Source organism: Typopeltis vanoorti, chromosome 13 (assembly GCF_054136105.1).
Source record: "Typopeltis vanoorti isolate ZY-2024b chromosome 13, IOZ_Tvanoo_1.0, whole genome shotgun sequence".
NCBI classification, from domain to species: Eukaryota; Metazoa; Arthropoda; class Arachnida; order Uropygi; family Thelyphonidae; genus Typopeltis; species Typopeltis vanoorti.
Window position 1 is genome coordinate 34278836 of NC_143561.1, and position 288358 is coordinate 34567193.

At 37.7% G+C, this 288358-nt stretch overlaps 1 protein-coding gene across 1 annotated transcript; it reads right to left on the reverse strand.

Moving 5' to 3' along the window:
- Positions 1-4338: 4338 nt before the first annotated feature.
- Positions 4339-203516, reverse strand: LOC150100044 (multidrug resistance protein homolog 49-like). Its single transcript, XM_090403203.1, has 13 exons — positions 203433-203516; positions 194164-194277; positions 183553-183663; positions 157228-157353; positions 126306-126509; positions 117519-117689; positions 117153-117314; positions 106988-107143; positions 91838-91990; positions 72700-72804; positions 33236-33313; positions 27242-27325; positions 4339-4569 (listed from the first exon to the last, which is right to left on the reverse strand). The coding sequence occupies exons 1-13, from the start codon at positions 203514-203516 to the stop codon at positions 4339-4341; spliced, it is 1779 nt and encodes a 592-aa protein (XP_090259329.1).
- Positions 203517-288358: the final 84842 nt, after the last annotated feature.

The following is a 288358-nucleotide window of genomic DNA, read 5'->3' on the forward strand; positions in this document are numbered from 1 at the left end:
GTATATAAAAAAAAATGAATAAACAAAACCGAAAAATAAAAATAATTTTGAAATTATAAATTTGTCTTTTCATTGTTAGGCCGAGAACTTCTCAGACCACCCTTGTATAAAGAAAGTTGTGACGTCCACATTCGCAGACCAAACCTCAATAATAGAGATGATTTTAAACTTTCAAAATTTTGGGAGGTAATAGCACATATTACTGTCATTGGTGCTTACATTTTTGGAGGGGGTGGTGAAGTGTTGTTATAATTTTGTTTATCTCTTTTCATCTGTATATACTGACAAATTCTGCAAGTAATAAATATTTTTTCTTTACATAAGTGTCATTCCATTATTATTTTTATCATTATGTCATCCACTTACATCTCTATATTTAGTTCTATTACTAATAACCTTCAAAGCTTTGCATCATCTGCAAATGAGTGAATATTTTCTTGCAATCCAGTGATGACATAATCAGCATAAACATAGATCAGTGCTTAAGCACTGTGGAAACCCATTTGTGATTTTCCTTCTCTTTTCGATACTGCTCCTCCATACATAACTCTAATATCTATCAAACAGCCAATTTCTGATCCAATTCACCAACTTGATATCTAAGTCAATATATTTCAACTAAAATATCAACTTGCCATTTAGCAATCTTCAAATACCTTTGAAAAATAAATAAAAAATGTGGTATATGCCTTTCCTAATTACCACTTTTTGTTACCTTATTATAAAAAGAAATTAGATTTCCAAAACAACAGTATTCCATAACAAATCCATGCTAACTTTATAGACAATATTACCCTCATCTGCTCAATTTTGTATATGGTCTTCCAATAATTTTTCCAATATCTTAACAACTATAGAAGAAACACTGATCTCCATGCTATCACCACCCTTTATGCAATGCCATTATCTTATCCTTCTTCCACTCCAAGGACATTTTCAATAGATGGTCTTTCAATGAACAGTCAGTTTAATAGTCAGTCCTCAGTGCATTCTCCACTGTGGCTTTTGATTTAATTTTTACCTCTATTTGGGTTTATTAAAAAAATTACAACTAAAATACCTCAAAACAAAACTGAAATATTATGCTACAAAGTGAAAAAATTTCACTTTGTGAAATAATATATTCATTACAACAAAGTTTTGGCCTTAAAGTAAATTTCAAAGTTTCAAAGGAGTTCCAAGCTTTTCTAAAGGAGTGGAAATTGTTCCATTTCATAAGGGGAAGTGATAAGACTAAGACTTCAAATTATAGGCCAATCATCTGTGTGTCTGGAGTGGTAGTTAAAGTGTGTATTAGAGAGGTTGGTGATGGTCAAGATTCAGAATTGGGTTGACAATAGCAGTAGCATTAATGGACAGCATGAGTATGCTAAGGTTTTCATGTTTCAGTAACCTCCTTAATTATTGCAAGGTGAAATGCATTGGACAAAGGAGATGCATACACGATGGTATGGGTATATCCAGACTTTGTGAAGGCCTTTAACTGGTTGCAATATGATCGGATAGTAATTAAATTTGAACAGGTGGGATTTATTAATACATTCAGTGTATTGGATTGGAGATTGCTTATCTCAGTGATTCTTAACTGGGGGAACAATGGAAAATTTTTAGAACATTTCTAGTGTTTAAAATTTTGAAACCTCTTAAAATAATAATTTTTGCTCTTTATTTTACTTTGTTTCAAACTTGTATTGTTTTATATTAGTAATCTGAATTATGCATTTTAATTTAGTAGTTTCTTCTGTGGAGGTGCCACAATTCTTTCACTGCTGGCAACACTGACAAGTCGATCCATATAATAACTGTGAAATACAAATTTAGCAACAACGGACGATGACACACTACTGGAATTGATAAAGGATTTAAGTCTGATCCCTGTTTTCAAGAAGAAAGTTGTCCAATTTTGGATACACATCTAGAGGGAATATCTGCACCTGTTTACAATTGCCATTCAAAATTTGTTGCCTTTTGTTTTTACATATTTGTGTGAAAAGGGATTTTCCCCAATGGTAAATATTAAAACGAAGAATGAAATTAACTCCAAATAGACTCCTGAATGCGAATAGCATTGAATAACAAACTGAAGCAAGAACAGACAAATTAGTAGAGAGTGATCAACAACAGAGATTTCATTTAAATACATTTAAGTAAAGTTGATTTCTGTTTTCTGATTTTTTTTTTATTATATTCAGTAAGTAAAACCATTTAAAAACAGTTTAATTATTATTAAGTTACTACAAACTAGGGGGCTGCAAAAATATTTTTGGATACTTAGGGGGTTGAGACTACTAAAAGGTTAAGAACCACTGGCTTATCTGATAGTATCAGCAAGTTGTGTATGATGCGAAGCTTGGAAGGATTATTAGTAATAGTGCAGATGTGGTAGCCCTGCAAGAGGATTTAAATAAGCTAGATAGATGGGCAAATGAATGGGGGTGTCAGTTTAATGCAGCAAAATGTAAGGTCTTGAGGTTTGGGAAACATCGATGGGATGCTGTATACTCTATGGGAGGAGTTATACTGGAGGAAGTAGGGGAGACAAGAGATCTGGGGTTGATGATTGATAGAAACCTGAAGTTTAGGGGACATATTGGAAAAGGTGGTGAAGGTAACACAGAGGATTGCTGCTATTATGAGAAGGACACTGACCTGCAGAGATAAGAGGGTTATCATTCCGTTGTATAAGTCTCTGATCAGAACACACTTGGACTATTGTTCTCAGATTTGGTCCCCAGAATTTGAAGGGGATAAATTAACTGTGGAAAGGATACAAAGATGGATGACAAAGATGGTTTCAGGACTGTACAAGGATAGTTATGAGGATCGGCTGAGAGAATGTGGACTGCAGAGTTTGGTGGATAGAAGAAGGAGAGGTGATATGATTGAGACTTTTAAACTGTTGAGAGGTGGTTACAGGGTTGACACTGGGGAGTTCTTTCGCTTGGTTGATCAGCGGGAAGGAGTGATGACAAGAGGCCATCCCTGGAAGTTACGAAAGGAAACTGTGAGCAAGAGGGTAAGGAGTGGTTTCTTTGTGTGGAGGGTGGTTGAGCCGTGGAATGCATTGCCTGATGGAGTGGTGGGAGCGAGAACGGTCAGTGGGTTTAAGGAGTGGTATGATAAACTTTGTGTTTCTCAGGGGGGGGGGACCTCCCCTCGATGAGTCTTGACAGACTTTATGTCTTAGAAAGGACCTCCCTCGATGAGTCTTTTGACTCCTTGGAGGCCTGAATAATAATAATAAAATAATAATAATAATAATAATTGTGGAGTAATATCTCAGAAGAGGAAAGTCGACAGCAGTGTGTCTCAAGGATCTGTTTTGGGCCACTGCTGTTTAACTTAAATATTAACGATATTAGGAAAGGTTTGAATGATTATGTACAGTTGTTTTCAGATGATGCAAAATTGGGAAAAACTATGAGGAGTAGAGCAGATGTTATGGCTTTACAAGAAGACTTGAATATACTTTGGAAATGGGGATATATTCAGGTTATCAGTTCAATCTTAGAAAAATGTGAGGTTTTAATTCAGAAAGTGAAGATAGGACACAGAGTATACATGGGATCTTGGAATATTGTGCTATACAATTGGCCATAATATCTTACAGAAGGTGGAGGGAATGAGTTATTTGGGGATGATGGTTGATAAGGGCCTAAAATTTCAGGAACATGTTGTTAAAATGATGAGGACAGTACAACAGATTATGGCACTGATGTGGAGGATAGTCACTAGTCAAAGTAAGGAGGTTATGGTTTCATTGTATAAGACCTTGATCAGGCTGCATATAATTACTGAGTACAGATTTGGTAATTTTCAACAGAATGAAGAGGTAATGGAAAGGGCCCAGAGATTACTGCCTAAGGTGGTTTCTCTCTAGAATGTTGAGTATGAACACCCCCCTTCACACAAGATTAGATTGAAGAAAACCAATGTGGTGTACAAGTTGTTACAGGTCAGACCGACTATTTTTAGAGTCAATATTCTCCTAACCTTAACAAGTATGGCTGCATTAATCTGCAAAAAGTTTGGGAAACAACATTCTTAAGATCAACTGCTGTACAACTATAATAACTTCTTTTATCTGTTATTATTTGTTTACTTGTTTTTGCTTGTAAACTGTAACATGTTGTTTTGCTGTGAGGATGCTGGTTTGAAATCCAGTGAAATATAAGCCAGTTAATGAATATCCTTTTTATAATTTAATTTTTTGTTTGGTGTTGCAATACCATTAAAATAAGAATAACATCCAAGACCTACACCTGCTAACAAAAGAGATTTGATGAAATTAAATGTTCATTGAATAATATGATCATTAAAAATTTATTTTGAGTTCAGTTAAATATGTAACCAACATTTGATTACCTTGTTGGCATTATCCCTGCCAGCCTTTTTATTTTTTCGTTGCCTATCAGTCAGTATACTTTCTAAGTAAACTGTAACAAACACCATAGGAATAAATGTTATTATTACTAGTCCTAACCTCCAGTTGTACCACAAAGCAATGGCAATCATGGTTATTACAGTTATAAGTGCTTGCCATAATACATAAAGATTTGAACCAACTACCTAAAAGAAAAAAAAACAAAACAAAAAAGTTAATTTTTCATATCTTGTAGATATACTGTTTATTAAGTTATGTAATAATAAGTTTATTATCATTATAGAGTTTTCAGAATAAGTTCAGTTCAACTAGCAAAGAACTGTTCTGGCTACCTTGCTCAAATCCTAATTATACAAGTTTGAGAGAAACACGTTTTACATTAATATAGTAAAATACTATCACCTACTTAGACATTTCTATTATAGTCCTTCTCTTCCTCCTCTCTGTCAGATTGTGCAAATGGCATTCCCTTTATTTCCTCATAATGCTTATGGAGAGAGAAAGGTTGAATGAATGTGGATTGCAAAGTTTGGTGGATAGGAGAAAAAAAGAGGTGATATAATAGACACGTTTAAGTTCATGAGGGGATTTTATTGTATTAATCCGTGGGGGGGGATAAAAAGAGTAGAAGGCAACAGGGGAAGAACTTGTGACTATCCCTGGAAGTTATGTAAGAGTGTAGCAAAAAAAAAAGAATGTGAGGAGTCAATTTTTTACATGGAGAATTGTGAGCGAATGGAATGCATTGCCAGAATAGGTTGTTAATGCAGGGAGTGCTAAGGATTTTAAGATTCAGTATGATAAACATATTGTCAGTTAAATGAATCCCCAATGATGAGTGTGCAGACTCTATGAAAGGTGTGATAATAATAATTTTCTTTTCTGAACTCTTTCCACATTCCAGATGTATGATTAAGGTCTTATACAGTAGAACTTTTAAAATCCACTTGTCAACTTCCTCATCACTGATATAATCTGTTGTGTGACGACCTTATAATTCTAGTGAAATGCCTTTAAATTTCATTTCCTTGTGTACCATTATCCCCAAGTTCCATGTCTTCATATTTTTCAACATTTCCTTTCAGTACACGAGATTCAACTACTGTTAGTTCCACTTATCTACCCAACATCAACAATTTAATCAAAATACACTACTTGGAAAGAAGTCAATGGACAACCTACTAGAGATGGTGCATCATGCCACGTAACAAGTAAAGTGTTTGTAGCTGGTATAAATTGGAGGAATATGATGCTCTCAAGTCAATGCAACTGTGTCCAGGTGAAATGGCTGTGAGAAAGGAACTGATGATATCAAAAATAAGATGGAAGAATACTGTGAGGAACTGTACAACAGAGAGGATAAAGAAAATTTGGAAGAGCCCTCTTACCAAGAAAATTTTAATTTGGAACCTCCTCCCACTTAGGCATGAGGTGGAGAGAACACTTAAACAGCCTTAATAGCAATAAGGCCCTCGGTGCACATGGAATTCCAGCAGAGTTAATTAAGGCTACAGGGGATGGAGGGATAAGAGTATTTCATAAATTGATTACAAAGATATGGGAGACATGATCATGGTCTAGGAGGGCTCTTCCAAATTTTCTTTATCCTCTCTGTGTACATACAGAGAGGATAAAGAAAATTTGGAAGTTTTCAAATGGTTTTCATACTTCTATATAAGAAGGGAAATACAAACACTGCAAAATTATAGAACTATTAGTTTAATCTCTGATGAAAGCAAGATTTTATTAACCTTCGTACCGGGCTGAGGTGGATGAAATATCCAGCCCACCATGGCATTCTGCATGGATCAAAACTTCATCAGCTTTGTACCTTTTATCATGCCATTACCTCCCTCTGCCGTTAATCCCTTTACGGCTATTTTAGAGCCATTCGTGGATTAACTGTTAGTGCCTGACTAACAGTTTGTGTCACCTGTCTTTACACACATTGTTTTACTTGGAATTTTCTTTACTGTCCTAAAATATTTGACTTTTTTGCCTCTGAAATTATTTATTGTGTTGTTTCTTTCCCAAAAATTGAAACGAATTTTACATGTGTGAAAATAATCAATCCTGAAATGACCATCTATCAGCCTTTGCAATGAATCTATTTAGTAGTAGCAAAGTTGCTGTATTATTCTGCTGTATTATAAATTTATTCTTCAAATCACTGCAATGGAACAGTTGCACTGGTTATTCCAATATAGAAACAACTTTTTTCGCGAATTTTCGATGTTTGCATTGACCATATTATGTCACATATTTATATTTTTAAATAATATTTATTGAAATAAATATGACCTTTTGCTTTCTTTCTTAGCAAAATACCGTTATATGGATCATGATATTTCAATTTTAGAAACGAATTTTTTTTTGTTTCGTTTTATGAACAACAAACGATGTTATATTGCATAACTCGGTTTCCGATTGTGAATCTTTTTAGTATCAGAAATTTATATCCAATGATGTTTTAGCAGGGATTCTTCGCCTTTTTTTTTTTTTTTTTTTGTACGATGCACATTACTATAATATCCAGTGCGTAACCACCGTAGATATGTTGAAAATATAATATGAAGGATATCATATACATCATATACAGAATGATTCAAAATTTATGCTCATTTTTTAGATTTTCTAATGATTACCCCCCCCCCCCACCTCATCCTTATCCTCTCCTGGAATTCAATTACATAACCACTCTGAATTTCTACAGGTTCGTAAACGTTTCCAGACAGTATTCAAAATCTATTACTTCATTTTGCCGTTTCGACAAAGGAAATAAGACGATAATATTGTTGTAGCCTGAAGCTTCTAATTCTGTACTATTTCTTTGCAATCTAAAACCAGCTGTTCTACTGTCTGCTGAAATGATTTGAAATTTTAGAAATACTATGCTATATTTTCACCACATAAAATTGTTTATATGCATACCACACAAAAGAAAGTTCAGTAGTATTATTTTAGTTTCTTTTTCTTAAAATAATCTAAATAATTTTACATCTACTTATGCTTCTCGTTGCTATTTCTGAAGTAATCTAAGTCTTAGAAATACTTATAGTAATCCTCTTAGCTGGAGGAAATGGTTAAGGCTTAGATTACTCTCAGTGCTACCGAGGAAGAAAATTGAGAACACTTAGCTAGAAGTCGTGTTTCGTTTTCGATTGTTGATTAGTAGGCATCCTAACATAGAAAAAAAAAAAAAAATTTCTTTTACAGGCTGATACAGTATTTATTCTGAAATAAGTTATTAATTTATAATTATTATTATTATTATTATTCAGGCCTCCAAGGAGTCAAAAGACTCATCGAGGGAGGTCCTTCCTAAGACATAAAGTCTCTCAAGACTCATCGAGGGGAGGTCCCCCCCCCCTGAGAAACACAAAGTCTATCATACCACTCTTTAAACTCACTGACCGTTCTCGCTCCCACCACTCCATCAGGCAATGCATTCCACGGCTCAACCACCCTCCACACAAAGAAACCACTCCTTACCCTCTTGCTCACAGTTTCCTTTCGTAACTTCCAGGGATGGCCTCTTGTCATCACTCCTTCCCTCTGTTCAACCAAGAAAAGAACTCCTCAGAGTCAACCCTGTAACCACCTCTCAATAGTTTAAAAGTCTCAATCATATCACCTCTCCTTCTTCTATCCCCCAAACTCTGCAGTCCACATTCTCTCAGCCGATCCTCATAACTATCCTTGTACAGTCCTAAAACCATCTTTGTCATCCATCTTTGTATCCTTTCCACAGTTAATTTAACCCCTTCAAATCCTGGGGACCAAATCTCAGAACAATAGTCCAAGTGTGGTCTGATCAGAGACTTATACAACGGAATGATAACCCTTTTATCTCTGCAGGTTAGTGTCCTTCTAATAATAGCAGCAATCCTCTGTGTTACCTTCACCACCTTTGCAATATCTCCCCTAAACTTCAGGTTTCTATCAATCATCAACCCCAGATCTCTTGTCTCCCCTACTTCCTCCAGTATAACTCCTCCCATAGAGTATGCAGCATCCCATCGATGTTTCACAAACCTCAAGACCTTACATTTTGCTACATTAAACTGATACCTCCATTCATTTGCCCATCTATCTAGCTTATTTAAATCCTCTTGCAGGGCTACCACATCTGCACTATAACTAATAATCCTTCCCAGCTTCGCATCATCTGCAAACAACTAAATATCCCCCTGCAATCCACTGGCTATGTCATTGATATAAAGGTTAAACAATATAGGTCCTAGTACTGAGCCCTGTGGGACCCCACTTGTAACCCTCTGCCTCCTGGAAACTGCTCCGCCATACACAACTCTCTGATACCTATCAGACAGCCAATCCTGAATCCAGTTGACAAATCTGACATCCGGACCCATGTGCTGCAACTTAAATATCAGCTTATCATGTGGCACCCTGTCAAATGCATTCACCAAGTCTAAGAAAATTGCAGTAAATGCCTTTCCCTCATCTAATGTTCTTGAAACTTTATTATAAAAGGCTAGCATATTGCTAAAACAAGAGCTTCCTTTCACAAATCCATGTTGATTCTCACAGATAACATTACCCTCATCTGCCCAATGCTGTATACGGTCCCTCACTACTTTCTCCAAGATCTTAACAACTACTGATGACACACAGACTGGCCTATAATTAGACACATCCAGTCTGTTACCACCCTTATGCAATGGCACTATCTTACCTTCCTTCCATTCCCTGGGCACCTTTGCCGAAGCCAGACTTTCGTTCAAAAGCCAGGGTAAAGGCACTGTCAGTTCCCCAGCACATTCTCTCAAAACATGTGGTGAAATACCATCCAGTCCCAAAGCTTTATTGACATCCAGAGTTCTCAGTATCTGAAACACACTCTCCTCCTGTACCTCTAATACTTAAGCCTCTCCTGTCATTCTTGCATTAAAACTGACTCGTCTAGGATGAAATACTCCAATTAAGTGTTCATTGAACAATTCCACTATGTCCTCTGCATCGGTCACTCTAATCCGATCTTAATCCCACAATATAATTCTTCCACAGTCATTTCTCCTCCTACTGGCCACATAGCTAAAAAATTCCCTAGGATTTTCTTTGGATCTTAAGGCCAATCTCCTCTCATATTCCAGTTTCGCTTTCCTTACCACACTAGTCACTCTTCTGGCCTGTGTCTTATATTCCTCATGCATCTCTTCACCTGTCTCCTTATATCTCTTCCATAGCCTCTTTTTCGCATGCAATTCCTGTTTAATATTGTTTGTCATCCACTTTACTCCAAATTGCGTCCTCTTCTTCACTCGTAGTATACAACTTACCATTGCTGATAACAAATATTCTTTCACAATTTCCCATGCACTAGTGATATCCCGGCCTTCCAATTCCTCCCTCCATGAAACTTCCCGAAGTTGACGTCTAAGACAATTATAATCACCTGCCTTATAATTCCACATAAGTTCCCGTCTCTTTGATACTCCTGCATATCTATTCATTTTCCAAGTCAACACCATATTGTCACTCTCTCCAACTGGTGGGAGAGACGTCAACTCAGTTATTATCAACTCTTCTGATGCTATAACCAAATCCAAAACTTTTGAACCTCTTGTTCCCTCTGCTACTTGTTGCCTAAGACATTTGTCCCTCAAGAATTCTAATAATTCCATTCCCCTATTGCTGCATGCATCTTCCTTTCTCCAATTTATACTACTGAAGTTAAAATCTTCCATAACAATCATTCTTCTTGCACTTGCCAAACTTAGCTGTCTAAACATCTCCTGGTCCCCATCCTCTGTGCTCCTATGTCTGTAGCAACACCCCACTAAATATCCTGTCTTGCCTACCTCTACCTCACACCATATGCTCTCAAAATCATTTGACTCACTTCCTTCCAAATTCTCCACTCTTAGAGGACATAGGTCATCACTTATCATAAGCAGTACCCCACCACCACGCTTTCCCCTCCTATCCTGACGAAAAATGCTATACCCAGCAACTTCTATTCCTGTTGTTATATCCTCTTCTGTCAACCACGTCTCAGTGATCGCAATAATGTTTGGCCAGGCTGATGCTATCTGCGCCACCAATTTCTCTCACTTATTCTGGATACTCCTGACATTAGTATAAAGCATATAAATGCCATTGTTTCTATACCCAGCATTATCCCTTCTAGACTCCACTGGGCTCAGTGTTCCATTCTCCCAAGTATCCATTCCCACAAGAGGCCACCCCTGCTATCATCCTCCCTGGGACACACTGACTCGTTCAGAACAGCAATCTCTCCAGATGCCTACGTCCTTCCTTATTCAAATGTAAACGGTCTCTCACATACAATTCCTCTCTTTCCTCAAACGCACTCCTAGCATCCACATATACCAGTCCTCTCTTGTCACACATTCTCGCTATTATGCCATTCAATATCACCGCTCTTCTGCTCAGCTCATCATTATCATACCTAGGAAACACGCACACTATTTTTCCTCTCTCTGTCTTCTTCCGTACAGTCTCAAGCAAAAATCTCATATCTCTCGCTGCCCGACTTACATTACCACTCAAGTCATTCGTTCCTACCATCACAATCATCGCCATCCGCCCTTTCACCTCTCTTAATTGCCATAGCCACCCTTTGTATTGTTCCTCCTGGCAATCACTCATCACGCATCCTATCTTGAACACCACGGATCATTGAGTCGCCATACATTATACCTCTTACCATTCCCTCGCTCCTATTGTTTCCATTCTCTCCTCTTCTTTCATTCCCATACCTCTCTCTTCTACTGTTTCCATTCTCTCCTCTTCTAGCACTCCTATACATCTCTCTCATTCCCTCTCTCCTACTGTTTCCATTTTCTCTACTACTAGCACTTCCATATCCCTCTCTCATTCTGTCTCTCCTACTACTGTTTCCATCCTCTCCTCTTCTAGCACTTCCATATCTCTCTCTCATTCTGTCTCTCCTACTGTTTCCATTCTCTCATCTGCTAGCATTCCCATACCTCTCTCTCATTCCCTCTCTTCTACTGTTTCCATTCTCTCCTCTTCTGGCACCCCCACACCTCTCACTCATACTCCCTAAATTCTCTCTCTCTCCTACTCTGATTCACCTTGCATTTATCTCTTCCATTCTCCTAATCTTATCTTTCATACTTCTGCTCTCATTCACAAGACATTCCACCTCCTCTTTCAACTCATCTATCTCCCTCTGGAGGTCAGTCACTCTTAATCTAAATTCACTCTCCCAAACAAAACCATCTCCTAAACTTTCACAGTCACTCACACCTTCCACACTATCAATTATTATCTTCTCATTCTCTCCTATCACACTACTTGTCTTCCTACATTCATTCCCCGTTCCTGGAGCAACAAAGTCGGATATCGATATATCTAATGTACTTATTTCCTCCACCTGCCTGCATTTTGCGCACACACGCTCTCCACTCTCTTTAACAAGCCACATATGTAATTCCCGAGACGCATACATGCCGCAAGTACTGCATGCCACAAAGTCCTTATGATATTGCTAATAATTGCTAATTGCTAAATATTGCTAATAACAATGATCAGTTTCATTTTTATTATCGAAAAAGTATAAATTATTTCATATAATTATCTTGAAAAAGAGGACTTGAATTATTCGAAAAGAAAAGGAGCATATGCTTCACATAATCTTATTTTTTGGGAAGGGCAGGAAGGTTATATTGAAGACTTATTTAATTTGCAGATATTTCAGAAAATTTATTTTATAAATCGTTCGCAAGACAACTGTTACGAATGTAAATCGCTTGGGGAATATGCATATTCATTTTAGTGTAAATAGTAGTAAAGGTTTAGCTACTTCAACAATGCCATGTATCTAAACTAGAAGAAAACGTCGTTATATCTGCTGCTGTTAGAACTCTTACATAAATAATTTTTCTGGCATGAATTCCCTATCAGCTATAGTGTAATCAATCTACAGATTTTTGCCCTCTTGTATTCTACCATCTTATGTGCAGTGATTTCTTCTTTGTACTACAAGAAAAAAAAAATCTGATAACACAAGAAAAATATGGAGTATTTTCTTTTTCATTGGGTGAATTTACAATGTTCTCTCTTTGTGTTTTGAAAAGAAAGTACAAATGATTTTTTTTTCTTACTATATTTGCCATTATAACATCTGATACAATTATAAGAGTGACATTTTACCATTTTCTCCCACACGAGATAATGAAATATCTTTCCAAACGGCCATGACGTCTATAGACGTCCAACTAAATCTGGATATGATTCAGCCCACCTGTTTAAAGAACCAGGATAAGAAGTGAAATTTGACCATCCTGTCCATTAGAAGGCGTGATAAACCCTCACACTGAAGAGAACGGTTAATCGGATTATCTCACGTTCGTAGCTACCACTCAGTTGCCTATAAAAAGAAACGCACATCCTTGTTCTATGCTGGTCAACTGGATTTTAGTTATATAGGATAGACTAAAAATTGAGAAATTATTTATATTTTTGTTTTCTCTTTTCATTGTACAATACAATTTTAATTTCTGGACAAAATGAAGGTCTTGCATATTTTCTTCACTTAAATATTGCCTTACCTTGGAGAGCCAATTTCATTTTTAATTTTTTTGAGCTAATTTTTTTCTAATCACTTTCTAGACAAAACATTATTCTTTGTTCTTGAAGAAATTAATTCACGATAATTATTTGAAATATTCTTTTAAAAAAAGAAAAGAAAACCGGCTGCCGACATTCCAGATTATATTATTTTTATTTTTGTACAAAACCATCGAAATCGAATAATACTTCACAGATTTCCTTTAGGACACGCTGGAGCAACTTTGCTTTATAGAGAATAACATGAGATTCTTTAATCATATCACTAAATTTTTTCTTTATATTATATAGTAATCTACTGTTCTTTGTACTTTCACATTCTTGGTTTCCCTGTATAATTGGTCATTACAAAATGAAATTAACAGTTATAGATATTTACTGCATAATTCAGATATTTTATTCTCCAATTTTTAAAGTAAGCGATACATTTGCTTATTTTTATCATTCAAAATATGTATATCAAATGCATCAAATGTGAAATTTCATTTCCTTTCACAATACAAATGAACTTTATTTCGACTTTGCTAGCATCACCCCCCCCACTCCCATTGCAACATTACCAGACACCTGAAAGCTGTTATGAAACATAGGTACAGTTTTTATTTCATTTGTGATTTTTCCATAATAATTGTTCCACATAACGTTTAATTTTTTCGACAAAGAAACTAAGTTTTGATTATTATAAATTTGCAAATTATAAATAAGAAAATATACATATTATTTCCCTATTATTATAAATCAGGAAGTTATGTGACGTTGGCTAATAGGGAAATTAATATTTAAAAACACTGTCATCCTATAAATGCAATATCAGAATATGCTTCGAATGTCTGCTAATCAATCAGAAAGATGGAAAAACAGAACAAGGAATTTCTGCCTGTAAAATATTCAGTTATTGCACGAGGTACTTTAGCGTGCTGCCTTCTGGGCATGTTCTTTTGATCTGGTTCCCAGTGGTGGTGGTGGTGGGGGGGTTGGTAATCTCTGTTAACTTGTTACTGGGCAGAAAGGAATATTAGAAAGTATACCCAATATGCAATTCACTTGTGAGATGGCAAGCAAGAGCAGCAACAGCAATAGCAGTAATCTTTTTCAAGATAATTATCAAATAATTTAGAATTTTTCGATAATAAAAGTGAAACTGATCACAATAAATAAAGAAATCATTTTTGGCATAAATACTTCATCAGCCTGTAAAAGAAATGCCAGTTTTACTGTGTTAGGATATCTGAACAACAGAAAACAAAACAAGACATTCTTGCTTGAGGCAATTTAGTGCGACTTCTAGGAAACTTTCTGTCTTGTGTTTCTCAAAAGAGTAATCTAAGACTTTTAGCTTTTCCTCTAGGTAAGAGGATTATTGTCCAGCATTTCTAAGACGTATTTCAGAAATAGCAATCAGCAGAAATAGAAGTAGTAATATTTAGATTTTTTTTTTAAAAAAAAAGAAACAGAAATAACACAATTGAAATTTCTTTGTGTGGGTTTTACATGTTGAAAATACAGCATAGTATTTCTAAATCTTAGAATAATTTCAGCAGACCGCTGATTTCAGATTCAAAGAAAGAGTACAGAATTAGAAGCTTTGATATACAACAATATTATTGCTTTATTTCTTTTGTCAAAACGGTAAACTGAAATAAGAGATTTTAAATACCGTATGAAAGCTTTCAAAGCTGTAGAAATTTAAAGTAGTTATGCAACTCAGTTCCAGGACAGGAGAGAGAGAGGTGGGGTTGCAGTAAAAAATCCTAAAAATGAGCATAAATTTTTAATCATTCCATACAGCATATCCTTTCTATTACATCTAGAGAGATTGCTGTTCTGAAAGAGTCAGTGTGTCCCAGGGAGGATGATAGCAGGGGTGGCCTCTTGTGGGAATGGATACTTGGAAGAAGGGAGACGATGTCAGGTAACACTGAGCCCAGTGTTACCTGACATTGAGAATAATTGGTGGCGCAGATAACATCAGCCTGGCCAAAAATTATTGGGATCACTGAGAAGTGGTTGACAGAAGGGGATATAATAACAGGAATAGAAGTCGCTGGGTATAGTATTTTTCGTCAGGATCGTCAGGGGATACCCCCCCCCCCCCCCACCCCCCCCCCCCCCCACCCCCCCCCCCCCCCACCCCCCCCCCCCCCCACCCCCCCCCCCCCCCACCCCCCCCCCCCCCCACCCCCCCCCCCCCCCACCCCCCCCCCCCCCCACCCCCCCCCCCCCCCACCCCCCCCCCCCCCCACCCCCCCCCCCCCCCACCCCCCCCCCCCCCCACCCCCCCCCCCCCCCACCCCCCCCCCCCCCCACCCCCCCCCCCCCCCACCCCCCCCCCCCCCCACCCCCCCCCCCCCCCACCCCCCCCCCCCCCCACCCCCCCCCCCCCCCACCCCCCCCCCCCCCCACCCCCCCCCCCCCCCACCCCCCCCCCCCCCCACCCCCCCCCCCCCCCACCCCCCCCCCCCCCCACCCCCCCCCCCCCCCACCCCCCCCCCCCCCCACCCCCCCCCCCCCCCACCCCCCCCCCCCCCCACCCCCCCCCCCCCCCACCCCCCCCCCCCCCCACCCCCCCCCCCCCCCACCATATCTTCCCCCGCACTCCCTGGCCTATAGCAGCATCCAACTGTATATTTGGTTGCGTTGGTCACTATTTCGCACCAGACTGCCTCAAATGAACTCTCATTCACATGTCTATCATCATGATATACTACTTTCTTTGGCTGCAACACATCAGCTATCATTTCAGCTATCATCAGCTATCAGATTAGGAATGGCTAAAACAATAGTCAGAGACTTGTCTAAAATCTGGAAGGACGGATCTATATCCAAGAGAACAAAGTTGATTATATTGGATGCAGGTGTTTTTCCAACAGCAATTTATGAATGTGAGACTTGGAACTAAAGAAGTCTCATAGGAAAAGGATGGTTTGTTTTTGAGTTGTGGTGTTACAGAAGGTTGTTGAGGATATCATATACTGAAAGGCATACAAATGAATGGGTTAGAAAAGATCAGTAGAACTTTAAGGCTCCTCAAGGATATTGACAGAAGAAAGTTAAAATATTTTGGACACACTGAAAGAATGGAGGAAAACTGCTCAGAACAGTAATAGAATATTATTAGATAGCATCCTTTTCCTATGAGACTTCTTTAGTTCCAAGTCTCACATTCATAAGTTGCTGTTGGAAAAACAGCTGCATCCAAAATAATCAACTTTGTTCCCTTGGAGATAGATCCATCCTTCCAGATTTTAGACAAGTCTCTGACTGTTGTTTTAGCCATTCCTAATCTTCTTCTGAAGTCTTCTGAAAAAGAGGAAGGGGTAGACCATCAATAAGATGGATGGATAGCATGTCTAGAGTGACTGATCTTCAGAGAGTTGAAGCATTCAGAAAAGCATACAACAGGATCACATGGCGAAGACTGGTGTGACACAGCACCGAGCATCTGAGTGACCATACAGCATCTGTTGATGTCCAATGAACAGATGGATGGTGAAGTGCTTCAGCAATCTCTTTAGATAATCACTAAAACCTAAACCTGCACTGATGTAAAAAGCGAGTATTGGACCATAAGATATAGGATAGGAATACTCCATGTTGAGCACGGCCAGATTTTTGAGGTTTATTGTTATTAATATAAGACTGGTGTTATGGTAGTCATTTTTCAACAGAATGTCTTTTTGTTGTCCAAAGTATGAGCAGAAGCACTCACATTAAACTTGGTAAACACTGGTGGAGAGAGGGGAGGCTTTTTATCTTTTGTGAATGGTAACTAAGAGGAGATTTTGTTGATAGGGTAAAAAGTAGTAACTAAATTATATCTTTTCAGGATCTTAACAATCATCTCAGAGATGCCTGCAATATATGGGATAGGGACTCGCCATACAGATCACAGTTTCTGGTGATGGGATTGTAAGAGTCTAAGATGCATTTAAACTTCCTTGAGGTGAAACCATTCTATAGTAAGATGCACTGGATAGTGTTCAGTTTTTGTTGGAAAACTTGAGAATTAGAACAGATAACATGTGCTCCGTTGAGCAAAGATTTGAAGATGCCTATTTTTTGAGATGGATGATGTGCTGAATTGTGCTGTATGTAGGGGCCTGTGAAGGTAGGTTTAAATTGAATAGAAGTAGAAAGTATTTCAGAAGAGGTACTGGAAAGAAGGATGTCCAGGAAAGCTAACTGTTCATCCTTTTCTTTTTCCATAGTAAAGTTGATGCATGGGTGTAGGCTATTGATTTTGGTTAAAAAGCTAAGTAGAGATTCTTCTGAGTCCAGCCAGATGGCAAATACCTCATCTACATGAAATAGGGATTCTTCAAGATGCTCTAAATAGAAATTAGCAAGTGCGGGTGTTCAAGGGGGGGCTTTCCATGACAGTTCCTCCTGCAGATGAAATAGCCTGAGTACATGACAAAGTCAAATAGTTCAACTATGTCTGGAGGAAACTCATCTCATACGCAGTTGGAGAGTGTCTGCCAGAGGTATACTAGTAAATAAGGATTGAATATCAAGGCTAATCATGAGGTCAGTAGGTTGACAGATGTAAGTTTTTTAATTTTGTTAAAAAATCTGATGAATTCTTCACAGAGGTTTGTGTGTGCAGGGCAGGAGCTTAAAATACGAGCTAGGAATTTGGCTAAGTGATTGTTGGGGGGAGTTTATGCAGTCCACTGTGGGTCTGAGTGGAACTCCTTCCTTATGTATTTTTTGAAGGGCCATAAAACGGTTCTTTTATCATCATCATCTCATCATCTTCCTTATACCCTCTTTTACCTTGCGGTGTCGAGGGTCCATTGATCATCAGACCTCACTCCGTTTACAGGATAAGGTGGTCAGCCTTATGCCCCGGTGTATCCTATGGCCTGTAGCGTTAAGTTCTCAAGACCAGTTTGCCTGCTTTGCGGGATGAAAAATCCCAGAATAAACTGGGGAAAAAACCCTGCTGTCCACGCCCAAGACTGGCTAACTTGGCTATGGCTGAGGAATATCCTTCAGCTCCCCACGTCACCGACGGGAATCGAACCTAGGACACTCATTCCTAGTTTCCTATTGTATCCTTTCCACATTCCACATTCCTTTGTATCCTTTCCACAGTTAATTTATCCCCTTCAAATCCTGGGGTCCAAATCTGAGAACAATAGTCCAAGTGTGGTCTGATCAGAGACTTATTCAATGGAATGATAACCCTCTTATCTCTGCAGGTCAGTGTCCTTCTCATAATAGCAGCAATCCTCTGTGTTACCTTCACCACCTTTGCAATATGTCCCCTAAACTTCAGGTTTCTATCAATCATCAACCCCAGATCTCTTGTCTCCCGTACTTCCTCCAGTATAATTCCTCCCATAGAGTATGCAGCATCCCATCGATGTTTCCCAAACCTCAAGACCTTACATTTTGCTGCATTAAACTGACACCCCCATTCATTTGCCCATCTATCTAGCTTATTCAAATCCTCTTGCAGGGCTACCACATCTGCACTATTACTAATAATCCTTCCAAGCTTCGCATCATCCACAAACAACTGAATATCCCCCTGCAATCCACTGGCTATGTCATTGATATAAAGGTTAAACAATATAGGTCCTAGTACTGAGCCCTGTGGGACCCCACTTGTAACCCTCTGCCTCCTGGAAACTGCTCCACCATACACAACTCTCTGATACCTATCAGACAGCCAATCCTGAATCCAGTTGACCAATCTGACATCCAGACCCATGTGCTGCAACTTAAATATCAGCTTATCATGTGGCACCCTGTCAAATGCCTTCGCCAAGTCTAAGAAAATTGCAGTATATGCCTTTCCCTCATCTAATGCTCTTGTAACTTTATTATAAAAGGCTAGCATATTGCTAAAACAAGAGCGTCCTTTCACAAATCCATGTTGATTCTCACAGATAACATTACCCTCATCTGCCCAATGCTGTACACGGTCCCTCACTACTTTCTCCAAGATCTTAACAACTACTGATGACACACAGACTGAAATATAATTAGACACTTCCAGTCTGTTACCACCCTTATGCAATGGCACTATCTTACCTTCCTTCCATTCCCTGGGCACCTTTGCCAAAGCCAGACTTTCATTGAAAAGCCACGTTAAAGGTATTGTCAATTCCCTAGCAAATTCTCTCAAAACTCGTGGCGAAATACCATTCACTCTCCCAAACAAAACCATCTCCTAAACTTCCACAGTCACTCACACCTTCCACACTATCAACCATTATTTTCTCATTCTCTCCTATCATACTACTTGTCTTCCTACATTTATTCCCTGTTCGTGGAGCAACAAAGTCGGATATCGATATATCTAATGTACTTATTTCCTCCAACTGCCTGCATTTTGCGCACATACGCTCTCCACTCTCTTTAACAAGCCACATATGTAATTCCCTAGAAGCATACATGCCGCAAGTACTGCATGCCACAAAGTCCCTTATGATATTGCTAATAATTGAGTTCTTAAATGGCGGAGGACTTGGCGTTACGCCACTTGCGACTGCTGCTGAATCCACCATCATTCCTTACTGCTGAGTAGCGTAATCCTTAATAATTATTCAATTAATAAATAAGAGGGGAAAAAAGTACAAACATCAGAACATTTAAGTACTAATATAATTAAATAAAATGAAATATAACTAAATACAGTAACTTAGCTTCGTTTTGTCTTCCACCATTACGCGTTCGATTCTGACGGTACCAACATATATTATATCGCGACAGCAACTAACTTCCGAAAAACAACCACTGAAGTACACTCATATTCAGAGAAACAATTCAGCACTCAAAAACGTAGAAAAACAGGGAAAAAAACGGACTATTCACCGATTAAAAATCACTTTCTTCTGCACAGCTCAAATTCACCGCCATGTTAATGGATGAAAATGGTAGAATGGTAATTGCTGCAGAAGATACTGTTCAGGTATTCAGTGATCAGTTTATAAGGGTGTTTTATCCTTATCTGGGTGGAATGATAAGGAACTTTGCAGGGGGGGAGAGGACATAGGAGAGGATGGGTGAATTGTGAATGAACAGTAGGTATTTGAGGAAATAAATAACTTTGATGTGAATAAGAATTTGATTACATAAAATTTGAAACAGGATTTGATATCACAGCATCACGTGTCTTAAGAGAATGTTCCAGAGAACTGGAAGCAGCATTGGAATGCCTATTTAATAAGAATCATACAACATCAGAGATTCCGAGGGAGTAGAAAGAAGATAAAATTGTTTCACTACATAAAGCTGGTGGCTACAAATTATAGGCTAATCTGTATACATAAACCCTACCATTAACTCCCCAACAAGAGAAGAAATACTCAATAACTCACTAACACAATCATGCATTGATCATATCAACATATGGGCTCCCATCCATACATATACATCATCAGTAATTAACGTCAAAATTGCCGATCACTACTTTGTCTCAACTTCGTTTTATTATGTTTCCTACCCCCCCTCCCACCACCACAAAAGTCTACAAAACTTGATCATACTAAAGAGCATTGTCGATAACCAAGTAAAAAATACAGACTGGAATTCCCTACTTAAAATAAATGATCCTGTAACATTATACAAGAATTTTCAACTAAGGTTCACAGAAATATACAACAAAGCAACAAAACCTACACAAACGAGGCGACAAACAGATAACAATCCATGGATAAATGACGACATACTAAATACTATTACTGAAAAAGAAAATCTATGGAAAAAACTTAAAAAGTCACCCAGTAACACACATTTACAAACCTTATACAAAAACACAAGAAATAAACTAACTAAAATTCATAGGGCAAAAAGACGCTACTTCCAAAAATTCATGGAATATAATGACATGAAAAAAAAAAACTTCAGCACAAGATTTTAATGCAAAAAAGCTTCAGTCAGGACACCAAGAGGAACTAGCAGACCAAGAGGAACTAGCAGACTCATTCAACCATGCTTTCACAAACAACATCACACAACTCAAAAACGACAAATTACCAGCCATCAACAAAAAACTACTGACACAAAGTCAACAACAAACAATGTATTTTCCACCCATAACAAAACAGGAACTGAAAGAAGCACTCCTAAAACTAAAACCAAAGACCACTCCAGGAATAGACAAAATAAGACTCACAGACCTTATAACACACTATGAACAAATAAATCCAATAATTTTGAAACTTGTGAACATAACATTCGACACAGTCATTATTCTACAACAACTAAAAACTGCAGTAATTACGCCAATATACAAACACGGCAAAAGAAATGATACTCAGAACTACAGACCAATAGCTACACTATCAGTCATCTCAAAAATTCTAGAAAAAAATAACACACACACCAGACTACAGAACTATTTACAGAAGTACAACATCATCTCATAAAACCAATACGGCTTTCAGAAAACAAAAAGCACCATTACTTTATTAGAAGACATCGCTGACACAATAAACAAAGCTCTCGACAAAAACAAGTATGCCGTCCTTACACTGCTTGACTTAACCAAAGCATTTGACACACTTGAACATGACATACTACTCACCAAACTATACTCAATAGGTATAAGAGGAACACTGCATACATGGTTCAAGAACTACCTCTCAAACAGAACACAAGTAACAAAAATAGGTACATGTCAGAGTCGGAGTATACAAGTAAAACACGGTGTACCTCAAGGTGCCATATTATCACCCATTCTATTCAACATATACATTAACGATGTTCATAACATATCCATAAGAAGTCAAATAATTCAATATGCAGCTGACACTGCACTACTAGCAATCCACACAGACATTAACACAGCTCTCTGCAAAGCACAACAAGACCTAAACGAAATCACAACATACTTCCACCAAAACGCAATTCTAATCAATGGCACCAAAACACAGATATTGATAATACACAACCCAAGAATTACACTCCCTGCATCACTATCGATACATTGTCACACATACCGCTGCATTAACAACAAAAATACCTGCCAATGTTCCGAAATCAAACTTGTAACACACACAAAATACCTCGGTCTCTATATAGATTCCCACCTTAAATGGACAAAACATATAGAATATCTACACACCAAACTCTGGATCATCGCAGCAAAACTCTTCCAAGTTAAAGACATTATTCCACCCAACATAAAAAAATTCCTGTATCACGGTATCTGCAAATCCCTACTCAGATACAGAATAACAGTCTATGCAAATACATCAAACAGCCACCTAACAAAATTAGAAACACTACACAGGAAAATCGTGTCAACAGTGATGTGGACACCTTACACGCAACAACCAATATCCGACAAGCACATGGCGATACACAGAATTCTGAGCTTTAAAAACCTGAAACACTACATGACATTAACAAGGAATTACTTCAACATCACCTATCGAAACAACAGAGACACATATCGTATAACACGACTTACAATAACTCTGTACATCCCCACACCCTTCAACAACTCATACGGTTCTTTTGTGAGATCACATCAGATACCCACGCAACTCAACAACCTACCAAGAAAGTTAAAACATGTAGATAACTACAGAACATTAATAAACGAACTCTGGAAAATATACCAACAAAGTTAAGAAACCATTAACACTAATATACACATCACAAATCACTAGCATCCAATACCTAGATCCCATACATAAACAGTAGCAACAACACAAATAGTGAAGGCTAAATCCCACTCTCTTCATAAAAGCTAACCCAATCTTCGAAGTAGGTGGGATTAATTTGCCTCATTCATCTACAAGTAATCCTTATAGGCAAATATAGAAATTTGTATGTATAATCACTCTTTCTCAAACTTAAAAAAAAATAAATAAAAATAAAATAAAAATTATACAAAAAATTCTGTATAATCTTCATTGTTAATATTAGAACATGTGTATTAAATACATAATATAAAGGCAAAAAAGTATTATTAAAAATTTTAATTGAAATCGAATGTAGGAATTGCAGCACTTAGTGCTGAACTCTGTAAAATTATAAGGTGCAATGTCACACAAGATGTTTATTGTATGTATAAATATTTTAGCAATTTTTAGCAATTACATAACACCTCCAGGGAGTTCAAAAACTCAACAAGAGAAGGCACCTACTATACAACTCTCCATCTCCACTACTCCACCAACCTCAACCTAAAAAAGAAATCTTAAAGATTTCTTTTTTATCAATTTATGATGCATTTAATATACATCATCATCATTAGCAGGGATAGAACAAAGGGACTAGATTTTTTGCCTGTAGCCCCACACTAACACAATATCTATCATACCTCTCCTTGCAACCATTTTAACAGACTCTCAAGCAAACCCATTCTATATATTCATCACTTGCCAAGCAACGAATGTAGTCCTCACGCCCTTGCTGACCAATCTCTAAACCAACTTCCAGGGATGACTTCTTGTTCTATCCCTGTAGCTAAATGCTGAAACATTTCACCTACATATGTCTTTAAGTAACTTAAATGTTTCATCATATCTCCTCTTTTTTGAACATCAACTAATTTTTGTGCAATTCACAAACCCTCAAAATCTATCCTCATAGTGAACATTCCAGACACCACTCACCATCTTGGTCACTCACTTCTGGATCTTTCCACCACTATCTTATCCCTAAGAAATCCAGGTGACCAGACCTGAAGACAGTAATTCAGATGTGGTCATATCAAGGCTTTATAAAAAGGAATGATAACTCCCTTATCTCTGTGTGCCAGTGTGTTCTTCAATAACCAAGTAATCCTGTGAGCCATCCTGGCTACTTTAGCAATATGCCCTCTAAACTTCAGATCTCTATCTACTACTAACTATTTGAAATCTTTGTGTCCCAGAATGCATAACTTTACACTTTTCCACAATAAATTGACATCCATTATGTTTTGTCCATACTATCAGGCTATTTAAATTATCCTGCAAGCTCTCTACATCACCCTGATTAACTATTACCTTACCCAACTTTGAATCATCAGTTAACAACTGAAGATCTCCCTTCAAATTTTTTTCCTACATCATTTATGTACAAACTAGACAGCAGTGGTCCAAGCACAGAGTCGTGCATCAAACTAGTCACCTGCTTTCTGCTCCTCAATATACTACTTTTTTGTATCTGTCCATCAGCCACATTTTTTTAATATCACCAGTTTCTATTCATGTGGTATAATGTCAAAACATTTTTGCAAAATCTAGCAGTATCATTATCATCATGTAGCCATTTCTTTTATCCAGCTCAGTTGACATGACCAACCCTTCATGAGGAGCAGCATGGCTTCACAAAGCCATGCTGCTCCTCATAGATTCCATCCATTCCTGAATTCTCTTTTTTGAGTAACTTTTCTATACTTTTACCATCACTCATGTAGATACTAATTGATCTATAATTTGCTACTACAGACTTAGATCCTCCTTTATGCAAAGGAATTATTTTGCCCTCCTTTCACTCTCTTGAGACTTTGCCAGAGCTGAGACTTAAATTAAACAGCCTGATCGAGGGCATCATCAGTTCTGCTACATATTCTCATAAAACACGATCGAATATCCCATCCAATCCCACAGCTATATTTGCATTCAGATTCTACAATATATTAATACTTCCAATTCTTCAACCTCTGTTCTTATATCAGTCCTTATCCTCTGTCATAACAATATCTTCACTTGGATGATACAGCCTTGCAAAATGATCACTCAATATATCAACAGTGTCATATGTCTCTGTTACCCAGTCATTCTTTCTCCTACTTGCCACATAATGCAAAAATTCTTTGGGATTTTCTTTCACCTGTACAGCTAATTTTTTCTCATAATATGATTTTGCCTTCTATACCATGCTGTTACCTTTCTCCGTATATACCTTCCACAAATTTTCTTTGTTTACATCTCATTCTTAATGACACTACACATCCAACTCCTAATTGATTTATCCCCATGCACTGAGAACATCCTCCCCCCCCCCCATGTAGATCTTCATGCAATGGTACTGCTTTAAGCTGCCTCCTAAGTGTATCCATAATCATCTGTTTCATAGTTTCACCTATACTCCTCCTTAACTGGGATTTCCACAGTTTGCTCCCTCCCAAGTCAAGACCACATGATCACTCCTCAATCAGAGGCAATGTAGCCACCTTAGTTATGGACAGGTCTTCTGGTCCTATAACAAGCTCCAACACTTTCATACCTTGAGTTCCCCTCTGTCACATTCTGCTTCTAGTACAGGTATCCCTTGCTTAATGTGGGATTTGATTAATGTGGCAAAATTAATTACGGCAATCCCTTGATATATGCAGCAAGAGTTTTGATTAATGTGCCTTTAACCCTGCAGAGCTGTCACTTGATCTGATAGACACATGCAAAATGTTTAATATAAATATTCTTACACAATTTCAGTGTATAGCTTGGAGGTCATGAGTAGCTGTGCATTCATATGTTATGAGTGATATTCCACACTGTTTTTTTGCTGCCAGTTTGGTTTAACACATGTTATGTAAAGGTTTGTGATATTTGGTTTATTTTATTATTTTTTTTTTATTCTTTGTTTAATAATTTCTAGATTGTAACTGAAAATAAATAAACCATCATGTATTACTGAAATAGAGAGGACATGTATGACTTATTTATCATACATGTCCTCTAGGAGATGTGCTTTACATATGGAAAATACTAAGGAAAGTGATCTGGAGCTTACTCCACCTTTACTACGAGTTGCCTATAAGGATGCTCTTATGATTGCATCTGCAGAAACTTTTAGTTTCTATATATTCGGCACGAAATTCTTGTAGTTTCTATATATTCGGCACGAAATTCTTGTAGTTTCTATATTCGGCTATGAAATAAAGTTGGATTCAATATCCACTTAATTTGTACCATCATATATTATATTTAAAGTGTTTTTCTTTATGTTTTATTGCTTGTTTGCCAAGATCTGGAGAGTCATTTTATGCCAATAAGAAAAAAACTAAAACTGTTCAAACAACTCTTGGTAACTTCTTTTGATAAAAAAAATTGCGGTAAATAATGTAGTACAAGTATTTATTAAACATTTACTTTGCATTCATTTCTTATCTTTCCTAAAATAGTACCATATAAAACGAATTATTAATACAGTAATCGATCATGGACGAATTGTAATTTTTACCATTGATTATTATATTTGATTAACGCGATTTTGATATACGCGGTAACATCGAGAGATTAATTAACCGTGTTAATCAAGGGATAGCTGTAATTATCTCTTAGTAAGTATATAAATTCTGCCTCTGAAGTTGAAGTGCCCCATAATAATTACTTTACTTGCACTCATTGTACTATTCTGTTGATGCATGTCTTCCACATTACCCCTGGCAATCCTTGGCCTATAGCAGCAACCAATTTTATAATTTGTCCTATTGGTCTCAATTTCACACCAGATTGGCTCAAAAGAACTGCAATCTGACTCATGCTCATTTGCTGAAATTCATCTGCTATCATCAACAGTACCCCACCCTGGTCCTGTCTATTCTATCCTCCCTAAAGTGAAATTAAAAAAAAAAAAAAAATACAGAATGACTGTACTCTATAAACTAAACATGACAGTAACCACATTAAGCCTCCAATAACCAGAGCAGCTGTGTTTAACTAGTCAATGAAAGTCTGCTGCATGGTGATGATGTGTATGTGGGGGGAAGGTGGAGGGTTATGACACTTCCTCTAACTAGGAATTCAATCCTACCTTTTCGTTACACAGTTTTTTCACTATTCACTGTCATATGGGGATAGCAATCTAATGTTTTTTTTCTGTTATACTACTTTTCTTCCCTTTCCTTATAACCTTCAGATACCCACCCTCACATTCTCCTTTTCAGTGAAATAATTTATCCCTTTAACTAACTTTACCTTCCCTGATTATTCAAAGACTCAAATACTCTATTCATCTTTCCTCCAGAAAACAAACCTTGGGCAATTGCTCATTCATACCACTTATAATAACAGAATCTCCATACAGTGCTACTTGAATCACTCCTTTCCTCTTTCTTCTCATTTGCTTTCATAAGATTCATTTTAACCCTTCATTTCCATTGTCATTTAATTTCATAGATGAAGTAGTAAGTAACTGGAAAAGGTCTGTCAACCTCTGGCTGATGTAGCAATTCCATCGCTTTATCAACCTCTAATTTTCCACCCTTGCATTCATGCCTGTTAATTGTATCGCCTTGCTTACTTACTTGCACTGTCTTACTTAATGAAATTGTAATTTTTTTTTTTTTTTAACTTTACTTGTATGAAACCAAATACTTACATTTTGAACATCAGCAACATCAGATGACAGCATGGTGCACAATACACCAACTCGATTTTTTGGATCATCAAACCAGGCCATTTCCTAAAATAAATAAAAATAATTCATTTATAATATTTTTTATGTATAAATTTTACTTCATTCTAACCTTACTTTACATATTAGACATAAAAGTCTATTATGGCCAAGTAAATTCGATTCTTGATTTTTTGAGATCTTAATTTTGATAATGATAGGTTGATTAATCTTCTTTTCCTAATTTTGAATATCTGTCAATGCATATCTTCTCAAAATAGTTTGCCTGCATTGAAAGAAGAAACTCTGCAAACTCATTTTCAGCTGAAAAATCCATATAAATGATCTTCATATTCCTGGATGGGATTTAAATATAGGTCTTTCCAACCAAAGGTCATTGTTGCTACTGAACACTATAAAAGTCATGTTTTATTAATTTTATTCATTTTTTCAGCATTTTTTTTTCATTAGCTTGTTAAGCATTCAAGAAGTGAGCCCAATTAGTTTTGTTCATGACAGTAGTTCCTTCTGGTGAGTCATGTGACTCCATGGAGTTCTGAATAATAATAATAATAATAATTAAACAAAGTTATATCATACATCAAAAATTTGTACTGGAAATATTTCTTCTGAATGTGGGATATATAGAATGGAAAGAGGAGATACTGTAATGGAACAAGGAGAATGAGTATGTGAAATTTCTGAGAGATAAATATCTTAAGCATGTGACTGAAGCAACAAGAGGCTTTATTGTTTTGGATTTGGTGATAACTTCACAAGATGTAGTTGTTATAAAGAGGTGTTGACACTGCCACTGGTTGTGAGAGTAATCATGAGGTAGTTATTTGGGAGGTGATGAAACAAGAAAAGGTTACTACCAAAAATGGATATACGTAGGCTGTTCAATAAGTTACAAGACTATATTTATACAGAAAACAGATTACCTTTAATCGTCATCATTTACATGGTATTTTTCAAAGTAACTACCGTGAGACGCGATGCATTTGTCCCAACATTGCGTCCACTTCTTAAGCACATGTGAAAGTCTATTTTTTGAGAGTTCTTTCAAAACCGCCTCCGCAGCTTTTACACATGCTTCATTGCTTTCAAAATGGCAGCCTCTTAGTGGTTTCTTGAGCTGAGGAAACAGCCAGAAATCGCATGGTGCGAGATCAGGACTATAGAGAGGGGGGGTAGAATATCTATTTTGTTCTTCTGCAAAACGTCCACTACACAACCAGCAATATGTAGCCTTGCATTATCGTGGTGCAATAAGAAGCCATTCTTCAGTAATGGACGCTTCCTTTTGACATGCTGTACCACTGTCCGTGAAACATCCGCATAGTATGAGCTGTTTACACTATTCCTGGGTTCTACAGCATGTTGGTAAACAATGCCTTCGTAGTCAAAAAACATTATGGTCATAACTTTACCAGCCGATTTTACAGTTTTTGCTTTCTTGGGGGTAGGCGAAGATAGATGCTTCCATTCACTGCTTTGTTTCATTGTAGGGTCATAGTGATACAACCAAGCTTCATTTACTGTAATGATGCGTTTTAAGAAGTTGTTGCCTTCTTGTTCCAGTCTTTCTTTCCATTCTGTGCACACATCCACTCGATTCTGCATTTGCTCCGGTGTCAAGAGTTTGGGAATCCATCGGGCGCAAACACGTTTCAGTCCCAAATGTTCAGCCATGATTGAGTAAACACTTCCCATAGAAATATTCAGGACAACATGCAGCTGGCGTACTGTAATTCTGCAATCCTCCTTGATGATAATCGCTGCTGTGTTGATCATTGTCTCTGTGATGGACATTGAAGGTCTTCCCTCACGTTCAAGATCTTCCACATTTTGCCTTCCTTCCTTAAAAGTTTTATGCAAGCAAAATACACTTGCCCTCGACATTACTTCATCGTGGAAAGCTTCGCGTATCATGTTAATAGTGTCCGATGCCGATTTTTGCAAATGCACACAAAATTGAATCGAATAACTCTGTTCCAAGGACGCTTCCATTTCGACGACTGGTCGCGGCTCGTAGGTGCGCCGAAACAAGCTTGCGTTTAGTCACGTGACACTCTGGCATATCAGCACATATATGCCATCTATCGATTTCTTTTGTTAATACAGACAGTAACATTTCTTTATTCCACAGAAATTAATATTGTAATGAGTGGTTTCGGGACAGCAAAATTAGTCTTATTACTTATTGAACAGCCCTCGTATATATGGAAGTATAAAGCTCTTATAGGAAGCGCTGTAGTCAGCAGCTAACTTCAGCAAATTGGGTAGATGAACTGAGGAGAAAAGATGTTGAAAGTGCATGGAAATTCCCAAGGTAGTATCTACACAAGCAATGTATAACTACATACCAAGGATTAAGCAAGTAAATAGAGTAGTAGTGAAATGGATGAACAGTGAAATCAAGAAAGTTTTGTTGGAAAAGAAAATGCTATGGAAGAGGTACAAGACACTTCAAGGTGATTGGATCCATGAAGGGTATAAATTGCAGGCAAGGAAACTCATAAGCATGTTAAAGAAAGAAAAGGTGAAGTATGAGAGGAGATTGGCTGGTCAGGCCAAGGTTAACGTAAGGGAATTTTGCCCCTGTATGGCAAACAAGAGAAAGAATATTTATAGCAGGTTGACACTGGTGAATCGTTTTGGCAGCAGAATAACAGTTGCAAAAAATATAGTGGAATTACTGAATGAAATGACCATATTTGAGTAGATATCATACCGGGGTAAATGATCATCATCATCATCAAATTCCTGCCGTGTACCTTCAAAGGGTGTACAGGATATGATAGTACTACATGAAAAATTTACATCCTTACTAAATTCCTATCTACAATTTTCCTCCAAATAAGTCTGTTACTTGTCAAGACTCCAACATTAACAGATCTTATATTTTGAAAGTTTATTTTTCACTAAGTTAGACTATGATAAATTTAGTTTAATCCTTTATCCCAGTGAGAGCAAACAAAGTTTGCGCCTGAAAATATCTTCAAGACTGAATATAGTGTTGTACTATCTTACCTGGGTAAGTAGTACAACACCAGGCAACTCGAAGCAAAGGTGGAGCAAGCTACCAACTCTCCTATCCCAGTATCTCCCATAATGCAAAACACATCTCCTTGTGGATATGTATACTGTTATGCATTAAGGGATTGGCCACTACCCAGACTAGCTTCGACCTTTATTGAGGTCTCTTCAGTGGGAGCGAGGCCCAGAGTTGGAGATACCAGGCAGAAGCGGTAGCAAGGTCATCTCCTCCTATAGAAGCTGCCAAATGGTGTGCCACCTTTTTATTAAATTACTCTGGATTTAGAGAAAGATGTTGAAAGTTTATTTTTCACTTGGTCAGACTATAATAAATTTAGTTTAATCCTTTATCCAAGTGTGTGTAAACAAAGTTTGCACCTGAAAGTATCTTCAGGAGTGGGGTAAAGTGGTACAAACTTTGTTTGCACACACTTGAATAAAGGATTAAACTAAATTTATTAATTTCAACTATCTAAAATGTTATTTTTCTTGCTTTTCTGTTAGCTAAATCGTCGATGACATTTTTGAAGTCTATTTCATAGTAATGTAGGTAATTCATAATCAATTTTAATTTAGAAAAACTCCTCTCACAACTAGCAAAACTTGCAGCAATTGTGAGGAAAATTCGCAGTAGTATTACAATACTTGGAAATGAGTTCTCGAGACTGTATATTAGAATTAACTGCAAAAGTTCAAAAAAAAGTTCAAAGTGCTGCCTGGGGTGAACCCCACCCCACCGCTCCCTAGCTATGCCTCTGGGTATAGTGTCAGTCGGTCATTCAGTGTAGGTCTCTTGCAATTAACTTTTTTTTTGACTCCATAGAGATGCCAATATGATAATGTTTTCATCATTTCCCATCAAATAAAAAAAAGGTGGAGGTCACATACTGTGCAAAGACATTCATACCACATAAAATCATCACAAACACACGCATCCATTATTACAGTGCGACTCAAATTTGTGACGTACTGGTTGATGAACAGAAATGTAATCCAATCAGCCAACCAGAAAGGCTAAGATTTTTTACAATGCTGATTTTTATTATATAAAGCAACTTTTAATAAAATTCTTCAAAATGGAGGGCACATGATAATGCTATTTGTTCTCTTTAATAGGTACTGTCAAAGCCTAACTATTTCTTGAAGAGTGATTACTGGTAGATGATTACTTCATTAGATATGGTAAGGAAGAAGAAACTGGAATATGAGAAGAGATTGGCCTTAAGATCCAAAGAAAATCCTAGGGAATTTTTTAGGTATGTGGCCAGTAGGAGGAGAAATGATTGTGGAAGAAAGATTATAGGCTATCTGTGTGTCTTCAGTAGTTGTTAAGATCTTGGTGAAATTAGGGAGGGACCGTATACAGCATTGGGCAGATGAGGGGTAATGTTATCTCTCTTGTTTTAGTAATATGCTAGCCTTTTATAATAAAGTTAAAAGAATAGTAGACGAGGGAAAGGCATATATTGCCATTTTCTTCGATTAATCGAAGGCATCTGACAGGGTGCCACATGATTAGCTGATGTTTAAGTTGCAACACATGAGTTTGGATGTCAGTTTGGTCAACTGGATTCAGGATTGGCTGTCCAATAGTTATCAGAGAGTTCTGTATGGTGGGGCAGTTTCAAGGTGGCAGAGGGTTACAAGTGGGATCCCACAGGGCTCAGTACTGGGACCTATATTGTTATCCCTTATATCAATGACATTGTCAATGGATTGCAGGAGGATATTCGGTTGTTTGCAGATGATCTGAAGCTGGGAAGGGTTATTAGTAATATTGGGGGATGTCGGTTTAATGGTGCAAAATGCAAGGTTTGAGGTTTGGGACAGATCGATTGGACACTGCATACTCTATAGGAGCAGCTATACTGGAGGAAGGAGGGGAGACAAGAGATCTGGGGTTGATGATTGATAGAAACCTGAAATCCAGGGCACACATTGCAAAGGTGGTGAAGGTAACACAGAGCATTGCTGCAATGGTGAGAAGGATGGTGACCTCCAGAGATAAAAGTGTTATCATTCCGTTGTATAAGACCGTGATAAGGCCCATTTAGACTATTGTTCTCAGATTTGGTCCGCAGGATTTGAAGGGGATAAATTAACTGTTGAAAGGGTACAAAGGCGGATAAAAAGGATGGTTTCAGGACTGTACAATGTTAGTTATGAGGATCGGCTGAGGGAATGTAGACTGCAGAGGTTGGTAAATAGAAGAAGGAGAGGTGATGTGATTGGGATTTTTAAACTATTGAGAGGTGGTTACAGGGTTGACACTGTTGAACAGCGGGAAGGAGTTGATAAGGGGCCATCCGTGAAAGTTACGAAAGGAAACTGTGAGAAAGAGGCTAAGGAGTGGTTTCTTTGCATGGAAGGTGGTTGAACCATTGAATGCATTGCTGATAGAGTGGTGAGAGCGAGAACGGTCAATGAGTTTAAGGAGTGGTATAATAGACTTTGTGTTTCCTAGGAATGACCTCCCACGACGAGTCTTGATAGACTTTATGTTTCCTAGGAAGGTCCTCCCACGATGAGTGTTTTGATTCCATGGAGGCCTGAATAATAATAATGACGGATCAGATAATGTAGAAGAATGATAGTTTGACAAAACTAAATGTATAAAATTCCTTTGTTGCTTTTATTTTTTTATCTTATGTTTAACAAGACTATAAAACCTGAAATAAAATAATCATTAAAATAACAAACTAAACAAAATATTTTTAAATAATTGGCTGGATCCTCACATTTTCTTAATTTCTTATGGGAAGTAAACTGTCATTTTATGGTTTTTTTAATTTTTGCAATGTTTTTCAGGCATACATCTGCCACATAAATCATAAACCAAGAAATTACTATATTATCATGATTTGATACATCATGTATATTAGATATTTCTGTTATATTATTAAGTATGCAAAACAGATACTTTCTTTTTGTCTTTACCTGTCTAACTATAGCAGCAAAAGCCAATTTTCTTAATCTCATAGAAAGTCTTTCACCAGCAACTGCAAACATATAATTCTGAAATAATAATTTAATATAAATATTAAAAATTTAAGTAGTAATTAGTGAATCAATTAAAATATTAAAAATATTTTAATTGATTCACTGCAGATGAATTAAATGTAAATAAAAGATTCCCCTGTGTGCTTTATAACTTCTGTACTAGCAAGCGAATTACAAGTATAGGAGCTGTAAGTAGCTGCCAGGATGTCATGCTGTTTATTTTGTAGAATTTGACAGACCATGTATTACAATGCAACAGCACCCATTGATTTCATACTTGAATCATATTGAAGTTAAATTAAGCTAAACCAATTAATGCTATGATATATGATATTGTGCATACATTTCATGTGGTCTGCTGTTGGAACATTATATTGGATGAAAAATCCCAAAATTTTGAGTTTTAAGCATGTATTTAACGATATCAAAAAGCGTGCATGGAAAATATAAACACAGATTGAAAGTAAATCATAAACACTATACATATTTTCTCACAGCATGTTTTCTCACAGTAAATGCATGGAAATAATATAAGCAGATGATATATGCACATCAACAGCTAATTCTGAAATAATTAAAAACAAACATTATTATTATTATTATTATTATGTGATACATCAAAAATACTAAAGACTCACTGTGAGAGTACTCAACACCACACAACCCACCATCTACACTACTTAATAATCTATCTACCTACTAAGCCCAGGTATAATAATGACGAGCTGAGCAGAAGAGCAATAATAATGAATAGCATAATAGCTAGAAAGTGTCAGAAGAGATGATCGGAATATGTGGATGCTTGGAGGGCATTTGAGGATAGGAAGGAACTGTATGCGAGAGACTGCTTGCATTTGAATGCAAGAGACCATGAGAGATTGCTGTTTTCTGAGCGAGTTGGTGTGTCAATGCAGAGAAACCGGAATTCCCAGGACGGATGGTAGCAGGTATGGCCTCTTGTGGGAATGAGCACATGGAGGGAAGGGGGGGAAACTTCAGGTAATGCAGTATAGTAGAGTCTGGAGAGGATAACGATAGGTATAGAAACAGTGATATATTTATGCTTTATACTAATGCCAGGACTATCTGAAATAAAGGAGAAGAATTTGTGGTGCAGATAGCATCAGCCTGGCCAAAGATTATTAGGATCCCTCAGGTGTGGTTGATGGATAAGATGATTAACAGGAATAGAAGTAACAGAGTACAGCATTTTTTGGCAGGACAGAAAAGGAAAATGCAGTGGTAAAGTACTGCTTATGATATATGATGCTCTCTAAGAGTGAAGCCTTTGGAAGGCAGTAACACTAATGGTTTCGAAAGCATATGGTGTGAGGTAGAGGTGGGCAAGATAGGATATTTAGTGGAGTGTTGCTACAAGCCAAGGAGTACAGAGAGTGGGGAGCAGGAGAGGTTTAGGTAGTTGAACTTGGGAAGTGCAAGAAGAATGATTGTTATGGGATATTTTAACCACAGCAGTATAAATTGGGAAGAGGAAAATGCATTTAGTAATAAGGAATGGAATTTCTGGAATACTTGAGAGACAAATGTCTTAGGCAACATGTACTAGAGGGAACAAGAGGTTCAAGAGTTTTGGATTTGGTCATAGCATCAGAAGAGCTGATAATAACTGAGATGATATCTCAGTTATAATCAGCTCCAACTGGGGAGTGAGATGATATCTCACTCCCCCAGTTGGAGAGAGAGAGAGAGACCATGTGGTTTTGACTTGGAAGATGAATAGGCATGCAGGAGTATCAAAGAGAAGGGAATGTATGTGGAATTATAAGGAGGGTCATTATAACAGTCTTAGATATCAACATCAGGAAGTTCCATGGAGGGCAGAATTGGAAAGCTGGGATAACATTAATGCATGAGAAATTGTGAAGGAATATTTGTTAGCTGCAACAGTAAGCTGTATTCCATGAATAAGGAAGAGGACATAATTTTGTCTAAAGTGAATGACAAATAATATCAAACAGAACTGCAGGTGAAAAAGAGGTTATGGAAGAGATTACAAGGAGAGGGGTGGAGTGCTATGCATGAAGAATATAAGACCCAGGACAGAAGATTGACTAGTATGGTAAGGAAGGCAAAACTGGAATATGAGAAGAGATTGGCCCTAAGACCCAAAGAAATTCTAATGAAGCTTTGAGCTATGTGGCCAGTAGGAGGAGAAATAATCATGGAAGAATGACATTGTGGGATAAAAATGGGAATAGAGTGACCGATGCAGAGGACATAGTGGAGTTATTATTATTCGTGACACCTCAAAGGAGTCCGAAGACTCATCATGGGAGGACACCTATTGTACAACTCTCCATCTCCACCACTACACCAATCTGCTACTACCAATCATCTGCATCAGCGGCATCTACTGCCCACTACCACCACAGCTAGTATTTTTTGTCTGTAAATTGCGTGTGATCTGAAGGGCCGATTTGTCTGTATGCAGGATGAAAAACCTGAGTTTCCAGGAGAAAAAACCCTGCTACTTCTTTATGAGATCAGCTAACTCACCTTCGATTGAACAAAGTCCATAAAAAAGTTTCCTCCCATTGAGTCATGACGAGAATTTAACTCAGGCCTTTTCGAATTGAATGGCGTAACGTACCGTCGTTCTTCCAATATTTTGGGATACGTCACTAAGGAGATGCTGTTCAATGAATACTTCATGGGAGTATTTCATCCTGGAGAAGTAAGTTTTAATACTAGAGAGATAGGACAGGTTCGAGGTTTAGAGGCCAGTAGAGTCTAAATACTTGGAACACACAAGAGGCGAGTGTGTTCCAAATACTTCTTTCCCAAGGAATGGAAGGAAGGTAAAATAGTGCCATTGCATAAGGTTGGTAGCAGAGGGAAGTGTCTAATTATAGGCTGTTTGTGTTTCATCAGTAGTTGTTAAGATCTTAGAGAAATTAGTAAGGGAACATATACAGCGTTGGGCAGATGAGGATAATGTTATCTGTGAGAATCAACATGGATTAGTTAAGGGGCGCTCTTGCTTTAGTAATATGATTGCCTTTTATAATAAAGTGACAAGAGCAGTTGCTGAGGGAAAGGCATATGCTGCCATTTTTTTTTTGGATTTTGCAGAGGCATTTCACTGGGTGCCACATGATAAGCTGATATTTAAGTTGCAGTACATGGGTTTGGATGTCAGTTTAGTCAACTGGATTCAGGATTGGATGAATGATAGGTATCAGAGAGTTGTGTATGGTGGGACAATATCAAGGAGGGAGATAGTTCCAAGTGAGGTCCCACAGGGCTCAGTACTGGGACCTGTATTGTTTAACCTTTATATGAATGATATTCTCAGTAAATTGCAGGGTGATATTCTGTTGTTTGCAGATGATGCGAAGGAATGGTTATTAGTAACAGAGCAAATGCGGCAGCCCTTTAAAAGATTTGAATAAACTAGACACATAGGCAAATGAATGGGGGTATTGGTTTAATGTAGCAAAATGTAAAGTCTTGAAGTTTGGGATACATCAATGGGAGGCTGCATACTCAATTGGAGGGGCTGTACCAAGGAAGAAGTAGGGGAGACAAGGGATCTGGGGGGTGATGTTTGATAGAAACCTGAAATTCAGGGAACATATTACAAAGGTGATGAAGGTAACTCAGAGAATGCTGCAATGCCGAGAAGGACACTGAGCTGCAGAGATAAAAGAGTTATTTTAGTATAAGATCCTGATCAGACTACACTTCGACTATTGTTCTCAAATTTCGTCCCCAGAATTTGAAAGGAATAAATTAACTGTGGAAAGGGTACAGAGGCAAATAACAAAGATGGTTTCAGGAGACTGTACAATGCTAGTTATGAAGATCAGCTGAGGGAATGTGGACTGCAGAGTTTGGTAGATAGAAGGAGAGGTGATATGACTGAAACTTTTAAACTGTTGAGAGGCATTTACAGGGTTGACACTGGGGAGTACCTTCGGTTGATGGAACAGCAGGATCTTGCATTGACAAGGGGAGACCACCCTTGGAGGTTACGAAAAGAAGCTGTGAGCAAGAAGGTGAGGCGTGGTTAGAACAACAACGGTGAATGAGTTCAAGGAGTGGTATGATAGACTTTGTATTTCCTAGCAAGGACCTTCCATGATGAGTCTTTTGACTCCATGGAGGTCTGCCCTCTGCTTGCTGAGAGTATTTTTGTCTTTTAAATGTGTGAATTTTCTGGTCACTTTACCACTATGCAGGAAAATACTGTGCTACCTTGTGTGAGACTAGGTAACTCACTTTCATTGAGCAAGCCCATATAAAGATTCATCTTAACATGGTGAGAAATGAGCCTGGGTCTTACCAAACTGAAGGAAGCAGTGTCCATAGCCTTCCACCCGTGCTACCAATAATAATAAATTCAGTTTAATTCTTTATCCAAGTGTGAGCAAATAAAGTTTGCACCTGAAAATATCTTCAGGACTCGGGTAAGGCAATACAACACCGGGCAACTCGTAGCAAAGGTGGACCAAGCTAACATCACTCCTATCTCAGTATCTCCCATAATGCAAAACACATCTCCATGCGGTTATGTATAACGTTATGCATTAAGGGAAGGGCCACTACCAGACTAGTTCCGACCTTTATTGAGGTCTCTTCAGTGGGAACCAGGCCCAGGCCCAAAATTTCTAGAAATGGCATAGTTCCCTCGTCATTATTCTCACACATTGTTCTGTCATCAGAAAGACCCCAGAAATATCATCTGGTAAGATACTCTTTCATTCACATTTGTTCTAATCCTCTACTCAACAAGATGTGCTGATTATGTTATCTCAGAGCTATTTTCATAGTTTTTATATTATTATTTTACCTGCATATGAACCTTCTTGGTTTCTGAACTTTTGAAATGTAGGTGTGTACAGTCTAAGGCCTTATAATAATTGAATTACAGCTTTCCCATCTGTTTACATATCCTTTTTACTGTTGAGATGATTCTCTGTGTCTAACTAAATATTACTCCAGAATCCCTTGTGTATATATTTTCTTTCTGCTATATATTTTCTGCAATACTTTCTGCAATATATTTACAGGAATATATTATTATTAAGTGACACCTCCAGGGAGTCTAAAGACTCATCGAGGGAGGACATCTACTCTACAATTCTCTATCCTTACTCCTCACAATCTACCAATGCCATCTACCGCCCCTCACAACCACTAGTATTTTTACAGACAATCACAAACGTCCATGCCCACAGTGGGATTCGAATCTGCAGCTTTTTGGTTTTAGAGCAGATATGCTAACCATTCGGTCAAACCAGGCCATGCAAGTGGATTCGTCAAATAACAGAAGTCATTGCTACGTATTCTAAATATTATTATTATTATTACATAACACCTCCAGGAAGTCCAAAGACTCATTGAGGGAGGGCACCTACTCTACAACTGTCCGTCTCCACCAATCCATCAACTGCAACTACCTTCATCTACACCAACGCCATCTACCACTGACCACCACCACCACTAGTATTTTCACAGACAATCACAAACATCCATGCCCACGGTGGGATTTGAACCAGCAGCCTTTTACCTGGAGAGCAGATACGCTAACCACTTGGCCAACCAAATATGCTAAAAAAACTTCCTATGAGACTGGCTAACTCACCTTTAGTCGAAGGAGACAAGATAAAGGTTCCACATGCCACTGACGGGAATCGAACCCAGGTCTTTCCGACCAAAGGACTTCGTCTATACTGACTGAGCTAGGAATGCGCTCATAATACTAAGTCACTTCTCTGAATTCAGGATTTTCAGATTAATTTAGACATTAAACTGTCATACCTATTCTTTTCTCAGCCTTCTCAAATCTTGAATGGTGTCTACATCAGATCACTGCCAATAGACATCCCAAACTAAAGAGTAATGTGTCTGGGCAATGAGACCAAATGGAGATGATGGAGGTTTTAATGATACCATATTGTTGAGAAAGGGGAGGAGGAATTGGTGGGAAGGTTTGTGAATGTATCTGCCTATGTAAGCAGGCTTCTTGTATAGTGAAAAGGACAGGTTGCCATTGGGTAGGAATGTTACCAAGGTGTCTAGAAAGGCTAAACAATTATTAGCTTCCTTTCTAAAGTAAACTGGATTCTATGATGCAGACTATTGAGGTGAGAGGTGAAAGAGTAATGTGTCTAGGCCAGGGGCGGGTAACCCTTGGCACACGTGCCAAATGTGGCACACCAATGACTTTTTTATGGCATGCAACCCAGGCAAGGTGATGCAACTACTCCATCACCTTACCTTAAAATATAATTAAATATATAAATACATGTGCAACATCTTCACTGAGTTGTATATTTTAACTTAACAGAATACAATTTTATGAAGTAGAGTGATACCAAATAAAAATGCAATAAAGAAACAAACATTATCAACTGTTTTAGTAATAATAAGTAATAAGAAAATGAAACAAACATTCTATTTCCAAGCCCTCTATCTCCGTGATATACTGACGTACAAGTTTTTTTCCCGTTCAGTTGTTGCATCATTCGACAGGCAGCCAGACGTGGCTTGGAAAATATTGAAAAGGAGCGATTAGAGAAGGGAGTAACAGATACAAATGCAGAAACAGGTACTAAGGGCTTGGAATACTATTTCAGAAACTTTTCTATGTTTAAAAACCTTGCAACTGCATCACTATCCATTTTTTGTCTACATATTCTTCTGGATCATTGTTCTCAGTGAATAGGAATAGCCTTACAGGTGAAACTAGTAGTGCATGCATATCTCTAAAGGTTACAAAATATAAAAGTGATATAAATTATCTGTCATCAGTGATGCAGAAGCAGAAGTCTCATTAATGCTAAATAAATGAAACATCCACTATTTTTTTTCCTTTCTTTTAAGCTTACACGGTGATCCAAATGCATTTTTGAAATTTATGGAAACAACTACTGTGTTTGAATAAAAACTTTAGTTTAATATAACTAAAATCTACGTTCGACGTTTCGACCTTTATGTCAAGGTCATCTTCTGGAGCATACAATTATACACAGAAAACAAGCTACACTACATTCAAACTGGTTTGTTAAAGATACTGACCAACCGCTACAACAATTGTTAGCCTGACCTCTGGTGAGAAAAAAAAAAAATATATACATCAACACTAGAGTCCTATTATTAGTATTATCTGTTAGTTGTAGAAATACATTGGGCACAACAACAAGTATCTATCTATATACATATATTAACATCATGATTATATTTGTACATTCCAGCCAGTTGGTATGGAATGGTTTTTAATACTAGCTGAAGTTTGGTTAGAATCCTGACTTATGCTTGATCTTATATATTAGGTAGACTGAATATGTGCCATCCAGATCCTTGGAATTTTCATGCCATCTTTGTTGTTGATATTTGGGTGGTTTATCAGAATTTTGCAGGCTTCCTTAAATTTCCTTTCATACCTGGTTTTTGTGTGGTGTAAAGAACGGGTGCTTTTCCAGTTGATTTGGTGTAACGTGTTGAGCGCATTGTCTGAGAAGCCTGCTTCACCATAATGATTATATTTAATGTGGCTGTATACCACTGTCGTCCTTGACAGGTGAATATATGTACTTCAAATGAATCGACTAGTAGCCGATAATAACACATATAAGCTGGTAAATTATAACCCAACAAAAAGGATAAAGGATAAAACAGAGAAACTACTCAAGTCCGTCACTTCTTGGCCACCAGACATGGTTAAAAAACTCAACCCCCCCCCCCCCCAGAATATATGGGGCCCTGAAAATACACAAACAAAATGTTCTCCTTCGACCAATCGTGAAAGGAATAGACAGTCCCAATTACCACTTAGCTAAGAAATTAGCGGCAACACTCAAGGAGTTGGTAGGTCATTCCCCCTCCTACATAAAAAACACAGAACACTTTATAAACAAAATTAAAAACATAACACTCGACAAAGATGACCTATTAGTCAGTTTCGACGTTTCTGCCCTTTTCACTAATGTCCCCATCAATGACACAATTCTCCTACTACAGAACAAATTTAATTTCCGCACGACATTACAGCCCTTTTTGCCCACGTACTACAGTCCGGTTACTTCGTGTGGCAAAACAAATTTTACCTACAGAAAGAAGGTACAGCCATGGGCTCACCACTATCCCCCCCCAATCGCTAACTTCTACATGGAAACCTTTGAGCAAAGGGCTCTTGATTCCGCCACGCTTAGACCAACAGTCTGGCTTAGATACGTTGATGACGTGTTCGCGATCTGGCCGCACGGGCCACAAACACTAAACACATTCCTTAGCCACCTGAACAAACAACACGAACACATACAATTTACCATCGAAATCGAAAATCAAAATTTGCTCATGTTCCTAGACACACTAGTCACACGTCTTCCTTCAGGCAGTCTATCCTTCACGGTCTACTGAAAACTGACACACACTGGCCAATACATACATGCTAATTCATACCACCACTCATCACAAAAATATGGAGTCATTAACACCCTTAAAAACAGAGCTACAACAATTTGCTCTAACCAGCAAGCCCTGGAACAAGAACTAAAAATAATCAGCGACACATTCATAAATAATGACTATAACAAAAATACTATTAATAAAATACTCCATAAAACAACAACAAAAAAGAATCTAGATTACAGCAGCCATCCCATACATTAAAGGGTTATCAGAAAATATCAACAGAATCCTACAACATTATAACCTCAATGCCACCTTTAAACCACCCACTAAACTTAAAACCATATTCAACTCCTCTAAGGATCCTCTCCTCCCATTAGCACATCCTGGAGTCTATTGCATCCACTGCACCTGTAACTTAACGAACATTGGTGAAACAGGACGGACAATACCTATATGCAAGAAAGAACACATTAGACACATTAAATATAACCATTATGGTGAAGCAGGCCTCTCAGACCACGTGCTCAACACCTTACACCAAATCAACTGGAAAAGCACCCGCTCTTTACACCACACAAAAACCTGGTATGAAAGGAAATTTAAGGAAGCCTGCAAAATCCTAATAAACCACCTCAATATCAACAATAAAGATGGCATGAAAATTCCAAGGATCTGGATGGCACACATTCAGCCTGCCTAATATATAAGATCAAGCATAAGTCAGGATTCTAGCCAATCTTCAGCTAGTATTAGAAACCATTCCATACCAACTGGCTGGAATGTACAAGTATAATCATGATGTTAATATATGTATAGATAGATACTTGTTGTTGCGCCCAATGTATTTCTACAACCAACAGATAACACTAATAATAGGACTCTAGTGTTGATGTATAATTTTTTTTTTCTCACCAGAGGTCAGGCCAACAATTGTTGTAGCGGTTGGTCAGTATCTTTAACAAACCAGTTTGAATGCAATGTAGCTTGTTTTCTGTGTATAGTTGTATGCTCCAGAAGATGACCTTGACATAAAGGTCAAAACGTCGAATGTAGATTTTAGTTATATTAAACTAAAGTTTTTATTCAAACACGGTAGTTGTCTCCATAATTTTCAAAAATGCACCCACTATTTTTCTTTCTCTAGTTTTCATTTGATGTTTGCTGCTAAAAAAATGGTAATGATTAACCTCTATTTAATATATTATGTAGGTAGAATAACATTTTATTTTATCTGTAATTTTATGTATTACTTGTAAGGGATTAAGAATTAATAAAAGAATATCTTTAATTTTATTTTCTTTTATCATACTTTAGTCAAGTAAAATGATTATGACATTGTGCACTGTAATAAATTGGGAAAACATGGAAAAATTTATGTCTAATCGATCTTTATAAAAAAAACAAATTCAGAATTATTCTTAAATGACGTTAAAAATTGCATCTTTAAATTGTGTGGCTGTATATGGCAGCTAGAATTACACTTAAAGGCAAATAAAATATATCCATGCCATCAACAGGGTAGAAGGAATTTTAAGTAAAAATTCCATCACTAATTTTTACATTAATTCAATCTTACATGACTTACAATAATCATGCTTACAACATTCTTTGATTTTACTGTTCTAGTGTGATTTTTGATTATTTGAAAAAGTTTTCCCAATACTTAAAAGACACCAAATAATAATATGTTCCCAAAAATTTCGGTTGGCATATGAGAAACTTTTGCATCAAAGATTTGGCAATTTTGGCACGCACACTTAAAAAGGTTGTCCCCACCTGGTCTAGGTCAAATTTATGCGCCGGCAAAGGTTGGTCGATGTTAGAGCCTCTTCTACTAATGGCTCAGTTAAGTAAGTTTGAGCGCGGTTAGTAGTTGGAAGGGGACCAATCGTTCGATGCTGTTGGCACACTCTCCCTCGATGAGTCTTTGGACTCCCTGGAGGTGTCAAATAATAATAATAATAATAATAATAATAATAATAATAATAATAATAATAATAATAATATATCTTAACCAAATAGTAGGTTTCAGATGGACTGAGTCAAGAACCTGTTTTTCAAAATATTCCATAAAAAAATTGGCAAATGGACAACTTGATAACATCACACTTCACACATTTTTTGAAATTCCCATATATGGACATGTGTTAACATCACTGAATGATGATATCACACTTCATGCATCACATATTAATTTAACAAAGTTTTGTAATTAAATTATTACATACAAAAGGATTTATAGTAATAATACAAACAACGACAATTCTTTTATGTGTAATTTCCTTAGAAAAAAACTTGTAAAAATGAACATGATAAATTATTTATCATGTGAGATTTTACAGAGAATCATATTACTATTCACCCACTCCTGAATTATATCTTTAATCATCATCATCGATATGAATTGATTCAACAGAAACTCTCCAGCAGATCAAAGCTCTCCATTTCTTTCTATCTTCCCATATTCTTTCTTCATGAACACTATTTTAACACTATTGTCAGCACAAGTTTCTATCTTTCTTTCTATTTTTTTTTTGTTTTGTTTTTCTATAATCCATTCCCTTCATCTTTTCTATGATCCTCCTCTTGGCCTTTCTCACTCAATTATCATTTCACATATTCTCTTGGTATTATTTTTATGACTAAAAACACACGTAATAACCACAGTAATGACTATTTAATTCATAAATATTTCATCCAAAGTATCTTGGGACATCATCAGTACAGTAGTTCAAACAATAGGAATAACATACAGTTAGGGCGCATGATTACAATGGAATCTCAATATGCATGCAGTAATGTGTTATAGAAGTAACACGTTACTTCTTTTGTTTCTTTTCTTTTCTTCTGTTTTTTTAAACGTGTAACACGTTACACGTTACTGCATGCATATTGAGATCCATTGTAATCATGCGTCCTAACTGTATGTTATTCCTAGTATTGTTTGAACTACTGTACTGATGATGTCCCAAGATACTTGGGATGAAATATTTATGAATTAAATAGTCATTACTGTGGTTATTACGTGTGTTTTTAGTGATGAATTCACCACAGGTTTTGTTACATATATTAAAAAAAAAATAAAATAAAATAAAAAAAAATTATGGCTATTTAGCCTATTTTTGTTTAGGAGTTAGTAATGATGTAATTTTTTCATGTAGTACTGTCATATCCTGTACACCCCTTGAGGGTACATGGCAGGAATTTGATGATGATGATGATGATTGTTTAGGAGTATCCCTTTTTATAATATCATTGGCTTTTTAGTCAAATTTTAGGGCATTACTGATGTTTTATATGGACAGATATATGAAGAATGTGTAGGAGGAAAAAACCAGGCATACCTTTGTGGGTTGTTGCTGGCTGTCTTCTTTTTCAGTGGCATCCCAGCATATGACATTATATTTGAGAGATAGAAGAGATACCTCTTGCCTCACCAATAATTCTCTCACACAAAGGTATGTCTGATTTTTCTTCCTATATATATTTTTTTCTTCCTATACATTCTTCATATATCATATATCCATATAAAATATCAGTAATGCCCTAAAATCTGAGTAAAAAAGCCAATGACATTATAAAAAGGGGAACTCCTAAACAAAAATAGGCTAAATAGCCATAAAAATAATATTTACTTAGAGGAGTAACATGGAAATTTTCCCAGAAATAATACCTATTCTTCTTCTTGGTATTCTTACTGAATTATCACTATATGTCTACACCATTTCAAGCAAAAGTTTATAAGTATTTATTATTATTATTGTACAGGTGCCTCCATGGAGTCCAAAGATTCATTGCAGGAGATCTGAACTATCCTCATGATCTATCATACCTCTCCTTGAACCCATTAACAGACAAAGCACTTACAACTGATTCTGGCAACCCATTCCACTCATTCACAACTCTCCAAGCAAAAAATATAAAAATTTAATCCTCATACCCCTTACTAACCACACTTTTATTCAACTTCCAGGGATGACTCCTTGTTCTGGCCCCTTCAGCCAAGTGCTGAAACATTTCCCTTGCATCAATCCTATAAAAACACTTTAAGCAACTTAAATGTTTCTATCATATCCCCTCTTTATCTCCTGTCAACCAACTTCTGCAATCCATACATCCTCAACCTATCTTCACAGGGAACATTCCACAGACCACTCACCATTTTGGTCACGTGCCTCTGCATCTTCTCCACTGCTTCCACATCCCCAAGAAACCTAGGAGACCAAACTCTTATAAAGAGGAATAACAACTTCCTTATCTCTACTCATTACTGTGTTCTTCAATAGCCAAGTAATCTTATGGGATACCTTAGCAATATGTCCTCTAAATTTTAACTCTCTGTCTACCCCCCCCTTCCACCACCACCACCAAATCTCTAGCTTCCACTATTTCATGGAGTACAGTACCATCAATATGATACACAGCTCTTTATCCCAAAATGTATAACTTTACATTTCTCCACATTGAACTGAAACCCATTATCTTTTGCCCACACTGACAGTCTATTTAAATCATCATTATTATTATTTGAGACCTCCAGGGAGTCAAGGACTCATCGAGGGAGACTGTAAATTACCCAACCCAGCTATCATACCTTCCCTTAAATTCATTTAAACTAGATGCACTCACTACCCCTAAGGGCAAATTATTCCACTCACTCACTGCTCTCTGGGAGAACAACCTAGCTCTTACCGCTTTCTTGACTGAGAACAACCTTAATTTCCATGGATGCCCTCGTGTTCTCTCCACGCCTTTCATATAACAAAAAATTTCATCATCTGAAATGTTATAACACCCATTCAAAAGTTTACAGACATCTATCATATCACACTTCTTTTTCCCGTTAACCAAAGTTTGCAATCCACATACTCGCAATCTGTCATCATAATCTAAATCCCATAATCCGGATATAATCTTTGTAACTCTTCTTTACGCCCTTTCCACAGCTTCTTTATCCCCTTGGAAATGTTATCTCCCGGGAGACAAAATCTGTGCACAGTAATCCAGGTGTGGTCTTATCAAAGCCTTATAAAGTGGCAAAATTACTTCCTTACCCTTACATGTCAAGGCTCTCTTCAACATACCAATTATCCTCTGAGTTGTATTTGCAACTTTTGATATATGACCTTTGAATTCTTATCCACCAATACACCAAGATCCCTTGCCTCTTCAGTTTCTTGTAGCATAACTCTGCTAATATAATATGCCGTTGGAACACTAATCACACCAAAGTGCATAATTTTACACTTACTAACATTAAACTGACAGCCATTTTCGTTTGCTCAGATTTCCAGTCTATTCAAATCATTTTGTAAATTTTGTAATTGCTGAATATCAGTAGCATCCCTGATTTCCCTGCCTATCTTTGCATCATCAGCAAACAATTGCAAATCTGACGACAGACCCTGCTTGATGTCATTAATGTATAGATGGAATGATAATGGCCCAAAGACTGAACTCTGAGGTACAGCACTGGTTACCTTAAATCTGGCAGATTCACACCCACTGTATACCACTTTTTTGATATCTGTCTATCAACCATCTCCTGATCCAAATCATCCTGCAAGATCTCCATTTTCTAGTCCCAAAACATTCCTAATGTCCATATTTCATATTATATCATTTCTTGTTGTTGTTTTTTTGTCATCATTGCCCTCAAAATTTCCACTTCCACTGCTTGTATTTGACTTATGGTCTCTTTTTGTTGGTCTTCATGTCTCTGACACATAAAATAAAATGGGGGCAAAAAGTAACTTCTGTTAATCAAAGCTTACACCTCATCATCATTTATTTCATTTATTCCAACAATTTTTGGATGAATAAACACAGTCAGTGAAACAATTTCATCTTTCTTATTTCTGATGCTCCTGGCTCTTCATTCTAATTTATACTGCCATTATTAAAATAACCCATAACGATCATCCTACCCTTGTTCACTAACCAAAATTGTTTTTTATTTCATCACCATCCTCCATATTTCTTGGCCTATAGTGGCATCTAACTAAATATCTCTTCCTGTTAACCTCCACATCACACCATACTTCCTCAAAATCCCTGTCACTATTTCTCTCTTGCATATCTTATGTGGACATAATTTCTCCTGCTATCATCAGCAGCATTTCCCTACATTGCTTCTTGTGTTTTCTATCCTTATAAAAAATACTGTACCCTTCCAATTCAATTCCTGACAGGATATCATCCTCATTCAACCATGTTTCACTTATTCCGACAATTTTTGGATGAATAAACACAGTCAGTGAAACAATTTCGGCTTTCTTATTTCTGATGCTCCTGGCATTTGTAAATAAACAGTAGTTCACTTTTAGATCTATAACCATTCCTACAGAAGCCACCTGTTGGTTAATGTTTCCAAACCACACCTGTCCTTGTCCCAATCACCTTTCCCACCACTTACCTACCCCTTCACTTCCCTATCCATTCCATTCCTATGCTAATCATCCCCATGCACACATTTTTTACTACTTCCAACCTCCCTATGCTGTGTCTCCCTCCCCCCCATTTCCCCATTCCTCTTGCATTCCTGTTCACTCCCTCCCCTCCCCCATTTCCCTGTTCCTCTTGCATTCCTGTTCTTTCTTCATCTCTCATGCTACTACACCAGCCTGGTTGGCTGAGTGGTCAGAGTATTCACTCTCCAGCATGGGCATGGATTTTGTGATTGTCTGTGAAAATACTAGTGTGGGTGGTAGACAGCATTGGTGTAGATGATGATGGTAGGTGTAGATGATGATGGTAGTTGTGGTTAATTGTAGTTGGTGGATTGAGTGGTGGAGACAGAGAGTTGTAGAGTAGGTGCCCTCCCTTGATTAGTCTTTGGACTCCCTGGAGGTGTTATGTAGTAATAATAATAATAATAATAATAATAATCCATTTCACTTTTCCAACCTTTCACTTCACCTCTTACTTTCTCTTCTCACTCACTGCACTTCTTTCTAACAACAGTTCCTGCAGTTACCTCACACTAAAACCATTCAAATGTGTGTGTATGAGGATGATCAGCACAGGAATGGTTATAGGAACAAGTTATTTGTTCTTACAACCAGCTCTAACTCTCTTGCTCTTTTCCTTCACATATCCAAAGCATGAATTATCTTGTTCATTCTCTTTCCTGGGAAGCAGACCTTATGGGCACTCTCATTAATAACACCTCTAATAATGGAATCTCAATACATTGCTATTCTCAAGTCATTTGTCACTTCTTTTTCTCTATTTCTTTCGTTATATCCTTTTTGAATTCTTTCATTTCTTTTCACCAAATATCTAATATCACTTCGCACATTCTTTATTTTATTCCTCATTTTGAACAACTTGTTCTTCAAATCTTGTATTCTAGCAATTTCACTCTCTGTCACTCCCACTTGTTCTGCTGATCCTTTCTTCTGTTTCCACATTCCTAGTTTCTTTCACTTCTTTATCACTTACTTTCATTTCTTCATTCATCCATTCTTTTATATGCTCAGTCTCACTCACTTTCCATTATTCACACTTTTTTTGCATTCATATTTATGATAACTTCCATTCAGTCTGTTTTACTCATAGTGATAACTAAGAGTTATCAGCAAATGTGAAACAGACTGAATGAAAGTTTAAATATGAGTGCAAAAGTGTGAATAATGGAATGATAGTGAGTGAGACTGAGGGTATAAAAGAATGGATGAATGAAGAAATAATGTTTATTTACCTGTGAAAGGTTGTAAAATTTTCATATAACACTGCTGGTAAGTGTGGAACTATTTTAAGCCTCCATTAAGCAGAGATTTGGTCTGAAACTGAACAAAAAAAAGTATTAATTAATGCTAAAAGTTAATTAATTAAGGCTAATGCCTGAAGAACCATCCCACACTTATATTGTATAATCCATCCATGAAGTAGCAACAAAAACTTTGGTCCAAGACTAATTCTTCTCAAAGAAGAATTAGTCCTGGTGACACAAACCATTGAAGAACAAATAAAGAAATGTGATGACGTTAAACAGCAATTCAGGAATCAGATGTATCATATTCTACATATTCACTTAAAAAGAACTAAACGATATAAGTTTAGTTCTTTTTAGATAAATGATAAAAGATAAAAAAAAAAAGATAAAAGAACAAAATGATATATAAATAATATATGATAAAGTACATAATGCCATTTGAAATGACAGGAAAACCATATCTAGGCTATCAGTCAGAAATTAGAATATTAAATACCCATAAAACCAGAGAACTCTACCAGATAGTTAATTCATAATGCACCAAGAAAGGAAGGTCAAAAGAATAAAAGGTAAAAATAGAGATACCCACAGACAAAAATGAAGAACTCTTAGTGTAGAAGAACTATTTTGAAAATTTGTTAATAATTCATTAGTAAATTCACTTACAGCTGCTTTGCCAGAAATAATAGTCCAAAAAAGAAATTCCTATTATGTATAATAACAATTTTACAATGCAAGAATTTGAAATTGCATTAAAATTTCAAAAGAATGAGAAAGCACCTGGATTGTAATTCAGCTCTAGCTACATTCAACATTCCACAACAATGGAGAAAAGGCTTTATAATACCAATACTTGAAAAAAGGCAATTTAAACACCTCAGAAAATAACAGAGGAATCACACTACTTCCTTCTGTGATGAAAATTTGCAACAGAATGGCTTTAAAACCAAATTCAACCAAATGCAATATCTCTTCGGCTCAAAAATCAAGCAGGTTTCTTAAAAACGGAAACACTGTTGAAGCACTGCCTTAGAAGATTGCTAGAAGGAGTAAGAATTAAAAACCTACCTTTATCTTAAATTTTATATAAAGTTAATCTTAAACTTTATATAAAGTTAATCTTTAATATTTATATCTATAAATATTAAATATTTAATCTATAAACTTTATATAAAGTTTAAGACCAAAGACTTCTCAAAGCCTTCGATTTAATCAATAAATGAAGGAGGTTCAAAATTGTCTTTTATTATAGCATACCCTGGAAAATAATCAAAGCAATAACAGCAGAACTGTACCAGAATTACCATGGAAGAGTAATGATTAATGGAAAAATAACTGAGAGCTTTCCTATTTCCATTGAAGTTCATCAGAAAGACTCCTTAGTGCCATATCATTTTATAATACTCTTGACTATGTATTCAGACTTGCAGCATAAGCAAACAGGCAAAGGAGTGATTCTTGAAGATTTGGCAGGGCAAACCCCATAAGTATATGTCTTAAGGAAACGCTAAGGAACTGGTAATAGCATTGGCACATCTGTTTAATAAGTCTGACAACAGCGCAGGTTCCAAGAGAGTGGAAAGAAGGTAAAATTGTTCCAATGCATAAAGGTGGTGATAAAGACTGTGGTTACAAGTTATAGGCCAATCTGTATATATGTGAATTGTGGTGAAGGCACTAGAGAGATTAGTGAAAACTAAGATACAGAAATGTGTTGATAACAGCAGTATTCTTTGTGGTTCTCAGCATGGGTTTGTTAAAGAGAAATCGTGTTTTACTAACTTATGTACTATAACACGGTGTCAAATGTTTTGGACAAGGGAGTGCATATACAATGGTATTGTATTATTATTATTTGGGAACCTCCATGCAGTCAATGTCTTAAACAAGGGAGTGCATATACAATGGTATTGTATATGCACTCGCTTGGTATGGTATGGTATTGTATTATTATTATTTGGTAACCTTCGTGCAGTCAAAAGACTCATCATGAGAGGCCCACTCAACCAGCAACATATTTATCATAATGAGCTTTGAAGATATTTACACCACCTTCACTCACAATGCATTCCACTCACTAACAAATCTCCAGGTAAAAAAGCTACTCCCACACCCTTCTTCAGCACATATTTATACAACTTTCAGGGATGATGTTCTTTCTATCTTAACATCCACTCTTTTTATAATTTCTTCTGTATTAATCTGATGGAATCCCTTAACTAACTTGCAGGTCTCTATTATATCTCATCCTTTCCTCTATCCACCAACTTCTGTAATCTACATTCTCTCAAATGCTCTTCAGAACAAACACTCCAGAGTTCTGATATCAGTTTGGTTATTCATATTTGGAACCACTCTAGTGATTCCACATCACAATGAAAAATAGGTGACCAAATTTGAGCACAGTAGTTCATATGTGGTCTGAACAATGGCTTATATAGGGCACTACTTCCTTATCCCTACATGTCAATGTACTTTTTATTATAGCAACAATATGACGTGCAGTCTTTGCAACATACATATGATGTACCCTTAAGTCCACTGTCTACCATCACTCCAAGATCCTGAATGTTATCCACTTCCTGAAGTACAGCTCCACCAATACAGTACGTAGCCTTATATCTCTGTATCCCAAAGTGTAACACCTTTCATATATTAAACTATTAATATTCAAACTGCAACCACACTCATTTGTCCAAGCTAAAAGTCTATTGAAATCTTTCTGTAGAGAATTAACATCAGCACTACTCCTGATTATTCTACCTAACTTTGCATCATCAGCAAACATTTGAAGATCCTCAGTCAATCCATTAGCATATAAGTTAAACAGTAGGGGGGGGGAGGGCATGAACAGAATCCTTAGGCATGCCACTGTTCATTTTTATTTTCTGAGACACAGCTCCATCATACACAACTTACTCGTATCATTTGGAGAGCCAATCTCCAAGCCATCGACCAATATATTATCTATTCCTATCCTCTGCAGCCTCTACGTCAACGTATCATGTGGTAATCTCTCAAATGCTTTTGCAAGGTTCAAGAATATTGCTATGTATTATTCTCCCTTATCCAACACATTTGTAACCTTATTATAAAACATAAGCAGATTGCTAAAAGAAGACTTGCCTTTCACAAACTTATGCTGACTATCATGAGAATCTTATGTTGATCAACCCAATCCTGTATTCTATTTCTAACCAATTTTTCAAACATTCTATTCAAACTGTGAGATATACAGACCAGTCTATAATTGGAAACGTCTGTTCTCAAACCATGCTTGCAGAGAGCTATTATTTTGTCTTCTTTTCACTCCTTAGGAACCTCACTTCCCTTACTGCAAAACTTACATTAAATAACCTGGACAGGGGCATACTCTTTTGCGTTTTGTTTCAAAATAAATGGTGAAATACAACCATCATACTTGGTGACCTAAATGTAAAAAGCGCAACACACAGGGCTCCTCCAATTTAGACCATAAAGGTCGACAATTGGAAGACTTCTTTACAGATTTGGAACTCGCAACAATTAACAATGGACAGAGTATTTATCTCTCTAAAACTGTGGGAACTGAATCTGCTATTGACATCACAGCTATTAATTATAGCATTGCATCAAGGGCACAATGGAAAATTTTGGGAAATGCCATCAGTGACCACAGACCCATAAATAACAACACTAAACTTCAAGATTGATTAAGAACAGCAAATCAGGTGGACATGGAACTTTAGAAAAGTGAACTGGGCAAGGTTTACCCAAATGTTGGAGAACCTTTGTCAAGATGAACCTGTCTCTGGAAACCTTGATAAAAAATTATAAATCCTTACTTTACACATCAATAAAGCTGCAAAAGCAACAATATCAAGAGGCAAATAGAAAAGTATCTGGATAGCATACTGAAAAGATCACAATATCGATTCAATGATTATAAAAAGAGACAATATAAATTGCTCATTGATGCTGTCTCTTTCTACATTCTCCCTAAAGAGACAATATCAATGAAAAATTTAAATTAATAAATTGCTAATGAATCCAGAAAGAAATTAATGGATATAACACACAAAATAGAGCAGGAAATTTGGAAGTGCAAGCAAGAGAAATAGGCAGAGCTTTGCAGTAACCTGGATCCAAGAAAAGACAGCCAACACTGGAACATTATTAGAATCCTAGACAACAACATCAAAGAAGAGAACCAACAGAAAACAAACTTCATCATAAATGCTGGGAAAAAACCTATTACAGACCAGGAAATGGCAAACACACTGGCAAAAAATTATTCAAACAACTCCAAATTTCAGTATAACAGAGAAGATAAGATCCTCAATAAACTCACAAGTAAGATACTAAAACAAGTAAGAACATACCAATGTAATGATATCTTCTCTGAAGAAATTACACTAAGTGAACTAAATTCATCAATCGAGAAAACTGCACATAATAATCTTCTGGTAATGATCTTATCTTTGGTCACATGGTCAAACAGCATCAGTTATTGTACCCATCCTAAAACCTGACAAAAATGCCACCGAATGTCAAAGCGATAGACCTATCACATTAACTAGTATACTATGTAAAATTATTGAGAGAATAACACACTCCAGACTCATGCACTGGCTCACAAAAAATAAGAAAATTAACTTCTACCAAACTGCCTATAGAGCCCATTTTTCGACGATGACAAAAAGAAAACTGCCATATTCCTTGATGTGACTGCTGCTTTTGATTGTGTTTGGATCAAAAAATTAATACAAATAGTACATGATATCGGAATTTGAGAAAATGCTTTAATCTGGAGCTGATTTGATAAAAGGAAGAAAGATCAAGCCAAGGCTAATTGAAAAAGTCACAAATCCAAAATACCTTGGCATTATGCTTGATCAGAAATTAAGTTTTGCTCAACACAACTCTGACATTTCCAACAGGGCTCTCAAAAAACTAAATATATTGAAAAGGCTTTGTGGAAAAAATTGGGGTGCAAAGCCAAAAATTCTCAAACTACTTACACTACACTCATAAGACCAATAATGGAATATGCAGCACCTATCTGGTCAGCTTCGGCTTCATCGGTAAAGGAAAAATTACACAAAGTACAAGCAAAACTGTCCAAGATTATCATTGGTGCAGTCTCATCCACTAAGAACATCAGAGCCCAACAGGAATATGGGCTTGACCTGCTGAACAGCTGTGAAATCTTTAAAAGCAAATCAGGGTATCATAATTACTATAACCAATACAGGGAGTGCTACTGTTATTTTAAACTGAACAACTTACCTTCAAAAAATGAATCAATTAGTCTCTGACAACAATGCCTATCAGCTTGTGAGAGAGAACTCAACTAACTGGATTAAAAAGAAACAGTAAAAATCATTAATAACATCAGAAGCTACCAAAGCGATCGTTATCTCCCTAAAAAGTTATGAACATTGGAATCAAAAATGCAGACCTCACAGATCATCAACTTTACAATATGATGACACTATCAGAAAGGAAATAGGTCTTGATCATCTTAAATGCCCACATAAGCAAAGAACCTCTATTTTCCAGACCTTTACCTTCAAATACCTCCATAAATCTAAACCTTACGAAATCCTGTACAAAAAAAAAGAATCAAACGAAATGCTCAAAGAAAAAGGCATAAATACTATCAACCTTTATTATTATTATTATTATTATTATTACCCCAAGATCTCATGGAGTCAAAGACTCATCTGGGAGGTCCTTTTATCACACACACATCTCATCATACCGTGTCTTAAACACACTCAAACTCCTTGCAGACACCACACTCTCAAGCAAGGCATTCCAATCATTCACAACTCTCCACGAAAAAAACCTGCCTCTCACTCCCCAACTCACACCCTCTTTATACAGTTTCCAGGGATGACCTCTGGTTCTCCCCTGATCTCCCACTATTCTCTGTAGAACTTCTCCACCATTGATCTTATAACAACCCCTTACCAACTTGTAGGTCTCTATCTGTACAATGAAACCTGTGGAGTATTCATGACTAAACAAAAAACCTTCTTCATCCTCACATCAAATTCATACAAGAAAAAGAATCTCCACAGGGTATTTCCATTCTGGATTTACACATCCAAAGAAAATAAGATGGTTCCATCTCCACTTCTGTCTATTGCAAGCCGACATTTTCAGGTTGCTACATTCACAATTCTTCTGCTCATCATCCATCTCAAAAATTTGGTCTCATTAAATCATTAGTAACCAGAGCACATAGATTCTGCTCCTCTGAAGAATCTCTAAACCAAGAATTGGAAATAATCAAAAATACAGTCATACTAAATGGATACAATCCTAAAACAACTCAAAAAATCATCAGCCACACATCAACCTAGACAAGAACAAATTCATAGGATTCCCATACCTTATGTCAAAGGCTCTGAACATCTTCCAAAAATTATGAAGAAATACAAACTTGCTGCTACCTACAAACCAATCAACCAGATCTATAACTTGTTACCTTCTCCTAAAGACAAACTGTCACCTCTGATGCTACCTGGCATGTATGAGGTTCCAAGTTCCTGTAAATTGTCTTACTATGGACTGACAGGTAGATCTGTTAATAAACGCATTTTGGAACATCAAGACCATATCCATCTTATCAAACAGCAGAAATCTGACCTCGCACAACACAGAGTTGAAAACCCAAACCATAAGATCCATTGGAAAAAGACCAAACTTCTACATAGATCTTTATATAAACATGAACGTTTATATAAAGAAAGTGTTGAAGTTCCTACTTCACAGACCAAATCTGAACCATAATGACTTTCTTGCTATCCCTAAAGTATATGAAATTGTCATACAAAATTGTGTAAAATAATTTTTTTTATATATGTTATCATATTTTAATGAAATCTATTTTTTTCTCCAGATATATTTTAATTTAATTCTATAGCACGCTACTGCACGCATATTGGGATTCCATTGTAATCATGCACGCTAACTGTATGTTATTCCTAGTATTGTTTGAATTAACTGTACTGATGATGTCCTATGGTACTTAGGATGAAATATTTACTTATGAAAACTTATTACTGTGTCACGTGTGTTTGTTTAGTCATAACTATCAACCTTCTTTCATCATCCAAACAAGTTATTTGTTATACCAATGGATCTATAGACACCAATGGAGGCATTGGTGCTCTCCTTTTACTCTCGAAAGGGGGAAAAACTTTCAATAAAAGTTGGATCTGGAAGAATTGCTTCCAATTTTACCAGAAAGCTCTATGCAATAAATAAAGCACTTGAAGCCAACTTAAAATTATGATCATTTCAACAATCAGAGGGAATTATAATTTACAGTGACTAAAGATCAGCTACGGAAGCAATCAAAAATAGCAATACCAAGCTCACACAAGACATCCATTAACTCTTAAACCAGCTAAAGTGTTTAGGAAAAAGTTGCATTTTACAATGGATTCCTGCTCATGTAGAAACTGACTACAATGAAGCAGTTGATAAATTAGCAAAAGAGACCAGAGAACTCAACCAAGAAACTGACATGATAACACTAATGCACTAGCAAAATCTAAACTAATTCCACTAAAATATAATAAATTTAGTTTAATCCTTTACCCAAGTGTGAGCAAACAAATTTTGCTCACACTTGGATAAAGGATTAAACTAAGTTTATTATAGTCTAACCAAGTGAAAAACGGACTTTCAACATCTTTCTCGAAATCCAGAGTAATTTAATAATAAGGTGGCACACCTTTTGGCAGCTCCTACAGGTAAGGATGACCTCTCCTATCGCTTCTGCCTTAGTATCTCCACTCTGCGCCTGGCTCCCACTGACGAGACCTCAATAAAGGTCGAAATCGGTATGGGTAGTGCCCCCCCCCCCAATGCATAGCAGTATACATGTCTGCAAGGAGATGTGCTGTGCATTATGGGAGATACTGAGACAAGGAGTTGAGAGCTTGGTCCACCTTTGCTGCGAGTTGCCCGGTGTTGTACTACCTTACCTCAGTCCTGAAGATATTTTCAGGTGCAAACTTTGTTTGCTCATCCTTGGATAAAGCATTAAACTAAATTTATTATAGTCTAACCAAGTGAAAAATAAACTTTCAATGGCTTTAATTCCACTAAAATCAGGGATACAACACCAAATTCCTGAAATCAATATTGACAGAAGGACCTCCACCATGATAGCAAGACTTCATTCCTCTAAGATGACCGAACATGATATTTTAGAGGAATGAAGATCAATACAGATGATATGAGAACATATTAGAAACTGCAATAACTGCCCTAATACTGAACTGACGTCCACTCACATTTTTACCTGTCCAGCAATTCTTTCACCTTTAATTCTCCTAATTCTTACCTCCTTTCTACATGTTGCACAGCATCATTCACACACTATGATATACACTGATGAAGTGTATATCATAGTGTATATACACTGATGAAGTGTTTATTAAATAATTCCACTATATCATTTGTTATGATTACTCTGCCACCATAACTATGCATAAGTATCAATGCATAAGATTACTCTGCCATCATAACTATGCATAAGTATTTTCCACATAGTAGAAAAGTTCCTTTGGATTAGCTTTGACCTGACTGGACAATCTGCTCTCATATTTTATTCTTTCTTTTTTAACCATGCATGTCATGTTTCTGTCCTGCACCTGTTCAATGCAAACTGTCTTACTTCCTCCATAACAACTTATTTTGTAATACTACTTACTTGCTTTCACTGTTCATCCATCTCACTCCTACTCTATTTATTCAATTAACTCTTGGTATGCAGTTATGCATTGCTTGTGTTAGATACTGCCTTATCATTTCCCATGCACTATCAACATCTTTTCTACACAATTCATCCAACCAATGTATTGATATAAGTTGACTGCAGAGCTTCTGACAATCACCCACCTTATAGTTCTGCATATAGACATTCTTGATGAAAACTTTTTCCTGTTTGACTATATTCCAAACCAGTACCTCATGGTCATTTTCACCAGCAGGTGGCAGTGTTGAAACCTCATTCACAACCACATCCTGTGAGGTTATCACCAAATCTAACATAGATAAACCACGTGTTGTTTCCATCACATGCTGCTTTAGATGGTTATCCTGTAGAAACTCAACAAATTCACTTTCCTTGTTACTATACACAATCTCTTCTTTCCAATCCACATTCCTGTAATCAAAATCTCCCATTAAAATCATCTTCCTTCTTTTACTTGCCCCAACTAATTTGCTAAACATTTCACAATCAACACTCTCACTCTCTGGCATCCTATTAGATATACTATTCTAGTGATCTTAACTTCATACCAAACAGCTTCAAAATCTTCACATATACTACTATTTTCCACTTCAACTCTTAAAAGACACAATTCCTCTGCTACCATTAACAATACTTCCCTTCCTGTCTTCATCTTCTTATCCTTTCATAAAATTCTATCCTACCATTTCAAGTCCTGACAGTATATCATCCTCAGTCAACCAAGTTTCACTTATGCCAATTATCTTTGGGCATACTGATTCAATCAATACTACAAACTCAGCCCATTTATTTCTGATAATCCATACATTAGTATACAATATAAAAGCATAACAATTCTCCACTTTTTGAAGCCATTCCATCCAAACAATCACTCTTTACTCTTTACTCTCTCTGCTACAGTGCACTTCTCTCTTTGTTCTGACCATCCTCCATTTCCCTGATCCGGACTCTTATTTTAATTTATATTATCATCTGCACTGTTTTGCACAGCATTATTTTGCTCTGCTATAATCAATTCCTCACCTTTGTATTCATCCTCTTTTTGTTCTTCCACAACCTCTGTCTGACTTTTAGTGGTGTGAATTTGGTAAGAACCCTGTGCACTTTTAGTAAACAAGAATTGCTCCAAATGATCAACACCAAATTCATTCAAATGAATTCCATTAGCTTTGAACCATTCTGACTTCCTTTCAAATTCATTCCCTACATTTACAAATTGAATACACTCTGTCTGACACAATTCAGCCATCTTTTCATTCACCATACAGTAGATGTCCTCCTGCGATGAGTCTTTGGACTCCAAGCTTGGAGGTGTCATGAATAATAATAATAATAATAATAATAATAATGTAAGTTCTTCCTTGTCACTTCTATTATTACCCCTGCAAATGCTCACATCCATTTCCTGATTATTTCTGGTAACAGTGCTCATTTTTGGAACATCATAGCTTTCATTACACATCTCACATACTATAATACTTTCCTTTTTATTATTCCATCTAACATTCCATAAATATTTAACATTTTTGGATGCATACATAAAACAATTCTCTCATTTTATCGACTGTGAAAAGTCCAGAGAAAAACAGAATATCCAAGTTGAGATCATCCGTGCTGCTGGCATATGCTTCTTTGCTGCCATTTTTGTAATGTTAAGTACCACTTTCATGTTAATCAAAATAAAAACTGAAGTGAACACTTTAAGAACCACAATCCCACAGTACAATGATTATATCCAATATTTATATTATATCCAGATTATATCTGGCTATCACACAAAAGTTCTATTATACAGATCTACACGATATAATTAAGAAAAAAAAACACTTTTTTTGTAACACCATTCAAACACACCACTACGTCTCATTGTGACACTAGTGACAAAAGCTTTTGATGGACTGCCATACAACAACAAGTTGTTAAATAAATTAAAAAAGATGGGATTGGATAACGAATGTTATCCAATCCCATCCTTTTCAATTTATTTCTATGAATGTTATGGCCGTACAAGAGGACTTAAATAGATGGCAAAAGTGCAAGGTTTTGAAATTAAGTAAGCACATTCTGTTAGGCGGCACCTGTGAATAAGTTTCATTAAACTTGTGCTCCTAAGTTTTATCGCAATTGCAAGTATCTCTTTTGGGCAAAACAACCAGTAAACGGAATACAGAGGGTACCAAGGAGCCAGCTACTTCTACACAACTCGTAAGTACCCATAGTACTTCATATTAGTTATTATTCAATCAACAAAAACAGCCACGTGAAAGCGTCCAATATGCCAACCATGCGAAATAAAGATGGTGCCAACAAAGGCCAGCAACGAAAGATTACTTCGAGTCCCGTCAGCATAGCACAGCCAATAGCCAACAAACTGAAAGACAATACGAAGTGCTGCAGTTGCGAAACCGAAATCACCGACTTCTGCCGCAACTGGCTACATACTTCCTGCGTGAAAGTAGAGGATTCGGTGCTCGAGTTACTTATCGAACTGAACCAGCCTTTTTTTTCTGTTCGATATGCCTCCCCCTCCGTTAAACAGCTGCTAAACATAGGCAAATGAGTCGAAGATCTCGAACAACACCTCATTGTTTGAACAATATTTTCAAACAACAAGATGGATTGCCAACTTCCTGTCTGGATGCGTGATGGTAGATGGCTCCCTATCCTCCCACTATCCAACAAATGCCGGGGTCCCACAAGGTTCGGTTCTCTCACCGACCCTCTTCCTTCTATACATCAATGACCTACTTCAGTTGACCTCCAACCCAATACACAGTTTTGCAGATGACAGCACATTGCACTCCTCCCTTTCATATGATAAACCTCACCCTGTACAACTCACCCCAACCCATAGAACATCAACCACAACTTCCCGTAACATGATTGATACTTTCTCGTCCAAAATCCGAAAGTTGGAAACAAAGCTCGAGATATTCGACGATCAGCGGCTGATCACAAGTGCATCTGTACCCGCTAACGAACTCCATGATTTAATCGCATCAACGGTACACTCGTCGCTCGAGGCTGAAAACAGGAGACTCAATGCCATTATTTTGAACTTCCCAGAGGAAAACAGTAAATCTCTAAAAGAATAAATTAGCAAACTAGCAGGCGAATGCAACTTCAATCCCGGAAACATCCTTAAATGTCATTGATTTAGTCCCGTAAACAGAAGAAAAGACGGAATGAACTATCCAGTCTCATCAAAGTGATCTGTGATATACCGACAAACACTTCCAAATTAATAACAGCGATAAATAGCAAGCTAAAGGACAGTAGCCCCCCCAATCGCGTGTACATGCTCGACCTGACTTAACCTTTGAACAAAGATACCAACTAAGAAAACAGCTAGAAAAAAAAACACCAGAATGGAGACAACAGCTGGACCATAGACTACAAATAAACCAAACTAGTGCAAAATCCAAGTGACACCACTAGTAGCCACCAAGGAGATCAGTATGCAGGCACTGCGTAGGAAACGTGCAAGATGCCAGCGGTTAAAGCCATTCTCCACAGGCCCTTGCATATCCACTACACCAACATCCGTGGTCTCAACTTCAAGCTTAATAGCGTTCACTATCATCTGCAGTCAACCAAACCCCACCTACTCTTCTTAACAGAAACACAAACCCCAGCACCATCCAAACTATTCACTATTTAATTCCTTTCGACCCAAGGGTGGTGTGTGTGTGTGTGTGTGTGTGTGTGTGTGTGTGTGTGTGTGTGTGTGTGTGTGTGTGTGTGTGCGTGCGTGCATAAATCCGCTCTGACATATCCTGCCAGAGAGCACCTAACCTTGAATCGCCCAACTTTGACCTTCTTTGGCTAAAAATATCTCTCCCCCACTCAGTCAAATTCATTTGCTGTCTCTATTGCTCTCCCAATGCCACCAACCACTCCGAGCTCTTTAACTTCCTCTCCTCAAAAGTTGATTTCCTCCAATCCCACTATCCTAATAGTGAAATCATCTCTTAGGTGATTTTAATGTTCACAACACCAACTAGCTTTCCTCTTCCAGTTGTACAGATCTTGCAGGCAGAGACGCTGAAATCTTTGCCATCACCAATGACCTTACACAAATTGTTCACAAGCCGACCAGAATACCAGAAAACCAAAATCACTCCCCGAATACCCTAGACCTCTTCCTTACAAACAATCCTTCCAAATATACAGTGAATGTACTGAGCCCCCTGGGTAATTCTGACCACAACCTAATGCTCATCTCCTGCCCAATGCAACAACGCTCACACAGTCACACCTGCACAAGAGCAGTCTGGCATTACAACAGTGCTAAATGGGACAGCCTCCTATACTACTATGCTTCATTCCAATGGTTAGACTACTGTTTGTAGTCATCCAATCCTAACATATGCATCGAACACATCACCAAAATAATCCTCACTGGCATGATAATATACATTCCCCACACCACTCTGAACTGCAGTCCCCTATCCAAATCCTGGTTCTCCAAAAAATGTGCCAAGGCACATTTTTTGGAAAAATCAGGCATACCATGACTGGCTCAAATTAAGAACACCAACCTCCTTCAGTACCTATACTGAAGCCCGAAACAGATGCAAAAAAAAAAAGTATCAATGATTCCAAAACAGAATTTGAACGGGGAAAAAGCAGGAAGCTTGCAGCCTGTCCTAGCGGCGGCCATGCCTTTTGGTCTCTCGCCAAAGCAATTGTCGCAACTTTTGCCCTACACTACTCCTCCCCACTATCATACCCAATTGGCTCAATTGCAACATCACCCACAGAAAAAGCTAATCTCCTGGCTTCACACTTCACCTACAATTCACACATAACCGACAATGGCAAATATCCCCCAGTCATTCTAACTGCCCAACACACAATGCCCCTCCCCCTGTATCCTTTAGCCAGAAAGAGATCATAAACCTGTTGTCAAAATTAGACACAATAAAAGCCCTTGACCCTGATGGCATTCCTCTACTTGTCCTGAAAGTCTGTGCAGCAGAACTGACTCCTATCCTATGCCATCTATACACACTCTCCTCCTCCACCAGGATATATACCGGTGGAGGAGGAAATTGGCCTATATTCAACCTATTCCCAAAAAGGTGACAATTTGCTGCCATCTAACTACTGCCCTATCTCACTCATCTCAATCCTAAAGAGCCCGCTAGAGGGCTAGACAGTCGGTCATGTTTTCAGAGAGTTCCCGAAAGCTAAGTATAATTCTGAGTGAAAATGAGAATATAGGTTAAAATCATAACGTAATATTGTCTAATTTTGGTAGCTTGTTGTGTCTGTGTGATTTTGGTGGGAATTCCGTTATTTAATTTGGTATTTAACGAAACGTTTCATAGATTTGAATGTGGCAGCAATGCAACGTAAGATAATGGCGTCCAAAAATGCGACGGCATTGTTCAAAAACTATAATGTGAGAGAGTTTGTTCAATGTGATGTGTATGTGTGTGGGATGTATGCATTCCCAAATGAGGCTGGAGTTTGGATTGAAAGTGATAGTGGTGGGAGAATGTGCAGAAAGTGTAAGCAAAGTGAGGAGTTGAAGTATGTGTCAGGTCGTGAGACAGTTATGGAAGAAAGCCAGAATGTGATTGAAAATAGTGGCTTGATAGGGAATTGCGATGTTGTACTAGATGGCAATGAGAGTGGTGATCAAAGAAAGAGTGAAAGCAACTATACAGAGAGAGAAAATGGTTTGAATGATAAAAAAAATGAGGAATTATTTGTAGGAAGTGAGATCGCTAGGTTGCAGGCAGTGATACAAAATGCGCAGCGGCAATTAGAGCACCTGCAAAACTCTTTCTAGAGTGATTCGGCTAACGTAAATAAACAGCTAAGATTGGGAGAGTTTCTGAAATGAAGGAAAGAGTGTTATATGGTGACTCGTTATTAAGAGTAGTGATAGATAGGAGTGTAACAACATCGTACTTACCGGGTGCGAAATTTAAGGATGTAGGTGAGAGTATTAGAGTGCAAAAACAGAGGGTGAAAGAATTAATAATTGTGGCAGGTACGAATGAATTGAAAGGTGATAAATGTTTTATGAGAGAGGACTTGAAAGTATTGTTAAAGGTAGCGAAAGAAAAGAGTGACAGAGTTAGAATGGTTAGTCTGTTGCCGCAGTATGACAGAGAGGAGTTTAGAAGGAGGGCCATAATCACAAATGACATTATGCGCAGGTTATGCAGACGGTGTGGTGTGGAATTCGTGGACGTGTGGAATGAGTTTGATTGGCGAAAGGACTTATACAAGATGGATGGCTTGAATGAAGTGAAAATGGATGTGCAGAACCAGGGAAACTAGAACTACCAAGGAAGGGGGGGGTGGATATGCAGACATCAGTCAGACAGTTGAGTGTAAGAATGTATATAATGTACCTGAGCTAGCACTAAGGACAAAAAATGGGAATGGGACATTTAGAATAACGCATCAAGATAGGGGTGGCACAAAGGGATAACTGCATTTCATAATAAATGTAGTTTAATCCTTTATCCAAGTGTGAGCAAACAAAGTTTGCGCCTGAAAGTATCTTCAGGACTGGGTTAAGGTGGTACACACCAGGGCAACTCGTTGCAAAGGTGGAGCAAGCTACCAACACTCCTATCTCAGTATCTCCTATAATGCAAAACACATCTCCTTGCGGATATGTCTAATGTTATGCATTAAGGGAAGGGCCACTACCCAGACTAGTTTCGACCTTTATTGAGGTCTCTTCAGTGGGAGCAATTCCTTGGCAATTCCTATAGGTAGAGATGACCTGCTAATGCTTCTGCCTGATATCTCCACTTGGGCCTGGCTCCCACTGAAGAGACCTCAATAAAGGTCGAAACTAGTCTGGGTAGTGGCCCTTCCCTTAATGCATAACATTAGACATATCCGCAAGGAGATGTGTTTTGCATTATAGGAGATACTGAGATAGGAGTGTTGGTAGCTTGCTCCACCTTTGCAACGAGTTGCCCTGGTGTGTACCACCTTAACCCAGTCCTGAAGATACTTTCAGGCGCAAACTTTGTTTGCTCACACTTGGATAAAGGATTAAACTACATTTATTATACTCTAACCAAGTGAAAAATAAACTTTCAACTGCATTTCATGTATATTAATGCCAGGAGTATTAGGAACAAGAAGGAAGAATTTTTGGCCTTGAGTGGCTCTTCCTGGCCACAGGTTATTGGCATTAGTGAAACATGGCTGACGGAAGATGATATAGTTAGTGGGATAGAATGTGTAGGTTATGGTGTGTTTAGGAGGGACAGAGAGAATAAAATGGGGGAAGGGTATTATTGATGATAGCTGATGAACTGCAGCCAAGGAAGAATTGAAGTTATATCACAGGATAGTGAAAAGAGCTCATTTGAGGCTATTTGGTGTCAGATTGAGACTGGCAGAACAAAATATACAGTTGGGTGCTGCTATAGACCAGGTGATGGAATAGATGGTGGAGATAGTATGCATAAACAAATTGATGAAATAAGTGGAAGGAGGGTAATTATTATGGGGGATTTCAATTATGGTAACATTGTTGATTGGAAGGAGGAGAGGACACATGTGAGGAAGGAAATGGATTTTATTCAATTATTAAGGGATAACTATCTGAGACAGCATGTAATTGAAAATACTAGGGGTGTGAGAGTGCTTGACCTGGTAATAGCATCTGAGAATTTGACTGTAATGAATATGACCATGTTTCCACCTATCAGTGAGAGTGATCATAAAGTCACTGACCTGGGAGGTGGCTAAAGGTGTGGAATTTTCGACTAAGATAGGGTATATGTGGAATTATCATGCTGGCAAGTATGACAAGCTTAGGAGATTGCTTGGATCAGTGCATGGCATGTACAACTGCAAGAGCTGGATGTCGATAGAGCATGGGAAGTGATCAAGGAACATGTATGGGAGGTTATGGCTGATAGGGTCCGAATAGTAAAACAAGTAGGGGTTAAATGGATGAATAACACCATTAAGCTTGAGCTGCAAAAAAGGAAACAACTGTGGAGGGAATTTAAAGAAAGAGGTGACCTACAGGCACATGAACGGTATCAAGTGCAGACCAGAAGGGTAACGAGTGTGGTAAAAAAGGCAAAAGCAGATTATGAAAGGAAACTAGCTATGCAAGCTAAAGAGAATCCCAAACAGTTCTTTCAATATGCTGCAAGCAAGAAAAAAACTGTACATGGCAAAATGATTTTAAGGAATGACAATGGTAAGGAGGTCACTGAATCAGTCGATATAGTGGAGTTACTGAGCGCGCACTTTGCAAAAGTATTTCATCCAGGTGATGACGTTGAAAAAATGAAGGAGCCATTAGTTTATACGGGAATTGTGATGAATGAAGTGGAGGTGAATAGTCTATTACAGAACCTTAATGTGAATACATCTGTGGGATTGGATGGTATACCGGCATGGGTCTTGCGTGAAGTGGCTAAGGAATTATCAGTGCCCTTGACCATGTTGTTTAATCTGAGTCCCGGGTCTAGTTTAGTCCTGAAGGTGTGGAAAGAGGGGAAAATAGTTTCACTGCATAAAGGAGGATCCAAGACTACTGTTGCAAATTACCGACCGATCAGCATATCAGGAGTCGTTGTCAAGGTCTTGGAGAAAGTAGTCAAGGGAAAAATACAGGAATGGATTGATGAAAATGAGATACTGTACAGGGGACAGCATGGCTTTGTGAAGGGTAGATCATGCCTCAGTAACTTGCTTAAGTTTTATAAGGTGAAGGCTGAACTGGATAAAGGAAATGGGTTTACAGTGATACTGCTGGACCTGGCAAAGGTGTTTGACAGGATACCACATGGAATATTAATCCGTAAACTACAACATATGGGAATGGATATAGGGTTGGTGAGATGGATAGGTGGGTGGTTGATGGAGAGATATCAAAGAATAGTTTATTCAGGAGTAGAGTCCAAAAGACGGCCTGTGACTAGTGATGTGCCGCAGAGTTCTGTTCTGTTCTTGGACCACTGCTGTTTAATTTGTTCATTAACTATATAGGGAAGGAACTGAGAGGAACAGTTTATTTGTTCGCTGATGATGCAAAGTTGGGTAGGGCAACAGTGAATGCAGAAGATGTCAAAATTTTGCAGGCTGATTTGGATAGATTGGAGATCTGGGCTAAGGAGAATGGATATAAATTTAATGTGGCAAAATGTAAGGTTATGCATTTTGGGGTGAAAAGATTAGCAGCAGTATACCACATTGGTGGAACTGTACTCCAGGAAATTGATGAGGCCAGGGACTTGGGAATGTTGGTGGATAGGGAGATGAAGTTTAGGGGGGTACATTGCAAAAGTAGCTAAATCAGCTCATCAACTCACTTGGTCGTTGAAAAATACCTTGACGAGCAGAGACAAGCAAGTTGTTGTACCTCTGTACCGAGCCTTGATAAGACCTCATCTCGACTACTGTGTCCAGATTTGGTCACCTTGGTTCTTTCTTGATGGGGAAGAGGTGAAGAGGATCCAGAGGCAAGTGACTAAGATGATAGCAGGTCTATGGAATGAACCATATGAGAACAGGTTGAAGATTTGTGGGTTGCAGAAACTAGTTGATAGGCAGAAAAGGGGAGATATGATTGAGACATTCAAATTGCTAAAGGGATTCTATAGGATTAATTAGAGAATATTTTTGAGATCAGGACTGGTGGTGGAAGAACTAGGGGACACCTATTCAAGCTGGGCAAGAGTGTGGTTAGCAGGGGTGTTAGAGCTGGGTTCTTTACTTTTAGAGTGGTAAATGAGTGGAATAAGCTGCCAGAATCTGTTGTGGGTGCTATGATGGTGAGCGAGTTCAAGGCAAGGTATGATAGATACTGTGAGAATGTTGTATAGTTGTGTGGTCATGATGTTTAGGGCCTTCCTTGATGAGTCTAAGGACTTCCTGGAGTTGTCCTAAATAATAATAATAATAATAAAGTGATGGAGAAAACCATTAACTCTTAACTGCTATTCAAAAAACGACCACCAGTATGGATTCCATTGATGCCAATCAACAGGTGACCTGCTGTCATATATCACCCATCTTTGGGCATATGCCATGGAAATATTTGGCGAATTCCAAGTAGTCGCAATTGATATCTCTAAAGTCTTTGAAAGGGTCTGACACAAAGGATTATTAAGCCAACTCCTATCATTTGGACTGTCTCAGGACTTCTGCAGATGGATTGCCAACTTCCTGTCTGGATGCACACTATGTGTGATGGTAGATGGCTCCCTATCCTCCCACTACCCAACAAATGCCGGGGTCCCACAAGGTTCAGTTCTCTCACCGATCCTCTTCCTTCTATACATCAATGATCTACTTCAGTTGACCTCCAACCCAATACACAGTTTTGCAGATGACAGCACATTGCACTCCTCCCTTTCATTTGATAAACCTCACCCTGTACAACTCACCTCAACCACAACTTCCCTTAACGCAGACCTCCAAAACATCCTCCGATGGGGTTCAGATAACTTCATCAACTTGAATGCTAGTAAAACCCAGTTCTGTCTTATTTCACACAAAAAAGAACCCCCCCCCAGTATTATTTTTGATAACACTCAAATTCCCAGACAAGATGAAATCTCTCTTCTCGGAATTACCATAACATCAGGCCTCTCCTGGCATAAACACATCACAACCATTGCATCCTCAGCTTCCAAAAAACTAGGCTTTCTATTTCACTCATGACGCTACTTCACTTCAAAACAACTGTTAACTCTATACAAATTGCAAATCCACCCAGCAATCGAATACTGTTCTCACATTTGGAGTGGGGCTCCAAAAAGCTCCCTCAAAATGCTTGCCTCAATACAGAGGAGCGCAGTTGGACTGATAAATGATCCATCTCTTACTGACTTACCCCCCCCCCTAACTCTCACTTAGACGCCTAGTCTAGGGATGACTTATATATTTTCTAGGAAGAAATTTTACCTAGAATACGAGAGGGTAGAATAAGACGTCATCCCTAGAAAATATATAAGGAGGTTTGCGAGCACAGGAGAGTGGTTCTTTGCATGGAGAATAGTTGTGAGTCTAATGCATTTCCTGAGTGTGTTGTGAATGTCAACACACTGAATCAATTTAAGACACAGATGGATGAGCTTTGTGTGGGATTGTGTAACCACCCCCCATGATGAGTCTCTGACTCCATGGAGGTCAGATGCTAATAATAATAATAATAATATTAAATAGTTTCTGTTTTGGAGACTGTACCAATTGAATCTATCATTTAGACTGTCCAAAATCATCTCGAGAATTTATGTAAAAATGCAGTGCTGACTGGGTTAGCAGTCAACATGAGTGAAGTCTATTCCAAAAGAACAGAACAGAATGAAATATCAGTTTAAATAACCACACTCTTAAAGAAGTAAATGGTTTTCAGCACCTTGATTCCTGCATGAATACTCTAGGTTCCTGTTCTTCAAACTGTGGTCTGCAGACTGGCACCTGTCCACAGAAATTTCCTGGTGGTCTGCCAAAAATTTCCCCCAATCATGTAGCGGCTACATGATTCAGGAGCTACACTGTTGCAGGGCGAGTGGGATGCTGCACGCGACAATGTAGCGCCCGAAGTATAGGTGAAGTGCACGGCCGTCGAATGCCAGCATTGTGTCAGCTCGCCTGTCGATGACACAATACCAGCATTGTGTCAGCTCGCCTGTCGATGACACGTTGCAAAAATTCTGATTTTATCGTGCTCGTCCATATTGTTTTCTAATATTGTGTTGTGCTATTTTGGAAAAAAAGTTATTTCTTTCATAAAATTTGAAACCCTACCAAATGGAGACAAAAAAATTCAAACACCAAAACCTTTTAACCTTCTTTAGTAGAGGCAAGGAGAAAAGTAGTGATGGTACCGAAAGTATGCCAAGTACTAGTGCTTCAAGTTTTGAAGAAACAAAGAAAAAGAAATATGTTGATACTTTGGAATGTGCAATACAAACAAAAAAAAGGAAACTTTGTTAGGCGTTTCAACAAGGACTATTTAAAGCTTGGTTTCATTATAGCCCCTCGCAGTGAACTATAGTCATGCCATTTGTGAGTAGTATGTTCTGAATTTCTGTCAAATGACTCTATGAAACCTTCCAAACTTCCTCGTCATTTACATTCGAAGCATAGAATTTTATTGATAAGCCACTGGACTTTTTTCAAAGATTACGTGACCAGACGAAAAGTCAGAAAAGTGAAATGAAAATGATGACAACTAGTGACAAGTCGCTGCTTCGAGCATCTTATTTAGTTGCTCTTCGAATAACTAAAACGAAAAAACTGTTTACTATTGGTGAGGAGTTAGTAAAGCCTTGTATCTTAGATGTCATATGAGAAATTCTGGGTCCTCAAGCCACTAAAAAACTGGAGGCTATATTGCTTTCGGACACCACCATTCAGAGGAGAATTATTGATATGGCCACCGATATTGAAAAGCAAGTTGTAGAGGGGATAAAGAAATCGAGATGTTTCATAATTCAACTTGATGAATCAACTGACGTGAGTAACCATGCTATCCTACTTTGCTTCGTGAGGTATAGTGAAGATGAAGACTTAAGGGAAGAACTTCTTTGTTGCCTTAATTTACCTGGAGGGACCACTAGTTCAGAGATATTTACTGCTCTTGATGGGTATTTTCAAGCACATGGCTTAGACTGGAACAGATGTGTCGGAGTGTGTACAGACAGTGCTGTGAGCATGACTGGATGTCGCTCAGGAGTAGTTGTGAAAATAAAGGAAGTCGCGCACCCTCTGTCCACTCACTGTATGATCCACCAGGAGCACCTAGCTGCAAAGAAGCTTTCTACCGAACTAAACACTGTGATGAATGACGCGGTGAAGATCATTAATGAAATTTGTAGTCGAGCTATGAACTCCAGGCTGTTTATGACACAGTGTGAGAGTAACACCACCAACATCTCCTTCTCCATGCAGAAGTGAGGTGGTTATCGAGAGGAAGGGTTCTTGCACGCCTGTTTGAACTGAGGGAAGAAGTAAAGCAGTTTCTACGAGAGCGAAAATCTGACCTAGGAGAGACTTTGTTGAATGAGGAATGAATAGCAAAGCTTGCATATATGGCAGACATATTTAGCCTTCTTAACGAACTTAATATTTCTCTTCAGGGGATCTTGCACAATTTATTTTTAAACTGAATAATTGTGTACAAGAGGAAGATATAGAAATGTTTCCACTTTTGGGAGAATTTTTGATTGCTGCTGATGTCAACAACAAAGTCATAATCAACATAATAAGTCAACATTTAAGCGTTAACTGAAAACTTTAATAATTATTTCCCTGAAAATGAGGATCCTCGTAAAGGTAACTTCTGGATTAATAATCCCTTCTTGGAAGATATAAAATCATGTGCACTTGATCCTCTTGAAAAAGAAAAGCTGATCGAGTTGTCTTCTGATGTCACTCTGGTGTCCAGACATAAAATGCAATCGTTGTCTCAATTTTGGATATTACTCGAAAAAGAATTCCATCTCTGAGTTATAAAGCTATCAAATTGTTGGTCGTTTTTTCGACTTTCTATTTGTGTGAAATGACTTTTTCAGCCATGTCAGTAATAAAGACCAAACAGAGAAATCGAATGGATGTTATTGCAGCGCTTCGTCTCTCAGAAACAACACTCCAGCCACGTATATCAAATTTTCTAACCTCTAAGCAGCAGCAGATGTCGCACTAGCTAAAAATTGTAATTTTATAACATTGGATTTAATAAATAAAATACTATCTACATTGTTTTATGTTTCTGTCTTAGCCGTCAAACGGTCTGCAAAATATTGCTCCTATTTTCCCTGGTCTGCAGGTGTCAAAATGTTGAAGAACGCTGCTCTAGGTGATGGTGAAAAGAAAGCACAAAACTTTTGAATTCCTTAAAAGCCTAATTAATATCTGAAAATCCAATTCATCACAGAGATTTGTCTGGTAACATATGGTTCCCAGATAGGGAACATTATTACTCAATGAGCAGATAATATCATTAATAGCTTTGGGACAATGCCTCCAATAAATACTAGGATACATATGGCAAGAACACATTCCTAATAGTCATTTTTGAAGAAAGTTAGCAAAGCATCCCCATAGAAACAATTCAGACAGTAATACTGAGTGATAGTGATGCCAACTTTGACATCCACCTTCATATACATTCAGTACTCTCTTCAGACTAACTACTGAACACAGAGGAAGAGGAAGACAAAGAAACAGTTTCAGCAACACGTGAACAAATTTTGAACAAATTTCTTTTTGAAGATGAGATGCATGAACCACCTCACATTTATTATTTGGCACAGGACAGAGTAAATTGAATTACTTTCATTTAACAGTTTTCATCTCCATGAGTTTCTGTATATAGTTCCCCATTCATTCATGAATAAATGATGATGATGATGGTGAATGAAAAGGGATAACAGAGATAATCTGGAAAAATTCATATTACTTATTTTTTATCAAAAACTTTTATGACAATTTTTTAATAAAAATTTTTTATACAGAACTTTATAGTACATTGTTATTATTACTCAAATTATGTCTCCATGTGCCACATTGTGGAAAATGGCAGTACACACTTACTTGAAAAAAAGATGACAAACCAGTAACAACTCCCATTATAAGAAATATAATTGAATAATAAAGAACCTCACTCATAGCTTCTTCATTTTTTGATTTAGCTAAAGCCTGAAAATAAAAATATCTGCATTAGTGATATAATCATTACAGGCAAATCAGTATTTTTTTATTAATATTATATAATTATTATTATTATTAAGAGAGCCCTCCAGGGAGTCAGGAATTCATCAAGGAAGGGCATACCATTCACACCAGCTGTCATGTTTTGAATTCATTCATGCTACTTGCACACAAAACAAACAACAGCAGTTCATTCCAATCATGCACTAATCTATGACAGAAAAATCTAGCCCTCACCCCCTCTTAGTGGTATTCATTCTGCTTCCAAGGATGCCCTCTTCTCCTTCCCCATCTTCCATAAAATGAAAAATCTCATCATTCTGTATGACTATTTCAGAAGTTTGTAAGTCTCAATCATATCACCACTCTTTCTCCTGTTTTTTAGTGTCTGCAGCCTACAGACTCTAACAAACAGGAGAAACACAAAATGTCAGAAATGATATGGAGTATTCCATAATTCTGATATAATTTTTGATATTCTCCTTTGCATTCTCTCTACTACGAGAATCACTACAGAAAGAAGGAGACCAGACCCTCACACAATAGTCCAAGTGAGGTCTTATCAAGGCCTTGTAAAGAGGCAAAATGACTTACTTATCTTTACCTGTCAAAGTTATTCTTTTCAGTACTGCCATTATTCTTTGAGTTGTATTTACAATTTTTGCTATATTACCTTTGAACTTCAACTTCCTGTATACTAAAACTCCAAGATCTCTAGCCTGATCAGTTTCTTCTAGCATAATCCAACCAATATATGACATTAGATAACTAAAAACACAAACATGCATAACATTGCATTTATCAACATTGAAATGATAGCCATTTTCACATGCCTGCAATTCCAGCCTATTCAAATCATACTGTGAGTACTGCATATCAGCAGCACTCCAGATTATTCTACATATCTTTGCATCATCAGCATATTGCTGTGAGCCACATGTGAAAGCTGAAAACTCTTTAAGCATCCAATCAGTTCCTATTGCAGAATTCTTATTCAGTTTGTGCAGCAGCTCCAGTACTTCCTTCTTATCCAGATAAATTTTTCTCATATGGTGAAGTGGTAGTGGTGAGTTCAATGTTGCATATACCAGGTTGATATCTTTTAGCAAAATGGACTCTTATTACTTGAACAATCTCTTCTGCATCTCACATTCACATCATCTACAATCAGTGGTTATTCTTTCAAATTCATTCTTTCTTTTACTTGCAGCATAAAAAGAGAATTTCTTTTGGTTTGTCTTTAATTTGCAGAGCCAATTTCTTTTCATACTCAGACTAAGTTTTCTGTTTTTCAACACTTGTGACTCTTCTGGACTGCTGCTTTCTTATAATTATCATAACTGACAATCCCCATGCACACGATATTCCTTCCACATCATCTTTTTCTTACAAATATCTTGCTTAAATAAATATTACACATCCATTTTCTCCATTTCTTTGAACTTTTGGGAAATATTCTGATATCGCATCATTTAAGTATTTTTTAAACACTTTCCATGCACTGTCCGTATCATTCACATCCATCAACTGATACCATGGATTTTTCTACTTGACATTCAGCATGTATCCTTTTCTGAATGAAACATTCATAAACTCATCACCAGTTGGTGACCAGTTGGTGATCACGGTCACCAACTGGAGACAGAATAGTTACATCTTTAACTGAAACCTTATCCAACACTATAATCAGATCTAACACTCTTTGACCATGAGTTCCTTCTGTCACATGCTACTTGAAGAAGGTGTCAAGTTCAATAAATTCAGTTTTGTTCTTTTCATGCAATTTCACAGCTACCCATTCAATGCTTGGATAATTAAAGTGTTCCATTATGATTACTCTTTTCGCACCCATCATGTTTATTTGGTGATGCATTTCTTTGTCATTAGCAACAGGGCCGGCGGAAGCGGGCATGCAGAGCATGCGGTGCATACGGGCGCCACTACGATGGGGGCGCCACCGCCAGGGAACAGTTCATAAGTTAATGTTTAAGAAACAAAATTTTTATCATAAAAACAAAAAATTATTAGAATGATCATTATTAAAATAAATAAGGCTGGATACACTGAATAAAAATTGAAAAAAAAAAGTATATTGCCGCCTCTTTGATCAGCCAGCTGTTTACAATTTTGCAGCTAGCGCAGGCTAAATGCTTACCTACAGAATGTTGTGTCTACTGCAATCTATCTAAAGTGAAACGGCGAACGGTTTTCATGCACAGAAACGAATTTTCGTACAAAACATTTGTTGCTAGTTAACCAGTCATATGGTACACATCGCAGTAGGCTACTTGCAGTAGCGCAGTGCTGACTATTATTTCGTCTCTGTGTCGTGCTGTGTAATAATTTCTTGTGGGTATAAAATAGAAATGGAATCAAAAATTAAAAAAAGTTATTCAGTGCACAAAATCGTAAGCGTCATGCTGCAAAAGAAGCAGATATTAAGAAACAAACTGGGGCTCTTAATAAATTTGTTAAAATATTCTGATGCAGATTGTAACCAATTCGATACATTAGAAATCAGAGTCGAAGAACCGTGCACATCATCCAGTTTGCATGAAAGTACTATTACAACCATTGAACAAGATAATTGAACATGATTTAAGTGAAAAATAGTTAGGATTAGTCAACTACAACAAGATTTAGTTGTAGTTGACCACGAAACTAACACATTGTTAGTCTCTGTAAATTTAGAAGATCCAGGTGAATGGGGATATATTGATGAAAAATTATGAGTTGTTTTAATTGAAATGGGGCCTGTTCAAAATAAAAATATAATATATCCCAGAGATACATATGGTCGTAAATTTGGCGACATGTATCATAATAGAAAAATGGAAAACGGGAGCTCTTGCCAAGAACATGGCTCATTTATTCTGAAACTTTAAATTCTGTTTTTTGCTTTTGTTGCAAACTTGTCACATCTACTGAATCAACTGAATCACCTACTGAGCCTTGTAGAAGGTTATAACGATTGGAGAAATATAAGTACAACTTTACATAGACATGAGACTAGTTTAACTCAGATGAAAAATTTCTTAAAATGGAAGGAACTTGATAAAAATTAAAAACAAAACAAAACTACTATTGATTTCCAGACTCAAAGCATGTATGAAATGGAAAAGAAACAACGGTCGAGTGTTTTAGAACACCTGATTGAAATTATAAAATTCCTTGGTAGTCGAAATTTAGCTTTTTGTGGATCATCTGATAAATTATATGAAAGGAATAACGGCAATTTTTTAAATTAGTCGAACTGTTTGCTATATTTGATCCCATTATGGAAAATCATGTTGAAAGTGCCCTACACCGAAACAATACGGTACACTATTTGAGTAAAGACAGTCAAAATGAAATATTGGAAACTTTAAGTAATGCAACCAGGGATACAATTTTATTATCAATTCGAAAATCTAAATATTATTCCATAATTTTAGACTGCACACCTGATGCAAGTAAGACAGAACAAATGACCATTATTATTTGCTTTGTTTCCTGTGACAATGGAATTGTCAAGATGAGTAAACCTTTTAGGTTTTGCAGATATATCAGATTCCACAAGACGTGGTTTATGTGCAACAATAATGGAACAACTGGAAAAATGGAACATTACCATTGAAGACATACGAGGTCAAGGGTATGACAATGCAGCAAATATGAAAGGGAAAAAAATATGGCCTCCAAAATTTCCTTTTGAACAAAAATCCTTGAGCTTTTTACGTGCCATGTGCTGCTCATACTCTAAATTTAATCATTAACATGCAGCCAAAGTGAATGCAGATACAATTAGTTTCTTTGTAATTGTTCAAGAAATATACAATTTCTTTTCATTCTCTTACAAACATTGAGCAATCCTTTTAAAGTTCGTAAAAAATTTAACATTGAAACAGCCATAGAAAAGCGATGTGAAAGTTAAATTAATGCAATCCGCGCTCTACGATATCAGTTAGGAGAAATTTATGATGCACTTTTTGAAATTTTAAATAATGAAAATTTTAATAAAGAAACTCAGCATGAAGCACAAACATTATGTGCTTAAAATAAAGGACTACAAATTTATTTGCTCTCTTATAACTTGGCATGATTTACTTAACAGAATAAACCCTGTGAGTAAAATGCTTCAAGACAAAAATATGAACATTACACTTGCTTTAGAATCTATCGAAAACTTAAAAATATTCTTACAAGAGTATCGATCAGATACAAATTTTAAAGAAGTTCTAAAAACGGCAAAATAACTGAGTGAAGAGGTGGATGGAGAACAAGAATTTAAAACTGGTATGGAAGTTCGACGATGAAAGAAGACACGACAATTTGAGTACGAGCATCATGACGAAACACCACAATCGCCAGAACATAAATTTAGAGTGAATGTGTTTTATACACTTCTAGATGTTGCAATGTGTTTGTTAATAGAACATTTTGAACAACTAAAAACATATTATGATAATTGCAATTTCTTGTATAGATTACTACATATTAATAACGAAGATTTATGAAGAAATTGTGACGATTTAAAGATTTTCTTGAAGGACGGTGACAATAAAGACGTAAATGCAATACAACTATATGATGAATTATGTGCTTTCCAGGATATTTTTTGGAAGGATAATTTAGACATTCAAAACTCTTTCGATATTCTTAATTTTATTGTGTCCAATAACTTATCTTTCCAACTTTTCAATTGCTTTAAGAATACTATTAACCTTAACTGTTAGTGTAGTGAGCAGAGAACGTTCCTTTTCCAAGTTGAAAATTGATTAAAACCTACTTAAGAACAAGTATGTCACAAAAAAGGCTTGTAGTTTGTGCTAATAGCTATTGAAAATGATATATGTGCGGAATTAGATGTTAAGACCATTATTTCTAATTTTGTGAATATGAAATCAAAAATCTTAAAATTTTGATTAAAAAAATTTCAATATTTATATTTATATATTTATGTAATTTAATTTATTTTCTGTTATTCTGTAAAGATGTTATTTTTTGAATACTTATATTAAATGTTCTAATTATTTCTGAATTATTTTCTTATTTTCTCATCTATCTTGAGTTTCCTTTATTTTCCTAAAAGATAGTTCCCCTTATAAAAATAATCCAAAAATTTTTACAAGTTACTAAGAATTTAGTAACTTGTAAAATGCAAGAATTTTTTAAACTTTAATTCAAATAAATTTTAACTTTAATTAAAATTCATTTTAATTTTGTTAGTGATTCGGGTCGGTGAGAAGGCTATAATCCCTGTATAATTATATTAAATGATTAAAGTGAAGTGGCTTTATCAAAATTTGCTTTAACTTTTGAGAATTTTTTGAATATTCGGGTTTTTAATGATTATCCTGCCTAGTCAACACCCCCGGTTCGTTACATTTAGTGAACCGTGAGTCTGTTCTGTCAATATTTATTTAAGAAATTTCAAATAATTTAAATTTTTATTATCATAAAAGAACCACACACTCCCGGATCGTTACAGGGGCATTTAGATAGAAATTGCATGCAGGCGGCAAAGACCCTAGCACCACCTCTGACTAGCAACCAATTCACCACACTGCCACATGAAAAACCATTACTAGTATTGCAGTCATGGGTCTCAACTCTAATTGAATTCAAGTCACCTGATATCATTAGCAGTACATCACCTCCAGTCCAATCCTATCTATCCTTCCTAAAAATACTGTACCCATTTGTACTCAATACTAGTTAGTATGTCTGCTTCTGATAGTGAGGTCTCACTAATGCCTACAATCTGAAGTCCCAACATATTGACCAACACAACAAACGCTACCCCCTCTGTTTCTTATACTCCTAGAATTCATGTACAGACATAATAAGTTAACTGCATGCTCTTTTGTATACATTTGTCTGCATTCTTCATAACACGGTTTGACAACTTTCAGATCTATGTTCTTATCAAGTTCCTTACTTACACAGACATCTTTACATATGCTTCATAGGTCCAAATCAGACAAACACAGAATCGTTCTCCCTTCCTAATCATTTTCATAATAATAACCATTCCCATCATTAACACAGTTAACTAAAACTGTTGCTCTTAAGCACAGATTCTCACAATTCCTGCCATCAGAATTCAGTTTTCCTGATTCTCTCTATGTTACATCTCATATCAATTAACACTCTTTGAAGACTCCTAATGCCATATAATTTCAAGTGTAGGCCATCTCCCTTATACAAATCCAATCTTTCCTCAATCTCACTCCACACATCCAAAAAATTGCATCCATTCCTTCTACAAAATCAATTCTATCAGAGCACTAGTATATAAACAATCATGTTTAATTAAACTAATGTGAGAATAATATTTTATTTAATTATTGATTTTTAATGACAGAGACCAGATTGGCTTCAAAGCACTATTTCACACCTGATCACTGAAGTTAAACAAACCTGAGCACAGCTAGTACTTGGGAGGGGAACCCTGGGTGCTGCTGGCATTAATTATTTCAAGCCTATTGAAAGTTTATTCTGCACTTGGTTAGACTATAAATAATAATAAATTTAGTTTAATACTTTATCCAAGTGTAAGCAAACAGAGTTTGTGCCTGAAAATATCTTCAGGACTGAGGTAAGGTGGTAAAACACCAGCCAACTCCGAGCAAAGGTGGACCAAGCTCTCATCACTCCTTGTCTCAGTATCTCCCATAATGCAAAGCCATCTCCTTGTGGACATGTATATACTGCTATGTTTTAAATATGATCTCTCCTATTGCTTCTGCCTTAGTATCTCCATGTTTGGGTCTGCCCCCCACTGACGATACCTCAATAAAGGTAGAAACCAGTCTGGGTAGTGACCCTTCTCTTAATGCATAGTAGTATATACATGTCCGCAAGGAGATGCGCTTTGCATTATGGGAGATACTGAGACAAGGAGTGATGAGAGATTGGTCCACCTTTGCTCGGAGTTGCCTGGTGTTGTACCTCCTTACCTCAGTCCTGAAGATATTTTCAGGCACAAACTCTGTTTGCTTACACTTGGATAAAGGATTAAACTAAATTTATTATAGTCTAACCAAGTGCAAAATAAATTTCCAACATCCTTCTCTAAATCCAGAGTAATTCAATAATAAGGTGGTACAACTGTTGGCAACTCGTATGGGTAAATATGACCTCTCCTATTGCTTCTGCCTTAGTATCTCCACGTTTGAGTCTGCCTCCCACTGATGAGACCTCAATAAAGGTCGAAACCGGTCTGGGTAGTGACCCTTCCCTTAATGCATAGCAGTATATACATTTCTGCAAGGAGATGTGCTTTGCATTATGGGAGATACTGAGACAAGGAGTGATGAGAGATTGGTCCACCTTTGCTCGGAGTTGTCTCGTGTTGTACCACTTTACCTCAGTCCTGAAGATATTTTCAGGCGCAAACTTTGTTTGCTTACACTTGAATAAAGGATTAAACTAAATTTATTATTGCCGGCCTAGTTGAAAGGGTGGTTAGCACATCCGCTCTCAAGCCAAGAGGCTGCGCGCTTGAAGCGCAGTGTGGGCATGGATATTTGTGATTAACTGTGAAAATACTAGTTGTGGTGATGGCCAGTAGATTGCATTGATGTAAATGATGATAGTAGCTGCCGTTCACCGTACTTGGTGGATTGAGTGGTGGAGAGAGTGGTAGGTGCTCTCCCTTGATGAGTCTTTGGACTCCTTGGAGGTGTCATATAATAATAATAATAATGATGATGACTAATCTACTTAAAATAAAGCTAGACCAGTGGTTCTCAAACTGGGTGCCACAAGAGTGCGGCGAAATTTTGAATCGTTTATTTCAAAAAGCAAAATATTCAATTGCCACAAATAACTAAATCAAAAACAAAAAAATTATATATATATTTTGATTTTAACGGATGAAGCGTATATAAAAATTATCATTTTTTGTATCACTCTTATATTATATCCTGGGATTTCATTAGATCACTGCATGTTGTAGTAACTAGATATGTGACGGCACATAAATACTGGGGAAAATGAACTAATGAATGGTTAGTTGTCCTGCTGTCTGTTTTAGTATTTCTCTGTTCAGTGTGACAAGTATTATACATGATCATTTCCCCTAAACAAAAATCATGAGTCTTTTGTCATCGGTGAGAATAAACGAAGTAAGATATTAAAGTCGTTAAATTCAGTGAGTAGAGGTTTTTCTTATTGTTATATATTCCAACTATAACGAGAACCATCGTAAACAAATGTTTTTCCTTTTTCCATCCAGTAAAAAAATTATTTACTTGAAAAAAAGTTTTAAATAAAATATTAAAGTTACATATGCCCTTCAAAATCATGAATAATTTTTTCCTTAAAAAAAGAAGTGAAGATTCTGACGATCAAGAAATGTCTACTTGTAGCAAAGCTAACGAACCAATTCCCACTAATAAATTTTCAAAAACTGATACTTGCATTAATGAAGATTTGACTATTTTAATTCAGCAACAAAAAAGCACTAACGAAACAACATAAACAGAAAGAATAAGTTCATGTAAAAAGGGAACAATGTAAAATGTAAAAACTCGTTTATATCAAGAGAGAGCTATCTAAAAATGGGATTTACGTGGTGTGGTGATAAATTAATTCCCAGACCTAAGTGTATTTTGTGTGGTTTGGTTCTATCAAATGAGCTATGGTTCCTAGCAAATTATTGCGACATTTCTCAACAAAACATGACAACTTGTTGAATAAAAATCCTGAATATTTCAAAGAGTTAATAAGATTACAAGAAAAACAAAGTAAAAGTTTTGTAAGAAAGTTTACAATTTTGGCCGAGTTCAAGAAGTGAGTTATTTAGTCGCTGAAATAATTGTGAAAGAAATGAAGCCTCATACTATCGGCAAAACCTTGATTCGTACGGCCTGTTCAGCAATTGTGAGAGCAATTTTTGGTACTGAGGCAGAAGAAGAAATAAAGAAGATTCCATTATCAAATGATACTATGAGTAGACATATTAATGATCTGTCAGTCGATATTGAAAAGTGAGTTATAACCAAAATAATCAAATCAAAATTTTTCAGTTAGATGAGTCAACTGATATCGGTGGTAAAGCAAACTTACTTGTTTTTACTTGATTCATTGAAGATGATAATATTATTGAAGAATTTCTATGCTGCAAGGAATTTGAAAAAACTACGATGGGAAAAGATGTTTTTGATATAATGAACACATATTTTAATACAAATGGTCTATCTTGGAAAACTTGTGTGGGTATATGTACAGATGGTGCACCTTCTATGGTTGGAATTACAAAAGTGTTTGTTTCCTTTGCTAGAAAAGAAAATGAGAACATTCTAATGACTCATTGCTTCATTCATCGTGAATCATTGGTGGCAAAGACAAATTAGAAGAAATCATTCAGATGCTTAATTATATCAAGGCCAGATCATTAAAATCTAGAATATTTGCAGGACTATGTGAGGAGATGCAATCTCATTACAAGAATCTTCTTCTTCATACCGAAGTAAGATGGCTTTCAAAAGGTTGCGTATTGGATTGTTTTTTTGAACTTAAAGGAGAAATATTAATGTTTTTCCAAAATGAAGACAAACCACAATTCTATAAATTATTACAAAATGATTTTTGGTGTTCTAAACTAGCCTATTTAACAGACATATTCGATCATCTGAACAAGCTGAACTCCAACATGTAAGGAAGAAATTAGAATATTTTGACATCTACAGATAAAATTAAAGCTTTTAAAGATAAAATAAAAAATGTGGAAGATAAAATTAAGCACCAACAATGTAGAAATGTTCCTTAAAGTTGCCTCCAGAAAATGTAAGAACACTGATCTGCAAAAGCTTATTTACAGTCATTTAACATTGTTAGAAGAAAAAATTGACCATTATTTTCCAGACATTTCAGTCAATTTATATGATTGATTCGAAATCCATTTGTAGAGTCAACATCAGCAATGAGTGAGTTAAGCCTTATAGAAGCTGAAGAATTAATTGATATAAGTAATGATCGTATGTTGAGATTGAAGCATTCAGAAATGTGTCTGAATTCATTTTGGATAACTATGAAGGAGTATCCCATTATAGGATTCAAAGCACTTAACATCTTATTGCAATTTTCTACATCTTATTTGTGTGAACTGGGTTTTTCTGCACTCGTAAATATTAAAACAAAGAAGAGAGAAAGAATAAAGGCCCTTGAAAATGAGATGACAATATGTCTCTCAAAAACAAGGCCTAGAGAATTAGATATGTGGCTTGTGAAAGAGAGCAGAGAGCGTATATGCGCAAAATGCAGGCAGTTGGAGGAAATAAGTGCATTAGAAATATTGATATCCGACTTTGTTGCTCCAGGAACGGGGAATGAATGTAGGCAGACAAGTAGTGTGATAGGAGAGAATGATAAAAAGATATATATGAATGAGAAAGTAATAGTTGATAGTGTGGAAGGTGTGAGTGACTGTGAAAGTTTAGGAGATGGTTTTGTTTGGGAGAGTGAATTTAGATTAAGAGTGACCAACCTGCAGAGGGAGATAGATGAGTTGAAAGAGGAGGTGGAATGTCTTGTGAATGAGAGCAGAAGTATGAAAGATAAGATTAGGAGAATGGAAGAGATAAATGTAAAGAGAATCAGAGTAGGAGAAAGAGAGAATTTAGGGAGTATGAGTGAGAGGTATGGGGATGCTAGAAGAGGAGAGATGGAAACAGTAGAAGAGAGGGAATGAGATAGAGAGAGGTATGGGAATGCTAGCAGACGAGAGGGAATGAGAGAGAGAGAGAGGTATGGGAATGCTAGCAGACGAGAGGATGGAAACAGTAGGAGAGACGGAATGAGAGAGAGATATGGAAGTGCTAGAAGAGGAGAGAATAGAAACGGTAGGAGAGATGGAATGAGAGAGAGGTATGGGAATGCTAGAAGACGAGAGGATGGAAACAGTAGTAGGAGAGACAGAATGAGAGAGGGATATGGAAGTGCTAGAGGTGGAGAAAAATGGAAACAGTAGGAGAGAGGGAATGAGAATGCTAGAAGAGAGAATAGCAGTAGAGGAGAGGGAATGAGAGAGACCTATGGGAATGAAAGAAGAGGAGAGAATGGAAACAATAGGAGAGAGGGAATGGTAAGAAGTATAATGTATAGCGACTCAATGATCCATGGTGTTCAAGATAGGATGCGTGAGGAGTGTTTGCCAGGAGGAACAATAGAAAGGGTGGCTATGGCAATTAAGAGAGGTGAAAGGGTGGATGAGATGATTGTGATGGTAGGAACGAATGACTTGAGTGGTAATGTAAGTCAGGCAGCGAGAGATATGAAGTTTTTGCTTGAGACTGTACGGAAGAAGACAGAGAGAGGAAAAATATTGTGTGTGTGTTGCCTAGGTATGATAATGATGAGCTGAACAGAAGAGTGGTGATATTGAATGGCATAATAGCAAGAATGTGTGACAAGAGAGGACTGGTATATGTGGATACTTGGAGTGCGTTTGAGGAAAGAGAGGAATTGTATGTGAGAGACTGTTTACATTTGAATGAGGAAGGATGTAGGCATCTGGAGAGATTGCCAGGGAGGATGATAGCAAGGGTGGCCTCTTGTGGGAATGGATACTTGGGAGAAGGGAGACGATGTCAGGTAACACTGAGCCCATTGGAGTCTAGAAGGGATAATGCTGGGTATAGAAACAATGACATTTATATGCTTTATACTAATGCCAGGAGTATCTGGAATAAGGGAGAGGAATTGGTGGTGCAGATAGCATCAGCCTGGCCAAAAAGTATTGCGATCACTGAGACGTGGTTGACAGAAGGGGATATAATAACAGGAATAGAAGTCGCTGGGAATAGCATTTTTCATCAGGATAGGAGGGGAAAGCATGGTGTTGGGGTACTGCTTATGATAAGTGATGACCTATGTCTTCTAGGAGTGGAGGCTTGGAAGGAAGTGAGACAAATGATTTTGAGAGCGTATGGTGTGAGGTACAGGTAGGCAAGACAGGATATTTAGTGGGGTGTTGCTACAAACCCAGGAGCACAGAGGATGGGGACCAGGAGATATTTAGACAGTTAAGTTTAGCAAGTGCAAAAAGAATGACTGTTATGGGAGATTTTAACTACAGTAGTATAAATTGAAGATAGGAAGATGCATGTAGCAATAGCTGAATGGAATTTCTAGAATTCTTGAGGAACAAATGTCTTAGGCAACATGTAACAGAGAGAACAAGAGGTTCAAGAGTTTTAGATTTGGTTATAGTATCAGAAGAGTTGATAATAACTGAGATGACATCTCCTCCACCAGATGGAGAGAGTGACCATATGGTTTTGACTTGGAAAATGAATAGACATGCAGGAGTATCAAAGAGACGGGAACTTATGTGGAATTATAATGCAGGTGATTATAATAGTCTTAGACGTCAACTTCGGGAAGTTTCATGGAGGGAGGAATTGGAAGGCTGGGATATTGTTAGTGTGTGGGAAATTGTGAAAGAATATTTGTTAGCAGCAATGGTAAGTTGCATACCATGAGTGAAGATGAGGACACAATTTGGAGTAAAGTGGATGACAAGCAATATTAAACAGGAATTGCATGCGAAAAGAGGCTATGGAAGAGATATAAGGAGACATATAAGAAGGAGAGGTGATATGACTGAGACTTTTAAACTGTTGAGAGGTGGTTACAGGGTTGACACTGGGGAGTTATTTCACTTGGTTGAACAGCAGGAAGGAGTTATGACAAGAGGCCATCCCTGGAAGTTATGAAAGGAAACTGTGAGCAAGAGGGTGAGAAGTGGTTTCTTTGCATGAAGGGTGGTTGAGACATGGAATGCATTGCCTGATAGAGTGGTAAGGTTGAGAACGGTCAATGAGTTTAAGGAGTGGTATGATAGACTTTGTGTTTCTTAGGAAGGACCTCCCACAATGAGTCTTTTGGCTCCATGGAGGCCTGAATAATAATAATAATAATAATAATATCAAAGAAATATGCAAACAACACCAGGCACATATTTCACATTAAGTTCATATTTTATTATCTGAACCTTTATAATAGCTTTTGTTTTGTATGTTTTTTTGGTTTACCTCCCAATCGCTCTCACCAATTGGAGCTAACGAGAACACCTTACTTATGCATATATCCTTTGAACCAATTACCAGGTCAAACACTCTCACACCACGTGTCCCTTCAGTTATGTGCAGTTTCTAGTAATTATCTTGTAGAAGATGTATGAATTCCATCTTCTTTTTGCCATGTGATATTTCCTCCTTCCAATTGATATCACCTTAATTAAAATCCCTCATAACCTCATAATAATCACTAACCCTGCCCTCATTGCATTAATTTGCTGATGCATGAATTCAATATCACCACCTGTATCCCCTGGCCTGTAGCAGCAACCAACTGTATATTTGGTTGCATTGGTCACTATTTCACCCCAGACCGCCTCAAATGTACTATCATTCACATGTCAATCATCCTGATATACTACTTTTTCTGGCTGGCTCATCAGTTATCATCAACAGTACTCCTCCCCACCCCCCATTCTATCTTCTCTATCCTCCCTGAAAATATTGTACCCATCACATTCAATTCCAGTGACCACATCTTCTGCTGACAGCCACGTTTCACTAATGCCTACAACATTTGGTGAGGCTGCACTGACTAATGCCAAAAATTCCTCCCTCTTATTTTGAATGCTTCTTGCATTTGTATACAAAAATTGCAGATTCCCTTTAGTTCTTGCACCAGCTTTAGAACTGATATACATGTCACTAATTTCAGTAGTCCGATGCTGATTTTTATCCACTCTATTTGCAATTTATTCCACGAATAATGATCAACAAATACACAATCACTGCTTAAATTTCTCCCTCTTACACTCAACCTTTTCAATTTTAGTTTCCCTGGCCAATTACTTCAACTTGTTCAGAAAACTTCAATCACTTAGGACCTTCCATGTTCAGATGCAACCATCTGTTGCATACAGCTGTCTTTTGCCTTCAAACACACTCCAGACCTCTTTTTTTTTTGCAGCTGATAGGTGACATTATAGAATCCTGAAGGACACCTGGATTAACAAGAAAATCTGAAGAGACACACCTTCTACCATAATGACTGATCTGAGAGAAAAGTGAAAATCTACTTACACAGGAAAGAAGGCAGTCTATCTTCTTCTTCTTCTTCCCTTCATGTATTAGGCTAGTGGCCTGTTATGGAGCTATCTTTAGCCCTTCTAAGCAGTACCCGTCCAGAGGATAAGGTGGCTAGTCCTATGCCTCCCAGTGTGTCCTATGTAGATGCATGTCTATATCTGTGGATGCATGTGTTCGAGATTATGCAGGCCGGGCAGTAACCACCAGACGGTGGACCACCCGTCTGTGGAAGAGTTTGAAGAAACTTGTGCCATTGCACTTGACATCTCCAAGGCATTTGAGAGAGTCTGTCCACCCAGCAGTCCATATGATAGTAATTTGTTGAAAAGCTCTCAATGTCAGACTCTCTCTCAAATGCCTTGGAGATGTCAAGTGCAATGGCACAAGTTTCTTCAAACTCTTCCATGCCACAAGTTTGGAAGTGGGTGATATAGGCTGGGAGATCTCTTGTAGATTGAGACTGGTAGTTGCTAAAAAAGCCAACAGTTCTCCAAGTGTTGAAGAATTTGATCGTCGATAGCCTTCTTCATTACCCTGGACAAAATTGAAGTGAAAGCAATAGTTTGATAGGTCGATGGCAGAAATTTATCACCTTTTTCTTAGGAATTGGCTACATATGAACTTCCATCCATACTGTAGGGTAGATGCTAGCTGAGTATAATACAGAGCAGAGATGATAAAGAAAGGTGTTAGTTCAGGAGAGCACTTTTCTTGAGCATAATAAGTGGGATAATTTGCCTTGGTCATCTATGGAGGAGTTTGAAGAAAAGAAGTGTTAGAAGAATGAGAAGTGTATGGTACAATTTGTAGTACTGTAGTACACAGTGAAGTTTTAATGATACTGGGACAGATCTGACAGGAGATGCTCAACTGTTAATTGATGATGCAATGATAGGCAGGGCAATAAGGGATGCTACTGTATACAACACTTACAGAATGATTTGAACAGGTTGGAACTGTAGGCAAATGATAATGGATAATCAACTGAATGTTATAAGTGTAAAGTTATGAATTTTAGTGTGTCAGACTTCCAAAAGTATTTGTATTGGTGGGATTATGCTTAGTAGAAACTGACGAGATTAGAGATATTTCAGTTAATGGATAGGAATTTGAAGTTCAAACATCACATAGCAGAAATTGCAAATACAATTCAAGGAATAATCACACTGCTGAAATTAACACTAACATGTAAAGATAAGGAAATCATTTAGCTTCTTTACAAAGCTTAATATGGCTAAACCTGGACTATGCACTGATTTGGTCCCTGGGATTTCAAGGGAGGGGGGGGGGACAAAGAAGCTGTGGAGAGAGTGCAGAGAAGAATTACAAAGATGGTATTGGGATTATGGAATGTAAATTATTATGACAGATTGAGAATGTGTGGACTGCAGAAAGGTGAAAAATATGATAGAAAACTATTAACATTTGAAAGAGAGTTATAAGATATTGAATGATGGAATTTTTCATTTATATGGAAAGTTGGGAGAGGACAAGGAAGCATTTGCAGAAATTAAAGATAGATGTTGAAAGTTTCTCACTTGGTTATACTATAAATTAACAATGCCAAGAAATTATATTCTTAGTTTAATCCTTTAAACTAAGAATATAAGAAAGTAAGCAAACAAAGTTTGCACATGAAGTAATTTCAAGCCTCTACATTACTTCAACCTTGGTATCGCTTCTGGGTCTGGCTCCCACTGACGAGACCTCGATAAAGGTCTAAACCGGTCTTGGTAGTGACCCTTCCCATAATGCATAGTATTATACATGCCCATAAGGATATGTGCTTTGTAATGTGGGATACTAAGCAAGTGATGTAAAGTCATTAGCATCTATATATGAGTTGCCCAGTAATGAAATTACTTCATGAACACACTTTGCTTACACTTGAATAAAGGATTAAACCAAGAATATAATTTCTTCGCACCTTTAATTTGTAGAAGTTAAGTTTGTGTATGATAAAGAAAGGAGTGAGAGCTAGATTTTTCTTTCAAACAACAGTGAGTGAGTGAGTGGAACAATTTACCTGCTGAAATGATGAGTATATGTAGTATGAATGAGTTTAAGAGATGACATGATCACTGGCATGGGTGATATAGCCTCCTCTGATGGATCCCTGACTACCTGGAAGGTTAATGATGATAATAATAATAACAGCACTCTACTCAGCTTCACACTGCCACTCTCTCACTCTCTCTCTCTCAGATAATGACCATCTCCAGGAAACAGCTCTCTCCAATTCTCAAATCTATCCCACACATGAACAAAATTAAGGTCCCCCTTCTTACATATCCTTATTATCTTGCCATTCATAGTTTCTCTTCTTCTCAAATTCCAGTTATCATATCTCTGCAACACTGCAGAATTAAATCTCCGATATTCTTCTACTTTACTGTTCCTAATAATACTCATAATTCCATTGCTACTCCTATGTACATTTCCTTGCAAATCATAAATTCATTCATTTATTCATTACAAATTTGGTTTCTAGAGTAGAGTTTCCTACTATCAAATGGTCAGCCTGTTCACAATACTAATGCAAGGCAGCAAGGCTCAATATATATATTTTTTAAATCGGCCCTTCAAAACACACGCAATTTACAGACAAAAAAATACTAGCTGTGGTGGTAGTGGGCAGTAGATGGCGTTGATGTAGGTGATTGGTGGTGGAGACGGAGAGTTGTATAGTAGGTGTCCTTCCGCAATGAGTCTTCAGACTCCTTGGAGGTGTCACGAATAATAATAATAATAATAATAATAATAATAAAATTTATTGTATATTAAAGGAGAGAGCTGTTATATGTTTACAGATGGATGAAAAGAGGGAAAAGATAAATTTAATAGGTGATTATGAATTTTGTGAAACACTTAAAATATATGGTGCAATGTTTTAATTATTATTTTTATTGCAGCTTCTATGGAGTCAACAGACCCATCATGGGAGGTTCATTCAACTGACAACATATTTATCATACTGAATCTTAAAATCCTTAACACTCCTTGCATTAACAACACATTCTGGTAAGGAATTCCATTCACTGACAATTCTTCTTGTAAAAAATCTACTCCTAACATCCCTTTTCACCACACTCTTACATAACTTCCTGGGATGGTCTCTGGTTTTTCTTCTTTTGAATTCTACTCTTTTTATAATCCCATCTGGATTAATTTGATAGCTTCCTCTCACTAACTTAAATATCTCTGTCATATCACCTCTTTTCCTCTTATCCACTGACTTCTGCAGTCCACATTTCTTCAACCTTTCTCCATAGGCAGCATTTGAAAATCCTGATATTGTCATATAGTCACTAGTCTCTGAACCCTCTCTCCAATGTTTCCTTCTTATTACATCACATTGAAAAGCAGGTGAACAAATTTGAGCACAATAGTCCAAGTGTGGTCTGACCAGTGCTTCTATGATAAGAAGTACTCTAACATGCAGGAATACGACGTGCAGCCTTTACAATACTTCCAATATGCCCTTTAAACTTCAGTCTACTGTCAACCATCATTCATCAATCTCAAATCACATCCACCTCCTGCAGTATGGCACAGCTTTATATTTCTGCAGTCCAAAATGCAACATCTTGAACTTATTAATATTAAAACTACAACCCCACTCCTTTGTCCAAGCCAAAAGTTTATTCAAATCTTCCTGAATGGAATTAACATCAGCAGTGCTACTTATAATTCTCCTAAACTTTGTATCATCAGCAAACAACTGAAGATCCCCAATCAATCCATAATATATCATTTACAAACAAGTTAAACAGCATAAACCCAAGAACAGATCCCTAGAGCAAGCCACTAATTACCATCCTTTTTTGAGATACTGCTCCATCATACACAATTTGCTGGTATTGTTCAAAGAGCCAAACTCTGATCCATCTAATCAATATACTATCTATTTCCAATTCTCTGCAGCTTGTACACCAACTTATCATGTGGTAATCTATCAAATGCTTTAACAAAGTCCAATTACCCTATTATAAAATGCAAGTAAATTGCTAAAGCAGAACCTACTCTTTATAAATCCATGCTGACCATCATAAAGAATGCCATGTTCCATCAGCTCAATTCTGTATTCTATTCTTTACCAATCTTGCCAACACCTTGACCACAATTGCATTTATACAGACTGGTCTGTAATTGGAGACTTCTGCCCTAGAACCATGCTTCTGGAGTGGTGCTACTTTGCCTTCTTTCCACTCCTTAAGAACTCTACCCATTGCAAAACTTTCATTAAATAACCAGGTAAAGGGCATAGCCAATTCTGGTGCACATTCCTTAAGAATATGTAGTGATATGACATCCATTCCCACAGCCTTATTAACATAACCCCCTCAACACCTGATTCTTTCACTTCCAATTCTCCTAATACTTGCCTCCCATCTGTATATTACACCGCATCATTTACACCAGTATAATATATGCTGATAAAGTGCTCATTCAATAATTCCACCATATTCTTTGCAACTATTATTCTGATGCCAAGACTATCCACCATTGTCAACCTGCCATAAATATTCTTTCTCTTGCTTGCCATATGCCAGAAAAATTCCCTCACCTTGGCCTGACCAGTCAATCTCCTCTCATAATGCACCTTTTCTTTCTTTAACATGCTCATGAGTTTCTTCGCCTACTATACTCTTCATGGAACAAATCACCTTGAACTGTCTTGTATCTGCTCCATAGCATTTTCTTTTCTTTCTTGATTTCACTGTTCATCCATTTCACTCCTACTCTATTTACTTGCTTAATCCTTGGTATGCAGTTATGCATTGCTTGTCTCAGATACTGCCTTGTGAATTTCCATGCACTGTCAACATCTTTTCTGCTCAGATCATCTACGTAATGTATTGATGCTACTGATTATTTTCCAAAAAAAATGATATATTTATATTATTAAAAAAAGACTAAATACTTACACCTATAGTATTACCAAATATTATTCCATACACAGGAGCAGAAATTCCCAATAAAATAGAAGACAAACAGATTCCTACAATAAGTGGCCAGTCAGGAATCAGCAATTTCATTAAATGTATCCATAACTGAGTGTCATTTTCATTTTCTATCATCTATATGAAAAATATAAATTTTTTAGACTTAAAAACAAGTTGAAAAATAATGCATTATACATTATAATTCCTCCTCTGAAGGCACAAAGAGAAGTACTTTAAAGTTCTTATTACAAGAGCTATTCATATAGCAGTGTGTTGTTTACAAACTACCATTTTCCAATTTGAATAAAAAATCATGTATAAACTTCTTTTTAAGACATAACTGAACTATTTGAATGCAGAATACCTGGTCAGCTTCATCAAATTATCTTAGTCAATGTGAAGAATGAGTTATGAGTGGAATGAATCTATGCATGAATGCATCATCTGAAAACAAATTTAAGGAGACAGTTATGATAAGTGGGTATGAAGCTGAAAGAAACAGAACCAGATATTTAACAAACTGTGTCCATTCAAAAAAAAGGTGATTTTATGGAGAATTTTCACTATAGGAGTAAAGATCTGCCTAAGAAGTCAAAGAATATTACTATTACTATTATTACGGGCAACTCCAGGGAGTCATTAGACTCATCGAGGGAGGCCCCAAATCACATTCATCACAACTATTTGACATTCATACAGTATCTATCATACCTCGCCTTAAACTCATTCACTGTCACAGCATCCACCACAGACTCAGGGAGCGCATTCCACTCATTCACTACTCTAAAAGTAAAGAACCCAGCTCTAACACCTTTACTAACCCCACTTTTGCCCAGTTTCCATGGATGTCCCCTAGTCCTCCCACAACCAGCCCTATTCTCAAAAATATCTTCTGAATTAATTTTATAGAAACCCTTCAGTAATTTGAATGTCTCAATCATATCTCCCCTCTTCCGCCTATCAACCAATTTTTGCAACCCACAAATCCTCAACCTGTTCTCATACGGTTCATTCCACAGACCTGCTATCATCTTGGTCACTCGCCTCTGGATCCTCTCCACCTCCTCCCCATCAAGAAGAAACCTAGGTGATCAAATCTGAGCACAGTAGTCTAGATGGGGTCTTATCAAGGCTCGATACAGAGGAACAATAACCTGCTTGTCTCTGCTTGTCAACGTATTCTTCAGCAACCAAGTGATTTGATGAGCTGATTTGGCCACTTTTGCAATGTGTCCCCTAAATTTCAATTCCTTATCTACCAACACTCCTAAATCTCGTGCCTCATCAATTTCCTGGAGCACGGTTCCACCAATGCAGTAAACTACCGCCAATCTTTTCACCCCAAAATGCATAACCTTACATTTTGCCACATTAAACTGACATCCATTCTCCATAGCCCATACCTCCAACCTATCCAAATCATCCTGCAAAATTTTGACGTCATCTGCATTCACTATTGCCCTACCCAACTTCGCATCATCCGCAAACAAATGAACTGTTCCTCTCAGATCCTTTCCTATATCATTTATGAACAAATTAAACAGCAGTGGTCCAAGAACAGATCCTTGTGGCACACCACTAGTCACAGGCCGTCTTGTGGACTCTACTCCTGAGTAAACCACTCTCTGATATCTCTCCGTCAACCACCCTCCTATCCATCTCACCAACCCTATGTCCATTCCCATATGCTGCAATTTACTGATTAGAATTCCATGTGGAATCCTGTCAAAGGCCTTGGCAAGGTCCAGTAGAATCACCGCAAACCCATTACCCTTATCCAGTTCAGCCGTCACTGTGTTATAATACGTGAGCAAGTTACTGAGGCATGACCTACCCTTCACAAAACCATGCTGTCCCCGATACAGTATCCCATTTTCTTCTATCCAATCTTGTATTTTCCTCTTGACTATTTTCTCTAAGACCTTGATAATGATTCCTGTTATGCTGATTGGCCGGTAATTTTCAACAGCAGCCTTGAAACCACCTTTGTGCAGTGGAACTATTTTACCCTCTTTCCACCCCCTTGGGACTGACCCAGTCCTGAGGCTCAAATTAAACAAAATGGTCAAGGGCACTGACAATTCTTTGGCCGCTTAACGTACGACACGAGCTGGTATACCATTCAATCCCACAGATGTATTGACATTGAGGTTCTGTAATAGACTAGTTACCTCTACTTCATTCACCACAATTCCAGTATAAGCTGTTGGTTCTTCCATTCCTGCAAAGTCTCCACCTGGATGATATACTCTTGCAAAGTGCTCGCTCAGTAATTCCACAATATCGACTGATTCAGTTACCTCCCTACCCTCAGCATTTTTTAAGATCATTCTACCATGAGCATTTTTCCTTTTACTTGCAACATATTGAAAAAACTGTTTGGGATTCTCTTTAGCCGGCGTGGCCAATTTCCTTTCGTAATCTGCTTTTGCATTTCTTACCACCCTTGTTACCATCCTGGCCTGAGCTTTATACTGTTCCTGCGCCTGATGGTCACCCTTCTCCTTAAAATTCCTCCACAATTGTTTCTTTTTTTGCAGCTCAAGCTTAATAGTGTTATTCATCCATTTAACCCCTAATTGATTTATTATTCGGACTCTTGGTATACAGTCAACCATTGCCTCCTGCAAACAGTTCTTAACCACCTCCCATGCACTATCAACATCCAGCTCTTGCAGTTTTACATGCCATGGCATTGAGCCAAGCACACACCTAAGCTTGTCATACTTACCAGCCCGGTAATTCCACATGTACCCTGTCTTAATTGTAAATTCGACTCCTTTAGCCACCTCCCAAGCCATGACTTTATGGTCACTCTCACCAATTGGTGGCAACATGGTCATGTTCATTACAGCCACATTCTCGGTTGCAATTACTAGGTCCAACACTCTCTGCCCCCTGGTATTTTCCAATACATGTTGCCGTAGATAGTTGTCCCTTAATAACCGCATAAAATCCAATTCCTTCCTCCCATGTGCCCTCTCCTCTTTCCCGTCAATGTTACCATAATTGAAATCACCCATAATAATTACCCTCCTTCCACTCATTTCTTCTATTTGCTTATGCATACTATCCCCACCATCCACTCCATCACCCGGTCTATAGCAGCACCCAATTGTATATTTTGTTCTGCTGGATTGTATCTCACACCAAACAGCCTCAAATGCGCTTTTTTCCCCATCATGCAGTTCAACTTCTATACTCCTTGGCTGAAGATCATCAGCTATCATCAATAACACTCCTCCCCCCTTTTTATTCACCCTGTCACTCCTGAACACGCTATACCCATCGCATTCAATCCCACTAGCTTTATCATCTTCTGTCAGCCATGTTTCACTAATACCGACAACCTCTGGCCTGGAAGTGCCAACCATGGCCAAAAACTCTTCCTTCTTGTTCCTAATACTCCTGGCATTAGTGTACATGAATCGCAGAAGCCCATTTGTCCCATCCTTACTTTGATGCCTTATACTAACTATCCCATTCTGATTTGTTGTCCGTCGTACTTGCTCGGGCATAATATACTCATTCATACACTTAACTGGCCCCCCTAAAGTCTGCATATCTACTCCCCCCCCTCTTAATAAATCTAGTTTCCCTGAGTCTGTACATCCACTTCCACATCATTCATCAACACTCTTTCAAGTCTCCGTACACCAACTCCATTCAAATGCAATCCATCCATCTTATATAAGTCCTTTCGCCCATCGAACTCATTCCACACATCCACAAATTCCACACCACTCTCCATGCATAACCCACGCATAAAGTCATTGGCAATTATGGCCCTCCTTCTAAACACTTCACTTTCATACCGCGGTAAGATACACACCATCCTAACTCTCTCACTCTTCTCTTTTGCTACCTCAAACAACTCCCTCACATCCTCTATCATTTCCATTTTATCCTGTTTCAAATCATTCGTTCCAGCCACGATTATCATCTCTTTCACCCTCTGTTTTTGCAGTCGAATAGATTTGCTGACGTCCTTTATGATCGCACCCGGCTGGTACGACTTCGTTAAATTCTCAATTATTACGCCTCTTAATAGCGAATCCCCATACAGCACTCGCTCCTTCATTTTATTGACGTTTGCAAACATTCTATTATTTGCCGTCGCAGACTTCCGCCGGTTATTTGTCGGTACGTTCAACACACATTTTTCCATACACTCCAGTTGACTTTTAGCTCTGTGTATGGCACCATTCAAACGGGCAATTTTGCTACTCGCATTTATCTCACCATTTTCGTTATCGATCAAATCATCCATTCTTTCTGTGTTTCTACCTTCAATTACATTTTCGGCGACGTTCTCACACCTATCTGGCACTACCACGCAATTCTCTAGCACACCGCCATTTTCTACATTCTGACTATCGTTCACGATATCGCTCTCGACACACGAAACACGCTTGAAGTCCTCGTTCTCTTTACACTTTTTACACATATTAACTCCACTATCACTTTCTAACCAGACTCCCACCGCTCTTCGCAAGGCATACATCTCACAGACAGCACATTGCATAAATTCGTTTACATCAAAACTCTTAAACAAACATGGCGATCTGGCCACCATTTTTTTCTTTATCGGTGCCATGTGTGCGCTATCTTTTCTTAAAAATAGTAATTAAAATAACAGAAAACACACAAAAATTGTACAAACACACCAAGAAACAAAAAGCAAACAATACTACTTAAAATTCTAGTAAAATATCTAATGTTAACACAAAATAATACTAATCTTTTCAGGAGCTCTCGACAAGCCGACGATCTAATCAGTGAAACACCAAGCGAACCCACATCTTTCCAATCTAGTGTATCTGCAATCAAGTTATTTAGATTTCTGTAGGAGTTCAATCCACTTATGCTCCTGATGTTTTCTATCCATTTCCTTTTTCCTGCCAGTATCTTTCCTCCTACTCTTCTATTTCTGAGAATATGCAGAATTCTTTCAGCAGACATTCTACACATATCCATACTATTGTAACTGTTTTTCTTCGATTCTTGCTATTACTGGAATAGGGTAGATAATTCTTTTCTGATCTCTTCAATCATTTTCATTTATTATTATTATTATGTGAAACCTCCAGGGAGTACAAGGACTCATCGTAGGAGGGCATACTACTCTACTTTGCTAAATACATCTCATCCTCTCCAACTACGAGACTAACTACCATCAACACCATCTATCGCTAATCATCACCAACAACAGTATCTTTTTGACTGTGAGTTGCATGTATTCTGAAGGAAAATTTGTCTGTAGATGGGATGAAAAACCTGAGTTTCCAGGAGAAAAAAATCCCTGAAATCACTATATGAGATCAGTTAACTCACTTTTAACTGAAAAAGCCCATATAATGATTCCCCTCATCATGACAAGAATCGAACACAGGTCTTTTCCAATCGAAAAGTGGATCCACTATTCTTCCAATTGGGCTACTGCACAATTACTTTAATAATATTTATTTTTATATGTATTTATTTTCCTCAAACATTTGTTTTCAAAGTCCACTCATTTTTGTTTTTACTTTTGTTTGGCAATCAAAGTCTTTGCACCATAAACAATTGTAGAGAAGCCTTTTTTCGACAAGTTCCCGAGTCAGTCGATCTCTGGCACAGGCAAGTGGGTTATTATTATTATTATTACCCAAGATCCCCCTCATGGGTTCAAAGACTCATCTCGGAGGTCCTTTTATCAAACACACAGCTCATCATACTGTGCTTTAAACAAACTCAAATTCTCTGCAGACACCACACTCTCAGCCAAAGCATTCCAATCATTCAGAACTCTGACATGAAAAAAACCTGCTTCTCACTCTCCTACTCACACCCTCCTTATACAGCTTCCAGGAATGACCTCTGGTTCTCCCCTGATCTCCCACTATTTTCTGTAGAACCTCTCCAGCATTGATCCTATAACAACTCCTTAATGACTTGAGGTCTCTATCATATCTCCCCTACTCCTCCTCCTGTCCACCAGATTCTGCAAGTTGTATCTCCTCAATCTTTCCTCCTACTCAACATTCCAGAGGTTAGAAACTACCTTAGTCAGTCGCCTCTGGACCCTTTCCAACAGCTCTTCATCCTTCTGAAAACCAGCTGACCAAATCTGCACACAATAGTCCATGTACTTAATCAAAACCTTATGCAATGGAACAAGAATCTCCCTACTTCTACGTCAGATACTGACATAGTATTCCCTACATCAGTATCCTCTGCATCATTCCCAGAAGCCTTTGTGTTGTCTTCACAATTTTGGCTGTATTGGCTAAATTTCAGATCCTTATACACTATTACCCCCAGATCTCTTAAATCCTCCACCTCTGACAATATATCCTCAATAAGCAAAAATTCTGCATCCCATCTTTGTTTTCCAAATTTTAAAACCTTACATTTTGCAACATTGAACTCACATCCCCATTCGCCATCACTCAATTTATTCAAGTCTTCTTGTAAGGGCACAACATCTTCTCTACTCTTCATGGTTCATCCCAACTTTGCATCATCTGCAAAGAACTGAATATCTCCATCCAAATCTTCACCAATATCATTAATATACAAGTTAAACAGTAATGGCCCTAAAACAGACCCTTGAGGCACACCTCTAGTGACTTTCCTTTTCCTGGATATCGCTCCCCCATACACAACTTGTTGATACCTATCAGATAGCCAGTCTCCAATCCAATGCACCATTCTAATATCCAACCGCATTTCCTCTAGTTTGACTATCAACATATCATGCAGTAATCAATCAAAAGCCTTTGCGAAATCTAAGTATATTACTGTGTATCCTTCTCCTCTGTCCAAGGAAGCTGTCACCTTATTGTAATAAGTAAGCAGATTACTAAAACATGACCTCCCTTTAGCAAATCCATGCTGTCCATCAAAGATAATACCATTGTTGTCAACCCAATTGTGGATCCTCGCTCTCACAAGCTTCTCCAACAACTTAACTACGACACCTTACACACAGATAGGTCTATAGTTTGATGTTTGAGTTCTATTCACCTCCTTTATGACGTGGCATAATCTTGCCTTCTTTTCACTCCTTAGGAACTTGACCAAGTGTAAGACTCGTTTAAAAAAAAGTCAATGCAAGCGTCAACTCCCTGGCACATTCCTTCAGAATATGTGGTGATATATTATCAAGTCCCACAGCCTTATTTATATCTAGTTTACTCAACTCCCTATACACCTCTTGCTCACTTACAGTCAGTCTCTCTTCCCCATCATCCATTTTTCTCCTGGAAACTTGGGTTTTTCATTCTGTAAACTCAAGAAAATCGATTGTAGAACACACACTATTTCAGACATTAAATATATTGTGTTAGGATTAGGGACCACAAGATCGCAGCCCTCGTTGAGGCACTCTCTTCACTGTGTGCCGCTTAATTAGTGATAGCCTTGGGCCAGCTATCTCTGATTGGGTACCAGTGGAGATTGAACTGCCCATTCAGTCTCCAAAAGTTAGATAGGACTAAAACAACCTCGCCTACTCCCTATACAGGAATTAAAATGCGTTAGCTGATTCTTTTATTTAATTTTTTTTTAGCAGCAATAAGCTATATACATTTTTCCAGATATTTGCAAGTTTAGTCTTAAGACACTACCCAAGATTCAATCTGTCTTTAAGTTTTGTTGGAACTTCTCTGTGATTAATGCACTTGAGTAATTATTTTTTTTAACTTATTGCAATTCATTTCATTTCACCACTAAATTAAATTTTTCTCGTTTTTTTTTATACCTATTGCATTGTTTGGGTGTTGCTAAAATTTATCTGAAAAGTAAAGTTACTGTTTTCACATGGAATTTCTTATAATATACATTAAGTTTTCTTTTATTATTTGTAAATACAATTAAATCTATAATATACAAACCTCAATTAATCAAGTATCTCGTATAATCAAATTACAAATTTCAGAGCCACATAGTTCTTTGTTTTGCCGTCAGTGGGTGCAGTATACCCATATTAGTTGTGATTTGTTTGTTTTGTGTATATGTAGGTTGTGGTTGTAAGGGTAAACTGATAATGCAACTTTTTTTTTTTCTTAACATAATCTGTTTTAATTTCATTACATGTGTTCCAATTAAACTATATTATTATTATTATTATTATTATTATTATTATTATTATGGGTATCTCCATGGAGTCAGTAGACTCATTGCAGGAGACCCAAACTAGCAAAACAATATCTGTCATATCTCTTCTTGAATTTATTTACAGACGAAGAACTCACAATTAAGTCAGGCAATGAATTCCACTCATTCACCACTCTCCAGGCAAAAAACCCTTTTTCTTATATCCTTGTTAACTACACGCTTCTTTAATTTCCAGGGATGACCTCTTGTTCTTCCATCACTATCACACAGCTGAAACATTTCCCCTGCATCAATCCTATAAAAACTATTCAGTAATTTAAATGTTTCCATCATATCCCCCTCTTCTCCGCCTATCAAACAACTTCTGCAATCCACAAGCTCTCAATCTATCGATGTAGGGTGCATTTTTTACATGACTCACCAACTTAGTCACTCTTCTCTGAACCTTCTCCACAGCCTCCTCATCTCCAAGGAATCCAGGTGACCAAGCTTGAGCACAGTAATTCAAATGTGAAAGTATCAATGCTTTATAAAGGGGAATAATAACCTCTTTATCTCTGGATGTCAGTGTGTTCCTCAACAACCAAGTAATCCTATGTGCAATCTTGGAGACCTTAGCAATGTATCCTCTGAACTTCATCTCCCTATCTACCAACACCCCTAAATCCCTAGCCTCATCAATCTCTTGGAGTACTGTTCCATCAATGTAGTACACAGCGGGTAATCTTTTACTCCCAAAATGCATAACTTTACACTTTTCCACATTGAACTGACATCCATTACCTTTTGCCCATTCTACCAGCTTATTTAAATCATCCTACAAACTTTCAACATCAGCTTGATTTTGTATTGCGCTACCCAACTTTGCATCATCAGCAAACAACTGAATATCTCCAATTTAAGCCATTTCTTATATCATTTATGTATAAATTAAACAACAATGGCCCAAGCACGGAGCCCTGAGGCACACCACTGGTCACCTGCCTCATCCTGGACTCGGCTTCTCCATACACCACTTCTGGTATCTCTCCCTTAGCTATTCTCCTATCCATATCACCAATTTAGTATCCATTCCCATCTGCTCCAATTTGCGTAACAGTGTTCCATGGGGTATCCTGTCAAAAGCCTCAGCAAAATCCAGAAGTACCACTGTAGCCAGTTCCTTTGTCCAACTCAGATGTCATTCTATTATAAAAAGTTAATAGATTGCTAAGGCTGGATCTACCTTTAACAAAACCATGTTGGCCTCTATAGAGTATCATATCCTGGTCCACCCATTCTTGAATTTTGTCTTTAACCAACTTTTCCAATACTTTTACCACTCCTGAGATGGTGATTGGTCTGTAATTAACTACCGCAGTTTTAGAGCCACCTTTATGCAAAGGAACCACTTTGCCTAACTTCCTTGTTAGCATTTAGTGTTTGCATTTAAATTTTGCAATATAAATACCTCTGATTTCTTAACTTCAGTTCTCACATTAGTTATTGCTACAGGAACAGAGATATCCTCACTTGGGTGATAGACTTTTGAAAAGTGGTCACTCAGTATCACAATAAGTTTAAAGGCAAAGATCAACATGAGATATTTATTATTTCATTTATGATTTTGATGTTAAATGTAATAATATTCTGTTTCTTAGTATGGTAAAATTTTGGTTTTAAAATAATACTTGGATGTTCCATTTTCAATGATTCTATTTTGCATATAAATCATACTATCCTAAGAAATCTTTGAAGACACTACTCAGTTCTCTGATATTTCTGTGTGCAGTTCTGGTCACTAGGCTCTGCTAACTATAAGGAAACGCTGGAGAAAGAGTGCAGATGAGAATAACTAATGTTGTCTCAGACTCTGGAATATTGAGTATGAGGATAGATTAAGGGGAATGTGGTCTACAGAGCTTGCATGCAGGAGGAGGGGAGGTAATAGAAATGAGATTTTTGGCTTCAGCTCTGCTATCATCAGAAAACCCCTTCCTCCCATTCTGTTCCCTTTGTCCTCTATGAAAATACTATATCCTCTCTTGCATTCCATCGCTAGGTCTATCATTGTGAATCAAGTCTCACTAATGCCTATACACTTTGGTCAAGTTAAGCTAATAATGCCAAAAACTCCTCTTATTCTGAATATCATTACACAATAATATCTTCACTGCTTTGTTTTGCTGTTTCTCCTTTTGCTGCTTAACTTTCTTGTCCTTCTTATGCCTCTCTAATCACTTCTTGACTTTTAATGATTCCCACATTATCTGTCTAATAATTTGTTTGAGTTTTGAAATTTGGTAATGTTAATTCATTTTCAATATCCTACACATTCCTGAAACCATTATCCAAACCAAAAATGGTTTGAGCACTGGCTTGTTTCTGTTCAACGGGATGAGCCTCCTGGTTCACAACTTCACTATTCAGACTATCATTCCTCTTTGTTGCTGCTCTATTCTTCTTGCATGTTTTTGGGGCAATTTTACAGTAGTACTTTAATATTGCAAAATTTCAAAAAATTATTAGAAAATAGACCAAATACAATGAAGCATGAAAATCAGAAGTAATATACTATAAAAAAACAAGTACTGTAAGCAAAAGCTCAATCAATTACCACTTTTAAATAAGTATTTGATTGAGTTTTTATATTTATATTTAGAAATAGGTGTTTGTTTGATTGATTCTAAACAAAAACTCAAACATTCCTATGAAATCACCTATTTCATAAGAATGTTAAATAAATCAACCTTTCAGGATTTATTTATTTAACATTGATTCAACCATCACTGACAAAAGTTTGAACAGTAATGATTTGAGTACTGAACAGAGTAGAGTGGAGTGGAATGGTATCCCCCCCTTGTAGTTTCCTTCCAAATATGACTTCTCTCCAACAATTCTCCTCAAACCCAACTCTGATATCTATTAAGCCAGTTTCCAACCCACTACACTAACCTGATATCTTAACCAATATGTTGCAACTTAAATATGAACTTAACATGCAGCACCCAATCAAATGCTTTTGCAGAATCCAGTGCTCTAGTTACTTTATTATAAACAGCAATCAGATTGCTGAAACAAGAGTGCCCCTTAATAAACCTATTCTGCCCTTCATCAATAATATCAATCAGCAATGTTATTCATTTGCAGTCATATCTTTCTACCAGTAGCACAACGAAAGTACTTCTTGTGATTGTCCTCAGATCACGGCAATAGTACCCCCAGCTTCCCCCTTGCCATTTGTGCTCGAAGTTTTTTATCTTTACACTAGTCATAGCAAAGATTGCCATTCAACAATTCAGAGGATAACTACAGTGCTGAAATGACCATGACGTGTAAGGATATTATGGAAATTATTTTTGCCTGTTTATAAAACTTTAATTAATATGACTGCACTTGGACTAATGTACACAGACTTGTCTCCTGGGTTCCAAGGGGATAAAGTGCAAATGTGGAATATGTAATGTACATAGGTGGTCTGAAAAGTTCTCGGCTTCAACCATAAATGGCAACACCATTGGCAAGATTTTTTTTTTCTAAGTTGGTACATCTGTCATAAGCATCAATGTGAAATTGTAAGTCATTCTATTGAGTAGTTTTTTTTTATACAGCTGTCAGAAGCAAAAATGTTGTCTGTATCCCTTGAAATTGATAAAATTGAGTATTGTGCAGTTATAAAATTCTTTGTAAAAGAAGGTTTAACACCAAAAGAAATTCATTTGAAGTTGATAAAAGTTTATGGACACTCTTCTTCTTCGTTTTTGACAATTAAGAGAAATGTGCTGCTGAGTTTAAACACAGCTGTACCAGTCTTGAAGATGATCCACATGAAGGATATCTAAAAAGTGTAACAACACCAGAAATCGTTGATCAGTGCACAATATGGTATTGGATGACTGGCAAGTCAAAGTGCAAGAAATTGCTGAGACTATAGGCATTCCAAAAGAACATGTAGGATATATATTGCATGAAGGATATATTTTGTATGAATCCAATTCTCATCCATAATAATGGATGAGACTTGGATTCACAGGTACACACCAGAATCCAAATAGCAGTCAAAACAGTGGACAGAAGCCAGTTGTTCAGTGCCAAAGAAGACAAGGTCATGTCATCAGTGTTTTGGGATGCTAAAGGCATTTTGTTAATTAAATTTTGTTAATCTTGAAAAGGGTAAAACAATAACCAGAGAATATTATAGCAATCTATTAACCAGACCAGACAAAGAAATTTGTAAGAAAAGACCCAGTTTGAAGAAGAAAAAAATCGTCTTTCATCAGGACAATGCACCTGCCCACAAAGGTGTTTTGGCAATGGGAAAATTAAGGGATCTGTACTATGAATTGTTGGAACATCCATCCTATTCCCCAAATTTGGTTCTTCTGACTTCTATCTCTTCCCAAAACTGAAACTCTTCCTTGCTGGTAAGCGTTTTTGTTCGAATCAAAAGGTGACCACAACTGTAGAGGGGTATTTTAGATCTTACTGGGAACCACTACAGGGACGGGATAATGGTGCTAGAGCATCACTGGAATAAATGTCTTAAGAGAGATTATGTTGAAAAATAAAAATAATTTTGAAATTATAAATTTGTTTTTTCATTGTTAGGCTGAGAACTTTTCAGACCACCCATGTATATTATGAGGAAAAACTAAGAATCTATGGACTGCTGGTAGATAAGAAAAAGAGGAGTGATATGATACAAGCTTATGAACTTCTGAAAGGAGATTATAGGGTTTGTAATTTGATCCAGTCGTTTTAGACTCTTGGTGATGTTGTGAACAAAGGCTCACCATCCTACTCAGCCTCTTATCCTTTTTTTCAACAATTGCAAGTTCAAGTTGGTAAGTTCTTTTATATTGTTCATCCAACTCGTTTGTGGTCTTCCACTTCTCCAACATAACCTGCCTTTTCCAATGATTCATCTACTTGCATAATATGTCCAAAGTACACCAACATCTGTTTAGCAATCATTGCCTCCAAGGAGCATTCTGTCTTTATATTCTCTAAAACCTTCTTATTGGTCATTCTTGCATTCCATGAGATTCTTAATAGTCTCCTCCATACCCAAAATTCAAATGAATCAGTTTGCTTTCCATCTTTCTTCTTAATAATCTAGTGTTCACATCCATACATCACTACTGGAAATACCATTGCTTTGACAATTCTAACATTTGTGGCCTTACTCACACCTCTATCTTTCATAATTTTTGCCAGGTTTAACATCGTTTTTTTTTTCCCTATGACTATCCTTCTTTTAATTTCATCTACACATTTATAATCCTTTCTCATTCTGGACTTCAGTAAATCATAACTTTCAATGATTTATATTTAATCTCCCTCTATTTTAAATTCATTGAAATTGTCAGAAGCCATCACTTTTGTTTTGCTGATGTTTAAATTAAGCCCAGCTTTGTTGCTTTCCATCTTAACCAATACAATCAACCACTCCACATCTTCCTTAGTTTCTGCTATGAGAGCTGTATCATCTGCATATTTTCAATTATTTATTTTCCTATCACCAATCTTAAATCCAGCAGGATCTCTGTTTAAATTGGCCATTCTTATAACATATTCACTATAAATATTAAAAAGGTAGGGCGACAGTATATGACTCTGCTGTACCCAAACACTGTCTGTTTGGGCAGCAGAATTGTATACTTTTTCCACTTTTTCCACTGAACACTTTTTCCACTCGAACACTGTATGTTTCTCCAAAGACTGTTTTTACTGAAGCTTCTTGGTTGTCATACTTCCTTTTCAACACTTCCTTCTGAAATTCTCTTGTTCTTTCAATAATCCATCTCATGTTTGCTATTTGGTCTTTACTTCCTCTACCTCTCCTAATGACTGTGCTACAGTCATTAGGAGATTTTAAGGGTAGCCAACTTTGTACTTCTCTTTCAAATGACTCTATAAAGCCTGCCTGGTCTTGTGGCATTTCTCTATTCACATATGCTCCAACCTTTGTTGAATCACTTCCAGCATAACTTTACTTGCGTGTGAAATTAAAGTGATGGTTCAAAAAAATTACAATCTCTGACATTTGAATTTTGGGAATGGGATGAATACTGATGTTTTCCTATCTGTAGACCAGTATATTTTCTTCCAAACTTGTTGACAAATTTCAGTCAATATATTCAACTACTTCATCCCCAGCTGCTCTCAATAATTCCACTGACACACCATCAGCTTCTGGAGCTTTTCCTTTTGGCAGTTGTTCCATTGCTGGTCACTTCACTTTTCATTACCATGGGTTCCTCAAAAAATTCTCACCTTTCAAATTCGACTACAATAGTATTATCTTTCTTGTACAAATCCTCTAAGTACTCTCTCCATCTTTTTTTCACTTCTTCTTCCATCAGACATTTATCTGAATTACTTTTTACAACTCCTAATCTAGGGATAAACTTCCCTGTGATATCATTTATTTTTCTAAACAGACCTCTTGTTCTACTCATAATACTGCTTTCTTCAATTTTCTTGCACCTTTTGTTTAGATATTTTTCCTTGTCTTTGGAAATCTGCACTCAGCTGTCTAACCAGTTCTTTGTTTCTCTGAAGTTTCGTTTTTCTTCTTTCCTCTGCTATTTGAATAGCTTATTCTGACAACCATTTACAATCTTTCTTTCTTTCTTGTTGCTTTATTAAGAGTATTCTTTGCTGCTTCCATGACATTTTGTTTCTTCCCAATTGTTCTAATTCTCTTTCTGTCTTCTCCAAACTATTTAAACTGGTTATAGGATACTAGTTGTTAAATTCTATCACAATCATTACATGGAATGTATGGAGAGGACATATATGGAAGATAAGTTTGTGTGCTGTTAAGAGTGGTAAGAGCTAGAATTTTCTATCACAGAACACTTAGTGAGTGGAACTGTTTGCCTGTTGAAGTGATGAGTGCATTTAGTGTGAATGTTTTAAGAGAAGGATTGACAGCAAATGTGGCTGATGCATGGCCTCCTTCGATGAGTCCTTGACTCCCAGTGGTCTCCCAGATAACAATAATAATAATTTTCAGTAATTCAACTTATCTGGTTATTGATTACTTACATCTGTTAAATGGGACATATGTGAGACAAATGATTGGCAACTTGCATTACTGTTACATTTTTTAACATCCTCTTTTCTTATAACATCATAGGATGGCACCAGGCTTTCCATTCTTTTTAATGATTCTTTTTCTTCATAATCATCTGTAGTATTACACTAGGAACAGTAAGAGAGACATAAATATGCAGTATACATATTATCAAAACATTAACTGCTGACAATTTAGATAAAAGTGAAAGAATAGCCTTCATGTGAAGGTTCACTGTTCTACATCAGGTTTCAACATGTCCAGCTAAACAGCAATCACAATTTCAGTGGTAAATTGTAAGCATCATTTGGATGATTTTAAGAGTAGCCAAATTTGTGCTTCTCTTTCAAATGACTCTATGAAGAAAATTAATGAAGGGAGAAGGAGGTATTGAGCACATACCATTGCTTTAATATAGGTCATATAGTTCATTATATGTTCTTAAAATAAAAAAAGAAAATTCAGAAGAGAAAAATTATTTTGGGATTGGTATATGTCTTAACAGAACGCTCCTAATTCGTAAAGTTTGGCTGCAAGAAAATAATGAATATCAGGAACACTACCAACCTCTCATAAAGTAACCATATAACCAAATTCTCTTCCCTGCATACACAGTATGAAATCAAAGCAAATGAACACAAGCTGAGCATTTCAAACTTTTTTTAATATCACTCTGACATGTTAAAAGATGAAAGACTTACAGCAAATCAATGACATGGAATAGAGTGTGCACGCACACACGTACGCACACACACACACACACAAAAAAAGAAAGAAATTTGTTGATATTCTTTTCAAAGAACTGGAGGTTGTAGTCCTTGGAGAATACTTCGTGGAAAGGCTGTTTCACAGAAACTTCCACAAAAAGGTGGGTGGAATGAAAGCAGAATTGGAGCAGCAGGTTCTATGAGTGCAATTCCACTGTAAAAACATGTGTACAACTGATGCTCATGATACTGAAGCTTTAACAAAAATAGAGATATCGTGGATGCCAGTTCAATGTAAGGTTTTAAAATTTGGAAAGCAAAGAAGGGATGTAGAATTTACTCTTGGTGGGGATATATTGTTGGAGGTGGGAGAAATAAGAGATCTTAGGGTGATGGTGTATCTCCAATCCAATGCACTAGTTTAATATCCAATCCAATCTGCTCTGGTTTGACTATCAACTTATCATGCAATGATCTATCAAAAGCCTTTGCAAAGTCTAAGTATACTACTGTGTATCCATCTCCCTTTAGCAAAACTGTGCTGTCCATCAAAGATAATACCATTGTTGTCAAACCAATTCTGGATACCGATTCTCAACAGCCTTTGTTAACACCTTAAATACACCTGACACACAGACTGGCCTATAATTTGATGTTTAATTCTGTTTCCTCCTTTATGAAGTGGTACAATTTTGTCTTCCTTCCACTCCTTTGGAATTTGACCCAATATAAGACTTATATTAAACAAATATGTCAAGGCAGATGGGGCTGCTTAAGGAACAAAGCCAAAAAACTGGAAGGAGACCTCCACATCACCTTTCAGTAATGCAAAGAACTGACTGGGGCTTCTGACCTAATGACCCTTCATGTAGAGCACCCTGTTAGTAGGTATCTACTGGGTACTGAGTGAACGAGGATGGGCTGGCAATTTGGGACTTGAGAGTACAGTTTGGGCCAACCAAACTGTACTCTCTCTATTGGCTAAAATCACAAATGCATATGATTGTACTTTGTGATGCGATTTCATGTTGGCTGGGGCATTGCCCAGTTAAACAAGGTCCCCACTGTTTTTGTCAATAAACCTAACATCAGTAGAAGAACTAAAGATAGGAACCATCAATATAAGGAGTATTAGTGGAAAGGAAATCGAACTTACAGAAGAATTGGAAAAGTACCACATGGACATAATTGTCATTACTGAGATAATAAAATACAAAAACAGGTAAGATCCTACTAAATAATAAGTATAGGATGTTATTTTCAGGCAATAATGATCAAGGAAAGGAAGGTGTAGCAATAGTATTTAATACCAAACATGAAGATAAACTTCTTAATTGGAAAGAAGTTTCAAGTAGAGTTATGTGGGCAAACTTCAAAATGAAGATATGGACAATGAAACTTATTTGTGCCTATGGTCCCACAGAAGATTCTTTCAAGGAAGAAATGGAGGAATTTTTTGAGTCATTAGAACAGACAGATGACAAAAAGAAAATGGAAAAAGTGGTCCTTGTTGAAAATCTGAACAGCAGAGTAGGAGATGAAAGATATAAGAGTGTACAGAGGATTTGAAATTAGAAGTTGTCATTACTTAGTACTAAGCAGGATAAAAATGGACATCACATTGAAAAGAAAAGTATGTAAGAAAGTTTCAAAAAGAATTAAACTGAGCAGCGTTTACAAGTAAATTGTAGACTTGACCATACAAACACCATAAAAGAAAAAATGAAACAAATTGAAAACAAAAACCAAACCTTGCAGTCTCAGTGGAACACTCTGAAGAAGACATTGGCTGATTCAGCTAGGAAGGTATTTGGTAAAGTTGTCTGAAAGGATAGAAAAATAAGAACACCACAGTTGACACAAGAAGTTAGAAAAGCAATCCTGGTAAAGAAGAAAGCATACCAAAAGTTTCTAGAAAATAAATCAGCAGATGCCCTAAAAGAATACAGAGAAAATTGTAAGAGAGCTGTGTGTAAAAGTAGCTAAACAAAACTCATGGGAAGATTTTGGTAGAAATATCAGGAAGGTGGCAATATGCTATGGAAATGTTCTTCTAAGCTTCTTCAAGGCTATTGAAGAAGCTTAGAAATGGAGTCCTTTCTTTTAGGCTTATGCAGTGCTCAGAATACATTATTATTATTATTATTATTATTATTATTCAGGCCTCCATGGAGTCAAAAGACTCTTCGTGGGAGGTAATTCCTAAGAACATAAAGTCTGTCAAGATTCATCGAGGGGGGTTCCCCCTAAGAAACACAAAGTCTATCATACCACTCCTTAAACTCATTGACCGTTCTCGCCCTCACCACTCTATCAGGTAATGCATTCCACGGCTCAACCACCCTCCATGTAAAGAAACCACTCCTCACCCTCTTGCTCACAGTTTCCTTTCATAACTTCCAGGGATGGCCTCTTGTCATCACTCCTTCCTGCTGTTCAACCAAGTAAAAGAATTCCCCAGTGTCAACCCTGTAACCACCTCTCAACAGTTTAAAAGTCTCAATCATATCACCTCTCCTTCTATCCGCCAAACTCTGCAGTCCACATTCCCTCAGCCGATTCTCATAACTATCCTTGTACAGTCCTGAGACCATCTTTGTCATCCGTCTTCGTATCTTTTCCACAGTTAATTTATCCCCTTCAAATCCTGGGGACCAAATCTGAGAACAATAATCCAAGCGTGGTCTGATCAGAGACTTATACAACAGAATGATAACCCTCTTATCTCTGCAGGTCAGTATCCTTCTCATAATATGTCCCCTAAACTTCAGGTTTCTATCAATCATCAACCCCAGATCTCTTGTCTCCCCAACTTCCTCCCATAGAGTATGCAGCATCCCATCGATGTTTCCCAAACCTCAAGACCTTACATTTTGCTGCATTAAACTGACACCGCCATTCATTTGCCCATCTAGCTAACTTATTCAAATCCTCTTGCAGGGCTACCACATCTGCACTATTACTAATATCATCTGCAAACATCTGAATATCCCCTTGCAATCCGCTGGCAATGTCATTGATATAAAGGTTAAACAACATAGGTCCTAGTACTGAGCTCTGTGGGACCCCACTTGTAACCTTCTGTCTCCTTGAAACTGCTCCACCATACACAACTCTCTGATACCTATCAGACAGCCAATCATGAATCCAGTTGACCAATCTGACATCCAGACCCATGTGTTGCAACTTATCAGCTTATCATGTGGCACCCTGTCAAATGCCTTCGCCAAGTCTAAGAAAATTGCAGTATATGCCTTTCTCTCATCTAATGTTCTTGTAACTTTATTATAAAAGGCTAGCATATTGCTAAAACAAGAGCGTCCTTTCACAAATCCATGTTGATTCTCACAGATAACATTACCCTCATCTGCCCAATGCTGTATACAGTCCCTCACTACTTTCTCCAAGATCTTAACAACTACTGATGACACACAGACTGGCCTATAATTAGACACTTCCAGTCTGTTACCACCTTTATGCAATGGCACTATCTTACCTTCCTTCCATTTCCTGGGCACCTTTGCCGACGCCAGACTTTCATTGAAAAGCCAGGTTAAAGGCACTGTCAGTTCCCTAGCACATTCTCTCAAAACTCGTGGTGAAATACCATCCAGTCCCAAAGCTTTATTGACATCCAGAGTTCTCAGTATCTGAAACACCACTCTCCTCCTGTACCTCTAAATCTTGAACCTGCCCTATCCCTCTAGCATTAAAACTGACTCCTCCAGGATGAAATATTCCAATAAAGTGGTCATTGAACAATTCCACTATGTCCTCCGCATCAGTCACTCTATTCCCATTTTTATCCCACAATATCATTTTTCCAAAGTCATTTCTCTTCCTACTGGCCACATAGCTAAAAAATTCCCTAGGATTTTCTTTGGATCTTAGGGCCAATCTTCTCTCGTATTCCAGTTTCACTTTCCTTACCACACTAGTCACTCTTCTGGCCTGTGTCTTATATTCTTCATGCATCCTCTCTTCACCTGTCTCCTTATATCTCTTCCAAAGCCTCTTTTTCACATGCAATTCCTGTCCACTTTACTCCAAATTGCATCCTCTTCTTCACTCATGGTATACAACTTACCATTGCTGCTAACAAATATTCTTTCACAATTTCCCATGCACTAACGATATCCCAGCCTTCCAATTCCTCCCTCCATGGAACTTCCCATTTGGAAAATTATGGATACAACTACCGTATTTGAGTAAAACTTTAGTTTAATATAAACCAAAATACATACTCGACATTTTGACCTTTATATCAAGGTCATCTTCTGGAGCATATACACTATATACAGAGAAACAAGCTGCACCACAATCTACATAGTTTGTTAAAGTTACCGCCCAACCGTTACAACAATTATTGGCCTGACCTCTGGTAGAAAAAAAAACTTTACTACATCAATGCTAGAGTCCTATTATTATTATTATTATTATTATTATCTGTTGGTTACAAATTTACATTGGGCTGGAGAGCATCATGTTTATATATATATATATATATATATATATATATATATATATATTAAAAACACGATTATACATATAAATTTCAACCAGTTGGTATGGAATAGTTTCTAATACTAGCTGAAGGTTGCTTAGAGTCCTAAAGTATGCTAGATACTATATATTAAGTTGGCTGAATATGTGCCATCCAGATTCTTGAAATTTTCATGCCACCATTATTGTTGATATTTGGGTGGTTAATCAGAATTTCGCAGGCTTTTTAAAATTTTCTTTCATACCAGGTTTTTCTATGGTGTAAAGAGCGGGTAGTACTTTTCCAATCAATTTGGTGTAAGGTGTTGAGAGCATGATCTGAGAGGCCTGCTTCACAAAAATTGTTATATTTAATGTGTCTTTTGTATTCTTTTTTTACGTATAGGGATTGCACATCCAGTTTCACCAATAGAAATGGGGGAAAGAGAACTGTAAAAGGAATCAAAGATGATAAAGGTGACAAGAAAACTGAAAATAAGGATATCCTAGATGTCTGGAGTAATTACTTTGAATGACTGTTGAAGGAACCAAACAGTGATAGAACCATATAGAAATTTTCAAGAGGAATGCAAAGAGGAGTACATATCAATACTTGAGGTAGAAAAGGCCGTCAAAAACTTGAAATGTGGAAAGGGTGAAGAATGACAAAGATGTTTGAGTCTAGAGTCCTAAATTGTTCCTCTAGTGGGCTAAATTGAGTGCTCTTGGCCACTTGGCTGAAGATACGAGGATGAGTGCTTTCCAAATTTGCAGCAATTTCATTTTAGTCATTTTAACCCTTTATTTGAAATTGTTTATTAAATACTTAAGGAATTGACAGCGTATACTAGAAATATAAATTAAAACAAACATTAATATATACTTTCCAATATTTCGGCAACGTCACGTTGCCATCTTGGAACTTAAGCTAAAGACACGTGCACGCAAGTACTACACAACAGCAAATGAGAAATTAAGCAACGAAGCTACCGTTTTCCTAAAATCCTGATGGTGCCCCTGGCGGGCTATATTAGGTGTTCTTGGCCTTTGGGCTGAAGTTCTCCTGATGTATGTTTCCCAAATTTGGGGCAGTCTCATGCATCCAAATTTGTTGAGGTTTGACATGTTCCTAAGGGCTGAGGCTGATTCCATAAATAGTCTTTCATATTTGAACTTGCTGCAGTGTATTACTGTGGCTTTCTTCCACCTTATTCTGTGGTGAGTATCCAGAGCATGGTCTGCAAGCCCAGAGTGGCTGCACTGGTGAAATTGGATGTAGTCCTTGTGTTATGAGATTCTGATATTTGCTGTCCTGCCTGTTTGGCCAAAGTAGGACAATTTACAGCTGCAAGGGACCTGGTATACACCAAGTAGGTCTAGGGGAAGTGGTTGGTCTTTGGTCTTAAGAAGGTTACTTCTTGGCCTGTGGAGATTACTAACAAACTAAAACCATATAATTCTAGACCCCCCCCCCCCCGTATATATGGGCTCCCAAAAATACATAAAGAAAATGTGCCATTACATCTCATAGTGGATGGCATTGATTCCTCCACGTACAAACTAGCAAAATATTTAGCCAAAGCGCTCTCACACTATACTGGCAACACACCATCACACATAAAAAACTAAGCCCACTTCAAAGCCAGTATAGAAAACCTTACACTCCAACATAATGACATAATGGTCAGTTTTGACGTCTCCTCTTTATTCACAAATGTCCCCCCCCTCAAAGAAACCTTAGAGCTGATCCAAGCTAAATTTCCTTCCGATATCTCAGTCCTATTTCAGTTAACAATGAACTCAGGCTATTTCTTTTGGCAGGAAAAATTCTACAAACAGATAGACGGGACAGTCAGACATGGGTTCACTTTCCCCCACCCTTGGCCAACTTCTTTATGGAGACTTTTGAAGAGAAAGCCTTAAACTCTGCCACACAAAAACCTACCATATAGCTTTGCTACGTTGATAATGTGTTTGCTATTTGGTCACATCGCTCAGATACACTCCTCTCTTTAACACACTTAAACAACCAACACCCCAGAATCAAGTTCACTCTGGAAAAATAGGAAAACAATAGCCTCCCCTTCCTAGACACACTAGTCACCTGCCAGCCTGATGGAACCTTGGTTTTCTCAGTTTATAGAAAACCCATCCATGCAGGCAGATATATTCACCAACAATTCCCCCACCACACAACAATATTGAGTTATTAAGACACTATTCAACAGGACTAAACTAATCTGTTCAAATGACAAAGCCCTAACCACTGAACTAAATCACATCCTTAACACTTTCTCAGCCAATGGCTATCCTCCCCCAAAAAAAAATCCAAAAAATACTATAACCCTCACAAAAAATATTACTCTAAATCCATCACCATTCCCTACATCTGAGGCACCTTGGAAAAAATCAACAAAATCCTAAAAAAACATGACTTGACCTCTTGTTACAGACCATATAGAAAATTGGCATACCTTATCCACTCTGCCAAAGACCAACCACTTCCCCTAGACCTACCTGGTGTATACTAGGTCCTGTGCAGCTGTAAATTGTCCTACTTTGGCCAAACAGGCAGAAAAGCAAATATCAGAATCTCAGAACACAAGGACTACATCCAATTTCATCAATACAGCCACTCTGGGCTTGCAGACCATGCTCTGGTAATACACCGCAGCAAGTTCAAATATGAAACACTATTCATGGAATCAGCCTCAGCCCTTAGGAACATGCCAAACCTCAACAAATTTGGATGCATGAAACTGCCCCAAATTTGGGAAACATACATCAGGAGAACTTCAGCACAAAGGCCAAGAACACCTAATATAGCTCGTCAGGGGGGCACCAACAGGACTTTAGAAAAACGGTAGCTTCCTCACTTCGTTTCTCATTTGCTGTTGTGTAGTACTTGCATGCATGTGTCTTTAGCTTAAGTTCCTATGAAGATGGCAATGTGACATTGCCGAAATACTGGAAAGTATATATTAAAGTTTGTTTTAATTTATATTTCTATATACGCTGTCAATTCCTTAAGTATTTAATAAACATGTTTAACCAGCATATAAGCCTTTCTACAAGAATTATCTTTATTTGAAAGTGTTGCTCTCAGGCAACATGACTTTGCAGTGGTTCTATTCCCATGACGATAAGAGTTTCCACCTAACTGTTTTCATTGTTGTTTCCAAGCAACATTTCTGTTGATACCAACGTAAATGAAATTGAAACATTCTTTACCTGCTGCTATACATGGGAGTTGTTAACATGTCTTAACGTACTGACTTTTGGGTATCAATTGTGTCTTATGAGAAAATTACAAGCCTTATGAGTCTCAAATGATTTCAGAAACTCCAAAGATACCTGCATTTTGCTGATAATGATAAGATTTCTAATTCCAAAGATCGCCTAGCAAAAATCAGGCTGGTGATTGACATGATTGTAAAAAACTGTCGTAAATTGCCACACAAATTGACCCCGTAAATACACACACACACATCTACAGACATAGAACACACTGGGAGGTATAGGGCTAACCACCTTATCCTCGAATACAGTTGCAGATACAAGAATACATGCCTCAACACCATAATAGGTAGACGAGGACAGGATTAAGAAAGAAAGAAAGAAAGAAGAAAGAAATTGCCACAAGAAATGGAGTATTCCATTTCTTGTGGCAATTTTTGCGGTGTATTCCATTGATAAAATGATGGTTCCTTATAAAGGTACTCATGCAAGCAACTTAAGACAAGATATTCAAAACAAACCCCATAAATGGGGATTCAAAATTTTAGTACGGGTTGGATCATCAGGTATTATTTACGACTTTCACTGGGAAAGGAATGATTGAAAATGCAGATCTATGATCAAGAAAAAAAAATTGGAATTGGTGGACATGTTATGGTTATACTTTGTCAGACCTTACCTGAATTGCCCACTCCAAGGGCGATAACTATTTTTTCTTCACTTGAACTGATGACACACTTGAAAAATAAGAAGATATGTAGCTTAGGAACTCTGAGGGAAAACTGCCTGAAAAACTGTCCCCCTTCAGGAAGAAAAAACACTTAAAAAAAAAAAAAGTTGAGAAAGCTGTGATTACAGATTGAATGAAAGCGCAGGTATCATAGTTGTTAGATGGGTCAACAACAAAGTGGTATGTCTGGCAAGTACATTTTGTGGAGTTGAGCCATTGAAATCTGTGAAATGATGGATCAATGAAGAAAAGAAAAAATCTGATGTGAAGTGCCAAAATATTGTCACCAAATACAATAAACACATGGGTTTATTGTATTTGGTGATAATATTTTGTTTAATACTTCAACAACTAATTCAATAAGTTGAATTAGCTGGAATACTAATTGAATGCTATAGGGTACCACTGAAATTGGAACACCCATATCTAAGGATTTTTGAGTATTTGCTTGACCTCTGCATAGTGAACTCTTGGCTACTTTATTGAAGAAAAATGGGAGGCCAAAAGATCCTGCAAAAGCAATTCAGGCTTCACATTGCAGATAAACTGATGCATGAAAATAAAAGAAAGCCAGGAAGACCATCAGTAGATTAACCAGCACCAAAGAAAAAGGCAGCATTGCTAGTACCTGTACAGGATGTGTGATACGATTGTATGGATCAGTGGCCAATTCATGGGACAGAAGGTCAATGCCGAAGGTCAAATTTATGTACAATCTGTAATTTAGTTTTATGCCTACAAGAAATTGTTTTGCTGCTTTCATACAACGAAAGGAAATTATGCTGTCAGACACATTCAGCATTTGTCAAATCTGGGGAATACTGCTTCAGAGCAACATTGCATAATTACTAAAACATATAATAAATACATTTTTCATCTTACCTACTGGTCCATATTGTATCTAATTATTCAAAGAATTTTTTTTTCTTTTGCAATTTCCCCATTTGCCAAACAAAGAGTTAAGAAGAATAGTAATCTTACCTGAGAAACTACAAGTTGGTGATAAATTCCTTTCATATTCATTAGTTCTCCATGGGTGCCTAGCTCATGCACCACACCACCAGAAATCACAATTATTTTGTCGGCTGTCCGAATGGTAGATAGTCTATGGGCTACAATAAAAATAGTTCGAGTGTGTCGTGCCTAAATTTTAAAAAAGTTAATTGTAAAATAGCTGTTAATTTTCTTAAAAACTGTTTTAAAAAATATGCTATCTCTATTAAAAAAAGGTAAAAAGCAAAAAATAAATAAATAAATAAATAAAAAATATATATATATATATATCCCATGATATATTTCCATGATATTTTAGAAATCCCATTATATTTTGAAAACAAGGAATACTACCTTATCTAATGCTGCGTGGACTGCAGCTTCACTTTTCAGATCAAGAGAAGAGGTAGCTTCATCAAACAACAATATCCTAGGATTACGAATAAGAGCTCTAGCAATAGCAATTCTTTGTTTCTGCCCACCACTTAACTGAGATCCTCTCTCACCAATAATAGTATTATAACCCTGTGAAAATAAATGAGAATAATAATAATAGTTAAGCACTGTAAGATTAATTAATTTGCCACTAATCTCAATTCACTGTTGATTCATACTATAACTGAATTTATGTTAGCCAAAAGTGATATGAATGACTCATTTTGTTCAGTCTTTCTGAAACCCTTCTGGTTTTGCATGTATTTAAAAAAATCGAAAGAATAAATGATAGCGAAAAAAGAATGAATGATGGCGAAAGTTGGACATATGTTGGACCGAAAGTACTGAAACAAAGAAAGATGAATGACAGTAAAAGTGAGAAGAATGATAGCAAAAGTTGGACGCATGTTGGTCCGAAAGTACGGAAACAAAGAAAGATAAATGAGAGGGAAAGTGAGAAGAATGATAGTGAAAGTTGGACGTATGTTGGACTGAAAGTACGGAAACAAAGAAGGATGAATGAGAGGGAAAGTGAGAAAAGGGGGGGTCGAGAGTTAGAAAGTTAGAAAGATTTCATGATAGAGAGAATTGTTGCGAGATTCGGAAGGTGAATTGGATTGGATGAGGCAAGAAATGAAATGGATGCGGAATGAAATTAAGAGAATTCAGGTCAAAACTATTAAAATAAATCATGATGGCATCAAAGAGTAACGAAAGATGAGCAAGTGGCGTTGTATGGCGACTCCATTATTAAAGGTGTGCTAGAGGATAAAATGCACAAGGTATGTTTTGCAGGTGGTAAAATGAGTAGAGTAATTGAGGCATTGGATATGAGGCGGCAGCAAGCAAAAGAGTTAATTGTATTAATTGGTACAAATGATTTGAGAGAGAACAAAGAGCATCAAAATGAATGTCAGGAGACTGCTTGGAAAGATAAAAGAGAAAGTGTGACAGGAAGGGTAGTCAGTGTGTTGCCTAGGTATGATTGTGGTGAAATGAGGCAGAGAGCAAGGATTATGAATGATATTCTGGCTGAAACGTGTGAGGAGATGGGAGTACAGTTTGTTAATGTGTGGAATGAGTTTGAGGGACGAAGTGAGCTGTATGGGAGCAATGGACTGCATTTGAGTGGGTATGGTGTGAGTCGCTTAGAGAGACTGCTGCTGGAAGGTAGAGAAGTGAATAGAGAGAATGCATCAGATCGAGAGGGGAGCGATGTGGAAAAGCAGGAGAGTAAGACAGGAGAGATTGAAGAAGTGGAAATGAATGGGGAAGTGAGTGGTATGAGTATAGAAAATGAGAGAATGGGTGTGCAAGAGGCTCAGGGAAACGGGGAGGCTCAGGGTGGACAGGGGTACACAGCGTGAGAAAGGTGGATGCTCCAAGACGAGGTGAGAGCATTTGTAGGCAGAAAAGAAATGGGATCACCTGGGATCAAGAGGAAATAGTTGAAATTGAAGAAGTTTCTAAAATGAATAAGCAGAAAGAGAAATGGCCCCAGTAGAGCATGGAGAGATCACATCGAGTGAGTGGTATCAGTGGAAGTAGCTGTAGATCCAGAAATGAGCTGTTGTGTTTGTATACCAATGCTAGAAGTATAAGAAACAAGGCAGATGAAATGGTTGCACTAATTGCGTCTGTGCACCCAAAGATTGTCGGAATAAGTGAGACATGGTTAGATGAGGACGACATCCTGACAGGAATAGAGATGGAAAGGTATGATGTGTTTTGTTAGGATAGAAGGGGTAAAAAGGGAGGGGGAAGTGCTATTGATGATAGAGAAAGAGTTATGTCCATACAAGGTAGAGATGCAAGAGGGAAATAGGGCCAGTGGTTTTGAGGTGATATGGTGTGAGATAAAGGTGAATAGAATCCAATACTTGGTGGGATGTTGTTATAGACCTGGTAATGTGGATGGTGGTGATAGTGAAATGTATAGTGAAATAAGCCAAGCAAATAAGAAAAGGGTGATCATTATGGGTGTTTTAATTATGGCAATATAGATTGGTCTGAGGTAGTTATCCCCTCAAAAACTCAAGAAACTCATTTTCTTTACTTCCAGTTGCTATCTCTTCATTCCAATCAGAGGGCCCACGAGGATTAAAGGTCTTGGATTTGGTCATCTCATCGGAGGATGTAATTATAAATAAGGTGTCAAATCATCCACCAGTTGGTGAAAGTGACCATCAGGTGATTACCTGGGTGGTTGCCAGCAGTGCAAGGACCCTTGTGAAAAAATGGGGGGGGGGATTATGAAGAGCTCAGGAGACAGCTTGCAGGTGTAGAATGGAATGAGGAGTTAGCTAGAAAAGAGATCAATGCACCTTGGGGGATTTTCAAAAACTATTTAGTAGATGCAATGTCTAAATGTATACTACGGGTGAGAAGGTTAAATAAGGTAGGCGTGAGATGGATGAATAAAGAGATTAAGCATGCGATACAGAGAAAAAGGGCATTGTGGAGGCAGCATAAGAGAAGTGGAAGTAACCAATTTCATGAGGTCTACAAAGACCAGGCAAGGAGGGTGACTTGGTTGGTGAGAGTAGCTAAAGAGAGGTATGAACAGCAGTTAGCTAATGAAGCCTAAAAGAATCCTAGGAAGTTCTTTCGATATGTAGCCAGCAAAAGAAAGAATGATTATGGAAGGATGACATTGATTGGAGGAAATGGTATAAAGACAGCTGTTGCAGAATGTGTGGCGGAGATACTTAATGAGCAGTTCATAAAGATCTTTCAATCTTGTGAATGTGACTTTATGGAGAGATTGAGAGCAGTTGATGATGGGGAGGAGAGACTGACTGTAAGTGAGCAAGAGGTGATTGGGGAGTTGAGTAAACTAGATATAAATAAGGCTGTGGGACTTGATATTATATCACCGTGTATTCTGAAGGCATGTGCCAGAGAGTTGACACCTGCCTTGACATATTTTTTTAATACGAGTCTTGCACTTGGTCAAGTTCCTAAAGAGTGGAAGGAGGGCAAGATTGTGCCACTTCATAAAGGAGGTGATCGAACTCAGGCATCAAACTATAGGCCTATCTGTGTGTCAGGTGTTGTGGTTAAGTTGTTGGAGAAGCTTGTGAGAACTAGGATCCAGAGTTGGGTGGACAACAATGGTATAATCTTTGATGGACAACATGGATTTGCTAAAGGGAGGTCATGTTTTAGTAATCTACTTACTTATTACAATAAAGTGACTGCTTCCTTGGACAGAGAAGAAGGATACACAGTAATATACTTGGATTTCGCAAAAGCTTTTGATAGAGTACCTCATGATAAGTTGACAGTCAAACTAGAGCAGATGGGGTTGGATATTAGATTAGTGCATTGGATTGGAGACTGGCTATCTGATAGGTATCAACAAGTTGTGTATGGGGGAGCGATATCCAGGAAAAGGAAAGTCACTAGTGGAGTGGCTCAGGGGTCTGTTTTAGGGCCATTACTATTTAACTTGTATATTAATGATATTGGCAAAGATTTGGATGGAGATATTCAGTTGTTTGCAGATGATGTAAAGTTGGGACGAACCATAAAGAGTAGTGAAGATGTTGTGGCCTTGCAAGAAGACTTGAATAAATTGAGTGATTGGGCAAGCAAATGGTGATGTGAGTTCAATGTTGCAAATACATGGAATGACAAAGCTGCTGTCATATTATCTCCTCTGCCAGTTACAACTCTAAGGTCTAATAATGACAAATTAGTTATTAAGTTTAGGAAAATTAAAATTCTCCACACTAATAGTACTTGTAGCATACAACTTTTACAGCAGCTCTTACTCAAACAAATACTCATATATACTTAATTATTCCAAGAATACTTATCTCAATCTGGAGCTCTTCCTACGCACATCCAACATGCTTGATTCACGAGTGTTAGAATTTTGGGTAAAAAGCCAATGGCATTGTAATAAAGGACACTCTTAAACGAAAGTAGGCTATATTAGCCATTAAAATAATAAAAATAAAAAATATATAGAATTAGTAAAAAATCTTATCCCACCTATGGTATATATGGATTATACAAGTTTACAACACATTTTGTGGGTGGAAGCCATATTAAAAAAATAATAATTCTCAATGATAATCAATAAATGCTTATAGGGAAGTCATGTTTTACTAATTTACCACATAATACAACAATGTGACAAATGCACTGGAAAAGGAAATGCATATATAGTGGTATAGTTTTTTGTTTGATACAACTTTTGATAGATTGAAAGATGGCAAGTTGGTAACTAAACTAGAATAGATGGACTGGATAACAGATTAGTGAGTTTAGGTGACTGGTTGTCTGACATGTATCAGGAAGTTGTGTATGGGATGCAGTATTGCACAAGTGAAAAGTGGCACACCACAGGAGTCTGTTTGGGGGACACTGTTGCTTATCTTTTATATTAATGATATTAATACTATGACAGGTTTAACCACTACTGGCCAGGATGTATATATATGTCCAAGTAAACATGGATGCGAAGTGCATAATAAAATTGTAATACCATTGATATTACATTGAAATATATGATGGATACGAAGCATACGAGTATGCGTATTTGATCCATAATGGCCGGTAAGGTGGTTAATTGGAAATAAGCACTTGCAGATATTACAAATTTGGGAAGAACAATAAGTAGTCAAGCAGACGTTGTCGACTTAGAGAAGAATTTGAATAGATTACAGGAGTGGGAAAATGAGTGAAACTAACAGCTCAATGTTACAAAGTGTAAGTTTCTGAAATTTGATAGGTAAGGATGGGATGAAAAGTATATATTGATGGGAAATTTTGAAGGAGGTAGAGTAAATGAAGTAGCGGTGGAGAGGAATGTAAAAATTATAAATCATATTGTGTAGGTTGCAATCATCATATTGGATTATGGCTTTAATGAGGAGAACTTTTTAATGTGTGGAAAGGAAGAGGTTTTGGCTTCCTTGTATCAGATAATGTTTAATATGGATTACTGTGCAGATTTGTCCATAGAAAATGAGCTGAAAAGACTAACTCGGGGGATATCTTGTCTTTGGAATGTGAGTTATGAAAACAGATTGAGGGAATCCAATTTTCAGGACTTTGTGAATAGGAGGAGGAAAGGGGATATGATTGAGACACATTATTATTATTATGGGCGACTCCAAGGAGTCCTTAGACCTATCGAGGGGAGGCCCTAAACATCATGTCCATCACAACTATTCAACATTTAGACAGTATCTATCATATTTTGCCTTGAACTCATTCACTGTCATAGCATCACAACAGACTCTGGCAGCTTGTTCCACTCATTCACCACTCTAAAAGTTAAAAACCCAGCTCTAACACCCTTACTAACCACACTCTTGCCTAGCTTCCATGAATGTCCCCTAGTCCTCCCACCACCACCAGTCCTGTTCTCAAAAATATCCTCTGAATTAATCCTATAGAAATCCTTCAGCAATTTTAATGTCGCAATCATGACTCCCCTTTTCTGCCCTTTTCTATCATGATTCCCCTTTTCTGCAACACACAAATCTTCAACTGTTTTCATAAGATTCATTCCATAGACCTACTATCATCTTGGCCGCTCACCTGTGGATCCTCTCAACCTCCTCTCCATCAAGAAGAAACCTAGGTGACCAGATCTGGGCACAGTAGTTGAGATGGGGTCTTATCAAGGCTCAATACAGAGGAACAACTTGCTTATCTCTGCTCGTCAAAGTATTCTTCAGCATCCAAGTGATTTGATGAGCTTATTTTTTTCACTTTTGCAATGTGCCCCCCTAAACTTCAACTCCCTATCCACCAACACTCCCAAGTCCTTGGCCTCCTCAATCTCCTGGAGTGCAGTTCCACCAATATGATATACTGCTGCTAATCTTTACACCCCAAAATGCATAACCTTACATTTTGCCACATTAAATTTATATCCATTCTCCTTAGCCCAGATCTCCAATCTACCCAAATCAGCCTGCAAAATTTTGACATCTTCTGCATTCACTGTTGCCCTACACAACTTTGCATCATCAGCGAACAAATAAACTGTTCCTCTCAGTTCCTTCCCTATATCGTTAATGAACAAATTAAACAGCAGTGGTCCAAGAACAGAACTCTGCTGCACATCACTAGTCACAGGCTGTCTTTTGGACTCTACTCTTGAATAAACTACTCTTTGATATCTCTCCATCAACCACCCTCCTATCCATCTCACCAACCCTATATCCATTCCCATATGTTGCAGTTTACAGGTTAGAATTCCATGTGGTATCCTGTCAAAGGCCTTAACAAGGTCCAGCAGTATCACTGTAAACCCATTACCCTTATCCAGTTCAGCCGTCACTGTGTTATAAAACCTGAGCAAGTTTCTAAGGCATGATCTACCCTTCACAAAACCATGCTGTCCCCCATAAAGTCTCTTATTTTCATCAATCCATTACTGTATTTTTACCTTGACTATGACTCCTGATATGCTGATCAGTCGGTAATTTGCAACAGTAGTCTTGGATTCTCCTTTATGCAGTGGAACTATTTTCCCCTCTTTCCACCCCTTCAGGACTAGCCAGACCCGAGACTCAGATTAAACAATATGGTCAAGGGCACTGACCATTATTTAGCCACTTCACATGAGACCCGTACTGGTATACTCCGATCCCACAGATGTATTGACATTAAGGGTCTGTAATAGACTATTCACCTCCACTTCATTCACCACAATTCCCATATAAACTAATGGTTCATTCATTCCGTCAATGTCACCACCTAGATGATATACTCTTGCAAAGTACTCACTCAGTAATTCCACTATATTGACTGATTCAGTGATCTCCTTACCATCGGCATTCCTTAAAATCATTCTTCCGTGTACCGTTTTTCTTTTATGTGCAGCATATTGAAAGAACTGTTTGGGATTCTCTTTAGCTTGCATGGCTAATTTCCTTTCATAATCCGCTTTTGCTTTTCTTACCACACTCGTTACCCTTCTAGCCTGCGCTTTATACTGGTCATGTGCCTGCAGGTCACCTTTCTCGTTACATTCCTTCCATAGTTGTTTCTTTTTTTGCAACTCAAGTTTAATGGTGTTATTCATCCATTTAACCCCTACTTGATTTACTATTTGGACTGTAGGTATACAGTCAGCCATAACCTCCTGCAAATGCTCCTTGACCACTTCCCATGCCCTATCAACATCCAGCCCTTGCAGTTTTACATACCATGGCACTGAACCAAGCAATCTTCTAAGCTTGTCATACTTGCCAGCACGGTAATTCCACATGTACCCTGTCTTAATTGAAAATTTCACACATTTAGCCACCTCCCAGGTCAAGACCCTATGATCACTCTCACCAGTAGGTGGCAACATGGTCACTCATATTCATTACAGTCAAATTCTTAGATGCTATTACTAGGTCAAGCACTCTTGAACGCCTAGTTTTCCACTACATGCTGTCTCAGATAGTTATCCCTTAGTAACTGAATAAAATCCAGTTCCTTCCTCACCTGGGTCCTCTCCTCCTTCCAATCAATGTTACCATAGTTGAATTCCCCCATAATAATTACCATCCTTTCTCATTTCATCAATTTGTCTATGCATACTATCTCCACCATCTATTCCATCACCTGGCCTACAGCAGCACCCAACTGTACATTTTGTTCCGTTAGTCTCAATCTCACATCAAATAGTCTCAAACGAACCCTTTTCACTATCCTGCAATACAACATCTATTCTCCTTGGCTGCAGTTCATCAGCTATCATCAATAACAACCCCCTCCCATTTTATTCTCTCTGTCCCGCCTGAACACTATACACTAACACATTCTATCCCATTAACTATATCATCTTCTGTCAGCCATGTTTCACTAATGCCAATAACCTATGGCCAGGAAGAGCCAACCAAGGCAAAAAATTCTTCCTTCTTGTTCCTAATACTCCTGGCATTAGTATACGTGAAATGCAGTGGTCCATTTGTCCCACCCCTACCTTGATATGTTATACTATCTATCCCATTCTGCTTTCCTGTCCTTCATACTGACTCGGGCTCATTATATAAATTCTTGCACTCAACTGCCTCACTGATGTCTGTATATCCACTTCCTCCCCTCCTTAATAGTTCTAGTTTCCTTGATTTTGCACCTCCACTCTCACCTCACTCAGCAATACTCTTTCCAGTCTTCGCACACCAAATCAACTCAAATGTAAGCCATCCATCTTGTACAAATCCTTTCACCTATCAAACTCACTCCACACATCCACAACTCCACACTACACCATCTGCCTAACCTGCGCATAAAGTGATTTGCGATTATGGCCCTCCTAAACTCCTCTCTGTCATACCGTGGCAACAGACTCACTATCCTATAAGTTGGTAAAGTATTGTTATCAGGTTAATGAGGAAGAAATTTTACATGGAATGGTAGATAAGAAAAAGAAGCCGCTGCTAGAAACTGTAAAAAGAAGTGAGAGCAAATGAGTAAGGACCAGTTTCTTTGCATGGAGAGTGGTTGATGAGCAGAGTGCACTGCCTGGACACAGACACACATTGAATGAGTTTAAAGCATAGTTTTTTGATGAGTTTACTGTGTGACAGTATATACCACCTGGGATGAATTCTGTGACTCTGTGAGATCTGATGATTAATAATAATATTAATAATAATATAAGAAAAAGAAATGTGTGGCTCAAAAAATTTTGTTAAGAAATATTTTGTGAATTAGTAAAATAATTTTACTTATTCATGGACTTACTTTAGGTAATTTAATGATGAACTCATGTGCATTAGCAGCTTTGGCAGCATTCTCAATATCTTCCTGCTTTGCATCAGGTTGACCATAAAGAATATTTTCAGCTACTGTAGATGCAAACAGCACAGGCTCTTGTCCCACAATTCCAATATTATTTCTTAACCAACCAACATTTATATCTTTGATGTTTATCCCATCAATTTTAACCTATAAAAATAAGTTTTGTTAAAATCTAACTGTTAATTAAATAGTATTAATTAATGATGTGCGGTTTTGTTTTCAATTATTAAGAACAAGACTAAGAATTTAAAACTGAAAAGTGTCATGCGGTAAATTAAAGGTAAGAATGAATATGAAAGAACTGCTTATTTATTATTATTATTATTATTATTATTATTATTATATAACTAAAAAAGTCACTGAGCAACACTCAGTTACAAACATTATACAAAAACACAAGAAAGACACTACTACTACTTCTGAAAATTTATCGAATATAATGACAATATGAATCAAGCATGGGCTACACTTAACGAATTACTAACACGAAAAGAAAAAAAAACTTCAGCTCAAGAGTTTATTGCAAAAAGCTTCACTCAGGATATAAACCAAAAGGAACTAGCAGACTCATTCAGCCATGCCTTCACAAACAATATCACACAACTTAAAAAAGATAATCTACCAACAATCAACAAAAAATTACAAACAGAAAGTCAACATGAAACTATGTATTTTCCACCTGTAACACAACAGGAACTGAAGGAAGCACTCTTACAGATGAAACTAAAGACCACTCTAGGAATAGACAAAATAAGATTCATAGACCTTTTAACACATTTTATTATTATTATTATTATTATCCAGACCTCCATGGAGTCAAAAGACTCATCATGGGAGATCCTTCCTAAGAAACACAAAGTCTAATATACCACTCCTTAAACTCATTGACCATTCTCACTCTCACCACTCCATCAAGCAATGCATTCCATGGTTCAACCACCCTCCATGAAAAGAAACCACTCCTCACCCTCTTGCTCATGGTTTCCTTTCGTAACTTCCAGTGATGGACTTTTGTCATCACTCTTTCCTTCTGTTCAACGAAGCCAAAGAACTCCCCAGTGTCTAACCACCTTTCGACAGTTTAAAAATCTCAATCACATCACCTCTCCTTCTTCTATCCACCAAATTCTACAGTCCACATTCCCTCAGCCGATCTTCATAACTAACATTGTACAGTGCTGAAACCATCTTTGTCATCCACCTTTGTACCCTTTCCACAGTTAATTTATCCCCTGGAGACCAAATCTGAGAACAATAGTCTAAGTGTGGTCTGGTCAGAGTCTTATACAACGGAATGATAACCCTTTTATCTCTGCAGGTCAGTGTCCTTTTCATTATTGCAGCAATCCTCTGTGTTACCTTCACCACCTTTGCAATATGTCCCCTAAATTTCAGATTTCTATCAATCATCAACCCCCAGATCTCTTGTCTCCCCTACTTCCTCCAGTATAACTGCTCGCATAGAGTATGCAGAGTCCCATCGATGTTTCCCAAACCTCAAGACCTTACATTTTGCTGCATTATACTTACACCCCCATTCATTCATTTGCCCATCTATCTAGCTCATTCAAATCCTCTTGGGCTACCACATCTGCACTATTACTAATAATTCTTCCCAGCTTCGCATCATCCACAGACAACTGAATATCCCCTTGCAATCCACTGACAATGTCACTGATATAAAGGTTAAACAATATAGGTCCCAGTACTGAGCCCTGTGGGACCCCACTTGTAACGCTCTGCCTCCTTGAAACTGCCCTACCATACACAACTCTCTGATACCTGTCGGACAGCCAATCCTGAATCCAGTTGACCAATCTGTCATCCAGACCTATGTGCTGCAACTTAAATATCAGCTTATCATGAGGCACTCTGTCAAATGCCATTGGTAAGTCTGAGAAAATGGCAGTATATGCCTTTCCCTCATCTAATGCTCTTGTAACTTTATAATAAAAAGCTAGCATATTGCTAAAACAAGAGCGCCCCTTCACAAATCCATGTTGACTCTCACAGATAACATTACCCTCATCTGCCCAATGTTGCATACTGTCCCTCACTACTTTCTCCAAGATCTTAACAACTCATGACACACAATCTGGCCTATAATTAGACACTTCAAGTCTGCTACCACCCTTATGCAATGGCACTACCTTACCTTCCTTCCATTCCATGGGCAGCTTTCCGGCAGCCAGACTTTCATTGAAAAGCCAGGTCAAAGGCACTGGGAATGTGCTAGGGAACTGTCAGTTCCCTAGCACATTCTCTCAAACTCATGGTGAAATGCCATCCAGTCCACAGCTTTACTAACATCCAGAGTGCTCAGTATTTGAAACACACTCTCCTCCTGTATACCTCTAAACTGCCCTATCCCTCTAGTATTAAAACTGACTCCTCCAGGATGAAATAATCCAATAAAGTGTTCATTGAACAATTCTACTATGTCCTATGCATCAGTCACTCTATTCCCATTTTTATCCCACAATATCATTCTTCCACAGTCATTTCTCCTCCTGCTGGCTACATAGCTAAAAAACTCCCTAGGATTTTCTTTGGATCTTAGAGCCAATCTCCTCTCATATTCCAGTTTCACCTCCCTTATCATACTAGTCACTCTTCTGGCCTGTGTCTTATATTCTTCATGCATCTTCTCTTAACCTGTCTCCTTATATCTCTTCCATAGCCTCTTTTCGCATGCAATTCCTGTTTAATATTGCTTGTCATCCACTTTACTCCAAATTGTGTCCTCATCTTCACTCATGGTATGCAACTTACTATAGCTGCTAACAAATATTCTTTCACAATTTCCCACGCACTAATGATATCCTGGGATTCCAATTCCTCCCTCCACGAAACTTCCCCAAGTTGACGTCTTAGACTATTATAATCACCTACCTTATAATTCCACATACGTTCCTGTTTCTTGAACAAATTTTGAACAAATAAATCCAATATTTTTGAAACTTGTGAATATAATATTCAACACTGGCATTATTTCACAACAACTAAAAACTGTGATAATTACACCAATTTACAAACATGGTAAAAGAAATGATACACAGAACGACAGACCAATAGTTAGCCACATGTCATCGCAAAAATTCTTGAAAAAATAACAATCACCAGATACAGAACTATTTACAGAAGAAAAACATTATCTTACAAAACCAATATGGCTTTCAGAAAACAAAAAACACCATCACTTTATTAGAAGACATCGCCGACGCCATAAACAAAGCCCTTGATAAAAACAAGTACGCTGTCCTTATACTTCTTGACTTAACTAAAGCTTTTGATACACTTGAACATGACATACTACTGACTAAACTATACTCAATCGGAATAAGAGGAATATTGCATACCTGGTTCAAGAACTAGCTCTCAAACAGAACACAAATAACAAAAATAGGCATATATTACAGCCGGTGTACACAAATAAAACAAGTTGTCCCACAAGACACCATATTTCTTGATTCAGTGGGTGGTGGTGCATGGTGGTGGTGCATGTCGGGATTTATCTGGTTAATTCCGATAACGAACGAAACTCTAGCCTACTAAATAGGGGACTGATCACTGAAGTCCTGTCTTTTTAGAGGGACAAGCGGTGTTTAGCCACACGAGACAGAGCAATAACAGGTCTATGATGCCCTTAGATGTCCGGGGCTGCACGCGCGTGCTACACTGCAGGAATCAGAGGCTCATCGCTGTCCGGAAGGACTGCGTAACCCCATAAAATTTTCGAGAGCGCCACTAGAGGGATTCATAGTCGTTTGTGTTTGTTGAGAGCACCTGATAAGATAAGTGTGATTTTAAGTTATCAGTTATCATTGATAAATTTACTTGAATGTTATGTAGTTTTGTTTGCCTTGCGTATCTTAGTGTGTCTGTTTGTATATTTTTGTTGTTTCGTTTTATAATTTGATAAAATACATTAGAAGTTGGTATGGCTCCCGTAAGAAGGAAAATGGCAGCCAGTAATGATGGTTTGCCATCTTTATTCAATAACGATAATATAAAGGAGATGATTCAGTGTACTATCTGCGAAATGTATGCTTTGCGGAGTGCGGTCGGAGTATGGTTAGATGATAATAAAGGAGTGAATGTGTGTAGAAAATGTAAGGAGAATGAGGAATTAAAGTGAATTTCAGGTCGTGAGTGTGATATTTTTGTCAAACTTCAGAATGAAGAAAATAGTGATATGACAAGAAATGGCGAGGTTGTATCAGAGAACTATGACGGCGTGAATGTAGAAAGTGTGAATGATGGTATTAATTCAGAGCAAATTAATGGTTTTACAGAGAATAAAAAAGATGAGATAGATGCAATGAGTGAGATCGCGTTGCTGAGCAGAGCGATAGAAAGGGCAAAGCGGCAGCTAGAGCGTATGAACAAAAGTCGACTAAGTGTACCAGCCAATAATAAAAAGTATGATAGGAAAAATAAGCGTATGAGTGTGAATGTAAACAAAATGAAGGAGAGAGTGCTGTATGGAGACTCGTTAGTACGAGGTGTGTTAGTAGAGGATTTGACAAAATCGTACCAACCTGGTACGACCATAAAGGATGTAAATGAGTCTATTAGAAAGCAAAAGGAAAGGGTGAAAGAAATTATTGTTGTGCCAGGTACAAATGATATGAAAGGAGATAAAATGGAAACGACAGACCTGAATGAATTGTTTGAGGTAGCAAAAGAAAAGAGTGAGAGAGTTAGAATGATTAGTCTTTTGCCACGATATGACAGTGAAATGTTTAAAAGGAGGGCCATAATTGCAAATGACTTTATGCGTGGGTTATGTATGACGAGTGGTGTGGAATTTGTGGACGTGTGGAGTGAGTTCGATAAGCAAAAGGATCTATATAAGATGGATGTCTTGCATTTGAATGGATTCAGTGTAAGGAGACTTGAAAAGGTGTTGCTGAATGTAGTGGATGTGCAAAATCAGGGAAAGTAGATTTATTAAGAAGAGGGGAGGTGGGTTATGTATGACGAGTGGTGTGGAATTTGTGGACGTGTGGAGTGAGTTCGATGGGCGAAAGGATCTATATAAGATGGATGGCTTGCATTTGAATGGATTCAGTGTAAGGAGACTTGAAAAGGTGTTGCTGAATGTAGCGGATGTGCAAAATCAGGGAAACTAGATTTATTAAGAAGAGGGGAGGGGAGTAGATATACAGACCTTAGGGAGGCAGTTGAATGTATGAATGAGTATAATATGCCCGAGCAAATAAGGACAACAAATCAGAATGGGATAGTTAATATAAGGCATCAAAGTAGGGATGGGGCTAATGGAGGTCTTAAATTCATGTACACTAATGCTAGGAGTATTAGGAAACAAGAAGGAAGAGTTTTTGGCCATGGTTGACACTTCCAGACCACAGGTTATTGGCATTAGTGAATCATGGCTGACTGTAGATGAAATAGCTAGTGGGATTGAATGATGGGTATAGTGTGTTCAAGAATGACAGGGAGAATAAAATTGGGGGGGGGGGTATTGCTGATGATAGCTGATGAGCTGCAGCCAAGGAGGATAGAGGTTGAATTGCAGGACAGAGAAAAGAGCACATTTGAGGCCATTTGGTGTGAGATTGTGGCAAGCAGAACAAAATATACAATTGGGTGCTGCTATAGACCAGGTGATGGAAAAGATGATGGAGACAGTATGCACAAGCAAATAGAAGAAAAGAGTGGAAGGAGGGTAATTATTATGGGAGATTTCAACTTGGTAGCATTGATTGGAGTGAGGAGAAGACACACGGGATGAATGAATTGGATTTTATGCATTTATTAAGGGATAACTATCAGCGATAGCATGTAATGGAAAATACTAGGGGTCAGAGAGTGCTTGACCTAATAATTACATCTGAGGATTTGGCTGTAACAAATATGACCACATTGCCACCAATTGGTGTGAGTGATCATAGGGTCTTGACTTGGGAGGTGGCTAAAGGTGTGGAATTTACAATTAAGACAAGGTACATGTGGAATTATCGGGCTGGAAATTATGACAAGCTTAGGAGTTTGATTGGTTCAGTGCCATGGCATGTACAACTGCAAGGACTAGAAGTTGATAGTGCATGGCAGGCAGTGAAGAAGTGTTTGCATGAAGCAATGGCTGATTGTATACCTAGAGTCCGAATAATAAATCAAGTAGGGGTTAAATGGATGAATAACACCATTAAGCATGAGCTGCAAAAAAAAGAAACAACTATGGAGGGAATCTAAGGAGAAAGGTGACTGGCAGGCATATGAATGGTATAAAGCACAGGCCAGAAGGGTAACGAGTGTGGTAAGAAAAGCAAAAAAGGATTACGAAAGAACATTGGCCATGCAGGTTAAAGAGAATCCTAAACAGTTTTTTCGATATTGAAAGTTTATTTTTCGCTTGGTTAGAGTATAATAAAATTAGTTTAATCCTTTATCCAAGTGTGAGCAAACCAAGTTTGCGCCTGAAAGTATCTTCAGGACTGGGGTAAGGTGGTACAACACCAGGTCAACTCGTTGCAAAGGTGGAGCAAGCTATCAACACTCCTGTCTCAGTATCTCCTATAATGCAAAACACATCTCCTTGCGGATATGTCTAACGTTATGCATTAAGGGAAGGGCCACAACCCAGACTAGTTTCGACGTTTATTGAGGTCTCTTCATTGGGAGCCAGGCCCAAGTGGAGATACCAGGCAGAATCATTAGCAGGTCATCTCTCCCTATAGGAGTTGCCAAATGGTGTGCCACCCTTTTTTAATAAATTACTCTGGATTTAGAGAAAGATGTTGAAAGTTTATTTTTCACTTGGTTAGAGTCTAATAAAATTAGTTTAATCCTTTATCCGAGTGTGAGCAAACAAAGTTTGTGCCTGAAAGTATCTTCAGGACTGGGGTAAGGTGGTACTTGTTTGCTCACAGTTGGATAAAGGATTAAATCAATTTTATTATACTCTAACCAAATGAAAAATAAACTTTCAATATCTTTCTCTGAATCCAGAGTAATTTATTATAAAAGGGTGCCACACCATTTGGCAACTCCTATAGGTAGAGATGACCTGCTAATGCTTCTGCCTGGTATCTCCACTTGGGCCTGGCTCCCACTGAAGAGACCTCAATAAAGGTCGAAACTAGTCTGGGTAGTGGCCCTTCCCTTAATGCCTAACATTAGACATATCTGCAAGGAGATGTGTTTTGCATTATAGGAGATGCTGAGACAGGAGTGTTGATATCTTGCTCCACCTTTGCAACGAAGTTGCCCTGGTGTTGTACTACCTTACCCCAGTCCTGAAGATACTTTCAGGTGCAACCTTTGTTTGCTCACACTTGGATAAAGAATTAAACTAATTTTATTATAGTTTTTTCGATATCTTGCAAGCAAAAGAAAAAATGTATATGGCAGAATGATTTTAAGGAATGCCGATGGTAAGGAGATCACTGAATCAGTCGATATAGTGGAATTACTGAGTGAGCACTTTGCAAGAGTATATCATCCAGGTGGTGACATTGAAGGAATGAATGAACCAGTAGATTATACGGGAATTGTGGTGAATGAAGTGGAGGTGAGTAGTCTAATGCATAACCTCAATGTCAATACATCTGTGGGATTGGATGGTATACCAGCTCGTGTTGTATGAGAAGCGGCTAAAGAATTGTCAGTACCCTTGACCATTTTGTTTAATTTGCATCACAGGTCGGGTTAGTCCCGAGGGGGTGGAAAGAGGGGGGGAAATAGTTCCACTGCATAAAGGTGGTTCCAAGACTGCTGTTGTAAATTACCGACCGATTAGCATATCAGGAATCGTTGTCAAGGTCTTAGAGAAATTAGTGAAGAAAAGAATACAAGATTGGATAGATGAAAATGGGATATTGTATGGGGGACAACATGGTTTTGTGAAGGGTAGATCATGCCTCAGTAACTTGCTCACGTTTTCTAACACAGTGACGGCTGAACTGGATAAGGGTAATGGGTTTACAGTGATTCCACTTGACCTTGCCGAGGCCTTTTGACATGACCACATGGAACCCTAATCAGTAAAGTGAAGCAGATGGGGACGGATATAGGGTTGGTGAGATGGATAGGCGGGTAGTTGATGGAGATAGCAGAGAGTGGTTTATTCAGGAGTTGAGTCTAAAAGATGGCTTATGACTAGTGGTGTGCCGCAGGGCTCTGTTCTTGGACCACTACTTTTCAATTTGTTCATTAACGATATAGGAAAGGATCTGAGAGGAAGTGTTCGCTTGTTTGCTGATGATGATGTAAAGTGGTAGAGCAATTGTGAGTGCACAGGATGTCAAAATTTTACAGGATGATTTGGATAGTTTGGAGGACTGGGCTAGGAAAAATGGATGTCAATTTAATGTGCCAAAGTGTAAGGTTATGCACTTTGGGGTGAAAAGAATAGCAACAGTATATCGCATTGGTGGAACCGTACTCCAGGAGACTGATGAGGCCAGGGATTTGGGAGTGTTGGTGGATAGTGAATTGAAGTTTAGGGGGAACATTGCAAAAGTGGCTAAATCAGCTCATCAAATCACTTGACTTCTGAAAAATACTTTAACAAGCAGAGACAAACAAGTTATTGTACCTCTGTACCAAGCCTTGATAAGACCCCATCTGGACTACTGTGCCCAGTTATGGGGGCCAGGGAGAGGATCCAGAGAAGAGTGACCAAGATGATAGCAGGTCAGTGGAGTAAACCTTATGAGAATAGGTTGAAGATTTGTGGGTTGCAAAAATTGGTCGATAGGCGGAAAAGGGGTGATATAATTGAGACATTCAAATTACTGAAGGGTTTCTATAAGATTAATCCAGAAGATATTTTTGAAAATAGGACTGGCGGTGGGAGGACTAGGAGCCATGCCTGGAAGCTGGGCAAGAATGTGGTTAATAAGGGTGTTAGAGGTAGGTTTTTTTTACTTGGAGAGTGGTGAATGAGTGGAATAAGCTGTCAGAGTCTGTTGTGGGTGCTACGGCCATGAATGAGTTCAAGGCAAGGTATGATAGATACTGTGTGAATGTCGAATAGTTGTTCTTGACATGATGTTAGGGCCTCCCTCGAAGAGCCTGTCGACTCCTTGGAGTTGCCCGGAATAATAATAATAATAATAATAATAATAATAATAATAATAATAATAATAATCTAATAATATTATCATCCACTCTATTCAACATATACATTAACAATGTTCATAACCATGCCACATGAAGTCAAATATTTCAGTACAGAGATGACGCTGTGCTACTAGCAGTCCACACAGACATCAACATGGCTGTCTCCAAAGCACAACAAGACCTAAATGAAATCACAACATACTTCTACCAAAACTCAACTGTAATAAACGGCACCAAGACAGAGATGTTAATAATACATAATCCGAGAAACATGTGCACCCGCACCACTATCGCTACACTGTCACACATACCACTGCATTAACAACAAAAATACCTGCCAATGTCCTGAAATCAAACCTGTAACGCATGCAAAATACTTTATAGATTGCAACCTTAAATGGACAAAACATAAAGAATACTATATACATTCTGCCATATACTAAACTCTGCATCATCATAGCAAAACTCTTTCAAGTAAAAGCCATGATTCCATCTAACATAATTATTTGTGAATCTCTACTTGGGTACAGTATAATAGTCTATGCAAACACATCAAACAGCCACTTAACAAAATTAGAAACGCATAGGAAAATTGTGTCAACAGTGATTTGGAGACCTTATATACAATAGCCAATATCTAAACAGCTTATGGTGATAGACAGACTCCAGAGCATTAAAAATCTGAAACAGCACATAATGTTACTAAGAAATTACTTCAACATCACTTATTGTAACAACAGAGACACATATCACATACCATGACCTACAACAACTCTCTACATCCCTAGATCTTTTAACAACTCATATGGTTCTTTTGTGAGATCACATTTGATACCCACGTTACTCAACGATGTACCAAGAAATTTAAAATACACAGACAACTACAGAACATTAAAAGATGAACTCTGTAAACTGTACCAACACAGTTAATATATCTTTAATACTTATATACACATCACAAATCACCAGCATCCGATGCCTACATTCCCTCCATAAACAGTAGCAAACAACATAAATAATGAAGGCTAATCCACTCTCTTCATAAAAGCTAACCCTAGCTTCAAAGTTGGTGGAATTAGCCTGCCTCATTCAACCAATCCTCATAATCATAGACTGCAAATTATTGTAATGTATATTTCAGTACGGTGTATAATTATAAAAAACAATCATAAACAATGATGTGTATTTATATTCAAAAAAAAAATATTAAAAAGAAATAAGGTACTCTAAACTGTATACAGAATTTTGTGCAGAGCAGAAAATGTAATGTCTTAATTGTACATATGCAAATACTCTGTATGATGATAACAGAAAAAAATTATTATTATTAAAAAAATATTATATAGAGAAATTATATCTATCATTATTGTATATATAGAGTGTAAAAATGCAAAAAAAAAGAAATTTATAAACATCATTATTAATGTTATAATAATATACGTTAAAAACAATTATTATTATTATTCAAAAAATATTATGTACATGCAAGTATCTGTTATGCACAATTGTGTTCATGCAATGTATTATAAATATTATATATAAATAATTCATTCAGTGATCAATTCAATATATATTCAGTGATCAATTTATAAGGGTGTTTCATCCTCATCCGAGTGGAATCATGAGGAACTTAAGTGTAGAGGATATGGGAGAGGATGGCTTGAATGTGAGTGAGCAGGAGGTATTTGAGGGAATAAATAAACTTGATGTCAATAAGGTGATAGGATTTGATGACATATCACATTGCATCTTAAGGGAATGTTCCAGAGAACTGACAGTAGCATTGGCATACCTGTTGAATAAAAGCCTTACAACAGTACATGTTCCAAGGGAGTGGAAGGAGGATAAAATTGTTGCACTGCATAAAGATGATAAGGTTGTAGCTTCAAATTATAGGCGGTCTGTATGTATGGAGTTGTGGTGAAGGTCTTGGAGAGATTGGTGAGAAGTAGGATAGAAATGAGTTAATAACAGCAGTATTCTCTGTGGTTATCAGCATGGGTTTGTTAAGGGTAGATCATGTTTCACTAACTTACTTATGTACTATAACAATGTGACTTCGTACAGGGGAGATGAATATACGGTAGTGTACTTAGATTTTGCAAAAGCTTTTGATAAACTGCCACAAGACAATCTCTTAAATCAGGGCTGTCCAAAGCACTGCCCATGGGCTGGATGTGGCCCAAGGTGCGATTTTGTGTGGCCTGCATGTGGATTTTGATTTTCATGGGCAAAAAAATTAAATAATTCGAATCAAATGCGTATTAGATATTCTATCACTAATCGATAATCTCGATGTTGGTAATTTTATTTGGTGATTTTATATCACTATATACCCATGTGTTTTTCAAATATTGGATGTGTTAAAGAAGCATTCTTACACTGGCATTCTTACACTAGTTTGTTCCAACGCACATGCTCCGGGCGCTCAAGTTCCCGTGAGCGAGCATTTAGTGTTATTCATTTGTTTAGCTATTGAGGTTGTGTTGATGCAGCTCACCAAATTACTAGATACACATTGGATTGCGGCCCTCAGATAAATATTTTCTTTAATGCGGCCCTCAGATTACCTAAGGTTGGACAGCCCTGTCTTAAATAAACTGAAACAGATCAGACTGGATAAGAGACTTCTAAGTTTAATCAGTAATTGGCTGTCAGATAGGTATCAGAAAGTTGTACATCATAGGGTGCAGTATCCTGAAAGAGAAAGGTCCCTAGCGATGTATTGTTCAATTTGTATGTTAATGATATTGGGTTGGGTTTAACTAGTGATATCCAGCTGTTTGCAGATGATGCAAAATGGGGAAGAGCAATGCAGAATCAGGCTGATGTTAATGCCTTACAAGAGGACTTGAATAGATTGCATGAATGGTTAGGTATGTGGAACTATCAGTTCAATGTTGCCAAGTTTAAGGTTTTGAGATTTGGTAAGCAACGATGGGATGCAAAGTATACACTTGGTGGGGAAACTTTAACAGAAGTAGAGGAGATGAGAGCTCTAGGAGTGATGGTAGACAAGGACCTGATTCAGGGGCCACATTACACAAGTTGTGAAGACATCACATCAGATAATGGCAATGATGCAGATGAACTTGACATGCAGAAATAGAGAGGTTATGGTTCCACTGTACAATGTCTTGATCAGGCCTCATATGGATTATTGTGCACAGATTTGGTCACTGGGTTTTCATGGTAACAAAGATAGGTTGGAAAGGGTCCAGAGATCACAAAGGTAGTCATTGTCTTTGGAATGTGGAGTACAAGGACAGATTGAGACAGATCGGGTAAACATGGAAGAGATTTTTCACAGAATCGGAGAGGGGAGTAGAACAAGAGGCCATTGCTGAAAACTGTATAAGGAGGGTGTGAACAGAGGAATGAGGAGTAGATTCTTTGCATGGAGGGTGGTTGGTGAGGGGAATGCATTGCCTGAATGTGTTGTGGGTGTAGACACATTGAATCAGTTTAAGGCATGGTTAGATGAGTACTGTGTGCAACAGTGTTTATTTATTGCACACTCTACTCACACCCTCCTTACAGAGTTTCCAGCAATGGCCGCTTGTTCTACCCCTCCCCCTCTCCGATTCTATGAAAAATCTTTTCCATGTCAACCTGATAACAACCATGACTAGATTATGTGTCTCAGTGGCGCATTCAAGATTTAATCTTGGAGGGGGCCGAGCACTCAGGATTTAACCTTTGGAGGGGGGGGGGAAGTTGAGTAGACATTTTGCAAATACACACTACACATCGCATCGCATATGACCTATAACTGAGCATCTGCAGTGATCGCTAATTCATAAGTAGCACACAACATAAATAAAAAAAATGAATTTTAATTAGGGAAAGATTTTTGGAAATTTTTCTAGTGTTTTTTCCTTTTCTTTGGGGGGGTGCCTGGGCCCCTTGGCCCCCCTCTCGGTGCACCACTGATGTGTCTCAATCACATCCCCCCCTCTTCTATCTATTCACAAGTCTCTGTAACTTACATTTTCTCAATCTGTCCTAATACTCCACATTCCAAAGACCACTAAACACGTTTGTGAATCTTCTCTGGACCATTCCTAACATATCTTTATCACCATGAAAACCTGGCAACCAAATCTGTACACAATAATCCATATGAGGCCTAATCGAGGCCTTATACAATGGCATCATAAACTCTGAATTTCTTCTTGTCAGAGTCCTCTGCATCACTGCCATTATCCGATGTGATGTCTTCACAACTTGTGCAATGTGGCCCCCTGAATTTCAGGTCCTTGTCTACCATCGCTTCTAAATCTCTCATCTCCTCTACTACCTTTAAAGTTTTCCCACTAAGTGTATATACTTTGCATCCCATTGTCACTTACTAAATCTCAAACCTTACACTTCGCAACAATGAACTGACAGTTCCAGTTACTTGCCCATTCATGCAATCTTTTCATGTCATCTTATAAAGCAATAACATCCGCTTGACTCTGCATTGCTCTCCCCAGTTTTGCATCATCTGCAAACAGCTGGATACCACTAGTTAAGCCCAATCCAATATCATTAACATACAAATTGAACAACAATTTGTTGTTCAATTTGTCCTAAACTGACCCCTGCGGCACACCACTAGTGACCTTTCTGTTTTGGGATACCACACCCCCATATACATTCTGATACCTATCTGACAGGCAGTCACTGATCCAACTCAGAAGTCTATTATCCAATCCCATCTGTTTGACTTTATTATTATTATTATTATTATTATTATAATTATTATTCAGGCCTCCAAGGAGTCAAAAGACTCAACGAGGGAGGTCCTTCCTAAGACATAAAGTCTGTCAAGACTCATTGAGGGGAGGTCGCCCCCTGAGAAACACAAAGTCTATCATACCACTCTTTAAACTCACTGACCGTTCTCGCTCCCACCACTCCATCAGGCAATGCATTCCAGGGCTCAACCACAATCCACACAAAGAAACCACTCCTTGCCCTCTTGCTCACAGTTTCCTTTCGTAACTTCCAGGGATGGCCTCTTGTCATCACTCCTTCCCGCTGTTCAACCAAGCGAAAGAACTCCCCAGTGTCAACCCTGTAACCACCTCTCAACAGTTTAAAAGTCTCAATCATATCACCTCTCCTTCTTCTATCCACCAAACTCTGCAGTCCACATTCTCTCAGCCGATCCTCATAACTATCTTTGTACAGTCCTGAAACCATCTTTGTCATCCGTCTTTGTATCCTTTCCACAGTTAATTTATCCCCTTCAAATCCTGGGGACCAAATCTGAGAACAATAGTCCAAGTGTGGTCTGATCAGAGACTTATACAACGGAATGATAACCCTCTTATCTCTGCAGGTCAGTGTCATTCTCATAATAGCAGCAATCCTCTGTGTTACCTTCACCACCTTTGCAATATGTCCCCTAAACTTCAGGTTTCTATCAATCATCAACCCCAGATCTCTTGTCTCCCCTACATCCTCCAGTATAACTCCTCCCATAGAGTATGCAGCATCCCATCGATGTTTCCCAAACCTCAAGACCTTACATTTTGCTGCATTAAACTAAACCCCCATTCATTTGCCCATCTATCTAGCTTATTTAAATCCTCTTGCAGGGCTACCACATCTGCACTATTAATAATAATCCTTCCCAGCTTCGCATCATCCGCAAACAACTGAATATCCACCTGCAATCCACTGGCTATGTCATTGATATAAAGGTTAAACAATATAGGTCCTAGTACTGAGCCCTGTGGGACCCCACTTGTAACCCTCTGCCTCCTGGAAACTGCTCCACCATACACAACTCTCTGATACCTATCAGACAGCCAATCCTGAATCCAGTTGACCAATCTAACATCCAGACCCATGTGCTGCAACTTAAATATCAGCTTATCATGTGGCACCCTGTCAAATGCCTTCGCCAAGTCTAAGAAAATTGCAGTATATGCCTTTCCCTCATCTAACGTTCTTGTAACTTTATTATAAAAGGCTAGCATATTGCTAAAACAAGAGCGTCCTTTCACAAATCCATGTTGATTCCCACAGATAACATTACCCTCATCTGCCCAATGCTGTATACGGTCCCTCACTACTTTCTCCAATATCTTAACAACTACTGATGACACACAGACTGGCCTATAATTAGACACTTCCAGTCTGTTACCACCCTTATGTAATGGCACTAGCTTACCTTCTTTCCATTCCATGGGCACCTTCGCCAAAGCCAGACTTTCATTGAAAAGCCACATTAAAGACACTGTCAATTCCCTAGCACATTCTCTTAAAACTCGTGGTGAAATACCATCCAGTCCAACAGCTTTACTGACATCCAGAGTACTCAGTATCTGAAACACACTCTCCTATTGTACCTCCAGACCTCGAACCAGTCCTATCCCTCTAGCATTAAAACTGACTCCACTAGGATGAAATACTCCAATAAAGTGTTCATTGAACAATTCCACTATGTCCTCTGCATCAGTCACTCTATTCCCATTTTTATCCCACAATATCATTCTTCCACAGTCATTTCTCCTCCTACTGGCCACATAGCTAAAAAATTCCCTACGATTTTCTTTGGATCTTAGGGCCAACCTCCTCTCATATTCCAGTTTCGCTTTCCTTACCACACTAGTCACTCTTCTGGCCTGTGTCTTATATTCTTCATGCATCTTCTCTTCACCTGTCTCCTTATATCTCTTCCATAGTCTCTTTTTCGCATGCAATTCCTGTTTAATATTGTTTGTCATCCACTTTACTCCAAATTGTGTCCTCTTCTTCGCTCGTGGTATACAACTTACCATTGCTGATAACATTCTTTCACAATTTCCCACGCACTAGTGATATCCCGGCCTTCCAATTCCTCCCTCCATGAAACTTCCCGAAGTTGACGCCTAAGACTATTATAATCACCTGCCTTATAATTCCACATAAGTTCCCGTCTCTTTGATACTCCTGCATGTCTATTCATTTTCCAAGTCAACACCATGTGGTCACTCTCTCCAACTGGTGGGAGAGAAGTCAACTCAGTTATTATCAACTTCTTCTGATGCTATAACCAAATCCAAAACTTTTGAACCTCTTGTTCCCTCTGTTACATGTTGCCTAAGACATTTGTCCCTCAAGAATTCTAGAAATTCCATTCCCCTATTGCTACATGCATCTCCCTCTCTCCAATTTATACTACTGAAGTTAAAATCTCCCATAATAATCATTCTTCTTGCATTTGCCAAACTTAGCTGTCTAAACATCTCCTGGTCCCCATCCTCTGTACTCCTGGGTCTGTAGCAACACCCCACTAAATATCCTGTCTTGACTACCTCTACCTCACACCATACGCTCTCAAAATCATTTGTCTCACTTCCTTTCAAATTCTCCACTCTTAGAGGAAATAGGTCATCACTTATCATAAGCAGTACCCCACCACCATGCTTTCCCCTCCTATCCTGACGAAAAATGCTATACCCAGCGACTTCTATTCCTGTTGTTATATCCCCTTCTGTCAACCACGTCTCAGTGATTGCAATAATTTTTGGCCAGGCTGATGCTCTCTGCGCCACCAATTCCTCTCCCTTATTCCGGATACTCCTGGCATTAGTATAAAGCATATAAATGCCATTGTTTCTATACCCAGCATTATCCCTTCTAGACTCCACTGGGCTCAGTGTTACCTGACATTGTCCTCCTTCTCCCAAGTATCCATTCCCACAAGAGGCCACCCCTGCTATCATCCTCCATGGGACACACTGACTCGTTCAGAACAGCAATCTCTCCAGATGCCTACGTCCTTCCTCATTCAAATGTAAACAGTCTCTCGCATACAATTCCTCTCTTTCCTCAAATGCACTCCAAGCATCCACATATATACCTTACTTTATTTAAGAGTTTGTCATGTTGCAGTCTATCAAAAGCCTTTGCAAAATCTAAATACACCAATATACAGGACAAAGCCCATTGATCTGTTCTCACTCTGCTATTTGTATGTGATATAATCATCCAGAGTTATTTAATATGGTTTATTTTTTATTTGTATGGGTTTTCCCAATTTTTCTCCTCAATCTCTTTGGGGAGGGGTGAGCTCTCCTAATGAGGGATTAGGTATATATATTTTTTATGATTTTAAATGCATGTGTGTGTGTTCACGGAGCCAGTTTGCCTGTTCTGAGGGATGAAAAATCCAAGTTTCCAGGTGAAAAAAACCCTCTATATGAGACTGGCTAATTCATACAATCGAATGAGACAGGCTAAAGGTTCCTCACATCATAGATGGGAATTGAACCCAGGTCTTTCCGATCAAAGGGCTTCGTCTATACCGACTGAGTACATGGAAGATATGACTCTTGCATTGATTTATCTCACATTATCTCCAAAGGTCTAGCTCTGATATCAGACCTCAATGAACTTTGAAACCAGTCTGGGTATTTACATAATGAATAGCAATACATATATGTAAAAGGATTTTGCTGTACACTATAGAATACCGAGGGAATTTTATTTGAAATCAACAGTTTCTATATACAAAGTAACTCCCTAGTGATGAAGATAATGCAGGAGCAAAATTTTCTTTTCTCACATTTTGATAAAGGATAAAAACAAGAACATAATTTATTGTTAACTATAACTTGTATCATAAACTGTTCCTTATCTCAATAGTAAAAGTGCTGGAAAAGTTGGCTAAGGCCAGAATTTAAGAATGAGTGCACAAGAATTTCTATGCAAGGCAGCATGCTATTGCAAAGGAAAGCCATGCCTTAGTAATTTATTCACTTTTATAATCAAGTAATATGTGAGTTAAATAAGGACTTTGAATAAACATCTAATAGAATACTGCACAGAAATGTATTAAGAAGATTAGAGCCAATGGGGATGTAGAACACATTACAATAATCACAGAATGCTGTTCATTTTGTTTCTTTCATGATACTGTGGATTTGGGAGAGAACATCCAGTTGTTCACTGATGATGCTACTCTAAATGAGAGCAATTGTAAAGACTGGTGACGAAGAGATCCTGTAGGATGATTTGAACACACTGTTGTTGTGGGCAAAGGATAACAGTTTGTAAAAATGCAATGGTTTGGAATGAAAATATCACAACTTTTGTATTACAGTAATCTACTATTTACTAACTTTCAATTGTCAGAAGGGTGGGTTCGGATAATGGAAAGGTTGGATAATTGAAGTACTATTACATGGTGCTCTACAGAAGAGTCGGCTTCCATGCAAGAGCTGGTTAGCTGAAGGGTCATATATTATTATTATTATTATTATTATTATTATTATTTATTATTATTATGGGTATCTCCATGGAGGCAGTACACTCATTGCGGGAGACCCAAACTATCAAAACAATATCTGTCATATCTCTCCTTGAATTTATTTACAGACGAAGAACTCATAACTAAGTCAGGCAATGCATTCCAGGAGAAAAACCTCATCCTCACACCCTTGTTAACCACAATTTTCCTTTATTTCCAGAGTTGACCTCTTGTTCTTCCATCACTATCACACAGCTGAAACATTTCCCCTGCATCTATCTTATAAAAACCTTTTAATAATTTAAATGTTTCTATCATATCCTCTCTTCTCTGACTATCAACCAACCTCTGCAATCCACAAGCTCTCAATCTATTAATGTAGGGAGCATTTTTTACATCACTCATCAACTTAGTCACTCTCCTCTGAACCCTTTCCACAACCTCCTCATCTCAAAGGAATCAAGGTGACAAAACCTGAGCACAGTAATCCTAATGTGGAAGTATCAATGCTTTATAAAGGGGAATAATAACCTCTTTATCTCTGGATGTTAGGGTGTTCCTCAGTAACCAAGTAATCCTATGCGCAATCTTGGACACCTTAGCAATGTGTCCCCTGAACTTCATCTCCCTAGCCACCAACACCCCTAAGTCCCTAGCCTCATCAATCTCTTGGAGTACCGTTCCATCAATGTAGTACACAGCTAGTAATCTTTTAATCCTAAAATGCATAACTTTCCACTTTTCCACATTGAACTGACATCCATTACCTTTTGCCCATTTTTATCAGCTTATTTAAATTATCCTGCAAACTCTCAAGATCAGCTTGATTTTTTATTGAGCTATCCAATTTTGCATCATCAGCAAACAACTGAATATCTCCAATTTATGTCATTTCCTATATCATTTATGTATAAATTAAACAACAATGGCCCAAGCACGGAGCCCTGAGGCACGCCACTGGTCACCTGCCTCATCCTGGGCTCAGCCCCTCCATACACCACCTTCTAGTATCTCTCCCTGAGCCCTTCTCCTATCCATATCACCAGTTTAGTATCTATCCCCATTTGCTCCAATTTGTGCAACAGTATTCCATGGGGTATACTGTCAAAAGCCTTAGCAAAATCCAGAAGTACCACTGTGTAGCCATTTCCTTTGTCCAACTCAGATGTCATTCTATTATAAAAAGCTAATAAATTGATAAGGCAGGATCGACTTCTAACAAAACTATGTTGGCCCCTGTAGAGTATCATATCGTGATCCAACCATTCTTGAATTTTGTCTTTAACCAACTTTTCCAATGCTTTGACCACTACTCCCAGAATGGTGATTGTCTGTAATTAACTACCGCAGTTTTAGAGCCACCTTTATGCAAAGGAACTACTTTGCCTTCCTTCCACTCCCTAGGGACCATACCAGAGTTCAAACTTAAGTTAAACAACTAAGTAAGAGGCGCTGACAATTCCTTTGCACATTCATGCAACACCCAAACTGATATTCCATCTAAACTTTCAGCACTGATAATTTTGCAATATACTAAGTAGCTTGATTTCTTAACTTCAATTTTCACATTAGCTATTGCTACAGATACTGAGATATCCTCACTTAGTGATAGACTTTTGAAAATTGATCACTCAGTAACTCTACTATTACATCTGAATTTGTCACCTTAATACCATCAGTATCCACTAAAGTTATCCTTTCGAAGTCATTCTTCCTTTTACTTGCCACACAGTGGAAGAACTCTTTGGGATTACCTTTGATCTCGTTGGGTAAGGTCTTCTCATAATCTGATTTAGCTTTTCTTACTATGCTGGTAACCTTCCTAGCTTGAGCCTTGTACTGCTCATGGGTGTACTGATCGCCTTTCTCCTTGTAACTTCTCCATAACATTTTCTTTTTTTGCAGATCAAGCTTGATGCTACCTCATCCATCTAACGCCAACCTTATTTGTCTTCCTCACCATGGTAACACAATCTGATATTGCCTTCCTCAGATACCTGCTGATTTTATCCCATGCACTGCTATCATCTTTCCCTGCAATATGTTCTGCCATGGGACTGCTGCAAGCTCACTCTGAAGCTTGTTATAATTGTCCAACCTGTATATACCCCCTTCTTAAGAGAGAAATACACAGATTTTGCAACCTCCCAAGACAATACCACATGATTGCTTTCACCAATTGGAGGTAACGAGGACACTTTCCTTATGCATATATCCTCTGAACCAATGACCAGGTCCAATACTCTCACACACCACATGTCCCTTCAGTTATGTACTGTTTCAAGTAATTATCTCATAGAAGATGTATGAATTCCATTTCGCCACGTGGTATTTCCTCCTTCCAATTGATATCACCATAATCAAAATCCTCCATAATAATCACTAACCCTGCACTCATTGCACTAATTTGCTGATGTATGTATTCAATATCACTCCCTATAGCCCCCTGGCCTATAGCAGCCACCAACTATATATTTGGTTGCGTTGGTCACTATTTCACACAAGACCGCCTCAAATGTACTATCATTCACGTCTTTCATCATGATATACTACTTATTTTGGCTGCAACTCATCAGCTATCATCAACTATCAGATACCCCCCCCCCATTCTATCTTCTCTATCCTCCCTGAAAATACTATACCCATCACATTCAATTCCAGTGGCCACATCTGCTGACAGCCAAGTTTCACTAATGCCTACAACTTTTGGTGAGATTGCACTGACTAATGCCAAAAATTCTTCTCTCTTATTTCGAATGCTTCTTGCATTTGTATACAAAAATTGCAGATTCCCTTTAGTTCTTGCACCAGCTTCAGAACTGATATACGTCTTTAATTTCATCCCAATTTTTATCCCTTCTAGTCTTCAATTTATTCTGCAAATAAGAATCAACAAATATACAATCACTGCTTAAGTTTCTCCCTCTTACACTCAACCTTTTCAATATTAGTTTCCCTGCCCAATTTCTTCAACTTGTTCAGAAAACAGTAACTTCTTCAATCGCTTATACCTTCCATGTCCAGATGCAACCCATCTCTTGCATACAGCTGTCTTTTGCCTTCAAACACAACACACTCACGGCCTCATTTTCTATGCTATTCAGCATGACTCTCTCAGTTTCATTACTCAACACTGTTTTACTTACTCCCTCACTCTCACGACATCTCGTTTCTTCTAGACCTCTTGCACTTTCATTCTGTTGAATCCCAATCACTCCCATACTATTTATTACTTCATCAATCACCAAAGACTCTCCCATACTTAATCCTGTTCTAGTTACTTCAGCTAGAGTAATTCTCCATAGTCCTAATTTCTCTATTTAACCCATTTAACTCAGTTTTAATTTCCAGAACCTCCTTACTGAGCACTTCGAATTCCTCTTGCAAAATATAAAGTTCACTGCTGCTATTCAATGTGTTCACATTTTCCCGATCTCCTGCCAAAGTTCATCTGCTACGGTCCTGACTTCTACTTCCATTCCTAATCGCTCCAGCCTATCCCGACACTTCTTACATCGATTTTTCATTCCTCTCATTTAGCCAAACAGTCCACAGATCCTTCACATTCCTTGGCTCATACATATAACAGTTTCTGCAACGCATCGACTGTGAAAAATCCAACGCAGAGCCAGCCTTTCATATATAAGTCCGACGAGCCGCTGACATATGTATCTTGTTGGACGCCATCTTTAGTCGCTGAAGTAGTGAAACAAACAGCAGCGAAAACACAATATATATATATATATATATATATATATATACAACAGTTCCAAACAATAACACCACTGAAGGACACTTGTATCCAACCGAAGCACAACTGCAGCACAATTTGAGACAAAAAGGCACACTATACTTTCATTTAAAAACACATTTTCCAGCACAACTCAACATGACTGCCATGTTCACTAACAACCTTACGATATAGAAGATTAGATAAATGGGTAGATTACTGCACTTTGAACTGATGTTGGAGATTTGGGGATGATGGTCAACTTGGTTGGTTAGGTTGGTTGGTTTGTAGTTTGTTGATACAAGGACAACAAAGGACACACTGTGCCATTACAAAGGTCACAGAGTACACATGGTTATAAAAAAATAAATAAGTAAATAACATGCTGTGTACAAGAAAACAATTTTTTTAAAAAAAATTGAAGGATGTTGTATTGGGACATATATATCGAATTTATGAATTTTTATGCATAAACTAAAAATTTATTGGAAGTTTGCATCAACTAAAAATTTATTTGAAGTTTTAAAACTTCACGGCTCAGGGGCTCACTTTAGTGAGTACGGGTGTGGCAAACCCGAGGTACCTGATGCTGGACCATGCCTTACTTCACGTAATATACATCTCTTATATTATCTGTAGACTGGTCCCTCCTCTTCCTCCCTTGCTTTTTTCTTTCTTCTCTTCTTGCTCCTTCCCCCGAATGCTATTAGAGTATTCGATCCTATTTTGCTGTGTCATTTCATCTTGTGCTAACAGGACATTATCAAAAACTGTAACATGATCAGGCCATCAAAAAATGTTCATACCGCATCGTCCGTCGTGCGGGTTACCAAGGGACGCGTTCGGGTTTTAGGCAGAGGGACCCGTTCGAAAAATATGTTACAGTCTCCCTTAGACACCACTCCTCAGCACTCTGCTAGAGGAAACTCCATCAATGGGCCTGCTACCCATTTGGAGAGGTGTTTAGGGGCAGCGCAAAGAAATGGTTCTGCAAAAGGACGGAAATGGCAATGACAACGGCACCAGACTATGGCTTTAGGCAACTGGAACATCTTATCTCTGACAAGGAAGGAGTTGGAACTGGTTGAGGAAGCCAAGTGCTACAGGCTAGACTTAGTCAGGCTTTCTTCGACCAAGAGAAGAGGCTCTGGAACTGTTGACCTGGATAAGGGGTGGAAGCTTTACTACTCTGGTGTGAGCCCAACAATTTCTGCTCAGCCGGTGTGGGGATACTCACAAGCCCCGAGCTGTCAGACCGTGTAGCTGAGAGGATCCCATTGGGGGGGGGGGTATGTGTGCTAAGGCTTCAGATGAAAAACCATGATTTGGCTGTGGTGCAAGCCTATGCACCTAATCTGGAGTCAGAATACTCTGCCTTCCTAGAGGAAGTGGATGCTGCTTTTGACAGGGTGGCACACATGGAATCAGTCCTGCTAATGGGTGACTTCAATACACATGTTGGAACAGATGACCAGACATGGAGGGGTGTGGTTGGGAGGAACGGCACCCCTGACCTTAACGTGAATGGGTTGAAATTATTGGACTTCTGCTGTACTAACAGCTTGTCTATAATGAATACCTTCTTCCAGCACCGAGAGGTCCATAAGTATACCTGGTACAAGGATACACTAGAACAAAGGTCTCTGATTGACTTCTTTATAATCTCAGCAGACCTATTTTCCTCAGTGTTGGACGTTCGTGTGAGAAGAGGGGCAGACTGTCAACTGACCACCACCTTGTTGTGTGCACTCTACGCCTTCAGAAACCAGATGCTACCATCAACGTTAGTAGGCCTAAGCAGCTATACCATGTGAAATGGGAGACATTGGAAAATGAGGCTGTGAGGAAGAATTTTGCAGATGACATTTCCCTCAGGTTCAAAGAGATTCCCAAGCATACTGCAGATGCTGAGGAGGAGTGGAGGCTGTTCAGAACAGCTGTCACTGTCTGTGCACTCGCATGCTGTGGCAGAAAGCGGCTCAGCGTGGCAACAGGCAATGAGAAAAGGACACCTTGGTGGAACCAAGAAGTCCAAAAAACTGTCCGGGTAAAAAAGGAGTCCTACCTAACATGGCTTAGAGTCAGGTCACCTGAGATGCGTTTGCGGTATGCTGAGAAACAAAAAGCTGCTGCTGAGGCAGTAAAGACAGCAAAGCAGAAGGCTTGGGAATCCTTTGGAGATAGATTAGGCTCATCCTATGCAAATGCAAACAAAGTATTCTGGCAGACCATCTGCCGCCTTCGAGGGAGGAAATCGTGCACAGCAAGGACAATTAAGGCCTCTGATGGTATACTTTTAACAACCGAGAAGGATATCCTCCACAGATGGAGGAAATACTTTGAGAGCCTTCTTAACCCGGGTGGCCCAGCAGTTGTGGACATCCAAGAGGTGCAGATCAGGGAAGTGACTAGTCTCACAGCAGAAGAGGTCCATTTAGCAATAGAATCACTAAAATCGGGCAAGGTTGCTGGCGATGATGAAATTCGGGCCCGAAATGCTAAAAGTCTTAAATTGAGACGGTGTTCTCTGGCTGACGCAAGTGTGTCAGGCTGCTTGGATATCCAAGCAGCCTGACACACTCGATAGCCTGATGATAGTTACTGCAATCCTTCTGGTCTCCCTTCTTAAAGACTGGTATTATTATACCTGTCTGCCATTGCACCAAAGCAATGGCAGACAGGCATAATAATACCAGTCTTTAAGAAGGGAGACCAGAAGAATTGCAGTAACTATCGTGGCATCTCTCTGCACAACCTGCCTGGGAAAGTGTATACTAAGTGCTTGGAAAGACGGTGCAGGAGCATAGTTGAGTCAAAGTTCCAGGAAGAACAATGTGGCTTTCATCCTGGTAGAAGCACAACTGACCAAATCTTCACTTTAAGGCAAGTCTTTGAGAAACCTTGGGAATATGCCAAGAATGTTTACACATGTTTTGTGGACTTGGAGAAGGCATATGACCGAGTTCCTCAGGATAAGCTTTGCCAAGTAGTACAGGAGTATGGAGTGGATGGCCAACTATTAGCTGCCATCAAGTCCCTGTATGAATGCCCAGAGTTTTTGTCAGGGTAAACAGCACAAAGTCTGAACCTTTCACAGTCTCCGTTGGCCTCCACCAAGGGTGTGTTCTCTCACCCCCTCCTTTTCATAATATTTATGGACTGGATTGATAGGCACAGCTGAGGCAGTGAGTGTGTCAGAATTGGAAGATGCAACATTGGACGCCTGCTTTTTGCAGATGACCTAGTTCTGCTTAGCTCTTTCACAGAGGACTTCCAGCAGACCCTGGATAGGTTTGTAGCTGTTTGTGCAGATGCCGGAATGAAGATCAGTGTGACCAAAACTGAAACATTTGTGGTCTCAAGACAACCATCCCAGTGCACTCTAAATGTAAGTGGAGTCCCAAGGAGGTAGGTGAAAAAGTTTAAATACCTTGGGTCCATATTCACGAATGATGGAAAATGGGACGTAGAGCTAGATAATCGAATTGGCTTAGCAAGCTCAATATTGCAGGAGCTTGGCCGTTCGGTAGTATTGAAGCGGAAGTTAAGCCAGAAGGCAAAGCTGGCTGTCTTCAATACAGTCTATGTTCCCATCCTCACCTATGGTCATGAGAGTTGGGTAATGACCAAAAGAATGCGGACACGAATCCAAGTGGCTGAAATGAGGTTCCTTCGAGGGGTTGTGGGGCTGACAAGGCTCGACAGAGTCAGAAGCTCTGCAATTTGGGAAACCCAAATTGAGAGAATTTTTGGATTACTTTTTCCTGTGCTTTGATTTTCTTCATATATGATGCTGTTCTGTTCAACTGATTTGCTATTCTAGACTGGGATATTTGTTGATGAATCGTTGTTGGTAATATAGGGACATTGTTTCCTAATGTGACTCTCTTCATGACAGAAGAAGCACTGCGATGAGAAAGATAAACAGAACATGCAGGTGATTCCATTTATGTCTGTGTTGATTAATTTTGCAGGTTGTGTAGTGCATCGTTGTTTGGAAAGTGCATTAATGCCTGTCTTTGAAAGCTTTTGACATGGGCGAATTCAGGCTTTTTCGTAACCGCTGACAATGTGCGTATTTTTCCTGTGACAGAACTGTATCTTGATAACATGGATCTGATGAGTTGATGAGGAATTTCAAGGGGAACGTTTGATACGGTATCGGGGCCAGCGATTTATTGGGGCTGCTTTGAAGTGATAATCATTGATACTGATGCCTTTTTGCAGTAACGTTTGTGCCCATGAGATGTGACTGAAATACACCTGCACAGTACCACATACATGGGAAGCATCAGTGATATATTTTGCGGTTACAATTTTGGCGATCGCTGCAAGATACTCTTCTAGTGGGATGTTTTCTTTGGTGGCAAAAATAACAATTCCATTAGATATTACTGCTGGCTGATGTGGCATTCATGTGTGAAATCAGTGTTTTGGGGGATGATAGGATATTTCGGTTTGATACAACATTAGAATAAGATTTGGAATTGACCGACCTCTTTTCCGTGTCTATAGCCTCCACTCATCCTTTGCTCGTCCTTCCAAGTCTGAAGTTATAGGGGGATCTTTGTTTTGCTGAGTAGTACAGGAAAGTGTGGTTCCCATGGCAGGTAATCCTTCACTGGTGATAGCCACAGGTGAGGAGTCCAGCTAGTGCAGGTGGCAAAGAAAGAATTATGGCATCAGAAAACCTAATGGATAGATAGATGGATAGAGAGAGAGAGAGAGAGAGAGAAAGATGAGAAGAAAGTAGGCAAGTGAAAGAACAAATGAAGAGTGAGGGATGCACGTGATAAGGAATACCCCCAGTGAAAAAGATAAGTTTTGGTATAAGGTGGATGACTAATGGAATCAAACAGGAACTGAAGATGAAAAAGAGTTTATGGAAAAAGTATAAAGAGATGGATGAAGAGCAGTTATGAAGAATATAAGACTTGGGTCAGGAAACTAACTATTAAAGTAAGGAAGACAAAACTGGAATATGAGAAAAGATTAGTCCTGCAAGCCAAAGAAAACATTAATGACTTCATTATATGGCCCGTAGTAGGAGAAATTATTGCAAAAGAAAGATACTGTTACATGGAAATGACTGTCAAGTAACCAATGCAGGTGACATTGCATTGTTTAATGATCCCTTTATTGGGATATGTCACTCTGAGATATTGCTAGAAGGATGAGGAGGGTTGAAGGTTTAAACATGCATGAAGAAAATGTGTTTCAAAAACTAAGTACTGTGGAGGTCAATAAGACAATGGTGATTAATAACGACGAGGGTGGGGGCAGCCATTCCTGGAGGATGCAAATGGAAGTGGTGAGTAGTAGGATGATTGGACTGTAGTATGCACTGCCTGGTAGGGTGTTTTATTGAGAATGGTTAACACATTTTAGGAATGGTATGTGTTGTGTTGTGATGTGTGGTCTAAGATGGGCCTACTAGGATGAGCTTTCTGACTTTGTGGAAGTACTAAATGATAGAAATAATTAAAATTATTTTATTAAAAATAAAACCCATTATTATTTCATAGTCTTATGTAAAAGTATGGTTTCAATGAATTCTGATACATTTATATTAAATTTATTCATCCATTTAGCTATCATGAAAGTTATGTTTCTAAACTAGCGATGGAGTCAGCCATAGCATCATTCAGATATCCTTTTAATTCCTTCCCAAGTCATGTTTCTAGCTAACTTTTCAGTTTATTGTAATTACCAGCTTTATTAGTTTCATATATGCATAGTCAAAGCCTTCACATGAATTGTCATCTACATGAATAATCTCACCAACTAGACAGGCAGTGCTTTTAGGAAGTCCATAACTACAGAGTCCTGCCATAAATGCGGTTACAACTTCTACACACATGTGTTCCATTAGTGGCTCTGTGCACATTCAACATTGTGTGTTTATCAGTAGAGAAATGTAGCTGTATGGGATAACATGCAATGGGGAGATTATAAGAAGCATATAGCTGTAATAGCACTTCACAAGGTTGGAATGCAGCTAGCTGTTATTTTCAACATGAAAAACACTCGTAATCAGTAGGATGTTTATGTATCAGATTATTAAACATTATAACACTGGCAGTTTATGATGTATCTGACTGCTAAAGAACAAGTCAACTGTGATGCATTAGGACGCAACAGCTTGAAGGCTGTGAAGGCACACTGCCACTGTAATTCTGTGAGAATGCAGAAGGTGAGGTCATGAAAGATGAACGTTTCACAGAGATCAATGTCACGTACCAGTGGAAACTTCCTAACGCTGCCACTTATGTGTCAGGGGGTACTAAAATCAAAGGCACTTGTCCAATGGTATGCGAACAACAAACAGAGATATCCTCTTCACAGATGAAAAGATTTTCCCATTGAAGAGTCATTTAACTGCCAAAATGATCAGGTATGTGCCCCGGATGCACAGGGGTTTAGAGATGGCATCACCCCACATCAGATGGTTTGGTAAAGGGGTGACATATCAGGGATATCCAAGTTGCAAATCTGTGAGAAAGGGGTCAAATCCTCTGGCAAAGTGGACATTTCAATCATGGTGGAACCTGTGATATGGCCCCTGAAGAACACCTTGTTTCACAGTAGGCAAGCTTCCAAAAGGACTCAGCCCCTGCACATAAGGTGAGGACCACACAACAGTGGTTGGAGCTAAATACAACTGACCATATACCACCATCTGATTGGCCATCTGGAAGCTCCAATCTGGATCCACTGTGTAAATTGTGGTCAGAGCTTGAGAGAGTAGCCTGCAAGAAACCGACCATCACCAGCCTGAAGGTTGATTTATTATTATTATTATTATTAAACAAGACCTCATGGAGTCAAAGACTCATCTAGGAGGTCCTTTTATCTCACACACATCTCATCATACCGGGTCTTAAACACATTCAAACTCCTTGCAGACACCACACTCTCAGGCAAGGCATTCCAATCATTTACAACTCTGCACGAAAAAAACCTGCCTCTCACTCCCCTACTCACACCCTCTTTATACAGTTTCCAGGCATGACCTCTGGTTCTCCCCTGATCTCCCACTATTCTCTGTAGAACTTCTCCACCATTGATCCTATAACAACCCCTCACCAACTTGTAGGTCTCTATCATATCTCCCCTCTTCCTTCTCTCCACTAGACTCTGCAAATTACATCTTTTCAATCTTTCCTCATACTCGACATTCCAGAGGTCAGAAACTACCTTAGTCAGTCGCCTTTGGACCCTTTCCAACATCTCTTCATCCTTCTGAAAACCAGGTGACCAAATCTGGGCACAATAGTCCATGTGTGGCCTAATCAAAGCCTTATACAATGGAACAAGAATCTCCCTACTTCTACACGTCAGTGTCCTCCTCATCATTCCCAGAAGTCTTTGTGTTGTCTTCACAATTTTGGCGATGTGTCCCCTAAATTTTAGATCCTTATCCACTATCACTCCCAGATCTCTTATTTCCTCTACTTCCAACAATATATTCTTACCAAGCATAAATTCTGCATCCCATCTTTGTTTTCCAAATTTTAAAACCTTACATTTTGCAACATTGAACTCACATCCCTATTTGCTTGCCCAATCACTCAATTTATTCAAGTCTTCTTGCAAGACCACAACATCTTCACTACTCTTTATGGTTCATCCCAACTTTGCATCATCTGGAAACAACTGAATATCTCCATCCAAATCTTTGCCAATATCATTAATATACAAGTTAAATAGTAATGGCCCTAAAACAGATCCCTGAGGCACTCCACTAGTGACTTTCCTTTTCCTGGATATTGCACCCCCATACACAACTTGTTGATACCTATCAGATAGCCAGTCTCCAATCCAATGCACTAATCTAATATACAACCCCATCTGCTCTAGTTTGACTGTCAACTTATCATGAGGTACTCTATCGAAAGCTTTTGCAAAATCCAAATATATTACTGTGTATCCTTCTCCTCTGTCCAAGGAAGCAGTCACTTTATTGTAATAAGTAAGTAGATTACTAAAACACGACCTCCCTTTAGCAAATCCATGCTGTCCATCAAAGATTATACCATTGTTGTCAACCCAACTCTGGATCCTAGTTCTCACAAGCTTCTCCAACAACTTAACCACAACACCTGACACACAGATAGGCCTATAGTTTGATGCTTGAGTTCGATCACCTCCTTTATGAAGTGGCACAATCTTGCCCTCCTTCCACTCTTTAGGGATTTGACCAAGTGCAAGACTCGTATTAAAAAAATATGTCAAGGCAGGTGTCAACTCTCTGGCACATTCCTTCAGAATACGCGGTGATATATTATCAAGTCCCACAGCCTTATTTACATCTGGTTTACTCAACTCCCCAAACACCTCTTCCTCACTTACAGTCAGTCTCTCCTCCCCATCATCAACTGCTCTTAATCTCTCCATTTGGAGCAAGAAGTGGCAGCATTTCTGTTGGATGTTGTATGTGCTGCTATCAATTTGTCATCAGACTTTGGACGTGCATGAAGGCAAAAGGGGGACATTTCGAACATTGAATGCTGCTATGTGCACCTTATACATGTGGTTTGTATGTGCTGAAAGTTGTAAATAATTTACTGATAGATTAAAGGTTTATGTACTGTTCAACTTGTATCAATATTTACGGCTAGGCTAGGTAATAGTTGAAATCACCCATAATGGCAATTCTTATGGTGTGTCTTCCAATGCACTTCACAATCTCATGCAAATTTGCATTTTGTCCTGTATATATATCTATCTTATATGCATATATCTACTTGAAATATATATTTCTAATATGATATGTATATATATATATATATGTATTATATATATACAAAGCATACCTGTCCACCTAGAGGATCATATAATCTCTGTATTAAATGGATTACAGTACTTTTTCCACAACCACTTTGTCCAACTAATGCTACCATTTCTCCAGGATTTACTTTTAGAGTTATGCCTTGTAAAACCTTAAAAATTCATAACCAACAATTATTATAATCAGATTAGCCTAAGGAACAAATCAAAGGTGTTAAGGAAATTTTTCCAGTTCACTTATTAAACAAGTATGCAAAGATCTGAGGATAACAAAAAGATGCAAACCATGGCTTGCTCAGCCTAATTTTGCTGAAGTGCTGAGAATCTAGCATTGGCAAGATGATTATGTTTTTAAAATACAGATTCAGCAAAAGCTTATTTTCATTTTATTATTATTATTTATTAATTTTTTTTTTTGATAGATTGCCATACAGAACTTAAATTAATTAAACAAAAATTGGTTTGCAGAGTGAACTGTGAATTGAATGTCACATCACAGAGCAATATCTAAGATGGGGAAAGGTTATAATTAGGGTCACAGAATATTTTGTTCTTGAACCCATTTTCAACTTATATGTAAATGACACTATGAATGGTTTTCAGTCAAATTAATGAAGATGAGTGTAAATAATTTTCAAGTCTCTGTTAGTTCATATATAGTACAGAAGCATACTGGAGTATACTGAGAGAGAGAGCATGTGAGAGAGAGAGAGAGTGTAAGACACAAACTGTGTTTGTATAGAGATTCTCTTTGTGAGACATGAAGCAGGATAGGGATTGATAATGAGGAACATTATCTGCATTGAAGAACAATGGGAAGTATGAGTGAGACTATATGTAAATGAAAATAAGTAAAAGAATTGAAGATTTTTTGTATGTGAATTTCACTCATAAAAAGTCTATTAGATTATGATACATTGGTACTGGTACCATATGTGGGGTAAGTATTAGATAATTCGGAAATCCTGCTCTTGAGACCAAACATGGAGTTTTTTGTTTCAAGTATTTTCAAGCAAAAAAAGAAATCACAAAACACAAATATCTACAATGAGATTTGAACTCACAGCCTACTGGTTGGAAAAGTAGACAGGCTAACCACTCAGCTAAACAGGCTGGGGAAGTAAGTAGGTAGTAATATTAATTAGTAATTAATAATAATTAGTAATATTAATAATAGTAATTAAATATGAAGTGTTTGAAATAGCAGGGAAGAAAAGAATCAGAGAACAGATAATTATTCATTTATAGTAATTATCTGAATATTCATATATTCAGATAATTATTCATTGAAATTAAATAAGTGCAATTTTTTCCTTTTAGGATTACATGGTGGTCAGCATTCATAGTGCAGAATTTATGGAGACACAACACACGTCTTAGAATAATTACTTTACTTATCATTAAGAAAGTAACATTCGATGTTTCAACCTCCTGTATTGAAGTCATCATCAGGAAAACATACCCATGTATAGGATACAGGCTACATGACACTACACTACACAAAAAGTATGATGAATCTAAATGTTTGTTGATCATTTACCCTAGTCTAACCTTTGGTGGAGAAAAAAAATCATACATATTAAACTCCAATAAACAACTAAGTTGCAACCTAACTAGAGCAGAAAAATTGGCACTTAAATCCTTAAAAAATAACTGAGACATTGTTATTACTAAAGCGGATAAAGGCAATGCTACTGTCATCCTTGATCAGACAGCATATTTGGAAAAAATGAAACAATTGATTATCCGACACAACATGTACCAAATAGTGAACTATAGCCCTACAAACTGCATCAAAAAGAAAATAACAGAATTAATCAAACTGGTGATTTTGGGGCCAGAGGAAACAACTAAGAAACTAATACTGCATTATTCCCATTCTCCCAGAATTTATGGCCTGCCAAAAATACACAAAACAAACACACCACAATGACCAATAGTTGAAGGAATCAACGGCGTTAATTATCATTTAGCCAAGAAACTAGTTTCTACACTCAAGAAGTTGGTGGATCATTCTGCATCCTATATAAAAAAATCCACAATACTTCATAAACAAAATTAGAAACATTACACTGAATGAAGAAGACTTATTAGTCAGCTTTGACATCACTATCTTTTTCACTAATCAATGTCCCAATCAATGATACTATTCTTCTCTTAAAGAACGTATTTCCTCCTGATATTACAGCCCTCTTTGCCCACATACTCAGCTCTGGTTATTTCTCATGGCAAAATAATTTTTATCTACAAAAAGAAGGTATAGTCATGGGCTCCTCCCCCCCATAGCTAACATTTATATGGAAGACTTCAAGCAATGAGCTCTAGATTCTGCCAGCCTAATGCCCAAAGTCTAGCTCAGATATGATGATGATATTTTCACTATTTTGTCTGACGGCTGCGAAACATTAATCCTCCAGAGGTCGTGCACGGACTGGGAGTCCGCACGTTTTCTTTTTTACATATATTTCTAAAGCAGCTAGTTAAATCCGGTTGTGCATTTATGTAGCTTCGTATATAGGCAGGACATATGTTAATGTAGAATATAACGTTGATGCGATAACAACTGTTCCCACTGAGACATTGCGCAGTCACAGATCCTACGCGACCCTTAGTGTTATAAGTTTCAGTAAGGAAATACCGTGGGTAGACATATTACTAACTATTATAACAGAATTAACTTATGTAAATTATTCTTTATTCATATAATTTTCACCTGAGTATCACAGACATCATCAGTACAGGTACAAGGCTAATTAAACAATAACTGTTATATTCACAAAGCACCACCTAAGTAGCTAAGGTTAAGTTTCCTAAATTTATTTAATTATTATTATTTATTTATTTTATTTTTTTTAATTATTTAAATTTAATTATTCAATTATAATAATTTAAATTTTATTTATTTTTATTTTTATAAATATATATATGTGTATATGTTAGGAAAGATTTGCTGCTTTATAAAGTACTATCTCCCACAAGGGGGAAAGATGTAGACCATCGGATCTGTTTAGGTTAGGAGAGTGAAGTAATGTTTCACATGTTTCTTTGTATAGCCATTCCATTAAGAACTGACTTTTGTGAATGACATTTGCCTTGTTCCACTTAACTCTATGTCTGGTGTTGATGGCATGATCTGAAATTCCAGACTGTTCGGGTTCAAGGTACTGGATGTACGACTGGTGTTCTTCTAACCGGACCTGAGCAGATCTTCCTGTTTGTCCGAAATATGATAATCCACATGAGCAGGGAATCTGGTAGACACCTGGATAGCTGAGATGTGGGAGCTTGTCCTTTGGGGACATTAGGAATGTGGAGATTTTTCTGATAGGTCGAAAAGCCACACAGATATTTAGTGGTTTTAGCACTTTAACTATGCGTTCACTAACCCCGTGTACATAGGGGATAGGTATATGTGTAGGTTCTTCTGTACTTGAAGAGGATGCTGGAGCATAACTATTTAAAGCTCTTTTTATGAAGGACTTTTTATAGCCATTGGATATGAAGGAGGAATTAATATACTGTAATTCTTTTTGTAAAAGTTCTTCTGAAGAACAAAAGGAGTTGGCTCTATGAACTAGTGTTTTTATAGTACCTGCCTTTGGCTGGGATGGTGATGTGATTCAGCGTGGATGTATTGGTCTGTATGAGTCTCTTTCCTATAGACTGTGAATTGTAGATAATCATCTGGTTGGCGAAGAATCAAGAGGTCTAGAAAGGCTAACTGCTTATTTACTTCTACTTCTAGGGTGAACTGGATCCTTGGATGAAGTGCATTAATTTTTGAGAGAAACTGTTGTAGTTCTTCTGAGGTGCCCTCAGAATATGGCAAAAATGTCGTCCACATATCTGAACCAAATGTTACGTCTGGGTGTAATGTTATCAAAGATACGCTGTTCGAAATGCTCCATGAAGTAGTTGGCAATAGCAGGAGATATTGGATTACCCATTGCTGTTCCCTTCGATTTGTTGGTATAACTGGTTTTTGAAGGAAAAATAACCGGACTTTATTACAAATTCAAATAATTTGACAATGTCTGGAGGAAATTCACCCTTAATGTTATAAGAATAAGCAGTCATCAAAATTTTTTAAATTTGTAAGTACTTGTAAATTATTTATATTTTTACATACAGGCTTATATATTTACACAGGAAATATATTTTTTATATACATATATATCTATTTTATATATGTTTATATATAATAGCAATATGGTAAATTATTTTCTCTTTGGGTAAAATAAAATTATTGTGATGGAAAACAAACCGTGCATCTAAATATTATTGTAAGAGATGTTACAAATTTATGTGTCTTGAACATGCTATAATCGTGCAATGAATGTCTAGAACTTAAGTAAAAGAATGTTAATCCAGTTCTACACATTTATTGCACATGTAGCATGTAGCATATGCAGTTCTATTTCTAAGACATTTAATTTTTTTTATTTTGTTTTCTCTTACAAATATGTGCAATTTGAATAAATAATCTTTTTTCTACAATATGCTTATTTATTATTATTCAAAACGCCTTCAATTTTGTTAAAAATGAGTGCGGAATGACAGTCCGTGCAACCCCTTGATGCCAAAAATTTTCACGCAACCTCTGAAGGGTTAAATACTTTCCTCAGCCACCTTAACAAACAACACAGACTTATCCAATTCACCATTGAGATCGAAAACAACAATTCTCTTCCTTTTCTAGACAGGTGTTACATGTCTTCCCTCTGGCTGCCTCTACTTTGCATTCTATCACACACACACACACACACACACACAGGCCAATACATACATAAAAGTTCATACCACCATCCAACACAAAACTAGGGGGTCATCACACCTTCAAACACACAGCCCTAACAATTTGCTCCAATGAACAAGCTCAGAACTAAGAATTTGAAATTATTAGCTAAACATTTGTAAAAAAATGGTGACAATACAAAAACAGTTCGCAAGATCCTCCATAAAAATGCCATTAAAAGAAAAAAAGATTACAAGAATGCTATAGCCATACCACACATTAGGGGCATTTTGGAAAAAATAGAACACTACTTAAATACAATATTAAGACAACTTTCAAACCCCTGCCAAAATTAAGAAATTTACTTAGATCTTCCAAACAGTGGACTGGCGGCACAATGGTAGCACGTCTGACTCCAGATCAGAAGGTTATATGTGTAAGACATGTCCAGCTCAAAAAAAAACATGCAGACTTGACTTGGGAAATTGTAAAACATAAGGAATATTCTATCAAGAAGGGATATTTGTGGAACTACAAGGCAGGTGATTATGATATGCTTAGGAAGAAGCTTAAATCTGTACCACAGCATAAAAAACTGCAGGGTAAGCATGTTAATAGTGTATGGGATATAGTTAAGGGTCATCTTGAGACAGTAGTATAAAATTGTATACCTAGGGTAAGAAGGGTTAATCAGATAGGAGTTATATGGATGAGTAATATCATTAAGCATGAACTACAGAAGAAGAAAATGCTGTGGAAGGTATATACAGAGAAAGGCAAACTCATGAATACAAGGCCCAGGCAAGAAAGGTGACCAGCATGGCAAGGAAGGCAATTATTAGAAGAATTTAGCAGAGCAGGTCAAAGGAAATCCCAAAGAGTTCTTTCATTATATGGCAAGAGGAAGAATGACTATGGAAGATAAACCCTAATGAGTGATGATTGTCAAGAGGAGACAGAAGAGGATAAAATAGTTGATTTACTGAGTGACCACTTTGCAAGCATATATCTTCCTAGTGAGGTTGCTGCTTTAACCTATGTGATAGACACTAATGCGGGAACAGAGGTGGATGAATTGGAGGTTCTTACAATATTGTAGAATTTCAATATAAATACAGCAGTGGGATTAGATGGTATATTATTATTATTATTATTATTATTATTATTATTACATGAAACCTCCAGGGAGTCCAAAGACTACTGCCCAACAATGGTACTTCCACAGAAAATCACAAACATCCATGCCGACAGCAGGATTCAAACCCACAGTCATTTGGCTGGAGAGTGGATATGCTAACCACTCAGCCAACCAAGCATGGATATCAGGTAGGGTTTTGCAAGAACAGGGTCTGCAGAAGTGGGCATGCAGAGCAGGCGGTGCATGCGGGTGCCGCTACGAAGGGGGCGCTGCCGCTGGGGCACGGTTCATAAGTTCATTTTTAAGAAACAAAATTTTTATCATGAAAACAAAAAATTCTTACAATGATCAATATTAAAATAAATAAGGCCGGATACACCGAATAAAAATTAAAAAAAATTGTATATTGCCACCTCTTTGATCAGTCGGCTGTTTACAATTTTGCAACGAGAGCAGGCTAAATGCTTGCCTGCAGAATGTTGTGTCTACTGCAGTCTATTTAAAGTGAAACGGTGAACATGCGCAGAAACAAATTTTCATACAAAACATTTCTTGCTAGGTAAAACAGTCATATGGTATGCATCTCAGTAGGCTACCGACAGTAGCACAGTGCAGACTATTATTTTGTCTCTGTGTCATGTTGTGTAATAATTTCTTGTGGGTATAAAATAGAAATGGAATCAAAAATTGAAAAAAAGTTATCCGGTGCACAAAATCATAAGCGTCATGCTGCGAAAGAAGTGGATATTAAGAAACAAACTGGGGCTCTTACTAAATTTGTTAAAATATTAAAATATTCTGATGAAGATTGTAACCAACTCGATACATCAGAAATCAGAGTTGAAGAACCATGCACATCATCCAGTTTGCATGAAGTACTATTGCAACTATTGAACAAGATAACAAGATGCATAATTTAAGTGAAAAACAGTTAGGAGAAGATTTAGTTGTAGTTGACCACGAAACTAACACATTGTTAGTCTCTGTAAATTTAGAAGATCCAGGTGAATAGGGAAATATTGATGAAAAATTACGAGTTCTTTTAATTGAAATGGGGCCTGTTGAAAAGAAAAATATAATATCTCCCAGAGATACATATGGTCGTAAATTTGGCAACACGTATTATAATAGAAAAATGGAAAATGGGCAGCTCGTAACAAGAACATGGCTCATTTATTCCGAAACTTTAAATTCTGTCTTTTGCATTTGTTGCAAACGTTTCGCACCTATTGAATCAAGTAATCTTGTAGAAGGATATAACGATTGGAGAAATGTAAACACAATTTTGCATAGACATGAGACTAGTTTAACTCACATGAAAAATTTCTTGAAATGGAAGGAACTTGATAAAAATTTAAAAAACAAATATACTATTGATTGCCAGACTCAAAGCATGTATGAAATGGAAAAGAAACATTGGACGAGTGTTTTAGAACGCTTGATTGAAATTATAAAATTCCTTGGTAGCCAAAATTTAGCTTTTCGTGGATCATCTGATAAATTATATGAAAGGAATAACGGCAATTTTTTTAAAATTAGTCGAACTGTTTGAGAAGTTTGATCCCGTTATGGAAAATCATGTTGAAAGGGCCCTACAACGAAACAATAGGGTATACTATTTGAGTAAAGACAGTCAAAATGAAATATTGGAAACTTTAAGTAAGGCAATCAGGGATACAATTTTTGTATCAATTCGAAAATCTAAATATTATTCCATAATTTTAGACTGCACACCTGATGCAAGTAAAACAGAACAAATGACCATTATTATTCACTTTCTTTCCTATGACAATGGAATTGTCAAGATCAGGGAAAATGTTTTAGGTTTTGCAGATATATCAGATTCCACAGGACGTGGTTTATGTGCAACAATAATGGATCAACTGGAAAGATGGAACATTCTCATTGAAGACATGCGAGTCAAGGGTATGACAAAGGGGCAAATATGAAAGGAAAAAAATATGGGCTCCAAAATTTGCTTTTGAATAAAAATCCTCGAGCTTTTTTACGAGCCATGTGCTGCACATACTCTAAATTTAATCATTAACAATGCAGCCAAAGTGAATGCAGATACAATTAGTTTCTTTGCAATTATTCAAGAAATGTATGATTTCTTTTTATTCTCTTACAAATTGGGCAATCCTTTTAAAGTTTGTAAAAAATTTAACTTTGAAACTGCCATCAGAAACACGATGGGAAAGTAAAATTAATGCAATCCGCCCTCTACGATATCAGTTAGGAGAAATTTAGATGCACTTTTTGAAATTTTAAATAATGAAAGTTTTAATAAACTCAGCATGAAGCATAATCATTATGTGCTAAAATAAACAACCACAAATTTCTTTGCTCTCTTATAACTTGGCATGATTTAACAGAATAAACCCTGTGAGTAAAATGCTTCAAGACAAAAATATGAACATTACACTTGCTTTTAGAATCTATCGAAAACTTAAAAATATTCTTACAAGAGTATCGATCAGATACAAATTTTAAAGAAGTTCTAAAAACGGCAAAAGAACTGAGTGAAGAGGTGGATGGAGAACAGGAATTTAAAACTGGTACGGAGGTTCGACGACGAAAGAAGACACGCACAATTTGACTATGAGCATCATGACGAAACGCCACAATCGCCAGAAGATAAATTTAGAGTGAATGTGTTTTATACACTTCTAGACGTTGCAATGTTCGTTAATAGAACGTTTTGAACAACTAAAAAACATATTATGATAATTGCAATTTCTTGGATAGATTACTACAAATTAACAACGAAGATTTACGAAAAAATTGTGATGATTTAGAGATTCTCTTGAAGGACGGTGACAATAAAGATGTAAATGCAATACAACTATATGACGAGTTATGTGCTTGCCGGGATATTTTTCGGAAGGATAATTTAGATATTCAAAACTCTTTCGATATTCTTAATTTTATTGTGTCCAATAATTTATCTTTCCCTAACTTTTCAATTGCTTTAAGAATGCTATTAACCTTACCTGTTAGTATAGCGAACGGAGAATGTTCCTTTTCCAAGTTGAAATTGATTAAAACCTACTTAAGAACAAGTATGTCACAAGATAGGCTGGTTAGTTTGGTGTTAATAGATATCGAAAATGATATATGTGCGGAATTAGACGTTAAGATCATTATTTCTAATTTTGTGAATATGAAATCAAAAACCCTAAAATTTTAATTTAAAAAATTTCAAGTATATTTATATAATTTAATTTATTTTCTGTTATTCTGTGAAGATTTTACTTTTCTTATTTCCTCATCTATCTTGAGTATCTTTTATTTTCCTAAAAGATAGTTTCACTTATAAAAATTATTAAAAACGTTTTACAAATTACTAAGAATTTAGTAACTTGTAAAATGGAAAAATTTTTTAAACTTTAGTTCAAATAAATTTTAACTTTAATTAAAATTCATTTTAATTTTGTTAGCGATTCGGGTCGGTGAGAAGGCTATAATCCCTGTATCATTATATTTAACGATTAAAGTGAAGTGGTTTTATCAAAATTTGCTTTAAATTTTGAGAATTTTCTGAATATTTGGGTTTTTAACGATTATCCTGACTAGTCAACACCCCTTTGTTCGTTACATTTAGCGAACCAACGTGTGGCTGTTCTGTCAAAATTCATTTAAAAAATTTCAAATAATTTAAATTTTCATTATCGTAAAAGAACCACACATGCCCGGATAGTTACAGGGGCGCTTAGATAGAAATTGCATGCAGGCGGCAAAGACCCTAGCACCGGCACTGTGCAAGTCTTCCTGGAATGTGCAAAAGAACTGGAAATGCTTTTGACTAAGCTGCTTAGTTTAAGTGTAGGCTCTGTCAGAGTTCCAAGGGAGTAGAAAGAGGACAAAATTATTCCTTTGCATAAGGAAGATTCTATTATAATTATAGACCAATCTGTATCTCAAATGGTGGTAAAAGCACTAGTAAAACTGATAAAAAAGAGAATTCAAGAATGGGTAGATAAAAATATGATACGGTATGAGGGTCAGCATGGCTTTTGGAAGTCATGCCTTAGTAATTTACTAACTTTTTATATAACAGCTCAGTTGGATAAAGGAAATGGCTATATGATGATTTTGCACGATTTTGCAAAGGCATTTGACAGAATACCACATGGGACACTGTTATGCAAATTAGAACAAATGGGGGATGGATATGAAATTGGTTAAGTGGATAGGAGGGTGGCTGCTGGACAGATGCTTTATACAGGGACAGAATCGAGCAAAAACCAGGTGACTAGTGGTGTGCCATGAGGTTCAGTGCTGCGACCATTGCTGTTTAATTTGTACATAAATGATATTGGAAACATGATGATGCAAAATTAGGTAGAGTAATAGTTAATCAAAGTGATGTGGAGAGCTTGCAGGATGATTTAAAGAGGTTGTCAGTATGGGCAAAAGTTAATGGGTGTCAGGTGAATGTCAAGAAATGTAAAGTTATGCACTTTGGGATAAATAGATTACAACCTGTTTATCACATTGATAGCACTGTACTTGAGGAAATAGATGAAGCTAGAGATTCAGGGGTGGTGGTAGAGTGAGAGTTAAAGTTTAGATGCCATATTGATAAGGTTGCTAAAGCCATCATCATCATCATCATCAAATTCCTGTCATGTACCCTAAAGGGGTGTACAGGATATGATAGTACTACATGAAAAAAATTACATCATTACTAACTTCCTGTCTACAATTTTCCTACAAATCAGTCTGTTACTTGTCAAGACTCCAACATTATCAGATCTTATATTTCTATCATCTAAGGCACTTTTTATCATATCAATCCACCTATATCTTGGTCTTCCTCTGGATCTTTTTCCTGCCAACCTGGCAGAGAACACTTGTTTTGGAAATCTTTCCTTGCCCATTCTGTTTAAGTGACCATACCAACTGAGATTAGCTCTGCTAATACATTCCTGGATGCTGACAATGTCAAGTTCTTTCCTAATATCCTCATTTTTAATATGATATTGCCATTGCTGCCATCTGTTCGTGCCCCTAATCTTTCTCAGGACTCTCATATCTGCGGTCTCTAGTCTTTGGTCAAGTGTTTTACTTCTGACCCAGCTCTCAGATCCATAAATTAAAACTGGTTTGAACACTGTCTTGTATACTAATTTAGTGTTCCGACTAATTTCTCTCTTATTCCATATAAATTTATTCAATTGATTTCTTACCATGCCACTTTGTTGATTCAGTTGTCTATTTCCATATTTAATTTACCATCTTCACTAAAAACCGTACCTAAGTAGTGGAAATGTTTTGCTTGTTCCACAGGTTCTCCATTCACAACACAGTTGACATTTTCAATGATTCTGCTTATTTTCATTGTCTTTGTCTTTTTATTGCTGACCTTCATACCATATCTATTACAATAGTTATTCAATTTAGTCAGGGAATCTTGCAGACTTGTAGTGGATTTATTTAGAAGTATAACGTCATCCGCATAAAACAAAGAGCTGACATTAACATCTCCAATTTTGATATCAGGTTTAATACCACTTTCCTTCATAATGTGATCCATATAGATAATGAATAACAGAGGGCATAATGTGCATCCTTGTCTCACACCAGATTTAACATTAAACCATCTTCCTGTACTTCCTTCAATTCTAATTGCTGCCTTACAACTCAAATAAAGAATAACTATTGCTTCATATAATGTCCCGTTGATACCATATAAACTGTAGCGTATTGAACAGTTTCTCTCTTGGCACCTTGTCATATGCCTTTTCCAGATCTACAAAACTTAAATACATATCTTTGTTATATTCTAATGATTTCTCCATTATCTGTCGTAAAGTGAAGATCTGATCCTGACAGCCTCTATTTAACCTGAATCCAGCTTGTTCTTCACCAAGCTTTTCTTCCACAATTCTTCTCAACTGTTTCTCAAGTATACTTGCATATACCCTATGAAGCACCCTGTGACTTCTTTCTCTTCTCCCAACTTCATTTGCCAATGAAAGGAAAGTGATATGGCACCATTGAAAACGTTCAAGTGGCAGTAACCACAACTCTCAACAGTATCCAAGAAACCGATATACAAAACTCTTTTAACGAATTAATTGAGAGTGACAACCGCTGTATCGAAGCTGAAGGAGAGTATATTGATTGAAATAAATTATTTGAATAATTATAATTGGCCTGTGTTTTATTTTCTAGCAAAAGTTTGGTTTCTTTTTTGGACAGAGGATGTATAAAGATGATGGTTCATTACTTTGCTTTTTTTTTCTCTATTGCTTTGCTTTTCTTCTAGTATTCTTCACTCTACTTCTCCTGAGTGTTTTATGCCATCCTGTCTTCCAGACCACCATATCACTGGGATGCAATGCAACCCATGGACATCTGGAAAGGGGGGGGGGGGAGTATCCTGTAATCTCTCACTAATTCAACAAGACAGGAAGTGCTGGATGGCCAGGCCAGGATTAATCAGATAGTGGGCTTGCATGCAAGGATCAACGGAATTGCAGTAAGCCTCCCACAGAATGATCTGGGGTGAGAACCCAAGGCTTGCTGTGGTATTAGTATAAGATCAGGGGTAGCCCTTGCATTCCTCTCCCAAGCACAGTCATTGTTTGCCAGTGAGGGACATCCATGTGTGTAGCTTCATGGTGGGTGCAGAGCTCTAGCACTGAAGAAAAGATCCTTTGAGCATGAATTTTTCATCTTCAAATTTTTCGGGGGACTTCACAAGGTCAACAAAAGTACTGATACCATAGATGCATTATATGATTACAGAAATAAAAAACAAAACACATGTGGCAACATTATAAATGTACCAGTTTTTCTCATCATCCATCCAACAGGGGAACAGCCAACAGGGAAAATGTCATCCTTTTTCATTCAAAAGGGTTTAGAATGACTGGCAGATCTTCAGAATAGTTAAAAAAACTACAATCAGGTGATATCCTTATACAAACACATGTCAGAAACATTCAGAAAAATTAAAAATTACTTAGTGCAACATCAATGTGTGGAATACCAATTACAGTAACACTTCATAAATATAAATCATTAAACACTTCTAGAGGAATATTATCAGAATTGGATCTTCTGGATGTTTCAGATGTGCAAATATGTTCAGAGCTTAAAGATCAGGGAGTGACTGGTATGTGGTACATGCTGATACATAGATGTTCACCTGGTTCCAACCAGGAACATCATCTTTGCTTTTGAAATACCTAAACCCCCAATATCTATGAGGGTGGTCTGAAACGTTCTCGGCTTAACAATGAATAACAATGAAACATTCTACGCTTAAGACCAATACATTTATTCCAGCGATGATCCAGCACCATTATCCCATCTCTGTAGTGGTTCTCAGTAAGATCTGCAAAATACCCCTTGACAGCTGCAATCACTTCCTGATTTGAAGAAAAATACTGACCAGCAAGGAAGAGTTTTAGTTTTGAGAAGAGACAGAAGTCAGAGGGAGCCAAATCTTCGGGAATAGGATGGATGTTCCAAAAATTCACAGTGCAGGATCCCTTAATTTTCCCATTGCCAAAACCTTTGGGCAGGTGCATTGCCCTGATGAAAGATGATTTTTTTCCTTCTGCAAACTGGGTCTTTTCTCACAAATTTTTTCGTCTAGTCTGGTTAAAAGATCAGAATAATATTCCCCAGTTATTGTTTTACCCTTTTCAAGATATTAATAAACAAATGCCTTTATCATCCCAAAACACTGATGCCATGACTTTCCTGCTGATGGAACTGACTTCTTTGGCACTGAACAACCAGCTTCTGACCATTGTTTTGATTCTGGTGTGTAATGGTGAATCCAAGTCTCGTCCATAGTACTAAATCGATGCACAAAATCAGTTTTATTCTTGTTAAAAAGCTCCAAGCACTGTTTAGAGATTTTCATGCGAGTGGGTTTTTAATCTGCTGTGAGCAAGCGCAGCACCCATCTTGCGCAAAACTTTTTCATTTGCAATTCTTCATGCAAAATATATCTTACACATTCTTTTGAAATGCCTATAGTCTCAGAAATTTCACACATTTTGACTCACAGGTCATCCAATACCTATCAGAGATTTTCATGCGAGCACGTTTTTAATCTGCTGTGAGCAAGAGCAGCACCCATCTTGCGCAAAACGTTTTCATTTGCAATTCTTCATGCAAAATATATCCTACACATTCTTTTGAAATGCCTATAGTCTCAGAAATTTCACACACTTTGACTCACAGGTCATCCAATACTTATCATGCACTTGATAAATGATTTTTGGTGTTGTTACACTTTTTGGGTGTCCTTCACATGGATCATCTTCAATGCTGATACGGCCATGTTTAAACTCGGCAGCCCATTTCTTAATTTTTGAAAACGTAGGAAAAGGGTACCCATAAACTTTTATGAACTTTTAACGAATTCCTTTTGGCATTAAACATTCTTTTACAAAGAATTGCATAACTGCATGATACTCAATTTTATCCATTTCAAGGGATATAGACAATACTTTTGCTGCAAACATCTGTAAAAAACAAACTACTTGGTAGAACGACTTTCAATTTCACATGGATGCTTATGACAGATGTACCAACTTAAAAAAAAAAAAAAATCTTGCCGATAGTGTTAACATCTATGGTCAAGGCCGAGAACTTTTCAGACCACCCTCATATAAAAGCAGGTATCTCAATTGTCCTGTTAAGATGTACATCCCTAATCCAATGAGATGCTTTAAATGTCAGAAACACACTCAAATTATCTGTCATGGCTATACCACCTGTGCCTGATGTGGTAGTAAAGCATATGATAATAAATCTCTGGAAAGAAAGCTAAATATTCCAACTGTCAGGAGTTTATCCAGACTAGTTCCATGCATTCCAGAGATGGAAGGATAAAAAGAAATACAAAGGATAAAAACAGAAGAAAATTATTATTATTATTATTGGAACTCCCCGTAATAATAATAATAATAATAATTATTATTATTATTGTTATGTAACACTTCCAGGCAGTCTAAATGCTAATCCACCAACTACAATGAACCACAACTATGACAATGGCATCTACTGCCCACCACCACCACCACTAGTATTTTCACAGACAATAACAAACACCCATGCACACAGCGGGATTCGAACCAGCAGCCTTTTGGCTAGAGAGCAGATACGCTAACCATTCTGCCAACCAGTCAGCAAATATATTATATTATTATTATTACCCCAAGACCTCATGGAGTCAAAGACTCATCTGGAAGGACCTTTTATCACACACACAGCTCATCATACCATACCTTGAACACATTCAAACTCCTTGCAGACACCATACTCTCAGGCAAGGCATTCCAATCATTTACAACTCTGCATGAAAAAAAACTTCCCCTCCCTCGCCTATTCACACCCTCTTCATACAGTTTCCAGGGGATTACCTCTGGTTCTCCCTCGATTTCCCACTATTTTCTGTAGAACTTCTCCAGCATTGATCCTATAACAACCCTTTACCAATTTGTAGGTCCCTATCATATCTTCCATCCTCCTCCTGTCCACCAGATTCTACCAATTACATCTTCTCAATCTTTCCTCATAGTTGACATTCCAGAGGTCAGAAACAACCTTAGTCAATTGCCTTTGGATCCTTTCCAACATCTCTTCATCCTTCTGAAAGCCAGGTGACCAAATCTGGGCACAACAGTCCATGTGTCGCTTAACCAAAGCCTTATACAACGGAACAAGAATCTCCCTACTTCAAAATGTCAGTATCCTCCGCATCATTTCCAGAAGCCTTTGTGTCGTCTTCACAATTTTGGCTGTGTGTCCCCTAAATTTCAGATCCTTATCCACTATCACTCCCAGATCTCTTATTTCTTCCACCTCCAACAATATATCCTCACCAAGTATAAATTCTGCACCCAATCTTTGTTTTCCAAATTTTAAAACCTTACATTTTGCAAAATTGAACTCACAACTCCATTTCCAATCACTCAATTTATTCAAGTCTTCTTGCAAGGCCACAACATCTTCACTACTTTTCATGGTTCATCCCAACCTTGCATCATCTGCAAACAACTGAATATCTCCATTCAAATCTTCACCAATATCGTTAATATACAAGTTAAACAGTAATGGTCCCAAAACAGACCCCTGAGACACTCCACACATGGATATCGCTTCCCCATACACAACTTGTTGATACCTATCAGATAGCCAGTCTCCAATCTAATGCACTAATCTAATATCCAATCCCATCTGCTCTAGTTTGACTATTAATTTATCATGAGGTACCCTATCAAATGCCTTTGCAAAATCTAAGTACATAACTGTGTATCCTTCTCCTCTGTCCAAGGAAGCAGTCACTTTATTGTAATAAGTAAGTAGATTACTAAAACATGACCTCCCTTTAGCAAATCCATGCTGTCCATCAAAGATAATACTATTGTTGTCAACCCAACTCTGGATCCTAATTCTCACAAGCTTCTCCAACAACTTAACCACACTACTTGACACACACAGTTAGGCCTATAATTTGATGCCTGAGTTCGATCACCTCCTTTATGAAGTGGTACAATCTTGTCCCCGTTCCACTCCTTAGGGACTTGACCAAGTGCAAGACTTGCATTAAAAAATATGTCAAGAAAAGTGTCAACTCCCTGGCACATTCTTCAGAATACATGGTTATATATTATAAAGTCCCTCAGCCTTATTAACATCTAGTTTACTGAACTCCCCATACACCTCTTGCTCATTTACAGTCAGTCTCTCCTCCCCATCATCTACTGCTCTCAATCTCTCCATGAAGTCACATTCACAAGATTGAAAGACCTTCATGAATTGCTCATTAAGTATCTCCACCACACATTCTGCAACAGTTGTCTTTATACCATTTTCTCAATGTTTTCCTTCCATAATCATTCTTTCTTTTGCTCTCTACATATCGAAAGAACTTCTTAGGATTCTTTTTGGCTTCATTAGCTAACTGCTGTTCATACCACTCTTTAGCTACCCTCACTAACCAAGTCACCCTCCTTGCTTGGTCTGTGTAGACCTCATGGAATTGGTTATTTCCACTTCTCTTATGCTGCCTCCACAATGCCCTCTTTCTCTTTATTGCATGCTTAATCTCTTTATTCATCCATCTCATCCTTGGACTACACTTAGATATTGCATCTACTAGATAGTTTTTGAAAATCTCCCAAGCTGTATTGATCTGTTTTCCAGCTAACTCCTCATTCCATGCTACACCTGCCAGTTGTCTCCTGAGCTCTTCATAATCACCCCCCCCCCCTTGTTGTTCCACATATACCCTTTTCTCACAGAGGCCCTCACACTACTGGCAACCACCCATGTAATCACCTAATGGTCACTCTCACCAATTGGTGAATGATTTGACACCTCATTTATACTTGCATCCACTGATGAGATCACCAAATCCAAGATCCTCAATCCTCGGGTGCCCTCTGTTACATACTGTCTGAGGTAGTTATCCCTCAAAAACTCAAGAAACTCATTTTAGTTACTTCTAGTTGCTATCTCATCATTCCAGTCCATATTGCCATAATTAAAATCGCCCTTAATGATCACCTTTTCATATTTGCTTGCCTAATTTGATCATACATTTCATTATCACCACCATTCACATTATGTGGGCTATAACAACATCCAACCAAGTATTTGATTCCATTCACCTCTATCTCACACCATACTGCTTCAAAACCACTGGCACTATTTCTCTCTTGCATCTCTACTTTGTAAGGACGTAACTCTTTCTCAATCATCAATAGCGCTCCCCCCTCCCTTTTTTACCCCTTCTATCCTCACGAAACACATCATACCCTTCCATCTCTATTCCTGTCAGGATGTCATCCTCTTCCAACCATGTCTCACTTTTTCCGACAATCTTTGGATGAACAGACACAATTAGTGCAACCATTTCATCTGCCTTGTTTCTTATACTTCTAGCATTGGTATACAAACACAACAGCTCATTTCTGGATCTACAGCTAGTTACACTGATACCACTCACTGGATGTGATCTGTCCATGCTCGACTGGGGCCATTTCCCTTTCTGCTTCTTCATTTTAGATCCCTTTTCAATTCCAACTGTTTCCTCTTGATCTCAGGTTATCCCTTTTCATTCCTGTCTACACATGCTTTCACCTCCTCTCGGAGCATCCATCTTTCTCATCCCTGTCCACCCTGTGCAAGAGAAGCCTCCCCATTTCCCTGCTCTTCTTACACACCAATTCTCTCATTTTCTATACTCATACCACTCACTTCCTCATTCATAACCACCTCTTCAATCTCTCCTGTCTTACTCTCCTTCTCTTCCACATCACTTCCACTTGATCTGATTCATTCTCTCTCACTCTACTCACTTCTCTACCTTCCAGCAGCAGTCTCTCCAAGCAACTCACACCATAACCACTCAAATGCAGTCCATAGCAACATACAGTTCACTTCTTCCTTCAAACTCATTCCACACAATAACAAACTGTACTCCCATCTCCTCACACATTTTAGCCAGCACATCATTCATAATCCTTGCTCTCCGCCTCATCTCACCACAGTCATACCTAGGCAACACGCTGACTACCCCCTTCCTGTTACACTATTCTCTTTTATCCTTCTAAGCAGCCTCCTGACATCCATTCTGACTTGCTCTTTGTCTTTTGTCAAATCATTCGTGCCGATTAAAACCATCAACTCCTTTGCTCGCTCACTCCTCATATCCAATGCCTCAATCACTCTACTCATTTTACCGACTGGAAAATATGCCTTGTGCATCCTATCATCCAGCACACCTTTAATAATCGAGTCGCCATATAATGCCACTCGCTCATCTTTTGTTAACTATTTCATGCCATCATGATTAGTTTAAATAGTTTTTACCTGAATTTTCTTAATTTCATTCGGCATCCAATCCAATTCAACTTCCGAATCTCGCGTCACATTCTCTCTATCATTCATTCTTTCTAATTTTCTAACTCTCAACACCCTCTTTTCACTTTCACTCTCATTCATCCTTCTGTGCTTCTGTACTTTCAGTCCAACATGCGACCGACTTTCGCTATCATTCATTCTTTCAATTTTTTCTACTTTCGATTCCTGCATCATGCCATTTCCAGTTTTATTCGTTTTCTCAATTTCATTTCCTTCCACCACTCCTGCCTCACTTTTGTCCTTATTAACATCCGTTACACTTTTTAAATACCTCATTTTCTTTTTTACTGATTTTTTAACTTTCTTTCGCCTCTCTTTCACACCATCCTTCTCTTTCGAACCTGCACTCATTTTCCCCGTGACATTCTCGCTACTAACACTTTCCGTCATCAATTTCATATTTGCATTCATCAATTCCTCGTGCAGTTCACACTTCACACACCCCTTCTTCCATCCACCCTAAACATCCACAAATCATTTATGTTGAAAGAATACATATAACACACCTCACACTTAACGAAAAGACTGAAGTCTACGTTAAAGTCATGGAATGACAAAGCCGCCGCCATGTTTAATCTGCTGGTTACCACTCTAAAGTCTAATTATAAAGTTTAATAATAACAACGAATTCGTAATTAAGTTTAAGCAAAACAAAATCCCGACACTAATAATAATGGTAGCACACAACCTTTACAGCAGCTCTTACTCAAACAAACACTCATGTATACTTAACTATTCCAAGAATACTTATCTCAATCTGAAGCACTTCTTACACACATCCGCCACACTTGACTCACAAGTGCCCTCTCTATCAGGATGCAAAGACGAAACTAGCCAGAACCACACCTATCCTGAAATCTTCTTATGCTGAAAACGTGACAATTACAAAATATTAATAGCCCACATATTATTCCACAATCTGATAATTGCCCCATATCTGAACTTTAGGATCATGAGTGTATCAGTCTTATCACCTATAGTCTTACTCCTGAAACAACTCCAAAAATGATCCCATTTGATAAGAACCCACTTGCCAAGAAAATTGTTGGAAGGATTTCACTTAAAGATAAACAAACAGATACCTTCACAAAAAAATGGGTAATTCTGTATTAATTGAAAGTAATTTATCACTATATTACTATTACCTTTTGTACTGCTGTAACTTTTACTTTGGCACTGTGTGACCTTTGTTGTCCTTAATCCAATAAACAATAAATAAATAAATTCATTTTGGTGCATAACAAGTTCCACTGATACCATCAGCTGTGACTCCTTCATGCTTTTCCACAGCCATTTCACTCTCTTATTACCTATCCTGGAATCCTCTCTAGATCCAAATTTGTCTCCTGCATTCCATCTACTCATACATTTACTTCCTCTTCCATAATTGATCATTCTCATTTACTGCTTCTCCCCCCCCCAACTCCCATTTCCCTGTGTTTCTTGCACTCCAGTTCTCTTCTTCTCCTCACTCATGCTACTCACTTCTATATTCATAAGCACTCCTTTAATCCTTCCTATGTTATGTTACTTCTTATTTGCTCAGATTCATTCTCCACAGTCAATATTCCTTCTTCCAGCACATGAGTATGCATTCTCATTTTGGTGTGTCTTCACTTTTCTTACCTTTCCTACTACACTATTATCTTTTATTCTCCAGAATTACTTCCTGAAATCCATTCTTACATTCTACTTGTTTCCAATGAGGTCGTTCATTCCTACTACCAGCTCTTTTGCTTACTTATATAAAATACCTAATCACTCTGCTTATCATTTTACCTCCAGGAAAACAAGCCTTGTGCATCCTCTCATTCACCCACTTCTAATAATCAAATTTTCAAACAAAGTCATTCACAAGTCATTTGTTACCACCTTCACATGGCCATCATTCATCTGTCTTTTTCACTCTTCCACACATATCTGCAATCTCTTCATTTGCTGAACATATGCCTCATCTTTACCAACTCTGCTTTCAAATTATTATTATTATTATTACTGTACCCTCCATGGAGTTGACAGACTCATCATGGGAGGTTCAACTGACAACATATTTATCATATAAAATCTTAAATTTTTAAATCTTAAATCATTATCTTATTGTTAATCACATTCTGTTTTTCACCACAAGTCTTCCATGCTTTCTTATCACACTTTTTTCTTCACCATCAATTTCGTGTGCATTCTTAACAGTTAGAAACTCTTTCTTGCATTCATTTTGCTTACTACTTCTCTTTTTCAAATAAGCCTTATGGTCTCCCTCAACATTTCACACTTCCTGCTTATCCACACTTGTTCATCTCTTTTATTCAATCTCTCCACATGCACACACATATTGCTTTCACAGCACCATACCATTATTGAAAAATCCATGGCATTCACTTTATTTGACATTCCCACTGACCTACACAATACACACTCTCTTTCTCTCTCTCATTGTCATTTTGTCTCAGAGTGCTGAACAAGAAACAGAATATAAAATAATACTTAGACTAAAAAATTTAACCAAATGCTACATAATCACTATTATCACATAGCTGCACTCATTTAAAACAAAACATTGATTCTTTAAAGATACTTGTGACATTAGGATTATAAAACGCCTTACTTCAATGTCCTAACTTGAATCGTAATGACTGCATATCTGTATCAAAAATTTGGGAAAGTTTAATCAGGATAACACATTAATTTTTCTTTAATTTTTCTTTTTTTTTTAAATTTCCTATATTAGTCTAATGTTATTTAAGATTATTACATGAATTTCTGAATTAATATCTTTAATTTAATCATGACTCTGATAAAAAAATGTTACTCTTTTAATACTTAGTGATTGACATCACATGGCTCGTTCTATTTGTGAATGATCAATTGTTCGTATTCCACCTTGTTTTTTAAAACTATTCCTATGTAGCCACTGAAGATGGTATGTAATATTCAGACTGAAATATTTGGCAAATTCAATAATATTTTTGTGTAAACGTGTATATATTTTATAAAACAACACATTATTGTCAAAGAAGAAATATAAGATTAACTTACCTTGCTGCAGCTCTTACTTAGTAAAAAAATAAAAATGTTGTAGTCAGCAAATAGAATTAAACTTATAATGCACTTCCTTCAGGAGGTCTAGCAGCATGAATGGCAAATGCCATTTTCACTGAGCTACACACACAAGCACAAAATCATACAAATATGTTTAGCATACTTCTCTCATATCTTTTCCCTACCGAAATTCATATCTCACCTAAAGACAGTCACAGACATCCATGCCCATGACAGGATACAACTACAATTTTCTGCAGTATGAAAAATCCAAGTTTCCAGAAAGTAAAAACTCTCCCTCTCCAGTATGAGACTGGCTAACTCCCCTTCATTGAAATTGAAAATCCCTTATGAAACATTCTCCATGTAACATTTGAACCCTGGTCTTTCTAAACAATGGTCACTCTCAATACTGAGTGCACTACAGAGGCTCTTATGTTTTTATATTAAACAGAAATTCTTTTTATAGAGCTTAATTATTATTATTCAGGTCTCCATGGAGTCAAATGACTCATTGTGTGAGGTCCTTCCTAGAAAACACAAAGTCTGTCATACCACTCCTTGAACTCATTGACCATTTGTGTTCTTACCACTTTATCAGGAAATGCATTCCATGGTTCAACCACCCTCCATACAAAAAAACCACTCCTCACTCTCTTGCCCACAGCTTCCTTTCATAACCTCCAGGAATGTCATCACTCCTTTCTGCTGTTCCACCAAGCAAAAGAACTCCCTAGTGTAAACCCTGTAACTACCTCTCAACATAATTTAAAAGTCTCAATCATATCACCCCTCCAGCTGCTATCCACCAAACTCTGCAGTCCACATTCCCTCAGCCAATCCACATAACTAACATTGTGCAGTGAAACAATCTATGTTATCCACCTCTGTACCCTTTTCACACTAAATTTATACCATTCAAATCCTAGGGACCAAATTTGAGAACAATAGTCTAAGTGTGGTCTGATCACGGTCTTATACAATGGAATGATAACGGAATGGAATCTATCACTGGACGTCAGCATCCTTCTCAGTATTGAAACAATTCTCTGGGTTACCTTCACCACCTTTGCAATATGTTCCCTGAAATTTTGCAAATTTTTATCAATCATCACCTACAGATCTTTTGTCTCCCCTACTTCCTCAGTACAGCTGCTCAAATCGAGTATGCAGCCTCACATCGATGTATCCCAAACTTCAAGGCTTTATATTTTGCTGCATTAAACCGAGATCCCCATTCATTTGTCCATCTGTCTAGTTTATTCAAATTCTCTTGCAGGGCTGCCACATCTGCACTATTACTGATAACCCTTCCCAACTTCACATCATCTGCAAACAACTGAATATCCCCCCTGCAATCCACTGACAATCTAATCTAATCTTGTGGCCTCCTTTAAGAGGATTGCAGCTGATGAACAGCCTGCTTCCATGCCTCAATATCTCTTGCTTCTTTAAGATTCTTGCCCATCCAATCTTTGATGTTGTCTTTCCATTGCAGTAAGGGTCTTCCTCTCCTTCCCTCCACCATCCCCTGCAATACTATTCTGGGAAGCTCTCCAGAAGAACCCCCCCTCCTCATCAAATTGTCCTGCAAATGCTATTTTTCTTCTTTCGATACTAGCCATATAGTCTCTTTTCATTTTGAATCTTTTAAGAACCTCTTCATTGCTCAATCTTTCAGTCCAGCTGATATGATCCATTTTTCTCAAGCATGACATTTCAAATGCATTCAATCAGTCACTCATCTCCTTATTGATCGTCCAGGACTCACATCCATACGTCCCCATACTCCAGATCATTGTCTTGAGGATTCTTACTTTTAACTGTTTGTTCAGATTTCTGTTTCCTAATATGTGATATATTTGGAAAAATGCTGCTTTTGTGTTTTTTAATTCTGTTCTTAATATCATAATTAGATCTATTATCTTCTGTTATCCAACTCCCAATGTATTCAAAACTTTTTACATTTTCTATTCTTTGTCCATTCAGTGATTTCCATCCCATCATTTCCTTTCCTTGAAATCTTCATCACTTTTGTCTTCTGAATGTTTATTTTCATTTTATATCTCTCTCATTTCCAACCCTGTTCAGTCTGTTCAAAATTCTTTGCAAGCCTTCTTCTGTTTCGCTCATAAGCAAAATGTTATCTGCATATCTTATATTATTTATTAGATGTCCGTTTATCTTTATCCCATCCTTCCCATATCATCCATTCAGTATAGACATTAAAAAGGAGTGGGGAGATCCCACACCCTTGCCTCACACCCTTTCTTATGGGGATTCATTCAGTATTCTCTTCTTTAAATCTGACCATGGCTTCTTGAGTTTCGTATATTCTGAACAGAATTCTCATAATAATTTTATCTTACAATATCACTGACAATATCACTAATATAAAGGTTAAACAGTATTGAGCCCTGTGGGACCCCACTTGGAACCTTCTGCCTCCTTGATATTGTCCCACCATACACAACTCTTGGATAACTATCAGACAGCCAATCCTGAATCCAGTTGACTAACCTGAAATCTAAACCCATGTGCTGCAACTTAAATATCAGCTTATCATGTGGCACTCTGTCAAATGCCTTTCCAAAACAAAAAAAAAAAAAAAAATGGCAGTATATACCTTTCCCTCATCAACTGCTCTTGTCACTTTATTATAAAAGGCAATCATATTACTAAAGCAAGAGCACCCCTTAACAAATATATGTTGACTCTCACAGATAACATTACCCTCATCTGTCCAATGCTGTATATTGTCCTTCACTAATTTCTCCAAGATCTTAACTACTACTGATGAAACACAAACTGGCCTATAATTAGACCCTTCCAGTCTGCTACCACCCTTATGCAATGGCACTATTTTACCTTCCTTCCATTCCTTGGGTACCTTTCCAGACTTTCGTTCAAAAGCCAGGTCAAAGGAGCTGTCAGTTCTTTAGCTAATTTTCTCAAAAGCCATGGTGAAATACCATCCAGTCCCACAGCTTTACTGACATCCAGAGTACTCAGTATTTGGAACACACTCTCCTCTTGCACCTCTAAACCACCTGCCCTATCCCTCTAGTATTGAAACTTACCTCTCCAGGATGAATTACTCCACTCAAGTGTTTATTGAACAACTCCACTATGTCCTCTGCATCAGTCACTCTATTCCCATTTTTATCCCACAATGTCATTCTTCCACAATCATTTCTTCTCCTACTGGCCACATATCTAAAAAATTCCCTAGGATTTTCTTTGGATCTTAGTGCCAATCTCTTCTCATATTCCAGTTTTGCCTTTCTCACCATACTAGTCACTCTTCTGGCCTGTGTCTTATATTCTTCATGCATCTCTTTTTCACCTGCAGTTCATGTTTGATATTGTTTGTCATCCACTTTACACCAAATTGTGTCCTCTTCTTCACTCGTGGAATACAGCTTACTACTGCTACTAACAAATATTCCTTCACAATTTCCCAAGCAGTAATGATATCCTGGCCTTCCAATTCAACCTAATACATTTGTCCCTCAAGAATTCTAGAAATTCCATTCCCTTATTACTACATGAATTTTCCTCTTTCAAATTTATACTGCTGTAGTTAAAATCTCTTATAACAGTCATACTTCTTGCATTTGACAAGCGCAACTCCCTAAACATTTTATGCTCCCCACCCTCTGTGCTCCTTGGCTTGTAGCAACACCCCACTAAATATCCTGTCTTGTTCACTTCTACCTCACACCATATGCTTTCAAAACCATTAGTGTCACTGTCTTCCAAAGCCTCCACTCTTAGAGGACATAAGTCATCACTTATCATAAGCAGTACTCCGCCACCGCATTTTCCCTTCCTATCCTGCCGAAAAATGCTGTATACCCTTCTGCTTCTATTCTTGTTATCATATCATATTCCGTCAACCACATCTCAGAGATCTCAATAATCTTTGGCCAGGCTGATGCTATCAGCACCACCAATTCATCTCCTTCATTTCAGATACTCCTGGCATTAGTATAAAACATGAAAATATCACTATTTCTATACCTATTATTATCCCCTCCAGACACCACTGGATTCAGTGTTTCCTGATGTCTTCCCCCTTCCCTCAAAAGGCAACCCTTGCTACCATCCACCCTGGGAATTCTAGTTTCCCTGCATTGACACACCGACTTGTTCAGAAAACAGCAATTTCTTCAGATGTCCACGTCCTTCCTCGTTCAAATGCAAGTGATCTCTCGCATACACACAGTTCCTTTCTGTCCTCAAATGCCCTCAACCTCCAAGCATCCACATATTCGAATCCTCTCTTTTGACTTATTCTGGCTATTATGCTATTCATTATTACAGCTCTTTTACTTAGCTCATCATTATCATACCTGGGCAACACACACATCTTTCTTCTTGAGTTTTTTTTTTTGTACAACCTCAAGCATGAATCTCAGATCCCTTGCCACCTGATTTACACTGTCTCTCAACTTAAAAAAAAAAAAACTTTTGTGAGATTTTTATTATGTTTGGAAAATTATTATTAATTTTTGTTTTTTTTTAATTCTAACTTACTGGAATATCTGGTCTAACAGGATACCTAAAATGTACATTATTTAGTTCAACTACTCCATTTAAAAATGCTGGTTGCAATCCTAAAACAGAACTATTGTCAATCAGCGAATCCTAGGAAAAAAAGAAAAAAAAAACTAAAATAACAATCAATTCCATACATTAGAATTGAAAAAAAATAATAATAAATAAATAAAATAATAAAAAATAAAAACTAATAAATAAATGCAGATGGTATGCAGGTGACTGATGCAGACGTGATTGTTCAACTAATAAGCAGCCATTTTGCTAAAAGCTATTAACCTGGTATATGCAACATTGAACTCACCACTACATCTTCACCGTATGAGGAAACTCATGTGGATGAGGAGGAAGTATTCCTCATCCAGCTGATGGAAAGAATACCTCTACTAATGCAGATGTGTGAGGGCGACAGATGCAGAAGAAGTTGCTAACTAATGAGTGCCAATTTTACTAAAAGCTAATGACCTGCTGGTGTATGCAACATTGAGCTCACTGCTACCTCTTCATTGGATGAAGACGCTCATGTGTATGAAGAGGACTTAGAACTGTTGTACAAACTGTATAAGAATTCAGCACCTGTGATAGAATATTACAGGTACTAAAAGTGTGTCCAGTTGAATTCGCTAATCCTTGAACCAGGCTACATAATTTGTGCCTTAGAACAGGAAAGATTCTGCAGGACTGCAGAGAATGTATGGTAACCCCATTGCACAAGGATGGTACAAAGACCAATGTATCTAACTATTGACCAATCAGTATCTAACTCTAACCTTCTTGACAGCATTCATTCTCAACTTGCACAAACACACTCGTATTTTTTCCCCATCCTCCATAAAATGAAAAATTCCATCTACTAAAATTATGTATAACCCTTTCAGAAGTTTGTAAGTCTCAATCATATTACCCCTCTTTATCCTGTTTACTAGTCTCTGCAGCCTACAAATTTTAAAAAATGATATCAGTATTCCACAATCCTGATATCATTTTTGACACTCACCTCTGCACTTTCTCCACTGTATCAGAATCACCATGGAAACCAGAAGACCAGGCCTGCATGCAATAGTTTGAGTGAGGTTTTATCAAGGCATTGTACGCTTTGCGGAGTGCGGTCGGTGTGTGGTTAGATGATAATAAAGGATTGAATGTGTGTAGAAAATGTAGGGAGAATGCGGAATTGAAGTGTATTTCGGATCGTGAGTGTGATATTTTTGTCAACCTTCAGAATGAAGGAAACAGGGATATGACAGGAAACGGCAAGGTTGTACATGAAAATTGTGAGAGTGTGAATGTAGAAAGTGTGAATGATAGTATAAATGGTTTCTCAGAGAACAAAAAAGATGAGATAGATGCATTGAGTGAGATCGCGTTGTTGAATAGTGCGATAGAAAGAGCAAAACAGCAGCTAGAGTGCATGAACAAAAGTAGACTGAATGAACCAACCAATAATAAAAGGTATGACAGGAAAAATAGACGTATGAATGTGAACATGAACAAAATGAAGGATAGAGTGCTGTATGGAGACTCGTTAGTACGAGGTGTGTTAGTAGAGGATTTGACATAATCGTACCAACCTGGTGCGACCATAAAGGACGTAACTGCGTCTATTAGAGAGCAAAAGGAAAGGGTGAAAGAAATGATTGTTGTGGCAGGTACGAATGATTTGAAAGGAGATAAAATGGAAATGATAGAAGACCTGAATGAATTGTTTGAGGTAGCAAACGAAAAGAGTGAGAGAGTTAGAATGATTAGTCTTTTGCCACGGTATGACAGTGAAATGTTTAAAAGGAGGGCTATAATTGCAAATGACTTTATGCGTGGGTTATGTATGACGAGTGGTGTGGAATTTGTGGATGTGTGGAGTGAGTTTGATGGGCGAAAGGATCTATATAAGATAGATGGCTTGCATTTGAATGGTTACGGTGTAAGAAGACTTGAGAAAGTGTTGCTGAATGTAGTGGATGTGCAAACTCAGGGAAACTAGATTTGTTGGGGGGGGGGAGTAGAGAAACAGTCCTTATGGAGGCAGTTGAATGTAAGAATGAATATAATATGCCAGAGCAAATAAGGACAACAAATCTGAGTGGGATAGTTAATATAAGGCATCAAGGTAGGGTTGGGGCTAATGGGGGTCTTAAATTCATGTACACTAATACTAGGAGTATTAGGAACAAGAAGGAAGAGTTTTTGGCCATGGTTGGCACTTCCAGACCACAGGTTATAGGTATTAGTGAAACATGGCTGACTGTAGATGATATAACTAGTGGGATTGAATGTGATGGGTATAGTGTGTTCAGGAATGACAGAGAGAATAAAATGGGGGGAGGAGTATTGTTGATGATAGCTGATGAGCTCCAGCCAAGGAGAATAGAAGTTGAATTGCAGGATAGAGAAAAGAGCACATTTGAGGCCATTTGGTGTGAGATTGTGGCTAGCAGAACTAAATATACAATTGGGTGCTGCTATAGACCAGGTGATGGAAAAGATGGTGGTGACAGTATGCACAAGCAAATAGAAGAAATGGGTGGAAGGAGGGTGATTATTATGGGAGATTTCAACTATGGTCGCATTGATTGGAGTGAGGAGAGGACACACGGAAGGAAGGAACTGGATTTTATGCGGTTATTAAGGGATAACTATCTGCGACAGCATGTAATGGAAAATACTAGGGGTCAGAGAGTGCTTGACCTAGTAATTACATCTGAGGATTTGGCTGTAACAAATATGACCACATTGCCACCAATTGGTGAGAGTGATCATAGGGTCTTAACTTGGGAGGTGGCTAAAGGTGTAGAATTTTCAATTAAGACAGGGTACATGTGGAATTATCGGGCTGGAAAGTATGACAAGCTTAGGAGTTTGATTGGTTCAGTGCCATGGCATGTACAACTGCAAGGACTAGAAGTTGATAGTGCATGGGAGGTAGTTAAGAAGTGCTTGCATGAAGCAATGGCTGACTGTATACCTAGAGTCCAAATAATAAATCAAGTAGGGGTTAAATGGATGAATAACACCATTAAGCTTGAGTTGCAAAAAAAGAAACAACTATGGAGGGAATTTAAGGAGAAGGGTGACCGGCAGGCACATGAACGGTATAAAGCACAGGCCAGAAGGGTGACGAGTGTGGTAAGAAAAGCAAAAAAGGATTACTAAAGAACATTGGCCATGCAGGCTAAAGAGAATCCTAAACAGTTTTTTAGATATGTAGCAAGTAAAAGGAAAAATGTACATGGCAGATTGATTTTAAAGAATGCTGATGGTAGGGAGGTAACTGAATCAGTTGAGATAGTTGAGTTACTGAGTGAGCACTTTGCAAAAGTATATCATCCAGGTGGTGACATTGCAGAAACGAATAAACCAGTAGATTATACGGGAATTGTGGTTAATGAAGTGGAGGTGAGTAGTCTATTGCATAACCTCAATGTCAATACATCTGTGGGATTGGATGGTATACCAGCTCGTGTTGTACGAGAAGCAGCTAAAGAATTGTCAGTACCCTTGACCATTTTGTTTAATTTGAGTCTCGGGTCTGCGTTAGTCCCGAGCGGGTGGAAAGAGGGGAAAATAGTTCCACTGCATAAAGGTGGTTCCAAGACTGCTGTAGTAAATTACCGACCGATTAGCATATCAGGAATCATTGTCAAGGTCTTAGAGAAAATAGTCAAGAGGAAAATACAAGATTGGATAGAAGAAAATGGGATACTGTATCGGGGACAGCATGGTTTTGTGAAGGGTAGGTCATGCCTCAGTAACTTGCTCACGTATTATAACACAGTGACGGCTGAACTGGATAAGGGTAATGGGTTTACGGTGATTCTACTGGACCTTGCCAAGGCCTTTGACAGGATTCCACATGGAATTCTAATCAGTAAATTGCAGCATATGGGAATGGACATAGGGTTGGTGAGATGGATAGGAGGGTGGTTGACGGAGAGATATCAGAGAGTGGTTTACTCGGGAGTAGAGTCCACAAGACGGCCTGTGACTAGTGGTGTGCCACAAGGATCTGTTCTTGGACCACTGCTGTTTAATTTGTTCATAAATGATATAGGAAATGATCTGAGAGGAACAGTTCATTTGTTTGCGGATGATGCGAAGTTGGGTAGGGCAATAGTGAATGCAGATGACGTCAAAATTTTGCAGGATGATTTGGATAGATTGGAGGTCTGGGCTAAGGAGAATGGATGTCAGTTTAATGTGGCAAAATGTAAGGTTATGCATTTTGGGGTGAAAAGATTGGCGGCAGTTTACTGCATTGGTGGAACCGTGCTCCAGGAAATTGATGAGGCACGAGATTTAGGAGTGTTGGTAGATAAGGAATTGAAATTTAGGGGACACATTGCAAAAGTGACCAAAACAGCTCATCAAATCACTTGGTTGCTGAAGAATACGATGACAAGCAGAGACAAGCATATTATTGTTCCTCTGTATCGAGCCTTGATAAGACCCCATCTAGACTACTGTACTCAGATTTGGTCACCTAGGTTTCTTCTTGATGGGGAGGAGGTGGAGAGGATCCAGAGGCGAGTGACCAAGATGATAGCAGGTCTGTGGAATGAACCGTATGAGAACAGGTTGAGGATTTGTGGGTTGCAAAAATTGGTTGATAGGCGGAGGAGGGGAGATATGATTGAGACATTCAAATTACTGAAGGGTTTCTATAAAATTAATTCAGAAGATATTTTTGAGTACAGGGCTGGTTGTGGGAGGACTAGGGGACATCCATGGAAACTGGGCAAAAGTGTGGTTAGTAAAGGTGTTAGAGCTGGGTTCTTTACTTTTAGAGTAGTGAATGAGTGGAATGCGCTCCCTGAGTCTGTGGTGGATGCTGTGACAGTGAATGAGTTTAAGGCGAGGTATGATAGATACTGTATGAATGTCAAATAGTTGTGATGAATATGATTTGGGGCCTCCCTCGATGAGTCCAATGACTCCCTGGAGTTGCCCGTAATAATAGTAATAATAATAATAATAATTGTTAAGAAGCAAAATAAACTTCAGTGTCTTTATATGTCAAGGTTCATTTCAGAAGTGCTTCCTCTCTCGGATGTTTGCCTTACCTAATAGGCTGAAGCTGTGACAGGCCCAGGAAGCTGGCAGTGGATTTATTGAAGCTAAAAAGAAACAAAGGAATCAAAGCTGGACAGATATAAATGGTAAATGATATGGACTTGAATGGAAACAGAATAGGAACACTGAACATGTTACAGGTAAAGAGAAGGAGTTAGTTGATACTATGATGGAAAGGAAATTAGATGTTTTGGGTTTGAGCAAGACAAAACAAATAAAAAAACAAGGGAGAAAGAATTTAAGGTGAAACTTTGTTTTGCTTTAGAAAGGAGCAGATGACAAATCAAAAAATTGTATTTGAATGCAATGGAAAATGAATCTCAACTTATCCAGGTATATGCACCACCACAACAAGGTTTAGATATGAAGAGAAAGACATTACTTGAGAAACAGTTGGAGGATGTTACTTGGAATAAAAGTCTAATCATTTTAGGGGATCATAATGCACTGGTTGGAGAAGAAAGAATACGCAGAGAAAAAATTTTGGGTCCATTTGGTTTTGGTCAAACAAATGAGAAAGGACAAAGGTGATTACATTTTTGCATCCAATATGATCTGAAGGGTTGTTTTTAGAAAACACATAGTGAGCAAAAATATGTAATAGATTATTTCATCCTTGATAAAGAATGGAGCAAGTTAGTCAGTCATGAACATCAAAGTTTTGCCTTCGATTGCTGTCTTATAGCCACTTTTGAAGTATATATGGAAGATAAGTGTGACAAGAAAAAGGGATAGAAAGCTGATGCTATGGACATCGTAAAACAGTCTGAAGTAAAGAAAGAATTTGAGTCCCAGATTAGGTCCAAGGTGACAAATTAACTACAGATAATGTAAATGTGGGATGAGAAAAATTTCAAGATAGAATAGTTAGGAAAAACAAAAGTGTGTGGAAGAAAAGTGGAAGCAGAAAAAGAAAAGACACATGCTGGTGGAGTTAAAGAAGCAGTCAAGTTAAATATTTATGAGGTTTATGAAGACTAGATCAAATGGTGATTGACTTATTTATAGCCAGAGAAAGAGTCATGCAAAAAAAAAAAAATAATAATAATAATTAAATAAAAATAATCATAATAAGTATTATTATTATTTTACAGTATTTCCATGGAGTCCAGAGACTCATCATGGGAGACCCAAATCAACCATTCTACACACAAATCCTATTGTACCAATTCTGGCAGTCCATTCTACTCACTCACCACACTCCAAGCAAAAAATCTGGTCTGCACACCCTTACTAACCACACTCTTACACAACCTCCATGGACGGCCCATGGATAAAAACCCTTTAAAATATTATAAAAACTCTTTAATATCGTAAAAGTTTCTATCATGTCTTCTCTTTTCCACATATCAACTAAACTTTGTAACCCACAAACCTTCAACCTATCCTCATAGGGAGTATCTTGATCACTTGTCTCCGAATCTGAATCAACCACCTCCTAGTCCCCAGGAAACCCAGGTGACCAAATCTGTGCACAGTAGTCAAGATGAGACTGAATCATAGAATTATAAAGAAGGATGATAGCTTCCTTATCTTTACTTGTTGGCATGTTTTTCAACATCCAATTCGTTGAGCTATTTTACCAACTTTTGCAGTACGCCCTCTCAACTTCAACTCTTTGTCCACCATTATTCTCAAGTCCATAGCCTCATCAATTTTCTCCAATACTAATCAGTATGATACACCATATGCATCTTTTTCAATCCAAAGTGCATAATCTTACATTTTCCAACATTAAATTGACAATCATTATCCTTCCCAATGCCAATTTATTTCAATCATCCTGCAGGATATCAATCATCCCAGTTTTGCATTATCAGCAAACAACTGAATATCCCTTCTTAAATCTTTCCCTATGTCACTGATATACAAATGAAGGAGTAGTGGCCCTAGCACCAAACGCTGAGGTACTCCACCAGTCACCATCATTCTCCTATATTCCACTCCACCATATACTACTCTCTGGTGTCTGTCGATCAGTCATCACTCCCTTCCACCATTCATGCTACTAGCCTTATATCCATTCCCATCTGCTCCAGTTTTTGTGATAGTTTTCCATGTGGTATTCTGTCAAATGACTTGGCAAAACACAGACATCCATATGTGGTCTGATCAAAGTTTTATACAATAGGACCACAACCATATCATGTGTTCAATGACCTCTTCAATATTGTAGCAATTCACTGAGATGTCTTCGCCTTTATAATGCATCCTCTGAACTTCAAATTTCTATCTGTAATCACCTCAAGTCCCTTGCTTCTTCCACTTCTTCCATAACTCCAAGTGAGTATAAAGCTTCTCAACTGTGAATCCCAAATTTCGAAACCTTACATTTAGTTGCATTAAGATGACATCCCCCATCCATTTACCAACCTTTCCGCCTTATTCAAATCCTCCTGAAGAGCCAGAACATCGACAAGATTCAAATTCTCTACAAACAACTGAATACTTCCCTGTTATCACAAGACGATATCATTGACATAAAAACTGACGGTAATGGTTCCAGTAGCGAACCATGTGAAACATCACTTGTAACCGCCCTCCTCCTTGATACTGCTCCACCATATACAACTCTCAGATATATATCAGAAAGCCAGTTACAAATCCAATCCAGTAATCTGATATTCAAACCCATATGGTGTCCATACCGTATGTTTAAAAAACAATTTGCCATGTGACACCCTGTCAAATACCTTTGCATAACATGGTCTTTAAATGGTGGTGGGGGTGAACGACATGTTAGAACTGGTGGGTGCCATTTTGAATAGAACCGAAACAACTGAATATAACACTGAGGCAATAATATTCTAACAAACCACTCCTACAAAAACCATCAATTTCAATAGCACAAACTTAAAAACCAGTATTGGTAATGAAACAAACACAATAAAATCCTTCCTTACAACTAATACTTATCTTTATTTTTTTTAACAGCTCATGTCAACCAACTATATATATCATCTATTCTGTTTGATAGATAAACTATCTATGGAATCTATATGGATCATATTATGAAAGAAAGTGGCATTCCACCTAAAATCAAAATTGAGGATTTTCAACACAGCTTTTAATTTATGCAGATGATGTTAGACTGTTAAATAAATCCAGTATAAGTCTGCAGGATTTCCTGGCTAAATTGAATAACTTCTACAATATGGCAATAAAAATACAGAGACTATAAAAATAGGAAGAGCATTGAAAATATCAACTATATCCTGAATGGAGGACTTATAGAACAAGTAAAATATTAGCAAATTTTAGTGAAGATGGCAAATTAAATATGGAAGCACGCAAGAGAATTAGCAAAGATGGTATGGTAGGAAGTTATCTAAATAAATTTATATTGAACAAGAGAGAAATTACTCAAAATACTCAACTAGCTGTATATAAGACTGTTCAAACCAATTTTAATTTATGGATTTAAGTGCTGGATTATAAAAAAAACACTGGATAAGTGACTACAGATATGAGAGGTCAGATGAAAGATTAAGTGTGTGAGCAAATGGCATCAATAGCAGAGTCATAATGAAAATCATATAAACATTAAAAATCATAGAAAGTTGGAGTCACCAAACTTTGCTTTATCAATTAATCACAAAACTAAGTCAGACTATAAGACTCTGTTTTATCAAGGTTTTTTTTTTAAATGTGAGTGCTTCCTCAAGGAATTCTGTGAAACACTCACATGCTAGCTTATTCTTAATAAGAATTGCTATACTTTAATTTTTGATGTGAAAGGTAATTATCTACAATTACAGTGGAACCTCGGTTGTCGAACATAATTTGTTCCTAAAGGCTGTTCGAAAACCAATTTGTTTGAAAACTGAAACCATTTTTCCATAAGAATTAATGTAAAATGGAATAATCCGTTCCCAAACCCCAGATGATTGCTTATTTAAACCTTTACAACAGTACTTCATGCATAAAATTATATACAAATATAATGAAAATGCATAAAATCTTACATAAAAAGAATAAACACAATAAATAGATAAAATCTAGAGGAAAAAGTGTGATATCTTTCCACAAAACTTTGCACCTCACCCCATTTCACACACATTTCTTTGATCAAAGAACTAGGAATTCTCCCTTCCTTCCTCTGTCTTTGAAGACATTTCTTCACTCACCGTCTTTTGCTGCTCCTTCTGAAGGTGTTCCAGTTCTTCTGTGGTGAGCTCATTCCTGTGGTCCTCCATATCAGCATTGCCAACTTCTAAGCCCATGCTTTTGCCCAGAGACACAACATCATCGACAACAGCAACATACTCAGCCTCAAAGCCCTGAATGTCTCTGTCTGCACAATTTCCTCCAGGCTGAGTTTATGGTCCAGTAAGTCACTTGCACCCAGGCTTTGTCAAAAATATTAAGCAATGGAGGATACTGAAGTGATTTTTCCAGAATTCTCTGAGTGTTAATTCTGTGTCAGAGGTCACTTCAAAACACCTTTGAACCAGTGGCTTTGGTGTAGAGTTTCTTAAAGTTCGAAATGACCTGCTGGTCCATGGGCTGTATTAGAGGAGTTGTGTTAGGAGGGTAGGAATTTCACTGTGATAAAATCAAACTCCTCCACCAACTCGTCCACCAAGCCTGGAGGGTGAGCAGGAGCATTGTCCATCACAAGAAGGCATTTTAATGGCAAATTTTTGTCTTGAAGGTATTTTCTCACATTTGGGGCAAAGACTTCATGGATCCACTGAATAAAAAAATTGCCTGGTTACCCAAGCTAACTGTTTCTCATTTATCCAAATCAGCAACAATTTTTCAATTTCTTCAATCGTCTGAGATCTTTGTTTAGTAAGAACTTTAACTCCTTTTGCAACATCAGCTCCCTTAATAACCTCTTTATTTTTGAGTATTGTACAGATCAATGATATTGCCATACCGAACTGCATAGCAAGATCCAAGACATGAATGTCATTTTCATGTTTGGATAAGATTTCTCTTTTCACCTCTATCGTGGTTCTAACAACTTTTCTTTTCACTTTGCTGCTATCACTATCCTTCTATATAAATAATTTATATAATTATTTAATATAAATATTAAATAATTATTATTATTTAATAATAATTTATAAAAAAACCAGCAAAAACACAAAGAAAATCAAGAAAAGGCTCTGCAGATTCGAACAGGTTCTGAATTGAGAGGAGGCTGCGGCATAAGTGATGCTCTCCCACCATACATCTCAGCCCAGGGATCATGTGGTTGCCAGTTTGCTTGTTCGGGAACCGAGATTCTGTTTGGAAACCAGTGCATTTTTGGTTTGGAAAATATGTTCAGGAACCGATTTGTTCAAGATGAGAGGCATTCGACAACCGAAGTTCCACTGTACTAATAAAACTTTCTTATCAGTGCAACAAGTTATCCTCCTGTTTTCTCTCTATCCATAAGCAGTTCCACTGACTTTCACTCGACAGAGATTACTGGTGAAATTAATAACCACATTATTGTAATGACTACCATAATGAAAGCTTAAAATATTGCACTGAAATAAATAATTTAAAAAGAAAGAACTTATCACCTACTCTTGAAATAATTTCAAACACTCGTCCTCCTGCAAGTTTACCAACTGAGAACATTTCTATAAATGGAAACATCTGGCTCAAATAAAGTGTTCCAGTAAGAATGCAGAAGTATACCTGAAGTAAAAAAAGTGTAAATTATTTTTGTTAAAGAGAAATTGAAATTTTTAAAGTTACTGTTCTTTTATATTGGTTTGGAATGCATCGTTTTAAACATTTTTGAGATAAATAACATGTAAAAATAAATAAGTAAATAAATAATTTTTAGAGGCAAAAAATTATTGCCCTGATGTCAGCAGTATCACTGTGTGCCATCTTCTGAGAATATATATATACAATAATAAAACTATATTACTAAAAAAGACAAGGATTAAGTAATAGTGCACTCGGTAAGTAGTTCAGAGCTCTGTCAATTAAAGCTCTCATTTAAAACCTCATTTCCAAGGGGCACAGAAAGCTACAATCACATTCTATGAAATCATTGTGCTTTTAATTCAAAATGTTTTGCATGACCTTGATTGACTCTAAAGAATTTTCAATAGCATTTATGACACAGCACACAGATCTCTAGAAACACATGGATACAAGAAATTTACTGTATTTGCTGGCATATAAGACGTGCCGGCATATAGGACGCACCCACTTTTTTGTACACATTTTTTAGGAAAAAAACTTTATCGCTGAATATTATAATGAATTTATCCCTTAAATATAAAGTAATAAATAGGTCTACTTTCAACAAATACCTAATCTACCTAGGAAAGAGTACCTACCTTTTAATCATCAAAACTCAGAAATTCATCTCCAGAGCTAAATGAAGAGACACTTGAAACCTCTTCTAAAATATAATAATCTGAGTCCTCATACAACAAATTGTCCTCTGTACCATCCAGTGCATTACTAATTCCACACTTCTTAAATGATTTAACTACTGTCTCAGTTTTCAAAGCATCTCATGAAGCTTTGACCCACTCACAAACTTGCGAAATGCTAGACCTCTTCCTTCTTCCTGATGGCGTAACCTCAAAATCTGAAGACTGCATCCAGCTGTTCCACTTCTCCTTCATAAATCCCTTAAATGGTTTATTAATACAGACATCTAAAAGTTGAAGCTAACTAGTTAGACCTCCTGGAATTACAGCTAACTGAGTTTTCAATTCCTTGAGTTTATTTGTAATATCGTCTGTTCTGTGAGAACGAAACTGATCCCATACTAGCATGGCAGGCTTCATCAACAGTCCACCAGGGTGCCTAGACCAAATTTTATTATTATTATTATTATTATTATTCAGGCCTCCAAGGAGTCAAAAGACTCATCGAGGGAGGTCCTTTCTAAGACATAAAGTCTGTCAAGACTCATCGAGGGGAAGTCCCCCCCCTGAGAAACACAAAGTTTATCATACCACTCCTTAAACCCACTGACCGTTCTCGCTCCCACCACTCCATCAGGCAATGCATTCCACGGCTCAACCACCCTCCACACAAAGAAACCACTCCTTACCCTCTTGCTCACAGTTTCCTTTCGTAACTTCCAGGGATGGCCTCTTGTCATCACTCCTTCCCGCTGATCAACCAAGCGAAAGAACTCCCCAGTGTCAACCCTGTAACCACCTCTCAACAGTTTAAAAGTCTCAATCATATCACCTCTCCTTCTTCTATCCACCAAACTCTGCAGTCCACATTCTCTAAGCCGATCCTCATAACTATCCTTGTACAGCCCTGAAACCATCTTTGTCATCCGTCTTTGTATCCTTTCCACGGTTAATTTATCCCCTTCAAATCCTGGGGACCAAATCTGAGAACAATAGTCCAAGTGTGGTCTGATCAGAGACTTATACAACGGAATGATAACCCTCTTATCTCTGCAGGTCAGTGTCCTTCTCATAATAGCAGCAATCCTCTGTGTTACCTTCACCACCTTTGCAATATGTCCCCTAAACTTCAGGTTTCTATCAATCATCAACCCCAGATCTCTTGTCTCCCCTACTTCCTCCAGTATAACTCCTCCCATAGAGTATGCAGCATCCCATCGATGTTTCCCAAACCTCAAGACCTTACATTTTGCTGCATTAAACTGACACCCCCATTCATTTGCCCATCTATCTAGCTTATTTAAATCCTCTTGCAGGGCTACCACATCTGCACTATTACTAATAATCCTTCCAAGCTTCGCATCATCCGCAAACAACTGAATATCCCCCTGCAATCCACTGGCTATGTCATTGATATAAAGGTTAAACAATATAGGTCCTAGTACTGAGCCCTGTGGGACCCCACTTGTAACCCTCTGCCTCCTGGAAACTGCTCCACCATACACAACTCTCTGATACCTATCAGACAGCCAATCCTGAATCCAGTTGACCAATCTGACATCCAGACCCATGTGCTGCAACTTAAATATCAGCTTATCATGTGGCACCCTGTCAAATGCCTTCGCCAAGTCTAAGAAAATTGCAGTATATGCCTTTCCCTCATCTAATGCTCTTGTAACTTTATTATAAAAGGCTAGCATATTGCTAAAACAAGAGCGTCCTTTCACAAATCCATGTTGATTCTCACAGATAACATTACCCTCATCTGCCCAATGCTGTACACGGTCCCTCACTACTTTCTCCAAGATCTTAACAACTACTGATGACACACAGACTGGCCTATAATTAGACACTTCCAGTCTGTTACCACCCTTATGCAATGGCACTATCTTACCTTCCTTCCATTCCCTGGGCACCTTTGCCAAAGCCAGACTTTCATTGAAAAGCCACGTTAAAGGTATTGTCAATTCCCTAGCACATTCTCTCAAAACTCATGGCGAAATACCATCCAGTCCCACAGCTTTACTGACATCCAGAGTACTCAGTATCTGAAACACTCTCTCCTCCTGTACCTCCAGACCTCGTACCAGTTCTATCCCTCTAGCATTAAAACTGACTCCTCTAGGATGAAATACTCCAATAAAGTGTTCATTGAACAATTCCACTATGTCCTCTGCATCAGTCACTCTATTCCCATTTTTATCCCACAATATCATTCTTCCACAGTCATTTCTCCTCCTACTGGCCACATAGCTAAAAAATTCCCTAGGATTTTCTTTGGATCTTAGGGCCAATCTCCTCTCATATTCCAGTTTCGCTTTCCTTACCACACGAGTCACTCTTCTGGCCTGTGTCTTATATTCCTCATGCATCTCTTCACCTGTCTCCTTATATCTCTTCCATAGCCTCTTTTTCGCATGCAATTCCTGTTTAATATTGTTTGTCATCCACTTTACTCCAAATTGCGCCCTCTTCTTCACTCGTGGTATACAACTTACCATTGCTGATAACAAATATTCTTTCACAATTTCCCACGCACTGGTGATATCCCGGCCTTCCAATTCCTCCCTCCATGAAACTTCCCGAAGTTGACGTCTAAGACTATTATAATCACCTGCCTTATAATTCCACATAAGTTCCCGTCTCTTTGATACTCCTGCATGTCTATTCATTTTCCAAGTCAAAACCATATGGTCACTCTCTCCAACTGGTGGGAGAGACGTCAACTCAGTTATTATCAACTCTTCTGATGCTATAACCAAATCCAAAATTTTTGAACCTCTTGTTCCCTCTGTTACATGTTGCCTAAGACATTTGTCCCTCAAGAATTCTAGAAATTCCATTCCCCTATTGTTACATGCATCTTCCTCTCTCCAATTTATACTACTGAAGTTAAAATCTCCCATAACAATCATTCTTCTTGCACTTGCCAAACTTAGCTGTCTAAACATCTCCTGGTCCCCATCCTCTGTGCTCCTGGGTCTGTAGCAACACCCCACTAAATATCCTGTCTTGCCTACCTCTACCTCACACCATACGCTCTCAAAATCATTTGTCTCACTACCTTCCAAATTTTCCACTCTTAGAGGACATAGGTCATCACTTATCATAAGCAGCACCCCACCACCACGCTTTCCCCTCCTATCCTGGCAAAAAATGCTATACCCAGTGACTTCTATTCCTGTTTTTATATCCAATTCTGTCAACCACGTCTCAGTGATCGCAATAATTTTTGGCCAGGCTGATGCTATCTGCGCCACCAATTCCTCTCCCTTATTCCGGATACTCCTGGCATTAGTATACAGCATATAAATGCCATTGTTTCTATACCCAGCATTATCCCTTCTAGACTCCACTGGGCTCAGTGTTACCTGACATTGTCTCCCTTCTCCCAAGTATCCATTCCCACAAGAGGCCACCCCTGCTATCATCCTCCCTGGGACACACTGACTCGTTCAGAACAGCAATCTCTCCAGATGCCTACGTCCTTCCTCATTCAAATGCAAACGGTCTCTCGCAAACAACTCCTCTCTTTCCTCAAACGCACTCCAAGCATCCACATATACCAGTCCTCTCTTGTCACACATTCTCGCTATTATGCCATTCAATATCACCGCTCTTCTGCTCAGCTCATCATTATCATACCTAGGCAACACGCACACTATTTTTCCTCTCTCTGTCTTCTTCCATACAGTCTCAAGCAAAAATCTCATATCTCTCGCTGCCCGACTTACATTACCACTCAAGTCATTCGTTCCTACCATCACAATCATCTCATCCACCCTTTCACTTCTCTTAATTGCCATAGCCACCCTTTCTATTGTTCCTCCTGGCAAACACTCCTCACACATCCTATCCTGAACACCACGGATCATTGAGTCACCATACATTATACCTCTTGCCATTCCATCGCTCCTATTGTTTCCATTCTCTCCTCTTCTTTCATTCCCATACCTCTCTCTTCTACTGTTTCCATTCTCTCCTCTTCTAGCACTCCCATACATCTCTCTCATTCCCTCTCTCCTACTGTTTCCATTTTCTCCACTTCTAGCACTTCCATATCCCTCTCTCTTTCTGTCTCTCCTACTAGTGTTTCCATCCGCTCGTCTTCTAGCATTCCCATACCTCTCTCTCATTCCATCTCTCCTACCGTTTCCATTCTCTCCTCTTCTAGCACTTCCATACCTCTCTCTCATTCCGTCTCTCCTACTGTTTATCTATCCATAACTTCATTCCTCCTCAATCCATCAGGCCTTTTGCATGAACATGTACAAACACTCCTTTAAGCAGTTTTTCTTTGGGTAGCGTCTTCCTTTTAAAAATCAATAGTGGTGGCATTTTGTTCCATTAGCATAGCAGGATAAAACAACCATGTAATGAGTTTTTTCAAGCCCTGAAGTTTTAATAGTAACACTTTTAGTGCCCTTGGAACACTGCTCTACACATCAAAAGTCAGCAGAACCTCATCCGTGTTTCCTATTTGCTCAAGTTCAAAATTTTCTCGTTTCCTTGCGTTAATGATGAATCGATGAAATTCAATAATTTTTTCTTCATATTCAGCTAGCATCTTTTGTGATATTTTTGTTTTAGTCCACATACATAGCTGGTTTCTCTTCATGAATCTTGAACACCATGATGTTGATCCAGTAAAGTTGGCGATCCCTCTGTTAGTGGCTATCGCTTTTGCTTGATGAATAATCATTTTTGTAGATACTGAAAGTCCCGCTTTTCTGTGGTCTAAAATCCAAGTATTCATTTCTGCCTCAAGTTCTGGCCATTTTGCAGTTCCACTTCGTAGGTTATGCTTACTGTGAGTTGCTTTTTTAAATCCTCTTCCTGATTCCACCAAGTTCTTATCATTTTCTCAGTTGGCGGTTCCTCTGTTAGTTGGCGATCCCTCTGTTAGTGGCTATCGCTTTCGCTTGATGAATAATCATTTTTGTAAACACTGAAAGTCCCGCTTTGCTGTGGTCTAAAATCTAAGTATTCAGTTCTGCCTCAAGTTCTGGCCATTTTGCAGTTCCACTTCGTAGGTTATGCTTACTGTGAGTTGCTTTTTTAAATCCTCTTCCTGATTCCACCAAGTTCTTATCATTTTCTCAGTTGGGGGGTGGTCTGAAATGCCTCTCTGCAGCCCTGTTTCCATGTTCTTTAGCATATGCAATCACACGTTGCTTGTATGCAATATTGTAACAATGGCAACGTTTTTCAGCCATAATTTGCCAAGAAATTTAGAGAAAATTTAACCGCAAAAATTTATCACCGTAATAACTGAGACAACAATTGGAAAGTTTAAACGAACAGGACACAGCTGTGATCGTCGATGATAGCGCATGTGCATCCACTGAACTCTACATCAGTGTTTCTCAAAATGTGGTAAGCATACCCCTAAGGGTACATGAAAGGTCTTCAGGGGGTTTGTGGCAATTTTCGGCTATGCATCATTAATGCATAGAATAAAATTCAATGTATCCGTGAAGTTTGAGATAGTAAAACATTCCTATTGTATCACTGAATAAGGTACAGAGACATCTGCAGGCTGTGCAATATGTTTCTCAACAAACAGTGCAATTAGAGACAACTGGGATAAAAATAAAAAGGCACTAACTAATGAATTGCATGTCCCCCCCCCACAGAAAATACTGTATGACTCAAGCAAAACCATTTGAGTGAATGTGTTAAAACAAAGAAATATATAGTGAATGTGTTTCAGATATTATATAAGGAATTCGGTTGAAGAGAATTAGTATTTTAACTCAACTGTCAGCTTGTCTTTGTCATTTAGTAACACGATCTTTTGTTAATACCACACAAATCATATGAACGCGGATGTCTGAAGTTTGAGAAACACTGCGTAACTCGGAACAGAGAAAATTTCCAGAAATAAAATAATAAAAAACTGAGTATCGGCATATAAGACGCACCCTGTTTTTCAGACCTATTTTCAAAGAAAAAAAGTGTGTCTTATATGCCAGCAAATATGGTAATTATTCATTATTAATGCAAATGTTTCTTATTGGAAGTAATGCTCTATCTTAATGATAAATTAAGTTTAAACCTTTATCCCAGTGAGAGCAAACAAAGTTTGTGCCTGAAAATATCTTCAGGACTGAATATAGTGTTGTACTATCTTACCTGGGTAAGTAGTACAACACCAGGCAACTCATAGCAAAGGTGGAGCAAGCTACCAACACTCCTATCCCAGTATCTCCTATAATGTAAAACACATCTCCTTGTGGATATTGTATACTGTTATGCATTAAGGGATTGGCCACTACCCTTAGTCGAAACTAGTGTTACTAGTTTCGACCTTTATTGAGGTCTCGTCAGTGGAAGCCAGTCCCAGAGTTGGAGATACGGCAGAAGCAGTAGCAAGGTCATCGTTACTTATAGGAGTTGCCAAAAGGTTTGCCATCTTTTTTTTATTAAATTACTCTGGATTTAGAGAAAGACCTAGTTAAAAATAAACTTTCAACATCTTTCTCTAAATCCAGAGTAATTTAATAAAAAAAAGGTGGCAAACCTTTTGGCAACTCCTATAGGTAACGATGACCTTGCTACTGCTTCTGCCATATCTCCAACTCTGGGCCTGGCTCCCACTGAAGAGACCTCAATAAAGGTCGAAACTAGTCTGGGTAGTGGCCAATCCCTTAATGCATAACAGTATACATATCCACAAGGAGATGTGTTTTGCATTATGGGAGATACTGGGATAGGAGTGTTGGTAGCTTGCTCCACCTTTGCTACGAGTTGCACTACTTACCCAGGTAAGATAATACAACACTATATTCAGTCCTGAAGATATTTTCAGGTGCAAACTTTGTTTGCTCTCACTGGGATAAAGGTTTAAACTTAATTTATCATAGTCTAACCTAGTTAAAAATAAATGTTCATGATGCTCTATCTTTTTGAACTACTTGTTCATTGATGATGTTCTGTTGGTTTGATCAAAATATTTCATAAATAAAGTATTATTAATGGAAAGTATGTTTCTAGAGATCTGACTAAAAAGGAGCTGTTCAAGTTTATTTTTCAAATTTTAATCAATTCAATTTGTAATTCATAATAATAGCATTCTCATCAAAAACTGACTTTTCCTATGGAGAAATTATTATCATAAATAAGATGAACAGATCATAGGTTAGAGGACTCATTGCAACAGGCTTATCTAACTATAAACATGTCTGTCATGCTACATGTGAAACTCATTCCCATATCTTGGATGGGTTTGAATGTATTCCAAGGTTTAGCAGGTTAAATAAGGTAGGTTTGAAATGGATAGATAAAGATGTGCAGTATGAAATCTGGAAAAAGAAGACTTTATGGAGACGGCATAAGATGAGTGGTAAACATCACTGCATGAGAAGTACAAAGAACAAGAGAGGAAGTTCACAAGAGTAGCAAAATTGCAGAATAAGCAGCAATTAGGCCAATGAGCCCATAAAAAAAAAAAAAATCCCAGAGAGTTCTTTCGAAATATGGCAAGTGGAAGAAAGAATGATATAGCTGAGATATTAAATTAGCAATTCATGAAGGTATTTCAACTTGGTGAATGTGACATCATGAAGAACTTGAGTGTACTGGGAAAGGGGAAGTAGGAGGGATTAATGGTGAGTGAACAGGAAGTATATGGAGAATTGAGTAAATGACATTAATAAAGTGGTAGGACTTGAGGAGGATTCTTGCTGTATGTATAGAGGGAATGTTCCAGAGAGTTAACAAATGTGCTGATGTACTGTTTAACATGAGTCTTACAGTGGGCCAAGTTCCAAAGGAGTGGAAAAGAAGACAAAACTGTACGGCTTCATAAGGGTGGTGTCAAGACTCAAGTTTCAAAGCATCCAATCTGTGTGTCTGTAGTTGTCAAGTGCTAGAGAGGATAGTGAGGACCAAACTCCATAAATGGGTTGACATGAGTGGCATCCCCTCTAATCTTTAGTGAATAGCAATCTATTTACTTAATCTCTTTTTAGCCCCTTAACCAAGAGAATCACCTTTCTAGCTTGCTCTTTGTACTCATCATGCAACTAAATATTACCACCACTCATCTTATGCCACCTCCATGGTGCTTTCTTCTTCCAAATTGCATGTTTCACCTCTTCATTCATCCACTTTACACCCACCTTTTTGACCTCCTGACCTTAAAATGCATTTAACCAGGTCCCAAGAGGCAATGATCTCCTTTCAATCCAATTCTTAATTTCACGAGATAGCTGCAAGCTGACTCCTGAGGTTGTCATAATCACCAGCCTTATAGTTCTGCATATATCCCTTTCTCACAGAAGTCTTCATATGGCTAACTGCCACCCAAGTAATCACTTTGTGGTCACTTCCACCAACTGGAGGGAGATTTAACACGTTATTTATAATAACATCCATTGAGATAATCAAATCTAAGACTCCTGATTCCTGTGTATCCTCTGTTACATACTACCTAAGATAGTTGTCCCTCAAAAATACAAGAACATTCTCTTTTCCCTCAGATGCTGTCTCTTCATTACAGTCTATATTACTATAATTAAATAACTCATAATGATCATCCATTTCTAATTATCTAGACAAATTTGCCTATAAATTTTCATCTCACTACCCTCCACATTACCAGGTCCATAGCAACATCCAACTAGATATTCATTCTGTTCAACTTCATCTCACACAATACTGTTTCAAAATCACTGCCACTTTTTAGCCCTTTTCATCTCCACTTTAAATGTAAATTTCCCCTGCTACCATCAACAGCACTCTTCCTCTCTTTCTTCCCTGTCTTTCTTTATGAAGAACATTATAATGAATATAATGAAATTGGCAATATCAATCTTAGCTCTTTAATGTATACAGATAATTTAGCATGTTATACTTCTATAGAATTCAGAAGTATAGCATTCTTTAGAGAATGTTATACTTCTGAATAAATCCAGTACAAGGTTGCAAGATTCCCTGACTAAATTGAATAACTGTTCTAATAAATTTGATATAAAAATCAGAGACAAAGATAATGAAAATAGGCAGAGACATTGAAAACATCAATTTTATCCTAAATAGTGAATCTATAGAATAAGTAAAACATTTCAGCTATTTATGCACAATTTTTAGTGAAGATGACAAATTAAATATGGAAAGACAACAAAATAAGCAGAGCAGGTATGGTAAGAAGTCAGCTGAATAAATTTATAAGAAATGAGGAAGAATTAAATTAGAATTAATTCAGTTAGAACAATTGAATTAAATTGAATATAGCTAAGAAATAATTTAGAAATTTAGAAAGAACTAAATTAGCTATGCACAAGACAGTGTTCAAATATAAACCAAATAAACTAAATTAAATATAAAAAGTTAAAACCAGTTTTAACTTATGGATCTGAGAATTGGACGAAAAATAAAACACTTAATCAAAGACTGGATACCACAGACATGAGAGCTCTGTGAAAGATTAGGGGAGTGAAGAGATGGTGTCAATGGCACTATCATATTACGGTCAGCATCTTTGGTGGACAGCACAGATTTGCTAAAGGGAGGTCATGTTTTAGTAATCCGCTTATTATTACAATAAGGTGACAGAAGCATTGGATGTGGGAGATGGATACACAGTATAGTACACTTAGACTGTGCAAGAGCTTCTGATAATTTACTGCATGATAAACCATGTCCAGACAGTTCATCGCCCACAATTCATCGCTGGACAATTCAATGTGGAGAAAATTCATCGCAGAGACTATTCATGGGGAAAATGAATCACATGAAAATTCATCACAGATATATGAGAAAAAAAAAATCCCATATATATAAGAAATATTTTTTTAAAAATTTAAGAAATAGCCAGTTTTTGGTCGAGTGGATAGCATATCTGCTCTCCAACCAAAAGGCTGTGGGTTCGAATCCTGCCGTGGACATGGATGTTTGTGATCACCTGTGGAAATAAGAATAACATCTTGATGGATGTCTAAGTGCACAAAAATATAATGAACGGTTTGCAGAATAAATATTCTTAAATATGATTCCCTTTCTCCCTATACCTATTTCAGTTTTGTAAATATTAATATTCCATCAGCAGAACCTGCAGTATTTAAGTAATAAAAAATATTTACAACTTTTAAGATGAAACAGAAATTAGAAACTCACTCATCAATAAAATATTACTTTCATTGTATAAGAATAAAAATATGAAAATCTAATTAAAATCTAAACAAATAATACATAAATACATAAAAAAAATATATTGTGTGAAATTTATCTTGCACTGCATTTACTTTTCATATATCAGTATCAATGCAATATCATTTCAATTTTCTAGCGAATAATACTTTCAGCAAATTTTTTCCACGATGTTTCCTGCAATGAATTTTTTCTGTGACAAATTTTCCTCTCGATGAATTTTTTCTGTGACAAATTTTCCTCTCAATGAATTTCTCTCCCTGATGAATTTTCCCACAATGAATTGTCCATGAACCATGATAAACCGATTGTCAAAGTAGATAATATGGGGTTAGGTATTTTGAAGATTGGCTGTGTGATAGGTATCAGCAAGTTGTATATGGGGAAGCAACATCCCACAAGAGGAAAGTCACTAGTGGTGTGCTCTGGGGTTCTGTTTTAGGGACATTGCTGTTTAACCTATATGTTAATTATATTGGAGAAGGTTTGAATGGGGATATTCAGTTCTTTACAGATGGTGCAAAGTTGGAAAGAAGTATAAGGAGGAGTAGATGTTGTGGCTTTATGAGAAGACTTGAATGGAATGAATGAATGGCCACAGGAGTGGGGATTCCAGTTCAATGATGTGAAATGTAAGGTTTTAAAATTTGGAAAACAAAGATAGGATGTAGAATTTACTGTTGGTGGACATTTATTGTTAGAGGTGGAGGAAATAAAAGATCTTGGGGTTATGGTGGATAAGAATCTAAAATTTAGAGGACATATTGCCAAAATTGTGAGGACAACAAAACGAATTCTGGCAATGATGCAGAGGACACTGACCTGTAGAAGTATGGACATTCTTGTTGTATAAGGCTCTTTTGGTCACTTGATTTTTAAATAGATGAAGAGATGCTGGAGAGGGTCCAGAGTTGATTGACTAAAATAGTTTTCTCTGAAATGTTGAATATGAAGAAAGGTTGATACAATGCAATTTGCAGAGTCTAGTGGTTAGAAGGAAGAGAGGTGATATGATAGAGACATACAAGTTAGTAAGTGGTTGTTATAGGATTAATGATGAAGAGGTTTTTCATAAAATGGTGGGAGATTGGAGGAAAAAAATGAGGTCATCTCTGGAAGCAGGTTTTTTGCATGCACAGATTTGGTCACTTGATTTTTAAATAGATGAAGAGATGCTGGAGAGGGTCCAGAGTTGATTGACTAAAATAGTTTTCTCTAGAATGTAGAATATGAAGAAAGGTTGATACAATGCAATTTGCAGAGTCTAGTGGTTAGAAGGAAGAGAGGTGATATGATAGAGACATACAAGTTGGTAAGTGGTTGTTATAGGATTAACAATGAAGAGGTTTTTCAGAAAATGGTGGGAGATTGGAGGAAAAAAAAGAGGTCATCTCTGGAAGCTGTACAGGAGGGTGTGAGGAAGGGAATGAGAAGCAAATTTTTTGCATGGATAGTTGAGAATGATTGAAATGCATTGCCTGAGACTATAGTGTCTGCAGAAAATTTAAATGCATTTAAGCCACAATATTATGAGCTGTGTAGTGTGACAAAAGAGAGACCTCCTAGATTAGTAGTGCATCTCAGATGGTATAGTATGGTGACTTATACAGAATAGGACAGAAAAGATTGGCAAAACATTCTTTGCCAGTTTGACAGGGAAAAGATCCAGAGGAGGACCAAGATGTAGGTGGATTGATACAATAAAAAGTGCCTTAGAAGACAGAAATATAAGATCTGATAATGTTGGAGTGTTGACAGACAACAGATTAATTTGAAGGAAAATTGTGGCCAGGAGTCAGTAATTGTGTGACTTTTTCATGTAGTACTATCATAATATCCTGTATACCTCCTGAGTGTACATATCAGGAATTTGATGATGATGGATTATAATAATATAATTAATATGTAGTGGATTGAGTAGCTTCAACCAAAAGGGTGAGGAGAGAGAATGTCAGTGCCAATACAAAAGAGAGCATAACTGTATGACTGATGGAATAAAAGTAAGCATATCTGTGTGTACAAAAGAGAATATGACTAACAGAACAAAATAAAGCTTAATTATTGAAACTAAAAAGCAAATGACAGAAAGAATGCAAGAGAGTGAAACTGGAGAAAATGTAATTCAAGCCTTGAAGAATGAGTTTATCAAGATGAGGCATACACATAATGAAATAAGAATATTATCTACCAAGAGGAGTTTGTCTGAGGAAAAATGTGGTGTAAGTGATGATAAGAGGCAGGTGTGGAAAAGTCATAGCACGAGTTTGAATATTTATAGATCCAAAAATAAACTGCTGTGTTTTTTATGAATACAAGGAATAAGGAAGATAAACTGGTTGTGTTGGTTTCATTCATTCACAAAAAAAAAAAAAAAAAAAAAAGTTCAAATAAATGATAAATGAGTATGGTTGGATGTGAACAATATCCTGACAGGAATGAATAGAAGTGGAAGGACAAGATGTATTAAGTTAGAATATACTGTTCTTTTTTTTTTGTTTGGGAATTACGGCTGAACCAACTGAGGATTTTGGCAAGTGTATCATATATGTTAATTGCTTATGTTCTTCTGGATGGTGTGGCAGTTTTGTAGAATGAAAACCCAAGTTTCTGGGAGGGAAAAACCTACCATTCTCATACTGTTTGGGATCCATTGATGAGAACCTGCATACTCTATTGGATTTGTACCAGAGGAAGTGAAGTAGCAAGGGACTTTGAGATGATAACTGATAGAAACTTGAAGTTTAGGGGGACATATCACAATGGTGGTGAAGATAATCCTGAAAACAGTTGCAATAGTGAGAAGAATGCTGATCAACAAAGACAGAAAGGTTGTGGTTCCATTTTATATTGGGCAGATCAAGCAGGTGTACAGATTGTATGAAGGCAGATGACTTCATGGATACTAAAGCAATTATTGAGAAGTCAACTATATCCATATATAAGTAGCCTAGTCATGATATTACTTCACATGCAAACTTTTGTTTGCTCATTCTTGGGTAAAGGATGAAAAGAAGAATATAATATCTTGGGAAGTAAAGTTTACTCTAAGTTATATTTTAAGTTATGATATCACCATGTGTATTTAGGGAATGTGCAAAAGAATTAACACTGATTTTACTCTTCAATAAGAGTCTTGGAGTAGGATAGTCCCAAAGAATGGAATAAGGAGAAGATAGTCCACTGCTTAAAGGGGGTTTTGAAAACAGTGGTATTGAACTGTTGACTGGTCTGTGGTTCAGGTGGTGGTGGTGGGGAGGTGAAGATGAAGACAAAAAGCAGCTGTCTGGCTTAGAATGAAAGTAGGAATATAGAGAGCAACATGAGCTAATTAAAGATATTATTTTTTCTGTAATATGGTTATATTTTATAATAGGATCATGCTTAATTAGGAAGAGGAGATGCACATATAATCATTGTCTGCATTTTGTAATGGTATTCAGTAGAATACTACATGATAAACTAGTATTGAAATTGATGGAAATGAGAATGGATAATTGAAAAATTATTTGCTAGATATTAGAAAATGCCAAATTGGAGGCTTTAATAACTGAGAATTATAAATTATTTCATAAAAATTTGAATTTTTTTATGAGAATCCTTCCTGCTTAGGTGACAGACATTTGGAACAATTTTATTCTCATCCTGCTCCTGTGTGACTTGTCCTATTATAAAGACTTGTTAAATAAGTATGCTTAAATCTGCTAACCTATTGGACAATTTCCTTGAGACTCACAGTAGTGTCATTGTGACCTACTGCCTTATTAACATCAACTTTTACTTAATTTCTCATATACCTACTGCTTATATCTACTGCCTACTTACCATCATGCTCTCCTCAGCCATTTGCTCTTCACTCAAACTTTTCATGATGCCACACTCATGAGGATGAAATACCTTTATTAATTACTTAGTGAATTCCTTGACTGTCCTTTATGGCAGTTATCAATCTTCTTTATTCATATCATAATGCCAGTTTTCCATACTTTATTTATTTTGATTTGTCACATATTAGAACAATAGCATTTTTCTTGGCACAGTTCTTTAATTCTTGCTTGTACCACACTTTGTCTATCCTCATTCAGATGAGGCACCATTCCAGCCTGCACCTTGTACAGGGTGTCCTTTGTGCAACTATCCTTTATATATACCTTTTGCAGTTGATTATTACTATTCACTTTAGTCTACCTCCATAATACCATCCTCTTCAGATTGCATGTTTAATCTCTCTATTCATTCATTTTATATCTGGCTTATTTAGCCTGCTAACTTTTGGAATATATTCAGGCATTGCTATGGTCAACCCTTGATTACTGCCCAAGCAGCATTAATCTCCTTTTCCTGATTTCAAATTCCATAATATGAGTCTTGCACTCAGTTCAAGTTCCTAAGGAGTGGAAAGAGGCCAAGATTATGCCACTTCATAAAGAAGGTGATCGAACTCAAGCATCAAACTATAGGCCTATCTGTGTGTCAGGTGTTGTGGTTAAGTTGTTGGAAAAGCTTGTGAGAACTAGGATCCAGAGTTGGGTTGATAACAATGGTATTATCTTTGATGGACAGCATGGATTTGCATGACCTCCCATGTTTTAGTAAGCAGATTACTAATACATGGGAGGTCATGTTTTAGTAATCTACTTACTTATTACAATAAAGTGACTGCTTCCGTGGAAAGAGGAAAAGGATACACAGTAATATACTTGGATTTTGCAAAGGCTTTTGATAGAGTACCTCATGATAGGTTGACAGTCAAACTAGAGCAGATGGGGTTGGATATTAGATTGGTGCATTGTATTGGAGACTGGCTATCTGATAGGTATCAACAAGTTGTGTATATGAGAGCGATATCCAGGAAAAGGAAAGTCACTAGTGGAGTGCCTCAGAATTCTGTTTTAGGTCCATTACTGTTTAACTTGAATATTAATGATATAGGTGAAGATCTGGATGGAGATATTCAGTTGTTTGCAGATGATGCAAAGTTGGGACGAACCATGAAGTGTAGTGAAGATGTTGTGGCTTACAGGAAGACTTGAATAGATTGAGTGATTGGGCATGGAAATGGGGATGTGAGCTCAATGTTCCAAAATGTAAGGTTTTAAAATTTGGAAAACAAAGATGGGATGCAGGATTTATGCTTGGTCAGAATATATTGTTGGAGGTAGAGGAAATAAGAGATCTGGGGGGTCATAGTGGATAAGGATCTAAAATTTAGGGGACAAATCGCCAAAATTGTGAAGACAACACAAAGGCTTCTGGGAATGATGCAGAGGACACTGATGTGTAGATGGAGGGAGATTCTTGTTCCGTTGTATAAGGCTTTGATTAGGCCACACATGGACTATTGTGCCCAGATTTGGTCACCGGGTTTTCAGAAGGATGAAGAGATGTTGGAAAGGGTCCAAAGGAGACTGACTAAGGTAGCTTCTGACCTCTGAATGTCGAGTAGGAGGAAAGATTGAGAAGATGTAATTTGCAGAGTCTGGTGGACAGGAGGAAGAGGGGAGATATGATAGAGACCTACAAGTTGGTAAGGGGTTGTTATAGGATCAATGCTGGAGAAGTTTTACAGAGAATAGTGGGAGATCAGGGGAGAACCAGAGGTCATCCCTGGAAACTGTATAAAGAGGGTGTGAGTAGGGGAGTGAGAGGCAGGTTTTTTTCGTGCAGAGTTGTGAATGATTGGAATGCCTTGCCTGAGAATGTGGTGTCTGCAAAGAGTTTGAATGTGTTTAAAACACGGTATGATGAGCTGTGTGTGTGATAAAAGGCCCTCCCAGATGAGTCTTTGACTCCATGAGGTCTTGGGGTGGTAATAATAATAATAATAATAATAATAATAATAATAATAATAATAATACTTCAAGGCATCTCCTAAGTTCTTTATAATTAGAGGACTAGCAGTTCTGCCTAAATCATTTCCTCATAGAAGTCTTCACATGACTGGCCACTAACGAGATGATTACCTCATTGTCATTCTTACCAACTAGAGATCAAATAATATTGTTAACTCTAATAATATTATCCGATAATGTGGTCCACTCTCATGATATGATTAAATTTAAAGATCTTGAACTTGGGCTAATACATTGTTCCTCAAAAATTCAAATTTATTTTCCTTATTCCCAGATGCCATCTCTTTATTCCAGTTTATGTTACATTAATGAAATTTCTCTACAATAATTACCCTTGTTTACTAAGCCAATTTGCCTATCCCTGTTCTTAGGGAATAGACTAATTAGGATAGCTCATTGGGTAATGCCTTTGATTTGAAAGACCTGCCGTATTATTATTTAGGACCTCCATGGAATCATAAGACTCATCATGGGGGGGGGGGGGATCCATCTTAAACAACACTAAATCTATTATACCATTCCTTAAACTCATTCACTGTTCATGCTCTCACTACCTCACTACCCTATCAGGCAATATATTCCACAGTCCAGCCACTCTCCATACAAAAGGCCACTCCTTGCCCTCTTACTCACCACTTCTTTTTGTAACCTCCAGGGATGTCCCTTGTTCTTGCTGCTTCATCTTGATCTACCATACAGAAGAACACCCGAGTGTCAACCCTGTAACTACCTTACAGTAGTTCAAATGCCTCAATCATATTACCTTTCCTCTTTCTGTTGACCAAACTCTGCAACTCTGCATGTTTTCAGTCTGTCCTCATAGCAAATATTGTACAAAGCTGATATCACTTCTATTATCCTCCTTTGCAAGGTTAATTTATCCCTTTCAAATCTCAGTGACCAAATCTGAGCACACAATAATCCAGATGTGGTCTGATCAGGGGCTTATACAATCAGGAGTCCAATCACACAGTTTAATCTGGCTAGGGACCCCTAAAAAGTGTTTGTATATGTATATGCTATAAAGAGAACTAGGACTTCACTATAACAAAAAATTAAACATGCATAATATGTGATTTAATATTTTTATTTCAAAACATTGCAATAAATTTTGTCTATAATAATATCAGTTATAAAATATGTAAAAAAATATAAAAATTAAAATTACAACAAAATAATAAAATATATGTTAAGAAAAAAAGATAGAAATATATTTAAGTTGGAGTAAAAAGTTAAATAAATTTTTTCCTCAATTTTTCTCTAGCAAATTCATCAGTTATTTTCAAAGTATCAAAAGCTCGGGGCCACTAGCGGTTGCCATGTCACAACTGTACATATATGTCACATGCCATGTCACTACTGTACATGTATGTACAGTAGTACATACAGGGTGTTTGGGATAAATTTGACATATTTATAATTAATTATATTTTTCCGTAAGTTACATGTATTAACACACACTTCTCTTCATTTAAAAGTTTGGACCCTTCTTCATTCATATACAAGATGTCAGAAAGGATGGATAGCTGGAACCCACCTGAATCATGGAAGAGAATAACTTGTATCATGATGATTCGTGCCCGCCATCAAAATAAGGATATTACGACTGCTGCCCAATGCTCCCTGAATACAGTAAAAACAATCAGGCATGAACTAGAGACTTGCAATGGTGACTACGAGGATGTAGCAAGAAGAAAGATCCCTAGCAGACGATCTGATTGCGTTCGTACAGCAGAATTCCTCGCAAATCTGCAGGAACAGGTGTTGAAGAACCCTGGCATTGGAATTCGGGCTTTGTTCGTGGAGTTGCTAACTGTAGTCAAGCCCTGGATAACAAGGGTAGGCAATGGTAGGCCGTATGTATGGCAGCAGGATTCGGCCCCTTGCCACACCTCTGGGAAAAGTCAAAAATGGTTGTCTGAAAATTTCTACGACTTCACCAGTCCAAATGTTTGGCCTCCAAACTCCCCAGACCTTAACCCCATGGATTATTTTGTATGGGGCGCAGTTGAAAAAGACACCAATCGCACTTCCAGTAATACAAAAGCCCAGTTAATGGATAAAATTAAAACAGTTTTTGCGGCCCTTCCCAGGGAGACTGTAGCATCAGCTTGTTCGAGGTTCCGAAGCAGAATTGAAGCTGTGATCGATGCTAATGGTGGTTATTTTGAGTAAATCTTGTTGATAGTATTGTAATTAACTCTGCCTGTAATGTTTTTTTGTCAATTCATTAAATTTAATAGATACAAAGAAGATTTTCTTTTTCCTTACGAAACTGTCAAATTTATCCCGAACACCCTGTACATGTACAGTAGTGACTTGTATGTACTACTCTATATGCAAGTAGCCCAGTCACGAAGCGACTTCACACACAAACTTTGGGAAAATTATGGGAAAAGTCACTACCAAGACTGGTTTTGACCTGTATTAAGGTGAAAGAGTAAAGGGGTGCTCATCATAGGCCTAGAGTAGTTAGAATTGGGGTACAAGAGAGCCTGATAGTATTAGGAGAAAGAAAAGACAGATAGATAATGAGAAATAGAGAAAAGGCCTCAACGCTTTTATATCATCATATAGCTAAATGTTATCAGTTTTCCTTTTTCACTAATCTCATATAGATGAACAGCCAAAGACCAACTGAAACAAAAGTGCAAAGATGACTGATACCCAGAAGGTTAGCCTTATCTGAGTTAACTGCCTTGAGTTAGCCTTCTCCGTCTGGGATTGCTCTCCAGTCATCCCTGCAATTGACTATAAGACCACATTGGATTAAGAGAATGGAACTATTTAAAAAACCTCATTGCTAGAATAGTCAGAATTTTATTTTCTCCTGGTGAATATTGCCTAATGTGGTTGTTCTACACCATCAGTTCCTAACCGGTGGTACGCAAACCCCCCGGGGATACGTGCTGGGCCATTCAGGGATACACAAAAAATAATCATTAATGGCAGAAAAACAGTAAAATAAACAAAATGCAAAATGTTAGTTATGGAACAATAAATGTTAAGTTTGAATCACTGCTAATGGAGACACTTCAAAACTAGCTAACATTAGCAAATGACGATTGGTGAGGGCGTGGCTATGACCCCCCCCCTCAAACCACTCTTCTACCAATCATTATGCACATTTCATGATCACTTTTGTCACCCATCCTCCTTTCCAGAACAATTGCGTGTTACTAAGAAATGACCTTTGCGATAACGAACCTTCCACTGATTCCATTTGTGACATTTCTAGAACTTCTCCAAAAATATAAATACATCCGTAGCCAAACTGTTTGATCAGTTCAATTATTGACTGAGTATAAGTAAGTGCGTTACCTTTAATTGTGATTCTTTTCAAGTAGCTTTTATTATTTAATGTTCAATGTAGCTTCAGTTATTATTGTCAGTGATTTTTAAGTTTCAGTTATGGATCAGATAACACAACTAAATATTATTAATAATAATAAATCAAAAGTTTGTTAAATACTTGATCATCATTATCAATATTTAACATGAAGCTATACTAATTTCTGTGTTACGAATATTGTAAAATTAAATCTGTGGGTTGAACTTTTAGTGTAGTAATTTTCCTTTCCCAACTCATTACCACTATTTTACATTAAGATAGGCACTGAACAAAAGTGTCAGTATTTAAAAACAGCTATTTTAAAAACAAGGGGTGCAATTTATAGAAATGGGTTTAAAAGGGATACACAAGTGGGAAAAGGTTGGGAACCACTGGTCTACACCATCTAGTCAAAAATTTGATATCTCCTAGAATGCTTCTTTCTAAATACAAAAACTTATGAGTGAACAATAAAACTTCCACAATACAATATTATAAAGCATTTGAATGCCATATTGCTGGTTTTCAAATTCATGTTTCTTTCTAACCTTCTATAAATGATATTTTCAATCATTAATTATAAAAATTAAAATTCTCTTCCCATTGCTGACAGGTCAAAAGAATAACCTGTTCTATTGTAAGGAATGGAATGCCCAACACATTACATAATCTATTCCAAATATGCAGGGCAAGAGAGCAGCTGTAGAATGCACGTTCTACTATTTTCGATCGGTAATAGATGTCAAAGATTGGATCTCCAATGTTAAAGTACCTCCATTTGATGGTACTGATTGGAAGGTGGCCATATACAATTCTCCAGGCAAGATCCCTCCTATTAAGGTATCCTTGTAACTTCAATAAATTATGAAACAAAGTATTGTTGTCAGTACCCAACTGTGGAAGTTTGCGGCAAAAAAGATTAAAGATTTCTTTATACCAAATTGGGGTGCTTAAGGGTCAAAGCTGTATAACTGAGAGGAGACCTCCACATAGCCTTTAAAGGAATGCGGAGAACCGACCAGGGCTTCTGACCTAATGTCCAATCCTCACCTTCTCGTGGTGCACCCTGTTGGGTATCTACTTTGATACTGAACGAATGAGGATGGGCTGGCAATTTGGGATTTAGCCGACCAAATTGTATTCTTATTGGTTAAACCAAAATAAAAAATGATGGTACAACATGACAAAATTTCATGCCGGCTGGGGCGTCGCCCGGTTAAACAAGGCCCCCGTTGTTTTCGCCAGGGAACCAGGGCGAACAGCGAAAAGTCAGCTACTGGAACAAATCTGAAAACAAACCCCAACTCAACATCACCAGAGTTAAAGATCGGTACTATCAACGTAAGAAGCCTGAATGGCAAAGAAATGGAGCTAGCTGAGGAATTAGATAAGTACCAGATCGACATAATAGGGGTGACTGAAACAAAAAAGACCAAAACTGGTGAGATCTTTCTGAGCAATAAATACAAAATGTTATATTCAGGCAATGACAATCAAGGAAAAGAAGGAGTAGCCATAGTATTCAACACAAAATACGAGGCTAATCTTCTTGAATGGCAGTCAGTCTCAAGTAGAGTAATGTGGGCAAATATGAGAATGGGGAACTGGACAATGAGACTTATTTGTGCCTATGGTCCCACAGAAGGTTCTACTAAGGTAGAAGTGGAGGAATTTTTTGAGGCTTTAGAAAAAGCAACTGACACAATGAAAAAGGAAAAGTTGGTCCTTGTTGGGGATCTAAATAGTAGAGTAGGAAATGATTGTGAGACATACAAAAATATTTTGGGAAAATTTGGAGAAAAGAGCAAAGCTAATAATAATGGCAAATATCTGTTGGATTTCTGCTCAGGACATGGACTGGTTATTACTAACACCATGTTCCAACATAAAAATGTGCATAAATTCACATGGAGAGAAGAGGCTAGGAATAAGAAAAGTCTCATTGACTATGTTATTGTTGATAGTGATGTTTTCTCCCTGGTGCAGGACACCAGAGTGTACAGAGGATTTGAAATTGGAAGTGATCACTATTTAGTCTTGAGCAGGATAAAATTGAATTTCATATTGAAAAGAATAACATGTAAGAAAGTTTTAAAGCGAATAAAAGTTGAGCAGCTCTCAGATGTGAACTGTAGATTAAATACAGAAAGATTATTGAAAAGAAAATGAAAGAGTTTGAGAACAGGAATCAAACCTTGAAGATTCAGTGGCAAACTCTGAAGGAAACATTGATTGATTCTGCCAGAGAGGCATGTGGTGAGGTTGTGTGCAAGGATAAAAAAATCAGAACTCCCTGGTGGACACAGGAAGTTAAAGAGGCAGTGAAGGAAAAGAAGAAAGCATATCAAAAGTTCCTGGCAAATAAGTCAGCTTTTACTCTTACAGAATACAGAGACAAATGTAAGAAAGCTAAACAGTGTGTAAAACTAGCTAAACAAAAGTCATGGGAGGACTTTGGCAAGAATATAGAAAATAAATATCAAGAAGGTGGCAAAATATTCTGGAGGTTGTTGAAGAAGCTTAGGAATGGAGGAAAGAGTGCTGTAAAAGGAATTAGAGATGATAAAGGTGAAATGAAAACAGGAGAAAAAGATATCCTTGAAGTATGGAGTAATTACTTTGAAAAACTGCTAAATGAAACAAACAGTGATGACAGCACAATGATAAAAAACACTGACCAGGCATGCAGTCAGGAATACATATCCATACTTGAAGTAGAAAAAGCCATCAAAGGCTTGAAATGTGGAAAGGCAGCAGGAGTAGATGATATTCGACCAGAAATGCTGAAGTATGGTGGTATAAGAGTCTTACAGTGGCTGCACTGCATAGTTCAGAAAGCCTGGACAGAGGGACGAATTCCCGATGATTGGAGTAGAGCTCTCATAGTACCCATATATAAAAAGGGAAATAAAACTGAATGTGAGAATTACAGAGGTATTTCCCGACTGAGTGTTCCTGGCAAGATCTATGCAAGTATACTTGAGAAACGGTTGAGAAGAATTGTGGAAGAAAAGCTTGGTGAAGAACAAGCTGGATTCAGGCCAAATAGAGGCTGTCAGGATCAGATCTTCACTTTACGACAAATAGTCGAGAAAGCATGGGAATATAACAAAGATCTGTATTTAAGTTTTGTCGATTTGGAAAAGGCATATGACAAGGTGCCAAGAGAGAAGCTATTCAATACGCTGCAGTTATATGGTGTCAATGGGGCATTATATCAAGCAATACTTAGTCTTTATTTGAGTTGTGAGTCAGCAGTTAGAATTGAAGGAAGTACAGGAAGATGGTTTAATGTTAAATCTGGTGTGAGACAAGGATGTACATTATCCCCTCTGTTATTCATTATCTATATGGATCACATTATGAAGGAATGTGGTATTAAACCTGATATCAAAATTGGAGATGTTAATGTCAGCTCTTTGCTTTATGCGGATGATGTTATACTTCTAAATAAATCTGCTACAAGTCTGCAAGATTCTCTGACTAAATTGAATAGCTGTTGTAATAGATATGGTATGAAGGTCAGCAATAAAAAGACAAAGACAATGAAAATAGGCAGAATCATTGAAAATGTCAACTGTGTTGTGAATGGAGACCCTGTGGAACAAGTAAAACATTTCAGCTACTTAGGCACAATTTTTACTGAAGATGGTATACTAAATATAGAAATAGACAACAGAATCAGCAAAGCTGGTATCGTGGGAAGTCAATTGAATAAATTCATATGGAATAAGAAAGAAATTAGTCGGAACACTAAATTAGCTGTATACAAGACTGTGTTCAAACCAATTTTAACTTATGGATCTGAGAGCTGGGTCAGAAGTAAAACACTTGACCAAAGACTAGAGACCGCAGATATGAGAGTCCTGAGAAAGATTAGAGGCGTGAACAGATGGCATCAATGGCAATATCATATTAAAAATGAGGATATTAGGAAAGAACTTGACATTGTCAGCATCCAGGAATGCGTTAGCAGAGCTAATCTCAGATGGTATGGTCACTTAAATAGAATGGGAGAGGAAAGATTAGCAAAACAAGTGTTCTCTGCCAGGTTGGCAGGAAAACGACCCAGAGGAAGACCAAGATATAGGTAGATTGATACGGTACAAAGTGCCTTAGGCGATAGAAATATAAGATCTGATAATGTTGGAGTCTTGACAAGTAACAGACTGATTTGGAGGAAAATTGTAGATAGGAAGTTAGTAATGATGTAATTTTTTTATGTAGTACTGTCATATCCTGTACACCCCTTGAGGGTACATGGCAGGAATTTGATGATGATGATGATGATGATGATGATTATACCAAATTTTACTTTTATTTAATAGAAAGATGTCAATGCCAGAATGTTGTAGCAGTCTTACAGTTTAGCACAGAGTGTTGTAGTATTCAGGAATAATCTCAGCTTTTGGACCTCTATAATCATTTACTCCAAACAGGGGAAGATGAAAATCAAGGTAGTAGTAGTAGAGGAGGTCTGCACATGTGTGATTGTCTGCAATATTTTATGGATTTTTGAAGCTGTATTGCTTAAATAGCAGAATTTTAAGACAGGAAGCCTAAATCCTCCATGTTTCTTTGATAGTTGAAGAAATTCCATTTTAACTTCTGTATTGGCTGGACCAAAAAAAGTGCACAGGTTTACTATGTAATTGCTTTTCTTCAGCTTCTGTGACGTCTGTAATATTTATTATGTACAACTGAGCAGGAAATATTATGGTTTTGAGTACTATGGCTTTAGAAGAAAAGGAAAGTAGCTTTATTTTCCAGTCTTCATAGGTTTCAAATTTTTTGTATATAAGTTCTTGAACTGGTAATATTGAGTAAGTGAAGAAGGGAATTCCAAGTGTAATGAGGGGTTCTCTCTTACAGGTTAGTCCAAAAGCAATGCCTCCAGATCCCATTTTCCAAAAACTTTTAATTTGTCTTATATGCATTAGTAGTTAATCCATTGATCTTGCTGAATTTTTCCAAAATACCAAAAAAAGATATACCATATTTTTTGATAGATAATGATGAACCTAATGTATAACGCGCAACCCCAACATTTTCATCCCTCCTTTTGATGTATAGATAACACGCATACGGCAACTAGCAGTAGAGATAGAAAGTACGGACAGAGGATGGAGGAAATCTTTAAAGCACATGTGTTGCTAGTGGCAGTGGTCGATTTTTTTAATTCCAAATTTTCACAATTTTCAATGAATTACCCATGGAAGACAGAAGTACTTCTCGGAGAAAATCCTACACAGCACAGTTCAAGCTTGAAGTGGTAGAAGTAGCAAAGGATAAAGAGAATTGTGAAGCTGGTAGATTGTTCAGTGTTGGAGAAAGTAGTGTTTGTGAATGGCAAAAGGCTGAAACAGTCCTGAAATGTTTACATACGAGGAAATGTTGTGGCCAACCATAGAAAAAAAAAAAAACTGTTTGATTGGGTTGTTAGTGAAAGAGCTAAAGGTATGAGAATATCTACTGTCCGTGTGTTGCAGGAATCAAAAAGAATTGTGCAAAACGATAACATAAAGGATTTCAAAGCCTACCGATCTTGGGTTTTTTGATTTATGAAGAGAAACAATTTAAGTTTTGACATGCCTAGTTCTAGGACTGTGAATCTGAAGGGAGCAAAAGAGGTTTCATTTGCTACAACAGGGCACGAAAGGTCTATTGAGTCTGATGAAGAATTTTTTGGATTTGAATAGTGTAATGTTCAATAAATATTAAGTAATACTTCTACCTTAGTTTTGTTATTGCATTTGATTTACCTCTCATACCTTTCAAATGTATACACGCATGTTCATTTTTAACGAATTTATGACTTTTTTGTATAGATAACGCAAGCGTTATCTATTGAAAAATACAGTATATGGAATCATTATCCTTCAAGGTGCCCACTACATCATCAGCATATGCTAATAACTTATTTTCCTTCATAGTTGAAGGAACTGTTATTCCTTGCACAGCATGTGTATTGTTGACTTCCTGTAAGAAAGGTTCAAGAACCAATGCAAAGAGCAGAGGACTAAGAAGGCAACCTTGCTTGACTCATTTTTGAATTTTGACTGGGTCTGACAGGAACCCATTAACTAGGAGGTAGGTAGTCAAATTGGCATGGCTCCTTTGATAACGGATAGTAGCTTTTTACCTACACCAATTTGCTGGAGGATGTGGAATAGAAAGGGTTGCCTGACATTATCACATAGCATACATCACATAGCAGAAATAGATTAAATTCTGCTGCTCAGCCTGGAACTTCACATGCCCGTGTGCTTTTGATTATGTGTCTCATTCCCACTTTGAGCCTGTTATTGATAATGCAGAAAAATATCTTGTAGTCAGTATTAGATAGAGAAATAGGTCTCCAGCTGCTGACTATATAATTAAAAAATTCCCTAAATACACTTAGTATCTCCCTAAATACACATGGTGATAATATGTGGAATATTACCATGTATATTGAGGGAATTGTCCTTGCACTAAATGAAATATATGTAATGTCTTTTCATAATCCATTTTCTTCTTCTTTACAACACTGCCACTTTTTTTTTTCCTGTGCTTTATACACTTCATGCAAGTACAAGCACGCAATTTACAGACAAAAAATACTAGCTGTGGTGGTGATAGGCAATAGATAGCACTGATTTAGACGATTGGTAGTAGAGGTTCGGTGTAGTGGTGGAGACGGAGAGTTCTACAATAGGTGTCCTCCCGTGATGAGTCTTCAGACTCCTTGGAGGTGTCACGAAAAATAATAATAATAAATAATAATAAAAATAATAATAATCATGACACCATAAGTTTCAAACCACCACTGTATAGCAAATCACTGCAATTTTTCTTTTCTTTTTTCCTCAGTTATGTGGAAAAAAAAGAAAAGAAAAATAGCAATGATTTGCTACACAGTGGTGGTTTAGCAACATTTTAGGCATTCATTCATACGACACTTTTCAATTATGACTGATGCCCATTTATATGATGGTTTGTGTATTGAATCAACTGATGCTCAGCTTGCTTAAACTCTTTGCTCACACAAAGAAGATGTGTAAACTTATCACATTAAGTGCTAAGATGAAAATTATTAAATTTAGTGACAACAGTATATTGAACACTGAGAGAGGCCATGGACTAAACTTATCATGCCCACTGTTGTTTATAAGCAAAGATAAGTGAAAAGTGCTACACTAGTTAATACTACAGTTATATGTAAACATTACAATCTTATTGCTGAAATGGTAAAACTTAATCGTATAGATTTTTATATAAACTAAGTGGATTAGATCACATAGCAGAAATAGATTAAATTCTACTGCTCAGCCTGGAACTTCAGAATAACTTTTACATTTCAGAAAATTAGCCTATATTTTTCGTTTGCTTAACTGATGCAAACGAATGCTTTATTTATGTCATTTACACACACACACACACACACACACACACACACATAAATGTGTGACTGCCTAAAATGTTGTTAAATCATTACATGTATCTACAAGTGAGGGAAAAAAAAAGAAAAATTGCAGTGATTTGCTATGGTGTCATATGTTACATGTATCCTGATCCTGTTATTCATCGACTTCACTATTCTGTTGATTCTTCTAATTCTAGAAATGTTTTCTGTTTACCTGTTTTCAAATAGCATTAAACTACTTCTGAGATTTTCCTTCCATAAATCTCGGTCCAAGCTAGGTCTTTATGCAATAATATGTCTCCAACTGCTGTCTTCTAGTTCCCAGACATTACCTTTTCTCACTGCACCCATATTTCACTTTTGTCCACTACAAGCTGAATGGCTATTTCATTTACTATCACTATCAAATCAGACTGTATACCAAGAGTCAGGTTAGATAAACGAACAGCATCATTAAGCAGGAAGCAGGAGTTGCAGAAAAAGAAAAGTTTGTGGAAGCAATATAAAAAAAAAGGTGATCAGCAAACCCAAGAGCAGTACAAGACACAAGCAAGAAGAAGGGTGACCTACATATATTTTTTTTAATATCATTCAAATAAGATATGAATATATGGTAAGGAAGGTCAAAGCTAATTATGAGGGCAAGCTAGGCGATAAGGAAGGCCAAAAGCAATTCAAAGACTTCTTTTGTGCCTGGTGAGTAAAAGGAAGAATGATTTTGGAAGGATGACTTTAATGAGTGTGTTGGTGGAAGGGAAGTGTCCATAGGGAGGTATCTATATATATATATATATATATATATATAATGAGTGTGTTGGTGGAAGGGAGGTGTCCGTAGGGAGGTATCTATATATATATAATAAATTTAGTTTAATTCTTTATCTAAGTGTAAGCAAGCAAAGTTTGCACCTGAAGTATCTTCAGGACTGAGGCAACTCGTAGTAAAGGTGGATGAAGCTCTCATCAGTACTATCTTAGTATCTCCTATAACGCAAAGCACATCTCCTTGCAGACATGTATAATGCTATGCATTAAGGGAAGGGCCACTACCCAGACTGGTTTCGACCTTTATTGAGGTCTCGTCAGTGGGAGCAAGACCCAGAAGTGGTGATACTAAGGCAGAAGCAATGGAAAAGTCATATTTACCTATACGAGTTGCCAAAAGGTGTACAATCTTATTATTAAATTACTCTGGATTTAGAGAAAGATGTTGGAAGTTTTTTTTTCGCTTGGTTAGAATATAATGAATTTAGTTTAATCCTTTATCCAAGTGTAAGCAAACAAAGTTTGCACCTAAAGTATCTTCAGGACCGAGGCAACTCGTAGTAAAGGTGGATGAAGCTCTCATCAGTACTATCTTAGTATCTCCCATAATGCAAAGCACATCTCCTTGCAGACATGTATAATGCTAGGCATTAAGGGAAGGGCCACTACCCAGACTGGTTTCGACCTTTATTGAGGTCTCGTCAGTGGGAGCAAGACCCAGAAGTGGTGATACTAAGGCAGAAGCAATGGAAAAGTCATATTTACCTATACGAGTTGCCAAAAGGTGTACAATCTTATTATTAAATTACTCTGGATTTAGAGAAAGATGTTGGAAGTTTTTTTTTCGCTTGGTTAGAATATAATGAATTTAGTTTAATCCTTTATCCAAGTGTAAGCAAACAAAGTTTGCACCTAAAGTATCTTCAGGACCGAGGCAACTCGTAGTAAAGGTGGATGAAGATCTCATCACTACTATCTTAGTATCTCCCATAATGCAAAGCACATCTCCTTGCAGACATGTATAATGCTAGGCATTAAGGGAAGGGCCACTACCCAGACCTGTTTCAACCTTTATTGAGGTCTTGTCAGTGGGAGCCAGACCCAGAAGTGATGATACTAAGGCAGAAGCAATGGGGAAGTCGTATTTATCTATGAGTTGACTCAGTCCTGAAGATACTTCAGGTGCAAACTTTGTTTGCTTATTAAAGTTATTAAAGTGGCATTGAGATTATAATGATGTAGGATTCTATTGATTTTTTCTGACGGTGGCTGTCATATACCATTAAAAAACTTATACCCCATTATGCCTGTTCTCCCAGAATAAATAGTGTTCCTAAAGTACACAAACAAAACGTTCTGCTTTGGCTAGTAGTTGAAGGAATAGACAGCCCTAATTATCACCTAGCCAAGAAATTAGCATCAACACTCAAGGAGTTGGTAGGTCATTCCCCCTCCTATATAAAGAATACACAACACTTTATAAACAAAATTAAAAACATAACACTCGGCAAAGATGATTTATTAGTCAATTTTGACGTTTCTTCCCTTTTCACTAATGTCTCCCAATCAGTGACACAGTTCTTCTCCTATGGAGAAAATTTCCACCCAACATTATGGCCCTCTTTGTCCACATACTACGTTATGCTTACTTCGTGTGGCAAAATAAATTTTACCTACAAAAAGAAGGTATGGCCATGGGCTCACCACTATCTCCCCCAATTGCTAACTTTTATATGGAAGCTTTTGAGCAAAGTGCTCTTGATTTCTTTACTCTAAAACTTACAATGCGGCTTAGATACATTGACGATGTTTTCGTTATCTGGCCACACGGTCGACAAACATCAAACACATTCCTTAGCCACCTGAACAAACAACATGAATGCATACAATTTACTATCGAAATTGAAAATCAGAACTCGCTCCCTTTCTTGGATACACTTGTCACACGTCTTCCCTCAGGCATTCTATCCTTTACGGTGTACCACAAACCTACACATGCTGGCCAATGTATACATGCTGACTCCTATCACCACCTATCGCAAAAATTTGGAGTCATTAACACCTTTAAAAACAGAGCTATAACAATTTGCTCTAATCAACAAGCTCTTAAACAAGAATTAAAAATTATTAGCAACACGTTTATGAATCATGACTATAACCAAAATACTATTAATAAAGTTCTTCATAAAACTTCATCAAAAAAGAATATAGATTGCAGTAAAACCATAGCCATCCCATACATTAAAGGGTTATCAGAAAAAAATCAATAGAATCCTACACCATTATAATCTCAATGCCACTTTTAAACCACCTATAAAATTAAAAAAACATATTCAACTCCTCTAAGGATCTTCTCCCATTGGCTCATCCTGGAATTTATTGCATCTACTGCACCTGTAACACCTTATATTGGTGAAACTATACGTACAATCCCTATACGTAAAAAAAAGAACACAAACCCATTAAATATAACAATTTTGGTGAAGCAAGCCTCTCAGATCACGCTCTCAACACCCTACACCAAATTGATTGGAAAAGTAACTGCTCCTTACATCATTCAAAAACCTGGTATGAAAGAAAATTTAAAGAAGCCTGTGAAATTCTGATTAACCACCCTAATCTCAACAATAATGGTGGCATAAAAATTCCAAGAATTTGGATGGCACATATTCAGCCTTTTTTTTTTTTTTATATTGAGCCTATAGTACATTAATTCCATGTATGGGTGGTTTGCTGGGAAAGGAAAAATTTGTTTACATTTGATTTGAGTGATTTAAATTGTATTCCTTGGGAAACACAGCAGGTGGGAGACTGTTCCACAGTCAGCAGTTGCAGGGATGAAGGAAGAGGAAAAAAAATTGTTCTGTTTGTTTCTAGGTGAACTGTGAAGGGATGTTGTGCAGCATCTGTATATGTTCCAATGAGTTTAGTAGTGAGTGGAAGAATTATTGATGATATTTCTGATGAGCATTTCCCATGGAAATATTTGTAGAATATACATACTGCAGAGACCATACGTCTGTGTGAAAGAGGGGGGGGGGGGGTTTGGTAAGGGATGGATCATTGATAAGTCTAATTGCTCTCCTCTGTATTGAGTCGAGCATTTTGAGAGAGCTTTTTGGGGCCCCACCCCATATGTGAGAGCAGTATTCAATAGTTGGGTGGATTTGTGACTTGTATAATGTTAATAGCTGTTCAGAGGTGAAGTAACGTCTTGAGCAAAAGAGAAATCCTAGTTTTTTTGAGGCTGAGGATGCAATGTTTGAGATATTTTTATGCCAGGAGAGGTTTGATGTTAAAGTGATTCCAAGGAATGAGATCTCAAACTGTCTGGAGATATGGGTATCATTTAAAAGGATATTGGAGAAAAAATGGTTCTTTTTTATGGGAAATAGTACAGAACTGGGTTTTACTAGCATTGAAATTTATGAGGTTATCTGAACCCCATTAGAGGATGGCTTGGAGATCGGAGTTGAAGGTCACGGTGGCTGATGTTCTGTAGGTTGAGGTGAGCTGTGTAGGGTAAGGCTTATCAAATGCAAGCGAAGAGTATAGTGTGCTGTCGTCTGCAAAACTGTATATTGTGTTGGAGGTCAATTGCAGTAGGTCATTGATATATAGCAGGAAGAGGGTTGGTGAGAGGACAGAACCTTGTGGGACTCCAGCATTAATTGAGTGGGGAGAGGACAGGGGGCTGTCCACCATCACACAGAGTGTGCGTCCAGACAGAAAACTGGCGATCCACTTACAGAAGCCCTGGGTCAGACCGAATGATGGTAGTTTGCCTAGTAGGCCTTTATGCCAGACCCAGTCAAAGGCTTTGGAGATATCTAGTGCAACCACTTGAGATTCACCAAACCTCTCCATAGCCTTCGTCCAGAGATGGGTGATGTACGTGAGTTGATCTCCTGTTGATCGGCAGTGACGGAATCCATACTGGCTGTCATTTATTTGGTGAGTGTCTTCAAAATAGTGTAGGAGTTAGGAATTGATGATTTTTTCCATTACCTTCGACAGGACTGAGGTAAGCGAGATAGGATGGTAATTGGATGGCAGTGACTTGTCACCCTTCTTGGGGATGGGCTGAATGTAGGCCAATTTCCAGTTTGTGGGATAGATTAGAGTGGAGTAGGAGAGTATATATAGGTGACATAGGATGGGGGTCAGTTCTGGAGTGCAAACTTTCAGAACAATTGGTGAAATGCCACTTCATTTATTTGGTGAGTGTCTTCAAGATAGTGTAGGAGTTGGAATTGATGATTTTTTCCATTACTTTCGACAGGACTGAGGTAAGCGAGATAGGACGGTAATTGGATGGTAGTGACTTGTCACCCTTCTTGGGGATGGGCTGAATATAGGCCAATTTCCAGTTTGTGGGATAGATTCCAGTGGAGTAGGTGAGTATATATAGGTGACATAGGATAGGGGTCAGTTCTGGAGCGCAAACTTTCGGAACAATTGGGGGAATGCCATCGGGGCCAGGAGACTTTTTTGTGTCTAATTTGGACAGTGTTTTTTGGATCTAATCCTGGCAAAAGGATATCGGGGAGCATTGTATGTTGGGTGTCTGGAATGGTTTCGGGACATTTACCATTGTCAGTTATGCATGCATCTGAAGCAAAGTATGAGGCTAGAAGAGTGGCTTTTTCTGTGGGTGATGATGATGCAGTAGAGCCATTGGGGTGTGATAGGGGTGGGAATAGTGTCGGGCAGAAATTACCGCCAATTGCTTTGGCGAGAGACCAAAAGGCTCGGCTGCCGTTTGGACAGGCTGCTAGTTTCCTGCTTTTTGCTCTTTCGAACTCTGTTTTGGAAGTGTTGATTGTTTTTTTGCATTTATTACAGGCTTTGATGTAAGCTTTGAAGGGTTCTTGATTTCAGCCAGTTGTGATATGCCTGGTGTTTCATCTCTACAGCCTTGGCACATCTTTTGGAGAACCAGGGTTTCATTAGGGGAATGGCAGTTCAGGATGCTGTGGAATGTATGTATTCATGACGGTGAGAATTACTTTGGTAATAAGCTCGGTGCATATGTTTGGGTTGGAAGGCTGGAAGAAATAGTACAACTATGGCCGGAAGCAATAGTACAACTATGGCCGGAAGCAATAGTACAATGCAGCATAAAAGTTGTGGAGGCTGTCCCACTTGGCACTGTTATAGTACCAAACTATTTTTGTGTGGGAGTGTCTGTGTAAACGTTGTTGCATGGGGGAGGAGAAGAGCACTAGGTTGTGGTCAGAATTGCCCAGGGAACTACTTTCACTGTGTATTTGGAGGGTCATTGGTGAGGAAGAGATCTAGGGTGTTTGGGTTATCTTCTATTCTGGTTGTATCTAGAACCTACTTAGTATCTAGCATACTTTAGGAATTTAAGCAATTTTTAGCTTTTATTGGAAACTATCCCATACCAATTGGTTGAAATTTATATGTATAACTTTTTTTTTTTCACCAGAGGTCAGGTCAATAATTGTGTAATGGTTGGTCAGTAACTTTAGCAAATCATATAGATTGTAGTGCAGCTGGTTTCTGTGTATATATTGTGTATGCTCCAGATGATGACCTCGATATGAAGGTTGAAATGATGAGTGTGTATTTTGGTTTACATTAAACTAAAATTTTACTCTAACACAGTAGTTATCTCCATAATTTTCCAAAATGTATTCTGATCACCATGTAAGCATGAAAGAAAGGGAGCTTTACAAAGTGTTAGAAGTTGAGCAGGTGAGAAGTACTGCTTGTGATAAAAAATAATACCAAGCTTTTTGAAGGCTGAACAGGTTATGGACCTAATATGCTTATGTCAGGGTAGGTTAGATGTGAAATTTAACCTAAGGAGAAAAAAACAACTGATTCTAGTTGCCAAGCAGAATATTATCAAAAGTGAGGGAGGGTAGATGGTTTTTTTTTCTGAAGATGAGATAGGTTTGTGTTTTGGTGGCATTAAAATTTGCCAGGTTATTTTCACTAATTTGAGAATGGTGTCCCTTACCTGAACACTACAAGGTTTTGAAAAGAAAACAAGTAGTACAGAGTATATCCTATTCATCAGCAAAGCTATGGACAGGACTGCATGCCAGAACCCTGGGTACTCCAGCACTGAATGAAAATTCTGATGAAAGAAAACCATCCACTATGACCCACAGTGACAACCAGATAGGAATCTGACAATCCATTCACAGATGGAAGGAGGAATTACAACATAAGATGGTGGTGTGGTAAAAAGGCTGTAATGCCAGATTTGATCAGATGGAAATATCAAGACCCTTGGAAATATAACAAGTGACAGTTTATATGACCTGCAGCTGAAGGTGGATGAAGGCAGTGAGGAGATTTGCTGTCAAATGGGAATGCAGTTGAATAGATGCCAGACAAGTATGCCAGTTTGAAGAGACAATACAGGAAAGGTTCAAGCTCTGGAGCACAAACTTTCAGTATGACTACTGGAATATCATCATAAGGACACTTACTAGTATCAAGACTACTGAGTATTTTATTATTATTATTATTATTATTATTATTATTAACATCTGACAATAAAGTCAGGGACACAATTTGAGAGGTATACACCATCACACACAAAGCTCATCCAACTTGTGAAACTGATTCAAAGTATATAATTTTTGTAATGTCCTTCTGGCAAAATTATAAAGGAAGCATATTATGGACAGTTTGTGGAATAGTATAATGAGATCCCTTAATTGTCTATATGAGAGCTGGAAGAAAAAAAAACCTAATTCTAAGAGGTCTCCTGTACCTAATATAATAATATTAGATACAGGAAAACTCAAGTTAAGTACTCACATCCCTCTGGTTCCCTATATCCAAGGTTGTATTAGGTACTGGTCCAAAAACAACTTAAGAAACTAATGTTTCCTTCTTTCTATTCCGAGTGTTACCAAAACAAAATTGAACTAACCTATTTCCTATGATGACCAACAACAGATAATTCTGAGCATTAATGAGAGAAACAGCTATTTGGCTACTTACAGTGACTATGGTACCTGGTTGATATTCAAAAGATTTATCATCCTGAGATTCTGTAATAAGTTCTGCACCATACCAGAAACCAAGCGCATAACCAGCAAACAATGCAAACCATGTTAAAGCTGTTCCTATTCCTGTTGCTATTCCTCTTTTTATACCATTCTTCTTTGCATATAACAAGTGTTTCTCATATCTAAATAATAAATTTTATTTGAGTTCAACAATTAATATTTAATACTTGATATTCAATTACAAAAATAACAACTGTTTAAAGTGAAAAATGTATTTCATCTTAAACAGCAGTTAAAAATATTTATGCATTTAAAAAATACTAACACAAAACAACTTCATCACAATGGCATTAAAGAGATAAAAGTGATGCATACAGCAATGAAACCATACTAGAAAATGTCTAAATTAATCAGATTAGGATATTATTACTTAGAAAGGGGTCTGAAAAGTTCTTATAAACACATAGCATAAAAATGATATCAAAAATTATCATTATTATTATTATTATGGGCAACTTCAAGGAGTCCTTAGACTCACCGAGGGAGACCCTAAACATCATGTCAAGAACAACTATTCAGCTTACACACAGTATCTATCATAATTTGCCTTGAACTCATTTACAGTCATGGCATCCACAACAGACTCTGGAAGCTTATTCCACTCATTCACCATTCTCCAAGTAAAAAAACCTAGTTCTAACACCTTTGCTAACCACACTCTTGCCCGGTTTCCATGGATGGCCCCTAGTCCCCCCCCTCCCCACCAGACCTGTTCTGAAAAATATCCTCTGAGTTAATCTTATCGAAACCCTTCAGTAGTTTGAATGTCTCAATTATATCACACCTTTTATGCCTATCAACCAATTTCTGCAATCCACAAATCTTCAACCTGTCTCATAAGGTTCGTTCCATAGACCTGCTATCATCTTGGTCACTCGCCTCTGGATCCTCTCTACCTCCTCAAGATCAAGAAGAAACCCTGGCGCACAGATCTGTGCACAGTAGTCATGATGGGGTCTTATCAAGGCTCAATACAGAGGAACAATAACTTGCTTGTCTCGGCTCGTCAAGGTATTCTTCAGTAACCAAGTGATTTGATGAGCTGATTTAGCCACTTTTGCAATGTGCCCCCCCCCCTAAACTTCAACTCCCTATCCACCAACACTCCCAAATCCCTGCTCTCATCAATCTCCTGGAGTACAATTCCACCAATGTGATATACTGCTGCTAATCTTTTCACCCCAAAATGCATAACCTTACACTTTGCCACATTAAATTGACATCCATTCTCCTTAACCCTGTCCTCCAATCTATCCAAATCATCCTGCAAAATTCTGACATCATGTGCATTCACTATTGCTCTACCCAACTTCGCATCATCAGCAAACAAATGAATAGTTCCTCTCAGATCCTTTCCGATATCGTTAATAAACAAATTAAATAGTAGTGGTCCAAGAACAGAACCCCTGCGGCACACCACTAGTCACAGGTCATCTTTTGGACTCTACTCCTGAATAAACTACTCTCTGATATCTCTCCATCAACCACCCTCCTATCCATCGCACTAACCTTATATCTATCCCCATATGCTGCAGTTTACTGATTAGAATTTCATGTGGTATCCTGTCAAAGGCCTTGCTAAGGCCTTTGACAGGATACCACAGGATACCACATGGAGGAATGGGTTTACAGTGATACAGCAGTATCACTGTAAACCCATTGCCCTTATCCAGTTCAGCCATCACTGTGTTATAAAACGTGAGCAAGTTGCTGAGGTATGATCTACCGTTCACAAAACCATGATGTCCCCCATACAATATCCCATTTTCATCTATCCAATCCTGTATTCTTTTCTTGACTAATTTCTCCAAGACATTGACAACGATTCCTGATATGCTAATCGGTCGGTAATTTACAACAGAGGGCTTGGAACCTCTTTTATGCAGTGGAACTATTTTCCCCTCTTTCCACCCCCTTGGGACTAACCCAGACCCGAGACCCAAATTAAACAAAATGGTCAAGGGTACTGACAATTCTTTAGCCACTTCACGTATGACACGAGCTGGTATACCATCCAATCATACAGATGTATTGACATTGAGGTTATGCAATAGACTACTCACCTCCACTTCATTCACCACAATTCCCGTATAATCTATTGGTTCATTCATTTCTGCAATGTCACCACCTGGATGATATATTCTTGCAAAGTGCTCACTCAGTAATTCCACTATATCAACTACTTCAGTTACCTCCCTACCATCGGCATTCCTTAAAATCATTCTGCCATATACATTTTTTCTTTTACTTGCAGCATAACAAAAAAACTGTTTGGGATTCTCTTTAGCTTGCATGGCTAATTTCCTTTCATAATCCGCTTTTGCTTTTCTTACCACACTCGTTATCCTTCTGGCCTGTACTTTATACTGTTCATGTGCTTGCAGGTCACCTTTCTTCTTAAATTCCTTCCACAGTTGTTTCTTTTTTTTGCAGCTCAAGCTTAATGGTGTTATTTATCTATTTAATCCCTACTTGATTTACTATCCGGACTCTAGGTATACAGTCAGCCATTACCTCCTTCAAACATCCTTTACCACTTCCCATGCACTATAAACCTTCAGCCCTTGCAGTTGTACATGCCATGGCACTGAACCAAGCAATCTCCTAAGCTTGTCATACTTACTAGCCGGTAATTCCACATGCACCCTTTCTTAATTGAAAATTCCATACATTTAGCCACCTCCCAGGTCAAGACTTTATGATCACCTCACCAATTAGTGGCAATGTGGTCATATTCATTACAGTCAAATTCTCAGATGCAATTACTAGGTCAAGCACTCTTGAACCCCTAGTATATTCCATTACATGCTGTCTCAGGCAGTTATCCCTTAATAACTTCATAAACTCCAATTCCTTCCTCCCATGTGTTCTCTCCTCATTCCAATCAATGTTACCATAGTTGAAATCCCCCATAAAATGATTTACTAAATGATTTGCTTCATTAAAAAAAATATCACAAGTGATTTGAAAGGTGAGAAATGTGCATGCATATGAAAAATAAAGATGAGAAAGTTGCCAAACAGAGAAAATCAAGACAGTAAACACTGAATCTGTTGCCTCAGTATGATAGGACTGAACTGAGTATAACTGGACAAGATTGTTATGAGTCCATAAGAAGATTGAGCAGAAGGAATGGTGTGCAGGTAATAGATAGATGGGACTAATCTGATGGATAAAAGGACTTGCATATGCCTGATGAACTACATTTTAATGGTTTCAGAGTAAGATGTCTGGAGAGAATGTAGTTCATTGAGAAGTTGGAAGGCAAAATCAGGAAAACTAGAAGTACTGGGAGATGCAGTCATGTGTGGATTCAGCCACCCTTGGGATATGTGAGTATGTGTAGTGAAAGAATTATGCAGTCGAATGCAGTTTCATAGGTTTCAAATATGAATGGATTGGCAATGACATTACACATGGATAACTGTGGGTCCAAGGGTATGTTGAAATGCATGTACATGAATCCCAGAAGTATCAGAAATAAAGAACAGAGTTACTGGTATTGGTCAGCTTGATTTGGCAAAAAATTATAGGCATCAGTGAGAGTTGGTTGACAGAAAATAATATAATTAAAGGGATAGAATGTAAAGAGTATTACATTTTCAAGGAAGATAGAGGGAATAGGAAAGGAGGCAGGATATTGCTAGTAATATCTGAAGAACTTTGCAAAAAATTAGAGGTAAAGAGGATTTTAGGTCTGGACATTTGAGGATACCCAGTGAATGATATAGGCCAATAGGACAAAATATGTTCTAAGAAGATGCAGATGTCATGCATCAACAGATTAACATAACGAGTTGATTCTACTGAGCAATTATTATGGGGTACTTCAACCATGGGAACATAGAGTGGAGGAAGGAAAGAGACATGGCAAGACGGAAATATAATTTATAATTTACTAACATTAAACTGATAGCCATTATCAACTGCCAATTGTTCCAGCTCATTCAAATCATTCTGTAAGTGATGTATATATATAGGTAACATCCGTGATTGCTCTGCAAATCTTTGCATCATCGGTAAACAACTGAACATCTCCTGTCAGATCCTTCTTAACATCATTAATGTATAAATTGTACAAAATGGTCCAGGGACTGATCCCTGGGGTATGCCACTGGTCACTTTAAATCTCACAGATTCACATGCACCACATACTACTTTCTGATACCTTTTCATCAACCATGTAGTTATCCAAGTAAATAAATTATACTCCTATCCCATATTCTCCAATTTATACAATAGGCTTTCATGTAGTCTTTTATCAAATGCCTTAACAAAGTTCAATAGTACAAGGTGCATCCAGAAAGTAAGGTCTGTTCAGAATTTATCACCAAATAAATATGGAAGAAGGGTCATGCATGTGTGGTAGCATAGAGTGACTCATTAACTAACTGTTGACCATTTTACTTTTGCAACATTATCATGTTTTTGTCTTCTGTGAATAATTTATAATGAGTGCTGATAAAAATTCCACCAGCTGCAAGGTTTCTGGTGTGATACAGTTTTTGTGTAAGGTTTACAGGTCTAACGTAATGAGTGAAATTAAGGTTAGGCAATGGCATTGCTTGTTCAAAGAAGAGCACAATAATGCTCACAATGAAATTTTGTGAAAATTGTCATTTCACAATTACAGAACTTTCTTTTGAATTTCCAGAGAATTCATGCTGAGTCATTCATGAAATTTTGACAGAAAAACTGAGGTATAAGAAGTTATGTGTCAAATAGGTCCCAAAAATGCTGACTGATGCGCATAACAGCAATGAGTGGAAGCTCAAAAATTTTTGGAGCATTATGAAAATGAAGGAGATTAACTTTTTTCGTATTGTAACTGGTGATGAATGTTTTGATTCTATGTTTGGGATTCCTGTTTTGTCACTAGTCATGATATGAAAAAAAGTTCATCTCCTCATTTTTGTAATACTCCAAAAGTTTTGAGCTGATTCCACTCAATGCAGTACCACCATTCATCATCTCCAAAAGCAAAAAATATTCAAACAGGCACTGTCAGTCAAAAAAAAAATGATGGCCACTGTCTTCTGGGATGGAAAAAGGATCATTCTCATTGATTTTCTTTAAGGAATTTCAATTAATGCTGATGCATATTGTGGAATGCTGAATAAATTCAGATCAGCAATTCAGAACAAAAGATGAGGAATGCTGTCATCAAGGGTCATGCTTTTGCATTACAGGGTGTGAGATCACACTGCGGCCTGAACCGTCCAGCAAATTGAGAAATTTAGATGAGAACTTTTCAACCACACACCCTAAAGTCCCAACCTCACACACAGTGACTATGATGAAGTCTTATTAGATTACATTTTGGTATCATGACACATGCTTCATCCTACCTGCATCTGCCACCAGGGGATTGAACCACTGAGTCATGCTGTTACTCAGAGCACTGAGATGGGAACCACTGAAATGGGAACCTTTATATGCAGAAACAGGAGGTAGTCACTGTGTGTGAGGTTGGGACTTTAGGAATGCTGTCACCAAGGGTCATGCTTTTGCATTACAGGGTGTGAGATCACGCTGCAGCCTGAACCGTCCAGCAAATTGAGAAATTTAGATGAGAACTTTTCAACCACACACCCTAAAGTCCCAACCTCACACACAGTGACTACCTCCTGTTTCTGCATATAAAGCAGTGGTTCCTATCTCAGTGCTCTGAGGAACAGCATGACTCAGTGGTTCAATCCCCTGGTGGTAGATGCAGGTAGGATGAAGCATGTGTCACGATATCAAAATGTAATCTAATGAGACTTCATCATAGCCTTGCAGACTGAAACTTTAATCCCTTTATATGCAGAATTCCTCACAATTTTAACAACATGCTCCTTAAATTTCAAGTCCTTGTCCTTAGTGAGGAAGTTCGGTACCTTACAGAATTCTGTATCTCCTCTGTTTCCAGCAAGAAAAACCTACCAATTATATACATAGCATCCCATCTTTTCCTTCCTATTACAAAACTATATCCATTGCAACACAGCCAAAGAAAGTTCATTTCATTGGCTATGTTGCAAAGAAAGCTGGTGAAAGTTCACATTCAACTCAAGTGAATTAGTAGCCATATTCACAATACAATTAGTATATTATATCTTTAACTATGATTAACTTTATAAGAAGCAATCTCATAGATTGGCACTGTATATATGAGTAACATAACTTTTACTTATAAGTTAGGTGACCCATTTTAACTTATATAAAAGTACAAGCTTCACTTTTTAAATAATTAAGAATCTTGTGAATTTTTTTAATTAAATGCTTAGGTAATTTGCTTGTGTGTTCAAATTTTGAATAAATTCAAATGTTTAAGTTTGTATATTATAAATGTTCAAGTAATATATTTTATTTTTAAATCAAAATTTATCTAATAACTGAGTTTTAATACATTTCATAACCTTTGGATTTCTTTCTGTTCTCCTCCAAATGCCACAACTGTCCTTATGGATGATAAAACTTCTTCTGCTATTGCTGAAGCCTTACTCGAAGATTCTTTCTCACTGAATGATGAACTTTGAACCTATGTGAAAACATATAAACCTATTACAATTCAGAGTAATAGTTTCTGCATTTATAGTAAAAAATTAAAAAAAAAACCAAATAAAAAGAGAGATATGGAAGTGCTAGAAGAGGAGAGAATGGAAACGGTAAGAGAGATGGAATGAGAGAGAGGTATGGGAATGCTAGAAGACGAGCGGATGGAAACAGTAGTAGGAGAGACAGAATGAGAGAGGGATATGGAAGTGCTAGAAGTAGAGAAAATGGAAACAGTAGGAGAGAGGGAATGAGAGAGATGTATGGGAGTGCTAGAAGAGGAGAGAATGGAAACAGTAGAAGAGAGAGGTATGGGAATGAAAGAAGAGGAGAGAATGGAAACAATAGGAGCGAGGGAATGGTAAGAGGTATAATGTATGGCGACTCAATGATCCGTGGTGTTCAAGATAGGATGCGTGAGGAGTGTTTGCCAGGAGGAACAATAGAAAAGGTGGCTATGGCAATTAAGAGAGGTGAAAGGGTGGATGAGATGATTGTGATCGTAGGAACGAATGATTGAGTGGTAATGTAAGTCAGGCAGCGAGAGATATGAGATTTTTGCTTGAGACTGTACGGAAGAAGACAGAGAGAGGAAAAATAGTTTGCGTGTTGCCTAGGTATGATAATGATGAGCTGAGCAGAAGAGCGGTGATATTGAATGGCATAATAGCGAGAATGTGTGACAAGAGAGGACTGGTATATGTGGATGCTTGGAGTGCGTTTGAGGAAAGAGAGGAGTTGTATGCGAGAGACCGTTTACATTTGAATGAGGAAGGACGTAGGCATCTGGAGAGATTGCTGTTCTGAACGAGTCAGTGTGTCCCAGGGAGGATGATAGCAGGGGTGGCCTCTTGTGGGAATGGATACTTGGGAGAAGGGAGACAATGTCAGGTAACACTGAGCCCAGTGGAGTCTAGAAGGGATAATGCTGGGTATAGAAACAATGGCATTTATATGCTTTATACTAATGCCAGGAGTATCCGGAATAAGGGAGAGGAATTGGTGGCGCAGATAGCATCAGCCTGGCCAAAAATTATTGCGATCACTGAGACGTGGTTGACAGAAGGGGATATATCAACAGGATTAGAAGTCGCTGGGTATAGCATTTTTCGTCAGGATAGGAGGGGAAAGCGTGGCGGTGGGGTACTGCTTATGATAAGTGATGACCTATGTCCTCTAAGAGTGCAGAATTTGGAAGGAAGTGAGACAAATGATTTTGAGAGCGTATGGTGTGAGATAGAGGTAGGCAAGACAGGATATTTAGTGGGGTGTTGCTACAGACCCAGGAGAACAGAGGATGTGGACCAGGAGATGTTTAGACAGCTAAGTTTGGCAAGTGCAAGAAGAATGATTGTTATGGGAGATTTTAACTTCAGTAGTATAAATTGGAGAGAGGAAGATGCATGTAGCAATAGGGGAATGGAATTTCTAGAATTCTTGAGGGACATATGTCTTAGGCAAATGTAACAGAGGGAACAAGAGGTTCAAAAGTTTTGGATTTGGATATAGCATCAGAAGAGTTGATAATAACTGAGTTGACGTCTCTCCCACCAGTTGGAGAGAGTGACCATATGGTGTTGACTTGGAAAATGAATAGACATGCAGGAGTATCAAAGAGACGGGAACTTATGTGGAATTATAAGGCAGGTGATCATAATAGTCTTAGACGTCAACTTCGGGAAGTTTCATGGAGGGAGGAATTGGAAGGCCGGGATATCACCAGTGCGTGGGAAATTGTGAAAGAATATTTGTTATCAGCAATGGTAAGTTGTATACCACGAGTGAAGAAGAGGACGCAATTTGGAGTAAAGTGGATGACAAACAATATTAACCAGGAATTGCATGCGAAAAAGAGGCTATGGAAGAGATATAAGGAGACAGGTGAAGAGATGCATGAGGAATATAAGACACAGGCCAGAAGAGTGACTAGTGTGGTAAGGAAAGCGAACCTGGAATATGAGAGGAGACTGGCCCTAAGATTCAAAGAAAATCCTAGGGAATTTTTTAGCTATGTGGCCAGTAGGAGGAGAAATGACTGTGGAAGAATGATATTGTGGGATAAAAATGGGAATAGAGTGACTGATGCAGAGGACATAGTGGAATTGTTTAATGAACACTTTATTGGAATATTTCATCCTAGAGGAGTCAGTTTTAATGCTAGAGGGATAGGACTGGTACGAGGTCAGGAGGTACAGGAGGAGAGTGTGTTTCAGATACTGAGTACTCTGGATGTCAGGAAAGCTGTGGGACTGGATGGTATTTCACCACGAGTTTTGAGAGAATGTGCTAGGGAATTGACAGTACCTTTAACGTGGCTTTTCAATGAAAGTCTGGCTTTGGCAAAGGTGCCCAGGGAATGGAAGGAAGGTAAGATAGTGCCATTGCATAAGGGTGGTAACAGACTGGAAGTGTCTAATTATAGGCCAGTCTGTGTGTCATCAGTAGTTGTTAAGATCTTGGAGAAAGTAGTGAGGGACAGTATACAGCATTGGGCAGATGAGGGTAATGTTATCTGTGAGAATCAACATGGATTTGTGAAAGGACGCTCTTGTTTTAGCAATATGCTAGCCTTTTATAATAAAGTTACAAGAACATTAGATGAGGGAAAGGCATATACTGCAATTTTCTTAGACTTGGCGAAGGCAATTGACAGAGTGCCACATGATAAGCTGATATTTAAGTGGCAGCACATGGGTCTGGATGTCAGATTGGTCAACTGGATTCAGGATTGGCTGTCTGATAGGTATCAGAGAGTTGTGTATGGTGGAGCAGTTTCCAGGAGGCAGAGGGTTACAAGTGGGGTCCCACAGGGCTCAGTACTAGGACCTATATTGTTTAACCTTTATATCAATGACATAGCCAGTGGATTGCAGGGGGATATTCAGTTGTTTGCGGATGATGCGAAGCTGGGAAGGATTATTAGTAATAGTGCAGATGTGGTAGCCCTGCAAGAGGATTTAAATAAGCTAGATAGATGGGCAAATGAATGGCAGTATCAGTTTAATGCAGCAAAATGTAAGGTCTTGAGGTTTGGGAAACATCGATGGAATGCTGCATACTCTATGGGAGGAGTTATACTGGAGGAAGTAGGGGAGACAAGAGATCTGGGGTTGATGATTGATAGAAACCTGAAGTTTAGGGGACATATTGCAAAGGTGGTGAAGGTAACACAGAGGATTGCTGCTATTATGAGAAGGACACTGACCTGCAGAGATAAGAGGGTTATCATTCCGTTGTATAAGTCTCTGATCAGACCACACGTGTTCTCAGATTTGGTCCCCAGGATTTGAAGGGGATAAATTAACTGTGGAAAGGATACAAAAACGGATGACAAAGATGGTTTCAAGACTGTACAAGGATAGTTATGAGGATCGGCTGAGAGAATGTGGACTGCAGAGTTTGGTGGATAGAAGAAGGAGAGGTGATATGATTGAGACTTTTAAACTGTTGAGAGGTGGTTACAGGGTTGACACTGGGGAGTTCTTTCGCTTGGTTGATCAGTGGGAAGGAGTGATGACAAGAGGCCATCCCTGGAAGTTACGAAAGGAAACTGTGAGCTAGAGGGTAAGGAGTGGTTTCTTTGTGTGGAGGGTGGTTGAGCCGTGGAATGCATTGCCTGATGGAGTGGTGGGAGCAAGAACGGTCAGTGAGTTTAAAGAGTGGTATGATAGACTTTGTGTTTCTCAGGGGGGGACCACCCCTCGATGAGTCTTGACAGACTTTATGTCTTAGGAAGGACCTCCCTCGATGAGTCTTTTGACTCCTTGGAGGCCTGAATAATAATAATAATAATAATAATAATAAAAAGGAAATAAATATATTATTATTATTATTCAGAAACTTGATGGAGCCATCACCCTCATGATGGGAGGTCCATCAATAGATAACACAGTCTATCATACCATTCCTTAAAACCATTCACCACCCTACCAAACAATGTATTCCATGGTCAAACCTAACTTCCATGCAAAAAAAGTTCATTAACTACCAACTTGTGCAACTTCAAGGGTCAAAAATCTTCCAAGTGTCAATCTGGTGTATATCTCTTAACAGTTTAAATGTCTCAATCAGGCCAAACTCTGCAATTTGCATGTCTTCAGCCTATCCTCATAACCAACATTGCACAGCCATGATATGAATCTAAGGGATATCATTGAGAAAGTGTATTTTAATGGCACTGATGTGTACAAGGAAAATAGGAGCAAAATGTTGTTCACTGAATTTATCATGAGGGATTTTGTATAATTCACTGAATGTTCTATGTATTTATTGCCAAGAGTAAATGGGTTTATGGTATGAAAGTGACAGCAGAGTGAGAGTGGATTGTAAGTGTTTCGTATATAAGTGTAAGAAATGCGAGTCGTGTGGAAAGTGGGACAATGAAATGAGAATATTAATGATATAAGGAAAGATGGCGAAACTGTTCTTGACAATGTAGAAGTAGTGAATACTCATATGCAAAATATGTGAGAGCATGAACAAAGTGGCTGAGAGTATTGTGGATGAAATAGTGTGTTAATGTGCTGTCGTTCACAGGACAAAACAGGAGCTAGAGTTACTGGAAGAAATGATTCTCATGTGGTACAGCAGGCAGAAGAATGAAAGAAAAGGTGAATGTCAAAAGTATGAAAGTGAAGAGACTAGAAATATGGAGAAGGTATTATATGGAGATTCAATAATAAGAAGTATACCTAATGAGAAAATGACAACAGCATGTTTCCTAGGTGCAAAGATCAAGCATGCCAGTGAAGCTGTTAGTCTGCAGAAGGAAGTAGTGACTGTTTTCAGGAACAAATGCTTTGAAATGGGAGATGAATGCAATGAGAGAGAGGTATGAAATAGTTGTTAAAAGAAGTGAAAATGATGAGTCTACTGCCTCAGTATGATAGGACAGTGTTGACATTAGCAGTCAATCTCATTGATTGCTAATGAATCAATGAGAAGAATGTGCAGAAGTAATGGTGTGAAGTATATAGCTGTATGGATGAAAGAACTAATACGTGGTATGGATAGGGAGGTAGCTGATAGACATCAGAGGCCAGCGTATTGTGGAGTTGAATCAAGGTGAATGAGGATGATGATGAGTGCTCCAGGGCTCTGCACTAGGACCACTACTCTTAAATTGGTACATTAATGGTATAGCAAATTATTTGAGAGGAGGGGGATATTCAGTACTTTGCTGATAATGCAAAACTGGGGAGGGCAGCAGTTGATAAAGGTTATATATATACATATATCTTGCAGGATGGCTTAAATAAACTGACAGTGTGGGCAAAGGACAATGGTTATCAATTTACTGTTGTAAAATATAAGGTTTGGGATGAAAGAGTTACATTTCATATCATACTGATGGTACTAGGATTACAGGAAATTGGTAAGGTTAGGAATCCAGGGATGATGGTGCATAGAGATTTCAAATTCAGAGGACATATTGCAAACATTGGCAAAATAGATCAGACGATTACTTAGATGCAGGGGCATGCTGGCCATATGTGCAATGTGTGCAATGCATACGGGCGCCAGGACAGTAAAAGCACCAAAGAGGAGGAAATACTTAAAAAAAACGTTTTTTTAAAGTGATTTTTTTATTGGAGGGGGGGATAGGGACACCAACTAAAGTTTTGCACACAGGCGCCGGACACTACTGGCATGCCCCTGCTTAGATGTTGAAGAACACACTGACAAGTAAAGATAGGAAGGTTACTATCCCTTGTTATAAGGCTATGATTCAGCCACATCTTAACTACTGTGCAAAGATTTGGTCACCTGCATTTCTAGGGGACCAGGAGGTGGTGAAGAGGATTTAGAAATGAGGTGTAGAATGTTCCCTATGAGGAGACAGACTTTAACTGACAGACAGAAGAGAGGGGGATATGATAAAAAATTATAAGTTACTAAAAGGAATCTATAAGATTGACACCAAAGAAATTTTTCCATAAATGGACAGCAAGGGACAACAAGGGGTAAAACTTGAAAGTTGTCTAAGACTCTGGTTAGTAAGGGTCAGACTAGGTTCTTTACTTGGAGAGAGTGGTGGATGAGCTGAATGAATTGTCCGAGGTGGTTGTGAGCACCCAAAGAGTGAATAAGTTTGAGGAGATATATGATAGGTATTGTGTTAATAGATAGTGTGGACAGAGAGTTGAAGTTGAGAGAGCATTTTGCCAAAGTTGGTAAAATAGCTCAGAGGATTATTTGGATGTTGAAGAACAAAACAACAAGCAAAAATAGGGAAGTTAGTATTCCTTTTATAAGGTTACGTTTTGGATGCATCTTGACTACTATGCACAGATTTGGTCACCTGGGTTTCTTGGGGATTAGGAAGTGGTAGAATAGAGACCAATAACCAAGCTGGTGACATGTCTGTAGAATGCTCCTCATGAGGATAAGTTGAAGGTGTGTGGGTTACTAAGCTTAGTAATAGGCAGAAAAGAGGGGACGTGATAGAAACTTATAAGATATTGAAGGGTTCTATAAATTTCATGCAAAGGAGAATGACAGTGAGATGTAACAAGACACAGGAAGATGAGAAAGATGGTTGATAGGCAGAAAAGAGAGGACATGATAGAAACTTTTAAGATAGTAAAGGAGTTTTATAAAATTGATGCAAGTGAAATTTTTCAATATATGCCAAATGGTCAGAGAACAAGGGACCATCTGTGGAAGTTGTGTAAGAGTATGGTTTGTAGGTGTTTGGACCAGATTTTTTGCATGGAGAGTGGTGAACGAGTGGAATGGATTACCAGAAGTGGTTTCAAGTTCCCTGACAGTGAATGGATTCAAGGAGAGGTATGATAGGATTTGTGTGTATGATGGCTGATTTGGGTCTCCCACAATGAGTCTCCAGACTCCATGGAGATAGTAAATAATAATAATTATTATTATTCTCTTCTTGAATACCCAGGTCTCACTTCCACATGTGAAAACTGGCCAAACTAATGTTCTTATCATTCTCTCCTTTTCTCTATACCCAAAGAACTTCTGAGCAGATCTTTATTTTTCCAGAAGGCATCTTTAGCTACGGTGGTTCTTATTTTTATTTCTTTATCTTGTTTTTCATCTGCAGTAAAGTAGGTAGCTAAATATGTGAATTCTGTTGTATGCTAAATGTTTATATTGTTTATGAATATTTCTGGTTCAGATATCTATTCTCTTTTGAGATTTTTTTTTTTTTTTTGCATTTAAATGCAGGCCAAAATTTTTACCTTCTTCAATTATCTTATTCATCTTCATCTTCATCTTCAATTATCTTCAATTCATCTTAGTGAAGATGTTGTGGCCTTACAAGAAGACTTGAATAAATTGAGTGATTGGGCAAGCAAATGGGGATGTGAGTTCAATGTTGCAAAATGTAAGGTTTTAAAATTTGGAAAACAAAGATGGGATGCAGAATTTATGCTTGGTGAGAATATATTGTTGGAAGTAGAGGAAATAAGAGATCTGGGAGTGATAGTGGATAAGGATCTAAAATTTAAGGGACACATCGCCAAAATTGTGAAGACAACACAAAGACTTCTGGAAATGATGAGGAGGACACTGACGTGTAGAAGTAGGGAGATTCTTGTTCCATTGTATAAGGCTTTGATTAGGCCACACATGGACTATTGTGCCCAGATTTGGTCACCTGGTTTTCAGAAGGATGAAGAGATGTTGGAAAGGGTCCAAAGGCGACTGACTAAGGTAGTTTCTGACCTCTGGAATGTCGAGTATGAGGAAAGATTGAAAAGATGTAATTTGCAGAGTCTAGTGGAGAGAAGGAAGAGGGGAGATATGATAGAGACCTACAAGTTGGTGAGGGGTTGTTATAGGATCAATGGTGTTGAAGTTCTACAGCGAATAGTGGGAGATCAGGGGAGAACCAGAGGTCATCCCTGGAAACTGTATAAAGAGGGTGTGAGTAGGGGAGTGAGAGGCAGGTTTTTTTCGTGCAGAGTTGTGAATGATTGGAATGCCTTGCCTGAGAGTGTGGTGTCTGCAAGGAGTTTGAATGTGTTTAAGACCCGATATGATGAGATGTGTGTGAGATAAAAGGACCTCCTAGATGAGTCTTTGACTCCATGAGGTCTTGTTTAATAATAATAATAATAATAATAATAATTAGAAGGTGCAGTAATTTGATTAATTTGTTTGTTTTCTGCAGTTAGAATGGCATCATCACTATATCTAATATTGTTGTATTTTATACTATTGACACCAATTCCTATATTTTGTTTTTCAATCTTTTTCATCGCTGTCTCACTGTAAATATTAAATAGATTTGGTGAAAGAATGCAGCCCTGTATAATTCTTTTTTTATTTTCACTTCAGATGTCTCAGAGTTAAATTGCTGCATTTTTTTGTTTGGAATAAATAATTTTTATAAGTCTGTATATGTGATCTTCTAAGTCTAATTTTTCTACAGTTTATTGTGTTTTACTTGATTGAAGGCTTTCTGAAAATCTATGAAGCATATGTAAATATTCCTGTTCCTTTCAAGTGATCTTTCTATTAATATTTTTAGTTCCAGGATAGCATCAACAGTTCCCATTCCTCTTCTGAAGCCTTTCTGTTGTTTACTTAGTCCACCACTTAAGGCTCTTTCAATTTCCTTGTTAACAGAAGTTAAAATGTTTTAGATGCATGAGAGATTAGGCTCACAGTTCTTTAATCCTCACAATTTTGTGCATTATTTTTCTTTCAAATTGGTATGCTGAGTGATGTTGTAAAAGATTCCGGTAATTCTATTGTTTTATAGATGTGATGAATGGTGCCCACTAAGTAGGTGTGTCATTGTAACCTGCCAAAGTTTTCAGTAATTCTGTGGATATGTTCTCACACCCAGGGGATTTATTATTAGGCAGCTTCTTAATTATGTGTTGTTTTTCCTTTCTTGTATGTAGAGTGGTATCTGTTGTTGCACATAACCTAAGGTGTCATAAGTTGTCAATCATGTTCTCATGATAATCATAGAGATTTGATAAATATTCCACCTATCTCTCATTTATCTTTTCATTATAAACGATTATGTTTCTGTCTTTGTCCTTGATGTTGTTAGATTGTGTTCGTTTAGCTTTTCCATTAAGTTCTTTCACTTTCAGGAATGCTTCTCTAGTTTTGTTCTTTTTTTGTAACACTTCTATCTTGGCACAGTGGTTATTTATCCATTCTTCTTTCGATCTCATCTCATCTTCTTATTACCCTCTTTTACCTTGTGGTGTCGAGGGTTTATTAATCATCGAACCTCAAACTGTTCACAGGATAAAGTGGCCAGTCCTATGCCCCAGTGTATCCTAGTGTTGAGTTCTCAAAGATGGTTTGCCTGCTTTGCAGAATGAAAAACCCCAGGATAAACTGGGGAAAAACCCTACAGTCCACGCCCAAGACACTAACTTGGCTATGGCTGAGGAAGAGCTTTCAGCTCCTCAAGTCACCAATGGGAATCAAACCTAGGACACTCCTTCCCCAGGCATATGGTTCTTATCATCTTTATGTTTATATTTTACTCTGAACAGAATTGTTCGATTCTCTTATCCATTAAGTTATATCTTAATCTTTCTTCTTCATGTGCTCTTCTTTTCCATGTTCTTCTTCTTTCATTTCTAAAGTTAATTACCTCTTGTGTTATTCGTTGTTTTTTCTTTCTGTCTTCATGTTTACTGATATGGTTCTTAGCAGACGTTATGATAGCTTTTGGTAGTTTGTTCCATTAAAAGGTTCACTTTCATTTTGTAACTGTGCAGCCAGTAGTTCTGAAATGTTTTCATTAAATTCTGATTTTACTATTGCATTTTTAGCAACTGTAAATCCCATTTATGGGTTTGTTTCCTTTTAATTTTTATTGATTTCAGACGAATATTTATCATTAGGACTATCCTATGATCAGATCCACAGTCAGCACTTGGCATGACCTTTTGATATTCCATTGAAGTAACGCTTACTGATCACAACATAGTCTAACTGATTTTTGTATCTTCCATCAGGACTTACCCAGGTGTATCTTGCTGTTGGTTTTTTGTTCAAAATAGGTGTTAGTTATGATGAGATTGTGTTTGTTGCAGAAATCAACTAATTTCTGTCCTCTCTCATTCCGAATTCCAAGTCCACATGATCCCACATGTGTAGATGTTCTCTCTGATCTGATTTTTGCATTCCAGTTGCCCATAACACAAATAGCTTGACTTTTCAAGCCGCTAGCTTCTTTTATACACCACTCTATTTCATCATGCATGTTATCAGCATCTACTTCTTCATTCTGTTCCGTAGGAGCATGTATCTGAATGAAAAGCATATCTCTGTGCTTGGCATAGAATTGCAATTACTCTATCTGGTTTTTTAATTACATAAGTGATTTTGTTACTAATTTTCTTCTCCACCATGAATGCTACACATCTACTTGATATTTCTCCACCCGAAGTATATAATTTATGTCGTATCATTTGGAAGATTTGACTCAAAGTCCAATGAACCCTTCCAAAACATTTCACTTATTCCCAATATACTAATATTCAATCTCTCCATTTCTCACATCACATTAGCCAATTTCCCAGGTTTATTCAAACTTCTTACATTCCAAGTAGCAATCTTCAAGAATTTCTGCATTGAACTTCTCTATAGCAGTTGCTGACTGACGATGCCGTAGGGTCTGCTACATCACCATGACATCATCGTTCTGGGCATATTGAGACCACTCAGGCTTTGTTTCTCTTCTGTTGAGACATGATGCTTTACATAACAGCAGTCTTTACGGAATGGGCTGCCAGAACCATCCAACCCCCAATATGAGTGGAAGACAGCAGCTGTCATTCGTTAGCAGATCCCATGGACCTAGTCAAGATGCCTACAAAGTAGTGTCACCAACTATCCCCTCACCAACCAAACCCCAATGCACAGTGACTGCCCAGTGACCTCTATCTCACACCATGCTGCCTCAAAACCACTACCACTATTTCCACCTTCCATCTCATCCTTGTATGGACATAATTCTTTTTTTATCATTAATAGCAATCCACCTCCCTTTTTACCCTTTCTATCTTTACAAAATACATCATGCACTTCCATCTCTATTCCTGTCAAGATGTCATCACACTATATTTCACTTATTCCACCAGTTTTTGGGTGAACAAAATTAGTCCATGTAATAATTTCATTTCCCTTGTTTCTGATACTACTAGCATTCATATACAAAAATAATGGCTCATTTCTGGTTCTATGACAAGTTTCACTGATGCCACTTATTAGATGTGACTTCTCCATACTTTCCTCAAACCATATTTTTCTCCATACTTTTCAAAGAACAATCATTTTCAAACCCAACTGTTTTTCCTTACATGACAGGTCATTCCCTTCCCTTTTGTCTATACATCCATTCACATCCTCTTGGAGCACCAACCTTTCTTGCGTTCTTCCTCTGTCCACTCTGAGACCCCTAGTTTCCCTGTTCGTCTTGCATGTTCTCTCATTCTCTATACTCATGCTATCCACTTCATTTATAACACCACTTCAATCTCCTCTTCCTTACTTTTCCACTCATTTGCATTGCTTTTTACTTGCCCAGATTCATTCTGAGCAAGTAAGAAGCTCTCATTATTCTCTCATTATTATTCTCTCACTCTCTCTCTCATTAGTAAGAAGCTCTCATTATTGAAGGCCTGTGTAGCTCAGTGTAAGTGGTGCTTTGTCGCTCGAAGTTCGGCTTAGGTTCAAGTCTAGTCGCCGACTGGAGGAACTTTTTTTAGCCGGCCTGGTTGGCCGAGTGGATAGCATATCCGCTCTCCAACAAAAAGGCCGTGGGTTCGAATCCTGCCGTGGGCATGGATGTTTGTGATTGTCTGTAGAAATACCAGTGGTGGTTGGTGGTAGATGGCATTGGTGTAGTTGCAGTCAGTTGGCAATTGAATTGTGGAGACGGAGTTGTAGAGCAGATGCCCTCCCTCGATGAGTCCTTGGACTCCCTAGAGGTGTCAAATAATTATAATAATAATAATAATAATAATAATAATTATTATTATTATTATTATTATTCTAGCAGAAAACAAACTTTGTGCATCTTCTTGTTTACTACACCTCTAATAATTGAATCATCATGCAATCATAGGACTTTAGTTACTTTTTTCATACCAACATTATTTGTTTTCAACTTCTTCACTGTTCTATACAAATCTCACAATTCTCTTCATTTCATTCTGCAGCCACCTCATCTCCTTTCTCATCTTCATTAACTCAGTTTTCAAATCTCACGTCCTTTTTTCGCTGTCATTCACTCTTCCTATTTTATCGCCAGTCACACACTTGTTCACCATCAACCCTGCGATCTTTATTTTGTAGAAAGAGTACTTGTTGTAAGAGCTCTCATTCCGATTTCTAATACTATATTTGTCCGGTGTGGAAACAGAAAGAGTATTTGTAGTAAGAGCTCTCTTTCCACTTTGTAACACTATAGTTGTCTGGAAGTATAGCCTGTCTTCGGTGGCCAAGTGAAATGTTTCATAATGGCACAATTATGCAATAATTTATTATAATTTATTATCATAATTCAGAGCAGTAATTTAAGTATGCATAAAAAATATCATCAAGCAAACACCAGTTGTAATTATTCAAGTATTATTTCATTTTCATGTTTTCACGATGTTAATATATCACCTTAGCATTAATGGCCGTCTGTTTTTCTATGTCATTACTGCCAACTTTATCATTAATTTCACTCTATATTCAATGTCGTTATCACCTGCTTCATCTTCAATCTAAGTTTTTTCTTGCTATCACTTCCACACTTTCTGAACATTCGCACAATCTTCAACTACCATGTCAGATAGTACACCATGTTCCCTACTTATATGTACACTAATATTTAAGCAAGTCGGATGGTTCATCAGAATATTGCATTTTCTACATACCTATACTCATTCTTTTCACTTATTCAGCCTCTATACATAAATATGCATGTCATCTTCCTAAGCATACAGACTACATTCATAGCATCGTACCATTTTTGGGAAATCCACACTGTTTACTTTATTTATTTAAAAAAATTTATGGAATTTACAACCATGTTAAAAAAAAAAACTTTTTTTATTATTAGATATATGAAGAGCCAAAGGCTTCAATTCGGCGACATATAACTTGTTTAAGTTAAGGGATATTACATCCCATATAGTTTCTTAGCCGAATAGGAAACTCAAAGAGTTTCATGCCGAATATAGTAGAAACTATATAAAGTTCGGCAATTCCAAGCGTAAGCAAATACCTGGATACTGCAGCAACTGACCCTAAAGGTAGTGCAAGCTGAGGCAACTCGTGTCAAAGGTGGAGCAAGCTCCGATCACTATTCTTGATATTTACCCATAATGTGAACTAGCTCCTAAGAGCTGTATTATTGTTCGACATTATGAGAGAAGGTCACTACCCAGACCGGTTTCGACCTTTATTGAGGTCTCATCAGTGAGTAGGCAGACCTAGTTATTGTAAATCAAAAATAAGAATTGTAATACTAAAAATAGGACACCAGTTGTTTCTGAAAGAAAACCATCTAAAAGAATGTTTATTCCTGTCATTGTAAAAATAGAATTTAGCTTGATGTAAAAATTTATTTTTTATTTTATTTTATTTTACTTATATTTTTTTTTTCATTTTTTTTTCACCAGAGGTCACGCCAGTAGAATAACATGTGATCAAATCATTGTTTCTCTAGCTTACAGTTAATGATGTAACTTAGCTTGGCCTGTATATTTATGTACGCTACAGATGACGATCTTAATATGAAGATCGAAACGTCGGGATAATAAAAAAAGTTTTTTTTTTTTTAACATGGTTGTAAATTCCATAAATTTTTTAAAATGAATTCTGATCACCGTGTAACCTTAAAAGAAAGTTTACTTTATTTGTCTTCCATGCAAACCTTCACAATGATTTTGTCTTTCACTGCCATATTTTATTAGTGTGCTAATAAAAACTATGAATGTATGATAATATTGCCTAAGAAATTTACCCAAACATCACATTCCACACTTAATATCTCCCAGTAATACTTCAGCTACAATTTAAACATCAGCACACATTTAAATATACAATTTACTTATCTTGCTGCAGCCCATACAATGACTGATATTTAACTTTGTACACCACTTAGCTCACACATTATTATTATTATTATTATTATTATTATTACACTAAACCCCCTGGAGTCAAAGACTCATTTGGGAGGTCCTTTTATCAAATACACAGCTCATCATACCCCACCTTGAACACATTCAAACTCCTTGTAGACACCACACTCTCAGACAAGGCATTCCAATCTTTCACAAACAGAAAAAAATGAAACAAAACCTGCCCCTCACTCCCCTATTCACACCCTCTTTATACAGTTTCCAGGGATGACCTCTGGTTCTCCCCTGATTTCCTACAATTTTTTGTAGAACTTCTCCAGCATTGATCCTATAACAACTTCTTACCAACTTGTAGGTCTCTATCATATCTCCCCTCTTCCTCCAGTCACCAGACTCTGAAAATTACATCTTCCCAAACTTTCCTCATACCGAACATTCCAGAGGTCAGACACTATCTTAGTCAATCATCTTTGGACCCTTTTCAACATCTCTTCATCCTTCTGAAAACCAGGTGACAAAATCTGGGCACAACAGTCAATGTGTGGCCTAATCAAAGCCTTATACAACGGAACAAGAATCTCCCTACTTCTACATGTCAGTGTCCTCCGCATCATTCCCAGAAGCCTTTGTGTTGTCTACACAATTTTAGCAATGTGTCCCATAAATTTCAGATCCTTATCCACTATCACCCCCAGATCTCTTATTTCTTCTACCTCTAACAATATATCCTCACCAAGCATAAATTCTGCATCCCATCATTGTTTCCAAATTTTAAAACCTTACATTTTGCAACATTGAATTCATGTCTCCATTTCCATGCGCAATCACTCAATTTATTCACGTCATCTTGTAAGGCCACAACACCTTCACTACTATTCATGGTTCGTCACAACTTTGCATCATATGAAACAACTGAATACCTCCATCCAAATCTTCACCTATATCGTTAATATACAAGTTAAACAGTAATGGTCACAAAACAGACCCCTGAGGCACTCCACTAGTGGCTTTCCTTTTCCTGGATATTACTCCCCGATACACAACTTGTTGATACCTATCAGATAGCCAGTCTCCAATCTAATGCACTAATCTAATATCCAATCCCATCTGCTCTAGTTTGACTATCAATTTATCATGAGGTACTCTATCAAAGCCTTTGCAAAATCTAAGTACATTACTGTGTATCCTTCTTCTTTGTCCAAGGAAGAAGTCACTTTATTGTAATAGTTAAGTAGATAACTAAAACATGACCTCTTTAGCAAATCCATGCTGTCTATCAAAGATAATACCATTGTTGTCAACCCAACTCTGGATCCTAGTTCTCACAAGCTTCTCCAACAATTCACAAAATCTGACACACAGATAGGCCTATAGTTTGATGCTTGAGTTCTATCACCCCCTTTATGAAGTGGCACAATCTTGCCCGCCTTCCACTCCTTAGGGACTTGACCAAGTGCAAGACTCGTATTAAAAAAATATGTCAAGGCAGGTGTCAACTGTCTGGCACATTCCTTCAGAATACACGGTGATATATAATCAAGTCCCACAGCCTTATTTACATCTAGTTTACTCAACTCCCCCAAACACATCTTGCTCACTTACAGTCAGTCTCTCCTCCCAATCATCTACTGCTCTCAATCTCTCCATGAAGTTACATTCACAAGATTGAAAGATCTTTATGAACTGCTCATTAAGTATCTCCACCACACATTCTGCAACAGTTGTCTTTATACCATTTCCTCCAATCAATGTCATCCTTCCATAATCGTTATTTCTTTTACTGGCTGCATATCGAAAGAACTTCTTAGGATTTTTTTTTGCTTCATTAGCTAACTGCTGTTCATACCTCTCTTTAACTACCCTCACTAACCAAGTCACCCTCCTTGCCTGGTCTGTGTAGACCTCATGGAATTGGTTATTTCCACTTCTCTTAGGCTGCCTCCACAATGCCCTCTTTCTCTGTTCGCATGCTTAATCTCTTTATTCATCCATCTCACACCTACCTTATTTAACCTTCTCACCCTTAGACTACACTTAGATATTGCATCTACTAGATAGTTTTTGAAAATACCCCAACATTGATCTGTTTTCCAGCTCAAAGCAGCTTGGGGGATTTTTCCATGCTACACCTGACAGTTGTCTCCTGAGCTCTTCATAATCACCCCCCCCCCCTTGTAGTTCCACATATACCCTTTTCTCACAGAGGTCCTCACACTACTGGCAACCACCCATGTAATCACTTAATGGTCACTCTCACCAATTGGTGGATGATTTGACACCTCATTTATACTTACATCCTCTGATGAGATCACCAAATCTAAGATCCTCAATCCTTGCATGCCCTCTGTTACATACTGTCTGAGGTAGTTATCCCTCAAAAACTCAAGAAACTCATTTTCTTTATTTCCAGTTGCTATTTCATCATTCCAGTCTATATTGCCATAATTAAAATCATCCATAATGATCACCCTTTTCTTATTTTCTTGGCTAATTTGACTATACATTTCACTATCACCACCATCCATATTACCTGGTCTATAACAATATCCCACCAAGTATTTGATTCCATTCACCTATAACTTACACCATACTGCTTCAAAACCACTAGCACTATTTCTCTCTTGCATCTCTAATTTGTATGGACATAACTCTTTCTCTATCATCAATAGCACTCCTGCTCCCTTTTTACCCCTTCTAACCTCACGAAACACATCATACCTTTCCATCTCTATTCCTGTCAGGATGTCGTCTTCTTCCAACCATGTCTCACTTATTCCAACAATCTTTGGGTGAACAGACACAATTAATGCAACCATTTCATCTGCCTTGTTTCTTATACTTCTAGCATTTGTATTCAAACACAACAGCTCATTTCTGGATCTACGGCTAGTTCCACTGATACCACTCACTCGATGTGATCTCCCCATGCTCGACTGGGGTCATTTCCATTTCTACTTAATCATTTTAAACCCCTTTTCAATTCCAACTGTTTCCTCTTGATCCCAGGTCATCCCATTTCTTTTGCTGTCTACACATGCTCTCACCTCCTCTTGGAGCATCTGCCTTTCTCACGCTGTGTACCCCTGTCCACCCTGAGCATCCCCATTTCCCTGCCCCCCTTGCACACCCACTGTCTCATTTTCTATACTCGTACCACTCACTTCCTCATTCATAACTTCAATCTGTCCTGTCTTACTCTTCTGCTCTTCCATATCACTTCTCGTTTGATCTGATTCATTCTCTCTCACTCTACTCACTTCTCTACCTTCCAGCAGCAGTCTCTCCAAGGGACTCACACAATAACCACTCAAATGCAGTCCATTGCTCCCATACAGTTCACTTCTTCCTTCAAACTCATTCCACACATTAACAAATTGTTCTCTGATCTCCTCACACATTTCAGCCAGCATATCATTCATAATCCTTACTCTCTGCCTCATCTCACCACAGTCATACCTAGGCAACACGCCCTTCCTGTCACACTATTCTCTTTAATCCTTCTAAGCAGACTCCTGACATCCATTCTAACTAGATCTTTGTCCTCTGTCAAATCATTCGTGGTGATTAAAACGATCAACTCCTTTGCTCGCTCCCTCCTCATATCCAATGCCTCAATCACTCTACTCATTTTACCACCTGGAAAACATACCTTGTGCATACTATCATCCAGCATTAATAATGGATTCACCATATAACACCACTTGCTCATCTTTTGTTAACTCTTTCGTGCCATCATGATTAGTTTTAATAGTTTTTACCTGAATTTTCTTAATTTCTTTCTGCATCCATTTCATCTCTTTCCTCATCCAATCCAATTCAACTTCCGAATCTCACGTCACATTCTCTCTATCATTCATTCTTTCTAATTTTCTAACTCTCAACACCCTCTTCTCACTTTCACTCTCATTCATCCTTCTGTGATTCCATACTTTCGGTCCGACTTTCGCTATCATTCATTCTTTCAATTTTGTCCACTTTCGATTCCTGCATCACGCCATTTCCAGTTTCATTCGTTCTTTCAATTTCATTTCCTTCTGCCACTCTCACCTCACTTTCATCCTTATTAACATCCGTTATGGTTTTTAAATCACTCGTTTTCTTTTTTTCTGACTTTTTAACATTCTTTTGCCTCTCTTTCACACCATCCTTCTCTTTCTAACGTGCACTCATTTTCCACGTGACATTCTCGCTACTAACACTTTCTGTCATCAATTTCATATTTGCATTCATCAATTCCTTGTTCAAGTCACACTTCGCACACACCCTCCTTCCATCCACCCTAAACATCCACAAATCATTTATGTAATCGAAAGAATACATATAACACACACCTCACACTTAACAAAATGAATGAAATCTAAGTGAAAGTCATGGAATGACAAAGCACCACCATGTTTAATCTGCCAGTTACCACTCTAAAGTCTAATAATAACAACGAATTTGTAATTAAGTTTAAGCAAAACAAATTCCCCACAGTAATAATAATAATAGTAGCACACAACTTTTAAAGCAGCTCTTATTCAAAAAAACACTCATATATACTTAATTATTGCAAGAATACTTATCTCAATCTGGAGCTCTTCTTAAACACGTGCGCCACGCTTGACTCACGACCGCCCTCCAATTATATCTTTGCTATTAAACTATAAAAATTTATAGGATATGCAGGTTCATTGCAGGTAATGAAAAGATAGTTAAGATCTATGTGTGGTAGAGCAGATGTTGTGACTCTATAGAGGACTAGAAATTTTTGACATATGGCCCACTGTGTTCATCATGACTGTTGAATCACCTTTGTCTAACCGAAGAATAAAGATATCCTTGTTTATTCATAATTGAAGAGAGCAATCCTTTCCTTTCCTAAATGCTCTTAGACAATGACCCTATCGTGAATCATCTTCTTTGTAATATGCTAACTTGGTATAATGAATTAATGCAGAAACTAGTCAATGCACCAATTAATTTCAAGGTTGTACAGGATACTGAAAATTATTATTATGATTATTATTATTATTATTACCACCCCAAGACCTCATGAGGTCAAAGACTCATCTAGCAGGTCCTTTTATCTCTCACACACACACACACACACAGCTCATCATACCATGTTTTAAACACATTCAAACTCTTTGCAGACACCACATTCTCAGGCAAGGCATTCCAATCATTCACAACTCTGCACGAAAAAAACCTGCCTCTCACTCCCCTACTCACACCCTCTTTATACAGTTTCCAGGGATGACCTCTGGTTCTCCCCTGATCTCCCACTATTCTCTGTAAAACTTCTCTAGCATTGATCCTATAACAACCCCTTATCAACTTGTAGGTCTCTATCATATCTCCCCTCTTCCTCCTGTCCACCAGACTCTGCAAATTATATCTTCTCAATCTTTCCTCATACGCGACATTCCAGTGGTCAGAAACTACCTTAGTCAGTCTCCTTTGGACCCTTTCTAATATCTCTTCATCCTTCTGAAAACCCGGTGACCAAATCTGGGCACAATAGTCCATGATTTTTGATGCTTTGATTTTTTCACCTAATCAAAGCCTCATACAACAGAACAAGAATCTCCCTACTTCTACACGTCAGAGTCCTCCGCATCATTCCCAGAAGCCTTTGTGTTGTCTTCACAATTTTGGCAATGTGTCCCCTAAATTTTAGATCCTTATCTACTCTGAACCCCAGATCTCTTATTTCCTCTACTTCCAACAATATATTCTCACCAAGCATAAATTCTGCATCCCATCTTTGTTTTCAAAATTTTAAAACCTTACATTTTGCAACATTGAAATCACATCCCCATTTCCATGCCCAATCACTCAATCTATTCAAGTCTTCTTGTAAGGGTACAACATCTTCACTACACTTCATGGTTCATTCCAACTTTGCATCATCTGCAAACAACTGAATATCTCCATCCAAATCTTCACCTATATCATTAATATACAAGTTAAACAGTAATGGACCTAAAACAGACCTCTGAGGCACTCCACTAGTGACTTTCCTTTTCCTGGATATAAATTCATAAGCATGCTATCCCTTTAACTCTTACTTACCTTCTTTCCAAATATCTCACAAATCTACTTAAGAATCATATTAGACAGATGGATTCCTTCATCAAAAAATCCACACATTCCATGCTATAACTGTAACACTTCAATCTCATCATCATCAGACATCATTGCAAATCTGGATACAGTCTCACTCTATACAAATGTTCCAATGAATAAAGTTTTGAGCTTGAAAACCTATTCTCACCAGATGTTAAAGGACTCTTCAAGCACTGCTTTCAGCCTAATCACTTCAAATAGAATGAATGTGTCTTTAAACAACATTTTGTCCTTGCTATGGGAAGGTCATTATCCCTCCCCAAGAGATATGAAAATTTTTGAAAAACTTTTGACTATCTATTCTATAGCTTCTCTCAGCTTTATACATTCATTTACATTTTTTCTTATCATCTTTATGTTTATATTTACTCTGAACAGAAGTCACAAGTTACTTGTGGTGAAAGTAGTCAGTGTTTTCTTTGTATGTATGTATGTATGTGTGTGTGTGTGTGTGTGTGTGTGTGTGTTTTGTTTTAATGATCAAATAAATCCAGTCTCTTTTGATAATGATTTGTGACCTTATCAAACTGCACTTTTCAACAGAACTTATATAAGGTGCACAGTTAGCATTTGAATGGATTCAGAGTTAATTGTTTTGAAAAAGTATTGTTCAGTGAAAGATTGGAAGTGCAGGGACATAGATGGAAGAAGAGAAAATAGATATTTTAAGGAGTGCAGGTGAGAATGAATGAAGGCATCTAGAGATAAGCAAGTGGGAGAGTGCTGAATGGCACTTCCCAGGTTCTTAAATTTAGTGAAATAATCAACACAAGGTGTGAAAGAGAGACTGTCAGATGAAAGGGGATATAGCATTTTATGTATGATAATGCCAGAAGCATTCAGAATTAGGAAAATTAGTTTTTGTCAGTGGTTAGTTCAACTTGGCCAAAGGTTATATTATATATGAGACTTGGTTGACAGAATGTGATACAGGAATAGAATGCAAAGCAGCATAGTAATTTCAAAGAGAACAGAGGGAACAGAATGGGAAAAGGGGAGAGGGATTCTGCTAATAGCAGCAGAAAAATTAAAGAAGTCGGAAACAGCAGAAGTAAAATCGAAGGACATGGATGCGGAAGGATAGTTCATTTGAGGCTAATTGATGTAACTTAGAAGTCAACAGAAGGGAAAGAAATGCAATTTATATAGCCTGGCAGCTGCTCTGACCAAGCTCTTTAGAAGACATATTGCTAATAAGAGATAATTAGTTGAGACAACATAATGGAGGATTCAACAGTGATTATCTGCTGAAAGCATTCAGAGAACTTAGAGCAACAGAGAACCATGGAAGCCATTGTCTCCACTGGGGGAAAACAATCATGTGGTCTTGACCCAGGAGAATTTCCAAACATGTAGAATGCTTGATTAAGAAGGGGTATATGTAGAATTACAAAAAAGATTATATATGACAAAGGAGTTTGAAGATGAAGATGATATATGCAGTTTGAACAGATGCCATGGCATGAGAATTTGGAGGGGAAAGATGTTAGCAGTGCATTAAAGATATTGAGGATGTTTGAATAAAGCAGAATCACACTGCACATCCAGTTAGAAGAATAATTCGAGTAGGAGTTAGGTGGATAGGTAGCATCATTGAGCATTTATTGCAGACAAAGTTGTGGAGGATATATAATAAGGCAATCAGCAGAAAGCACAGGCAAGAAGGGTGAGCTGTATGGTTAAGGAAGGTCAAAGCTAGTTATGAGAGAGAGCTGGCTGATGAGTCCAAAGCAAATCCCAAGGAATTCTTTCACCATGTGGTGAGTAAAAGAAAGAATGACTTTAATGAGTGTTCATAATAAGGAACACAAGGAAATGAAACAGCTGATTACTGGTGAGCATTTTGAAATGATGTACCACCCAGGTGGGGATATTGAAGTGCCAGATATCACACTGACTGATGTGAGAATAGACACAAATGAACTGGAAGTGCTTGTGATATACAGAACCTCAATGTAAACACTGCCATTGGATTAAATGGCATATCAACCCATGTATTGCGAGGAAGTGGAAGGGATTTGGCAGCTCCTCACACAAGTTCTTTAATTTAAGCATCAGTTCTGGGAACTGGACACTGAGCAGACAGAGAATAAAATAGTTCCACTGCATAAAGAAGGTACCAAATTACAGATCAAGCGGTATCCCATGAATGGTGATTTAGGTATTGGAGAAACTAGTAAAAGAACTAGGTGACAGGAATACGATACTTTATAGAGGGTAGCATGGTTTTGTGAAAGGCAGGTCTTGCCTTAGTAATCTGCTTACTTTTTTATAATAAAGTGGCAATTAAGCTGGATCAAGAAAATGGCACCGTAATAATGCAGCCATTATCTTTGACTTTGCAAAGACATTTGACAGGACATACATGGAACTTTGTTGAATAAATTATAAGAAATGGAGATGGATTTGGATAAGAAGGCAGATGCTGACAGATATCAACAAATATAGTATAGGGGAAATGAATCCAGGAGAAGTTAGGTACTAATGGTGTACCATAGGAGTCAGTACTTGGTCTGCTACTTTTTAATTTGTACATAAATGATATAGGAAATTATTAAAAGGAGCATATTCATTTGTTTACCAATGATACAGAGCTAGGAAGAGCAACAATCAATGAAGAGGATGTGTAGATCCTGCTGAATGGCTTAAACAGACTGGCACTATGGATGAAGGATAACAGCCACCAGTTTAATATGGAGAAGTGTAAGATCATGCACTTTGGGACAAAGGGATCACAAGCTGTATACTACCTTGATGGATGTGAATTGCAAGAACCCGAGGGGGGATATGGTTTTGGAATGAGTGTGGACAGGGAGTTGAAGTTTAGAGGGCATACTGCAAAGGTGGGCAAAATGGCACATCAGACTACATGGTTATTGAAGAACACTGAACAAGTAGGAATATATAAGTTATTATTCCATCTAGAAAACTTTAATAAGACATCAGGGCTATTGCAAGTAAATCTGGTTGCCTGGATTATATTGTGATAAGAAAGTGGTGGAGAGAATATAGAGGAGGGGTGACCATGATTAATTGTTTAACCTCATAGGGAGCATTCCCTAGGAGAATACAGAAAATTCACTATCAGGACAGACTGAAGGTGTGTGGGCTTCACACACTAGACTAAATTAGGTGAAAATTAGGGAATTTGATAGAAACATATAAGTTATTAAAAGAGTTTATAGAGAGTGACACTGAAGATTTCTTTTTAATAATGTTGGAGGTTTAATGGATTTTTTACAACACTCAACAACACTAGGACATCTACGGGGATTACAAAGACAATTAATGTAACATGCACACAAAAACTTACAATACTAAGCCCAACCACATGGGTGACAATAAAGTCCTATCTAGGTGGAGCGCCCTCTAAGGGCAATAGTAGGTGGCCTGGAATGTAAGGTGGGACCTCTGGTGATGACTGTTTCCCAAATCTTTGGAAGCTTAATGCAACCATATTTGTTAAGATTTGGTTGGTTTCTGAGAGCTGCTGCTGCTTCTAAGAAAAGTCTCTCTTTCTTGAATTTGCTGTGGTGGAGCATGGTGGTTTTCTTCCATGATACTCTGTCCAAAACATGGTCAGCCAAGCCTGAATGGCCATAGTTGTGTTTAACGATGTACGACTTGCGTTCTTCCAGGCGGATGGATGCTGATCTGCCTGTCTGTCCAAAGTACGCAAGCTTACAGGAACAGGGTACTTTGTAAACTCCAGGCAGAGAGAGAGAGGAGGGAGCTGATCTTTCGTAGAACGGATAAGGGTAGCCAGTTTGCGGTAGGGCTTATATGCTGTGTGTAGGTTATACTTTTTTAGTATCTTGGCTATTTTTTCCGAAGTGCCACGGATGTAGGGTATGGTGATGGCATTTTTAAATTCTTGTTGACGAGAGGGACGGGGAATGGGGGAGGAATTGATTATTTTTTTGATGCTGTGTTCGCTGTAGCCATTGGAGAGGAAAGTTCTGTGTATGTGGTTAAGCTCAGTAGTGAGGGCGGTTCCACTGGAACAAAGATTGTGGGCTCTCTTGGTAAGGGTTTTAATGATGCCATATTGTTGTGAGGGGTGGTGGCGGGAGAGTTTGTGAATGTATCTGCCTGTGTGTGTGGGTTTTCTGTATACAGTGAAGGCAAGTGTATCATTAGGCAGGCGTGTGACTAAGGTGTCTAGGAAGGGTAAACAATTGTTCTTTTCCTTTTCCATAGTAAACTGGATTCTTGGATGTAGGCTATTGAGATGACCGAGGAAGGAGTCTAACGTGTCTGGGCCATGAGGCCAAATAGAGAACACATCATCTACATATCTTAGCCAGATAGAAGGTTTGAGTGGGGCTGAGTCTATGGCTCGTTTTTCGAAATCTTCCATATAGAAATTGGCAAGGGGGGGTGAGAGGGGGGAGCCCATGGCGGTTCCCTCTTGTCAACAAGAATTTAAAAATGCCATCACCATACCCTACATCAGTGGCACTTCGGAAAAAATAGCCAAGATACTAAAAAAGTATAACCTACACACAGCATATAAGCCCTACCGCAAACTGGCTACCCTTATCCATTCTACGAAAGATCAGCTCCCTCCTCTCTCTCTGCCTGGAGTTTACAAAGTACTCTGTTCCTGTAAGCTTGCGTACTTTGGACAGACAGGCAGATCAGCATCCATCTGCATGGAGGAACACAAGTCGTACATCGTTAAACACAACTATGGCCATTCAGGCTTGGCTGACCATGTTTTGGACACCACCCACAGAGTATCATGGAAGAAAACCACCATGCTCCACCACAGCAAATTCAAGAAAGAGAGACTTTTCTTAGAAGCAGCAGCAGCTCTCAGAAACCAACCAAATCTTAACAAATACGGTTGCATTAAGCTTCCGAAGATTTGGGAAACAGTCATCACCAGAGGTCCCACCTTACATTCCAAGCCACCTACTACTGCCCTTAGAGGGCGCTCCACCTAGATAGGACTTTATTGTCACCCACGTGGTTGGGCTTAGTATTGTAAGTTTTTGTGTGCATGTTACATTAATTGTCTTTGTAATCCCCGTAGATGTCCTAGTGACTAGGACGAAATATAGGAAGCATTAAATTCTATTTTAATTCTTTTTGAGTGTTGTAAAAAATCCATTAAACCTCCAACATAATGTCCTCATAGCACTTAAGCCTCTACACAAGATTTCTTTTTAATACATGCCAGGAAGGGAGAGTTATTTGAAAATACTGTTATTTATGAATATTTAACAGAATTAAAGTACAAAAATTATTATTAACATCTGATTTCCATGGAGTGTGATAGTGTATTCCTCCCATGATGAGTTAAAGACTCATCATGGGAGGAACACACTATCACACACAAAGTTATTCCAACCATGCTTTAAACTAATTTAATGTGTCTATATTCACAACACACTCAGGCAATGTGTTCCACTCACCAACATTCTCCGCATAAAGAACCTCTTCTCACTCCTCTGCTCGCATTCTCCTTATACAGTTTCCCAGGATTGCATCTTGTTCTTCCCTCTCCCCTCTCAATTCATGAAAATTCTCTTCATTGTCAACCTGATAACAACCCCTAATTGACTTATATGTCTCAATCGTATTCCCCCCTCCCAACTCTCCTCCTCCAATTTACAAGGCTTTGCAAGTTACATACTCTTAAAACATCCTCATACTTCATATTCACAAAGGTAGTCAGTGGTCTTTGGATGATACAAGAATGATGCACAATGATGATGCACAAGAATCTACATGAGGCCTGATCAAGGCCTTATACAATGGCATTATAACCTCTTTGTTTCTACATATCAGCATCCACATCACTGCCATTATGTAATGTGATGTCTTCACAACTTGTGCAATGTGGCCCCTGAATATCAGGTCCTTGTCCACCACCACTCCCAGATCTCTCATTTCCTCTACCTCCTTTAACGTTTCCCCACAAAGTGTATACTTTGCATCCATAATCGCTAACCAAATCTCAAAAACTTACACTTTGCAACTTTGAACTGATAGGTCCACTTACCTGCCTATTTATGCCATCTATTCAAGTCCTCCTGTAAGACCATAACATCTAATTGATTCTATATTCCTCTTCCCAGTGTCGCATCATCTGCAAACAGCTGCATATCACCAGTTAAACTCATCCATTATCATTAATATACACACTGAATGACAATGGTCCCAAAACTGACCACTGTGGCACACCACTACTGTCCCTCCTCTTTCATGATACTGCACTCCCATATACAACTTTCTGATGCCTATTTGATAGCCAGTCGCTGATCCAACTCAGAAGTCTGTTTTCCAATCCATCCATTCAATTTATTTAACAACTTGTCATTTGGCAGTCTATCAAAAAGCTCATGCAAACCAATTATGTAACCCACAAATCTTCAACCCATTCTCATAAGGTTCATTCCATAGACCTGCTACTATCTTGGTCTCACCTCTGGATCCTCTCCACCTTTTCCTCATCGGCAAGAAACCAAGATGACCAGATTTGCATGCAGTAGTCAAGATGGGGTCTTATAAAGAGGAATAATAACCTGCTTGTCTCTGCTCCTGAATGTATCCTTTAGTAACCAAGTAATCCGATGAGCTGCTTCAGCCACGTTTGCAAGGTGCCCTCTAAACTTGAACTCCCTATCCACTAACATTCCCAAATTTCTGGCTTCGTCAATTGCCTGGATTACCGTTCCATTAAAATGGTGTACAGCTGGTGATCCTTTCTCCCCAACATGTATAATCTTACACTTTGCAACATTAAACTGACATCCATTCTCCTTTGCCCAGACTGCCAGTTTATCCAAATCATCCTGCAAAATTTTACCATCATCTGTATTAACTATTGTTCTCCCCAATTTTGCATCATCAGCAAACAACTGAACCTCTCAGAATTTTTCCTATATCATTAATACACAAATTAAATAGTAACAGCCCAAGAACAGAGCCCTGTGGCATACCACTAGTCACATGCCTTCTTCTGAACTCTACTCCTGAATAAACTACTCTCTGATATCTCTTCATCAACCACTCTCTTTATCTATTTCAACTTTATATACATTCCCCATGTGTGTGTTGCAGTTTATTGAATAGAATTCCATGCAATATCCTGTAAAACAGCACTTCCCAAACTGTGGGCCGTGGCCCCCTTGGGAGCTGTAGGTTTTGTTGAGGGGGGGGGCTGCAAAATAATGAAAACAAATTTAAAATGTTTTAAGACTAAGTAGATTTTTTTTATTTTAAAAGAAACGTATTTAACTTTTATTATTTCTTTTTTATTTTTTACATTTTAATGGAAAAATTCACACATTGGTGTTGGTTCACAAACTTTGCTTCCTGTGTATTTCGGCACTTAATGAATATTAGTAAATATTGCTGATTCATATGTTTCATTTCAAAGCAGTGGTTAATTGTATTTACTTTGAATGCTCTCCAGGGAAGCTCCAAATCTTCCTGTCCCTTTCATCATGCGTTTGTAATCAGGGACTGTTGATATTGACTTTATATACATATCAAAACTCGTTTTATATTATCACTGTCATCCGAGCTAGTTTTCTGTTACCAATAAAAGTTTTGCATATACTTCACACATGAAAAAAGGCTTAAACAAGTTCATGTGGGGAGATAGTAACTCGCTTGCAGTGGTAAACAACATGCCCTCCCTAACGGCCACTATACTGCAGAGGCAATAAAAACAAGTAATTTTATTATGCCAGTGAATAAGGTATGAGGAGTCTGTGTAATATATTTCTCAACAAATAGTGCAATTAGAGACAACTGGAATAAAAACACACTAATTAATGAATCACATGTCCCCTCATACAGAAACTATGCTGTATAGACTGAAACAAAACCATATGTTGCATGGACAAACACAGCATCTAACTAAAAACTATTGTTATTAATTAGATGTGTGTGAGTTTGATTTCCCAAGGCAGCAATAAAATTCAACCGAACGTGTTAAAATTCGTAAAAGTGTTAAAACTAAGTTAACATTAAATATATATATATATTTATATATAATGAATGTTATGGCAGTTTCACATATGGAATTCGGTTGAAGAGAGTTAGCATTTTAACTCAATTGTTAGCTATGCTTTTATCTTTCGGTTGCGCGATCTTTTGTTAATACCACACCAATCATATGCACGTTTTAATAACCTGCCTTTGCTGTCTGTTTCGCGTTAGTCTTAATTACCGTAAAGGGAGAAAAGTCACAAAAGAGAAAACGTTCCTGGTCTGGGGATTCCCTTATTCAGGTAATATTCACTAATTTCATGTTATCAGTCTGTGGTGTGCCAGTATCGGTAAGTGGTGATATTATTTGATCTATTCTACGTTAAAAAATTTAACCCTGAGATGGATAAGTGGCTGATAAAAAATAAAAATAAAAATTCCCGCGAACAATCAGAAGAAGCAGAAACAGACTCGAAAAAAAAAAAGGACAGTATTTCATATTTTACCAGAACAGCCCGCATCATCTTCAGAACCAAACAGTAAGAGGCAAAAAATGTAACATATGCATTTGATTTTTGCAATATTCGCTGTGTATGTTTTGTATTGAATATAAATACAATAAATATTATAATAATATATCTCTCTATTATGATTTTTTTTCGAGGGGGGGGGGCTGTGAAATATTTTAATTTTTGCAAAGGGGGCCCTGACATCCAGAAGTTTAGGAAGCACTGCTGTAAAAGGCTTCTGCAATGTCCAGCAATATCACTGTAAACCCATTATGTTTCTCGAACTCATCTCACTGTATTGAGCAAGTTACTGAGACATGACCTACCCTTCACAAAACCATGTCCCCCCCCCCCCAAAAAAAAAAAAACAGTATCCCATTTCAGTCTATCCATTCTTGTATTTTGCTTTTGACCAACTTTTCCAGAACTTTGACAATGACTCATGATATCCTGATCAGTCGATAATTTGCCACAGTCTTGGAGCCTACTTGATGCAATGGAACTATTATTTCCTCTTTTCACCCCCTTGGGACTAACACAGTGGTGAGACTTAATTAAACAATGTGGTCAAAGGCACTGACCATTTCCTAGCACCTTCACGTAAAACTCAAGCTGGATTACCATCTAATCCCATAGCCTTATTTACATCAAGGTTCTGTAATATGATATGCACCTCCATTTAATCTATGTCAGTTTCCATATAAGTCTTTGTGCCTCTCGTTACTGCAATATCTCCAACCTGGATGATATACTGTTGCAAAGTGTTCACATAGGAATTCTACTATTTCGACTGATTTAGCTACCTTCCTAACATTAGCATCCATTAAATCATTCTTGTACAAAAACATTCTTCCTTTTAGTTGCAATACATTGAAAGAACTGTTTGGGATTATCTTTGGGATTAAATTAGCCTGCACTGCTAATTTCCTTTCATACTCTGCTTTTGCCTTTCTTACCACACTGGTTACAATTCTAGCCTGTGCTTTTTAGTGTTCATATGCCTGCTGGTCACCTTTCTCCTTGAATTCCTCTACACATCTTTCTTTTATTTGCTGCCCCAGCTTAATGATGATATTCATCCATTTAAATACAATTCAAATTAGTCTCCTGATTCTAGGTGCAGTCTGCCATTACTTCCCTCAAACATTCCTTTACCACTTCCCATGCAGTATCAACATCTCCTAAGCTTATACTTACTGCCCTGTAATTGCACATATATCCACTCCCCTCTTAACTGAAAATTTCAAATATTTAGGCACTTCCCAGGTCAACACCTTGTGATCACTTTCACCAACAGGTGGCAATATCTATAACCAAATTCTCTGATGCAATTACTAAATCTACCACTCTCAAATCCCTAGTATATTCCCTTCCATGCTATCTCCAAAAATTGATGATGATGAACAGACTGTTTTTCTACCCACTACAGGGTGAAGGCCCCTCCCATTGTGGGAGGGTTTGGTCTACTATTCCCATGGTGATCCAGTCCATATTGTGAGAGTGTATCTATACTTGGATGAATGAATGTATGAAAGTGGAAAACAATTACAAACATCTATGCCTACGCAGAATTCAAACCCACAGCTTCTTGACTTGAGAGTGGATATGCTTACCACTTGGCCAACCAGACTGGACTGAGATAATTATTCCCTCATAAATGCATAAATTCCATTTTCTTCCTGTATTCTTTCTTTCCTGTGCCCTCTCCTTCTTCCAATCTAACTTCTTCTAATTGAAATCCCCCATAATAATTACCTGCCCTCCATTCATTGGGCTTCTTTGCGATGCATACTATCCCCCATCATCCTTTCTATCCCCCAAGAAGCATCTAGCTGTATATTTTGTTCTGCTGGCCTTTATCTCACTCCAGATAGCCTCGAATGTGCTTTTTTCACTAGCTTGCAGTTGAATTACTCCCTTTGGTTGCACTTCATCAGCTATCATCAATAACACTCCCCTCTCCCTGTGCACACTATACCCTTTGCATTCTATCCCACTAGCTATATGATTTTCATTCAGACATGTCTCACTAAATGCCAATAACCTTTGGCCAGGATGAATTAATCAATGACAAAAACTTCTCCCCCTTCTACCAAATGATCCTGGCATTAATATACATATCACTTATCAACACTTTTATGCAATGGAACAATTTCACCAGCTTTCCACTCTCTTGGAACCTGTACTGTTGTAAGACTTTTATTAAAAAGACATGTCTATTCCCTGGAACATTCCCTTAAAAGCCATGGTATTATGTCATCAAATCCCATTGTCTCATTGACATCAACTTTATTTTTTTTTCCTTATATACCTCCTGCTCACTCACAATTAAGTCACCCTCTCCTATCTCCTCTACACTTGAGTTTCTTGTGATTTCACCCTGATATGCTGCAGTCAAGGAGAATAGAAGTTGAAGTGCAGGATAGAGAACAGAGCACATTTGAGGCCATTTGGTGTGAGATTGTGGCTAGCAGAACAAAATATACAATTGGGTGCTGCTATAGACCAGGTGATGGAAGAGATGGTGGAGACAGTATGCACAAGCAAATAAAAGAAATGAGTGGAAGGAGGGTAATTATTATGGGAGATTTCAACTATGGTCGCATTGATTGGAGTGAGGAGAGGACACACAGGAGGAAGGAATTGGATTTTATGCGGTTATTAAGGGATAACTATCTGCGACAGCATGTAATGGAAAATACTAGGGGTCAGAGAGTGCTTGACCTAGTAATTGCATCTGAGGAATTGGCTGTAACAAATATGACCACATTGTCCCCAATTGGTGAGAGTGATCATGGGGTCTTGACTTGGGAGGTGGCTAAAGGTGTGGAATTTACAATTAAGACAGGGTACATGTGGAATTATCAGGCTGGCATGTATGACAAGCTTAGGAGTTTGATTGGTTCAGTGCCATGGCATGTACAACTGCAAGGGTTAGAAGTTGATAGTGCATGGGAGGTGGTTAAGAAGTGTTTGCATGAAGCAATGGCTGACTAGAGTATGAATAATAAATCAAGTAGGGGTTAAATGGCTGAATAACACCATTAAGCTTGAGCTGCAAAAAAAGAAACAACTATGGAGGGAATTTAAGGAGAAAGGTGACCGGCAGGCACATGAACGGTATAAAGCGCAGGCCAGAAGGGTAACGCGCGTGGTAAGAAAAGCAAAAAAGGATTACTAAAGAACATTGGCCATGCAGGCTAAAGAGAATCCTAAACAGTTTTTTCGATATGTTGCAAGCAAAAGAAAAAATGTATATAGCAGAATGATTTTAAAGAATGCCGATGGTAGGGAGGTAACTGAATCAGTTGATATAGCAGAATTACTGAGCAAGCACTTTGTAAGAGTATATCATCCAGGTGGAGACATGCCAGGAATGAATGAATGAACCAATAGCTTATACGGGAATTGGGGTGAATGAAGTGGAAGTGAATAGTCTATTGCAAAACCTCAATGTCAATACATCTGTAAGATTGCATGGTATACCAGCTCGTGTCGTATGTTGACCATTTTGTTTAATCTGACTCTCGGGTCTGGGTTAGTCCTGAGGGGTGGAAGGAGGGGAAAATAGTTCCACTGCATAAAGGAGGTTCCAAGACTGCTGTTGTAAATTACCGACCGATTAGCATATCAGGAATTGTTGTCAAGGTCTTGGAGAAATTAGTCAAGAAAAGAATACAGGATTGGATAGATGAAAATGGGATATTATATGGGGGATAACATGGTTTTGTGAAGGGTAGATCATGCCTCAGTAACTTGCTCATGTTTTATAACACAGCGAGGGCTAATGGGTTTACAGTGATTCTACTGGACCTTGCCAAGGCCTTTGACAGGATACCACGTGGAACTCTAATCAGTAAACTGGAGCAGATGGGAATGGATATAGGGTTGGTGAGATGATAGGAGGGTGGTTGACGGAGAGATACCAGAGAGTGGTTTATTCAGGAGTTGAGTCTGAAAGACGGCTTGTGACTAGTGGTGTGCTGCAGGGCTCTGTTCTTGGACCGCTACTTTTCTGTTTGTTCATCAATGATATGGGAAGGGATCTGAGGGGGGTATTCACTTGTTTGCTGATGATGCAGGGTTGGGTGGAGCAATTGTGAGGGCACAGGATGTCAAAATTTTGCAGGATGATTTGGATGGTTTGGAGGACTGGGATAGGGAAAGTGGATGTCGATTTGGTGTGGTGGAGTGTGGGGTTATGCATTTTGGGGTGAAAAGATTAGCAGCAATATATCACATTGGTGGAACCATTCTCCAGGAGGTTGATGAGGCCAGGGATTTGGGAGTGTTGGTGGATAGGGAATTGAAGTTTGGAGGGCACATTGCGGAAGTGGCTAGATCAGCTCATCAAATCACTTGGCTTCTGAAAAATACTTTGACAAGCAGAGACAAACAAGTTATTGTTCCTCTATATCAAGCTTTGATAAGACCCCATCTAGACCTACTGTGCCCAGATATGGGCACCAGGGTTTCTTCTTGATGGGGTCTTATCAAAGGGGGGGGGGGAAGAGGATCTAGAGACGAGTGACCAAGATGATAGCAGGTCTGTGGAATGAACCTTATGGGAACGGGCTGAAGATTTGTGGGTTGTGGGAATTGGTCGATAGGCGGAAGAGGGTGATATGATTGAGACATTCAAATTACTGAAGGGTTTCTATAAGATTAATCCAGAAGATATTTTTGAGAACAGGACTGGTGGTGGTGGTGGGAGGACTAGGGGCCATACATAGAAGCTGGACAAGAATGTGGTTGGCAAGGGTGTTGGAGCTGGATTTTTTGCTTGGAGAGGGGTGAATGAGTGGAATAAGCTGGCAGAGTCTGTTGTGGGTGCTGTGAGGTATGATAGATACTGTGTGAATGTCGAATAGTTGTTCTTGACATGATATTAGGGCCTCCCTCGATGAGTCTGTCGAATCCTTGGAGTTGCCCATAATAATAATAATAATATTGATGATGAAACACCATTATAAACTGATCACACTAAACTACACACTCCAACAATGTCTTCAGCAGCAGTTATCGTTCTACCATTTTCATTCATTAACATCATCTTTCCATAATCATTATTCCTTCTATTTGCCACATATCTGAAAAGCTCTCGATGGTTTTTCTTCACCTAATTTCTGCTTATATTGCACTTCTGTTGTCCTTACTGAGTTGTCTTTACTTCTGGCTTGCTCTTTATATTCTTCATGTAACTGATTATTACCATTATTCATCTTGTACTGCCTCCAAAGTGCCTTCTTCTTCTTCCAAATTTCATGCTTAATATCCTCATTCATCCATTCAAAATGGATGAATGAGGGTATTAAGCACCTTTCCTCACAGAATTCTGCATATAGCTAGCCACAATCCAGGCTAGCTGGATTGTGGCTGATCACTTTCACCAACTGAAGGAGAGTGCAAAACCCTACTCGTAACTGCATCCTCTGATGAAATGACCAGATCTAAAACTCTCAATCCTCTCATGCCCTCCTTTAGCTGCCTGAGGTAGTTATCTCTCAAGGACACAATAAATTCATTTTCTTCATTCCTAAATGCTATCTATTCATTCCAATCTATGCTGTCATAATTAAAATTGCCCATAACAATCACCTGTCCTTTGCTCACTAACCTAACCCAAGTTGTTTATACATTTCTTCATCACTACCCTCCACATTCCCTGGCCTATAGCAACATTCAACTAAATATGTCTTCCAGTTAACTCCACTTCACACTACACTGCCTCATAACCATTTCAACTATTTCCCTCTTTTATGTCTACCAGGGAGCATAATTCCCCTGCTATCATCAGCAGCATCCCCAGTCCCTTCTTGTCATTTCTATCCTCACAAAAAACACTGTGTCCTTACATTTCTATTCCTGTTAAAATATCATCTTCATTCAACCATGTTTCACTTATTTCAATGATTTTGAGGGAAATCAACTTAATCAGTGAGACCAATTCATTTCCCTTATTTCTTACATGCTTGGCATTTGTAAATAAGCACAGTAGTTCAGTTTTAGGTCAATAACCAATCCTATTCAAGTCACTTGTTGGTTGTGATTTCTTCACTACACCTGCCCTTACCCAATTATGTTTATCACTGCTTACCACATATCTGCTCAGTCTCAACTTCCCCGATCTATTCCATTTCTATGTTGATCATCCCCATACATATGTTCACCACTACTTCCAACATCCACTCTCCATATGCGATGTCTTCCTGTCCACCTGGGCTCCCCACATTTCTCTGTTCCTCTTCCATTCCTACTACTCACACTACTGCTGCTGTTTCTTTCCACTGCCGAACACTTCTGTCTCTTGTCCTCATCTTTCACTTCATATCTTACTTCTGATCTCTTGCTTGCTAGCATTAAACTTCTGCCTAATTTCATTCACCACCAGAAATTCCATCAGGACTAGAAGACTTTTTTATATCTAATTTGGACAAAATTCTTCTGAACCCTTTCTGGCAGAAGGTTAAATAGAACATTGAATGTTGAGTATTTGGAAGGTAGTTGGAGGCATTTGCCAAGATCAACTATGCAAGCATTTGAGGAAAAGTGTAAAACTATTAGAATGCCTTTTTCTTGGGAAATAGAACCATCCAAGTTCAAAAGATATGAAAGTGTGGAAATTCTCTGAAAAAAGAGCTAAAGGCATGATTGCTTCCTGTTCTTTAGCTCTTTCCAAATAACTTTTGAATGCATTGATAGTTTTCTTGCAACTATTTCAGGGGTAAGAAGTAAAGAAACATTGAGAGTTAGATAACAAAAAGTTTGATTGGTTCAGTGCCATGGCATGTACAACTGCAAGGGTTAGAAGTTGATAGTGCATGGGAGGTGGTTAAGAAGTGTTTGCATGAAGCAATGGCTGACTAGAGTATGAATAATAAATCAAGTAGGGGTTAAATGGCTGAATAACACCATTAAGCTTGAGCTGCAAAAAAAGAAACAACTATGGAGGGAATTTAAGGAGAAAGGTGAATTTAAGGAGAAAAAAGGATTACTAAAGAACATTGGCCATGCAGGCTAAAGAGAATCCTAAACAGTTTTTTCGATATGTTGCAAGCAAAAGAAAAAATGTATATAGCAGAATGATTTTAAAGAATGCCGATGGTAGGGAGGTAACTGAATCAGTTGATATAGCAGAATTACTGAGCAAGCACTTTGTAAGAGTATATCATCCAGGTGGAGACATGCCAGGAATGAATGAATGAACCAATAGCTTATACGGGAATTGGGGTGAATGAAGTGGAAGTGAATAGTCTATTGCAAAACCTCAATGTCAATACATCTGTAAGATTGCATGGTATACCAGCTCGTGTCGTATGTTGACCATTTTGTTTAATCTGACTCTCGGGTCTGGGTTAGTCCTGAGGGGTGGAAGGAGGGGAAAATAGTTCCACTGCATAAAGGAGGTTCCAAGACTGCTGTTGTAAATTACCGACCGATTAGCATATCAGGAATTGTTGTCAAGGTCTTGGAGAAATTAGTCAAGAAAAGAATACAGGATTGGATAGATGAAAATGGGATATTATATGGGGGATAACATGGTTTTGTGAAGGGTAGATCATGCCTCAGTAACTTGCTCATGTTTTATAACACAGCGAGGGCTAATGGGTTTACAGTGATTCTACTGGACCTTGCCAAGGCCTTTGACAGGATACCACGTGGAACTCTAATCAGTAAACTGGAGCAGATGGGAATGGATATAGGGTTGGTGAGATGATAGGAGGGTGGTTGACGGAGAGATACCAGAGAGTGGTTTATTCAGGAGTTGAGTCTGAAAGACGGCTTGTGACTAGTGGTGTGCTGCAGGGCTCTGTTCTTGGACCGCTACTTTTCTGTTTGTTCATCAATGATATGGGAAGGGATCTGAGGGGGGTATTCACTTGTTTGCTGATGATGCAGGGTTGGGTGGAGCAATTGTGAGGGCACAGGATGTCAAAATTTTGCAGGATGATTTGGATGGTTTGGAGGACTGGGATAGGGAAAGTGGATGTCGATTTGGTGTGGTGGAGTGTGGGGTTATGCATTTTGGGGTGAAAAGATTAGCAGCAATATATCACATTGGTGGAACCATTCTCCAGGAGGTTGATGAGGCCAGGGATTTGGGAGTGTTGGTGGATAGGGAATTGAAGTTTGGAGGGCACATTGCGGAAGTGGCTAGATCAGCTCATCAAATCACTTGGCTTCTGAAAAATACTTTGACAAGCAGAGACAAACAAGTTATTGTTCCTCTATATCAAGCTTTGATAAGACCCCATCTAGACCTACTGTGCCCAGATATGGGCACCAGGGTTTCTTCTTGATGGGGTCTTATCAAAGGGGGGGGGGGGAGAGGATCTAGAGACGAGTGACCAAGATGATAGCAGGTCTGTGGAATGAACCTTATGGGAACGGGCTGAAGATTTGTGGGTTGTGGGAATTGGTCGATAGGCGGAAGAGGGTGATATGATTGAGACATTCAAATTACTGAAGGGTTTCTATAAGATTAATCCAGAAGATATTTTTGAGAACAGGACTGGTGGTGGTGGTGGGAGGACTAGGGGCCATACATAGAAGCTGGACAAGAATGTGGTTGGCAAGGGTGTTGGAGCTGGATTTTTTGCTTGGAGAGTGGTGAATGAGTGGAATAAGCTGGCAGAGTCTGTTGTGGGTGCTGTGAGGTATGATAGATACTGTGTGAATGTCGAATAGTTGTTCTTGACATGATATTAGGGCCTCCTTCGATGAGTCTGTCGACTCCTTGGAGTTGCCCATAATAATAATAATAATATTGATGATGAAACACCATTATAAACTGATCACACTAAACTACACACTCCAACAATGTCTTCAGCAGCAGTTATCGTTCTACCATTTTCATTCATTAACATCATCTTTCCATAATCATTATTCCTTCTATTTGCCACATATCTGAAACCTGGGCTCCCCACATTTCTCTGTTCCTCTTCCATTCCTACTACTCACACTACTGCTGCTGTTTCTTTCCACTGCCGAACACTTCTGTCTCTTGTCCTCATCTTTCACTTCATATCTTACTTCTGATCTCTTGCTTGCTAGCATTAAACTTCTGCCTAATTTCATTCACCACCAGAAATTCCATCAGGACTAGAAGACTTTTTTATATCTAATTTGGACAAAATTCTTCTGAACCCTTTCTGGCAGAAGGTTAAATAGAACATTGAATGTTGAGTATTTGGAAGGTAGTTGGAGGCATTTGCCAAGATCAACTATGCAAGCATTTGAGGAAAAGTGTAAAACTATTAGAATGCCTTTTTCTTGGGAAATAGAACCATCCAAGTTCAAAAGATATGAAAGTGTGGAAATTCTCTGAAAAAAGAGCTAAAGGCATGATTGCTTCCTGTTCTTTAGCTCTTTCCAAATAACTTTTGAATGCATTGATAGTTTTCTTGCAACTATTTCAGGGGTAAGAAGTAAAGAAACATTGAGAGTTAGATAACAAACAGATGTGCCTTTTTCTTCTCATGTATAGTCTTAGCACACATCTTGAAGAATTATTAACCTAAATAAGGAATGTGAATTTTAAGTGGAATGGAGGAATAAATGTTTCTATACCAATAAGAAATGCTTCTGTGGCAGGGTTAATGCAAATATTTGGTCAGAAGACTATAAACAATAATCCAACCAATAATTCTACATGCCTAAAAAACTCATAAATGAGAGAGTGCTAGTATTGCTTCACATGGAGAGATGATATCAACACAAGATTGTCGTTTGACTTATCCATAAGAAAAACAACATTCACAGTGTACCCTATGTGGAAAAAAGTGTCCAGCCACCACTGCTGTTTAGACAATACTGCATTTATTGCAAAATCAATAAGGAGTTGGCCTACTTTTGTCCATAATTACACTGTGCACTCTTCTTGGCACACTTTCAACGAAATGTTAGTAACTAGTCTCAGGTATATTTTTCCATTCCTCCTGGAAAGCAGTGGTCAGTTCAGACATAGACGTTGGCCATGTCATTCTAAGTGAATCTGATGTTCATCCCAACCTCAATCCCATAGAATTGAGGTTTGGCTTTGAGAGGGCCACTCCAAATTCTGTACACCAATATTCTCAAACCATGTCAAAATGGAATGTGCCTTATGGCATGGTGCATTGTGCTGAAACAAGAATGGCCCATCTCCATAAAACTGGTAAAATGTAGGCAGTGGGGCGTTGTCTAGAATGTCTCGGTACTTTGTTGGGTTCATGTTTCCATCCACAACCACTAATAGGCTGCGTCCATACTACGAGAAACATCCTCAAACCATGACACTGCCACCACCAAATTTAGCAGTTGGATGACACATGCTGGCAGATACCATTCACCTAGCATATGCCACACCCAACAATAACCATTAGATTTAAAAACAATGTAGAATGATTCGTCACTCCATACCACTCATTTGCACTGGTCTAGGATTCATTGACAATGATCTTTGCACAAAGCAAGTCACTTACTCTCATTCTTATGAGTTATTAATCGCTTGTATGCAGCAGCTGCTCGATCATAGAACTTTAACTTGTGCAGTTCTTTATGAACAGTCTTTGTGCACACACACTCACCCTTGTTGACTCCTGCAATTCCATGGTGATGATTTGTGCAGAGGAATGCTGTAACTCATGGATGACACGTTTCAGGCTCTCTTGTCCCTTTCATGAATTTATGTGGCTTCCCTAAATGTTTCTTGATAGTCTTAAGTCCCTTACATTTCCATTTACTAATAATGTGCTGAACAGTTGACCATGAGTGTTGCAATGTTTCTGCAATCAACCCACAGACCGGTTGCTAAAATGTAACCCTATACTAACCTCATTTGAAGTCAGTAAGCTGAACATGTGTGCCCATGTCTTACGAGTAGATGATATACATTACTGTATCTCTGAGGAGCGTACCTGTAGTTTTAAAGAAATTTTGGCACACATGATCTATTGCAATGTTTCATTTTTGTTGCAGAATGGGGTGTCCGGACACTCTTTTCCACATAGGGTATTTGGAAAGGTCACTAGTGAGAAAAAGACTGTAGTGTATTTAGAGAGGTTGGCGATGTGGTATTCTGAGCAGGCATGCGAATAACTTGTATAAGATAATTGGTGATAGCAAATATCTCAATATTTCTATCTGTTTGGTCTGTGCAGTTGGAGGAGAAAAGCCAAATGGTGATGTAAAAATTAAAATCTCTAAGGATATGATTTCACTGCAAACGTTGGACTGAAGTAAAGAGCAGCATTTCAGGAAAGAAATTTGTAAAACTCTAAAAAGATGGTAGAAACATAATAGAGACATGAATTTCATAAAATCTGATTATGGGTGATGGCAATGATGCAGTGGACACTGACATGCAGAAGTAAGGAGATTCTGATTCACTTGTAAAAACCCTTGATGAAGCTGTATACATGGATATAACTGTGTGCAAATTTGATTATCTGTTTTTCAAGAGTAAAGAATACATTGTTAAAGGTTCAGAGATGACTAAGTAAAGTGGTTTCTAGTCTCTAGAATTTTCAGTATACGAACTTCATTGATAAGAGGAGGAGGAGGATATGACTGAGACATATAACATCATATAATATGATGCTATTCAAGAGGCTATTCCCAAAAGCTATATAAAGAAGTTATGAGCCAGAGAGTGAGGAGAAGGTTTTCTGTGTGGAGAATGATTGTTTCCATGGAATACATTGTTTCTGACTGTGTTAGGTAGAAATGGCAAATGACTTTAAAAGAGTCGAAAGCATGATATGATGAGCTATACTATCTGACGACTTCCTGATGGGATTTTCTGAGTGTTTTAACTCTATAGAGGTCTGAATAATGATGCAGATTCATGCAATAAATACATTAATTTGTCCATAAATACTTCACAGACTATGTTGCTAAAAACACATTCCTGTGAATTTATAAGAAGTTTGCAGAGCAACTATATAATGACGAATGAACAATTATATGAGGTTAACTATTATGAAAATTATTTGAATGTAGAATTAACCCAGATGTCTCTCCATGAGCCAAATAAAAGAACAGTGATAATTAATATTATTAGCAGTAGACAAAAAACTGGCTTACTCACTTTCATTATAAATCCAGCACCAACAATAATAAGTGGCATCGGAGAAAGAACTACGAGGGTCAGTTTCCAACCATAATAAAAAGCAACGCAAAGAGATGTTACAGCATTTATAAATGTGAATAATGCAATCGAGCATTTCTCACCAATAGCATCCCAGATATGAGAGAGATCTCTGCAACATAAATAAAGAAATCGGCATATTCAGTTACTTTGCTGAAGATAGTTTTTTTCCTTGAAAATAATAAACAGTAAATTCAACCTTTTTAGATATTTTTTCAATACTTGATACAATTTTTATGTTAAACAATTTATTATTAGTATTAGTGGTATCATCAGACCTCAATGGAATCAAAATACTCATTGTGGAAGGTTCTTACTGTCACATGATGATTACTTGTTTACTGTTTCTGTACTCAACACACCCTTGGGCAATGCACTTCAATCATTTACAACTCTCCAAGCACAAACTTGCTATCTTCCATCTCTTCACATTCTTCTTATACAACTTTGAGAGATGGTTTCTTCTTTCCCTGTCTTCTTACACTGTATGAAAAATTTCTTCTGCCTTAACTAGTACAAACAATCTGCCAACTTTTATGTCTCAATCATATCATTCCTCCTCTTCCTCTCCACCAGGTTCTGCCAATAGCATTCTCTCAATGTGTTCTTTCTCATCCCCAATAATATTGTAGAGATCTTTGATTCATTAGCCTGATGGCCTAATGCAATACAACTTCTTTATTTCTACCAGTAATAACAATTACTCACTACTCATCAGCATTATCATTTTTACATGTATTATTTCCAGACATATTCCAGACACCATGGAAATGCCATAAAATAATAATAATAAATAATGAAATATGAGTGTAGTAACTTCTCTGCACTCACTGGTAAAATAATCAGTTGTAAACACACAGAGAAAGAGTAATTCTTCAAAGCTGCTGCTTTATTAATTGGATGATTCATCAGAGAAGCCAGGGGAGTAGGTCTTCAACAAAAAATTCTTCAAATTCAGGAATTGCAACAAGGCACTATGATGATGATTCATCATATGCATAACTTGCAGAAAGTTGAGATTCATCTTCGGGAGGTAAAGTGCAGGAGTGGAGAAACATCTGGAACCTTGCTAGATTAGATATAATGTCCAATCTAGCAAGGATTTTTCTCCCAGAAACTCAGATTTTTAATCCTATATACAGACAAATCAGCATTGAGTACAAATGCAATTTACTGACAAAAAATATTAGTGGTGGTCAGTAGATGGCACAGTGTGTAGATGATGATGGTAGTAGTAATTCTGTATAGTTAGGGGATTAAATGGCAGAGATAGAGAGATGTAGATTAGAGTGTCCTCCCCTCGATGAGGCCTTGGACTCCTTGGAGGTGTCAAGTAATAATAACAATAGTTGAAAGTTTATTTTTCACTAGGTTAGACTATAATAAATTTAGTTTAATCCTTTATCCCAGTGAGAGCAAACAAAGTTTGCACCTGAAAATATCTTCAGGACTGAATATAGTTTTGTACTATCTTACCTGGGTTAGTAGTACAACACCAGGCAACTCATAGCAAAGGTGGAGCAGGCTACCAACACTCCTATCCCAGTATCTCCCATAATGCAAAACACATCTCCTTAATGCATAACAGTATACATATCCACAAGGAGATGTGTTTTGCATTATGGGAGATACTGGGATAGGAGTGTTGGTAGCCTGCTCCACCTTTGCTATGAGTTGCCCTGGTGTTGCACTACTTACCCAGGTAAGATAGTACAAAACTATATTCAGTCCTGAAGATATTTTCAGGCGCAAACTTTGTTTGCTCTCACTGGGATAAAGGATTAAACTAAATTTATTATAATAACAATAGTTGTTGAAAGTTTTTCCACTTCATTATAGCGAAGTGAAATTCATTATATAATTATATAGTTTCATTATATAATGAAGTGGAAAAACTTTCAACTATTTTCTGCAGAAGTAATGCAGAAGTCATATATTTCTCTCATAAACAAATGAAAGATGCCAAGAGATTATATTCTTGGTATTAATCCTTTATCCTCTACTTGTATAAGAGAGAAATATATGACTTCTGCATTAATTCCTTCTGGGTTGGTCTCATCAGTGGATCTCCCACTGATGAGATCTCAATAAAGGTCAATACCGATATGGGTAGTGGCCCTTATCATAATGCATAGCATCATGCACATTAGAAAGGGTGTGTGTGTGTGCTTTGCATTATGGGATATTTCTTTTGGGAATAAAAAGAAACTTTCATGCTGAAAAAAAGTTCATTGCTTTTGTTAACACACTGATAACATGGCAGTGAAAGGCTAATCATTGCATAGGTTGGCACAGAATACAAATAAAGTAAATGCCATGGATTTCTCAAAAATGGTATGGTGTTATGAATGTGGCAGTATTTGTGTGTTTAGAAAGGTTTCACGGATATTTATGTAGAGAGGCTGAATAAGAGAAAAGAACGAGTATGGGTATGTAGGAAATGCAATATTCTTATGGAACATGACATTTGTTTAAACATGATTTTAAGTAGTTGAAATATGAGTGGGGGAAATGGCTTCGTAACTGACATGACAGTTGAAGATTGGGTGAATGTTCACAGATTGTGTGAAAGTAATAGTGAGGAAAAGAGTTTGACAGACAATAAAGTAGGTGAACAGGGTTGACGGTGAACAAATGTGTGTGTGACTGGAGATAAAATAGTGAGAGTCAATGATAGTGAAAAAAGGACACACAATTTGAAAGCTGAGTTGGTGAAGATGAGGCAATTGATGAGGTGAATGTGGAGTGAAATGAAAAGAATTTGGGTATGAAAAGAGTAACAAAACATATGCAAGTGGTGGTGTTGTGTGGCGATTCAATTATTAGAGGTGTGGTAAATGAGAAGGTGCACAAGGTATGTTTTCTGAGAGGTAAAATGAAATAGTGAGTGAATGAGGCATTGTATATGATTAGTAAATGAGCAAAGGAATTGGTAGAGGTATTAAGGAGAAATGACTGGACCAGGAACAAGGAGAACAAGAGCGAAATATGAGAGGATGAGGATGGCATCTTGAAGGGAACAGAGATGGAAATTATGTATTTCATGATGATAGAAATGGTAAAAAGGAAGGTGGAGTACTATTGATTATAATTATTTTTCCATCCCCTCCCTCCACTGCATGAAAGTAGAGATGCAAGGGATAAATAATAGCAGTTGTTTTGAGGCAGTATGGTATGAGAAAGAGATGAAAAGAATGGAATACTTAGTTGACTGTTGCTATAAACCTGGTAACATGGAGGGTAATGACCAGGAGATGTAAAAGGAAATAAGCCAAACAAATGGGAAAAGAATGATCATTATTGGTGATTTTAATTATGACAATATAGTTTGGGAAGGCAATATAGCAACCATAAGTAAAGTGAAGGAGTTTGTTGAGTTTTTAAGGGACAACTCCCTCAGGTAGCATGTAACAGAAAGCAGATGGGGTTCGAGGGTCCCGGATTTTATCATCTCATCAAAGGATGTTATTAGAAATAAAGTGTCAAATCTCTCTCAAGTTAGTGAGATAGAGAGAACATGAAGTGATTACCTGAGTGGCTGCCAACCATGTTAAGACTTCTGTGAGGAAGAAGACACTTTGCAGCTGTAGCATGGAATGAGGAGTTGGATGAAAAGGAGATCGATACTGCCTGGGTGATATTCAACAATTATCTAGTACAAGCATTATCTAAATGTATTCCAAAGGTCAAAAGGTTAAATAAGGTAGGTGAGAAATCATCATATGAAGCATGCAATATAGAGAAAAAAGGCATTATGGAGGCAACATAAGAGGATGATAATAATCAATTCCATGAGGAATACAAAGAACAGGCAAGAATTATAACTTGGTTCACAAGGATAGCAAGAGTTCATTATGAGCAATGGTTAGCTAATGAAGCCAAAAAAAATTCGTGCGAGTTCTTTTGAAATATGCAGTCAAGAAAAAAACAGAATGATTATAGCAGGATGGCAGTGATTGGAGAAAATGGACTAAGTACAACTACTAAGGAGGACATGACGTCCCTTTAGCAAATCCATGCTGTCCAGAATTAGGTTGATAATAATGGTATTATCTTTAATGGGCAGCATGGATTTGCTAAAGGGATGTCATGTTTTAGTTATATACTTACTCATTACAATAAGATATCAGCAGATTGATCGAGGAAGATGGATATTATTATTATTATTATTATTACTACTACCCCCAAGACCACATGGAGTCAAAGACTCATCTGAGAGGTCCTTTTATCACACACACACACAGCTCATCATACTGTGTCTTAAACACACTCAAACTCCTTGCAGACACCACACTCTCAGGCAAGGCATTCCAATTATTTACAACTCTACACGAAAAAAACCTGCCTCTCACTCCCCTACTCACACCCTCTTTATACAGTTTCCAGGGATGACTTCTGGTTGTCCCTTGATCTCCCACTATTTTCTGTAAAACTTCTCTAGCATTGATCCTATAACAACCCCTTATAAACTTGTAGGTCTCTATCATATCTCCCCACTTCCTCCTGCCCACCAGACTCAGCAAATTACATCTTCCCAATATTTCCTCATACTCGACATTCCAGAGGTCAGAAACTACCTTAGTCAGTCGCCTTTGGACTCTTTCCAATATCTCTTCATCCTTCTGAAAACCAGGTGACCAAATCTGGGCACAAAAATCTATGTGTGACTTAATCAAAGCCTTATACAACGGAACAAGAATCTCCACGTCAGTGTCAGTGTCATCTGCATCATTCCCAGAAGCCTTTGTGTTGTCTTCACAATTTTGGCTATGTGTCCCCTAAATTTTAGATCCTTATCCACTATCATCCCCAGATCTTTTATTTCCTCCACCTCCAACAATATTATTATTATTATTACCACCCCAAGACCGCATGGAGTCAAAGACTCATCTGGTAGGTCCTTTTATCACACACACACAGCTCATCATACCATGTTTTAAACACATTCAAACTCTTTGCAGACACCACATTCTCAGGCAAGGCATTCCAATCATTCACAACTCTGCACAAAAAAATTCTGCCTCTCACTCCCCTACTCACACCCTCTTTATACAGTTTCCAGGGATGACCTCTGGTTCTCCCTTGATCTCCCACTATTCTCTGTAAAACTTCTCTAGCATTGATCCTATAACAACCCCTTATCAACTTGTAGGTCTCTATCATATATCCCCTCTTCCTCCTGTCCACCAGACTCTGCAAATTACATCTTCTCAATCTTTCCTCCTACTCGACATTCCAGAGGTCAGAAACTACCTTAGTCAGTCTCCTTTGGACCCTTTCCAACATCTCTTCATCCTTCTTAAAACCTGGTGACCAAATCTGGGCACAATAGTCCATGTGTGGCCTAATCAAAGCCTTATACAACGGAACAAGAATCTCCCTCCATCTACACGTCAGTGTCCTCCGCATCATTCCCAGAAGCCTTTGTGTTGTCTTCACAATTTTGGCGATGTGTCCCCTATATTTTAGATCCTTATCCACTATGACCCCCAGATCTCTTATTTCCTCTACCTCCAACAATATATTCTCACCAAGCATAAATCCTGCATCCCATCTTTGTTTTCCAAATTTTAAAACCTTACATTTTGGAACATTGAGCTCACATCCCCATTTCCATGCCCAATCACTCAATCTATTCAAGTCTTCCTCTAAGGCCACAACATCTTCACTACTCTTTATGGTTCATCCCAACTTTGCATCATCTGCAAACAACTGAATATCTCCATTCAAATCTTTGCCAATATCATTAATATACAAGTTAAACAGTAAAGGTCCTAAAACAGACTCCTGAGGTACTCTACTAGTGACTTTCCTTTACCTGGATATCGCTCCCGCATACACAACTTGTTGATACCTATCAGATAGCCAGTCTCCAATCCAATGCGCTCATCTAATATCCAACCCCATCTGCTCTAGTTTGACTGTCAACTTATCAGGAGGTACTCTATCATAAGCCTTCGTGAAATCCAAGTATATTACTGTAGTAGTATAATTGGACTTTGCAAAGGCTTTTGATGCATTACCCCATGACAAGTTAACAGTCCAGCTAGAGGCGATTGGGTTGGATATCTGAATAGTGCATTTGATTGGAGATTTGATGTCTGACAGTATCAACAAGTTGTGTATGGGGGAAGCAATATCCCAGTAGAGGAAAGTCAATAGTGGTGTGCTGCAGGTTCCTGCTTTAGGGCTGTTGCTGTTTAACCTACATGTTAATGATATTGGGGAAGATTTGGATGGGGATATTCAGTTGTTTCCAGTTGGTGCAAAGTTTGGACTAACTATGAGGAGTAGAGCAGATGTTGTAGCCTTACAAGAAGACTTGGATAGATTGAGTGAATGGGTGCTGCAGTGGGAATACTAGTTCAATGTTCTGAAATGTAATGTTTTAAAATTTAGAAAACAAAGGTAAGATATAGAATTTACTCTTGGTGGAGGAAATAAGAGATTTTGGGATAATAATGGATAAGGATCTAAAATTTAGAGGCTACACTGCCAAAATTGTGAAGACAACATAAAAAATTCTGGTTCCATTGTGTGCATGGCTCTGATTAGGCCACATATGTACTATTGTATACTATTGTGGGGTGGAAGGGGGTGGTGAAGCGCAATACATAGCCTCTCCCACTCAAATGTCAACCTCACCTTCCTGTGGTCCATCCTGTTCTAAAAGTACAAATGAGGCACTGGCGACCGAGTATGGGCAGTATAACCTTAACACCCTAACAGAGTAAATGCTGTTAGATCTGCCTGTCCAGAGGCGTTAGGTAGCAGACCTACCACTGGACTTACCCAGCGACAGGTTAGTAACCTGCCCTGGGGAAATTCAAAATACTTTCAAATTTCATGCAAAGAAAAGCCGGACGGACTGTCAGGGAAAAGACCACAACCCAGGAAACAGTAAACGAAATTGGAAAAAGGAACACATAATGAAGATTGCAACATGGAATGTGAGAAGCATTGCACACAAAGAAGAAGAACTTGATAAACAACTAAACCAAGCTAACATAAAGATATGTATAGTAACAGAAACAAAGAAAAAACAAAAAGGTACAAAAGAAACAAACAACTATATACAAATCTACAGTGGGGTAAAAAAAGAAGAAAGAGCAAAAGCAGGTATAATGATTATGGTACATAAATCCCTAAAGAACAATATTGTATATTACAACTATCTGAATGAAAGACTAATAGAAATTAGACTCAAGACATTAAGAGGCCACATAACAATAATTGGTGCATATGCACCAGAAGAGGGAAAAGAAGAAGACAGTAATATATTTTATAAAGAATTACAGAATGCCATAGATAAAACAAACAAACAAAACTGACTATTTACTGCTAGCAGGAGACTTAAATGCCAGAATAGGAAACAAAAAATACAAAACAAACATAGGTAAATTTGGCGAAGATACATGTAATCAAAATGGTTGCAGATTACGCGATTTTGTCATTTATAATAATATGAGAATAATGAATTCAATGTTTAAACACAAAGAAATACATAAATATACTTGGTCAGCCAGAGGATACAAATCAGTAATTGACTACGTTATCACAAATTTTAAATTAGCGGAGTTAATTTTAGACGTAAGAGCATATCGAGGCTTTGAATTAAACTCTGATCATTATATGGTATCAGCAAAAATTCGTTTTAAACCAAAGTGGCTAAAAACACATAGAATTGAAAATTCTTACCAGCCAAGCTACAAAATTTCTTCATTACAGGATCCTCAAGTTAGGCTACAATATCAAAAATGCAGAAACCACACATGAATCAAGTGACATAGAAGATGAATGGGAAAATTTGAAACAAATTCTCACAAAAGCAGCAACAGAAACCTTAGGAATAAAGCACAAATGGATTAGAAAAAGAGGACTACAAGACTGGAACAAAGAAATAGAAAACATAATAAAAACCAAAAAGGACAGTTACCAGAAATGGCTAAATTCCAAAACAATAGAAGCAGAAATAGAGTATAAAACAATTGCAAAATGAGAAGTAAGGAAAAAACATAGAGAAAGATGGAACAATTTCATAACAGAACTAGAAAAGGATTTATTTAAGCCACAACCCAAAACCTATAAAGTAATAAAATACATGAATAAAGAAATAAAAGAAAAGATAAAAATACAAACAATAGATTTAGAAAAATGGGTGACCTATTTCCAAAATCTCTGGACAGATGAGAACAATGAAATAAAATTTTATAAAACAAAGAATGAACTAATAGAAAATATCACAATGTTAGAACTGAAAAATATAATAAAGAAGATGAAAAATAGGAAAACGCCAGGAGAAGACAATATAAATATAGAACTATACAAAAATGCAGGTGAAAAATTTAATGAAAGACTTCTGAAATTTTTTAATTTGGTTTGGATGTTCGGAAAAACCCCTAACTCTTGGAAAAAAGCACTGGTTATCCCTATCTATAAAAAAGGAAATAAAGACAATTGCAATAATTATAGGGGAATTAGCCTGCTGAATACAGGATATAAAATATATGCAGGAATATTAAAAGAGAAACTAAGCAGCATTGTAGAAAACAAATTACTAGAAGAACAAAACGGTTTCCGAAAAGGCCGATCCTGCATAGATTCAATTTTTACTTTAAAATTATTAATAGAAAAGAGAAGAGAATTTCAAAAAGAAACACATGTGGCATTTATTGATTATGAAAAAGCCTTTGACAAAATTAGTAGACAAAAATTGTTTAAAATATTAACCAATTTAAACATACCAAACCAACTTTTACAATCTATTCAAGAAATTTATACAGGAAATAAAATAGCAGTTAAATTAGAACACACCTCAGAATGGAAAGACATATCAAGAGGAGTACGACAAGGATGTATCCTCTCACCTCTGCTTTTCAATATATATATAAATGAAATATTAACAATCTGGAAACAGCATAACCCATTTGGTATACAAATGACCCCGCAAATGAAGATAGATACACTACTATTTGCAGATGATCAAATAGTATTAGCTACATCAGAAGATGACTTACAAAGATCGTTAAAATCATTAAATGATATCTCAAAGCAATATAATATGACAATATCCAAAGAAAAAACAAAAATAATAGCATTCAAAGGAGAAAACCCAATAAGAAGTAAAATAGTGATAGATAATAAAATATTAGAACAAGTAAACACTTTCAGATACTTGGGATGTGATCTATCATACGAAGAAGAAAAAGACATAGACACTAAAATATCAAACTTTGTCAAAGTAAATGGCATAATAAATAATATATTTAAGCCATCCCTGGTAAAAAACACACTAGAATCAGACTATATAATGTCTTGTCAAAACCAACTCTACTATATGGAAGTGAAACATGGACCATGAAAAGGAAAGATGAAAAACGAATTTAAACAGCAGAAATGAAGTTCCTCAGAAAAACAGCTGGATGTACCAAGTGGGACCACAAAACAAATGAAGAAATCTTACAATCCCTGAAAATAAAACCAATTAATTACTACATAAGACAGTATAAACAAAACTGACTAGAACATTTAAATCGAATGGACAACAGCAGACTACCAAAAATATTATACAGATACAAAATAAGTGGAAAAAGAAGAATTAGAAGACCAAGAAAGAGATGGCATGAGACCGGAACAGGCCACATGGCCTAAATTCCATGTTAGGAAGAAGAAGAAGAAGATTATTATTATTATGTGACACCTCCAGGGAGTCTAAGGACTCATCGAGGGAGGGCATCTACTCTACAACTTTATCTCTACCAGCTACAATGAACCACAGCTACACCAGTACCACCTACTGCCCACCACCACTAGTATTTTCACAGACAAACATCCATGCCTATGGCAAGATTTGAAATTGCAGCCTTTTGGCTGGAGAGCAGATGTGCTTACTAGGTTTACCAGGTCACTTGGTTTTCAAAAGGATACAGTGATGTTGGAGAGGGTCCAGGGGCGATTTACTAAAACAGTTTCTGATCTCTGGAATCTTGAATATGAAGAAATGCCAAACAATGCAATTTGCATTCTAGTAGGATAGTAGGAAGAGGGTTGATATGATAGAGACATACAAGGTGGTAAGGGATTGTTATTGGTTGAACTATAAAGAGGCTATAAAAAAGACACACACAAGAATAATGATTAGTTGCATATAAAGCTGAAGCTAGTTAAGTGACCAATTTAATAAGAAAGAAAAAAGAAGAATTTGGAATATGAGAAATTAATGCCTTCGGATTTCCAGAGAAAATTGTAAGGTGTTCTTTCATTATATGGGCAGTGGTAGAAGAAGTGATCATGAATGACCTTGCTGAATGTATCAGGTAATCAACTGACCAACAAAAAAGTAATAATGATTACTTTATCAGTATATATCTAACCCTGGTGGAATAGGTTTTACTCCTGAAGTTATGAAGAATGGTTGAAGGCTTTGAAGTAAAATTAAATTAATGTATTTAGAATAATATTAAGTACTTTGGGCATCAACAAGGTGACTGAACTTGAATGAGATTCTTGCACATCTTGAAGGAAATGTGCAAGAATGAGATTCCTGCATATCTTGAAGAACTGACAATGCTATTAACCTAGTTGTTTAATGAAAGTCTAGCAACAGAAGTGCTGACCTTCATAAATAATATCACCTCATCTTCCTAATCCTGTAAATGGTCATTAATTTTACCAAAATCTTAACAACCACAGAAGAAACACAAACTGCTCTTTAGCTTGATATCTCCAGTTTACTACTGCTACTTTTATGCAATGGCACTATCTTACCATTCTTCCACTCTGATCAAAAACATCCAGAGGCCCATTCTTAGTACTGGATGTTGTAATATACTCGTACACTAAAAGCATGGCTCATACAGGTATAAGAGGAAGCACAAAGTCATTCAATCTTCTCAGACAAATGTTAACAGTGAAAATGGGATGTACTGAAAAGCTTAGTGACATTTCACATGGCACTACTGTATGATTCCAGTTCATCCTCAATGCTCACATCAGTCTCTGTCAGCTCAGTAATTGCAAAGTCACCACCTGGATTACATAACCTTGAAAAGTGATTACTTAGTAACTGAACTATTTCTTATGCTTCTATCACTTTCCTACCATCAGCACTAACTAAAGTTATCTTTCCATAATCACTCTCTCTAAAAAAGCAAAAAAACTCTTTTGGATTTACTTTGGCCTGCTCAGCTAATTTTTTCTTGAAATCTGATTTAGCTTTCCTTACCATACTAGTTACCCTTCTTGTTTGTGCTTTATACTGCTCAGAGCATGTTGGCTATCTTCTTGTTTATATACCTTCCAAAATACTTTCTTTTTTTGCAGCTCATTCTTTATATTGCTAATCATACACTTAATCCCTACTTGGTTTATCCTCCTGCCCCTGGGTATACCCTCTGATACTGCCTTGCTCAAACAATCTTTGACCACTTCCCATGCACTAATGATATTCGTTCCATGTAGTTTCTTAAGCAATGGCACTGCTCCAAGTTGGCTCCTAAGTTTCTCATAATCACC

Bases quoted from the DNA above. Each gene is read 5' to 3' on its own strand.
- LOC150100044 (XM_090403203.1), bottom strand. From the start codon at position 203,516: ATGGATGATCATTATGAGTTATTTAATTATAGTAATATAGACTGTAAT. The intron at 183,664-194,163 runs GTAGGTGATAAG...TTTTTTTCCTAG, and splicing joins TGTTTGAAATTATTTCAAGA to GATTCGCTGATTGACAATAG. The intron at 107,144-117,152 runs GTAAGATTACTA...TACTGTTCCTAG, and splicing joins ACCAACTTGTAGTTTCTCAG to TGTAATACTACAGATGATTA.